Source organism: Epinephelus lanceolatus, chromosome 8 (assembly GCF_041903045.1).
Source record: "Epinephelus lanceolatus isolate andai-2023 chromosome 8, ASM4190304v1, whole genome shotgun sequence".
In the NCBI taxonomy this organism is placed as follows: domain Eukaryota; kingdom Metazoa; phylum Chordata; class Actinopteri; order Perciformes; family Serranidae; genus Epinephelus; species Epinephelus lanceolatus.
In genome coordinates, this window is record NC_135741.1 from 37,258,499 (window position 1) to 37,468,113 (window position 209,615).

The following is a 209,615-nucleotide window of genomic DNA, read 5'->3' on the forward strand; positions in this document are numbered from 1 at the left end:
ACCCTCAAGAGGATGAAGCGGTTAGAAGATGAATGAATAGCTTGTGAGACCACAAGGTGAACTACATCTCTTGTTTTAGACAATGCAAGTCACAAACACAGATACACGGTACACCCTGGACAGGTTTGCGTTTGCTATGTTCCATGCACAAATGTAACGTTATCCTACATGATTTTATTGTTGTTTTATCCAACAAAAGAAAGACTGAGCAAGACCCATTGCTCATGTGGATACATCTCGGACATCACTTACGCAACTTTTGGATGTGAAGTCTTTCTTATTATATATTTTTATAGTCTTACACCTCAACAGTTTTGACTTGCGAAAATTAATGTATTTGTGGCACAAGAAATGCAGGATAAAAATAATTATTGTCTCTTGCCATTACCTGCCGTACATATTCTTTAAATAAGGTCCCACTGTCATCCACAGGAAGAGGAAGGACTTTGTCTTTCAGTAGCTCTACTTACATGGCACTAGTGTAGAGAATGTAAAGGTACGCCCTGTCTTGCCGCTGTTACCAAAGTGCATGTACTCAGTCCAAAAACAAGGTTGTTTACAATGTATCAGTTGAGGTAGTGAATCAGATGCTGTCGTCCAGCCTGGGGCTCCCAAGTCATATCTGTGTCATTTATCGTGATTAGTTTGTCCAAATACAGTTGCTTGACTGCCATATTATGCAGAGCACGACTCTGTCAAGATGGTGCCCGTCAACTTTGAATTCTCTGTTACCAGGGGATCTCCTGAATTTAAAATCAGAAACTTGATCTCTTAGTTTGACTCATGGCCTTTCCACTTAAGCCTAGTTCACATTACATGATGTTCACCCTGTTTTTCCGTTGCGGAGACTATCGTAATCTTTTTAGTGTTCATACCTGGCGATGTGTGTTTCTGTCAGCAGGAGTCTCGCCAACTGCGTTACGACCTGTGTGTGCACGCCACAAGATTTCTCCACCGAGCCCTCCCCGACAGAGCCCCAGATAATGCGGTGACATCACCAAACTTGGAGACGACACATCGTAAAGGCATGGATATTTTTTATTATCCTGGGTCCAAACACAACGCGCTCCCCGTGATCCTGTGGATGCCGCCATTGTTGTTGTTGCTTGCCGGCCGGCTTGTCAGTGTTGCCAGATCTTGGGAGAGAAAGAAGCAGCCAGGGCTATGGAAACAAGCCCAAAAGAAGCGACTGCAGTCCTACATACTATCATGCGTTTAAATAACTTATTAGACGGCTATATACACTCGTATGACCTATACTGCAGCCAGCCACTAGGGGGTGATGAAGATTTTTTGGCTTCAGTTTCGGGGAGCTGCCATGCCATCTGTCTTTATATGCATTGTATGGTCAAGGCTCTGTGTATCACCCACTTCCTCAATGGCAAAAGCAATCGCTGGTAAGAACAAAAGCAGGCACTGGATGCGCAAAGAGGCACTCATTTTAATTGCTGTGCAGGATGGGTCTCCATGCTGTGTAGTGAGATGAGCCTGCCTTAATTTGCACCCAAAATGCTGTATGCGTGAACAGGGCTTATGACACTCTAAATAAGTGAGTCAGAGGTGATGGAGACTTTTCCTTCGTCTTTGCTGAATTAGATGCCTACTATTTGTCACTTTGAAGCCATGTGTGAATAAGTGTCAAAATGTCGTGACCACCAAAAGAACTAGTTAAAAGTGTGTGTGTGTATTCGAGGCAATGATAGCTGGTTTTCAGAGGACTTTGATTAATCCTTTGTTTGCTCATATTGATGAGGCATTTGAGCTGTTTTACAGTAATTTATAATGTAGCAAGCTCATACAGTACATCTTGCTGAGGTGAAATTATTTTCCAGTATTTACCTCTAAAAGCTGATGTGAACACCTTTTTTTGAGAAGGTAGCTCTTAACTGTCTCCCATATGAAACCACAATCAGCATCTGTTTGTATTAGTGTGATGTCGTTTGTATATTTCAGTATTATTAATTGCTAATTTAGTGTACCACACCCTCTCTGGATCCCTGACCATTATCCTGGCAGGAAGCAGCAGTGTTGGGAGGGAACACGGGGGCCGTTCACTGACAGCTGTCACATCTATTGCCTTTCCTAAGTGTCTTTACAAACCCTAATATCGCTCAGTAACAAGATGGGTAGAACGGCAGGGCGTCGTTTGCATATTGTATTGGCAGAGGAGGCCCGGCCCCATGCATCTCTTATCAGTGATTATGACTGCGGCGTGTTTAACAGCGGTTGTACAGCAATTTCACAGCCGAGGGGAAGGAGAATAATTGTATTTTCCGAATGACTGAGTGCAAACACTGTGCACCGCTGTGCTTTTGGGCTTCTCTCTTTTAGCAGGGACCAAGAGGAGAAGGTATTCTGTTATTGAGAGTAAGCACAGGGATTGATAAAGGGTGTAAAAGGGGTACTGCAACTTAAAGCTTTGGTGTATACAGGCCTCTAGGACCTGAAGCTCGACAGTAACATTTTTATCTGTGTCACTGTGGAGCTTTCTTCATGTTATATCCATCTGGTCTCCATTCCCTAAAATGTCAACACAGTTTCGACAGTCTATAATTTGTGAGAGTAGATTGCTGATTGCTGCAATCCTATTGCAATTAAATGATTTGGGTCTGAAACTGTGCTGTTATGAAAGCTGGACCAACCAGGCTGTTTGACCCTCAGTGAAAGGCATGTGAACAACAAGAACGAATGGCAAAGACGAAAAAAGTAGGAAAACTCTCATGAAGGTCAAGTCAGTGAGGCATCCTCCATCAGACCAGCAAAAAGCATAATGATAGGGGAGAAAGATGGCACCCACTTGTGTTCACTCAGGTGAGATCACTGTATGTGATAGTGATGGGCTAAAATGAACCAGTGTCCAGTATGCACCGGGGTCAGCCTGTTGAACGTCCGAGTGCTTATAAATCCCTAAATTTCCCACTCACTTACTCGTGATCATAGGGTACTGCTCACGCTTCCTGTGAAGGTGAGTGAACAAGAAGCGATTAAATCAGACTCAAGTCAAGACCACCTCCAGCCAAGGTCAATGGGGCATTCACATGCTTCTCCAAAGGTCGTGCTTCCGACTACGGTGTGTTCATGAGCTTAAGGTTGTAAAGTAGAAACAACATGAAAGATACAAAGAAGATGTGTTGCATTTTATTGCTAAGAGCATTTAAACAACATGTTATGTTGTGATGAAAGGCCCAGAAATACTCGACCCTGAAGGTCAAATTAGAAGCAAAACATGTTAACTAAGACTGAATAACCCTGAACGGTCTCACTCTGGGGAGAAGTCAAAGAGCAGAGTGACCTGACAAACATTGTGATGGTGAAACATTGTGATGGGAACAAGGTGTGGTAAAATGCCAAGTATTAAGATAAGCTCAGCGCAAGTTCTGGAAACGGCAGGAAATCACACACACACACACACACACACACGTAAGTAAAGGCCCGAACATACTCGGGCAGAACATACGCGGAACGGACTCCGCGGAGGTCCGCGCGGACTCAAAGCGGACGCCCGCAAGCCCTGTGCGCGCAAAGCTCAGATTTTACGACCGCGCGGACTCCGCTCCGCGCACCAGTGACTGCTCGGCATGTATTTTTCACATCGCAGGGATTTTTCACAGACATTTTTACAGGAAACTACAACGCAGAAGTGCGCTCGACTATGGAAGCCCGAATGACTGCGGACATTCCTCGCAGAGTCCGTTCCGCTTATAGTACGCCCGAGTATGTTCGGGCCTTAAGGTATGATGTTCATCTGAGGAGGAGTATAAGAATGTTCAGTGAACTGCTCTACAGTGCTGTCTCCTTGTTGCGGTATGTGAAGTTGTAAGCTGTGTCTTCAATAAAATATCCTGCAAGGCTGCAAATCGACCACAAGTCATACGAGTCCTTCTTCAACAGTTGATAACAAAAACCAAAGGAATTGGATCAAGTGAGAAATATGAACGGGATCTCATGTTACTGATTATTTCGACACCACATGAATGCAGCATGAGGCTAACTGCGATGACTGCTACTTGCCCAGATTGTTAGTTTGGGACATTTCTGTAACATCATATTGAGCTTATATAGACTACCTACATACATGTCAGCATCAATGAATTAACGCATTTAAATGAATCTTTTATTAATTTGAACTTATGCAGTGGTTAGGCTAGGTTAGGTCAGGTTAGGTTAGGTTAGGCGGTAGCAGTGGTTGGCATCGTCACCTCACAGCTAGAGGGTTCCTGGTTCAAACCTGATGTGGGGGGTTTGAACCCCAGGTGGGAAATCCCTTCTGTGTGGACTCTGCATGTTCTCCCCGTGTCAGCATGGGTTTCCTCCGGGTACTCTGGCTTCCTCCTACAGTCACAAGAAATGCAAGTTAGGTTAATGTATGAATGTGTGATGTACGTGTGAATATGAGCATGAATGGTTGTCTGTCTCTGTGTGTAAACCCTGTGATAGTCTGGTGACCTGTCCAGGGTGTACCCCGCCTCTCGCCCAATGTCAGCTGGGATAGGCTCCAGCCCTCCCGCGACACAGGATAAGCAGTTACAGAAAATGAATGAATGAATGAAAGTAAACTTATACATGATGACTGGTAATACATTGAAGAGAAGTTTTGCAGGGAGGGCAGCTCTAGCTGTCAAATGTTCATGTACTAGAACAGAGTGTCACGGAGAAACTGACACCATGCTTTGCAAACTGTATTGAAACTTCAAAGCATTGTTGGACCTTGACCGTAAGGCTTGAGAGGCAAGCCCCCCTCCCGCCCTCCACATACACTCCACCTCATCATTTCCTTTATATATGTGCTTGAAAGCTTCAAATGGTGTGAACTTGAAGGGACTGATACTGTGAAAAGATCTGGTCGGCTCATCACTATTATGTGACAGGTGTCTGTGCTGAACCCAACCAGCAGACTTTGAGATGACATTCAGCCATCGACATGCTCGTACAAGTAGCAGATAGTGTCAGTGTTTAGAGCTAAAACTGATTAAGAATTTGTCTTTATCCCTCAACATCATCAACACTGCCCCGCAGCCATACAATTAAACAAGTTCACAAACATGAAGCTGTCATTGCTCAAACTCATGGCCTCACAACAAAGCTGTTAATTGCTGCGTAATCCAACTGTCGGGCTGCAGCCGTGGTCTGCACAGGGCCTAAGCTCAGCTGTTGGAGAAGTTGTCTCCACCAAATTGGCCACTCTCACTTCCTTCATATTATCAGGCACTGCAAAAACACATTCATTTCCCATGATGGTTTTATTGGGGCACAGCAAAATATTACTAAGGCATACTCACCAGTAAATTGGGCCTAATGGCACCCCAGAGGTAAACTGACCACCAGTTGGTGATCATCACGATGGCAACAAAGCCTGCAGTGGAAATAAGTATATTTTTTCCAATTCTCAACACCCTTTGTGTTGTTTCTCTGTGTACTGTTCTCTATTATGTAAAAGCTGTGGGAACAATTTGTGCAATTTTCTTTTTCATCCTTTTTATGAAAGGCTGTGTCTTGGACTGAAAAAGCACATGAACGTCTGGGCTTTTATTAAAGAGGATAATTGGAGTCAGGTAATCCAATCAGTGTGTTGACATTCAGATACGGGTTACAGCTAGGTCCCTGGCTCTGTTAAACATCCACAAAGTTTAGTCACAGACCGGGTTTCCTCTTCAAAGCAGAGGTACAGTGAGGTTAAACGTGTCTCTATCAAAAGATTTCACGGGATCAAGCATGGTGTAAAACCAGTGCTGTACATATCAGAAAGGCCAAAGAACTGAAAATAATTATGGACCTGCTGCTGTGTTACACACTTGCTAATGTCTGTGTTTAAAGTTCCACAAATAACTATAATTTAAAACAGGAAGAAAAACAATAATGGAAGAATGGACAAGCTGAGCAGAACTTCTAATTCTTAATACAGAGTGTAATGCTATGTTAAGAGGAGAACACTGCATACTGATCTAAACCCGGAGGGAGAGCTTGCTGTTTTGTTAAATTATTAAAAACGAATGTGCCATATCAGATTTCTGACGTTGATCAAAATGTAATTTTTGGTTTATCCCACCCACACACAAATACTTATTATATGTGTAGAAAATCACATATTAGTTGTTTGTGTGTTTATTCATATTCCCAAGACCATGTTTGAATGTTTTTAAGCATTACATGCAGATTAGCAAAAATAATTAGCTTTCTCTGAGTTGTGCTGTTGAAATAAATTGGATGCACAGTACATCGTGTTGCCTAACAGGGTGGACAAAATAACCTCTGGCTTTGCTGCCCTGTTGTGTAAAAAGTCCATAAGATCAATGGAGATCATATAGGCACTTACATAGTGTTCTATAAAGTCCAACAGCCCATACAATTGTGGGGCTTGTCTCTGGAAATCTGATCTTTTACTGTCTGTGCAATATGTGACCAGCACTGAGGCTGCATTTCAGCACCATGGACAGCAACACACCAAAGTTACAGGATGCTGCATTCCCTCACACCAACCACCGCAGGTCTGATCCAGGGATGGAGCTGAATACAGTCAGAAGACTCTCTTAATACCTCTGTGGTGCAAACACTCTGCTTTAAGTTGAAATCTAGGATTTCAGGCTACTTGCTAATCGCCCCATTTTGAAGAGTAGTCTTCCTTGTTCTTTAGAAACCAATCTGTACATCAGGCCGGCTGGGGCAGTCGATTGGCTACAAAAGCTGTAAGTGGTAAAATCATGACATCTGATAGAAAAGCCCAGGCTAAAGTAGTGAAAGGGCACAACTAAGATTGGTGGGTGATTTTTTTTTTCTTCAAAACCCCTCAATAAACCTTCTGATAAGCTACTGTGAATAAGGGGTTATACACTTAGTGACGTTTGAACAATCACGTGCTCCTCAGATGGTCCCATATCTTGAGTTGGTAAGTTGTTCTTCCAACTTTGGTGTGTTCATGAGCTTTAAGTCATAATGCCAAAACAACATGGATGCCACAAACAAGATGTATTGCATAGATGTATAGATGTGTTGAATTTTATTTCTCAGAGGTGATTTTTCCCAGACTTGACACTGCATCAGCACCGCCACTAAAATATTGCTTTACCTGACTTATGCTAATAAATAAGTTTTCTAAATGATTTAGGTTACCCTATGTGTACAGCAACTCATAGTTACGACTTAATAATGTACCATATTACAACTTACATGTGAGCAAACTATCTAAATGCAATATGTGAATGAATAAAACGTTTATTACCATCAACTTAATATTTGCTTTTGTCGGCCATGTTTCTGTATTTATTACACAACTTGGCAACTCATGTACCCAATTTTCGCTGACTTTCTGAGTCGCTGTTCGGACTTGAGGGGGCGTTCATGTGAATTTTCCCAGAAGGGAACTCATTTTTTCCGATTATTCCTACATCACATGAATGCATGGTTGGATTCAAACATTATTAAATTGTGATTGGTGCGCAAAGTATGTGACATCACATTTTTAGACTAAGCCCAGCCCACTTTATCCATTGAGAAGAGCACAGAGGAGGAAAGAAAAGTATCTAAAGTGAAAGACAATTGAAAAGTGCTCCAACTTTGGCAGAAAACGTTGTGTTCACGTAAGATCCCATTGCTCATTACAAAACTGAGTGAGATTAAAAAAAAAGTCTTCAGGAGCTTTAAACAAAACGGTGCTGCCAGTCAGAAGTCGTTTCTTCAAACATTTCTCAAACTTTATACGTTTTTATTTTTTCTTTGATAAATATCTTGAATAATTAACTAAATATATTAATAGAAATGCCACCTATGGTCAGACAGCGGTCACTGAGATAAGCTACATGACCCAAGCACGCTTTTTTTCCCACTCTATTAACACTTTAACCTACCGTAGTTGCACGCCAATACGTCCTTGGTGGTAGAAATACGTGTTTTTTCGTTTATTACTGAGTTAAAAGTAATAAAACATAATAATAATACCGTGTTAGGACGTTAAATCTCCCCTGTCGTTTCATAAAAGCGCATCTGCTCCGCGAAACGTCGTAAAGTTGCTGAATGTGTTTCTAATATCACTCCTCTCATAACTGATATTCCCCACTGCAAGCCGCGGCACTTCCCATCTGGGAGAAGTCCCTCCGCCGCATGTAGAGCCGACTGAACGGCAGCAGAGCCTCAGTCAGTCTGCTGGCGTTCAGGGAGGCTGCAGCCACTTCTGCCTTGCTGTATTCTTCGCAGGTATCTCACTCATTTCCTCGCCAGAACAAGTCACCTGGATTTTAAAAAACAAAACTAAACAAAACACAAAGAAAAGAAAAGCAACAAATCTTTTTCGACGTGCACGCCACCCGATGTGAAAAAGACAGAGAGGGGAAAGGAGAGCAGATAAAACAGAAGAGAAATGGGAGCGTTCAGAGTGCTGCTGGGGAGTTTACATTACATGGGACTCTACATGCAACTTAGTGTCTCCACAAGGCAAGCTGGACACGGCGAGATAGAGAACCACATCTCTGGGAACGGTAGGTGTGAGCTCCGCGTCACATTGCTCTCATTTATTTTCTTTTATGAGGGGACATCTGAAGGGGCTGTGGAGAGGACGGCATAGGTGATGCCATCTGCTCACATGCAGAGGAGGAATTAAACAAAGAGCGGCGCACAGGCTGAGAGCATGATGCTGATGATATGTCAACTAATGCAAATGTGTGCTTTCTTTGATTGTGCAAAGAGCTTGTGGGCTCTTGCTGTCAGGCATTAAATGAAAGAGTTTAGGTCTGGACAATGAATACATCCACCTGTCATCCAGTCACTGCATGTCTGTCCATCTTATCAGTGCTAACAAGGTTTGTAGTGTTATTTACATTTGGATGTTCAGACAGTGTGTGGAAGGCTTTCTAATGAGTGTATATGGATATAAGTGGTGGTGATGTATGCACTCATGACTGACAGGATTTTGTTTTCTGTGAGAGCTGTTGCTCTCCACCAGTGCCTCTCATCCCCCTCTCTCCTGATCAGTGGGTGATTCATCCAGATGGACCAGAGGTGATGTCAGCTGATAGATGGAAGTTCATATCCTCTTTTAGTATACCCATAAAATCTATAATGAACATCCTCCCTTTAGATTTGCCTTTTTCTCTCTCCCACCAGCAGCTTCCCTAAATGGCCTCCAGTGTTTACACTTTGTTACGTCATACACAACTGACACACACACACACACACACACACACACACACCGAGTGTCACCGTTTGTTTCAATAACTCTGGCTCGTCCTGGCAATCTCCAGTCTCCACAGGTGTCACGCTGCCAGCTTGGCAGATGTGCCGGCAGCACGATGTCTGTGTGGGTTGAAAAATAAAGTGAGGAGGAGGAGAATGAGCGGGTGTGCTGGCCAGAAAGTCTGAATGCCCCAATGCCCTTGAGGCACCAAGTCTCACAGTAGATCTGTTACCAACTTTTCTTACTTCTGTAAATGTGCTCTATCATAAGATGCTTTCCCAGCAGCCCGGTCAACCTCAAGCAGCCATGACTCAGTGTGCATCCCACACACTGAGCTGCACTGTGCAAAATTTGCATCTAAGAATACACATCAAATCTCAAAGCCTGGTTACAACACAGATGAGAGTCCTGTTCACTTTAATTGAGACGCTGATTTGCACACATAAAATTACCTCGTCAGGTATCAGGCATGTTCGCACCCACGTAAAGTGATTAGTTGAAACTTGAGAGGAGTGGTATCATACAGCGAAAGCACATCTCAGAAACTCTAGATCTTTTAGACAATAACAGAAAGAAAAAACTTAAAGGAATAGTTTACAACATTTTGGAAAATACATTTGCTTTCTTGCTGAGATTTTGAGCCAGGACACAGTTAGTTCAGGAAAGCATTAAGGCTGGAGGCAAAGGCTAAATGCCTGACTCTGTCCAAATGTGAAAAAAAAATCTTCCTCTTCTAATGTTCACTAATTAAACATATTATATCTTCTTTGTTCAATTTGTACAATCACATAAGTGGAAAAACTACATGTTGCGGTTATAAGGGAACTATTTCTTCTTCTTCTTCTGGCATATATCCTTAGACCTTCAGCTCCGTTGAGGCAAGCCAGTCCAGTGTTTCATCATCCAGGTCAATTAGACCACGATCGCCATTTGTTGGCTGGTGTTTGGGGCAGCTGGAAACTATTTCTTGAATGCTCCCAGTAGGGATGTTCTGATCAAACCTTTTTTTGACCCGATCTGAGCCCATAATGGATATCTCTTGATACCGAGTCCGATCAGATGTAAATGCTGTTTAATTATGTATGTAACACATTAGAATAACAGTGTTGCCTGCTTCATTTGACACACCTTATTTTTCACAAGCTACTTACTATTCAAATACTGAAAGTCCCGATTCAAAACAGTAAAGCTGATAATCTGAATTTATTGATATGATGTTGGAGAGGAATGCCATAAAGTAAAGTGGTGCAGAGATGTTTTTGGAGGCTAGCATGAAAGTTAACACCGCCCTGGTTTCCTTAACAAAACCCAATGGGATTTTTCCACTGGGTTTTTCCACAGATACGAACACCACTTTTTTTTTAGCCTAAATCCAATTGGCAGAGGTAAAATTCGAACAAAAAGCCATAAATTAACTACGCTACGATTGCGTGACACCACAGTGAGGCTGTAAAACTGTTCGGTGGGTTGATGTTGTCTCATTTAGCCACTTGTTAGCGACCGCCTTTTTCAAGACACAATAGCTCCAAAATTCACGAGTGGGGTATTTATTGACATATTTTTGCTGTAGAACAAAACATGAAAGTGTCTTAAACGTGAGTCAACCACAGACCTAATTTTAGACATTTAATCTAAAATTCTATTCAAAAAACACATTAAGTTGTAGACGAGGGAACCAGAGGTGCCAAATTCTAACTCATTTCTAGGCTTTAGGACTCATTTCTGACCACTGTGTTAAGGAGAGCAGCTTTTCTGAAACACTGACAGGATGTGATGGTCAGTTTTTAATAGACACATGTGAGTGGCACTGACCTTCTCATCTAACTCTTGGCAAGTAAGCCAAACAACTGTATTTCTCAAAAGGTTATATGGATTACTATTCCTTTAACTCAAGCTCCACTTACTTGCTTTTCCCCCTGAACTTTCAACTGCATTTCATGGTTTTCAACAGTGGAAGGAGGTTTTTTTAGATTGTCATAACGTGACCTCAGTATGGAACTCTGGACACAGCTGGTCACATAGAGGCTTTCCCAGTTGATGCTCTGACCAGTTTTAGTCCAGTGATGTCTGTTTCCACTGTTCATTCAGTCTCTTGCCACCCTTGTTGTTTCATCCATGTAGCGTTCCTCGCAGTCGCAGCTGTCACATGTGATGTCATATACGAGTCCAATTGTTCTCTCTGGGGGGGTCCTGTCTGTAGGTTGAACCAGCAAAGATCTTAAAGTGTTGAAGGATTTGTCGTAAGTGCTGACTCTTTGTGAGCTGAAAACTGTGGTTAGACGTTCTGACAGCTGCAGCCACGTATGGGAGTCCCACTGGGCTGCTTCTGGCGGTTTCTGTTGATTTAGCAGTGTCCGTCCTGGTCTTAGGATTCTTATATGATATCTTCAATCATCCACTCTTTGCCACCCCCTTGTTATAAAGCATCACAGAGTTGCCAGGTTTGCACACGTGCTGTGTAAAGTACTGATGTCATGTTGAGGGATTTCTCTGTATCTTAAGTTTCAGACATTTAGTGTTTCTCCTTTTGTTGCCATTCAGAACAATATGAGTAATATCTGGTGGCAGGTTGGTGCATCTGTAACACAACACATCTGAATGATTTCAAACTGAGTAATGTGCTTGTGGGAAGAGATATTTTCTAACAGTGGGTGTGTGGGATTTTTATGGAAATGAGTGTGTGCAGATACACTTGTTTTTGTTTTGTCCTGAGGGTAGAATGAAAGAAAAGAGGAGGGCAGATTCATGTAGGGTAATTCCTAATTGAAATATGAAGTGGCCCTGCAATGTAGTAATTAGTAAATCGTAAGAACACAGTGCATAATACTGAAGTATAGAGTTATGTCTAATTGTATATTGTCGGCTGAGTTGCAGGTATGAGGATTTGCAAGGTGGGAGTGAGGAGATATTCAGGAATGAAGATGAGGAAAAATCCACCTGAACTCACTTTAAGACTTGTATATTTGCAGGATAAATTTTGACACTTTTTTTAAATGGACGTCTATGGTTATGAGGTGAACTCACAGTGTAGGCTACACCACGTTAAGTATTGTTAAATGAATGGCAAGAGAACGGGATCAACTGAGCATTTGCTTTTCTGAGATCATACTATAAGTTTGGCTTGTATTGGTGGTTTCCGTGCCCCGTGGGGGTCATAATTTATCATTCTTTGCCTTCACTGGCACTCCACCAGCTGGAACAGAGAACAGGGAGGGGGGAAAAAAGGAAGTAAGAGAAATGAAAGAAAAACAGTTTGGAAATCTGTGCTCGATTTTCATAATGTTCCGGTCTACATCTGCCTAGACGCTGCTTTAGTCATTGATACTTTTCAATTAACTGCTAATTAGGGCATGGTTATCCAGCGAGGCGATTATTCCAGCCAATCAATTGCCTTAATTAATCAGTGATGGGTAAATGAGCCGTTGGGCCAATAAGATGCTTAAGCTTTACAAAGAAAAAAGGCTGTAATCAGACAACAGGAGCAATGCTAACAGACATTTGGATAACCCTTTCTTGTTGACAGTTCCAGTCTAGCAATCTTGACATTTATCAACTTCCATCATGTGCTGAACGATGTGCATATTAATAAATTAAAGAGAAAGGTGCAGAGGAAAAGTATCGCTTTTCTTAAATATATAGATATATGATTGTGAATTCATCATTTTAAATATTTAGTTGGGTCAAAAATGAATCTTTTGTTTACAGTTGTGTAAGATGTTTAAAGTTAATTTACTAATTCTGACAAGCAGGGCTGGGCAATATTGCAAAAAATATTACGATAATTTTCCCCGTATTGATCGATATCGATACTTATCACAATAATTAATTTGATAATGCTGCGAGTTTGAAAAGGATCCTGATAATGTCTGACACCTTAAGAAACCAAATGATTTCCCAGCTTTCCACGGCACTCTTCGTAAAGCTGGGGCAGAGCAGTTTGAGAAAAGTATTTCCTGCCTGGGAGCTCGTACCTGCGGTCTAGCACTTACATTGCTTGAAACTGTCTTTCTCCACGGTGCTCATGGGCATCATGTGTTTGGCAGTTTGTATGACTCTGCATCTGTTATATCTCTGCTCCTTTTCTATCTCTTCTCATATGGGGTTACATCGGCAAAAAAGGACACTATTGATTGCTGTTTTGGTGCAACACTGCTCACAGCAGCAGAAGTGCTAGGCCATTGAGCAACACTTGTTGGTGGACTAACTGCAGTTTTGGCTCAGATTTTCATGCTTTCAGTGTAGTCGCTTGGATGCCACCTTTTCAGCACAAACTTTGCAGTGAAAAAGAGGCGTGTACAATGACGCGTATCCCCAACACTGCAGACTGACTGACAGCTGTCTGTTAATTTCTGCTGCACAACACGCTGTTTGGATCTATCTAGGCCTATCCATATTGAGTAAAAATGACTATAGGCGATAAACTATATATCGTTTATCGCCCAGCCCTTCTGAGAAGGCTGGTTAGCTAATAGTGTAATGACAACGGTAGCTGTGTGGAGCGTTTAGAGTCATATTTGCACTCTAGTGTGCACTGAGATATTTTGTAAAACAGACTTTTTTTAAGCAGAGGGGGACATATCTGTTTTTTTAAATATCTGTTTACATGTACACAGAGCCTGAGTCTCACTCCATGCAACCATGAAATATGCAGGTTGTGCAACTAACTGGCAACCATTTGTGCTTTGAGGAACGTTGGAGTTGTGACTTGAATAAAAAGGAAGAGGGGAGGGGATGTGCGACATGTAGTGGCTAATGATATCAATAGCACCTTTAAAACATATTTTTTGACCACTTTAGAATTTAATTTTTGGCTCTACTGGCTGGACTTAAAAAGATATTCGTGCCCGTGAGCCTTCTCTTAAGGCCAGCCGTATATCTTCACCCTGTTTTGACCTCCATCACCAGAGAAAGCAGCCCTACTCTGACTCCCATTATTAGATTGGATTTGAACCATTCTTTCCAATTTTCAATAGCTGAATCATTTACCATTCAGCAAAGACAGAATCTTTTATGGCTGCTGCATCACCTTGAAAGGGTTCAGGCATGGCTGCTCCTCTACACTACGACAGAGAAAATGCTGGATGGATGTTAGAGTATAAACCCAGGTCTGGCACAAATGCAGTCACAGCCTGCGGTGGTTAAGCCTCCTTTACAACCCTGTCTTTACCACCTTAAATGCCCTTTTCTAATGATGTTTGTGCTGTATAATAAATGCAGTGAGGGGAAAAATAGGTCTTCCAGTAAAAGCAAACTGGAGCACTGAGACAATGACATCACACTACTGTTAGACTATTAAAGATTTAACAGTGGCCAATGCAGTATCACTGGCAAACATTCAGCAGCAGCTTGTGGGGTTTACTCGAGTCTTCGCAGAATTAGACACCAAATGTCCCCGTCTGCTTCTCGACTCCCACTCACTCGCACTTCACTTCTGACGACGGTGTATTGACATGACAGTGGGGTTCCAGACATCGTCATAGCAGTGAGTATAGAACACAGGAGGCTGGTCCATGGAGGCAGAGGAGATGGCTCCCTCTTTTTTTTAAGAAAAAAAATAAATAAATAAAATAAAAAAGTGTAGCGTAAAAAAGATTTATTAAACCTCAGTATCATTTAAAAAATGATTTCCTCGGTTCTCTGGACAGAGGAGGATGGGCTCCTGCTGTCCTCTGCAGGGCAGGGATCTCTTAAATCATTTTAATGTACAAAAAAAACTTAAAATGATGCTCCAATGGAGGATGTCCTCCCTGACCAATCAATCACCAGAATACAATATAGACATCATCTTGGTTTGCTTATAATTTCAAATTTCATATTTAATCCTCCACCATTGTACTGTACGTGAGTGTGACGATTTGACAATAAAGCGATGGATTCATGCAGTGGCATCTTAGAAAAGAAATTATACCATGCAAATTGCAAACTACTTTTGAACACATCATGATTTTACTAAGGCCTTTTCAACAGAATGCAAATTTCCTTTCCTCATATTTACTCCCCTTTTTTTATTTAGCAGTAAATAGCTACCTGTATTAGCCAACGCAACAGTTAGCTTGTTGTGGCAACCCGGACGGATTGTTAAGCTTATGGTGAGAATGAATTTGGATCACAAATGTGATGTCACCCATTGGTTTGTGCTTTGAGTTCGGCATTTTGACTTTCAACATCTTGGATTTTTTTGGGCCAGAAGTGACCATATATGGATGAGAGGGAGGAGATAAACCTAACACTAGCTGCTAGCTTCGTTAGCACGGTGCTTGTAGCTGTGGTTAACCGAAACAATGCTTATGGTAATTTTTGCTTTATTGTGATACTTCAGGCTCTTTTACTCTCTCTCTGTCTTTGTGTCTGCCTGTCTGCTGCTGTCTGTAAACACAAAGGGACATACAGTAATAGAAGGAGGAAAGTGTCAGAACAAACAGGGAGGATGGCTGAGGGAGCCGAGGAGAGGGACAGGCTGACAGTTTTAATGCTTGTTGGCGCTCAGCGGTAGGTAGAGCCTATGTATTTAGGTCCTGACCTCAGTATATACTCCTCACTGAGAAGACAAGTGCTGGAGGGCAGCCTGGGATTAACAGCAGAGAGGAGAGAAATTATCACTGTAGCTGCACCGTACCTCTGCACAGTTGTCTTAGGAATTAAAAATCAATCTTGTACACATCTCCTGGCTTTGTCTGCATATCCTTTCACGAGCAAAGTGTACTCAAAGTAATAATCTGTGACATTTTCACATTAATCGGTGTTGATTTTGCTGCTCTACACCATTCACTGATGCAATTCAGCAGTGAATCAAATATATCTATGCCATGAAAGTGGTTAAATGTCAAGGATTGCCACATGACAGTGGGAATCATATAGGTTTTATTGAGGAAAAAAAAAAAGACCTTGATTCCACTGCAAAGAAAATGTGCTTTCACTATAAATAAAGTGTAATTTATCAAGAGCCACACAGGTGTTTGCACTTACTTAGATTAGACCCCTGCTGAGGTTGAATTTGGGTGGGCGATGCTTGTTTACATGGGGTCACCAAACTCAGTGTACCAATAAGAATGATAGATGTGTAAGTTGTCCTGCCCTAACAGGCGCAGCAGGAGAATGAGGTAGACGTCAATCAAACACAGTTTATACACACGCACAGTCCTGAGAGGTGCAGAGAGGTCTAATCAAGTGAAAGCACCTGTGTGGATGGACCATGGCTGAGTGTATGGTATTTGAAATACTCACCTACAGAAATTCACAAGCAGGTTGGTTAAGTGAAGACAACAAAAAATTGAGCAAACATTGAGAAATATTAAACTGCTAAATTTCATAGGGTTTTTGCGTTTTAAAATCTGTGTGTGTTTTTATCATTACATTTTTTGCCTTTTTTTTTTGTATAGAAGAGCAACGAGCTCAAGCACACAGTTATCTTAAAAGGCTTTGGCCAGAGACTTCCAGTGTCGCCGTGGCAACAGCTTGAAAACCTAGCTTGCTCAAAACCTCATTAAACTAGCTTCAAACTACAGAGCACAGGCAGAAAAAAATACCTGTAGGTCTCTACACCTAAACGATGACTAAAAGAAGAGGCCGACAAAAGAGGACGTTTGGGGAAGATAAATAACAAACGAAGTCTGTGTGTGAGATGCCAGATGACAGACAAAATGGTGGAGGCTACAATCCTGGCTGAAATACACAAGCTAAGATATGGAGGCGACTGAGAGCTACTATAATATGATATTTTTGGAAAGGACAACCTTTTTGGAGCAACAAACAATTATGGAGGAACGGCTTAGTGACATAGAGGCCAGAACTGCCAGGGTGGAAATTTCTGCATTGCAAAGACGCCAAACTATGTGCCAAGTGTGAAGACTCGGAATCACGGTCAAAACCAAGTGGCAACCCTCCGGGGCTGAGAGATGAAGCCATTGCAGGAGTGCCAAAAACTGTAGACCCCCATGTTAAAATGATAGCTTTGGTCTCTATACCTAATTTCCTCCCACTTTGATTAACGTGTGTGCAGTCTGTTGACCCCACCATGGCAACAACATTGGTTAGGTAATGTAACCATGGCATAACCCCAATGTCTCTATAGGCAAAGTCAGATCTGCTCCTTGTTCCACCACAGCTCCACCCTCTTGTCCAAATATGGTCACCTCTGGCTCCACAAATCCAAGATGGTGGCAGCCAAAATGCTGAACTCGAGGATACCTACATTGAGAAAGTACATGGCTCGTTGAATGCAAAAGTGAAAGAAAACACAGCTCCCCCGAGAGCGATTATTTTCCACTTCCTTGACAACTGAGTAAAAGAACAAGTACTGCAATAAGCATGGAAGCAAGGCACAATCATGCTCCATGGACAAAATCTTACTCTACACGTGCAAACTGGTGTGGGCTGTAATTAAAATGCTTGAGATAAGATAATAATCCTTTATTAGTCTCACAGTGGGGAAATTTGCATTGTTTTGTCCGAGCAGTCTATTTTTGGAGTAGGGCACAGAAATAGCCAACATGCTGCAGACGCCGCGTGCCCAATCTCAAGGAGATGAGGATTCACATTCAAGAGGGCGAGACAGAGACGCTTCAGAAAACCCTGATACAAGGCAACTGGAGTGCTGTGATGGGGAGGAGTGAGAAGAGAGGGCTGCCAAAGATGACAGACATACACACTCTCGTCCAAGTGATTTCATCCAAAGAAACTGCATGGTGAGCATCGTAATAAGGATGCTAAACTGAATAAAACGCTTGGTGACAATGAATGCTTAATAGATTATGGATAATCTTCCTAACTATAGTCACTTAATAACAGCTAGTTCATACCTCATTAGTCTTTTGTCTGTTTTTGAACTGACGGAGGGTTTACATGAGCGGATAAACAGAGGCTTAGGCTACCCAAAAACTGACACACACTGTCTCTGTTCTTTTTCTTTTTTACATCGAAGTTCTTAATTCTTATGACTATACTAAGTTCAGTGTATCCTCATACAGTGGTTTGTATGATATCTTAGTGGTTAGGGTTTAAAAGCAGAGTGGGGGATGTGGCACAACTTCACCTACTTTCAAGGTGCATGGAGAGGAGATATCTAATGGCCAGGACACGTGGTGTCTTTTACCACCTGGAATACGCAAGGTAGAGCCCTGAGTGCTCCTCTTGTGCCTCGTCCATGCCAACTTTCAAGGGCGCGGAGGCAGGTCACGCCTCACATTGCTAAGCCACCATAACCAGCACCGTATCATAGCGTGCGTACTAGATATCCCAAGTCCAGAGCTGATCTTCATCCAGATGTTTTTAAGTGTGTAGGCCTAAAATGTTGTCCGTGGGACAGAAGTAAAGCTCTGGGTAGCCATTGACTTCCTCCATATTTATCATAGACTGATATTTACAGAAGAAAGGAAAGAAATCTGTTGGCTGTGATTAGTTATTCCTCATCACATGACAGGCCGCGTGTTGCTGTGTTCCAAAAGTTTAAGTTTGTTGCTCTCAAGGTGCAGCTGTCGTGCTATGTGGATTTGTTGTTCTTTATATTGCGTCACCTCACTTCAGCCTGCAGCACATAGGTCGTGATGATGATTATGTGGGTTATGTACGAATTATAACGCATTATTTTTCATAGGTTTGAACAGTTAATGAGAAAAGCCTGCCAAGTGTTGCAAAGCATCCTCAGTTTATTTGAAGGGCAGTGTTTTGGTTTCAGCCAAGAGGGAGTAAATGATACATGTTAGTTTTTCCAGTACCACAGCCCAGGAAACGATGACGATACCTTGGGCTCTAGTTTCCCAGTGTAGCGCAGGGTGGCGCAGGGTGGCGAACCACGCGCAGAGCTAGTTTCGAGCAGCGCAACCCGAGGCGCGCTCAGTTTGGTAGTTTGGCAGACCGAGGTGCGCTGAGATGGGTGTGGCGGCACCAACAGATCCAGCTTGGCGCAGTGACAGTTTCGTGCCAAAAGGCTTCGCCAAAGGTGCGCTAAAAACTCACCAGCTGAAACCAGGTCTACTGTCAGCGCAGGGGGAGCGCAGCCGGTGTAAGCCGAAGTTTGGCTGACAGGCAGGTTTCCAGAATATCAGACACATTAACAATGCAGTAAATACCCACAGGAACCACTATTCAATGCAACTATCTGCAATCAGCACATAAATGTATCTCTATATCGACTGTCCCGTCACATCTGATGTCAGATCAAAGGGGATTGGCACCGTTTGGCACGCGTAATGGAAACCCAACCTGATTTGATTAACAAAGTTGCAAACTAATGAGTTCACATCCCTCTCAGCCAACCACAAACAGTCACAGCATCAGATAGGGAGTATATATTCAGCATCTGTCATCTTAGAAAAGTCAAAAGAAAAGAAACAGTGAGACTGCGAGAGACAAAGAGAGAGTGCGCAACATTGATTTACAATTGTGGTGACCTCCTCCCAGGCTACCTTTGCATCATCAGCCCGTGGAGGTCTGCTCGCAGTTCCGTATATTCGGACACTGCGAGCTTGGACCTCCCGGACCAAAACATCACTTTCCTCCTGGGAGAAGTTTGGCCATCTGACGCTGCTGCTCTCTTCTGCCATGGCGAATTGAGTAAACTCTCAATTTAAGGGCAAGGAGAGGGGCTCATTTGATTGGTGTGATGAGTGTAAAACCCACTCCACGCCTTCTCTCCTTCCTCTTTACAACTTGTGCAGGTAGAAGGGATGGAGGTGGGAAAGAGGAGTAGCTGCGCCAGGCGCACGGTGTGCCAAACTTGCAAAATCCACCCGGCCACACCCAGTTGGCGACACACAGGTGTGCTGCGCCCCCGCCTCGCCCAGTCTGCAAAACTAGAGGCCTATGTCTCAATCAGGGGAAGAAATGATTCAATCAGCTGAAGCAACTACAGTTCTCAAGTGCTTAAATACAGGAAACTGGTCTAATTGAATACAAAAACTTAAACAGAGATTGTGTTAATCTGGTATTATATGTCTCCCATGGCAAGAAAAGAGGCCATAATCATCACTAAATCAGTACATTTACAGATAATATGAACTTTTTTGAGCAGGCTGTCCTCGTCCATCTCCATTGTATGGAGAAAAATTGGGCCATTGCACAAATGGAACAAAATTCCCCCGTTTTGTTGTGATTATTATATCTCTCAAACTACTGCTGAGGATATGCATTTTTATGTGTTGAAACATTTATAGAGCCACAGTGTTTTGTTTGACGCCCCACTGCGAGCACTGAAAATGAACATTTTTCAATTTTACACATTAGGCCTTTTTTTTTTCTCATCATTTCATTTGATAGGGACAATGCAGTTTAACATAATCCCAATTCAGAGTGTGAGACTGATGTGTAGCACAGAGAGTTTATAGCTACTGCTACAGCTGTGGCTGGAGGCATTACATTTTTTTGAGGTTGTCCATACACATGTATGTATGTCTCATTCTTCTGAATGTGATATCTCAGAGAGGTGTTGACGGAATTAAGGATGAACTGATTACATTTTGGTGGTCAAAGGTCAAGATCATTGTGACCTCACGAAACACGTTTTTGGCCATAGGGCACAAATTCATACACTAATTCTGACATTCTGAAAATTTCACACAAATGTAATTTAGTAAAATGAAGTGACAACACTGTATTTCCAAATGGCTAAAGGTCAACTTCACTGTGACATCATAGTGCTCTGCAACACACTATGACACTGGCCATTACTCAATGTCATATCTCAGGAACACAAGGGGAGACATTCTGTCAGATACCAAATTGATGACACTGATCTTGGTTGTTCAACTTTAAACACAGGTGGTAGAAAACATCAGTACAGCATAAAATCACAAAATTTTTGTGGGGCAATGTTGTATCATTACACAGTGCTGAGTATTGATTTAAATGATTAATATTACAAACACAAATTAAACTTGAGGTAACCTACTAGAATAATTAAATCAGTTGCTTTCAGTCCACTCGATACATTTTGCTCCTGCAAAGAAAAAAAAATGGTTGTGAGATGAACAGACTGAAAATGTATCTTATTAAATAAAACAGATATTGACGAAGTTTTCCTTTGGGGACATAATTTACAAAAAAAGGTAATAAATTGCAATAAATTTAATCGCTATACTCAGCATATCGCAACATATTTAAAATCGCATAATATCGTATCGTCACTTAAGTATTATGATAATATATCGTGGATCCTCACCATGAAACTGTGCTGATTGTATAGATCTTCTGTGCTGTTGGGTTGAAATGTGTATGAAGCATCCACATTTAGAATCCGTAGCTTCTTTGCAGCAACATTAATATTTGAAGCAATCTGGACAGACATGGATGTAAACTGCAACTTGACTGGTTGGCAGAGGCATACAAACACAAATTTAGATAAAACTGAGGCCTAGTCTCAGCCATGTATGTCTCAAGCCTAATGCACAATGTTGCATTCAAGATATTTCATGTATTTTGCTTGCAATGTTTGGAAAGTAAGCAAACCCATTCTGCTAAACTGAGATCTGAAAGCATGAAAGAGTTGACTGTTTTCCATTAACTCACCATGTATCACTGCAAACAAAAACAAAAAACAGCACTGGGTTTTTTAAGCTAATACTGAGTTGGATCTGCTTTTTTTGTACTTAATAGTCATCATCATTTCTTTTTTCCTTGCAGAAATACAAGGATTTAGTGACTCCCCAGAATTTAATTTTTATTAAGGTGAAACAGATACATTCTTACAGGGTTTGAAGCTCAGATGAGACATCCTATTCAACAGTGTAAGTGAATAATGAATTTACACAGAAATAATAGAACAATGTACAAGAATTAATAGAATATGCCCGCAGCATAAACTTCACTCCAGTCGTACCGTAGCTGCAGTGAATGAGGAAATAATATGAGTGGATGGCACTGACTGGCCACATCTGATACAACCAGCCGATTTATCTCTCTATAAAAAACAACAACAGCAGTTCAGGTACTCATTGCTTGACAATGTGGACTCAGACCTTCTGTGTCCTCCATCACTCTTGCCTCCTCCTTCCTTCCCTCGCCTGTCACCGCTCGCCGTGTTGTGTGTAAAATTACCTCTGAATCCTCTCCTCTTTCTTCCCCTTCGATCAGAACGCTCTCTTCAAAATCGGCACAAACAAGCTGCGGGGTCAGCCGGCAGTCAAGGACTCTCCCTCTGTCTTTCTCTATAAGTGCCTTCTGCTGCGCTCGTCCTTCACTCTCTCACAAAGCACTTCACTGTGTTGTGTGTGCGAGAGTGTGTGTGTGTGTGTGTGTGCAAGAGTGTGTGTGTGTGTGGAGAGACGTACTTTGGAGGAGAAATGATTGCGGGCAGCTTTGAGCATGGCGATCCAAAGCTACACTTTCTCTGAGGTGTCTCTCCGTGACTAAAACTCATCTCCGGGACTCATCATCTAACCCACTGTGTGTGTGTGTGTGTGTGTGTGTGTGTGGTTGTGCGTGTGTGTGTGTGCGCGCGCGTGTGCGTGCGTGCGTGCGTGCATGTGTGCGTGATGCTCTGCGGACTTTGTGTGAGAGATGATAAAGGCAGCTTTGAGACAGATGATCCAAACCGTCACTCTTGGTATTCCGTGTGTGTTTGTGTCTTTGCATGGGTGTTCATTGCGACTTGTGTGTATGTGCGTGTGTGTGTGCTTGAAGAGATGGAGGGGGAGAGAGTATTCCCTCTATTGCACTCAGCGTGATGATGTTGGGGGAAGTGCTTGGCTGCGAAGACTTGTTTGAAAGAGTGTTGCTTATCTTCCATTAGACACATTACTGCCAACGTTGCCATCAAAGTGGAAAGACACACACACACACACACACACACACACACACACACACACACATGCACACACACTCTCAGATTTAGACACACACACACACACACACACACACAAACACACACACACACACACACACACTTCTCCTGGGGAGGCACTTGGCAGGATTCATCTGTTGGCAGTCTCACTGAGGGAGGAAAGAGGAGGAGGAGGAGGAGGAGGAGGAAGAAGACAGGCGAAGAGGGGAACGTGATGTATCCATGGTCCAGGATCAGTCATTTGCAGCCTGAAAGAGCTCCTCAGCCTGCAGCAGGCCGCCACATAATTTAGTGAAGTACCATTGTTCCCTGGAGAGTATCTCCGGCAGTGTGACGTCACACAATGCTTCAGCTCCTCACAGTGAGTCTGAAAAATGTAAATGAATCATGAAACAAACCAAAAAAAGGAAAGTATTTGTCCATATTTGTTGCATTTTTAAGAATCAAGCAGACGCTGCAAAAAGCTGCCTTAGTGCCTTTAATCACATTTAATGCAGTAATGCAATTACAAGGCTGCCCAGCAGTCCATTGCAGTGACTTTATTATTCACATACTGCTGAGACTTATGAAAATAATCATCCAAGTCTATTGTGCACACAGTAACATACATATATCATAAGCCAGCATGTAATATCCATATTACAAAGCTGCACTGGAGGCCAGAAGATGTTGCTTATGGCTTTGTCCCTATTACTGCAACACATCTTCACACAAGCATGCTACTTGGAAAATTGCTTTGAAGTTCGCGTGTTTGCGTTTTTCACAATGCCTGGCACAATTTCCTGTCTTTTCCATCTTTGCATTGACTTTGTATGTAATCATGCCACACAAAACACGTGCTTTGCGTGTGGTGTAAACACAACATTAGAATTTCTCATTGTAACATGCGTAACTGATTGTAACTTATTTAGTTATTAAAACAACAGACAAATCAAGGTATTTCAACACATCAATGCGAAAATCCAATAATATTGTAAAGAAATGTTAACCTGATTCTGCCAGAGATAAACACTTAGTGTATACGTTTTTTATAGGCTAATTTTCCAGACAGATCCTCTTGACCATGTTATTTTGTTTGGTTGTGACCCTGTGTGTTCATTCATGACATGACATTTTAAAGTCTGCTCTTGTACACGTGATTTTTTAACCTCATACATCACTTTCATGGGTACGTACACCCCGCCTCTCTCGCGACCTACAAACTGTCTCTCGTGGACCTCACACTGTGACAGACGTATCCACCTATTCTGTATATGCAGTGATGTTATGGCCCCGTGACAGTCCTTTGAAATCAACCCATCACATAATCAGCAGGCGGCATCCCGTGACTTCAAGCATATGGGGGAAACTGACTTTGAAGATTGCTTTAATGTGTTTGCTTCTCACACTGCCTTTCATGTGGCTGACATGGAGGCAAACATTCACATTTTGATGATTTTCAGAAGCAATGTTTGAAGAATAGCATGGAGAGATTACATCATTTATAAAACTCAGTCAATCATACCCACTCAGGCCCACCAATGAGCCCAGCTCCACAGAATTCTTTTTCAAATTCTAGAGGAAATGTCAAAACTCCAAGGATATTGATTTGTCATGCTAAATTTTTGAAGAGTGTGTGGCCTAAAAAATGATGCAGGAGTAGACACTGAATATTTCTGTTTGAAATACTAGTGTAGCCCTAACAACATCACTGGTCTTAAATCTGTGGATATTAAACAAAAACTGATGAGTGAAAATGTCAAATAGTGCAGATTTTTTTTGTCTAACTTTAAAGCAATTAAATTGGAGGACACAATGTCAGGGTTAAACCGGTATTTTGCCAATATTACATTTTCCCTTAATTTAGCTTTAATATTAAATAACTTAAGTGTTAGTTGTAGGTAATTAAAACAAGTAAACAAAGATAGGTCACATTCAGGTTTTTAGATTTTTAGCCAAGTGATGATCTGGATATATGTTGTATGTTGTTCGGCTGTAAATGACACCAATTTGAAATGTTAAGAAAATATTTGGTGAGAGATTTGCCAAGCCCTCAAAAAAAGAACATCATCACATAAATGTGCTGACAAATTTGTATGTTTGTTTCATTTTTGAATCAGTGCTCAAATCACATCCGCAATCTTACTATGTCAGCCTTGGTGACATTTCTGTAATACTTCCAACATGGCATAAATGAATGCAGTCACATCATTGTCAAGGCCACAGTAGCACACTACACACAGAAAGATTAAATGCCTTGTTCTGACTTATTAACAGCACTGCGGTAGCTGCGACAGTCAGCTATCATCTCTTATGCACAAGGACAACAGCATCAGTTTGATAAACCTTCCGGAGATTCCCATCATGTCTATAAAAATGCTTTTCCCCTCACAGTGCAGGGCAAAAGAGTTAATTATTACCCACGCCAACTGCTTGGATGAAGTTATGAATATCTGTAAGGCTTTGCATACCAAATGTGAGCAAATAGGAATTCAATCAGAGACTCAACTTAATGTCTTGTGATTCTTGTGCAGAGTCAAAGAGGAGAATTTGCTAATAAATAACTGATCAAATTGATAAGCAAACCTATAAAAAGATTAACAAGTGAGAAATGAGGGAAAATAGCAAAATATGTTTTTAAAAACTATCACAGATACAGCATGTGAGAAGAGAGAAAACAATTCTCCTCCTCATTGCTGTTCTCCAACATCACTCTCTCTCTCACACCAGGCTCCAAATATCACAGTCACACATTGTGGCTCTTTCCATGAAGGTCCTTTTGTGTCTGAAAAAGGTTGCAAAATTCTGGGAATATTAAAAGTGGAATTTACAAGAATAAATTGAAACATGGGGTTTATTTGCTCGGGCACTAATTAACGTGTCCTATGCAGAAAGAAACAAACCTTTTACAATAATCACAAGCAGACATAATTGCAAACCCTTCTAATAGAAATTTGAAAATTCAACAGTTTAGTTAAGTTAAACATTAATTAAATGAGTTGACTCACTTAATATTGCATTGCACTTTCATTCAATAACAGCAGTGTAAAAGAAAAAAAACAATTTCTTATGACCCCCTTCCAAAAAAATAATTTTGCTCTTAGTCTTCCATTTCCAACCAAGGTGCTGTATGTAACATTCAGAGCATTAATAAAGCAGCAAACCACTATTTGCTATGTAAAGATATAGTGGAGTAATGGTGTCCTGAGCAGAGAATGAAGTTACCTCTATGTGTTGTAATCTAAGCTTCTCTGTGGTTTGTTGTGATAATGCAGTCCTTCTGTGTGTGCATGTTAGTGCATCTGTGTATCCCACTGGCTTGCTCATCGCTGCCGCTTTGCACTGCGCCCATACGGCAGTTACTGCTGATATAAGGACAGCGTCATTGGGAAAGTGTCGCACCAACAATCGGGGTTTTCCCCCTGGTTAGCAAATAAACATGTTCAGTATTGAGGTGGACGTGTCCCCTGCGTCAACCCCAAAATGTACATCTATGCCCAGGACGTAATAAAGTTGGTCTTTTTTTTTTCTAACTTGGAACTTGATCTAAACAGGACAAACGTACAAATGTATAAACATGCCCATTCCTTTGCATTTTATGCACCTGTGCCTTATGTTGGGACTTTAAACTGGTGGCTTTACTCTCTCTTGTGTAACTATTTCCTTTAAAGGCACCGTATGTAAGAATGTGGCCAAAACGGTTACTGCATTCAAATTCAAAATACTGCCGCGAGTCGTGTCCGCCCCCCCTCCCCTACAGATTCGAGGTTGCTGGACAGCGGCACGCTGGAGACTGATTTGTTTGCCCACGGGCGGCTGCCGTGGCAGGGCCGCGTCGCTGTGTCCTTGATCTTCGGTTTTCCAGCGGACCATTCGAGCAAGTCCAGTTTCTCTGCTGCTAACGCTGCTGCCGGGATACAGTGTAGGAGGAGCCGGCTGCTAATGCTATGTACCGGGACACCGCTAACTCTGCTGCCGGGATACAGCGTAGGAAAAAAAATCAGTCGGGTAGATGACCCACCTGCACATGGGCTACAATGTATGATCAAAAATGAATAACAGTTGAAAGTATTTGAAATGATGCTAGTTAGCCAACTTTGGCTAAAGCTTACCTGTCGAGGAGAAGAGTAGCCACTTCAACATCCAATTTCAAATTCTTCTCCACTTTCAACCACCGTTCAAAAGCATCTCCTATATACCCTCGCTTTGCCTCGAGTTTTGTCTTGGTGTTTTTGGGAATCATAACGAGGTCGTTTGGATTTAGTCGCACCGTCAGCCATTGTAGCTCAGTCGTAACTGTAACTGATGCTGAGACTCTACTGACTGCGTGACTGGTAGACGGCGGTGGGTGGCGCAACAGGCCAAAACACAAATTCAAAACATAAACATGATTTGCGGACCGTAAAAATGTTTTTTAAATGTGAATATTCTGGCTGTACTATTGTTGTCGGTGAGATCAGTATGTTATATTAACATTATTCCTTAGTCTCTGTGACATATTAGGAGGATTTTATGACTATTTGCTTTAGATAGCTCCTTTAACATAGCTCTGAAAAGCTGCTGGACGTGTTTGTACTATATTAGCAGAGAGTTTTTAGTTCCTTGAATATTCTTCCAAGGCTACAGAGCTCAATGTTTACTCTCTTAATGTGAAATGTCTGACACAGACGCTTCTGGTTTTGCCCAGTATCCTCATATGAAGGCACAGGGCGTCAAACTCCGCGTTCATTAGGTGCTGCTGCATACATAATACAGTGAGTAGAAACAAAACAAAGCAAGCAGCATGGTTTGCCAATTTTGTAGCCCTCCCTTGTGAAGCACACACAAATGCACGCACATAGACACAGCATGCTCAATTATGTGTGCTGCCCCCGGCCATTTTCAGACAGGGTTATCCATTACAACGTCTCTGCAGTGACCAGGCCTAATTACACCGCTGCGGAGAGCACTCTTTGCTACACAGTGGGTGTGTATATATACGGACACAGACGTGGTGTGTGTTTTTGTGTGTGATTGTAGCCTGTGAATGACTCTACATCCTCTGGTTGCTTCCGCAATTACCCAAACTGGAGCCAAACTAACTGGCATGCGCATGTGTAGTCGTTCAAAGTATTGTTTGGGGGTTCACACACTCACACACACACACACACTGACAGGCACACTCTGCTTGAATCCAATCATGCTCTATTCTTCCTTTAGACCGCTGCCAGTGATTCACATATTCTGTCTTTCATGTCCAACTAATAGGCTCTTGGACATCTTTGAGGCCCTGCATGGTATTTACAAAGGTCTGCTGAGTTGGACAGCTTGATTCCTGTGGGTTGTTTAGAATGAAACATGTAAACGCTCACATATACAAACATGCTAATACCCTTACACTCAGCTGGTGCAGTAGAACAGCATTAAAGTAAATGGTATTTTCTCAGTGTGGTTTGTGATGGTTGGTCGCACTGCAGATGACAGCTGTAGTCCAGATAGACACTGCATCTTGCTGGTTAGACTTATTTGTATTTAATGAGTGTCCTTCAGAATTATGCTTTAAGTTTTGCTCATTGTTAGGGCTGTAATTTATGTATTATTTATTTAATTTCATCACTCTATTTTTTTATTCCAAAATGTAATCAGTAAATTGTTTAATCCATGAAATGTGGAAAGAAATGGTCTGTCACTGGGTGTAAGGTGACATTGTCAAATTTCTCATTTTGTGGGATCAACTGCCTAAAACCAAAGATATTCACTTTACAAAGATTTAAAACATAAAGACAGTAAGAGCTTACATTTGAGAAGCGCGAACCACTTAATATTTTGTATTTTTCATTGATGAGCGACTTTTAAAATCGCTGATTAATCATTTGTCAATAGACTATTATTTCAGCTCTAACCACTGTAATCCAACAGCGCTAGCGCAATCACTGAAATGTGAATATGTCAATTTCTCAAATCCGAAGAAAAGAGAAACCTTCTTCTGTGTGTGCGTCTTTATGATTGATGTCTCCCTATGAATTAATGTCAGCTTAACTATGGTGTAAAATTAGTTATAGTTAAAGGAATAATTAAAGCTGGTGGTGGGTGTTATGTGTACACAAACTATGTCAAACATCCCACCATCTTGCTAGTGCCCAGATCTCCTTGCCTGTTTGCTAGCAAAACTCCACCGAAAAGTGCATTTCATGGATTTTCACTGGGTCTTGAGCTGTTGCTTGAGCTACATATTGTGCTTCATCATTCTTGATTGCTAGCCACCACCGCAGACATAAAGAGTATAAAAGCGGATTGAGAGAGAGAGAGAGCGAGAGAGAGAGACAGAGAGAGCCACCGCCCTTTCTCTCACAGACCAAAGTCTGTAAAACTAGACAGTGCTGATCAAATATAAACCAAGATTCTGTCACTGTGTTGCCCATATCTAACTAACTGTTTTTAGTGTACAAACAGCTGTAACATGAGAACAGGAAGTGGGCACCGTACTGTTTCCTGTTTTGTAAAAACGGAGGCTGAAAATACTGCGATCCAACAGTCCAAGCTTTTGTTAATGTGTTGTCGATTTCTTGCCTCAAATGTTGTAATAAACAAATTTTAACAACAACAACAGGCAACTTGCATTACATCATCCACCCGTGGGACCGTTCATGGGTCTGGTGTGGCACACTGCATTCTGGTAGTTGTAGGTTTCCTACATCTTTCAGCAAAAGCAAATGCCACAGCCCTTTACCTCTGTTTTGTTTGATCATATAACACCAGTTTCGAAAGTATTTGCATCTTTTCACTGCATAGACAGCCTCATTTTATTAAAAGAGCATCTGCCCAGCAGTGAAACACTTATTTAAAGGAATAATTTGACATTTTGAGAATTACACTTATTTGCAGTTTTGCAGAGAGATAGATGAGATGATCCATACCAATTCTGAGTCAGTGCGTTAAGTGGGCAGCTGGGTGTTGTTAGCCTAGCTTAGCATAAAGACAGGAAGAAAGGGAAAACAGCTAACCAGGACTCTTACCAAACCACAAAAATATAGATAAAAGTTTGTTTGCTTTTTCTTTTTTCTTTTTTTTTTACATTTGTAAGGTTTAGAGGTGGTAGTAAGTACTTTTGTGCACATTAGTATAAGCCAGGCTAGCTTTTTCCCTTGTTTCCAGCCTTTACGCTAAGCTAAACTAAGCTAGCTACCTCCTCCCGACAGTGATATCAATCTAAGGCCTGCAGCTAGAAACCAAAATAAGTGTTATTTCTTAAATGTTGCCCAAACTGTTTTCACTGTATGTGTCCAAATGAAGCAGATATGAAAAAAATTTTAATAAATCAAATATTTTTCCTACCAGGCCTCTGCAGGACACTGACAGTTGGCTGAACAGAGAGTGAGCAGCAAAGCACCTTAATGCAGAAGGGAGTCCCAGACATTTCATGGGTGAGACATGCTGAGGACAGAGAGGATGTGGATGAGGCCGCTCAGAGCTGTACTTAACTGTCCCCCGGGGTGGATTTCTGTCTGCATCTGGCTGTGCCGCTTAGAGAGGAACAGTTTGGCCAGAGAGGATGCAGCTCATAGATTGGAGCTACATAGCCCTAAACATGATCAGTGATGAGAGCATGCTGCGTATCCAGCTGAATTGCTACTAGAGGGATGCTTTAACCATGAAACTGCTCAGTGCTGAAGCTATAACTCCAGACAAGGGATTAGTGATGAGTATATGTTGCATATCAAATCACCTTTTGATTGGAGGGATGATTTACCCAGCAGTACATTTACACTCACATATTTCCTTCTTTCCTCTCCAAGGAGTTTTGGCTTCGCTTATTTTCACTGCAGTTCTACTGCAGTGGCCATTTTGCCTTCTTTCCAGTACATTTTCACTTACATGTTTTCAGGATCTCAAAATGGTGTAGGAGCAAACCAACAAGCATGTGAGAACTGGTTTAAATAAAAATGGCATTGTAGGCCATAGACTTAAACTTGACCTCCTGTTGCTGCACCAGCAACATCCTCCAACAGTCTCTGTAGTGTCTCGGCTTCAAAGCCCGCTGCTGTTCCTAGGGACTCGATGGGGACCCTAAAAAAAATCATGAGTGGAAAAAAAAACATGCATTTATACAATCACAACTCTAAACAAACCCCCAGATTAGCCAAACTAGCGAAAAAACCTAGGTAAACTTTTTCCCCAGACTGTCCATGTAAACATCCATTACAGTTAACAGACAACTTTGGTTGAGCTTTAAACTATATGTTTACTGTAGATGTATGTGCACAGTTTTCTTTTGCAGAGTGTTTACTTCCAGCATTTCAGGTGTGCCTACTTTCAACTTCAGATAGACTTTAAAGTTGAGCTAACCTTTCTAAGCTGTGGGCTTGTTTACAGTCTGATTCCACTGTTAATGTTTCTGGCCTTGTTTGACTCAGTTGTAGCGATCTCATCTTCTTTCAAGATTTCAGCAATCACTTTGAGGGCTGGGTATCAATACTGGGGTATTGATACTGTATTGATACTGTGCACAATACTGGGGTATTGATACCTTAAAGTTATTGACCAGAATAACCCGATACCAAGAATCGTTAAAACTTCTCTTGTCAACACTTCCTGCATTCAAATCTTTCTGTACCCAGATCAAGAAAAACATGACTGTTTGTATGGTTTTGCCAATAACCGTAAGTGGTCTTTGATTTAATGCGACATGTGATTGCCCCACTGCCACATCAGCTACAACCCATACAATCTGTGGTGTGGTGAAGTCAAGTGCTATGCATTTGACTAAGTTTAGCATAATGAGATGACTCCAATTGAGTGTTGGTGGCATTTTATGCAACTGAATGATTCCATTCACATGAACAAATCAAATAAAGTACACTTTTGGTATGGTTGGTTGGTATCACTTTAAGGGTACTGGTATTGTAATTTCTTAAACCATACCCAGCTGTAATTATAACCCATATAAACTACAACCACAACTACCAGAATTAACCTTTTCGTGCGCATTAAAAACACAACTAATTTACTTTAAGTGCATTATCACATGACATTATCACTTACCTGCTTGTTGCAGAGCTTTTTACTGTATTAGTCTTCATCAGCAGATAGTGTTTGCTCAGTTGTCATTTAACTATAGGTGCCATCTAATATTCTGAACACCTCTATGACTTCTTGTCCATGTTCTTTAAAGGAAAGCTTTACTGTACACTGAAGAAGACTGTGTTGTTTGGTCAAAAGCAGCATTTCCCACCGAATTACAATCAATCATTGTCAATTAGCTGACAATGGGAGGGAGGTTTTGTAAGTGAATGAACGCATAGCAGGCGGAACTCTTATTTTTCTCCTTCAGCAGCAGGCTGTGGAGAACTGATCTGTCAATGCGATCAGAGCTGATCAGGTCAGATCAGTGGAAGAGAGGAGCAGCTGTTTGTGAATGAAAGCAAACTTTAGACCCAGCACACTAAAGGTTAAGTTTTACTTTCACTTTTTGATGCTGCTCCATCCGTGCCTTCTGTCGGTGGAGCAATTAATAACCAAACAGTCCAACGATGTTTTAATCAATGGGGGCCTGCCACAAATAAATGAATGTTTGGGAAATCCTGAAAAGCTTCAAAACGACTAAGTGGACCTAAGTTGGGGACTACTGTTTCCAAGTTCAAGACTTGACTGTTGAGCTGAAAGTGTATCCACTGCATTCTTAATGTAAACTGGTTTGCTGCAGGCAAATCAGAAAAAGTCTTTATACAGTCACTGAAAAAATAGAGTGAGCTATTTCAGATGAGATTTTGTGCAAAATTAAAGACATGGTATGGTTTTGACAGAAGAATTATCAGCTAATGGACACTTTATTTGCAGCTTATTCTCATTACTACTATCTTTCTACTGTCGTTAGCTTCCATTAAGTCTGAAATAGACAAAATCAAAACAAGTTTTTTTTTTGTTGGAAACTTTCCTAATTTCCACATTATACATTCATTCTGATGACATGTTTTGGTGCTTGTCTCATTAGATATTTAACACTGATGTAAGCAGTTCATTTGTCATGTCATTCCCTCCTGATTAAACGTTATCGTGCTTGTGACAGTGAGCGCCTGATAAGCTCTGATGTCTCGCTGTTGTCCTGAGCTGACGATATGTCAAGTTCATTAGCTCAACCAAATAGTAGTTTCAGAAAGACAAACACAGCCACGCCGCAAATGAAATCTCCTACAAATGAAGCTTAGCGTCGCCACTGCAAATAGATTACAACCGAGGAGTTGTATTCCCAACGTCGGCTCTGATTAGCGCCACAAAGGCATAGCTCGTTCAGTTTTTTCAAGAGAGTTGTTTCTGTGTGACAGCTCGGCGTCTCAGAGGATGCTTGATGTGTCGTGTCCCTATTAGATGTGACACTTTTTCGCGCCTGTTATTCTTTTTTAATCTGCTGTGTCAAAGTCATGCTCTCTCTCTTTGTTTTTTGCCTTTTCCTCAATCTTTTTTTTTGGACTGTGTCTCACTCGTCTCACACTCTCCTCTTTTCTCCCTTCCTGTTCTCTTTCTTTCTCTCTTTCTACATGTGTTAATGTGGCTGAGGTGTCGCCGGCGTGGCAGCCGCAGGGAAGATGAAAAGATCCAGTGCTGATGCAGGCAGGGCAGACACTCGCCTATCACAGGCAAACAGTTTTTTTCACATCTGATTAATCGAATGTGATTCACTTTAAAATTCTGCGTAAGTTTTGGAAAGTAGGCCAGGTGCCTCTTTTTCCCCGTCAGCTCCTTGTGCTGCTGTCTGGAGTCCTGAGGTGCTTTTTAGTTTGATTTTTTTCCCTCAATGTAATGAGCTGTACTGAACTGAGACTGCAGTTATTTGAAAATGATGCTGCTCTCTTCCCAGTTTGTACAACGAGTTTATCACATAAATGTGGTATGAAAAAAGATTGTGTTAAGCTAAATGTATTATTTGGTATTTATATTTAATCACAATCCTACCAGTCCAAACTAGGAATCTGTGTTCAGCTTTACTTTTAGGATGTTGAAGTTCAGCTTTGCTTTGTTGCTTTTACACACTGAGCAACAATAAATTATGTCCCTGCCAGACTAACAAGCTCCGGTGCTGCATTCACAGTCACAGCACACAAAGTCACTGTCCTCTGTCCACCTACTACAGTACATCACCTTGATTTTTTTATTAGGCGACCAGACACAAAATTTAGTGGCTTTATTTCTCTTTTACTAAAACTGCTTTCTAATGAACAAAGACACCAACAATCCAGTCCCAAATGATGTGTAAATGTGAGTCTTATCAGATGTGTTTCTTCAGTTTTCTAAGTGTAATAAAGCAGCATTCAGACAAGACCAAAGCACTGGGTGAATAAAGGCAGCCCCCTTATTCATTTGAATGGGGCTGTTTTGTTTGGCGCAGTGGGTGTCCCGACGCAGATTGCTGCAACACAAAAAAAGAGGCATGGTCCATCAAAGAAGTTGAGCTTTTTTTGCAATGCAATGTAACGACATCCAGTGAAGCACTGCAAGATTTTTTATCTAGCCAATGAAAAAACATGCCAGCTCACATTCCTGGTAGATTGCTTTGTAACTTAAGCAGTATATTTCTACTGTTGATCTGGTGGTCTTGGCAAGAATAAATCGGTGAGCAGATAAAATAGGATCCAGGAAGGTTTGAGTAAAAGATCAATGAGTTTAAAAGCTTATCAGTAAGCTGCACATTGGTTTTAAACGTAACATGAGATATTACAACTCTGGTGAATAAAAACATGCTGGCTGAACTGGTCAAGGTGGCCACTGGGTGATTAGGGTGCAGGAAGCCCAACTTCAAGTCATTTTTTGTAAAAGGGTTATCACTAAGATTATCCCATGGACTTAAATGAGGGCAACTGTAAGTCATTTCATTTTGATGGCCGACTGTATTTATTCAAACCAGTGTGAACAGACGAAGTAAATCAAATGGAAGATGAAAGATGGAGGCAGAAAGGCAGCAAGAACTGTACCTCAGGAAACTGCTGGCGTTTGAATCTCAACAGCAGAGGTGGTAAGTGTAAAATTAGTATGACCCTCAGAGCCACAATGCCCACATTTATGGGAAATACACCAGTATGAATCAAATTGATTTCTCCTTCAATGTAACACTTGCACACAAGCACTTTGGCTCAACCCCTTGCCCTTACCAATCAGCCTTTAACACTTGGTTTTGCATGTTCACATTAAGGGGTAGGGGGTAGGTCCCACTTCTTGTTGGGATGGAGGGGTAGGGTGAAGTGTTAGTGCTACATGGCCCTCCACACGGAGGTTTTTCAGAGGCCAAACTAAGTTTAATAAAAAATCATCAGCAAGATGGCTGCACGAGCAACAAAAGAAACCCACATTTTCTTCATAATAAAGATTTAAAAAATATGATAACAGTGGTATTATCTTAGATTAATGTTTCAATGAATTGGTCATTTTCTTCAAACCTGACAAAAAGACTAGACTAGTACGCTCATGTCTTGGTTGGTAGCTAACTAGCTAGCTAGCTAACATTACATTATTATTGCTCATTTGTGCATGACAGTCAGGCATTTTCACATATTTCCATGTTGCACATTAGCTAACGTTTCTAACGTTAACCTACAGAGCACTGCTAGTTGCTTGGTAATGAAGCAGTCTCCTTTGTTATTTCATCTCCATAAGATAAATGGCAAATGTCATTGTGATGACAGCATTATTGCCATAATCGCGTCTGTTTATATAAACACTATCTATGAGATGATGTATCAGGGGCTGCAGCCTTCGAAGGCTGCATTTGAAGACCGATCGCATCAAAGCGGCGCGACCGAGGCTGTCCCATTTCAAAGGCTCCTTCAAATGTGGCCGAGAAATGCAGCCTTCTTTCCCAGAATTTAGAGGATGCAATGGATGAATCCTTCGTAGCCCAGTCTATCCCAACATGCATTGTGTGCCAGTGACGATTATATATTAAGTCAAGTTAACTCACGTCTGCAGCCCGTGAATTGAGACATTGAGACTATTGAGTTGTCCCATTTCGTAGGCAAAGACTTCAACCAATACCTCTGGTAACTCTGAAGGGCAAAGGGCCTCTTGAAAACAAGGGGTAGGGGTAAAATTAAGAAATGGGATTGGGCCTTTTTCTCACCTACAGTTGGACAGCACTTTTATTTGGCATTGGTTCCAATCTGCCACTTTTGTGGTATAGAGGATAGCACAGGTGTTTCTGCCCTTGGCTTGATCAGCTACTTGGTTTTAACGTGGATATTTACTTTTAATTATTTCTTTTAATAAATATGTTTTATAGTCCTTTATCGTCCTTGACAATAGATTACAGCTTATCAGTGTTTTCTTGTGACCTTTGTGTATAATGCCTGCCTGCAAACCAAAGTTGAAGTTGAAGCTGGAAACTTATTAGGGTTGAAATCTTTTTATTGTTTGTTGCAATGACTGACTGACTGACTGACATGCATATGTGCAACAATGTCTAGATGACCTGATAAGGCACATTAAAACCCTCATACTATAACTATAATAACATATTTAGCCACTTTGTAGTGAAACATTACCTACATTCCCTTGATGAGTGTGACCACTAAATCGCACTAGAAAAACAGTTACAGTGATAAAAATACACGACAGATTGGCCTTCTCTGAAGTAATGCTTAATGACTTAATTGTGGGGAAAGCTTTCCAGATGGTGGGTCTATAACAACAATTTGAAAACTTGTATTTGTTGCAAAAGTGTTTCATTTTTACGTCTTTTACAATAAATTCTCCGCAACTACTCAAACCTTTAAACCCTTTTTCCCCCTTTATAACAAAAGTCTGGTGCTCAGTTGCCTTATTGCTGCTTGCAGCTATAATTTGTTTTGCTTTTTCAAATGCCATCTCTTAAGAGTAATGCCTTGCTCCGAAATATGTCTGGTATTTCTTGTTTATTGGATGCTATAACATGGAGAGGGAGAGCAAAGATGGGACAGAATGGGCAGTGGCATTTAGCAAAGGGCTGATTTGAAGACAGCATATAATGAGCACATGGTACAGGACTGTGTGAGTCCAAACAAGTCTTAACTTCTTTTTGGACGACTGTAATGAGCTTAAGTCTAAGATCCACTAACTCTTTCCAGACTCTTCAGAGTCCCAGCATCATTATGTCGAATCACTTTCCTCCACAGGATGAGAAGAGTTTATGTCATCACATTACCGGATACTATCAGAATATAGTTTAGTGGCTATGTCCATACTGAGAAAAGAAACAGACTGTTCCATGTGTAAAACAACTTGTTTCAAGGAGTTTCTTTTTTGTGAAAAATGAGTTGACATTAAAATACTTAGAGCTGTGTTGCAAGTGAATTAATCTCAGCACTATCAGAGTTTGTTTTAGCAAAACTGAGATAAGTCGGAGCTGCAGTATCTCCATCCTTTTATCTTTCAGTTGACAGCTTCAGACCACGGTCTTGTCTCACCATATCGGAACAAGAAAAACTTATTAGCTGTTAATTTTTCAAGTCTTCCCTTGATGTTAATAAGAGTCATTTGGAAATTAATTATCCACATCCCTGATAATTTGGATAACTAAAATGCTAATCCACATTTAAAGTGTTAGTCTTGTGGTGATTTCCCTGAGTTGTTAAACCATAAGTGCAGACAGTGGGGGAGTTGTTTATGTGTCAATTGTGTCAATGTGTGTGTGTGTGTGTGTGTGTTTTCAAAATTGAACTAGATGATGAAGGCACATTTTTCTGTAAATTTAAATATAAAAGGGAGCATCTCAAAATTGCTAGAATGTGCTGAAATTTTACCAGCTGTATGACTAAACACACTTCCGCCTCATAGTGGGACTTGTGGGACCCACACTGACTCTCAGCAGCAGAAGTGTGTAGTGTAGAAGCCATAATAAATGATAGTTGTGGTTCAGGATGCCTCTCCCAGTCTAAGGAGACACACCAAAGTCTATAACAATATGAACATGTTATAAAATATTCAGAGCTGGACATTAACTTTTTGCTCACCACCCACTGTGGCTAGTGGTTTACCCAAAGTTACTAACCACTTAGCATTTTCACTAGCCACAATTTTGTCACCTTCCCAGAAGGCAACAGGTCAAAAGAAGCCATAAAACTGAAAAACATTTCTTATGATATCAATATGAAAATCAATAGAATGATAAAATAAAATTCTGTATCAGGAGGAGTGTTTCAATTAGTTTCACCTTGGCTATATGCCAGTGTAAATGACATTTGCTTCAGTAATTGTTTTATTCTGTTCTGCTTTTGCGTCTAAAGGCTGCTTGAAAGCAGCGGGGATAAGGAGTTGGGCTCCAGATGTTTTTTTCCTAATCCCAGTGAACAGCACATCTGGGTAATGCCGTTGATTGTGTTTCTAGACATAGACTGTGTATAAAGATGGACAACACATCTCCACTGTACAAAACTGAAGCCAAAATATTCAGGATACAGCCGCTGCCATCTTGCACTGGTCATGTCATTTGGAGCCGGAGTCTGTGCAGTAGCGATCTCCACAGTGTGGAGTTTCTGACCATGCACCCATTCAACAAATCTTGAGCAGCACCACTGATCACAGCACCATACCCTAAATATGGTGGATCAATGCTCATATACTGTCCCTGTCCTCTCTTGGTTGCTGATGTAGCTCACTATGAACCCACAGGTGGGTCTTCTCAGCTCTGGCATTTAATTTGCGCTCACCATAGTGTGACTGACTCGCTCGGCAATCAGCTTGTTGTGCTAACCTCAGCACATGCTGCTAACTGCAGTCAGCTAAGTTTCTGTGCAGAACTCGTGCTTGTAAACTTTGGTTCTGCATTATGTGCAGCAGTCTAGATACCATGCGACCTTTGCACATATATGGCGCCTGCTAAAGTGGCTAGGACAAGTGACTGTGTTAAACGCCACTGCCAAATTCCACCCGCATCTAGCGAGTGAGTGGGTGCTAATGGCAAGCACTGAAACATTATAGCCCTGCTATTAGTAATTGGAGGTCATTAAGTGTTTTGCATGCAGGCAGCTTGTTTTTCACACTGAATGGGGGAATAAATTAGTCTGCACATTATAGTTTGATTCATTATTTCCAAAATCTGTCAGGTCTGACAGACCCAAATTATCACTGTTGTAAAGCTGCATTTGTTGCCAAAAAGCACAAACGAAGACCTTGGTTTCTGCAGAGACAGCATGCGCTCTCCTTGTCGACAGTGCGATTACATTCTGCACAGGTCACAAAAATTATGCCAGTCTTGTCAAAACAGTGTCTTCTAATAAGCTCATTGTCATCAAGTGTTCCCAAAACGTATGTCCCCAACACCTCTGGAGTTCAGCAGAGATAGAAGTAAATTTGAATGTTGAAGGTTGTACAAATGCTTGTACTTATAAGCATAAAAGCTGGACTACTGAGAATGTTAGACTGCTTAGGACTGATTCCTGCTTTGGGATTATTGAAAAATACAGGCCCAGTCCTTCAGGTGTTCCAGTGGAGGCACACAAACTCAATCATCGACATGTGCTGAGGATCTCCAACACATCTTCTTTTTTATATTTAGGCCTTCTTTTACAAAGTACACAGACTCTTATACTGTGTGTCCTGTTGCCTTACACGCCTCCATCTTGTGGCGTGTTAAGTTCCCTTGATGCTCTCCGTGTCTTTTTGTTTGATTACATTCACTCTGTGATGAAGCTAAACGGCAGTCTGTCCTGTAATCTCTGTCATTCATCAACGTCAGCCTTAATAGAGGCAGAGAAGGAAAGGAGCAAAAGGGAGCACTGTTGGTAAACCTCCTGTGACTGCCTATACATCTGCTGGTGTGTGTGTTTGTGTGTCTTCATATCTAACCTCCTCTCACTATATGCTACCTCTCAAAAAGCCCATTTTGTGTAATGCATGTGCAGAAATATGTACTTCAATTTAGCGAGTCTTGGAAAGGGAGCGTAGAGTGTGTTCCTCTGTGCGGAAAGGTGTGTGTGTGTGTGTGTGTGTGTGTGTGTGTGTGTGTGTGTACGTGCATCCGACAAGCCAGTTCACTTGTTTATCTGTGCTGTCAGCTCGCCCCATGAGAGCCTCGCTCGCACAACAGTAACCTGCAGGGAGGAGGAGTATGAGGAGGAAGAGCGAGGGATAATCAGGAAAAGAGGAGGAGGAGGAGAAAGAGGTGTGATTTGTGTGGCGGGGAATTTCACCACTCCCTGCCAGACAGGGAGGCTCGATTCCAGCTGTCTACCAACAAGCCTCCTGCCCCCACTCCTCCTCCTCCTCCTCCTCCTCCTCTTCTCCCTGTTGCTGCCTATACGCCTCCAGCATTGGACACAAAGGCTTTCTCAGCTCTGGCTTTTAACAGCGTGGAGATAATGGGAGGCTCTTTTGGCTCTCTGCAAACAGCTCCGTAACTACCAACGCCGTGCTCTCAGTCAAACCAAACAGAGCATCAGTCTTTCTCCACGTCAAAGGAGGGTGTAAAGCACATCCGTAACATAACGTCCAATTCATCACATTGTCATATCCATAAACGTCCCTTTTGCAGTCAGTGTTGAATATGTTGATTCAAGCTGTAACTGTTTATATTTGCAGTTCTCAGTATTTACTATCCTGTCGCTCTTTCCTGGGATAGAAAAGAAAAGCACACTCAAAGAAACAAGTTGCAGTCAGGCCTCAAAACTCCACACTCAACCTTTTCTAAGCCTTATTTTAGTATACAGCCTGCTTATATTTCCATTTGGCAGTTATTGATCATTTGTATGTTGTTGCCCAATGTAGCCTAAACAATAAACTGTGGTATATCTCATTTCTAAGTACAGTAAAATGATGACCTGTAGAAAGAAGTACTTCTCAGTACTTCTCAAATACTTCTCATCTACCACAGAGGAGGATTTAATGTACAGGTTGTGAGGGGTCTGCAGTCATTTTCTCAGACTAGTCCTGGATTGTGGCCAGGCTCAGCACCAGTGATCTTCTCTGCAGACCTAACTTGTTGATTGCAGCCTGTTCTCGTCCTGTTTTATGGCCAGTTCAAACAAGACTGCGATTGATGTGCAGAGAACAGACTCTGTGATTGCTGTGTGGATCTGGATGAGCAGCTCATGTGGCATGTTGAAGTACATTATCTGCAGGGCCATTTTGATGATGGATTTAGTGGATGTCAATCACCCACTTCAGGTCCTGAGAGATTATATAGTTCTTTCATGGCTGACAGGGTGCTGTTAAGATTGGTTGGTCCACTAAACAAATAATATTTTGATCAGCCTCAGCTGTACTCTCTGTTCAGTGCAATTTAGCAAATGTTTGCATGCTAACACGCTAAACTAAGATGGAGAACATTGTAAACATTATACCTGCATTAAATCAGCACGAAGCTATTGTTCTTGTTGTGCCTAAGTTCAGGCTCTCAGAGGCAGAGCTTCTGCACTTTGACCAGACTCCTTAAGAAGAAGATAATGCACCCAGCCATTAACCGTGGCAGGACTGGAAGATCCTGTGGAAGTTATTTGCAAAGAGTGGAATTTTAATTGATTCATGATTTTTTGTAAGAACAGAATCATTTTTTTCGGTCTGATGCGCACATGAGCATGGAGGTTTACGGCATGTGGTTATTTTGCAACAGTCTGGTACTGGTTGTACACGATTTAGCCAGTGGATCTGCCATTCATACTTGGGGTTCGATGGTGTGCAACATCACTCCATTTAGAGAGTGCAAATGCTTCATTTTATAGGCCTGTTATTTCCAGAGTAATTTCTATAAAGATTTTGTTTTGTAAAAAAGAATGCAATTTTGAACAAATTAGGAAAAATTGGCAGAGTTGTGAGGTTGGTATTTTACTTTGTTTAGTTGTATATAATTTAAAAGCAGTTGATTTCAATAGGTTTTTTTAATGACTGGTATTAATTCATAATCAATTATCACTTGAAACTTCAGGTAGCAGTAGTGCCTAATAGAACCTTGTTTGTTAAAGTGATAGAAAACAAAGGCAAAATCTACATGTATCTATACATTAATTAAAGGGATAGTTTCATTGTAGCCTGTAGCTCTAACTGCCTCTCTGTACATGGCGCTCACGTGTGTGTGCTTGAACAAGACTGTGAGACATGGGCACCACGTTCATGTGTGTTCACGTGCTTTCGATGGTCTCGCGTGCAAGTGCACACACGTGAGCGTGGTGCACAGAGAGGCAGTCAGAGCTACAGGCTACAGTGAGGCTAAAAACAGAGTTCAAATGACGTTTTTCCAAACAGCTTTTTATGTCGGGGCTTCAGGACACTTGGATCACTATGGACGAGCAGTATGGAGATATTTTGTGGTTTCAATTATGTGCTTTTGAACGTTTGAATCTGGGGTGCCGTAAGCCTCCATTAGGTGGAGTTGTGTTGCTACCCCCTCTCCCCTGGGATCTCCGCAAGGGATGTGAGGACTCTAAAACTTCACCTGAGCCTCCCTCGGCATATGGGTGAGTAGATAATGGCTGAATTTTCATTTTTGGGTGCACTATCCCTTTAAGCTCCTATCTTTTTTCTCCTGCATTGTCTAATTATAAAATTTCTCTTCAGCCACAGTCACAATGTGACACTCAGTTTATGGCTCCTGGGCTAAATTGGCCCATGATAAGATGCTGGGGTGGCCCACCGTTCATTTTCTTATTCAAAATGAAAATAAATTAATTTACAATGGGGTTTTTTGTACTTTGAATGTAAATAAGGTGCAGGAATGGATAGAAAGGCATTAAAATAAAGCTTGTTTATCAAAGAAAGAACAAAGTCACTGAGGTGGATCCCCTGGCACCCCTGGCAGAGGTCTGGGCAAGGCCCCAAAAGTCCTCAAATCCTAGAAACACACCTGTGTACACTTGACCAGCACTGGGCTACTTTGACTGGGTTTGTCTTTTGGCAAGGATAAGTGAGGACAGCAAATGTTAAAAAGTTTAAAACAGGCTATTCACTTATTATATATGCTGATAAGATTAATATGTGTAATTTAATTGCCCCCTGGCCTCCTATAATTTGCACAAGTTGCCCCCAGGCATAGCAAGTTGAATATCCCCGGTGTAGGTGTTCAGGTCTCCTCAGGGAGGACAGGAGAGGGCAATAAAGGCTGCTCCCACTGTGCACTGTGACTAGCAGTTGTGTTTTTTTTCAAGGTGACTTTAATTTCCCTCATTTATTTCCTGGATCTAACCTCTGGCCTTTGTTACAAATGTGTGTTACTGTGGGAATCCAGCAGAGATGGGCAAAATCTTTTAACAAGTGAAGCAAATCCAACAATGGGATTTGCATTGCAAATCTACATATTTCAACAATCTCCCGGAAGCTAGTCGTGTTTTGTGTCTGCTTGTGGAGGTTTGCCTTATTTGAAGATGCTGACACATTCTTTGAGAAATTTCTTTGCCTTGTCTCACCCAATTAACTGCTTTTTTTGCACTTCTTTAAAAGAAATAAGATATAAAGTGTTAAGATTTGTATAAGGCTCTTGCTAACGTAGGCGGTTTTTGTAATGCAGACTTAAAAGCCCCACGGTGAAAAGTGATTGATAAATAAGACAAAAACACAGCTGATTCATCCTTTTTAGGTCTCTTTAAAGCATCCTTCCCTCTTCCCTAAACTTGCCCCCTTCTGTTCTGAGTCAGGCCCAGCAGGGAAAGCTTACCTTTAGCTGTAAAGCTCGGGTGCTGGGTTTTAGCCTGTGCAGCTGTCGACTCCTATCTGTCTGCCTGTGTCTGTGCTGGAGAGGATACTCCAGGGTGCATTAGAGAGGGTAGGGAGATTAGATACTGAGTGCTGATATCTCTCGTCTCTCCCGCTATGTCTCCTCTCTGCCGCCGTTGCCTGGCCCAGGAGGATAGGCTGGTGGAGGCAGCTTTTAAAGAGGCAGAGAAAGAAAGATGCTCCCCGTTGTGATTTCTGCAGGCCTGTTTCTTTCATTCTGCCTCTTCTTCCGTCTCACTTCATCATCTCCTCTTCAGCTTTCTTCTCAGAAACTAGTCCTCCTCCCATGGCTGCGCTGCTGTAGAAAATAAGAATACTGCAATAAAACCAAAAAAGTGAATGAATAAACCCCCCAAAAATGTTAGAAGCTTTCCTGCGTGCTGGTATTTATTGTGCAGCTGAACACATGGCTGTATCTCTACACTTTGCGCAACGATTTTCTGTGTCTGTTGGGAGCTGCTATAGATTCACCTTGGAGATGGCTTTATTGATCGCTCTGTCTCTCGGGGTGAGCTACACACCTTCAAATTCATTGACTGAATGTTTGGTGAGGTGTTTTAATTGCTGTGTGCTAGTACACACTGTAATGGTTGAAATGGGGAAGCTGAGCCATTTGGGAGAAGCAGATGTGTGAGGAGAAATACTGCAGAGCACATAGCAACTGAGCCTTAAAACAACTCTAGGTTGTTTGTGGTTGACAGTTTGGGGTTTTAGTGACAACTATTGGATGGATTGCAATGAAATTTGGTACATTTAGTACACTCCAATTTGGTTTCTAGCGTTTTTAAAGGGATACTCTGCAGATTTGGGATGTGGGTAGTATGTGAAAGTGAACTGTGGTAAACTTCCCTCCATTTTGCCAGCGTCCAGATCTCCCTGCTCGTTTGGCAGAATTATCGAATGTACGTCCTCATTTTTGTATGCCCGCCACCACGGACACAAAGAGTACAGAAAATTTAGATCAGTTTGTAAAAATATAAACCAATACTGCGGTACTATATTGCCTATTGCCTATTTCTCCCATAAAATGTCTTCAGAAACAGAAATTTTAGTGTACTGTTTGGCTGTAAAGGCCCTGGCACACAGAGCTGACGGTTGGCCATCAGTCAGTGTTAGGCTGCCAGTGAGCACCCTAGTCGACCTGATGTGACCTGTGTCATTGGCCCTCACCGACCCTTGTCGGCTTCTTTTTCTTTGGCTGATTCAGCATTTTGAATTGGCGAGACAGCAGAGCCTATCGATGAATGAAATCACTCTGACTGGCGTTTCAGCTCAGCACATGAGAAAAGAAACGTAAGATCGAAACAAACTTGTTATACAAGGTAAGATTATTTTTCTTTATCCACTGAGTTCTTTAGCAGAAACGTTTCCCAATGTTTGTGTTACTGGCGTATGGTAAATATGCTTTGTCTGCTGTGAGCGTCCAAAGGACAGAGGGATGTCATATGCTGTGAAGCCCTCTGAGGCTAGACTCACAAGTCAGTCTTTAGACGCTTTGCTTAACTAACGACTGATGTCTTTCTCCCTGATTTTGTGTTTCGATGGACGGATACAATTTCAGAGTTTAAAAAAACTCCCTTCATTGCAGAACCAATGGTAAATCTGCAGGGCGGTCCTTCGGTGGCTTGCTGAACTCTTGTGCTCGTAAACATAGTCCGACTGCGTTAAAAGTTTTAAACAAAGTCACTGTAAGTCCTTCATTTCCACAATCTTGTGGACTGAGCACACGTTTGATAAAACAGAATTAAATCTCACGGCATCCATTTTCAAGCTCTGTAGCTGTGTTCAAAACCGTCCACTCACTCACTCACTCACTCACTCACTATTCCCTATTTTGTGTTTACTATATAGTGCACTACATGGGGAACGACTGAACGAGATTTCGGACACTAACTGAAATTTTCTGAATGTTGTTGCGCCAGTAGCTGCGCCGCATACTCCTGTGAGGCAAGTGGACGCGCCGAGCATCATGTAAACAAACCGGGCGCTTTGAGGATGATCCAACTGTACGGTGGTTGTACTTTTTGTCAATAAACTGTTGAAATGTCAATGGTGTGGACGTTTGGTTTTGTCAGCTATGGTTGTGTGTCTGCATTGTGAGCTGTAATAGCCCACGATAGTGCACAAGCTACAAGCTACCTGGCTCGTGCGAGCTAAGTGGCTATTGTTAGCTCGTGAGCTAACGTTACCGGCTAGCTTGTGCCATCTTTGGGTTGTTCTTCTTCTTCTCCTCTAGCAAAAGACGACCGCATTGCATTGTGGTAGGCTATACGGGAGTAAAATGTAGGGTACATCGTTTGTTCGCTCACATTTGCTGTGCATTGTGGGTATTTTATAGTCCACTATATAGTGAATGAAATTAACCGCGGAGAATTCGAACAACACTACAAAATGGCGAACACACTGTATAGTGCACTATATCCGTGATAGGGAGCGATTTCAAACACAGCTTCTGTGTGTTTGTTTCCTTGCGGACAAGAAAAGGGGGAGCACACATTTCCGGGAGGGCGTGTCCTTTTAAAAAAATGCAAGAGGCGTTGCTTTGTTGCCGGCCAGACCATGTTTCCAGCAATGAAATACTTCTTTAAAGTAAGTTCTTATAAATGAAGGACAACACAGTCTGCCATCCCTTATTTTTTCAGCTCTATGAGAAATATACAGCTCGAGTGCAAGTTAAATGTTTTGTTTCATAAGTAATTTATATCTATTCCTTTTTTAATTTTCAATATTTTTGTATTTTTGTAGTGGAACTTGATCAAACTTTTATCTAATCAAATCTAACGAATTTGTATCTATAGAGTATTCTCATTTGTCTATATTGTGTTAACCATAGAGTATCATCAGTGGTAATGCGGTTTGTGAGATATAAGCAGTTCTTTCATTCTTTTCTAGCTCCTTTGAAATTAGGATCAGTATCAAACAACTTTTGCTGTGAAAAAAATATGTTTACATAGTTCCTTGAACAGAGTTCCTTGAATTGTTTGCTTCTTTAAATAGAACTTTCTCAAAGGGTCCTGGTCCATGCAGATTTCACTGAATGATTCAACCCTATTTTGCACAGCTGTATTTGAAATATATTTAAATTCCTTTCAGTTGATTTTCCCACATTTTAGATTTTTATTGATGGATTCGTATCGTGGCAGATTTTGTATTACTGGCAAATTTCACATTGTTTTCCAAAGAATGGATATAATACTGTATCGTCATGAAACCACCAAATCAATATTGACGTGATTTATTTTGCTTGTTGTCAGACCCTCTTCTAGACTCTCCTTTTGATACCTCCATCTTCCTGTTTTTAGGTTGCTTTGCAGTGTAGGCAGATGTGATTGGCCAGAGTTTCCTGTCAGGGCTGAAATTTTCTGAATCCTGAAAAAAGAAAAGCTAAGAGGAGGTCCAAAAGTCTGGTGTTCTCTCATACCCCTTGAATTAAAATATCAAAGTTTATTCTGGGATTTTTACCCAATGACACCAAAATAAAACTGCCTACCCCAGCTTTAATACTTCTGACAAAATACCTGTACTTTGTTGTGATCTTTCCACTGACTCCTTTCATTAGATGTGACTGAAAGCTCCATAAGAAGCTAGTAAGTGAACCATTGAGTTAGAATTAATTTTATCATATTTGAAATTGTATTTTGTTCTGAATGGGCTTCACCAACAGTTAAGAGAGGTACCGGTCACACAAGGTTCAACATAACAGCGGCATGTTGTTTGAATAAATAAATGAATGGATGAAACATCCAGTGCTTGCGTTTGTGTTTTGGTGACAATGTGGTTACAGCACATGTGATATAACCGCAAAACACTGTGGGTCTGATTTCAGCCTTGGGACCTTTGTTGCGTATCATACCTCTATCATTCCCTCCCTTTTCTGTCCACTGTCAAATAAAGGTGAAATTTCCAAAAAATAATCTTAAAAAATAAACATCCAATTCTTGATGACCTTGGTGTCTTTTATTAAGTTAGAGACTTGCTTTGCAAGCAGTGTGCCTTTTACAAACCCTCATGAACACCAAAGAACGGCTCATAAACACGGTGGCATTTACACATGGCTGTTTAAACCTTCGTATCATCCATCACTGTTTTATGGCTAGTTAGCTCAGCTCCTGCTGTACTGCCCGTACACACCCCGCAGGGCATTTTCATCCAGGCTTGTAAAAATCATTACACACCTCACCATGATGCATGTATGTCCTTTCCTGTTACTTCCAAGAGCTGATTTCTGACAAAAACAGTTGTTACTTGGTGTGATATTTGACACTTAATATTTTAGGGCACATTTTTTGGAGGGGTGGGGGGATAGTGAGGATGAAGCATGAACAGACAGAGATTTATGTTGATAGATGGCAGGTATAAGTTCCATCACTGTTGCAGTCAAGTTTCAACACATAAGCAGGTTAATCCCTTAAAAATGAGAATAGATTTTCTATATTTACATAGAAAGTTCCCTTAATCTTCTTGAATTTGTTGCTCAAAGTGGTCAGATTATCTTTACCACTTGGAAAACCATGTTAAATCCATGACAAATAGCAGGGTGGGTAGGATTAAGTGCCTTCCCACGAGTGTTAGAAAGGCTAGGAAGTTGGCTTTGGAGAGAAAAACTGACTTCTTTTCAGAAAGGTCTGCTTTTCATTAAGTTTTGAAATGGCATCTCTCAATTCCCCAACCCCTAAACTATTTTTCATTCATTATGCTTTGGAAATGCTTTATTTCATTCTGCTGTTGGGACTGCTGATTTAAGTTGTGAAGTACTGTAGACCCTATGAATAGGCAATAGGCGCAGCAAATTTTAACTGTGCCGTTCTACGTTGAATTCATTTGTGGTTTCTCATTAGCGAATCTTCAAAAAAAGCCAAACGTGTTACAAAGAGACAAAACAATCTCGCGGATTCTGCTTGCTCAGGCTGGTTTGTCTTTGGGTTTGCTCTTGCTGAAGGCTTCCGGCAGGTTCTCTGTGTAACTGATGGCAGCTGTTTACCAAAGAACTGTGTAGAGGCTCATTATTAGAGCGTGAAGCTTGTTATTAGGCCGTGTAGGAGACTCGTTAGTCGCTAATTATTTCTGAGGAGCTGCCTGGCAAGTCTGGATGGAAATGAGCGTGGAGAGAAGCAGAGAGACGATACAGTACAGTAAGAAGATGGATGTGGTGTTGCAGAGACCGTGGTCAAAGGTGTCAGAAATTACCACTGTATGTCTTAACCTGCTGGGAGTAGAGTTTATTCAGATTAAAGCTGGGCTTGTGGTTAATTGTATTGTGTGATATATTTTTCTATTAAAGTACATCAGTTGTTTTGTTTTTAATGTCAAGGTAAGGGAGAAACCAAAAGGTAATACACGGATAAAAACAATTATCAGAGGGACAAAAGAGAAAAAAAAACATATATTTGAAACACATCAAACATTTCTGTTATATTATAGTCCCTCAAAGCCCAAGTTTTTGTAGTAAACAGATTAGGAAACAACTGCCTATTTAGACATTGTGCATACACAGAGCAACATTAGCATTTGTTTGGAGTATAGTGCTTGTGGCCACATGGCAAATTTAATTATAGTATCCACAAATTTCTGAGGAAAATATCTGTCCCTTAAACTGCTAGATATATACATTTTTTTCTCCAGCTAGTTACTAACTGCACTTGCCCTGAAGCAGCTTACAGTGGGTTTATTAGAGCTTTTTTTGTTCAAAACAGCAGCTAGCTGCCTCTAACCAACAGAGATGCACACCACAAAACCAAGACAAAGATCTAAAATAGACAGAAAAGCTCCATAGCGCTGAGGCAAACCACAGAGCAGGGTGATATTAATTAGTAGTTTTACTATTACGAGTGACCACTTTCACATTACACAGTCATTTGATTAATTTTTAATATAATAACATTAATTAGTGCAGCTTCAAATTTCCTCTAATAATTAGGGCTGTTGCTATGAAAGAATTTCCCCTGTGATTAAGGATGCCTGAACAGAATGATATGCAACATCATCATCATTTTTTGTAGTTTTAACAAATGTATTTATTCATTTATCCTGATTTTAGTGCTTTGTAAATAAGCTTTATTGTTAGGCTATTATTAGGTATATTGTTGCTTATTAAATGACAAGGGTGACACAGTTTTAAAACAAATTAAATTCTTGTACATTGTTAAATGAAGACCACAGAAGAGCAGAGAGGCACGATAAGAGGCACAGCATTTTTTCAGCTGAGACGTTTTGGTTGCGTCTAGTTGATATGATGACACTCTGGTACTATATTGCCTATTGTCCAGATATGATCTCGTTAATCCTTGTTAGTCTTTGTTCTTGATTCATTTAAATCCATAAAACTGACTATTACTATTAACTGGATTATTACAGTTTTAAGATCTTTTCAATTGCTGGTGATATTTAGTATATAATAACAATAATAATAATAATATTAAATAAACTTCATTCTTTAACAAGGTTACAAGGTGCTTTTTAGGAAAAGAAAACAGTAGATAAAACTCAAAATAACAATTAATAAAATACAAACAGCAGAGGCCCCACAACGCACCCCTGAGGAACTCCACAATTAAAATGAGCAACAGAGGAACAGGCATATACTGAGGCTCCAAGTACACTCACGCATCCCACACTGTAACATACTGAGGCTTCGGTTAATGGAAGCAGGTAGCTGTGTGTTCACGTCCCTCCCAAGAGTGTCACTCCAGTTCCAGACTGTTTATGTTGCAGCCTATCGTCTGGCTGTCATCAACACATTAGCTCTTTAAATGTCAGCTCCTCCACTGACTCAGTGTCCATCTTCCTGCTCTCACTCTAACTTCACTTCACACATGGCACTTTATTTCTTTCCTTAGATGCCTCAGAGTTTAGTTTTGTTTTTTTTTTACAGCCTACACATTTCATCCAGTGAAAGCAGCCTTTTATTTAGACTGGAGGCAAAGTATGTCATCAGTGTTCATATAAGCCCATTAATGTGTGTTGGCGTCTGTGTAAGTGTGTAAGAGAATGTAGCTGAGTTTCTATTTTCCTCTTTTATTATGTTCACACTGTATATATTTTGCCAACAATTAGATGGGATGACATTTCAATAAACCCCATGGGGATCTGTGTTGTTGCAGCAGCTCAAAATATGGTAGATAAAAACAAGATAAGATAAAAATACAACAAATACAGAGTGCAGATAAACTGAAACAGAACATGTTGAGGGTAAGGTAACAGATAGATAGACCATCTTTATTTGTTGTGGGTGGATGTGTAAGTCTACATTGTGGTATTAAAGTGACCACAATAAATTATTAATGGGGATTTATACCCCATTACTACCCGTATCCACTGTTGATCATTTATATATGACAGAAGATGGTCTGTTTTGCTCCATGCGTCTCTCTCTCTCTATTTCCTATGAAGAAAGGGGAAATTTTACAGCACCTCACAGGCTGCATGTTTTTTTTTTTTTTTTATGCATAGCACAGAGGACAGAAATAGCCCCGGCTCTAGTCCTGCATTTCTTATTGTTCCAACCGGGAGCTCTGAGCCAGACAACTGATGTGGTCCTCCAGAGCAAAATAAAGCCCCTGCTGGATGAGATGTCAGATTCATGTGCCTGTATTATTCCTGATCGTGATGGAGAGGAAAGCCTGGAGTCTGAGAGCTGATACTGCACTGCACAGACAAATACTGCTTCTAGATTTACTGTTCTGTAATTACAAATACCATGATTAGCCAGTCCTTTAATTTTATTCAGTAAACTGTTATTCAGATATTGTTTGCAATCTCTTGAGTGATCAAGTGAGCCTCTTCATCCGCCTGATGTCCTCTCAGACATGTGTGGTGAAACAAGAGATACTCAAAGCACATTCACCTCAAACAGCTTTGTTCTACAAAGGCATCATTGTTATTCTGAACTCTCTGCACCCGTTGTGTTTGTGTGGGGAAGTAATCGTTGTGTTGATGTGGTAATAATTTCTTGCGCAGAGGTGGCACCTTTGTTGTGTTGAATTACAGAAACAAAAAACGACTCGTCCTTGGTGTTCCGGCTGAACCCTCTGGCTCAGGAAGCCATGTTCTCCTTTTAACCTTTTTCATTTGATTAAGAGGGAAAACAGTGTTTGACCTGCGCTGTGGGGAGGCAGGCCGGCAGCTGGGATTTGGGCCAAAACAGCAGGAAACTGAGCTCAAGTGGGGGAGCTGGCAAAGCCAAGGGTGGTGAAGGTCCACACGCACACATATACACACATGTGCATGTACGCATGTCCTTGTGTGTGTAAGTGGATGCACTCAAAACACACACAAGCAGAAAAATATATGAATGCATGCAGGGAAATACCCATAAAACTGTGAAGCACACAATACAGTGCTGAAATGCTGATGTACAGTTAAATTAAATGCTGCATAAACATGCAAAGGGCGCAAGCACAAATACATTTGTGTAGCATATGACACATTCTGCAAGCATATGCATTAGAATTGAAACTCCATTCATATTATATATGAATATATTTTCTTACAGTAATCTTGAATCAAATGCAGTGTAAGAGATTGTCTGAAGTAATCTGCCAAGAGTTATCAATCAACTTGGTAGCTTTATCAAGCTTTTTAACCTTTTTTAGATTACTATTTAGCTTTTATGGCTGCTGTATGTTTCAGTCTCACCTCAACAGCTGCAGTCAACCCATTGTTCACAACCTGACCAGAACCACATAGACAAAGTTAGTGGCTCTCTCTATAAACAGATATTTGTATATGTATGTGGAATCAACAAAGGGACAAGATTTTAGTGTTAGCTGTGCTCTGGTTTGCGTTTGTAATCTGTTTGTAGTTTGAGTAGTATTGGCCAATCAGATTTGAACGGTAGTCCATGTTAAATAGTTCAGGTGCAGAGGCGAAACGCATTGACCAAAATGCAATCTCTGAACCCATCAGTTATTTTCTGATAATAAGTTAGATTCATATTAGCTTTTTTTATCATTTATCTGCATTCATATGCAGATATCTGTTTATAGAGATAAGCCAAAATGAGCAGAGCAAAGAAGAGGAAGTCTTCTGACGCTGAAGCTCTGTCACTGAAATAAATAAAGAAAGAAAATATACTGATAATTAGTTATTTACCATAGAAGCTGTGTAAAGTGCTGTTGCATCAGCTGTAAACACAGCAAAATTCTGTTTTGTATCAAAAGAAAAAGTCTCCAAAATTATGACAGCATATGACAAGTGCAAAAACTTTATTGCTGAAAACTTCAGCATACACAAAGTTCCCATCTGCTTGTCTTAAGTAACAACATACACTTCTGATACAAGGAATGTACCTTCTTACTCCCTTCCAACAAGGATTTTAAAACTTGATTGAAATATATAAAGGAAAAAAACAACATGTCAAGTGCTCAGAGACAGCATCTTGTAAGTATGTGGCTACAGATGTGTTTGCATGCTCTGTAATGTAGAGTCCTGGAAAAAGATGAAACTCCTACGAGCTCATGGTTGCTGTTCTTGCAAAGCCTGACCTCTGACCTCCCAGTGGGGCAGTCCAAGGAAAGTGGAGTCTCTTATATAATATAGGCCTATATAGTGGGGTTTTTTTTCTCTTTCATTCAGCATTGATCCCACCTGGGTCGTTTCCCACACAGGTAGGGTTGGGTACAGAACTCTGTACCTATAAGGTTGCTGACTGAATTACGTCAGTACTACAGAGTACTGATCCACGTTACATTAATCGGTACCAAATTCTGGTTCCTAAGAGTGCATGGGTGAAAGAGACAAAGAGAGAGTGAGACTATGGGCTCTAGTTTTCCATTTGGCTGTGTAGAAGACACAACAGATACAGTTTGAGTCAAACTGTTACCACAAATGTATTTACATTTTAATATATAGAGGCTATCCATTAGGGAATATTAGCTAGATTAACATTGTAATGAAAATACAATTCTATTTAGCAGAAGTGTAATTGAACAACACAGCAATATATACCCTTCTCCTTCCCAGAGTCTAACAGAGGATGCCCATACATCAGCCTAATTACCATTATAATGGTGAGTGAGTCACACTACGCTCTTGCCACTTCCTCAGCTATCATTATGAAGCCATTTCAAGATGGTGAAAAGCTCTTGAGAGTACTGTATGCGGCCCAATGCACCACCAGCCATCTCACACACTGAACAGCATTGACATTCAGAGGCTGATGCTGCCGGCTGAACCGATCATGCAGCAGGCGGCATCTATTTTGCAACAAATAACAAGTAGAAGTAAGTGTAATTTTCAGCTTTTCTCACATGATCTGGTTGCTAACACTGTGGCGGATAAAAGAAGATGAAATAAGATGTATCTTTTATGATGCTATTTTCATTTTTATTTCATTTTGTTATATAATTGAAATTAATTTGTTGTTGTATGCATGTCTTTAGGTTTCCAGGGATTCCAGTGGTTGTATGAATGTTGTTTCAGTGTTTTTTGGTGTGAGGTTACATTTTAACCATAGGTACACATAGGGCAGACAACTGATGCTGGACCACTCATCATAAGTACAAACTGACTACAGTCAGCAGGTGTTTCATGCCTGTGGGAAGTTCACTGTTGATTCATCATGTAATGAAACATTCTTGCGTCCTGATAAATCAGATTTAGTTTTCGTTGTTCCCGTTTTGGTTTTAGTAATGTGTTACAGTCGTGTGATTATGTTTTTCAGTGGCAAGTAGTTGAAGGGATTTGAAATTCAGTTACAGTTTCTCATTCCAGTAGTCTGATCGTGGGTTAATATCTACTACTGACTACTTCGAGACATGTTAGCTCGATGCAGAGTGTTGAAGTGAGGGGAGCAGTGTGACTCCCAGTAATACCAAAGTTGTCCCATTTACATGATGTGTGTATGTAGCTAGTTTGCTAAGGTTATTGGTTACATTCAGGAGTCACCTGGTTTTGTTTAGACTGGGGATGTGTATGAACCGTTGAGTAGTGGTCAGGACTTCTAGTATCCCTCCAAAGTGTTGGTCTGTCCACTTGTTAAACCACAGTTTGTCATTTTTCGTGTCCATACATCCATCTATCCATCAGTTTTCATTTGCTGATCTGAGGCCAGCATTAGGGTTAGGGGTGCTCCAGAAGCCCCTGTCCTCAGCAATGGTTTCCAGCTCCTCCTTGAGGATCATAGTGTGTTTCCAGGTCAAATGATATATAATCCCTCCAGCATGTTCTGGGTCTGCCACAGGGCCTCCTACCAGTTGGATGTGCCCAGAAAACCTCTAATGGGAGATTCCCAGGAGGTGCCCTGATCAGATGCCGAACTACCTCAGCTAGCCCTTTGCGATGCAAAGAAGCAGCCGCTCTACTCCGAGCTCCCTCCAGTGTCTAAACATATTTAAATAAAAATTATGTCACGTTAAGAGGATAGCCTATGGCATTGCTTATGGTACCTTTAATGGAGCTGGGCTGAGTAATGAAAGTAAAGAAATCAGCAATGTAATGCATTATTTTTGCTGCTGGCTGATAAGCAATGTACGCTAATCACTTCGTAATGTAAATGCTTGCAGTTTTTAAATAATTTGCCCAACACTGGCCAGTGTTTCCATTAGGTTGACTGCTTTGGCCTGGTTGATGGGTTGGGGGTAGGGGTGCTAAAACAAACCGCCACTCTACCAACTATTGCCACACCAAATTCCATTCTCAAATCATATATTTTAAAGTTTCTTTGATATTTTATTAATTACTTTTCCAAATATTATCTGTAACTTTTTGGAATCCAACTACTCTTCATGTCTACATAAATTAGATCGACCGCACAGCACTTATTTCAAAAGATGTGTCACTTGTGGCACCTGATATTTCATTCCTTCATAACAGTGTTGAAGAACACCAGGAGAAATTGCCAGGACTTAAGTTTTTATTAAAACAAAATTATGACTGTTGATTATAAATGCATGCCAAGTTAATCAGAGTACACAAATTAGCTCAAAATTACCATTCGGTCTGACGCTGTGCTCAGTCCACATAAAACACAAGGAGAGCAAACTTTACAGAGAATAGTGAGGGCCAAACAGCATCACCAATCTGTTTTAGCCGAATATATTCTGGACTAGCTCAGCTAAAAACACAAAAACACCAAATCCATCAGCACGTTGGCATGTTGTTCACCACTGAGCCTGTTTTTAACTGGTAGCTAACGGACAGAGTTCAATTCCTGTCACCTTTCCAAATGACTTTAGCAGTTTAGATAACAGGCACTTGTGTGTTCTGCTGTCATTACAGACGTGTGAACTAACCACAGACACTTGCTGCCTCGTTCATTGACTCATGGCGGTGTGTAACTACAGAATGAATATAGAGGAAACTTCGCAATGGGTATTATTTTTGCCGTTTTTTAGCGCGGTGGGGGTACATATTGGCCTGGTGGCCGGCCAGGCATGGAGAGTTATAGGGGAAACACTGCTGGCTATCAGTCAAAAATTTGTTGTTGTTTTATAGTAAGTAAAAACATTAATAGTGGCTGCGTTCCATTTAGGTGTGGTGGGACATTTAATGGTATGCAACCAACATTAAAGCTGAATCAACTGAACTCCAAAACAAGCTGGACGACCAGCCCGTCTCTTATTACACAGAGTCATTTGATTGTTATTGTAAAAATATAAGTTCATTGATTTGTGAGTCTGTTGCCAGTATTATTCTCTTTCTGCTCATTAGACTAAATGTGTGTGTTTATGTACAGTATATCTCTTTTGGAGTAACTCCTGTGATTTTCATTTGAAATTATTTATGTCTGAAACATTTTCATTTTCGAGGAAGTAAACGAGCTATTAGATGGAGTAAGGTGGAGGTTTAGGTAGGCTGGAGTAATACCTCGCCACAGAGAAACATCTCCTGCTCCCCTTTTATCACGGCTGTAATTACCACATTCCATTTGTCAAAGAAATAAACAATAACAGGCGTCCCCGCAGCACCCGCCCACAGCTATCTGCTACCTCACACATTGTCCTCCGCCTTCCTCCTCTTCTCCTGCCACTCTCTCTCTCCGTCACTCGCACAGCCGCATATTAATTCCCCCCTTTATCCTTGCAATATATTAGTCCCTCACAAACACACAGAGGCTCGCCCTCATAAACACAAACCTGCTCATTAATTCAATCTCTGCTGATGATTTATTTTCTCGCTCATCGCACAAACACATACAGAGTCTCTTTTTTTTCTTTGTCTCGTGAGCGCTCTTTCGCTCATATTAATTTTTCCGTCCATGTCTCCTTCCTCTCATGGTAAATGGGTTGACATGGATGGCTGCCGTACTGTAGCTTTCGAGCACTGATTTGCAGAGAGTCTTCCACTGTTTATCTTGGAGATAATGATAATGCTTGAGGGTGATCAGATCCAACTTACTGCAGCCTTTTATGGCCTCAACAATGACGGTGGAGCTTAGAGATGACTGTAGCCACATGTTTGAATCGTTGTCACACCAGAATCAATGGAATATAGAGATTTGTAGAGCGGGAGGGGATATTAATGACATTTAAAGGTCTAGTGTGTAGGATTTAGGGAGATTTATTGGCAGAAATGGAATATAATATAATAAGTATGTTTTCTTGAGTGTATAATCACCTGAAAATAAGCATCTGAGTGTTTACGATATGTTAAAATGAACCATTTATGTTTACATAGGAAGCAGGTCTTTGTCAATGGAGATCACCATGTTGCCCTGCCATGTTTCAAAAGAGGCCCAGAATGGATGAACCAAACACTGGCTCTAGATAGGGCCATTTGTATTTTAGCATTTTCACATTGCTGCATTTCAGTGTCAGCCACCATGCAGCCCCTCTGTGTGTGGGGAAAATACGAACTTCTTTTTTCACATGAAACTGCTGTATTCCATGTTTTTACTGGTTTTCATCACCAGGCCCATTTGTTTTGGAGAAGAGGGGACCTCTGCGGATAATTCAGCTCCTGGCAAAAACCTCCTGAACTTCTGGATCTCAAGTTATAAGAGGAAAAAGGGGATAGATGCTAGGTTAGCGGCCCATCTCCAACATGCCAAAAAATATTGGGGAAACACCACTTTGTAACATGAAACTGCTTTATTCTGTGTTTTTACTGGTTTAAATCACTGGATCCATTTGTTTTGGAAAGGAGTAGACCTCTGCATATAATCTCGGCTCCCTGTAAAAACCACCTGAATGTCTGGATCTTACATTACCAGGGAAAAAAGGTAAGCACACATGAGCAGGAGCTGAGCTGGCGGCCTGCCTCCAAGATGCCAAACAGTGTTTGGTTTGTAACATGAAACTAGTTAATGTTTTTACTGGTATAAATCACTGGGTCCATTTGTTTTGAAGAAGAAGAGACCTCTGCAGATAATTTGGCTCCTTGTTAAAACTTCTGGAATGTCGATCAAAAAAAGGTTAGCGGCCCATCTTACACATGCCAAACAGTATCGGAGCAGCACGGATATGTAGCGTGAAACTGCTATATTCAGTGTTTTTACCCATTTAAATCACTGGATCTATGTGTTTGGAGAGATAGAGACCTCTGCAGATAATTGGTCTCATGGTAAATACTTCTTGAACAATGAACACTGAAGGAATTCTAACCAGAAGAAGTTTCAGCTGGTTGATATCTGCAATCCTCACCGCTTGCTGCGACTAAATCCCCCTAAATCTTACACACTGGACCTTTAGAATTGTGGGATTTTTCTTTACAGTAAAATCAAATATGTGCTGAAAGATTTGAATTAAGATGTTTTACTGAAAGAAACAGGACCCCACGTGATCAGATTTGCATTCGCTGTGTGGATTTTGTAAATTACTCGGTGAGAATTATCTCCCTTACATTATAATGGACTACTGATGACTATCACATTTTCCTGTGGTCTCCAAATGTGTGAAGCATTAGGTCGGAAATGTGCATTGGATTTTGCATCGCAGGCTTCACAGTTAAGTGGGAAAAGACAGATTATCATTGCTGAGAGCAACTTCAGAGGCTCTATCTCTTACACAGCAGTTTTTATGTCCCAGGTTTGAATATTATCAACAAGAAGAGGGGCTGTGGGCATTGTTGCCGGCTCCGGCTGTGTAATGTCAAATCGATACCTGGTGCGTTTCGGGTTTCACAAATGAAAAATACAAGCAGATTTGATCAATGTACAAGAGGGATGTATGACTTGAGGCTTGTACTGTTCTCGTAATACAAGACAGATCCATAGCGCAGCCTCAGTGGTTGAGCAGCCGGGGTTGAATCTATGAGCGGCACTTAGTTGGTGCAGGTTTGACTCATGCTTATTGACTGAGTAAGCCAGACAAATCTATAAGCAGGGAAAGTTAAGACATTTTAAAGCTTGTAGGAGGACTTGTACACTCTTTTGAATAGCTGCATGATTGAAAACACACACAATCCTCTGGAGTGTCACTCCGCTGTCAGGAAAAAGCTCAGCAAGGCAGATACACTTCAGTAACATTAAATAGTCGATTTAACTTAAATCACATGGTGCTGATCTCAGTCTGGAATAAAACTCTTCATCTGTGACACAGGATTTCAACCGAGGGGAAACACATGTGATCTATTGGTTTCAAGGGGAATTCCCACATGACGTGTAGAAAATATTGTGACGGAGTATTAAAAGTGCAGTTCCTAGTATTTTCATGAGGCTATACATGGAGTGAGTAATTGCCTTTCATTATAAAAAATATTGACCAATTATTAACCAATTTCATCCACTTTCTGTGAGAAAAGTTCAGTCATACCTTCTTTCAGTCCACATTTTATAACTCATTGTAATATTCAGTGGTGTTTCTTGTAAATCAATACTCTGTGTACTATATCACATCCCGTGTACATATCTCAGAGCTGTCACTGCTTGTGTGGTGGATCACTAGCTACCAACCTTAAAGTAAATCTGGCTTTCAGTTGATAGTTTTCCATGAAAGGCAAGAGAGGAGTAAAGATGACTTCAAATATTTATTTTTTTGCAATCCAACAGATGATGTTAGACCATTCCCTCCTCACCCCTGAAGGATTGTTCACAACAATTTAGAATATTTACCAGCTGCAAGAACATCGCAACAGCTGGTATGGTTTTCGCCTTGTGTATCACAGACTGTAAAGAAGGATGAGATAACAGCTCCTAAAAAGTGAAGTCAAAAAATCTTGATCGCCACCTGTTGGCTGGCTGCAGTACAGGTCATAAACCCCACCCCCTCAATGTTAGCAAATGGGACATGAGCTAAAATAAAAACTCAATTTAAGTTTTCCCAAAGATGAGTTCTGTCATTTTAGGCAGTTCTTATGCTCATGCTGATGTGTATCCAAAGTGCTCAGTTTGGTTTTAATTAGTTATTTGATGCACTAAAAAGGTGGTGTGAGTTCTTGATTGACAGCTGTGTGTGCCAATCGGTGTGCTCGCGATCAATGGCACTGCTTGGGATTGGTCGGACCGGTGTGTAGATGGGAACCCGACACTGTGGAGATCGCTACTGCACAGACTCTGGCTTCAAATTACATCACCGGCTGTGTCCTTGAAATGTTAGCTTCATTTTTGTACAGTGGGAGAAATGGAGATGTGTTGGCCATCTTTATATGCAGTCTTTGGTGTGTATCGTCATGGCTAAATGTGGTCCTGGTGACACTGATTATAGCAGGAACTGCAACAGAAGCCGTTATGAGTATTTTGCCAAGTGTCTGTCTGTCTGTCTGTCAGCACAATAATTCAACAACTAATGCAGTCACGAAACTTTACAGGAGTGCAGTTGTGATCACAATGAAATTTAAAGGTGGTTTTGGTCCAAGCAAGCGGGCAGGAAGTAGGGGGGTATCACAGCTGGAGGGATCCCATCGCAAGATGGGCTCTGGTTTTTAATGGTAATTAGACACCAAGATAACATCACTGATTTTATACTGTTAAAACAAGACTATGTAGGCTAAGTTTTAACACCTGTTGCAGCCAGACATATTCTACACACAGGGGAAGACGGTGAAGCACAGTAGATATGATGGATGTGCTGATCCAAAGAGCTCATGTGAGAAAATTGCTGCTGCTTTGGAGAGCCAGTGTAAGATGACCTTTGGCAGAGGAACAGTGACAGCAAGACCGTCAACAGTTTTGATGGTTTTATCACAAACACAAAGAATGTTTGTTAAAGAATCTTAACTTAAGGTCCATTTTTTTTAGTTTTCAGCAGAGTTATTAACTGCATTTTTTCTAGACTGGTGCAAAAACTATTCTGAGCAAACACCACATGCTGAGGACTGTAAAGACTGAGGGATGTGGTTGAACGCCCCAGAAAAAGCCAGTAAATGGACCTACATATGAGTTTTTGGTTTGTTTGTCTTGTATTACGATACACAGTCCTAAAAAGTTGTCTTGTAGTATGAAATACTGACCTGCTGAGACCCACTCAAAAGAAAAGGCTCACTTTCAATTTGACGATTATTCTTAGTCTGTGGTTTCACTTGAAGGATGAGAAAAAGATGAGAAAGGTCTTGCAAGGTAGAGGATTTTTCTGGTTCCACAGAGCTCACTGCTCAGAGCATATCATTTATGAGTTGCCAGATTTAGAGATTGCAAAAAAAATCAGTAGCCCAATTTGGATAAAAGTATCCACCAAATGATAAGTGACATCTAACATTCAGCTTGAGCCCCTCCGAGACTGTTCACTGTTCCACTGTCAGTCCAGTTGTCAGCTGACACATAACTGTCACTCCAGATGTGTCCCAGTCAAAGGACAGTCTCACAGAGACCAAAATTAATGGTCCATTCAAGCACTCCTTGTCAACTTGGGTCATGTTTTGTTATACACGAGTTTATAGTACAGGCTGCAGCTCACAGCTCACTTCAAAAACTGATGGACAACCAGAAAATTGCGTCCCATGGTAATGGTTAGTTGTAAAGATATCCATGGTATTACCTTCTGACAGTAAATACCTGTGATTGTAAAGATATTTCTGCCTGGCTTAAACTCTTCATACCGGCTATGGCTTTTCAGTACTCAAATACTGATGTGTTTACTACTGATCCAAAGAAAGGTGAGAGTGTGGCACAGTGCTAATTTGTGAAGTCACAACTTAAATCTTTAATTTAATTTTTGTCTCTGTTTTTACACTTCCTGAAAAATGCATTTTCTGGGTAGAATTTAACAGCCCCAGAATTTGCACATAATCCTATTATCAGTTTGAGGAAACCACTGAGAGGCTACGAAAAATACAGACCAATAAGTAGCCTACTGCAGCAAGACACAGTACAAAGTGCTGCTGTCTCCTTTTACCTATTGTTTAACATGAAACAATGAATGTAACTTTCCCTTTTCATGAATGCCACTGGATATTCATGAGTAAAGGAGATTTATGACTCCCTTTAAACAAAATTTTTTATGCAAAGATTATAATAACCAGGGTTCCCTGGTGCAATGTGAGGATGACAGCTGGTCTGTTGGGTTTTATTTTAATAGTATTGTGCAGCTTGGTGGTGACACACCATTCAGAATGTGGCTTTAGCTCCTGCTGCACCTGAATTCAGGTTTGGTATCAGCAGTAAATTACAAAGAAGCTTTGTAAGAGGATATTGTTAGCACTAACACAATAGGCTTTAAGTTGTGAGCATACAGAAAGAGTAACAGCATGCAGGGCGACACAGTCACAGTCACTAAAGTATTTTTAGTGGGTCACCAGACTTCGATGCTCTAATGTTTGCTATGTGGGGTTACCAATGCTAAAATGACTTCATTTCATGGTTTCCTGTCCATGACTCTACTGAGGAGAGTCCTGGGGTTCTCTTTGAAATGCTGCCCCTTTATTACCTCTGGTTTTATAGGCTTTGCCGTTGGTCTTTTGTGGCTATGAAATTAAGTTTATCTTAGTTGCTGAGGTGTTTTGCCAAATCTTGCATCCTATTAAAAAATCCCTGGATCATTGCTTGTTGTTTAATTCCTTTGAGGGAAATATCAGTGTATTGGACACTTTTCTCATCAAACTATAATCAGCTGAAGCTTGGGATTTCAATCCATCCATTTTCTGCGGTTTATCAGGGGCTGCTGGCTAAGTAAAGTACTCCAGATGTCCCTCCTCCTGCAACATTTTCAAATTCCTCCTGAAGGACGAAGACAAGTTCACAAGCCAGATCAGCTATATAATCTCTCCAGCGTGTTCTGGGTCTAGTAGCCATCCTGTTCAGATGCCCAAACTACCTTATCTTGCGATTTGAGATAATAATAAAATTACAAATGATGTGTCTCCTGTTCAGCAGGGGCCAACAACATAAGTCTTTTAGGCCCAAAAGCACTGAAAGCGCCTGACACGAGATTTGAGGTATACATATTGTTTTAAATGGCCAAGCATGTACCAAAAGCATTTTGAGGGGCGTCAAACTGCTTTGACGTGCCCACTCTGACCTTGTTTATGTGTTGAAGCATCAAATGAGGACCCAGTGACCAAAGTCAGTGAGGCAGAGAGATGAGACAGAGAGGAAGATGTGCAGCAACAATGCACAACATTTTTGGGCAGCAGCTGACAGCTGACCTTAGCTCCGTTAGCTTAGCTCAGACTTTATGCACACTTAATTTTGCAATGCTAAATGAAAACAACTACCACTGCCAACAGATATACAACTATAGATCTAAACCGTGTGATTTCACATGTCAGGTACTAGAACTAAGAACACAAAAGCGTAGATCCTTGGTAATTACGTTAGCATAACAGACCCACCCTGTGTCATCTATCATGACACGTTTACTAACATCCACTGTGTAGGAACATGCTGCATTAACCTAACAATAGTAATTAATTACCCACTTAGAGTAAAAAAACAAGATGAGGAGAGATAGCTGGTCTCCTGTGGCTTTACTGCTAACCAGCTGATGAAAGCATCAGCACGCACCCAGCAGTTGCCCTCCTGTGACCTTCTAGGCTACTCAAATAGAAACGTATATAAGATTAATAAAAGGTATTTAAAGCATACACACTTGTGCCTGACTTTATATAAATTGCTACTTATTTGTAAGAGACTGCTTGTTCTTTGATGTTGGAATTGAAAATCTGGTACCAGTGCACCATAGGAGGAGTAAATGATGCACAACAAATGAGGCTGTTTAATTATTGCTTTCAGTGCGTTTGGTCCTTTTGACTTGTATTTAAAATGTTAGTCAAAGGCCAGGAGAAGAAATAAAAATAGAACTTTTTTCTTACTTTTCATTTGTCAATTAAACCCAGTGTGAAATAGATTTGAGAAGTTGCACTGGTCCCTGAATATACTATGTTTGAGCAAATAAATCTGAATTAAAGAGACAACAGTAATGAATTTATTAAACACTTTCAAACCTCTACTATAATATGAAATAGTGCTGAATGTTCCTAGCATTCAAGTCTTCTTTGATGTTGTGTATCTTACATTATATCCCAGCCTTATAAAACTGTATTGATCCTTATGCTCTCGACCTATTTAACCTTCATGTATTTAAACTAACCACCGAAAAAGGATCTTTATGAATGCTGATGCAGATGACTGCTCAGCGTCAGTGCTGCTTACTGCAGCATTTAATATAATATTGTGTCCTTGTTAATAGATTGAAACACTCTTTTTGAGAAGCTTTAACAAAACTGAGGTAAAGGCTCCTCATTCTTTTTTATTCTTCTATATTTTAAGACTAATTCCAAGAAGAGTTGACATTTTCGGTTTTTACTGGCTCTCAGATATCTCTGTCTTCCCCTTGAACATAACCTAAGCGCCGCAGGTACTAACCTACTGTGTCCAGGCTGAAGACTAAAGGTTGCCAGAAGCCTGCCTCAGGAACTCGTGCTGCTAGAACTTGTAGCATCTTAAAATCAATTTTCAAAACATTTCTTTGACCTTTGTGTTGCTGTTCTTTTTTTTTTTACCTTTGGACAGAGCTGTCTAGCTGTTTTGCCCTACTACCCGGCTTTAGGCCAAGCTAACCTAAGCAGCTCCTGAATGTAGCATCATATTTACCATACAGACATGAGTGTTATCAGTCTTCTCATTTATCTCTCAGCATGAAAGTGAATAATTGTAATTCCCAAAAAGTTTACATTCTGTAAAAGTTACCCAACGTATAACAAAAGAGAACCCTCTGTTACGGATCAACCACAATTCATTTTGTACTAACAGGCAAAATTACAGTTGGTCTTCACCTTGTCGATCCCCATCGTTTTATACCTCTCCCTCACTTCCTTTGACACATATTGCACTTCCACCTTTTCATCATGAGTCTCACCATCATAGACACTTATATATGGCTCAGCATCCTGAATATGCACCCGAGGAAGACCACACCTTTTTTCCATGACTGAGTTCTTTTTGGTGTTAGGGCTGCTGTAATACTTGTTGTTGTTGTTATGGTATTTTTTGCTTCACCAAAGGCTTTGGGGATTGCCTTTTACCATACTGAACTGAAAAATATCAGTATCTGAATCATATTCAGAACATTTTTGTGGTGATGCTGCTATGTCAAATCATATTCAGACTTTCTCTATTCGACATCGTTTGTTAACAGGGTCTTCTTTCTGTGTCTTTCCAGCCATGTTCACAGAGGTGCCTCACGATATGACTGCTCAGAGAGGTCAGGATGTGGAGATGGCCTGCTCCTTCAGAGGGGCGGGAACGCCCTCGTATTCGCTGGAGATCCAGTGGTGGTACATCAGGAACCATCTCGACTGGACAGACAGACAGCCCTGGACAACCAATGAAGTAGGTTCATAACAGGAACTCTGACAGCCTTCAGATGCCAAATAATAAACTCTTATGCAACAATTGTAAATGAGCTCTCCATCAGCCCGCAGCCTCCATTCAGGACTTTAGCTCAAAGGATATTTAAGGATATCTTTTGAAAACAACTTTTTCAGTGTAGTTTTGGCCATCATTCCTATCTGTAATAATACACTGTGCTCAAAATTTCACAACTTAGATTTGAAAGCATGGCAACATCACTAAAAAAAGTCTGAGATGGCAAGAAATATAAGCAGTCAGACAATCAGCTGTGGTATACAGCACTGTATCACCTGTGATTACACATTTAAACTAAACTAAATGGGGCCAAAAAGCCAATCCAGTCCCACTCCCAACTCATCAAATACCAGCATTTGGTCAGTGGCCGTCGTTGTCAGTTACCAACACACCAGGGCACCCTTTAGCAGTGGTATAAAAACAAAGTGTTTTTTCTTACAAGTTTATTTTGAAAAGCCTCTGTATGCATTAAACAAACAGAAACTGTGAAAACAGAATTTTATTTTGAAAAGACACATGTAATGCGCGTAAATTGACACACTATCTGTGTGCATCCAAAAGTGACACAGGAAGGGTACCTAGGGTGTCATATTTAGACATGATGGGCCACTGACCAAGTGTCAGTATTTGGCAGGTTGGGAGTGAGAATGAATTAAAAAAGCTGCACAGAGCTGCAGAGTTGGGTAATTTATGTAAGTGTTGTGAGTGACCTTTGTCACATACAGCCATTTAATTCAGTGTTATTATAAAAAATATTGATATGTGCAGCTTTAAAATAGGAAGGATCCTGAGAACAGCAATCCTTAAAAAAGTTTTTGGAGAACCCCACATGAGATAATCCAGCACATTGTTATCTAGTGACATATTTAACCTGCATGGATTAATGTGGATTTATCTATTAGTTAACACTTGATTATAATCCCATTTAAATGTTCATAACCTCAGTCTAACTGTAATAATGATTTATTAAAAATCTTTGTTCCTAGGTGGCTCCTGAGGAGGAGATGCCAAAGGATGCTACAAAGATAAGTGTGAGTTAACCACTATCGGCTGTCACTCTCTGAGAAAAGCCCTCTGTTTGTCTTGGTGTTATATGATGAAATGAGGCACAAAACCCTCATGATTACATTAAAATTCCTTGCTCCGGATGATCCGCAGATGTTGTGCTTATGCTGTTTTATACACAAGGATCTGATTTTAACTCGGTGCTCTAAACACTCCAGACAACACATCAACACAATCACTTCATCTTTGATGGGTTTGTAGAATCACAGTGTCAGCCAAAGCACGGATAGCTCCGGTGCTGGTGGGTGGTAAAGTGTCCTCCTCAAGGGGGCACGGCCCGCAGTGCATCATCTTCAGCTTCTCATAAACGCCCCTGCAACTTTATGACAGCAACATCAGATCCAAATAATAAACAGTGATGGGGACAGGCTGGGAAGTCAGCAGAACTTTTTATATCTCCTCAGGTATCTATAGAGACTTTAAGTTGCTCACCCAGACGAACAGTTTTCCACAGCAAGCAGGGAGGGCCTTTTTACTGAGGAAGACTGCAGGAACATATTGTGACTCAAAATTGCACTTTTTCCTTCTAATTAATTGAAGAAGTGAGCAGACTGCAGGAAATACTGCACATCACCTCCACACTAACATGTTCATTGTGCTAAATCTCTCTCCACCAACTTTACAATTACAAAAATTAGCAACAAATGTTACTGGCTAATATGGATGTAACCATACACTGAATTTTGCTTTATCACAATAAAAAAAGTCTCAATGCCATTGTGGGACTTTGACACTATTTGTGAAGATGTTACATGGTTATTTCACTAGCATAGCTACGTTTTACTATCTCTATCTCTCCAGAATTGTCAGGGCTCATCAACATTAACACTTGGCCACTGGGCAAGTAAACTCTGTGTTTGGGTAAGTGTAATGCCTCATGCTCTTATCTGTTGGGCACGTGTATAATAAATTATGTGTAATATGTGTAATATAACATTCTCCATCCATCCATTTTCGTAACCGCTTATCCTCTTGAGGGCCGCGGGGGGGCTGGAGCCTATCCCAGCTGACATTGGGCGAGAGGCAGGGTACACCCTGGACAGGTCAGCAGACTATCACAGGCTGACACATAGAGACAGACAACCATTCACACTCACATTCACATCTACGGGCAATTTAGAGTCACCAGTTAATCTGCATGTCTTTGGACTGTGGGAGGAAGCCGGAGTACCTGGAGAAAACCCACGCTGACACAGGGAGAACATGCAAACTCCAGACAGAAGCATCGAACCAGTAACCCTCTTGCTGTTAGGAGACAGTGCTAACCACCACACCGCCTGCCCAATATAAAATTCTCTGTAAATAAAATGCTTATAGACAGTGAGCATCACAATGACCTAATTTTATTAGCTGGAGGCAAAACATGACTCACTACCACAGGGCTGTAGGCTGCATAGGAGTCTTATAATGTCATCACATTGTGTTTTTGGGTGCCAGAATAGAAGGAGTCATGGCTCAAAACTTAAATGTTATCGCATACCAGCCGCCACTGCCTGTCAACAAAAACGAAGACAACTATGGTGAAATGCAATGACATGAGAGGACTGGACAGAGGCCACCATCAGAAATGCTCGCATGTGCAGCACACACTTAATATCAGGTTAGGGAAAAAGTATTTACTGTTGTAGGGATGAACAACCTCATGTGTATTAAGGGTTATCATGTCCACCTAATCACAATTAAGAAGGATATTGGATTTCTCCGTAATGCTAACTTTTTAGCACATTAGCTAACATTAGCCTCAATAGCAAAACAAACTAGAGGAAACCATTGTAATCAAGCCTTTAACTGCGGGGACTTTTTGGAAACTTTGAATAATAAATCCAAAATGATAAATCCGACACCAAATGTCATTATGGATGTTGAAAAGTGTAATTTTAGCTGCTAGCTGCCTCTAATGCCTGGAGCTCAGCGTTTCTCCAACCACCTAAAACTGCCCAAAAAATATTAGGTTTAAGGTAGAATCATCCCAGCCATGGCATTGTTACCTCTTAATTGTATATTTTTATGTTAATGAATTGTAATAATTGTCCAAATCCCAGTTGGTTTAATTTTGAATGTCATGCCCTGATTGCATCATTTTTGTTTGAGCAACAGATGGCGTAATTATACCAGTCAAGTAGACCGACTCACAGAGACAGGCGAGAAAATGGCGACAAATAAACGTCAGATTAATTGTTTAATGAAGGTTTTTTTTTTTTTTAAGTAGGGATGTCCCGATGTCATTTTTTTTGCATCCGATCTGATACTGAGTCCTTTATTTTGAAACCAAGTTCAATATCGAGTCCGATCCGATACTTTGCAAAGCATTAAGAAAGAAAAAAAAAGAATGCATCCAAGTTGTCCCATAAGGTTTGTTTTTTATTTAAATAGTATCCAAAAAGCTTATTGGTGGTTCAGCAGCACAAAATGTAAACAAATTCTGACTTGTAAAAAACAAATTGTCCCTCCCGAGGCGAGGTTCCGGCATTAGGTGTGGCTGTGTTGCTCGGAATAAAGAGAGAAGCAGTGGCCGCTGAACCTGTTGCCTCGACTCCTGTCCGTTTATTGCTCATTAGCTGCACTCAGTTAGGCAAACCCAGGATGCTCGGTTACAATACATTGGAAAGTGGAGGCAACAATGAACAACATAGATGAAAAACCTGGCCATTTTTGATGTTTTGATTCCTCCGATCTTTTATTACCGATTCCGATTTTGTAAAAATAACGTGATCGGTGCCGATACCTGATCCAAGGATTGAATCGGGACATCCCTATTTTTAAGTCATCATATTTCTTTTTGAATATTGTGATAATTATCATACTGTGGACTTTTTATCATGATGTTATTGTACCATAAGTTTTTGGATTTGTAACATCCCGATTGGCAAATCATACAGTCTTAAACAACAAGTCATATAGAAGTAAATAAAATGGTGTGCAAAGTTAAAAATACCAGACAAACAAAGATGTGTAGTGCAGAAACAAACGCACAGAAAAAACATGAAGCCTTTCTCCTTCCTCCCAAGAGGCTAGCTGCTGCTGATTCGCTATAATGAAAGCACCAGCTGTGGTTTGGGCGACTGAGTGCGGGAGCGTGTGTGTGGGTGTTTGTGTGGGTGGAGCTGAAGACTGCAGGCTGTACAGCTGGAAAATCATTATGAGCTCTCTGTATATAATGAATGTCGGCCCACATTCGTAGTAGAGCAAAAACATGATAGATGCTCACACATATGTAGACACGAGATGATGAGTAGTGCTACAAAACAGAAGCTTTTTACATACAAAAAACGCACATGCAGGGACCGTGTCCGGGGCACGTACATTTACTGCTGTCACAGAAGGAAGGTGGGTGATAAACAAAGTTGTATTTATATCTCGGCGCGGCACGTGTCATGATGTCCCCAGACTCTCATCTCAGCAGTGCTTTTCTGTGAACTTGCAAAGCTTTTACTTCCAAGATGTTGTCTCTTCATACTTTCAAGGCCACAAATAGAATGTTAAGCGGCACCTTTGTCTGAGTGCATGTGTGTGGGAGTGATTGGCTGGGAGGAGGTGCAGCTGTATGAGTGTATCCAGGCTATGATACAGAAGTGATTTCAGCATCACATCTATACTGTAGCTCTAATATTCTGTCTCTGTATCTCTCTATCACTTCATGAGTGGTCTGCATATATGCTAAGCCTATTTTCCTTTTAAAACACAGCAGAGCCTAATTTATGATAGGCACCCAGAAACCTTTTATACGTGTTTAAACAGATTATCACTGTAAAATTATTCAGTGGGTGGTAACTGGCAAGTGCAGAGATGTGTGTTCCTGAATTTGAATGCAACAAGGATACTAATAGAGTGGTGCAGGGATGGCATTTTTTTGTAAGCCGACCTGAAAGTTAATATCACCCTGGTTCCCCTGGCAAAGAGCCAATGGGAGTTTTCCATTGAATTTTGGATTATTGCAGAAAATAAGCTCTGTGGCAAACAATTTAATTAAATAGTTTATGACACTTACACTTTTTGTTCAGCAAGGTAATCTTCCCAAAGGAATGACACTTCTAAAAAGCTAACGTTAAGGTATAAAGGAACTACACATCACATGGCTTCTGCATCCCCACAACAACGAGGCTGCCATGTTTGGTGTGATGACTTTCGGTCGTCTCATTTCACTACTTGTTAGAAACATCCTCTTTTACGACATGTAAAAGCTCCAAAACTCACAAAACTTGTCCACATATTTAAGTCATAGAAAAAACATCTCTTAAGTCTCTTAAGCTTGTTGTAACCACAGACCTTATATGAGGCTACTAACCAAAAGCCCATTCAAAAAAAACGTTGACTCTGAGACGAGGGAACCAGAAGTGCAAAAATGCTAACTCATTTCAGCAGCACTCTATACCATTAAAGGAGAAGTCCAGCTTTTTAGGAAATACAGTTAATGGCTTTTTTCCTTGACAAGAGTTAGACGAAAAGATCAATACAATTATCCATCTGTAAAATATGAAGCTGGAGCCAGGAGACAGTTAGCTTAGCTTACTGTACAGTAGCGTCACACTTCACAGACAAATGTGACAGTCAAGTCGAGTCAATATATACAGCCCATTATCATGAATCTTTGCCTCTGAGCTTTTTTACGATGTGCACAGCATATCCTACACCACCCTTTGTCTTTGGACCCTCCCTCTGGATCAAAACTCCCCCCCAAACACCCTATAACGGAGAAAAAATGGAACAATGTGGATTCCATCTTCCTTCTTCTTATGTAACTCAGCTCTGTTTGCATCACAGTCACATTTAGCAAAGTTGTGCAGGGTGTTCGCTGTGTCCTGGTTCTGTTTGACACATCACAAATATTGTGGAGCTGGTCATACATGCAAGAACCTCATTTACACTCCCACAGGTGTAGGAGGTGGATGTAGAAATGGCTTTAAACATCCGTTTGCATAATGACGGTTCTGCTACTCCACCACTCATTAGATCTGTCAATAACAAGAGCAGCTAAGAAAAAGTGCATCGTCACCGACTGTGTCACATCGATGAGCTTCTCAAACAGCACCACAACAGCTGTCATTTACTTGATGTTTTTGGGACATTTTTATAACATACTATACTGTGACCTTGTCATGACTTTTTTGGTGACCTACTGCAGTATGACATTTTTATGGCTTACTATACTACGACATTTTTAGGACATTATTGTGGCATATGATGTTATGATTTTTTTACGGCATACTTTACTATGACTTTTTATCACATTAATTTTTATGTTTAATTATTTATTAAACATACTATACTGTGGCATTGTTTTGACTTTTTTAAGTGACTTACTGTATTTTGACATTTTTATGGCATATTATACTATGGCTTTTTTGTGACATTTTGATGACATTTTTGTGGCAAACTATACTGTGACTTTTTGTTACTTCCTACAATATTACTTTATTTTAATAGCATATTATAGTATGGAGTTTTTTATTACATTTTTAATTTTAATTTGTGGCATACAATAATATAACATTTAAGGACATATAATACTATGGCTTTTTTAATGACATTATTATGGCATACTGTAATATAACATTTTAATGAGATACATTTTTATTATATATTATTTTTATGAGATACTTAACCATGACTTTTTAAATGACATTTCAATGACATTCTGTGTTGACATTTTTGTTACATGTTTATGGCACTATGACTTTTTTTATTATATACTGTGCTATGACATGTTTTATGACATACGTTTTTTATGGCATACTATACTGTGACTGTTTTACATTACAATTTTGGCACAAACGTCTACATGGACTCAAGAATGACCAGATAAAATTTAGATTAGACTAGATTTTAACATTTATCAATGATAAACTGTCAGTATGGTGCATATCCTCCAACTTGACTGACTTTTTTTTTTGATACTATACTATGACATATTTTGTGACCTACTAGTGTGATATATTTTTTATGGCTTACTATACTGTGACATATTTTGTGATATACTATACTAGTCATTCTCTTGTGCTTTGTTCCCACCGTGTCTGTCTTAATTATATTACATTGATAGAGCGGTCTAATTAGTTACCACATGTGAGGACTCTTTACTTTGCTCTCTCATAATCAGTGTATAGTAAATATAATCTAAAGTGTGTTGCTGATATAACAGGTTAGAACTTGAAATGGTGGGGAGTTCTAAAACTGCATGAAAAGGGTATTTAAAAGATATGGAATTTAACTTGAAGGTTTCTGCATGTACCCTGGTTGTATCATGATTTAAAAATACAATATGTACAGCATCACACTTAGACTAACTAAGACTGTATAGTGGCATGGGTGTAACAACACTTGTAAAGTGCCATTTAATTCAGGGAAAATTTTCTCGAGTAGAGACTTCCATTTCACCCTCTTGGTGTTAGATGATAGTCAGAAATCTAACCCAAATCATGATTTTGGCACAATGAAATAAAGATCAGAGAGTAAACTAAATAATGCCATCAGGTTAGCTGTGATAGTTAATGTTTGTCTTAAACTTGTGTTTCATCCTGTCCAACAAAGACAGGCAGCAAAAGGAGTGAAAAGGAGTCCAGATGTCCAACAAAGTCCACAGTTACTGCAAGTGGGCCTGTGGTAGCTGTTAGATGCATGTGACAGTGAGTGCACTTTGTGCTCACATTACCACTCACCCAGTTTCATTGTCTGACAGCTCGACTTGATGGAGTGTCTGTGAGATAATAGCAATAAGTGTTTTTGTGTGTTTCGGGGTAAAAGGCTGCTCTTTTTTTAGTGTTGTGCATCTGCTGTGATGCTGCAGGTATTTCCTTTTTCCTTCAGCGCTGTATGCAACAAAGGGCAAAGACTATGAGGGACACGCTGGCTAAGATAAGCTGATAGGCCGACAGGGATAAGCACAAAAAGAGACAGAAGGACATTTTGAGGAAAAGGCAGAAAAAATAGAAACAAAGCAAAAGGACAGTAAAAAAGGACAAAGCCAGCAGGAAACAGAGCAGACCTTCTGTGGATACCATTAGTGATGTTTGGCTCATTATACTTGATAAAGTACAAGCAACAGCCTAACAACATTTACACATTAAACTCCATGATCAGTTGACACTGATGATGATGGTCTAGTAGTTAGTCTGAGTGCAACAATGTTCCTGCAGTGCTTCAGTGCTCATTTGCATTACACAGTCTTTGGCTGCCATGTTTGTTGAAGCGCAGCGTTACATTGTGGTATGTTGACCATGGGAAAAATAGACCTGATGAAAAAAAAAGGCTACTGAGCGGTGTTTCAGGAAATGTGATTCATTTGCAATTAATGATTGTCTTTCCAACACTATTTTGCACTAATGTTGAAAATACCCATCCGCCTCCTGCCGAGGCCATCAGAAAACTTTACATCTTTACATCAATATCACTTACTTTTCAAGGTATTAGCTTTAAGTGAGAGTACACTCACTTTTAAAGAACAGCATAGCTCATTACTCCTCTTCCAAATGAAAAGTAACTTATAAAATAATCCCTTGAGCTATTCAATACATTCGGGGTTTTGCTGATATGACCAGTAGCTTATGGTGGCTAATGTAAGATGATGTTAGCAAACTTTACATTGTTATGTAACTGATAGACAGTTTAATCACTAAACTTGTGCTAGTGTTACACTACATTTTAGCATTAGGCTAACCCTTTTCCTGTAACTACAACTTGTGGCCACAGCAGTGCCCGTTCAGCAGAGTTACTCGGTATAAGAGCTGTAGATGGTAACTTCTATAAAAATAAATTCTCGTCATATTTGCTGAAACTGTCACTACATCCACACAGTTGTAAATGAGACAGATAGTCTGTGGAAAAAATCATGGTCCTCCTCCTCGTAGTGCTGCTAATGGCATTTGCTTAAATCTACCATGGCTGAAGGAAAACACCAGATCTTACTGTCAAACTAAGCAGCGCTGGTCAAACTTGAAACAAGGTTCTGATATCATGTTGTTTATTTCTCGCCTTAAATGTTTTCAGAAATGCATTTTAGTGTACTGTTTAGCTGTAAAAGGAGCAAGTTGGTCCGGCCGTTGGGCTGTACTTTGTTTTGGCTCGACTCAGAGTCACAAACTTTCTTATTTTACAGCTAAACAGTACACTAAAATATGTTTATGAAAACTGCGTTAACGACTCCTCAGCTCTGATTGGTTGTTTTCGTTCACATGCAGTAATACCAGAAGCACAACAAGGAGGCAGAGGAACATGATTTTTTTCACAGGTTATCTGTCTCATGTACTACTGTGTGGATGTAGTGACCAGTTTCGGGAAATATGACAGATTTTTTTTTTTATAAAAGTTATTAATTACAGGTTTAAGTATGATTTTGTTTTTCAATCTCATCATAATTTGTATCTTTCTCTCTATATTTTGTCTGCATTTCCCAGGTTGTGAAGGTGGTGGGAAGCAACATCTCCCACAAACTCCGTCTCTCCCGAGTCAAGCCGTCCGATGAGGGCACCTACGAATGTCGTGTCATCGACTTCAGCGATGACGCAGGTGCCCGCCACCACCGTGTCAGAGCCTACCTGCAGGTGGTGCCAGAGAGCGACATAATTGACAGCAACCACAATGACAACTTTGAGGCCCTGGACGATACCAAGGGAGGAGTGGCATTCGTCGACGGGGGCGACATGGAGTCACACGGTGGCACCAAAGAGCACGCTCACGGCCATCACCAGAATCACGGGCACCACCAGGAGCACGGCAAGCGGCCTTCATCGTCGGCCCACCATGGCCACAGCCACAGCGGCAGCAGTCAGCAACACAAGGCAGGCAGAGAGCTGAGGAAGAGGGACGTGGACAGTAACCACAGCCACAATGACTGCACCAACGAGCCGAGCTGTACGCTGTAGATGTCGCCTTACGACACCTGAGTGATAGATTACACAAGGATTGCATAACATGATGTGTGTCACAGCATAAAAAGCTATTCTTCCCACACAGTGCAAGCGTGTGCACAAATCCAGAATCCCTAGAAATGTACAGTGTGGCTTGTTCAGAGCACAGCGCTGCAAACTGTGCTGGGGAATGTAGCTTTTTCTTGCTGTGCATGGGTCTGGGTTGGACTGCTCACTGTCTGTAAAGCCTGGCTTCACGTCATTCAGCGAGGGGGCTGATGTGTAGATCTAAGCAGCTCCACTGTTTCTGGTCTCAGCACCGACAAAAAAAAAAAAAAAAAGACTTGTCTTACTATTAACCCATGCTCCGTTCCACTCTTGTACTTTAGATACTGTAAATGACACAACCCTGCTTTCAGGCTCATACTTCTTCCACTGCCTTACTCTCTCATTTGATACACCTTCAGAAACGAAAGGGTATTATTATACCTTTTGTAACTGGGTCTACGCGCGGTAAAAGAAATGTTCCTTTTATTCTGAGAGTGCACTGAATGAAACTAAACCGTCAGTAATTTTCCCCTGGAAATCTAGTCGAGTCTGATTCCTCAGCTTTTTACTTAGAGCACTAGCTTCTTTGCATTTTTTTGTGTGTTCATATAATGCACATGAATATGGTGCAAAATCTGTATGCACCTGAAATTCAGCAATTTATTCTGTGTTTACTCACAGGGGGGAAAGAAACATGCTTTCTTCAGCAGAAACTCATCAAGGTCCCAAAGCAGCAGCGCTCATCAAGGACAGATACGGCCTCAATTCATTTGAGTTGGAGGAAATACTGCGGGAAGTCTGAGATTTCTTCCCCATTTGTGCGGAGTTCAAACAAAGCACACCACAGGCTTTATTTTCCCCCACAGCACTTTTGAGCTTATGAATTTGCAGCCCAACAAAAAAGATGTGATTTTTGTTCACCCCCTTGTGCTGCAGGTTTAATCCATTCATGGCTGTTCAGGCTGAGAGGAATCAATCGTGTTGTTCCATGTGGACCCCACCTGTTTGGAAAGCCATGAAAAGACTCAAATCTGTGCCACTAAATTAAAAATTTGACTTGGTGTGCCTCTAAAGCCACTCTGTGACTAGAAATCAATGGAAGAAATGTGATCTTGGTGATACTTTTTTGGAAGAGCAGTGCTGTATCCCGGCTTAGTTCCCTTATTCTGATGCTCCAGCCCAGTGCTCATCAATCATTTAAAAAGCCTCAATCCTCTCCACTACAAGCCTCTAATCCACTCTGTATATATGACTGTATAATATGAAATAAAGTGAGTGCATGTTCAGTAATTTTCTTAAAAACTTTTTCAACCAACCATACACAAAGACAGTGTGTTAGTTAAGGATATTTTGTCATTTATTTATTTGGTTCATTTAAAAAAAAAAGTCCATTCAGTTCGGATTTTTTTTTCTACTTTACAAGTCCTGTCTAATAGTTTTTCAAAGCAGTTTTCCGTTGCTTTACCGCTCTCCAGAAGTGCTGTACAGACAGATGAATGACATATTCTCTTCATAGCTGCTCAGAAAGGGGTTTCCCTTATGTATCTTAGTACTTAAAGCAGTGTTTCTTAAACTACTGTACTGTATGTGCAGGGCCGCACACATGAGTGTTACCGTGTTTTAAATGAGCTTGAACGTGGGATTCATTTCGTGCAGTTTGGGACTTTGGTCTGAAAAGATCTGAGAGGCCATTTTACTTCTGCCAATTGATAATCTCTTTGCTTAGATGCTCGTGTGAAGCGCAGGACAGTGCTTTACTCTGAAGGGATCAAATGGGGCAAAGTGAATGTGGGTGACATGCTGGATGAAGCCTTCAGCAGTGAGGGCGAGAAGTAAGAGAGAAGTGTTGTTAGTGAAACCCTGAAATTGGCTGTTCATACCGCCTCAAAATATAGTCTGTGTCTCAAGGCCATGCGGGGCTTTATTTCTCTGCTGTAGGGGAACGTTGTTGGCAGTCCCTGCAGAGAGGGAGGGAGCTTTAGTGAACAGAGGAGTGATCAATTGGATGTTTTTTTTTCAATGAGTAACTTTGATTTGATGTTTTGTAAAGAAGAGATCACTGTTAAAAAAAAGAGGGAAAATGTACATTTCTTCTAGAATGTTTGGTCTCACACTAAGTGTATGGCTTTATCAAATGAAATAAATTGTATATGAAACAACAGTGAATCTATGGTCATTTTCTCATTGATTTAGAGACGTGAAAAAGATAGAAGTCACAACAAGCTTAGATTTCATTTCAACCCACCCGGACAGTCGCTATGCATTTATATCTAAAGGGTTATTGTGGGTGTTTGTTTAGTTCTACGTCAGCTGTGGTTTAGCTTTTGGCCCCCGCTCTGTGCGAGTGTCTGTCCGTGTGCATTAAGGAGAAACGATATTAGGCAGTTGCCTGTGTGTAATAGGTGCTGCCAAAGCCCCACTCCCATTGCTGCTGATGACTAATGGTGCTATTGTCAGCACTGGCAGCAGGATAAATAGCAACAGCACAGCATGAGATAAAGAGGCACTGTGCCGCGCTCGCTAGCATTAAGCCAGGCCAGCTAAATACAAAACACGTGGCGATCTTGTTTCACACTAGAAGGCTCATACATTCATTATGGAGCGATGAGGTGGAGAGGCTCCGGGTTCTCTCATCACTGAGGTGATGTGATAATGGAGGGGGCTTCCTGTTTCCTTCATTTGAACATCCCAAGCACCCTGTAGGGCTCTGAGTGATAACAGGTACAATGATAGATTGGGCACTATCCCTGTCATGAGGCGTTCAATTCCCCCATAGTTACACAACCTGGTGCACCCTTTTCCCTTCAAGCTGACTCATCTTCTGCTGACTGCATATGTGATGTGGGTGGCAGGATAGCTCAAAGAGAGTTCCTCCTTCTTTTGTAAAGCTAAACCTCTAATCAATCAATCAATCATTCAAATTATTAGAACTGTCCATCAGTGGAGTATTTGCTCAATCATATAGTTTCCATTTAATTTATTTTAATTTTGAAAAAATATTGTATGTCTGCTTGTTTGGAAACACTGAACATTTAAGAATGTTGTCTTTTGTTAAATGACAAAAAAAAAGGATTTGTAGAGAATACTCCTTAAAGTAAGATGCTTTTGCATCCTCCTGGAAACTTGGTATTGTATCTGCACTAAGCAGCAAACAATGTAAAATGATGCCCAGCCTTACTAAACATTTCTTATAAAAAGTATATTTTAAAAATATACAATGCAGGATTTTCCTAAACAATAGACTCATACAGAAGTAATCTCTCTAATCACCACTATGAGCCACTAGAAGTGTGTGGCGGTAGACTTATCTGCAGAGATTCTGCCCTCTACCTGTTTTTTCTAATTATGCCTCCACACTGGCGATAGCCATGGCATTATGTTTTTGGGTTGTTTGTGCGTCCCATTCTTGTGAACATCATATCCCGAGAATGCCTCACGAAAATGTCTTCAGATTTTTGCACAAACATCCACTTTGACTCAAGTATGAACTAGAGAGATTTTGGTGGTCAAAGGTAAAGGTCACTGTTTTTTGAACACGATATCTCAAGAACAACTTGGGGGAATTTCTTTAAATTTGGCACAAACTTTCGCTTGGACTCAAAAATGAACTGTTTAGTTTTTAGTGGTCAAAGTTCAAAGTTGCTGTGGCCTCGTGTCCGTCTCATTCTTGTGAAAGTAATACCTCAAGAAGGCCTGAAGGATCCTATCCCAGCTGGCACTGGGCGAAAGGTGGGGTACACCATTGGGCGAGAGGTGGGCACACCCTGGACAGGTCACCCAACTATCGCAGGGCTGACACATAGAGACAGACAACTATTCACATTCACACCTATGGCCAAGTTAGAGTCACCAACTAACCTGCATGTCTTTGGACTGTGGGAGGAAGCCGAAGTGCTGGGAGAAAAGAAAAGAAAGAAAACATGCAAACTCTGCAGAGAAAGGCTCCCCCACCCTGGGTTCGAACCCCCAACCCCAGGTTCAAACCAGGAACCATCTTGCTGTGAGGTGACAATGCTAACGACTGCTCCACTGTGCTGCTGCAAATAATTTTTATTAAGAGGCTTACGTGTAGATGGACATCTTTAGAGAAGTCTCTAAGCAAGACGAAAAGATGGATGGTGCAGGCTCTAGTACCTCGTAGTACCCAGCACATCTGGGTTAGGTGTTTTGTTTGGGACAAGACTGGTGGTCAGCAATACCCCATGAGTAGACTGAAAACAACAATGAATTTGTAATACTAGCAAGTATTCTCTGTGTATTCAAAGCCAGATATAGCTTATTTCCCTGTGCCACAGAGCTCCACTGTTGTCCAAAACTTGGAGAAACACAAGCCACACTGTTGCACTGGCCAACATGTTCCTTGAAATGTTCATCACAGTGACCACGGGCTCTCAATCCAACATTCATGGTGTATGCTGCCATAAATTCTCAGTGACAAACCAAATCCAGGGCTGAAAATAGTCCACAGTTGGCATAAAAAAAAATCACATTGCCCGGCTGTTTTATATATTTTTCCTTCTTAAAAGAGTAGATTACATATCCATAAATGTGACCTGTTGTTAAATATTTACCAGTGGGCATGGGATTAAAAAAATCGCAGGACCAAAGATACCATCTTTTTTATTTTACACAGTCTTCCTCATTGTCAAAACCTGGTGTCTGTGGGTACATCACCCACAATGCAACACAACTGCTGAGATTCTGGTGTGTTATGCTAGGAGTGGCTAATTTAGCTTCAAGCCCCTAAACATAGGCAGAGATGAGGAGCCACAGCTGATGCTGGCTCAAGTGACATCACTTGAGGTCATGTATTATACTTCACAGAGCTTCCTCTGGAGCCACAAAAGGCTCTATGCAGCTTTATTTAAATATGCAGTCACACATTCCAACATCTGTGGACAGTCTTTGGTGTGTAAAATCGGTAGTTCCCCATTAAAGACTTAAAAGCAAAAAGATTATAAACCTGGCCAGACATTTGAGCTTTCTCATACTTTCATACTGACTTTGAGGCTCAACACAAGTGCAGAATGTTTGACACCTCATGAAGAATGTTTTAAGGTCACAATTAAATCTCTTTATCTGAGTCACCAACGGCCATGTTAATCTGTATAAAAGCCCCATGTGTTCAGGACTACTCTGAAACTAAAGGTTGAGTAATTCAGCCCAGCAAAGTAGTTCCAAGTATGAATATGGTATTTCTTAAGAAAACAAAGAAACAAAAGGAATAACAAACGTAACATTTGCATACAGTACATGTCAGTGCCTTCACATGAAATAAAAAACATCCGCACTGTGACTGCATGTCTCCCAATGCAAAAGACCTGTCAGAAGTGGTGCTACACCTGCAGCAGCAGCGAGATGCTTCACTGACATTTTCCCTTTGTACCTCGCTGCTTATCAGAGCTGTGTAGGGCGGGAAGGTTATCACAACCGTATCTGATGGCTGCTTTTTGGCACAATTGTCAGATTTTCCTTTCAGTGAACTGACTTGTTGGAGTCAGCGGTTCAATAAGCCGTCCACGTGAGAGACGAGTCAATCACATCAATCTCAGCTCATTAGCCGACTGGCTGGTTGACTGTCTCTGCAACTGAGCCAAACTCCTCTCTCAGCAGCTTCAGAACGTTGTCCGAATACTCGTCTCTGGGTCGGCCCATCCCGTTTAGCTGCACAGGCTGGAGGTCGGGGTGGGACGGGATGTAGGAGGACGGGCAGTGCAGCTCATTCAGAGTAAACCAGAAGGCATCCGGATCCACCTGGATTAAGTGATGGAAAACGCTGTGGAGAGGAGTACATGGGAAGAGGATTAGCTCTGGGCTATATTTTGCTATGGTGCATCACATCTATGGTATGTAAAAACACCTTCCTTTAATCCAGAGTGACAGATTGAGCAACACATAGCACATTCACTCATCTTAGTGCGCAGTCCTGCAGTTTGACTATAAACTCAGCTTCATCTTTTTCCGTCATTATTACCTCCACCATGTACAGTACTTTAAGGCCAAGGTATAAAATCAAAGCTAGTTCTTAGACATGCTATCAGACCACGCTGGAAGCTCATAGTGTTTATGGTTGTTCCGAAACACTTTAAATACACATACTTTGATACAGTCTCTCCTGGAAGACAATCATACTGTTGCATCTTTGTTCACACACAAAGTGACAGAAATAGTTGTAACAAATTAAGGCAGAGAGATAGAGAGAGAAGTTCAAACCCTGGCTGCTCTATCACCTCTGCACAGCTGACCTATTTTACTATGAAAAGTGTAAATATTGGATCACCTGTTTCGTAACGAATGCAGCCTCCCTGTTAATCTGATGTTGGAAAGGTATGGAGGGAGAGAGTTGCAAAGGTTTATGACCATCCCTCAAACAATTCTGATGGAGTATACTGGCTGCTGAAGTATACTTAATAATGTTTTTTAAAGCTCTTTTGCAGATTACAACAGGTGTTGTCCCAAAAACATCTCAAGGCAAAAATGATAGTAAAATCCAATTTAAGAACCAAAGCTCCGTAACATGACACACTGATACCCCTTTTGCACCAACTTGGCTGTGGTTCTTGGATGAGTTCTGTTTAGGATTCTAGAAATTTTGGTGTTGTCTGTTGTGTTGCATGATGTGCAATGGAAGTAAACTGCAGTACCAAAAATGGCTGGTTATATTCATAACCTGCAAGCTTTTATTACATATATTTGTTATTATATATTTAAAAAAAATGCATGGACCAAATGAAGCTCAGTGTAAGTTCAACCAGGAAGACTTTATGCTATCCATTTCCTCTATCCCACTCCCACCACGTCCTCCAATCAGCTGACTTGGGCGTTCCCTCTCCCGGTTATCTTCTTCAGCCATTCATGTTGCTTCTGCCAAACTTTAAATCTGTTCTCCTCGCTGCACTTGTCAGCTGTCATTTTAGGCGGGATTGGCGCACCCTCTTCCACCCCATTCAACTCTAGTCACCTTATCCAGAGCCAAGGACAAGCTCATCTCTTTACCACCCTCCTGGAATATGTCATCACGATGGGGTCTAATCACCAAAGACTCTTCACATTTCTCATACTTATGAGCACATGTAAATATTCTTTTCTTTCAGAATGAGCCTCTCCTGATTGAACTATTAATCAGACCACCGCACGCTCTTTTGTTCCCCTACGATTTCTCACTTGACTTCTCCATTTTTGCCTTCTTGTTCCTCTCTTTCCAGCCTGTAGAATATGACATGTCCACTGATGTTGTCATGGTTCACATTTAAGATTCATAAAAAAACTTCCAGCCAAAAAAAACTTTTCAGCTTCTGAACCAATTTATTTTTGGTCGAAATGCTCTGACCAGATCAATTAGGCTCAAGAACCATAACGGAACAGCTTCCATGTTGGTGGCAAAGGGGTTTTCGAAATAATGGCCTTTTTTTCTTTTTATTTATGGTGCATATGTTGTTTCCCACCGGCTTGTGGGTCTATTTATGGAAATGATGACAGAATGACATCCTCAATTGATGACCTACAGATTCATTAAACGTACAGCCACTGCTTTATTTTAGGTTAAATATGAGCTGCCTTGAGCAGCAGGCAAATCAATCAGTTTACTTTCTTAAATTGACTTCCACCCAGTAACATGAATTATAAAGGGCAGCCAGCTGTAGACCGGTGACTGTAGATTTAACAAGAGGAAGAAATCAAAGTAAAAACATCAGACAGTTAAAAAAGATGTACAAAGAAATCATTTTTGCAGGTACAGAAATGAGGAAGGTGAATGTAAAGCATGCTAAGGGTGATATTGTTATTATTGGTTTCCTTTTTCTTTTTTTGGGTAGTATTGTTGATTACATGTGTATGTACATGTGAAGAGCATGAACAGAGTGGTTTAGTTGTAAGGGTTGGGCGCTGGGGAGACGAACTGGTTTATGGGACTGATTGTGTGCTGATGAGCTAGAACAGAACAGGGGTAGGATGAGACAAGCAGTTTGCTTCTAAATACTCTTTGGACAAGAAATATTAATATATGTTGCACAATGTAAATCTGTTATACATGTTGGCTGTTTTTTTCTACATCTACATAGTATTTAATATTTTTTTAAATGATCATAATTAAGTATTCAATTAAATTCAAAGCTTTGTTTTCATAGTGAACGATTCCAAGTATATAGATATATAGTATATTTTTTTGTGTCAATGTACAGTACAGGCCAAAAGTTTGGACACACCTTCTCATTCAATGCGTTTTCTTTATTTTCATGACTATTTACATTGTAGATTCTCACTGAAGGCATCAAAACTATGAATGAACACATGTGGAGTTATGTACTTAACAAAAAAAGGTGAAATAACTGAAAACATGTTTTATATTCTAGTTTCTTCAAAATAGCCACCCTTTGCTCTGATTACTGCTTTGCACACTCTTGGCATTCTCTCCATGAGCTTCAAGAGGTAGTCACCTGAAATGGTTTCCACTTCACAGGTGTGCCTTATCAGGGTTAATTAGTGGAATTTCTTGCTTTATCAATGGGGTTGGGACCATCAGTTGTGTTGTGCAGAAGTCAGGTTAATACACAGCCGACAGCCCTATTGGACAACTGTTAAAATTCATATTATGGCAAGAACCAATCAGCTAACTAAAGAAAAACGAGTGGCCATCATTACTTTAAGAAATGAAGGTCAATCAGTCCGGAAAATTGCAAAAACTTTAAATGTGTCCCCAAGTGGAGTCGCAAAAACCATCAAGGAGGCCAGGTCAGGAGGCCAGGTCATCTGCCGCAGCACTCCATCACTCTCCTTCTTGGTCAAATAGCCCTTACACAGCCTGGAGGTGTGTTTAGGGTCATTATCCTGTTGAAAAATAAATGATCGTCCAACTAAACGCAAACCGGATGGGATGGCATGTCGCTGCAGGATGCTGTGGTAGCCATGCTGGTTCAGTGTGCCTTCAATTTTGAATAAATCCCCAACAGTGTCACCAGCAAAACACCCCCACACCATCACACCTCCTCCTCCATGCTTCACAGTGGGAACCAGGCATGTGGAATCCATCCGTTCACCTTTTCTGCGTCTCACAAAGAACCAAAGATCTCAAATTTGGACTCATCAGACCAAAGCACAGATTTCCACTGGTCTAATGTCCATTCCTTGTGTTTCTTGGCCCAAACAAATCTCTTCTGCTTGTTGCCTCTCCTTAGCAGTGGTTTCCTAGCAGCTATTTGACCATGAAGGCCTGATTGGTGCAGTCTCCTCTTAACAGTTGTTCTAGAGATGGGTCTGCTGCTAGAACTCTGTGTGGCATTCATCTGGTCTCTGATCTGAGCTGCTGTTAACTTGCCATTTCTGAGGCTGGTGACTCGGATGAACTTATCCTCAGAAGCAGAGGTGACTCTTGGTCTTCCTTTCCTGGGTCGGTCCTCGTGTGCCAGCTTCGTTGTAGCGCTTGATGGTTTTTGCGACTCCACTTGGGGACACATTTAAAGTTTTTGCAATTTTCCGGACTGAATGACCTTCATTTCTTAAAGTAATGATGGCCACTCGTTTTTCTTTAGTTAGCTGATTGGTTCTTGCCATAATATGAATTTTAACAGTTGTCCAATAGGGCTGTCGGCTGTGTATTAACCTGACTTCTGCACAACACAACTGATGGTCCCAACCCCATTGATAAAGCAAGAAATTCCACTAATCAACCCTGATAAGGCACACCTGTGAAGTGGAAACCATTTCAGGTGACTACCTCTTGAAGCTCATGGAGAGAATGCCAAGAGTGTGCAAAGCAGTAATCAGAGCAAAGGGTGGCTATTTTGAAGAAACTAGAATATAAAACATGTTTTCAGTTATTTCACCTTTTTTTGTTAAGTACATAACTCCACATGTGTTCATTCATAGTTTTGATGCCTTCAGTGAGAATCTACAATGTAAATAGTCATGAAAATAAAGAAAACGCATTGAATGAGAAGGTGTGTCCAAACTTTTGGCCTGTACTGTATGCATTTTTAATGTGTACCACAGCTAACAAACAGTTAAATATAAAGTTACTTTAAGAGTGTTTAGCATAATATTATTATTTGACAACAATGTTGATAATCATTTAATAATTTCATAAGAATAAGTGCTGCAAGGGGATGAATATTGTTGAGTGCTGAACTGTCAGACAGATCAAGTGATTTGAAGTCTTCACCTTGGGCTTTAGAGAAATTGTAATCTTTCAATATTTTCTGACATTTACAGACCAAATGCTCAATGTATTAATTGGGAAAATAATTGGAAGATTAATTGATAATAAAACAAATAATTAGTTGCAGCAGCACCCTTACAGACTTGACGCAGTGACGGTGAGCACTTCAAACATGCCACAGTATGACTGAGGGCCAAACAGGGACTAGACCACAAGTCTGAAGGTTTGACATTTGGATTCAGCCTGAGGGGCACAGCACATGCGTGATGGACGCAGTACACATTCATGCTGCGGGTCTGTTTGGATATTCTGCTGATTGATAGTTGGTGGCCGTACTGCAGAAAACACAGATACAAATAAACAATGTGGGATTTGAAAGATTTTGAAAACATAATCTTTTATTCCTTCCTTATTAAATAGAGGGTGCATGTTCAATCTGTCTTAATGATACACACAATATGTTTTGGTTAGAAATACTTTTGTTTTGTTTTTCCCTTTAACATGTAAGCAGCATTAAAGCAGTATTAAAGATGGACTGGTTAAGGTGAAGCTCATTTTGACTACCTAATATACGGTTGGGTAATTTAATGTATGACAAAACAACAGAATATGTCATTATTAATATGTCAAATCTTAGTCAGCTAAGTAACTACAGCAGTCAAATACATGTACTGAGGTACTGAGGTGTATTGGTGTTGTGAAAAATATCAATTTATCTATATATATTGATCCTGAATATCTGAAATGTTTCAATACTCATTTTTCGCTGTACTGATACACGAGTACAAGTTGTGCTGCGCTCTCTCTTGTTAATGTTTACCACAGTCATTCTGCTGTTCTCTGCTACTAAACAAGAATACATTGTTGTTATCTTACAGACTTCATTTTATGCCCTAAACTGAAATTTTCCCCATGGTATTTAAAATGGTATCGAATATCAGTATTTTCAAGGTACTGTATTAAAGTGAAATTATACAATATACTGTATAGCATAAGATGGAAGGACCTGGATAAGGGCTCACCTCAAGCTGGCTTCCTGCAGTCTGATTGGTTGTCTGCAGCTCAGGTAGGGCAGGCAGGCTTCACATACAGCATCAAGGTCAGCCTCACCTGAGAAAACCAAACAGAGGACCCTTAATCAAGAGATTTTTTACATAATATCAATACAATGTCATAACATCATATCACAGATGAAGAACTTTAGTCATCAAACGAGAAATATATTCTTATCAGAAAACAAATGGCCAATATCTATATCAACTTTATATATCACTTCCTAAAATCCACATGATCAGGAACTCAAGATGTAATCACAGCTCCCAGTGTACAGCATGACTTGGTTAGATGGTAGATTGGAAAGGGAGGAGGAAGAGGAAGAGAAGAAGATGAAAGAGGAGGGGAAAAAAGAAATAGATCATGCCTGGACTTTACCCTTTCTAACTCCTAATGAGCTGAGAGAAACTGCTGAGATGGCTGAGGAAAAATTTCACAGCAGGCTGTTTCCACATCTCTGGATTTCACACATCCACTCCTCTCCCTTTGAGGAGTGGATGTGTGTGAAAATTGCTACCTTTCCCTCTATCCTTCCCTTCATCTTTTTCCTCACTTCCTACAGTTTTATATACATTGACCCACCTGCCGTCACTCTCTCCCTCCCCTCCCCTTCTTTATCTGTACCTTTCATAACATTGCCAGCTCCTGCTCCCTCCATCTACTTGACTCCTTTCCACTCTTTCATCTCCTCTCCCTATCTCTTGCACTCTCTCTCTCTCCATCGTTCCCAGCAGACATTTAGCGATTCCCTAAGCTGCAAACTGGGCTGCCTTTCAAGCCTCATTTCAAAACATGTCTCTCTCCCTCTCTGCTTACTCTATTTGCCAATTCAACCCACACTCGGCTTGAACCAGGCCTGCTCGCTGTGTGTCAAGAATAAAAGCAGCAGTGCACATTTCAGAGTTAAATGGGATTATTTAGCAACCGCTTTTATCCCTTTTCTTCCTCCCTTTCTGGTGCTGCACTCATAGCCTGTAGTCTTTTGTGGAACAAGGTGCTTGGAGGGGAGCAGAGAAGTGAGAAATACTAAAGAGGAGAGGGCCAGGTGCTGTTAAGATTTTGTGGCAAATGAATAACGGGGTGGAATTGGAGCTGAAGCTAGAACTGCGGCTGAAATGTATTATTTGCTTCAGTCAATCTGTGTTTCTGTCTTTCTCTCTCTGTGACTGATGCTTGGTAATTGGCTTGCTGCAGGCGTCCCAGAGGTAAGCTGTAGCCAAATCGGTATTCACATGAGTAAGGCTGCAGCCACTGACTGTTTCTCTCCTGCTCTTTCACATTTTCCTCCATCTCCAACTCCAAGTCTCTCCCATTCTGATATGGAGGAGGACAGCGTCAAGTGCCACTAAGAAAAAAACATGCACAATGGTCTTAAAAGAATTGACTAGAACCTATCCTCTGATATGGCAGTAAAGACACATTTTTTAATTGCAATGGATGGAGGTTGATTTTCCACTAGCCTATATAAGGCTGTACTGTACTAGGAAAAATCTTTATGTACAATACACCAGGTCAATATGCCAAAATCACCAAATGCAGTTCCAAGAGTAGTAGAAAAATCTCTCAATGATCCTTTTCCATTTTTTCCATTTTGGCTACAGTTAACTCCTGCTATCATCATCATCATCATCATCATGTCGAGTGTACTTATTAATCCCAATGGGAAATATTTAAGCATAAACTGTCTTTAACACAACAGCCGGTGAGCAGCCTGTTCAGATAAAGCTGGAAATGTTGGGATCTATGTCCTCTTCTTTCAAAACATCACAGAATAGAAAGCGTTGGTATTCCCAAGTGTTAGGTATGTAGTTTACTGTGCAGAAATTCTAGGAACAAAAGACCTGCACAGGCATTAGACCAGGCCCCCAGGAAATGTACGAGCTTTGAAGCAAATTTTTTTTATAGTGGCCAATCAGTTTAGTTACACCATCAAGTGCTGCCCTGTGGCCTAGAAAACCCTTTTCCCCATTTACTTACATGGCAAAAGAGATGTTTTTAAATCAGTGGATACATTTTTTTTTAGCTTCATATCCCCGCGAAATGACTCATTTCACATTGGGATTTAATCCATTTGGTGTGACATCATTTGCAAAGTTTAGAAGAGCCGCACGATAAAATCATTTTATCCCTATTCAAGTTAGCGGTGGCTAAATCAGGAGTAGCTGACTCCATTGCCGGAAGTCTCTTGTACGCCTGCTATATGGGCCACACAATGCGTAAGCACGCCCGATCATCCAGGCAATTTCATATGCCTCCGTTGAAGTTTTCTGTCTTCACGGGCCATTGAGCATCTTTCATAGGAATGAACAGGGTCCCACCCCTAATGGTGTATCCTGTTCTCTTTATACATCCATGCATTAAATTGAGGTAGAAATGCTGCCCTGACCTGAGAATTGAAGACCAAGCCCGACTTTTATTGCCACATTTAAGTTTGATTGTTATTTTAGTTACCGGTATTCAGGGGTGGACTGGCCATCTGGCATACCGGGCATCATCCCGGTGGGCCGTTGACCCAATGTGGGCCAGTCCGGTCTGCTAAATTTTTTTTTTTAAATTATTATTTTGACATGGCTTATTAGACAGCCTATCTGGGCCGGTGCAAGTTTCTTTTTTTTTCTAAACCCCCTCCAATTGGGCCGGCCAGCCACTCATCATTGGCTACAGAGGGCTAGCACTGCAGTGTGTTGCCAGCGGCCATCAACACATTATTGGTCTATTGTTTATCATTGTCAATCAATCATGGGCTGACAGGCTCAGAGAGCCCTGACAGTGCTGTCAATCACTACACGAGCCAGGGTGGGGCGGGACCTCATAGGCTGTTCGCTAACTTAGCTTGCTACGCTACTAGCCCAGTACTAAAAAGACAACGAAAGTGGACAGGAAGAAAAAAACGCCCAGGTGGCGCTGAGAAACAGAGGACTAAAAAGCTAAAATCTCTCGAGGTGGAGGCTGCTAAGTGTGCAAAATTTACAGACCTATTTGGGGCCGTTGTTACCACCCCAGCAGCAACAGGTGCTGCGCCGGGAGATGAGCGAGGGGGGCCGGGTCAGACTCAGCAGCGGGAGCCGGTGGTGATCTTGTCCGTGACCGATGATGAGCGAGTGGAGGCAGACATGGTAAGTAACGTTAGCCTGGGGCTGGCTAGGCTTAACAGAGCTGCCAACTCTCACGCATTGACCGTGAGACTCACGCAACTGACACTTTTCACACGCTCTCACGCCACATGTCCATTTTCTCACGCAGTGAAAACTAAATTCATAACTGATAACATTGTGGCGTGAAAAGAGGATACTGACAGCGCACGGACAGACAAGACAGAGCAGCAAAACGCAGCAGCAGCACCGTGTTATTCAGGTCATCAGGGGGAAAGCAGGAAATATACAGATATCTATTATATTGTAATTTATTCCCATGCATGCTGCTCTGAGTAATCTCAGTCAGCGTCTCTTCCTCTCCTCTCATGTCGTGCGCACAGAGGCAGGAGCGAGTGAGTTACTATGGTTACGGGAATGCTCTGTGTCTCTGTCGCTTTCTCAGGATTCCCAATAATAGGTTTTTAGGTTGGCATACCTATGTGTAGCGGTAGCCAGCAGACAGTGCAGTGCGTAAAACCTCACTCCCCGACACATTAAGATGCGCACTAGCGACAGACACTCGGGGCCATGGATTTTAGTCTGGATTATGTATGTAACTACCTCAATGCTGAAATCTACAATTTTACATTTTTGGTTAACATTATACATGGTTGCTCTGTCTTGTCTTAATCCAAGAGGTTAGGTGGTGTAGAAATGCAGGAAAATTGTTTTAAATTACATGTTTTTTGAACAAATCTCACTCCAAGCTGAAGTCAAAAGTTGGCAGCCCTGAGGCTATATTTTTGAGACATGTCCAAAACAAAGTAAAAAACGTTTTTACATTGAATGTGAATGTGTTACCTTTATTGATAAAGTCAAGCAGTCATTTCTTCATGCAATGCTTTACCTGCAAAGTGGCCCATGAAGCTTTCTGAGAGCAGAGTGTAGTATTTAGTCTGTTCTTACTCTTTTTAATGGAGAAAATACATTTACAACCATTTAGTAAAGTATCCAATTACATACAACAGGAGAAAAACATGAACTGTTTTGGGTGTAAAGACTAAAGCATTAGTTTTGTCTGATGATTTTGAATTATTAAGGGTCAAATACCTTAAAAGTATAATAGCTGCACAGAAAATGTTTATAAACGTATACATATTTTGATCTGGAGTACAAGACGAGGAGAGATAGGATAGGAAAGGATGGTTATTGTCAGAAATTGTCCAATTTGAGGCTTCAGTAAAAGTGCTCAGGCTATTTTACAGCTCTCAAATATTATATTTTTTCTCAGTTGTTTTGGTGCATTTCTCTGATCAGAATTAAAAGTCTCATAACTGTTAGTTCAACCTCCACAACACTGAGTCATTTGTGCACATCATAGCAGCAGTTTCTCATTCCTTCTAACAAATTGCAAATGCTTTTGCACATGCATCAATTGCTTTCATACAATTCTCTGCTGTTTTATAACATCATTTGTTTATGTCATGTCAGTCAAAATGAACTATACTTATGAATACTGAATAGTCATTCCCTATAAAACTAATAGTCCTCATTTAGTTGCTTGTGTCATTACATACAAACATGTTCAACTAGTTGTCAAAATCTGTCAAGCAAATTTTATACATTTCTTTATCACTTTTTTTTCCAGACAATGTCACCTAAATTGAACAATTCCAATGGACTATAATATTGTTTGTGCACAGCTCTAGCCAAAGGGTCAGTGTCTTGTACTCAGTTACCTTATTAAATGCAGTAATGTGTAACTTTTACTGTAGTTTTCAAATGGCTGTGCAAATAGTGCTGTCTTGAGCATTTTCAGGTACTGTCACAAAGATCTGACTTTTTTGCATTGGAAAACACTTAGAGAGTAAAGTGTCATAATGAAAACATGACAAAGCCACTTGACTATCTTGTTCATAAACAATGGTGTCAGGACTTTTTTTATGACAAGCACACTTTCATTGACATGAATACTTGCTTGCTGCAGGTTATCAACACAGTTTTGCAGTTTGTACTAATTGTTTTGAGAAATGCACTAACTGTTGTGCAAATGTTAATAGTGATGTGAGAAATGCTCCAAAGCCACTGAGAAAAACTGTTAAAAAAAACAACAACATTGGATAGAATTGGACCCTGAGCACTATACAAGGCTTAATTATAGCTTTTATCTATAGGTTAAGGTGGCATGCTGTTTTGGCTGCGTAGACTTCCTCTTTAACTCTCTGCCCAGATTTGTGGACTTCTACGTGGTGTCCGCTGATAATGTAGTGGGCTGGTCTGGTCAGAAAATACCAGGGCTGAATTTTTGTCCCAGTCCACCCCTGCCGGTATTGTCCTTTTTTCATATAAATTCATAATAATAAATAAATCTGTTACAGCAGTGATATTAATAGCATTCCTTCTTTCAGCCCTTTTAGACAGTAATCCAACTTCCAGCTTTGACAGCATTATAGTTTAGGTTCCAGTTCTTCTACCAGTATCTTTCAGCTCATAACTTCTTTAGGTAATGCACCAACCAGTCAACAGGAGCTCACAGTGTTGGCTGGATTTTCAAAATAAAAGCCTCCAGATGGCAACAGGAGTTTACCGGGGGGGGCTGGACAAGGTTGGATTTTCAAAATAAAATAAATCAAATGTTCAATAGTTGCAATGAATCAAAAAATAATCTTCAAATCTTTAATCTACCCTACAATTTACTACTTTGAAATTTTATCATTCTCCATAGTTTTATCTACAGATTTTGTGTATGCTTTACAAAAGTCACAGAGAAATTATACATTTTTCATACATTTTTCTATCAACTTTTTCTGCATATTGTAAGCTACAGAAACCATTAAAATATCAAAATATTATGCTCTTAAAGGACTTTTCTGCTGGTAATCAACTTTTTTCAACATTTTATACTGTTTCTAAGAGCAAACCTTCCTCTTTTAGCCCTTTCAGTAATCAAGTTTAACGTCCAGCTTTGACGGTATTACAGTTTAGCCTCCAACATTTCTAGCAATGCATTTCAGTGATTAGCTTCTTGAGGTAATGCAGTTCAGCTTCCAACTCTGCTAGTTTGACGTTTCAATTTCCAGATTTTCAGTAGTGCAGTACAACGCATTTGGGCTTTAAGATTACAGTTTTTCCCAGCACTGCTTGGCAATTTCAGCTGGCAGCATTCACATGCGTTTTCTGCAGGAAATGCATTTTCAAGTTAGGGTTCATTGCTCCATACTTTTGGTGGCAGTAACAGGCACAACACAACGTGACACAGTGGGAGGTAACTGCATTGACAGAGCCACGCCCTCTAGCTGACAACTCTGTCAGGTCACTCCACTATATTTTTGGTTTAGAAGTTACTGTAAGAGAACACCAAGGTACAGGTAAGACTAGCAAAACCACATTATAAGGTTAAAACCCACAGCTACAGTGTAGGATTTACTGTTTGAATCCACAATCATATTTTTCTGCTTTTATCTCTTTGTTTTACACTCTGGGGAGAAATATATCTTATTGTATGTGACTCACGATGGTTTAAGAAAAGCTACTGAAGTAAATACATTTTGCCTCTCAGAAAAAGAAAACATTTTTTTCAGGCATGACTGTTTTTATTCTGAATTTGTTTGCAATACTGTGTTAATATCAAAGCGAGAGCCCAGTATGGCATATCAAACCAAACTGTGAGTTGAATGTATCATTACACCGCTAATGGTGTAGCTGTGGCTGCTTGCTAGGTTTATTTTTTCTCTCTTGTGGGAACCTGGGAGGGAAAAAACAGACAACACCAACCAGGGGTATCAACACCAACACCCAGAGCTGCTACTCTCACCAAGTGACAGAGACTGAAGGGATGTTGAATGAGAGTGGAATAAACTTGGAAAGGAGGTGAACCTAATGGGTAACTATTTGTATCATGACTATATGTACTCTTGGTGGTGGAAGCACTAAAACATCACATTCAGGTGGGTTTGCTGGGAGTGCATTTCTTCCCAAGTTCTTTCTTTGTAATGAACACTATCTAGGCTGTAAAACAGATATATCCTTTCGGCTCTCACTTCTCATAGTAGGCTTGTGGAAACATTTTTACATTTTGATATTGTCATTAAGTAAAAACAATCCAAATGAATAGCATAAGGTCAGTAAGTGTTGTTTTAAAATACATTGCAGAATGGAATATAATGTTTATATCATAATCACTGCTCAGCAGCAAAGTAAAAAACTGTGCTGAAGCCTCTGGACATTGCTGAGCTGTATTAGTTGACACGCCTCTTCAATGTTGCATGGAGGACAGGGACAGTGCCTGCCAAATGGCAGACTGGGGTGATGGTTCCCATTTTAAAAAGGGGGGGGGGGTGATGGGTATGCTCAAATTACAGGGGTATCACACTATTCAACTTTCCTTGGAAAGATTATTCCAGGGTGCTGTAATGGAGGCACCAACTGACTGTCAAACCTCAGATCCAGGAGGAACAATGCAGATTATGTCCTGGTCGTGCATTAATGGACCAGCACATTACCCTTACGGGGTGACTAGGGGGTCATGGGAGTTTGCCCATTAAGTCTACATGTGTTTTGTGGACTTAGAGAAGGCTTATGACTCTGTCCCTTGGGGAGCCCTCTGGGGGATATTGGAGTGTTGCTATGAGGCATACAATCCTTATATAATCAGAGTGAGAGCTGAGTCCAAATTGCCAGCAGAAAGTCAAACACGTTTGCAGTGGGTGTTGGACTCCCTTGTCGTCTATTCTGTTTGTGATTTTTATGGATAGGACCTCAAGGCACAGTCAGGTGGAGGAGAGTGTCTGATTTGGGAACCTCAGAATTGCTTCCCTGTTCTTTGCAGATGATGTATCTCTGTTGGCTTCAACAGATCATGGCCTTAAACATGCACTGGGGTGATTTACAATCAATTGTGAAGCAGATGGGATGAGAGTCAGCCCCTCTGAGGTGAATTACTCTGGGTTGGGAATACAGTTCTGTCCCAAGGACAAGGGTTCAATTATCTCTGGGTCTTGTTCAAGAGTGAGGGTAATATGGAACATGAGACTGATGGGCGGATTGTTGCAGTAATGTATGACAGTTGTACCAAACTACTAAAGGGAAAGCTGAGCCAAAAGGCAAAATAAAGAAGCTCAGACATCTGGACGCAGTTCGGAGAAGAGCTCCTGCTCCTTTGAGCCAGTTGAGGTGATTCTGGCATCCAGGCAATGTTCCTTTGTTTATATTATCTCTGTAAAGCTACATGCTGCCCTGAAGTAACTAACGGAAGTTTCTACAGTAAAGAGACACTAACATTAGGCAAGCACCATGGTCTGTATTCAGTAATTAATACATGAAGTACCTTAGGGGCTGCTAGAAGGGGAAAAGGGGACACGTACCAGGCAGTGCAGTGCAGAAGCAATGTGTACAGACAGCCATGTCATCTTTGGTCTGTACGTCTTCCTTTTTCCAGAGACAAGAGGCCTCAAATTGCATCGTATTGCCTTGCATAAAATGTTAACCGGGTGAATATAGGATCAGTCAAACTGGTAGGAGATCCATTGTAGACCTAGAACACGCTGGTAAGATTCTATGCTTCATCTGGCTTGGGAGCTGGAAACACTGCTGGACAGGAGGATTTCTGAAATACTTTGCTTAGCCTGCCGCTACCAAGAACATGCCGTGGATAAGTGGCAGAAAATGGATAGATGGATGGATGCTTTAATTGTTTGATTTTTTTGGCCACTTGAGGGAAGCTGAACAAGCTGAAAACCCAACAGCTGGCATATCATCATAACATTTTAGTGCAGAACATGCTTATTTATACATTGGGCAGACACAAAGCAACATCACCATTCTTTTGTTGTGTCTGGGCACCTAAAAAAAAAAACTTTAGCTTTGTTCCCCACTAACACCTGGGGTAAATATGTGTCTCTTTAGCTGCTAAATGCTACTGCTGGGCAAATAGCATGCAGTGGCCTTATTGGAGATTTTTTTCTCCTGAAAGCAGCTGCCTGTTACAACTGAAAACTAGGTTGTTGAGAGCCTAATTTGTGAGTCTGAAAACCAAAACAGTGGGCTAAAGGAAGCTAAAAGCTCCAAAGGGCTGAGGGGAACTGCAGAGTTTGATGATACATTTTCTGTGGGTTCATCACTACGAGTGACATATTTCTCATTATACATAGTCATTTAATCTATTAATACTATAAAAAAAAATACTGATCAGTGCAGGATTAATTGCCATTCCTGCACAATTCACCTAAAATAAGGCATACCCAAAGTAAATTGACATCTATGCTTGTTCCATTTTTAGTACATGTACATGCATTGTCTCTTTGAAAGCTAAGACTGAAGTAAAAATCAGTGTAGGTTCTACTGTCATTGAGTTCTGTAAGTTTAAACACACTGAAATAGAAGTTTTTTTTAATCTTATTAATATTTTCATTAAAAAAGCTGGAACTCACTAGCTAGAACACAAGAGGGTGATAGTAGATAACAATATTACAAAAAAATAAATATTTTAACGTTTTTCTAAGGTTTTGTCCAAGCGCTTTACAGAAAAGAGGGTAATACAATGTACTGAATGTGTGAATATGAGTGATAAACAATCAATGGACCGAAATGTCTATTTAGCCGCCTACAGCCGCCCTTCCTTTCAACTAAGGCTTTCTTGGATATTGTAGGCTATTGAGAGGATGTGGACGCTCCTATTGGCTCATGTCAGATGTCAATAAAAAGGTCAGGGTTCAGCCACCATTTTTGTGCCTTGCTATCGGCAATATGTACATGCAAACTGGAGATATTATGGACAATATGTGGAGATATTAGAACATTTGAAGTGATCCAACAAAAGTCCATGGATATTTATGGATGTAATAATGTGTCTGGACTAAATATTCCACTTAATTTGGATTGTCTGAAGCTTTGCTAATGTATGAGGACCATTTTCGTTGGAATATTATTGATGGGTGGATTATGACAGGGCCTCACGGGTGAGTTACAAAAGTTGTTTGTTTGATGGTTGTCTGACGGAAGCGTATATTGTATCCGCTGTGGTGGTTGTATCTTGATTCATCAATTTAATTGCAAGGATTGTAGCTTTTTAAAGATATTTCACATAAGTAATACAAACACAGCAGTTGTTCACATATCATGATGATTTAATTCATCATATGAAGGCCTGCAGGCTGGCCATCAGATGGCTAAGAGTCAAACACTTGGAACATTCACATTTTCTGTTCAATGTTTTGAATTTGTAGAATAAGTACAATAAATAAATACCTGAAGGTATTTGAAATTGAAATTTGAAAATTGAAATTTTGAAGGCAAGTGTATGGACTTTAACTTAAATTAAGATTCTTTATTTGTTTCACATTTGTACCTGTACCAAAGAGAAACGTGCTGCTTGATGTGACCTCATCATCAGTCAAGCAGTGTACAGTATGTCACATTTTCTCTATTATTGGAGACGGGTACAGATGGCTTCTCTGCTGGCACACTTGATGGCTCTTCTCACCTTTTCTCCGCACCTCACTTAAAAGCTCAAGAAGTGAAAGCACTGACGCTGACTGAAGAGCACTGTGTGGTGAGTGTTTGGAGTGCAAAAGCTTAGAGCCGCCAATTTTGCCCGCCCAGGTGAGCATTTATTTCAGAGATTGTCTTCTGTCACCAATACCAGCGTATAACACCAAATATCACCTCTACTGCTGCTGGGTCATCTTCTTGTTAAACCAGCCCTGTTCACAGCAGTTGAATCCAAACCACAGACCATCACCTATACTGAACATGACAAGGACAATACAAAATAATGAACATGTTTTACACACTGATATGCAGTTTGTGTCTTGTGTACATGAACTCAAAGTGGGTTTATCAAATATTTTCTACCAAAACAATATTAAAGGTTTGGGGACTACTGCCAAACGCACAGTGTCTGTCTGACTGTATTTCTATACACAGGTCTCTCAGGTTCTCACACATCTTTCCTGCTGCAGTAAGAGACTGCCTACCACAGTTAAGAGTAAACAAGGTCATCTTGTGATGACAACAGTTCAGAATATGCTTAACATAACAAACAGTAGACAGAACATACACCAATAAGCTGCTGTTTGCACTTTGAATCAAATTTCTTTCAAAATCTAGGATTCTTCACGCCTTTGCCGTCATGTCCAATTTGAAATTCTTCGAGCACTGCAGTGCTGTCACCGCTAACTCAACTGTTAGCCTGGGGAGCACTGCAGACAGCCCTGCCACCTTTGTGACACATGGTGTCACCTGCTGCTAACTTTTCATCTGCCAGTGATATGCTTCAGCAGGAGGGTGGAACATGTGTGAGGGTTCAAGCTAATAGCAACTTTCATACCACACTGTGCAGATGACCCGACTTAAAGTACCACTAAACAAAATCAAATACCAGGTCTCTGAAGTGGTGGACAGAAACTTAACATCTATGCCACTCCCTCAAATCATAAAATCTGATTCTTACTCAGACTTTTGCTTTCTTTTATTTTTTTTAATTGAAAGAATTCGAGCCTTTTTAACTTAAAAAACAAAAATAATGAGCCCAATAAATCAAAACCTCAATATACTGAACCACTTCATGCATACTTTATGTCCTTGGAAAGTAGAAGTGATTACAATTACTTCTTAATGAATGAGAAGGATTTTTATCTGATTGCAACCAACACTTTTTACTGTAGGTGATGAGCATGTTTTTTTCATTATGTAGTTTAAAAAAAAAAAAAAACCACTCAAACCTGCATGCAAAAGTAAAGACACCAAAATAGAGATGAAAAGAAGTCCCTCAGTGCATAAAGATGCTCTTAGCTCCACTATAAGTACTCTGTTTCCTCTTGAGTATTAGCAGTGTCGGAAAATTGGAGCAACCTGAACCCAGTGCGCCTGTGACAGGGACGTCACTGCCTAATGAACATAATGATTGATGAAAAATTAGACAAGCAGCTAATTATATCATCGGTAACACACTGGCACTGAGCCCCCGGGCCACTGTGGATGAACATTGTCGGATATGATGCTGAAGCTATGCCAAGCACAAAATAAACAACTGTAAAAATTTTTTTTACATTTTCAGGTTAATTAATTAAATGTCCTCTTTTCCTGTAGCTTTTGCATTTGCTGATTGCTGCACAGATTTAATGGCATTTCTTGCTTGATTGTGGTGAAATGGAGCTTGAGGGAGAACAGTTGCTTGCAGCAGTTATCGTAAGTGCAACTAAGGATTCGGCAGCATCCCGTTGGGTTAGCTGGCTGTAGTCTGTATGCTCAAAGTTGGCTTTAAAATATGTTGAGTTCAAGCACTGCCACGGTCCTTTTTAGTCATCAAATTCCACTGAGTATAGTGTGACTTTCTGTATGAGTGGAAATGGCATGTATAATTATGCACACTGTAATGGATAGGATAAGCTGGGACGTGGGCTGTGCTATCAGCAAAGGACAATACATAAAACAATAAAGATTAAGCAAGAAAATGGAAAATCTGAAAGAGTGCTGAATGCAATGAAATCATTGCCTTGTCCTGAATACTGACACACACCAAAAATAAACTATGATAACTATATTATATATAATAGGGTCGATAAATAGGTGGACTGCATCTTAAGTTATCCCAATCAAATTTTCAAGATGCAACACTGAATCGTGTCTTCAGTTCTTCATAGTAAAACAGAGCAGAGACATTGAGATACACTAACTCCTGCTGTGGTGCTCCTGCCTGGTTTTCACTGTTATACAAGACTGCCATCTGGTGGTTAAACAAGTCACCATGTTCAGTGTGTGCATTTGCAAGGAGCATCTTTGACAAAGTCTTAGGAATGCAGTGACTACGGGCTGGATGCAGAGGAACTTTCAATATAAAGTCAACAAAACTAAGGTTACATTTTAAAGGAATAACCTGTAGATAAAACAACAAATACTTGGGGCTTTAGGGGGAGTTTTAATCTGTAACTACTTCTTCACAAACCACGGCCAGGTGCAGTGACTGTGAACTGTGCTTCAAAGTCTTTCAATGAAATGAGGTTGCCAGGTTTGGTAGGGCTGAGCCTGCACAGAGAGCCAAACAAAAACCTGTGCCTGTTAAGAATATAGTTCAAGAATATAGTTCACACCTAACCCCCCCTTATGATCTCAAACTGTCATCTTTATACCTCTTTCTGCAAAAACAAGATAACTGCTTTAGATGTGTTGGTGCTTTGGGCAATTTCACTTTGGGCAGATTTGGGCAACTTGTTTCCCCCGATCTAGTCCATATGCTTGGCTAATCATATCCTGACTGCAGCTTGATGCACAAACACAAAATTAGCATCAATTTTCCCCATTTTATTCTCAGAGAGACAACAAATAGGTGTTTGCAAAAATGTTAAACTGTTCCTTTAACACAGAAATACAAAAATTAACTTCCTTTATATAGTGTTTTTTTAAATAATGCTATCATCAGGAGGAGATGTGCATGGACTTTAAATGCATGTAGATTAATGTATTTCTGTCTGTTTCTTGTTAATTGCTTGACTTTAAGCACAATTTTATTAAGGTTTTCGTCAGCGCTCTTATTATACAACACACTTAGGTAAACATTACATATTACGCATTGTGTGATAGCTTCAGTATGTTCTTGGGCGTAATGTTGCACCAACTTCCATTAAGAAACCTGTCGTATCAGGGCTTAGATGTCTACGTATGTCCACTTTTTACCTGGTATGACCACTGTTATTTACCAGGGATGTGCACACACACATAGATAGGGGTTGCTTCCCCCCTGTTTTAGGTGTCAGCAGAGTTGGGTAAGGGTTACTTTAAAAGTAATCAAAGTACTTTACTGCGTTACTCCCTGAGTAAAGTAACTCAAGCACTTTTAAAGTACTTTTGAGTATTCTACATTTCCTATTGGGCAATGGACCACAGGGCGCTAAGCCTACGTGTTTTTGTCTCCAAAATTAAAGTTACGGACCACTTGCCCTTCACTGAGATCCAATTCTCCCATCACAGCCGTCACTTTGACCAGTAGAAACACAGAACGATCTGCTGCCGTAGACAACTGTATGACAACAACACCCCAGCGTTTTTATTATTTCCTCTAGGGATGTTACCACACAGAGTAAAAGGGGGAAATGATGGTGTGAAACAGCAGAGGCACTTTGTCAACCCGCTGAGTTAACGTTACTGTCATTAGCATCAAGCTAGCAAACAATGGTACATCCTCACGGTCGGACATAAAGTAATAATATTAACAAATAGCGGAGGGGCTTTTACTCACCACAACTGCAGAGGCTCCCAGCTTCATTGGAAACTTTATTTAAAGTTAAACTTAATTGAAACTTTTATTTATTAATCTCTCTGTATCTTTATATTTTTACTTTTTATCCGCTCTGTTGTCTTCATAAAGTTAACACATTGCGCCGTCATTTCAAACTCAACACTTCCTGAATTTCTTTCAAATTAAAAGCCCCTTATAACCTCAGCTGAGAGAATCCCTCCATTTTCTAAATAGGCTTTTATTGTGAAACATTTGTCAGGACTTCCTATGGAGGATACAGTAGCTTGAATGTTTGCCTACGGTACTTCAAATGTAGCTCCTGCCATCTGCTGATGCTTTTAGGTGACTACAACAACATGTCGGCTGGCACGTGAACAGACACAGTGACTGAAATAATAGTAAAGGTAATAAAAATAGAAAACCCAAAAGAATAACCCAATGACATCACACACATCATGAAAGACGACCAGGGATAATTGGTGAGTACCATCACGTAGTGTGTCATGTCTGTCGGCCAAGTCACAGCATGATTGTCTGACTCCACAATCGTGCAATGTGACATAGTGACTTTCAGAAAAGTCGTGTAACATTAGCGTGTACCAGGCATAATGCAAATCATCCTTTTTTTTTTTTTTCTCTACCTGTCTGCATTGGTCTTCGTAGCTTAGCGCCACAAAAGGGTGTAAGCTTCTTATGAAGATTGATGCACTGTTAATCTTGCAGTCAAGTATTTTATACTCATACTGAGCGTGGTTGTGACCGTCACCCACCCTCCCTGGAGACTAGCCTATCAGCCTTTATTGGAAAAACTTCCTAATATGAGCCAGAGAGGGCGGTGATACACCAAAGTGTGTCAAGGGGAAAGTAAGGAACAAGCAGGGGGGATTGAGGGGCAGGTGCTTAAGTCCTGAGTTATATAGCGACAGTGCATGCGGAGAAGAAGGAGGAAAAAACAAACAAACAAACAGAGGAGAAACAGAAAGTGTAGTTGATGTATTGTGGCCTTGAGGTGGTTGTGCTCCATACAGATTATCAAAAATAAAAATAAACATATACATGTCTACTGTACTGTACTGAAAAACAAAAACAAAAGAGAAGTCTATACTGAACACCAAAAATGTGAGAGTCCTGGTGGAGGGGGAAAGCCCGATTGTGGAGAAGAGTTGCCAGAGCAGTGTGGCAGGTTCGAGAAGCAAGTGGGCCCCTTTTAAGTGATCCCATCGGTTCTTTGCGATTCGTCACGGAGCTGAAGTATCGAACGTGCATGCGTGTATTTGAACCCTCCCAATGTGTTTATGAAAACCATCACCAGGGTCCAGGGCCAGCCTTGTGGGGGAAGGCGGGCGGTATGGCACCCCGAGACTGCAGGAGCGCCCAGACCCCACGCCCAGGGAGCCGCAGATGCAAATGCAAATCCTCCTGAGTCTGAAATATGTCTGTCAGCGAGTCCTCCTCCACCTTTTTTTAGACTTCACCGTAGACAATGGCAGCATTTCTTCTACCACGTAACTAGCCACAAGCTTCATGACTTCTTTCAAACTGATAGGTTTAACATTATCTCCATTATTAGAACCAAAAGACAGTCGTTGCTGTTTCGGAGCTGAAGGACCAGCGTTCTAAAAGTAACGGAAGTAACTGATGTCTTGTTTGAAAATGTACTCAAGTATTTGATTACTCAAACAGCAAACTAACGTGTTAGGTTACTTGTTACTGCAAAAAGTAATCAAAGTACTTGCGTTATACCCAACTCTACCCATCAGCACGTTCCTGAGTGGTGTAAAACATGGTCTTTAAATAAACCACAAAATTAATTTTAAAGATTAAAAATGAATTTAAATTCTGGAACTGCACACTAAATTCTTTAAAACTGCACACTGTTAGTTTTAGTTAACATAAAACCCATGTCCATAGTCAACCAGGTCAGCTTGAACATACACCATTTTTGCTCTATTAATGCCATTCATCTACACCTTTTGTTTGACCCCTGCAAATGCAGGACTTCTTTTGAATGTGCTATCTCAGAAGACTGTTAAACAAGTAGTCTGAATTCAGATCTACAAAGTTAAACTCCCCTTAGCTGCCTCCCTCAGCTCTTTCTTTCTCTCCTGTCTCTCTCCTGCATTTAGCCTGCAGCCTATATGTTAGCCAGCTAGCTACTTGGCGAAGATTGATTCATGTCATAGGATACTATAAGGCAATATAGCACTGTATATGAAGATTCGTATTCACAGGGCATCCAACTGGTCAAACTATTTGTTGTTCATTTCTACAAATTAAAGAGACTCACCCACCAGCGCACTCAACCGTCAGCACCACAACAACAGTGTCACATGACAGGAGTCATAGGGCGCATTTTGTGATGTTTCCTTTTTTCTCTTCCAATTTGGTCTACATCTAATAACAAAGGGCTACTCACATTTTGCTTTGACAACAGCAAAAATAAAAGTTGTTTTTTTCCATCAGAAGGGCTGCACAGCCAAAGAGGGCAAATGGGCTGTTGCTTAGGTGATTTAAGCATGTACCTCAACATATCCCTAGATCATACCATGTACAATCACACAGGACAACCCTGTATATTGTATCTTAGGAAACCTGTTTGTTTGTGTGTTTCAATTCTCTTACCCAGGTCCAGCCTCTGGCACAGTGAGCCCAGTCCCTGCAGCACAGCCAGCTGCAGTTTGTAGGCCAGGGTGTGTGTGTAAACGGGTCCAGCCTTGGCGCTAACTGGCGCCTGCCGTGCCAGCGAGGAGCTCAGCTTGGGCAGTACCTCTTTAGATACCCTCCTCCTCAGAAAGTCACCACATGTTTCACCCAGCGTACACAGCACCTGGCAGAGAGACTCAGCATGTAAAGTCTGTACGCAGCAAGTCTTTAAAATGTAATAAAACGTCCCTGTAGTGTGTCCTTCATTAAAGCATCTGACAAATGACACCGTTTTATCCCCAGGATGAGCCACAGTATTTATAAAACCTGGACCAAACCCAAAAGCTGCCACATTGCTGGTGGCCACAGCACAGTTTGACAGCAGCAGTGATGAGCAACTAAATGACAATTTACAAACCACTTCTGTCTGATTTTGTCAATTCATCAGGAAAAATATGAAAAAAAAAAAGAACCAAAGATAGTCCAACTAAAGACAGGTTTGACAAGCAGACTAATGCACAGTGACAGTAGATCAATTGACACCTGTACTTTGAGAATTGATCACAAACAAAGTGTGATCTTCAGTCATCAGGGAAAAAAGGTAGAGGGCCATTTTCATCCTCTATGATTCTCTGAAATAGCTTGAAAAGTCAGCTCTGAGAAGACAATTCACAACACAATGATACTCCCTTCTTGTTAGTTTACAGCTGGAGTGCAAAATGTTTGTCTCCCCCCTCTGGCTATGAGAGTAGTTACACAAACAGTGTTGACATGCGCTGATGTCCTATGCCTGCAACTAAGCTCGCCACATCTCCCCTGCACCCCGGAGTGCTCTCTTCAAGTCTATTTTTTCCATTTTAAGCCTTCCTCTGAATGCCAATTTCTTATCTTTTTCAATCAATCAATCTATCAATCAATTTATTTGTCACATGAAATCATAAAACATGATTAAAGTGAAATGGAGCAACCATTGCAGAAACTTTTCTTGGACGCATCTTGGGATTTACAACATATCTTCTGCCTTTTGCTCCGTCACTATCAGTTCTCCACCCTTCCTGCCCTTCCCTTAACAAGGGCTTTGATGTGAAGGACTCTCCCTTATATGTAAAAGTCCCACACTCCATATTTTAAAAGGCTCTACGTGAAATTTAGAGCATCAGTATTCTAGATATGGTTCTCTCCAACGTCGCTTTGTGACGATGCATCCCGATATCAGTGGTAACCGCTGTATTAGCACGTGCAAAGCCGTGGTGATGAGCCAGCCAGTGGGATACACACATGCGCAAACTTTCAAGCGGCTGGACCAGCTTACCACAACAAACCACAGAGAAGCTCAGATTACAACACACACAGAGGTAGCATGACTTAATTTTTTTGCTAAGGACAGCAAATAGTAGATTGCAGCTATATTATTGCTCTGAATGTCACATACAGAACCTTTGAAATGTTTTGGAAAAAAAAAAAAAAAAAGGTTTTCCAGAATTACAAACAATGAAATAGCCTGCCAAATGTAACCATAGTAGATATTTCATAATGAACTGAGACAATACTTGTTCCCAAAGCTACAACTTTTGATTGATTCAACATGGGCACATTTCAATAGGCTATTTTGATTAAACAAAAATGTAGTCGGACCTGTTACCATGCTGTGCATAATGACAGTACAGTAATTTGATCCTGAGAATGTAGTACAAGATTAAAGAACTTCATGTGTGCTTTTTCACAATATCCAGCTGCAGACGTTATGAAATGATCCACTGACACATTAAAGGTGATTTGAACATTTTTTACTAAGCTAAGTAATTTGAAAGACAGACTTGTTTCACGTACCCTGAAGGCTCTGAGGACTGCTAGAGGGTCATCAGCTGTGAGTCTCTGTAGGAGGGCGGGCCAGCACCGATGAGCCATGGGCAGCAATTCATTTTCCTTCTCACTCAGTACACACACACACAGCTCCAGCACGTCCAATACCTTAAGACAAAGACATGCAGTACAGACAAAAATATATATTTGGTATAGAAAAGGTTTCGTTCATACTAAATGTACAGGGGGGAATTTTTATATAACTCACACATTTAAATGTTGTTAAGGCTTGAAGTTACACAGACTTGAGGGTGTGGCGACTTTGAATGACAGGAAAGTGCCAAGTTGCTGACAAGCAGCTACCACAGCGACAATATTGGTTATGTAATGTAACCCCAGATTCACATTCACAGGGTAGAGCTGTAGTTGTAGCTGTCACTATTTCAGTGTTTTCAGTTCTTGAAAGTTAACTGTAACATTTTGGTCTAAAGAGTACTTAGTTTTCTGATAAGTTCATTTTATAGAAATGGTTTTAATCCTGGTTTTTGCTAGCAAAAATAAGCATTAGCACAGTTAACAATACTAGTAAATGCACTGTGCTAACTAAGCTAGCAGCTAGCATTAGGGTTAGCTCCACCCTCTCGTATGGTCGCTCCTGGATCAAATTAAAAAAAAAAAAAAACTATACGGCAACAGCCAAAATGTGAAACTGGAGGCTTCAAAACAGGAGACCACAAACCAATGGGTGACGTCAGGGTGGCCACATCATTTTTTTAGTGCAGTTTATGTTTGGAACATACTCTTTTTCCAAGTCTACAATTTTGGAGGATGACAGCTGTGCTGGCTCACTAGTGTGTGTAAATATATAACATTACAGGTGTTTCAGCTGACATGAGGTTGCATACTGTAAACAATACAACAGTCAACAATACAACAATGCAACTTTCGGATCTTCATGTGTGGCTGAGCGATTTTTCACACCAATAAAAAGCCATCACAGCGTACAGACAAAACTAATTTATTTCTACAATATCTACAGGTCCCTATACAAAATGAACAATCCTCACTAGGATTATTATCATCAAACCAACACTCCCCTTCACACTACATCACACTTCAGACAGTACCTTGAGTCGGAGCCTGAGACTGGGGTCAGACAGCAGATGAATGCAGCGCTCCATTACATCTTTAGTGATGCTGAGGTGGGAGGCAAGCTCTGCTTTCACATCAGGACCACCAATATCTTCAACATCCTCAGACTCCATGGGCGGAGGGACTTCTGGAGAGACAGTGATAGTCAGATTTGGGAAACACCCACTGTTGTTGTTGGGTCTTATTTTTAATACTTTAGTTATTCATACTGTATTTTCTGTCATAATAACCCAGTTTCTCTTCTGATAAGTTTCATCTAAAAAAAACCTCTACAACAATATCAAACCTATACTACAATGAAATATAATTTTCTGTTTTGCCCTCATACAGACACCATTTTGTATTACCAAGGTCTTCAGTGTCGTCTTCCTCTATTCCTATGCCCTCTGCCAGCTCTTTCTGTTTGCGGTGATCCAGCAGGAATTGGCGGATGTTGAAGACTTCTTTGTCAGGGGAGGTCTGCTTGGGTCTGGCAGACTCACTGGTCCTTCCACAACTAGAGGGAAACCACCTCGCTAAAGGAACAACATCAAGAGCAGATTAAGTTAATGACCCCTTGAGGTGTGTGATGCAAAAGTGGTAAAACTTTGTTAATATTTTGTTTCCATCTTTGCACCTCTTCTCAGTAATCAGTTGTAAAGTATCCTTAAATCTTCTGATTATAACTGAATTGAAAACTTAAGGTAAAGTGTAGCAGAGTATGGTATGGGTATGGAGAGTCACATGAACTATATGTTGAATATGCCCCTTATCCTTTTCAGCCCAACGATAACGTAATAAATAAGTTGACATCACTTTTGAAATCTCACCCAGTGCCTTCATGAGCGCGTGCAGCACAGAGCAGAAAAGAGCAGCTGTGTAGTCGTAGCTGAGATCCAGAGCCATCAGCACATCCTGAACGATGTCCCCGACCAGAGGCAGCAGGCTGCAGTCGGAGTGAGTCAACATCACTGTCAGCACCCGTGGAGCCTGGCCAACAAGACAATATGATGAAATACATGTTCAGGGCCCTGCAAACCCATGGAGACCCATTCACAGTATTCACATGGGTGATAAACCACAGAGGCGTGGACTCGGGACTTGGACATGAATCTAATGACTTTATCCTTAACTTGACAAAATCAGACTCAACTTTAACACCAATGACTTGTGATCTTATGTCACTTTAGCCTTTTGACTTGAAATGACTTGATATCCCACGCAAGCCCAAAGATTGTGAAATGAATGTAAATGAAAATCGTACGTTCTTCTTCATGCCTGGAAAGGGAGGGGTAAGGGGTGGGGTATTCAGTTGGTAGCATTCTGCAACCTCACCACTAGATGCCACTAATCCCTACACACTGGTCTTTTAATGGCCAAGAATTCCAGGGTTTCCCACACACTCATTTATTTGTGGCAGCCCGCCATGATGAAAACATTTGCCACCACGAATAGATTTTCTACTTTTGGAGGTGGACCGTTTATCAGGAGCACTGATGGAGTATATTATGTACAGTTCAGTTAGTTATAGTACCACACTGTCAGGGGATGCAGAGCCCCTGACAGTATACAGGTACATATTATTACTGAATTACGGAGGTTTCCCCAAACAAACAGATCAGGTGCTAAAAATTGTTGGCTCTATTTCATTATTTCTTGATTGATAGTGTGCATTCTAACAATGTGCCAAACTGTGTTAATGTTACCTGTGGATGCTGGCTGAGCCTCTGCAGATTAAGAGATATGTCATTGAGCAGATAGTCAGAGTTCTCATTGATCAGCTCCTTCAGAGAGGGGTAGCCACAGGCCTTACTGATGTCCCACATAGAGCCCAGTGCCGCCTGGCTGACCAGCAGTGATTCCTCTCCAGCTTTCTCCAGCACAGGGTACAGAGATGTCATCAAAAGGGGCCGAAAGTCACGCCCCAGTGCCTGAGCAAAGCAGGCGATGCCCTCCAGTTGGATACACAGCTGCCAGATATTGCTGTTGAGCTGGTGGATTGTGGAGGCGGAGGGTGAGGAAGATGGGGTGCCAAACGAAGAAGGAATCACTTGGAGAGAGTTTGCTTGAGTGTTGTTGACATTACTGTTGGATATGGAGAGGAGTCTGGATGGGCTGAGCAGCTACAGAAAGACAAAAGACAAATGTCATTATCATTCGTAGTACAGATTTTTTTGTACAATTCAATGATGTTTTAGTTGATAGACATAAAAGGTCAATATAAAGAAGATAAGTTTACACTGTGACACACTAGTGGACAGCTGTATTAAAACCTGAATGTACAAGGGGACATGAACTTGAAATCCTGCACCCTGTGGGTCATTATTACTGTTGTGTTTCTGCAGGTAGGCATCGAAAAATAAGACTCAATTCAATTAATATTTTCTGCTGAAGGTCTACTAACTGTAACACTGGTTCATGTCAGTGCTGCTGTAAGAAAATAAAGTTCAGTTTGGAATATTATGTTTCCCATTTCTTGTGTGATGCAGTTTGCTAATTGTTAAGCGAGGGATTAAGTTTTTGAGTTGATTTCGAGTTTTTGACCACTTACAGTATAGCGCTGTGGAGAGTTCTTTTGGGAGTAGGTTTCCATTTTGTAAGCATAATTTTTTTGCTGATAGTTGGTGGTAGCAAAGCAAAAAGTGTAGCAAATCCCAAGAGGCAAGAGAGGCAAGAGAGAAGACTGCTAGCAAGCAAACATGAATGCAAACTATGTAGGTTTTAAAACTCTCCAGGGTACCATTAATTTTACAAAGAAAAAAAAACCCAACTGAATGGGTACCTTTAAAGGCATATTGTACAGAAATTGTCAGTTGCTGTTTTTGGACACAGCAGTTAAACTTGGCCCCTCCCTACATCCACTGCAAGCTACTGTACTATTTTAGGAATTTGTTGGAATGGCAACATATTAGCAAGCTAACTAAACTAACCGTAACACTTATTTGTCTGACAGAAAACAAGCCACCTCCACATCGCTCTTCATCGCCATCCTGTCCTTCAGTGCTCTGCCAGGGAAAGTAAAAAGTGAATAACACCTCACTGTATTTGCATTTTTCCTGCACTGTGTCTATGATTTTTGTAGCTTCCTCTTGGATGTGCGCTGCTACTACATTTTTATAAAGTCCCGTACTAACCTGCTCACATCTTTGACTGGGGGTTACATGCCCACTAACATCCTAACTACAGCAAAACAGGAAGGAATTAGGATAATAAAGGCAGAGAGCAGGGTCTGTGCTGATAAATACACTGCCACACATTTAGGGGGGGTTGCGAGTGATGATTGAGAGGGATTACTTTGGTATAAGTCTATAAATTGTTTTTTAGGAAAACCCTACGTAGTACACTTTGACAAAGAAAGACAAAAAACTGTACGATGTACCTTTAATAATAATAATAAAAAACTCTACAGGGTACTTTAAATTTTATAAGAAAAAAAAAACAGTAGGCTAAGTACCTTTAATTTGAAAAAAAAAACAACAAAAAAAAAACAACTCCACAGGGAACCTTGAATTTTACAGAAGAGCAAGAAGCCGCGATGCTGTACCACTACGAAGTAAAGGGCAACATGGCGGTGTAGTGGTTAGCACTGTCTCCTCACAGCAAAAGGGTTCCTGTGTGGAGTTTGCATGTTCTCCCCTTGTCACCGCGGGTTTTCTCCACGTACTCCGGCTTCCTCCCACAGTCCAAAGACATGCAGGTTAATTTGTGACTCTAAATTGTCCGTAGGTGTGAATGTGAGTGTGAATGGTTGTCTGTCTCTATGTGTTAGCCCTGTGATAGTCCGGTGACCTGTCCAGGATGTACCCTGCCTCTCGCCCAATGTCAGCTGGAATAGGCTCCAGCCCCCCTGTGATCCTCAAGACGATAAGCGGTTACGAAAAAGCAGTTACATGTAACTAGTTTGGCTGGAGAGAGAATCCCACAACAGTCAATACATGTAAACAGTGTATGTTTCTGTGCTCAGAATCCTTTTCCTACCATGGTGTGCCTCTGGGCTCACATTTTAGCTGACAAGGAGAATGTTTATCTACAAACTAACACAGTACTGCCAATGTTGTCAGACCTCTGTTGGTTGGAGGCCCTGAAATATTTCCTCTGCCCTTCAGCTCAATAATCCAGCCTTGAAAGTTAAGAGCAGTTGGTTGAAACCCTTCTGCTCAGTCTGCAGGCATAAGCGCACGCAGCGGTCAGTCCAAGGCCATACTGTGAGAAAAGTATGGATATATTTCTTTGTTTGGAGTGAAGTGAACTGACTGTGATCACATTGAAATGCAGGAAGAGTTGTGCAATATGGACTGAGCATTGGAGCCTTGATTAGAAAATGCTCACAGAATACAAAATGAGATGTAAAATTTTTACATCAAAGTACCACTTCTTCATTCATCAGAATATCATTTCATGAAGAGCTGGATCATCTATTACAAGTAATGATCGTTCCCGGAGAGTTTGCGAATCAGTAAATTTAGCTGGTGATGATGCAATATTCAGCGGCAATAAGACAATCCATTGCCACATTGAATTTTTAAACTTTCAAAGACATTAAAGGAGTAGTTTGACATTTTGTGAAATGCACTTAAGCGTTAGATGAGAAGATTGACACCAATCTCATGTCGCAATGGCAAATATAAGGCTCGAGCAAGCAGTCAGTTAGCTTAGCATAAAGACAGGAAAACAGTGATTTCCTGGACCTAAAGGAGTCTTGCCGTGAGTCTGCCAGGCAACCAGGACTTGCATTGCCAAAGTTTTACATTCTAATTTTAATATGGATTGAACAAAACTATACAAAGTGTTAACTGGTTAGCTGCTGGTATGCGAATTTGCTTATCTTTGGACAGAGCCATGCTAGCAGTTATTAGCTAGCTGCTAATTACCTGCTAACTGTAGCTTCATACTTAGCCTACTGACCATAGACTGTAGAAAATAATGGACATAGCCACTGTGACTTCAGCAATCCGTTTACGGACTCGCATTCTGAAGCCTTGACTTTGTCATTTTGGCCATTTCACCATATTGCATTTTTGGATCCAGAAGTGACAATGTTTGGACAAGAGGGTGGAGCTAACCCCAACGCTGTGCGGTGCATTTACAGCTATAGTTAACTGTGATAACGCCAATGCTAATGCTAATTTTAAAACAAAAGTATTAGGCATAAAAATGGAATATCCAACTCCTATAGGGTCTTTTAGCACAAAACTTTTAACATGGGGGTCTATGGGGATTAACTTGTATTTGGAGCCAGCCGCCATTAGAGGAACTTAATGCACTTCAGCATTGGCTTTATTTTTCAGCCCAGGAGGTTGACGCTTGCTGTATCCATGTAAATGGTATTAAAAAGCATATTTCACAAAATGCCAAACTATTCCTTACTTATTCTATGTGCTAGTTAAAATCATCAAGTTAAAGTTTTGTCACGTGAAATACCATCAAACAAGTGCTAAATTTTAACAAACTAAAATCCTGATTCAGGACAAAATATCAAAGCTGCAGAGCTGAAATTCTCCTCACCTGCTGGTCCTGTCGGTCTCTATCCGTCTCCTCACTCACAGTAATCAAGTGCCAGTTGTTCAGACTGGTGTACTCCTCCATGATAGACACCACTGCCTCTTTTAGGTCTTCCTGGTTGGCAGAGTGTCCCCGAACTTGACCGTCCAAACCCTGACCCTCTGTTGCCACGGCGATGCCTGCAGCACCCCTGACAATCTCATTTAGCACCATGGCAGCCTGCTTTCTGTATGCTGACGACTGTTGGTACAGATCCAGGAAGTGATCTGTCAGCAGGTAAAGGTTGCCGTAGTAAGCTAAAGACAGAAAGAGAAAAAGTTACTTGCTATAATTTTGAGAGAGAAGAGAAAGAAAATGTCAAATATAAACCCTGAGGAAAAAAGATGTAGCCAGCTTTAATCCATTAAGCATCAGTATGAGCCAACTGACATTAGTCCAACTTCTTTATATTCCTTTTAAATAAATTTGAAACAGAAGCAAAGTGCTGTTATGCATGCAGATGGATTAGAACTGAGCTGTAGATCAATCTGATACAGTTTATCCCTTAAGTTCATATCAAACAGCACTCATACCTAATGTTCGACAGATCTCCATGAGCACAAAGAAGATCTTCTCATCTGTGAAGTAGAGGAAATGTTTCCTCTGTATGTGAGCAGTGTAAGAATCAGGAGAGCTTGAGCTTGTCTCAATTGTAGCAGCGTAACTCCTTTCCTCCACAATGCGAACATCCATCACATCCAGCTCCAGCACCTGTAAAAGCACATAAGACTGTTTGTTGTGTTTTTACCTGTTAGTGATTCAAGATGACTAACTTCTGTAAACTGTGGTTTAAGTTTGCTGCCCTAGGACGAAATCAGAGGGCAGGCAAAGTCCGACTCTATGAAGGGTCTCATATGAAACTGCCAAAACTTGCCTTGTACTCTCACAGTAAGGATGGCAACTTTGTCTTGGCTGTGTCACATGTTTTTTTTAAATAAAACAAAGAAATGACAGTTTAACCCGGTCACTGAAAAGCTTACATCCTATTAGAGATTCTATCAGAGTTGAACTTTTGGAATGCAGCAGTGCACAGTGCATGTCATGTGACTGGGAACAACCAATCAAAGCCAACAGATATCTTTCCCTTTATCCGTAAATATCAGTGTGTGATACATATGAAGAGGAGGTTGATCATATTAGTGTAGGGCTGTGTCATGGACAACAGGTATACACAAACAGCGCCTGGAAAAAGATCAGCTCTGCACTCAGGATTTCAGGGAAATAGGCATTAATACAGTGCCTCTAAAGGTTGCTTAACAACACTGAACGCAACCTGCTGCCGCACTCTTGAAAGCTGGCACAGAAATGGCAGGAGAGTAGCACCAAGCACCTGGCCGCATGTTTTCCTGGCAGTTAAAGACACGGCATGTGTATGGCCCCTAATTCTTCTCAGATGGAGGTCCCTGAAGCCAAATCTTGTCAAATGGGGAACAGTGACCTAATGTTTATCAAATCTGGGGTCCTTGACAAAAAACAAGTTGAGAACCACTGATCTGACACAGTGGCATTACCTGCATCAAGGCTTTGGAGATCCTCTCGAGATGTGCTGCTGAGTTTAGCACCACAGAGACCAGCGGTCCCAGGACTTTTAAATAACCCAGAAACACGTTGAGGACAAACAGCTTTTTCTGGTCATCAGAGGTCCTCATCAGTCTGGGCAGGGAGGTGGCCAAAGAGTGGAGGTTCTCTGAAAGTACGTCAGTGAAGGTCTGGGCACTGCTGCTGCTTTTGCTGGTATTATCACTGCTGCTGCTACGGCTCTGATTCCTCTGTGATACCTCCCTGAGAACAACTTCACACCTACAGCAGGGGAGAGGACAGGACAGGTTTCATTAAAAATCTTGTTATCAGGCAGTCTGAGCTATGAGATATTTTTCCTCACAAAAGTGTTCATCAAATCAAACCTCTTTCTAACTCTGGGCTCCTCATCATTGACTGCTCCCACCAGTGCTTCCAGTAGCGGCCCCACACACTCTCCCAGTGACTGGCTACACCTGGCCAGCAGGTGGTCATCCAGCTCCACCATCTCCAGTCGAACCCTCCAATGCTGGTGAGCCGAGGTGCAGGAGATGATCTTTTTCAGGAGCACAGACAGTTTTCCCGCAGTGCTCTTCACCCAGTCGGGTGTCCGATGGACAATCAGCTGGGCAATTCTCCCCAGCTCTGGTGAGGGAGTCTTCCAGGGCTCACTGGCCTGAAGCTGGGCATCTTCCATGACAAGCCCCACAGTCCTGGACCAAACCTGAATGACAGTAAGAGTGGAAAGTGATGACTGTGTGGCATAGAGGAATCATTGCATTAGTTGTGTTTTGATATAGTTTTGCTGACGTTAACCCACACAGACCCAGTCTTGTCTTTTTTTTTGGGGGGGGGGCTGTAAAGGGGAGACTCGTGGATACCTACACAACCCATTTTCATTAAGATATCTTGAGGTCAGAGGTCAAGGGACCTTGAAAATGCCCATGTTGTTTTTCCCTCTCCAAAATTTAGCCTAACTCTGGAGCGTTATTTAGCCCGCCCTCCTGAGAAGCTAGCATAACATGTTTGGTACTTCTGGATTCCTTAAGTCTTATAGGTTCTTATGATACCAGTATCATCATCTCATAATCTAGCTTTAAATTTCAGCCTGCTACAGCCTCTTTAAGACAGGAAACACGACCGGGATTGCCGGCAACCCGGCGGGTCTCAGAGGGTTAAAGGCAGACCCCGATTACTTCAATTCATGCAGAATGTTTCCCTTTTTGGGATTCCCTGTTCACTGTGGAGGCATGCAGAACAAACAAAGTTGTCTTCACAAATTCAAGGTGAGTGAGGTGAGGCAGTGAGTGATTACTATACAAATGGTCATTCTGCAGGGGAAGTATTCCATTCAACTGACAGTAATAGTTTAAAATGTATTAGTAATGGATTAGCTTATAAAATGGACTGCTTTTGTCTGTATTATTAATGCTGTGACCTGGATATTTAAAGTCATTGCTGAGGGGGTCAGCCAAAAAAAGCAATTTGACGTGAAAAAAAAAAAAAAAAGACGTCACCTTGGAGTCCGGCAACTCACAATAGACATTTTTCACTATTTTCTTATCAGTTAAAATGAGAAAAAAATCAACACATTCATTGATAATAATCAGGGTTGCAACTACTTATTATTTTCTTACTGACTCATCCGCAGATCATCTTATTGATAAACCAATACATTGTTTGGTCTATTAAACCTTAGGGAATAGTGAAAGATGTCAGCTTTCTTGAGCTCAACCGAAGATATTCAATTTACAATAAATGTAAGACAAAGAAAAGCAGCAAATGTTCATATTTAAGAAGCTGAAACCAACCTTGACTATGAACTTTAAATGACAATAATAATATTAAAATATGTGCAGATTAATTTTTTGACTAATTGGTTCATCCACTAATCATTGCAGCTCTAAAAACAATCCTTAGTTGCAGTTGTTTTGTGTGGAATGTAGTCAAAATACACACATTGTAATACAGGACTGAATACAGATTAAAACCTGAAAGACATCGCCAATTAAACAATGAATATTTTTAACAGGTTATGAAGCATTTGAGATATTTAAGCATGACTGTACAGTACTGCATCATTACACCAGGAAATATGAATGAATACAGAAATGTTGTACCTTGATGGCCCTGACTGTGACTGCATGGCCTTGTCTCAGATCTCCTGTAATGATCCTGGCCACAGCCACAGTGATCCCTGGTAAGAAAGAAGCCATGGTGGTGCCTATAGCACATCTCTCCACTGAGGATGGGACTACATGCTCCTGAGTGCAGTCACACTGTAGAGTCAAAGCCTGGAGGCACTTCAACGCTGCTGCTTGCACATCTCGAGATTTCTCCTTCTCTCCTAAAGCCAGCAGGAGTGATATGGCAGCTCCCAGTCCGGGCAGCATAATCGGTTCAAAGAGTTTGAAGACTATATCGCCATAAGCAGCATGAAGCAGTGCGTTCAGGCACCTCAACACAGCTGATTTCAGCTCCTCTGATGTATCTGCAGGTTTCCCAGGATCGCTTGGAGAGCACAGGCAAAGGCACAGCTCTGAGAGGAGGTCACGGAGGGTCTCCCAGCTCTGGACACAAGTGTTCTCCAGGACATGGCTCATGGCCTCAGCCACAGTTTGCACCAATTTGTCCTTCTTGGGCCTGGGGACTTTAAGGACGAAGCGAAGAGGGAAGAGGACATACTCTTGGAGCTGCTGCAACGTGGCATCGTTGACTTCTTTTAACTGGGCACTCAGCGTCTCCACATTGGACACAGTGGGTGCTTGGGTGAGGAGGACACAGGCTGGGCGCAGGTAGGCAAATGCGATCTTTGGATCACTGATCTGAGCCATGACTGGAGGCATGACAGCACAGTTCACTATAATGAGGGGTATGAAAAGAGGAATGGAAGATGCAGGAGTGAGAAGAAGAAAACTCATGACTTTTCAAATACTGTAGAAGAAACTGAAATGAATGTACTCTTAGAGCTAAAATAATTTACATTTTGACTTGGAAAATAAATCTGTAATGGTCACCTGCCATGCTAGCCAGTAACTTTTTAAGGTGATACTTAAATCCCTTTTTCCACTTCTGGCTGTCCTTACAATTTGTAAATCTCTAAATCTGACCAACTGTGATAGGTGATTTTGTGATACCAACAATGACTCTTGAAAAATCTCTTGACTGGAGACATACCTGCATGTGGCAGGGAAACTAAAAATTTAATTGTTTGTCTAAAAAGGAAGTGGTCAGACATCCAGTGGCCAAGAAAATAAACCGTATACTCTCTGAATGTTGATGCACCCCTGAGTGGTCATGGTGGTACCCTCTGGCCAGAACTTACTAAGGGACTGTTCATTATTTATGAGGGGGTAATAGGGTGGTACAAAAAGGAGGAGGCATGTCCAATAATTTTTTAAGCACTGGGGAGGGACTCACATTTTTTTCATTTAGGCTCAAGAGAGGGGCATACAGATATAAATGGTTGCATTTTGTATTTATTTTACTGCCCATTTTTAAAACCTGCAGGTTTGGGAGGAATGTTTTGGAAAGATTTGCCAGAAGGACACCATTTATCATAGCCAGAAACTGTAAAAACACACATTTAGACACATCATGTGTAACAAACACTTCCGTCAGAGAATTAACATAGTCAAATCTGAGCATACAATAATGATATTTCATCAAAATCACTATATTCTTTGTCTTGCTTAAAATTTTGCCTTCCTCTGATAAATAAAGAACAGTCCATACTAAGGAAAAACTATCAGAGCTGCTTTATCCTTGCTGCCTCCTAAATGTTGTTAAAATAAAATGAAGAAGTCTATGATAATTTACTAAACTGCCTGTCAGCAGGTTGTGGTAATGTGGCAGGTTGTGGTGATGTGGCAGGTTGTGGTGATGTTTTGTATTGCCTGAGAGCCTGCCCTGACATTCTGGATTAAGGTTTGTAACACCAGAAGACAGACACATAGCAACAGTATGTCTATACAGTAACAGCAAACCATCACAGCATCGATGTAGTCTTGTAGTTAACTGACAGCATCCAGCATGCTGCTGAAGCTGCGCTGCGGTACCAGCGTCAACAAACAGGAAGCCTACCTTCACATTAGTAGTAACGTTAAACGGACCCACTGCGCGGAGCAACAAGTCCATAGAAAAGGGCTTATTTCAATAGAAAATAATTATAACATTACACACTGATGAAGTTGCTGAACTCTACCTTCAGCAACGTCATGATTTTGCGTCGACGACGCACATGTTTAACGTAAGCAAAAGACGATGCTTCCGGGTTTGACGATTTACCTTCAAAATAAGAGGATGTGAAGTCTTACCGTGGAAAAGAAAAGCATTTAAACTGTGTAATAATCAGTGCTTTCATCATAGAAATGTATGACTCTTGTCAGGTCAATGTAGCATTGCCAAAGTGAATAGCATATTTAGGTTAGTGGTCATTAATACTCATTAAATTATTTTAATATATAGAGCTGTTATTTCTTTGTTCAAAAAAGCTACCATGTGAAGATGGTCTTATGAAAAGTATTCTCTCGCATACTTTAAGATGCGAGTTTAACACTAACAAGCGGTATCTTATATTTGTGCTGTCAGTAGTTAGTTAGCTGTGGTCAAAACCATCCAGTGTCGGGTGACATTTGTTTTATTTTGAAAGAAACGGCAATTCACAACCTAGGTAAGTCCACTGATTCTTCTGCTAGCTTGATACTGAACCGGTTCATGTTTTGACTACTGAACCATGTAAATTCTGCTACTTGAATTACTTAATTTCTTAACACAGCACCTCTTTTTCATGGCTGTCGCTTTTTCTGTCGGTACAGTGGATGTCAGACAGGTGGCCTAATTGCTAAGGTAATGCCAGTGTTATTTTAATCATATGTAAAAGTTACATTAGCTCAGCGTAGATACTGCTAACAGTTAGCTAAAGCTAACGTTACCTCAGATACAAAGCTAGGTTAGCGGTTTACAGCTAGCTCAGATATTGATGGTAATGTTGATGGTACCTATTCATGATACAGGAGAGTTGCCATTATGAATCCCACATAACATAGTGTATGGTGTGTGTATTATGTATGTGTATGTAACGTTAGTTCTTACTATTTTAAAATATGAATCTAGCGTTGGTAACGTTATTTCCTAAATTTTTGATGACTGTCATTTTCTCTTTTACTGTGTCATTTTAATCTCAGTCTGACAATTCACTGATTCCTTGTTGTAAAGGGATAGTTATTAAAATATGACTTAAAACTTGTATTCTTATGTGATAACAAAGAATGGCATTTAGCAGGAGTGCAGCTATAACAGTTCACCCTCTACTTATTCTCTTTACTCGATTCTGCTTTAAGTCATCCATCTTCTTTTCCTCAAGTGTCTTGGAGGCTTGATGCTGTCCATTCCTGCCCTGCCCTGTGCCAAGTGTCAACATGGATGAGGAAACCCTTGAGGCAGCCATCAGTACCTATGGTGCCCAGCTGCAGCAGGTGGAGACAGCCCTGTCAGCTGGCCTGGACCCTTCCCAGCAGTCAGACCTGCTCAAACTGAAAGACGACCTTCGTCAGTTGATAGAGCTCACAGAGGCCAGCCTGGTGTCCGTCAAAAAGAGTCGGCTTCTGGCCAGCCTCGAGGACAGTAATGGACTGCAGGGAAACACCTCAGAGGCAGCAGCATACACAAACGGTGCAGGAGGCAGTGTGGATGATGAGTTTGCTGCTTTCTACTCTGCACTAGGGGAGTCGTCAGGTAGTAGCTCTGATACTAGAGGGAGAGACGATGAGGAGGAAGGTGGTGTAGAATATGGTGAAGAGGAGGAGGAGGAGGAGGAGGAGGAGGAAGAAGAGGCAGAAGATGCTCTCAGTGGTACCAAAGTAAGAGCACCCTACCGGACAGCATGGGGGACACTGGAGTATCACAATGCCATGGTGGTGGGGACAGAACCGTCGGATGGTGAAGAGGCACAAGTAAGAGTGCTCTACGTCTACCCCACCCAGAAGTCTATGAAACCCTGTCCATTCTACCTAGAGGACAAATGTCGCTTCCCGGATAATTGCAGGTAAAGTAGCACTGTTTTGTTTTGGGGTTTTTTTGTTTGTTTTTTTTACATTTACACCTGCAAAAGTTTGCTGTATTATGTTAACTTAGCCATATCTGCCTTGTTTGTAATAGCAGATATCATCCAGCAAGTGTCACCCATTGTCCACATGACGCAGGTTTTATCCTGACCATAGCTACAGAATTCAGTCTAAAACTTGCTGTGAAATGTTGCCTTCAATAGGCCACATTACTTGAATCCTTCAATATTTACTGTAAAATCCACTTGGATATCAGCTCTGTCTGTTTCCCTTTTTAATTGAAGGTTTTCCCACGGTGAAGTGGTGTATGTGTCGGAGCTCAGAGAGTTCCTTGAGTTTGACCTCAGTAATCTTGAAGAAGGATCATCCTGCTTGGCTCGACATGAGGACGGCATCTGGTACCCAGCCAAAATCAAAGGTATTCTGTTGGCAGGGCAAATTTTTAAGATGTTTTTTTTTTTTAAGTAAACTCTGACAGTTTGGGTAATCCGTTCACACTCAGATTGACTGAACTGAAATTGTGTCAACTTGTAATGATAGTAATATATTTGCACAGTGTAGCAAAAACAAACAAGACAATGGTTGAGGAAATGTTTCCAGTCAGTGTCAATGTTCTGCTGACTCATGTTTTCACAAATGCAGAACTTGACAGTGGTTTCTACACCGTGAAGTTTGACTCACTGCTGCTGAAAGATGTTGTGGTCGAGGCCGACTGCATTATCCCGCCTTTGAGAGAAGACGACCCGCTCTCCTCTGAATCAGACCTGGACGACACTGGAGATGGAGATTATGTGGCTTATGCAAAAGGTGTCAATTTCTCTGTCAATCAAAATTGGAGCTAGTCTAAGAAATAATGCAAAAGATAAAATGTGACTTAAGTGTGTTCGTACAACTGTAAAGGCAAATTATAAACTTCCTTAACTGCCTTGTATTCTATTCAACATGCTAGTAAAGATTTGAACATTTGTTTTTGAAGTTGTTTTACAAAGTAACTGACAGTTTCCACTTTGGTTGTCACTTGGTACCCAACAGTTGTGGACTCTGCTGCAGATTCCACAGAAGCATTAAACAGCGCACATTTTGGTGGCTGGGAGGCACATACCAGAGGCATCGGATCCAAGCTTATGCTCAAAATGGGATACGAGTATGGGAAAGGTAAGTGCAGGTTTAACCAAATGTTACGTTCTGAAGTTTTGTTCACATTAAAATCAGTAATTTGTGGTTTGTGGTATTCCTTTTTATTCACATAAGATGACCACCAGCATTTCATAGAAGAAGTAATGTACACAGTTCATCACATTCATGCTTTAGCTTTACAACCAATATAGTGCCACAGTTGTATTCTCATCTTACAGAAACCGACCACATGTTCTCCCTGTGTTCACATGTACTTCCCCTTGGTTTCTTTCTGCCACAAACACATGCATTCTAGATTTACAAAATCCCTCTGCCCTTGACCAAAACATTGGCCTCAGAATTTGAGTTGGTCCTTGAGCTCTGCACTGTTGTTGTCTGCTGCAACTAAATAGTTAGGATGGGTCAAATGCCGAGGACAAATTTCACCATCAACATTATTAAACTATTCAGAGTGGTCTTGTGCACATCCACAAAACCTCAGTGGGATGGGTGCTGAATGAAAAAAACACTTTGTTCATTTCTGAAGGACTGTCTGCAGCACATTGCACAAAGCAGATCTAATAACAGGCACCGTATGTAAAATACAGATACGATGTAATTATGAAGATGATGTTTTTTTAATTAACTAAAAGAGCTGTAGATCTTTGATCCATATCATTTATAACTGGATTTTGAATTTATTAACTTTGTCTGTAGGCTACAGCACAACAAAGTAGGAAATAATAATAAGCACAATTAAAATAGACACACAAAAAACATGTTACTATGTAGCCTGCTTACTTACTCGTGGTAGAAGCACAAATATCAAGGAAAAATTACCAAATCAACAAAATCTGCAAGTCTACAGAGTCGGGCAGGCAAAACACTCCACTTCTGGAATACTCCAGGTGTGATATGAGGCTGTGTGGTGGACTGATAAAACCAAGTTTCAGCCATGAATGCAGTACACCTGTGCCTGATGGAGGAGCGAGGAATTAGCAGTCATTGACAGTGTAAAAGAGTCAGTAAAACAGTTTTCAACAAATGTGAATCACATCAACCACGACGTCCTTGAGCATACAGTCATACATGTGAACACAAACTATTAGACTGATTTGTCCAGTAGTTTGCAAGAAGAGCTGCAGACAGAAAGATACACACATTCACACACACAAACGCACGAGCCCCTCCTGGCTTATGCCTGCCGGAGATAAGAAATCAATAATATTGCAATGCGGAGAGTAACCCACACACAAGAATTACAAGCTCCCTTTAGTGTAGTGACATCATAATTATCTAATTACATTCATGTATGCCGGGACATCCTTGAGACGAGGCAAATAATAAAAAGAACATTAATATGGATAGACACACAAGCACGATTCAAAGGGGTCTTGCATAAACTCTCAATTAATGGGTCACAAAATATACAATAAAAATATCAAACAGTTGTTTCATTTAAGCAAAAAGGTGGATGCTATAGGTGGACAAGACACTAGAGGGCAACATGAGTCATATAAAAAGCATAAATAATATGTCAAATGTTTATAAAAGTGTAACTTGTTCAAATCTAGTGTGTTGCAAAGTGTTTGTCTTGAGCTTTTCCTTTTGCACTCCCCTGATAAGTACATGTGTTCCTCTTCCTCACTCAGTCGCTTTTGTTTTCTCAGGCTTAGGAAAGATGCAGGAGGGTCGGGTAGAGCCGGTCATGGCAGTGGTCCTCCCCAAAGGCAAGTCTCTGGATGAGTGTGCCGAGCTCACCCAGAGACGAACACAGGGCAAGGCTGCTAAAGATGGCACACAAACAGGCCGCCCAAAGAGACGCAGAAAGCCTCGGAAGCTCGCCACCGGAGAGCGCCATACCGTCTTTGACTTCCTCAACCACAAGCTGGGAAGCAAGAGAGCTGATCCTGCTGAGGGGGGTGCTGCTGCGCCGTCTGCAGTGAGGGGGGTGGAGGCTTACAGGGGAGGGAAAAGCACCAAGAGGACTCTGAATGTGAAGCTGTTCCAGGCTGCTGAGAGGGTGTCCCAGACGGAGAGGGAGATCCAGAAACTGTCTGAGTCACTCAGCAGACAGACAGGCAGGTCAGTACTGACACCTGTGTATGTTATTTATTCCTGTATGTTTAATCTGACCTCTGTGAAGGCCGGAAACCAAACAAGACGTCATCAGTAATCACTTGAAAATCTGAAAAATCACTTAATTCCTCTGCAGCTGTTATCTTCCCCATAGAGAGTATAGGCACATTGGCCATCACACACACACATACATACATACATAAATGCGCAGCTATAATTTATTGTAAAATATGAGCACACTATTTGCTAACTTGCTGTGTCAAGAAGGTTTGTGGGAGTTGTGTAAAAAATGTAAATAAGGTGCAAAGATTTGAGGTTAGACACTTGTTTCCGTGGCCAAGTCATTCTGAAAAGTGCATCTATAACCAACTTGTCTTTGCGTCTCTCCCCACTTCCTAATCTTTTTGTTATTTGTTTCTGCAAAGGGACGCATCCAGAGTGAAGCAGCTGGAAGAGAAGCTGTCAGCGGCCCGCCGGCTGCTGGCCCAGCAGAAAGCCCAGGAGCTGTCCATCCAGAGAGAGCACAAGAAGGCTGACACACACAAGAAGATGACTGAGTTTTAGGCTCAGTTCTCTCAAAGACTTGGAGGATAAATGGAAGCACTGCCTGCCTAAAATGAACTTTTGTCCCTTTCCTGTTGTCAGTTATTTGCAACACTGTTTTTTAAAAAGACATTTTTTAGCATTATTTCTCACTGGCAGCGTGGACTGGAGCTGGCAGTGGTGCAGAATAGATCATTTTCTATGTTTCTCGTTTTATTTTCAAGGACTGAGCAGTTCAGTTGTTTGGTTTCAAATAATACACTTCACAATAATGCTGCAAACGAAATTTTATTTGTGATGAGCATTTAGTCTCAGTGTATTTTTCTTCGTCTGCACTAAAAACTCTGAGTTTGGAGAACCTGCTGTGTATTTTTCTTTCTTTTTAACCGTACACCTTCACACAACTACACTCCAGTGTAAGGAAATGTTTCTCTACCACAGAATTTTTAATGTGTTTTTTGTTAGACTCTTCCAGGAGAGGTTTCAATAATTCTGACCGGAGGCTGCTCAGGCGGTCAGAGCGGTAGCCATACCTTGACTTGGTTTTTTGACTGATTTTTAAATTACATCCTCCGGAGTTTGGAGACCTTTACACAGTTTTGAAGTGAAGCCCATCCATTCGCCCACCTCTCTTACCGGCTTATACACAGCGTCTTTGAAGCTACGACCGTAACCTCTCTGTTAAATAATGAATCTGAAGAGCAGCTTGTCTAGTCATAGATCGGACACACATTGTCTGTAGGTGGTGGGTGTGTTGGGTATTGACTGCATCTATCTTGCTGCCTCTCAGACTGTCAAGTAAAGGTTTAAGTCGTGATGTTAGGTAGCTGGAAGTGAGGTCTTCATTCTTATGGGCAGTGTTTAATCTGAATGTGATACAGCATAAAAACATAGCAAAATTAAAAACAAAAGTATTTGCTGAATATATTTAAAGGGACAGTTCCCCCCAAATCAAAAATACAAATTTCTCCTCTTACCTGTAGTGCTTTTTATCACTATGTTTACATGCCCACTAATTTTTTCAGTATTATTCTGAATATAACAATACTCTGAATTTGATACAGGTCATGTAAGCAGCATATTTATTTAGATATACTGAATGTTTTCCAAATCTAGCATTTTTCTAGCATTAAGACATGTTTGACATACTGATATTATTTGGGTTTTAGGAGCATCCCATGGACAAGTCTAAGACAGCGGAATATGCATTTCAATTGGGGGTTTTATCGCCATTTGTGACACACAGCATCTTGTTTATGGTGAGCTCTGTGCATTGTACATTGACACATTGTACATACACCAACTAACCAACAGTTTGCAAGGCTGTGGGGTAGAGATGCATGCCCAAAAGATAAGCCCACATTACTGATTGAAAGAAGCAAAAACCCCTACGTTAAATACTATAAAAGACTTGCAGACTAACAGGATTTTGGATATGTGCAATTATTGCAATGCTGAACTTTTCAAGAAGCTGGCTGGAGGAATGAGAGAGGACAGCTGTGTTCACATGGTTGAACCAGTCGCTCACCAGTGGAAAACTTTGGAAAAATCCTGGTACAAGCGTGTTCCAGTCTTCCATATTTTTGATGTGATAAACAACATGTTGGAGCACATGATGCACGACTGCATGTAAGCAGGGAGATTAATGTAATATTTATTTTATTGGCCATGTATGCAGTTTAGTAGGAATATGGTCTTTTTTGGAAAAAGGGCAAACACCAGAATATTTTGCACATGAAAACGAAGTCAATCTAGTTGGAGATATCGGCTGTAGAGATGTCTGCCTTCTCGCCAATGTAATAGAACTAGATGGCACTCGGCTTGTGGTGCTCAAAGGACCAAAAAATACATTTGAAAAACGCAACAGCAATGTGTCTTTCCAGAAATCATGAGCACATTACTCAAGATAATCCACAGACCTTGTTGTGAGCAGTTTCATGTGGGAACTTTTTCTTTCTACTGCACTACACCCGCCAACCATATCACTGTGCAGAAGGGAGTGTGCACAATGGTCAAGAGGCTCGTGCTCGTAACAGCATGAGATGTAAATGTTGCACAGTGATACAGTTGGCAGGTGTAGTTCGGTAGACAGAAAATAGTTCCTTCATGAAACTGCTCACAGCAAGGTCTGTGGATTATCTTGAGCAACCAGGTGTTGATTTCTGGAAAGAGACATTGCTGTTGAGTTTTTCAAATGTATTTTTCTGGCGCTTCATGCACCACAAGCTGAGTGCCATCTAGTTCCATTAATGGGAGAGAGAGCAGACATCTTCATGGCTGATATCTCCAACACTCTTCAAGTCACACCAAAACAATCTGGACTGATAAATAGCACTACAGGTATTTGGGGGTGAACTGTCCCTTTAACTTTTTAAAAAATAAATACTTCCAAAAGAATAAGGTCAGGTAAAATATGCTGAAGTTGGAGTGACCCTGAGTCCAAAAAAGAAAAAACAGTTAGGAAAGTGACAATCAGCAAGTCATAGTGTTGTCCCTAGGGGCACGGAGATAGTAAATACCTTGTTAAAGCAATAAGCAGGGAGATACAGTGCACTTTATAAGCCCTCCCTGAAGTCTCTAGATGGACTCTGGTGGATCAGAGGGCAGCTGCACATGCAGAACTCATGAACCCTCCACTCAATATCCTGAGGGGAGCCCCGCTCGCACTCTGATCTGTTGAGTGGCAGCACTTTAAGATTGCTGGTGACTGCAGGGATCACACTGAAATTGCTGATCGCTGGGGAAAAATGGCAAAATGCAGCATGTGTGTGTTGATTTAATGGGATCCCTTGAGGGTCTGTGCTTCACGCTTTAGCCCATTTATGAGCCTCTGGTCTCTGAGGGTATTGCTGCCCAGCCAACTGCAGATTTACTGAGTGTGTGTGTGTGTTCAGGTCTAGGCGTGTTGTCTACATCCTTGGCCGTTTGTATGCACTGCACACTCCTGCAGATGTCTGTCTCGTGTATGGATTCAGACTGGGCTATTAGGAGAGTTTTGGCTGCTAATCGCCACTTATCAGAGCTTGGATTATGTGATTAAGGAGATGTGATGGGCAAATTGATTGGAAGGCCAGCTTGACAGATGTTTTACTTAAGCTGTCCAGCTGAGGGCCACCAGGCTACCAGAGATGACCTATGAATGTGTTGAGTAGTCTGAGCTTTCTAGTGTTTATCCACCTGGCTTACAGTGGTTTCAGAAAGTTGTAAAATGAATCAACTTTTTTTTCCAGAACTTTTAAACTGTATCACAGTCTTTGCTGGATGCAACAGTTGCTCAGTTGTCAAGGAGATAAATCATTTGACATGCGAACTAAGTTATAATTTCATCATTTTTAGTCACACTAGCTGCATGGCTATGTCAGTCAGTCTGTACACCACTGTGGTCCACACAGAAATATTTTAACATCTATTGAATTCATTGCCAACAAATTTTGTGGACACATTCATGTTCCCCAGAGGATGAAGCCTGATGATGTTGGGTTTTTTTTTTTGATTATTTTTTTGGGCTTTTGCCTTTAATGTACAGGACAGAGTGAAATGGGGTGAGAGAGAGAGCGGGGGGTGACATGCAGCAAATGGTTGCAAGCCGGAATCAAACCTGCGACCGCCGCGGCAAGGCATCGCCTCTGTACATGGGGCGCCGGCACTATCCACTACACAAACAACGCCCCCTGATGACGTTGGTTATCCCCTCATTTTTCCCATTAGTGTCACAAGAAGGCCATATTTTCAGTTATCCTGTGAATTATCTGAACATCTGCCAGATGGATTTGCACAAAATTTAGAACAGATGTTCGTCCCAGACGGTGTATCCTAATGACCATGATAATTCTGTGACTTTCCCTGTGGTGCCATTGTGAGGTTGACATTTGTTATTTTAAGTAAAGTGTTTCAACAACTCTCAGATGGATTGCCATGAGATTTGTTACACACATTCATAACACCCACTGGATAAATTGGAAATAAATCTGGCAACCCCTTTTTATCATCAGGTTAGATTTTCAATTTGTCCAGTACTTTGGTATGATCCAATACCTGCAAAATTAATGACATGAAGTGCTACAGTGATGATGTATTTTTCTGTACATAAACAAAAGTTTATGATAATTACACTTTTTTTTCAACAAGATAATCTTCACAAATGAACACTACTTTTGTCATTTTTGAAGTGTAAATGCAATCACCACCAAGTAAAAAGCTAACATTAGGCAATAGATTAACTATACTGCAGTTGCATGACTTCAACATTGCCACTACAACAAAGCTGTAAAGCCATGTTCACTGTGATGACATTCTGTAGTCTCATTTAGCCACTTGTTAGCAACCCCCTTTTATAAGACTCATAGAAGCTTTAAAATTCACAAGTAGAGTATTTATTGACTTATTTTAAGCTGTAGAACAAAATGTAAAAATCTCTTAAGCTTGTGTTAACCACACACCTTAATTCAGATGCCTAACTAAAAATCTTTCAAACAACCCACTGACTTTGAGACTAGTGAGCCAGACGTGTAAAAATGCTAACTCATCCCTGTACTTTAGAGCTCATTTCTGTGTATCACTCTGCTCCATGTAGTATATAGCATGTAGAATGTTATACCTGCTTAACATCAGCATAATAATAGCACCTTAAGTTTGATCCTGAACTATGACATCTAAGGTTTAGTTCTTCCTTAGCTGAGGAAATTACTATGGGGTGTTGCACAGAACACCTTCCTAGATGGTTTCCTTAGTCAAGGAAAGACATGGGAGGAAACTGCAACGTTTGGACGGGAACTTCACCACCATGTTCAGCAGTAGGGTGAGGGTATTTGAAACCCAATGCATGACGCAGCACACTGTTGACTTGGAATGGAAAGATCCCATTACATAAAACCATAACACATTCATTAATTGTAACAGGGCTGGAAGAGTCCAGCTTCCAAAAGTTAAATGGTCCAAATCATAAATTGACCTCCGGTGAAATTTAAGATGCAAAATCAATTACTCATCATTAAGGGTGCTCATCGGGTTCTTCTCAGGATGCCTTAATTTTCCTCATTGATCACTATAAACTCAGTCACGTTGCCAATAACATGCAGTCAGAGGTACCTTATGTTTTTTTCCTTACTCTGGTTGCTAAGATCCTCTGTGCAATGGTTTAAGTATAAGACCAAGATAAGGAGAAAATGTTAGGGAAACTTTAAGGAGAAGACTTAATGTGTTTTGTGCAACTGATTTTTTTTAAAGGAAAACTTAACTCTGATTTAAAGGAAAATCTCCACTTGAGGTGCTTTCTGCAACCGGCCCCAGGTCTCCTTATACATTCGTTTTGTAAGCATGTTAGCATGCTAACTTTAGCATTTAGCTCAAAACACCACTGTGCCAAAGTACAAGTTAATTTTTGACCTTGAGAATGTTTGATAAACAATTCCAGGTTCATTTTCTTTTTTTCTGGGGCTGTCAGTCAAACAGGGCACAATTCAACTGTATCACATCAAGAGATCCATCTCCATAACAACTGAAGAAACCCCATCAGCTGATGATAATTGTGTGATATGGTTCAATCCAATGAAATCACAGAACCAGGCCTGATAATTGTTATGACCAGTTGCCTACAGCTGTATTGACGAGAAATCAAAGCAGGCATTTCCATCTTTGCCTTGTCTTTAGCCAACTACATGTTGTGCGGTTGTGTTAGAAAGATTAACATTTCAGTCACAGTTTTATTTATAATACTGCAACATAATATTAGGACTAACTACCTCTACCCCAAACAATATTGCACCCTTATTTCCATGTCCTCCTCAAGGATTATCAGCCAGTGAGAATGCTGACTTTCTGCTTGGCAGCTACCCATTTGGCAGCTTGAGCCTTGGTTTTCTGGCATTGTATCATAAATGTAGCTATCATGATACACAAATTCTACACCCTTTTACAGGGCTCCTATGTTCAAATAAATCAGCTAGAAACATCAAAAAGTCAGCTGTGGACAGGAGATACTAAGACACATGCACATACTAACTATGCATATCTAAATACATACAGTGCATACAACCGCAGGCAGATATTTCCCCACAGCAGCATTACCATCAGGTTCATCACAAGCCAAACATCTAAGTTATTAAATTAATGCACGTCTCCTTGACTAAATTAATTATCAAAGACCTGACATGTGTATCTGCAAAGACAATCACGTAATTGAAATTAGCATTGGAGGTCAATTTTTCGTCAAGGTAAATGTAATAATGTGACATTTAGTTGTAATTAATAACTTTGTGTACTTGCATGGAAATCTGCATTGCTTTCTTGATGCAGCCAATATGAGGACCTTTACAGAGCTCCACCATCTGATGTACTGTAATTTGCCTTTGTACAAGTATTCAATACTGAAACTTTGCATATGAAATCCCTGCTGAAAAGGCACATCTTATCATTTAATGGAAATGGAAATTAGCTTGTAGTTTCATAAAGACCATCTACATCTCATTTTAGGATTATATTAACAATATACCATGGTATTGTGTTTCCAGAGAAAAGTGGAATGACACATTGTTAATGGGAATGAATATCCGTTTATATATGAATGTTTGCATACAAACGACCAACTTAAACTAGTCCTTTTTTAAAAACAAAAAAAACAAAGTTGTGCTCTTAACTTATTTGGAGTTGCATCAAAGTGCTGCTTTGTGCTTCAGACAATTATCCAGCCTTTCTTCTGCAAATTATGTGCTGGAGTTAATGAATACATACACAGCACTGCAGGTATTTCACCTTGTTTAAAGTGCTGTCTTTCCACTGAGTGCTTGATTGCAATTTTCTCCTGTCTGTGTTTTTACATAATGATCAATGGTTGGTCTTCTGCTGAGCCAGGGAAATACAATAGTTTGTTGGCTGAGGTCAAAATTTAGGTCATCACTTTGGGCATTCAGGTGTAACGTTACACGCTTTTAAATCTAATCAAATCGGAGGATTTACTGAGGTGGAGCAGCAGGATGCAGATATATGGGAACAGGATTAAAGTGGAAAAGAGTTGATGACTTACTGTAAACAGTAATTTAATACTTTTTTAATGGATACGTAAACAATTCAGAGAAGCTAAATGACTGATGCTAGCTTTTGTTGGTGATGTGGTGTGCACTCCCTTTGGCACATTTTGTTAAACAAAATCTAAATCTGGGTTTTGAAAACCAGAGTATAATCTGAGTCTGTGGGCTTTAATTGTAATGAAATATCCCAAGACACAGGAAATGTGAAACACCACTTTGTTTTTTAAAACATATAAGGGACATTTTTATCTTCTCATTTTCCACTGGAAGTCACCCGTGGAATTGGAAGAAATTGAAATATTCCCCAAAGTAACATTAATGTTTCATTAGTTTTTCCTTCATTGCCGTTTAACTGTTTCATTCTCCATCCATTCAATATGTTTGTTTCTGTACTCACTGTTAGTTATTCTCTACATATGTTCATTTTATACGTTTACGTCTTCATCAAGATTTAAGGAGCGACTGTTATTTAGGCCAAAAATGCAATTTTTGAAATAAAAATGAAATATCACATTCACAGCAATTTTATTAAATCATATCATAACTTATTTAACATTTATCAGTTTAGCTTTATTTTATTCCACATAAAAGTTAGCGATTTATTAATTAATTTATATTAACAGTTCAAGTGAGACAAAGAAACCTAAGACGGCTTCCAAATACATCTCACACTAAAAGAAAGACTGAAAATTAAAGACACAGACACAAGTCAGTTTGGTAGTTTTTAAGAAATGCCACTTAAAACCACAGATGCCAACCTGTTTCTGTTGCAAGAGAAAAAAAAATCAGGGATTCATCCTCTGGGAACCATGAATGTATAAAATTTCAGGGCAATCCATTTGATAGTTGTAGTTATACTCCCTTTAAACCAAATCAAATGTAGTCCTCTTAAAGTGCACCAAAAAGTAGACCAACAGAAAAGGGGCTCAGTTCTTCTTGCTTTCATATTGTCAGTTCATTTGAAAGAGGACTCAGTTCTCTTTTTGGTCAGCTTCAGATCTGATCTTTCTGTTCACACTATAGCCTACATATAAAATATATACTGACATAGTTTTGTTTTTATTTTGACATGCTACTGCAGAGTGGTTATGAAGCCCCTATGAACTTAAAATTGGAAAAAAAATTCTGTACTGTAGACTGTTGTTGTTTGATATGTTCTGCAATCCACATCTGGAGGAGTGCAGTATCTTCTGTAGACTAAACTACTTCTCATCCTGCATCCTTGCAAGCAATACAGGCCGACATGGTTTCATCTGTTTTTTTTGGGCGTCCCAGTACAATGGCATGTGATATAGAGGGCTAAATACAACGGCAAAGAGCAAAGCGAACCTGGAGTGCTTCGTGTTAACAGTGCCTTACACTGCGAACTTGAAGCAAACTGAGGTGGTCTGAGTTCGGTTCTCTTCAGAGGGGTCTGGAGTGTTCACATATGTGTAAAGGATGCTGAGTCACCACTCTGAGTCCACTTAGAGGGCTGAAAAGGACCAAGTGTGAAAACGTCCTTAGCCTGGACTAGAGCGGTGGACTGACTTACCAACATTGCCATCCCTCGAGTCACACTGCTAGCATGCCTACTTAAAGAGAGAATGCCAGGTCAGGTTCCTGAAAATCATTGGAGAAGAATCCTATCATAAACGTCATTAGAGGTGGAAAGAGTACTACAATATGGTACTCAAGTATAAATACTATTACTTTAAAGAAAAATGACAAAAGTACGAATGTAAAAATTTACTTTAAATAAAAAACATCAAGGCTGCACCTCTTTTTTGGAATCAGAAAACCAAAGATCCCATAGATGTGCAGCTTGATGTGTGTTAGAAGTATCATTATGACGCATTTGTATTATTTCTTGTCAAACAAATGTTTTATAGACATTTCTAAAAGCCTAATTGTTTTGTGACCTTGGCTGAACCTGAGCGTTCGTGACACCTTAATAAATAAAGGTTGATCGCTGGCATGTCCATTCAGTCTTCCCTCGTCCAAGTGGATCAATCAGCCAACACAGTGGCTGCATATATTTCTGGACATCTACTGTACATCACTTCTGGCTCCAAAAATCCAAGAATGCAACGCTTGAAACATCAGATTCGAGGCTTCAAAATTGGAGTCTACAAACCCTTTGGCGATGTCATGGTAGCTATGTCCATTATTTTATATAGTCTATGGATGTAATTACCACACTGACAGTGAATATTCAGGTATCTTATGTGGCTCAAAGCCTTGGTTAATCCACTACACAACAGCTTTTCTGCATTTTCCCATTTCTCTCCTGATGTAACAGCTTGTTTCTTTGGTGTGCAGCCTTGGCGATGAAACAATGCCGGTCTGATTTATCAGGACATTTTCATGTGACTTTTTTTTCAGGTGAGACTTGAAATATAGAAAAATACAGGCTACAGTTTTGTGGGCTACCAATGGTCTTTTCATTACTGAATTTATATTATATTCATTTTTTGCTGTTACAGATATCAAAAAGATGCATTAAGCAAAGCAGTACAAGTCAGGCAGTATCTAAGTAACAGAGTGTGATAATACAACCCAACTGCTAGAAAAAATGCTGGCTTTTTACATCTCTGCAAACCATGGATACGTTACATTTACATGTTGTTACGTAGCAAATACTATGACACTTGACATTTAACAGCACTGTGATTAACATGTGGTTTTGATTTAGGCATAAAAAGCACTTGGTTATGGTTTGTAAAAGTTCATGTTTTTGATTAAGGGCTTTCACACCTGAAAGTCCAGACCAAGGTCCGGACCATGGTCCGTGATTTTGTTACATTGTATACATTTGTCCCTTGGTTTTGCATTCACATTGCAATTCTGTGAGCGGACTAAAGAACTTTACATGACATAGTTACGTTCATCTACGTGGGTTGCGTCACCTTATATTTGACATCGATTGGTTAATAAATGGGCGGGGGTCTGACGTCAGCGTGTTGTCAAGTAGGCGGGTAGAAATCCCCTCAATGTTTACAAACATTACCTCACGAAAATGGACGAACCGTTTCTAATAATTGCCACGCTACTCATACTATTATGGCATTGCTAGCAGCTGCAGCACCAACGTAGAACACAATACTCGCGGCTCGTACAAAAACGAAATATAAATCTACACCTTGTGTGAAGATGTCATCGTCGCCCGCAGGAAGGAGGAGGAGGAGACTAGGAGTGTTAGCAATGCTGAGAGCCCTGTCAACTCGGGAGCGACCAGCGTCGAGGTGAGTTGACTTGACTTCTCTCCTGGCGGAAATGAACAACCGGCGCACCAGAATTTCCTGTCAATGGTCCGAAAGTCCATACCATCCAAAAAAATGCTTTCACACTAGTAACGGACTAGACCATGGTTCCGTTTGGTCCAGACCGAGACCACCTCTTTTGGCCGGACCAAATTTCGGCCGTTGGTCCAGGGGTAGTTTTCACACCTGCAGACAAAACTGTAAAGTCCAAAAGTCCGGACCAAACAACCTAGGTGTGAAAAGGCCCGGTTTGGGAGCGCAATCACTGCTGGAAAAACAGCAATGTTTCAGTAAAGAAAACCACTGCTTTTCTTGCCACTATCCCCGCTAGAGAGACAGCAACACCCACATTTAGTGGCTAAAAAACCCCAGGAAAAACAGCAATGACTAAATAATGATCATTTTTGTTTTCAGACAATGGTCTGCAGGTGCCACGCCACCCACCATCCCCTCCACCTCCAAAAGACAAAGTCAGCTCATATACTTCATCACTTGCATATGAAATATGCAACTATAACGTATTTGTGGTTTGCAGAGACATATAATGCCAACATTTTTTCTGGCAACTAGGCTGGATAATATAAGCAAATTTTGAAGCAATTTGATAATAAAGTCCTTAAATCAGCCTCATTGAATGGGGAAAGGTTGGCCAATTTCATGATTATTTTTTTACATTAAGGGTGTTATTAATTAACATTTCCTATAATCACTCATTTGCTTGTTGGCACTGCTCTAGATATATGTTTTTTTTTATATATATATATATATTTTCAGAAGTGACTTCATTATCAGTGCTTCCTTCACTTGTTCCACTATCTGCTACACAACACACTGCCTGAAACCTTCAACTCACTGAGTGCATCGAGAACAGCTCTCTTTTTTTCTCCTTTTTTTTTTTTGCACTGTAAACACCATTCAGTTTCCTGTCAGATGTGATTGCATGGCAACAGTGTAAAACACAGTGTAGAGACTGGTTGTCTTTATTCAAAATAATAATACAAATGTCTCCAAAAGATAATGTGGCAGTTATTTATTGATATTTACCTTAAACTTTAAAATATCAATGCCTAGAATGAAGGATCATGGGCTGGAAAATCATGCTTGACAAAAAAAAAAAAAAAAAAAATGGAAATTGAAAATCAGGCCAGTCATTCAACTCCCAATCTACTTCTTTATCAATCAGTAGACAAGCCCTTGACTTTTTTTATGTGGCCGCGGTTGAGGGAAAGGAGGGCTTTGCATGACTGGAGAGAGTGGCTTTGAATCCCCCCCTGTTCACACCAAAGAGCTGTGGTAATAACAAAAGAAATATTGAATAGATATGTTTATTTAACTGGTAGGGTTAGAAAATCAAAGAGCTGAATGTGTGCTAACCTAAGCAGTGACGATTCACACACCCACGCACTCACACCCACACACACAAACACACACACACACACACACACACACACACACACACACCTTCCCGGAAATCCTTTACTGCATTCTGACAAATCAGGTTGCACTGAAACTTGAATATTTTATGAATATTGTCAAGATAATATAACATTGACATTGCAGTAGGAATGTTAATATTGAGACGTAAACCAAGCCTTATACAGTCTCATAAACATCTTTACTTTCTCAGAAAAAAAAAAATCTTTTCCTGAGTCTTTTTTGTGTTTTGCAGTTGAAAATGGGTTAAACTCTATTCTTCTTAATTTTTTTTTTTTTTAAAGAAGGTGAAGAATGAGCTTTACAGCTCAATGTCAAAATGGAGTGGTGTGGAAAGGTATTTTCGCTGTTGGCCTTTTGCCCTCATAAAGAATTTATATGCCCACTGGAATCAATGAGAGATATTTCATCTCGTTTCTCTGTGAGTAACCTTTAGATAACCTGGGGCAAAACCAAGGAGTCGCTTTGGAAAATATAAAATAAAAAGATAAGTGATAAACAAGTCTTTCTCTTCCTTTTTTTTCAACATACAACAACATGTCTCCTGTCAGTGTTCTCAGACACCCGTTCCTAGATCATTCCAGCCAGCCAGGGAGGGAGAAAGAGTCCCACAGATCCCAGTATACACACCATCACAAACATCCAGAGGAATATCCTGTCAATGACCATGGCCACATACTTCCAGTCCTCCTTCACCTAGCAAAGAAGAGACACAGCAGAGAGGGATATTTCAAATTTCACACCACACCACCTTTCTTTTTACCAGCTGTCAGTTTTCACCCTTGATTGATTTCTCTCGAATGGCTGATTTTTTCATTAGGAGGCAGCTATCCTCTAAATGTCAGTCAATTCGTGCTCGTCCCTCTTATGAAAAATTCAAGGTCAAATTACCGAGGTCCCATTGTTTCAACGACAGGCCTTTTCTGGCTTGAGAAAGACAGTGCATTGTGGCATTGACAGTGACTGGTGTCAATGAATTAAATAACTGTCTTTTAGATTTTTTGTGTTTTTGGAATAATTGTGCACATTTTCAAACTTCTTCTCCCATTCCACAAAGACAGCTCTCATTCTTTTCCAGCAACTCTTTCCTTATTGAAATACATTTTTACTGATATATTTCAAAGCGATAAAAATTAGTTGTGTAACTTTTTTACACTCATGAACAGGCAATGTTGAAGTAAAGGCCCAATCCCAATACCCCCCCTTCTCCACTACCTCTTAGCCCTTGGCCCTACCCCTACCCCTTGCCCACTACCCCTTGGCCCTCAAAGTAAAGCAACGAGGGGTAGGGATAGAAATCTTTCCCTAGGAATTGGGACACCAATCACTACGTCACCGCGTCGGTTACGTTCACGCATACGTAACTATTTTAAACAGGAAGCTGCAAGCCATCTACATTTCCAATCGGCATCTACAGTGGAGTCTCATTCATCCTAACGTTACCGATCGCGTTTGCCGCATTCATCATGCTTCGTTTGATGAACGACAGTCGGCAGGGGACTTCTGCTAACTAGCTAACCAGCTAACATTACGAGGCAGCATAGTTATACTGCCGTGTTATCGTAATGTGAAAAGTCAGACAATTTTGCAGAACAGGACAGATGACAGACGCCAGAAGTGCGAGCTAGCTAGCTAGCTAACAAGCAACCTGACGACGGCAATGTTAGCTATGTATGAACTTTTTTCCCCGTCTCTTGCTCGGTGGTAGCCATGGCAACGTCTACCCCTTGATGGCAAGTCAGCATCTGAAATCCCTCACTCCGAAGGGCTAGTTTCATACCCACTACGCCTTGTTATGCCCCCTACCCCTACACGCAAAAAGGAATTGGGACACCACTACCCCTTGCGGGAACACGCAAATATAGGGGTAGGGCCAAGGGGTAGGGCCAAGGGGGGGTATTGGGCAGGCCCATAGTCTCAGAAAATTGTCCCATGTCTGATTTGCTCTGGGAAACTCTTAATTATGTAATGTAAGTAAGTTTTATAAAAAGAATTCCTCAAATGTTTTTTTTATGTTTTCCAGTTTTTCCAAATATTAGCACTACATAAACATTTACCAAGGTTGTACTGATCACTTATATGGAGATAATTTCAACTCACTGAAAAATCTGCATCCTCTGCCCTGAGATGATCAGCGACGTACTGAACTCCCTCTATGGCCCGTTGCATAGCTGGAGAAATAGTTGGAACCATGTTGTCCTGTTGGGTACTTGCATCTTTAGTCGACTCTGCGGTGAGGGTTTCTGCTAGGTTATCTGTAGAAGCTTGTTTCTTCATCCACCCTGCGATTGCCAAGAGCCCAGGCCCTTCATCGTGCAGACAGCAGTACTGAAAGCTGCGGGAGCGACACCGATGCCCAGCTTTCTGGAGAAGCTCCTTCTGTTGGTCACACACTTGTTCTTCACTGTGGGAGCGGCCATTTGGGGCCAGCGTATTTGGTTCTTCCCTGGATAGGCTGCGTAGTGGGCCCAGTGGCAAAGTTGGAGGCAAGGACAGTTGGGAAGAAGATGAGGCCGCAGAGTTGTGTCCTCGGAGGGATTGTTTCTCGGAGAGAACTGAATACTGACCGGTTGTGGACTGGCAGAAAATGTTGGCTTTTGGTGGGTGATCATCCTTGTTGTGGTCCTCAAGAGGGGAAGAGGGTGGAGAGGGTGAGCAGACAAGGATGCTGGGACTGTCAGATGGAGTCTTTGGGAGTTTTTTCTCTATCTGGGCTGTTTGTCTCAACCCTGTCTCTAAACCCGTCCAAAAGGCCTGTGAGTTGCCTGTTGTAGATATGGTGGGGGGACGGTGCATCATCTCAATGAGCTTCTTGCAGTGCTGCTTGGCTGTGCCTGGCGGACGCTTCATGAAAAGCACTCTAGGCACCATGTCCAAGAACACTCTCCGCACCCAGTGAGGCATGCCATGGGTTTGTGGTGAACGGTGATGTACGTTTAACACAAACACAGTAATTATGATGGAGAGCGTGACGAAGACCATGGTGAACAGCAGGTATTCACCGATCAGTGGAATCACCAGCGATGTGGATGGTATAATCTCTGTGATCAGCAGGAGGAAGACTGTAAGGGACAATAACACTGAGATACATAAGGTGATCTTCTCTCCACATTGCGATGGCAAATAAAACACAAGAACAGTCAAACAGGAGATAAGAAGACAGGGGATGATGAGGTTAATGGTGTAGAACAACGGAAGCCTCCGGATGATGAAATAGTAAGTGATGTCTGCGTAGATCTCCGTGCAGCACTCGTACTTTTTGGTATTGTACTTGCCCACTGCATTGACAATCACCCACTCGCCGCTCTCCCAGTAGTCCATCTGATCCACATCGCTGGCCATGCTGATCAGATCAATCTTGGCGCGGTCATAGGTCCACGAGCCAAACTTCATCTTACAGCTTTGCTGGTCAAAAGGGAAAAAGGTGACATCTATGCTGCATGAAGACTTGTAAATGGCCGGTGGCATCCACTTTATCCGACCATCATGAAACAGGTGTGCCTTCGTGAGGTGAGTTACGGCAAAGTCGCCATCAGCGCTGTACAAGCACAGGAAAGGAGAGAAAGTGAAAAGTGAAAAAAAATGTGTGTTACATTTTTACCTTCATCTAGAGTTGTATCATAAAACTTAATTCTGGCCAAGTTGTTCAGGCAATATTTTTTAGACAACGCATCCTCACTCTGACCACATATTGACATTTGGTCATGGCATTTCCACGTTGAGATATGACGTGCAAGGTACCCTGGGTGCAATGGTTTGGCTTTATAATCTTATGAAAAGTGAACACTGGCCTCCTGGGTGAAAGTCCATTGTTGCTGGACCTATCCACCACCCATTCCCCCAACAAACTTGGACTTCCGCCCCCTTAACTTAGGTTGTTGTCCTGCCAAATTGACTTTGAGTCTCAAAGCTAAATGTTCTTGTTTTAACAACATCTCACAGTTGTCTTCAGTGGATAGAGCTTAGTCTTTTTTATGGGAAAGCTCAGGAAAAAGTTAAGTTGACTGTTTTGTATCCACTTAAGGTGAAATGCAATGTAATTTACTACATAACTGTAGCACTGCAGTTGCTTATAAAGCAAAAAGACATAAATAGTTATTACAAGCAATGACTTTTACTACAAGCTAGAATCTATTCTATTTGAATGAATGACTGAAAAACAAATTATGACTTTTTTATGTAGCATGACAAGTGCAAAGTATTGAAAATGTAATCTCGTACATCACTGATGTTCTTTTAAAAGACAACTATTTCAATAGGAGAACATTGGAAAATTATTTACTATGATTCAAATCTTTTGTTTCTTTTCTTTATCGCACCCTCTACATGTTTGTATTAACTAAAATTTGGCAAAGACACACTTTTTGTAAATGTCTGTATACTGATGACACTCACATTTACATGTCTGTTTCACTAAGCTGGTCAAAGATTGGGCAGTGCTGTGTAAATAACCAGAGTGGTGCCAAAGAAGAAATACTGGAAGTCCGTGATCCAGTCTCTGAAAACTGTTGTGGCGACAGCTGCCCCATCCATCTCTCTCATCTTCTGCATCTATAATCGTATCAATCCTTGTTTGAAATCCTTCCATCATTCCAGCCCTGTCATTACACACCTGAACCCCGCCCATTCCTTCCTGCCTCAGCTCATCATCTGACCAAGTCAACAGTCCACCTTGTTGCAATTAGAACTCAGTACATATAGAAACAAACATCAGTTACTCTGTTAGATGTTCTGTGTTGCCCTCTGTCTGTTCTGCCTGTATCTGCTCTGAACATCTGCATGCCATAGCCCACTAAATTTCCTTCCTTGTTGCCAGATGCACTCCTGTGTTTTGACATCGTAAAGACCACTGAAGGGCACTTTGCCCTTAAGTGTGATCCACTATTACAATAAAGTTAACCTAAGTCAGATTTTTTGGTGTATTCATAGATTCAAGACCTAATTTTAATAGACACATCAAGACAATAACAACATGAGGGGTGGGGCCTGAGAGACCCCGCAAACCATGAATGTTTTCTCAAAAGCTGTGAATCTATGCTATTCCCTAAGGGCCTGTGTCCACATAGAATTTTTGTCTCACCACCAGCATCATTTTTCACTTGGTCCCAGTGAGGGGAGAGCCTATGCTGCAGCATGTGGCCACCTAGAAAAAAGGGGTCACGCCCAGCACCTTTTTGTCAGAGCACTTCAGCTTTTACGTGTGACCACTCCGAGCACTTCTACTTGAAAATCTCTGAACTTTTCAAAAAGGCTGCTCCTTTAGCGACTGTCCATTCTGAGCTGTATAAAACTATCACAACAAAGAAAGAAAAGCTGCCGATGTGTTGTGCTTTTATCACTGTATGTGATGTAAGCTTGTTGTTAACTGTGTAGTCATCCAGCTGTTAACCTAGTGTTACATAAGCTACCTAGTTAGCGTTAATGTCAATATATTGTTGTCACAGAATAAAAACTCAAATGTAATGCAAAAAAGTGCTCCCAGCGCTTTTTTAAATGACACAGGGGTTTTGCCCTGCCACCGCCTCTCTGGCTCAGTTCAGAGTATTGAAGACAACATTTACTTGGCTTTGTTGGAGATCCTTGATTTGCAAATGACCTATGGCTAAGCCACGCCCCCCTCCACTCACTCAGACAAACTATCAACATTCAGTGACCAGCGCTATGGCAGGTGTCACAGTACACAGTATTTTGCAGGAAGCAGATAAGTTAATGAAGCTAAGCTCCAGAAGTTAACGTTAGCTTAACTAGAGCCCTTTGGACAACAGCTAACAATGATGTACGATCACCAAAGTACAAAACTACAACAAAAGAGGCTAATGAACTCCCAGCAAACAAAGTGACATGATGAACAACGCAGCTAGGAGCTAACGTTAGGCTAACTTTAGCTAATGTTAGCTAGAGATGTTAAAGATAACTTTATATTTCTTTCCAGCAAAGTGACAATATGTTGCCTCAAACACAATGTTGTCTTACCTTAAAACAGATGTAGACATCATTGTTAACCTTATTCACGTTGAGTTGATGTTGTGGTCTAACGTTACTGCACAACTTTATCCAAAGGAGACACTTTTCTCGGTTGAGATGTGGTTTAGGAAAGGGTAAAAAATACACCTCGTCGCCCAGTCTCTCAGGATACCTTGTGTCGGAGTTGCATGTACCCTATGCACACCATTTGACCATTTTTAAACTTCAAATCTCAGAAAAAGCTCCTAAAACTGAACAAAACTGACTTTCTGTAATGCATTTCAATGAACGTCCAGGCAGAGAATGTCCGAGTGTATGGGAATGGCTATACGCAGTGTGATTGGCTCATCACGTTTGAGGGTGGGACTTAGCCATACGTCAATTAGAGCAGAGATATTGGATAAAGGAGATACCCAATGTTATCCAATGTTAAGAAAACGGTTACTCTTCCTGTCTCCTAAGTGGGCGTGGTTAGCTCTCCCTCCAATCAGAGCCTGTTCTCCCTCACCGCCTGTTTATCAAGATCACGAGATCTCGCGAGAACTTGTTTTCTGAGACGGACAGGGCTCAAACAAAGTTAACTTTCTCTTGATCTGTGCGGATGAAAAATGCAGCTTTAGGGCTCTAGTTTCGCAGACTGGGCGAGGCGGGGGCGCAGCGCACCTGTGCTTCGCCAACTGGGTGTGGCCAGGCAGATTTTGCAAGTTTGGCACACCGTGCGCCTGGCACAGCTACTCCTCTTTCCCACCTCCGTCCCTCCTACCTGCGCAAGTCGGAAAGAGGGAGGAGAGAAGGCGTGGAGTGGGTTTTACACACATCACACCAATCAAATGAGCCCCTCTCCTCACCTTTAAATGCCCCACGCGAAGGCGTGATGAGAGTTTACTCAATTCACCATGGCAGAAGAGAGCAGCAGCGTCAGACGGCCAAACTTCTCCCAGGAGGAAACTGATGTTTTGGTCCGGGAGGTCCAAGCTCGCAGTGTCCAAATATACGGAACTGCGAGCAGACCTCCACGGGCTGATGATGCAAAGGTAGCCTGGGAGGAGGTCACCACAATTGTAAATCAATGTTGCGTTTCTCTCGTGCGCACCCTCTCTCTTTCTCTCTCGCAGTCTCACTCTGTTTCTTTTCTTTTGACTTTTCTAAGATGACAGATGCTGAATATATACTCCCTATCTGATGCTGTGGCTGTTTGTGGTTGGCTGAGAGCAGCTGTGTTAATCAAATTAGGTTGGGTTTCCATTACACGTGCCAAACGGTGCCAATCCCCTTTGATCTGATATCAGATGTGACGGGACAGTCGATATAGAGATACATTTATGTGCTGATTGCAGATAGTTGCATTGAATAGTGTTTTTTGGGTATTTATTGCATCGTTAATGTGCCTGACATTCTGGAAATCTGCCTGTGAGGTTTTGGTGACGTGTGCGCACTGTCCGCCGGTCAGCCAAACTTCGGCTTACACCGGCTGCGCTCCCCCTGCGCTGACAGTAGACCTGGTTTCAGCTGGCGAGCTTTTAGCGCACCTTCGGTGAAGCCTTTTGGCATGAAACTGTCACTGCGCCAAGCTGGATCTGTTGACACCTCCCCCTGCTGCGCTGCCACACCCATCTCAGCGCACCTCGGTCTGCCAAACTACCAAACTGAGTGTGCCTCGGGTTGCGCTGTTCGAAACTAGCTCTGCACGGGGTTCGCCACCCTGTGCCACCCTGCACTGCGCCGGGAAACTAGAGCCCTTAGTGTCAGAATGTTGGTAAGATGTGTGGCTTGTGGAAAATGAACCCAATATTTACTTTAGTGACTACAGGGCGAAAGAATTGACCATAAATTGTGATCACGTTCATTTTCCTCATTGATGACAAGACATTCAGAGCTGCCGCAAGTCTCCTACGGGGGCGTGGCGCTGACGTCACTGAATCAGGAAGTGAGCTGAGTGGGGTATCGCACTTTATCCAATATCTCTGATTAGAGCAGCCAAGATTATTATGGGATGGATTTCATTGTAGCTGATTTGTCAGCTAAACATTCATTCTGTGAACTCTACTCAAACATAGTGTAATGTTTTGATGATTAATCGTGCTGTTTACGCCAAATTCCTACCTCACCTATGTTACGCAACTTAAAAATAGTAACATCAGACATTTTTGCACCTGTTAAGGTTTCAGGAGAGAAAATCAGTCATTCTCAACATTTATTGTCTTGTGGCTTTAGAATGATAAAAATTGTTGGAGATCAATTAAATACAAAATAGAATGCAGGCTCTACAGCATGATCTTTTTCTTTTTTAAATTTTGGCAACTGTCATTTTTCCCCCTAAATAATGTACAGATTTTTAGGCACTGTATTATCTCGAATGGCTTGAAGAATAGTGCATGTAGCTGCTGTAAAAGGGAAAAAATCTCCAGGGGGCAGCATGACCCCAGACCCCTCAGATTTGGGTTGAGCCTCTAATGTTTACAGCATCTGGCCCCTCCCCTGAAAAATGTTAGCCTTTTACAAACACAACAATATAGCAATTATTTCAGAATGCATGTCAAAATCTCTATATCTCCAGCAGGTTCAGAAATCAGATGTCTACAGCTCATTCTGAACTCTGCTGCTCAAAAAGCTGAGCATGAGTCACAAAAATCTTTGTTATTCTCTTTAAGTTAATAATTAAGTTAATAATTAATAAAAGTCTTTGAGTTTTATTAATTTTGTGTCTTTTGTTGTTTTAGTCAGCGTATTATGTCAAGGACATTTCAATATCCCACGCATGAAATTTGCTTTACAAATAAAGCCACGCCATGACCCAGCCTCAGATACTTTTGTACATTTGTGTAATGACGTGTGAATTTGACAGTTTTACATAAATAATTCTGTTTGTGTGTTTCCAATACAGTTTTTCATATTAGCTAATCTCCCATATTCAGAGTGAAACGAACACAGCTCCACCTGGAACACTCACACCAAATGCATTTGATCTGAGGCCCTTTGAAACACATCCAATTACATCTAATCTTTTAATTCCCGGCCTAATGTGTTGCTTTGTACGATGTACCAAGCTTTGTTTGTAACCGCGTCCATTAAGGCTGACCTTGTTCACATTTACTTTAGTTAAATTACTTTATGACATTGGCACAGGACAGGATGTTTGGCACAACAACACAATCTTCATGCTTTCCCTCCAGTCATGCCATCTGTTGGAATTAAATCATCAAAATCCAAACTTTGGTTGCTATGTGATTATTTTTGCCCTGAATCTCTTACAATTACATGATATAAAATCTATTGACACAGATCCTCACTTGTTGTACAGGACAATGTCGGGCCTCCAGATGATCTCTGAGGGAATACGAATGGAGGTGACATTTTCATATTCCTCTGGGTTCCAGCGGAGTTTGTAATCGTTCCATTCCTGCAGGAATACATTAATCATATTCATACACTGAAGCTTTATATTTGATTGTATCTTTAGCACGTTTTATCTCTTACTATTACGTACTTGCTTGACCCATACGTTTGTGGTCATCATCTGGTTCTTCTCATCCTTATTTCATGTAAATGAAAGAGAAAATGATTAACATCAGTGATGATTATCTTCTTTAAAATGATTTGTGTGTCAGTCTGGACTCCATCATCACATGGATAGAATTTCTGTCAACATCTCATTTTCTAGTCATTTATTTTTTCAAAGCTACCACATGCACTCACGAATCATTTACTTAAGAACTCAACATACATAACCTCTATTTATAAAGACAGATTAGTTGTGTAATATGCCAGGAAACAAAAAAAAAGAAAAAACATTATGCAGTGCTTCGTGCAAAAACACCCTCAGTGTGCTGTGTCTGTTGCTTTGCTGCTACTGCTGGCAACCTGCTATCTCCAGCACTTTCTCAGCAACATCTAAGACACAGCAGTCAGTGAAAACACACTGAAAGGGAAGACAACTTCACCAAGAGCTGACTCTCACTACCAGGCATGTGGAGCAAGTGCTGTCACCTAATTGTGTGTCAAAAACCTGGAGAATCATCCCTGTAGCGATGCAGGCTGCACATATTCAGTCTTGAAGCTGCACCAGGCAACTTTGCACGGCTCCAAATGGCAGTTAAAGGTGTTATAAACATGTTTTTTACCTACGTGAACAGAAACCCTGCAACATAATTAGTGTCTGTAATGAAAAGATGAGACAAGAGGCAAGAGAGAATAAAGATTTTATTTTGTTGAGACCAGCTGTGTCTGGATTTGAATATTTACTGCCAGTGTTAGCATACTTGACAACTGAATTTAATTTGGGAAAATAATTCACTCTCTTCCGTTGTGGTTTCATTTCCGCTGATAAGTGATCTGTATATTTAGATTTATCTCTCCTTCCTGGTGGAGCTTTGAGCTGGTTGGTATTGTGATCATAATGAAATAATACATAAGACTGAGAGAGCACAGTTGAAAATGTGTCATTTAGACAATTGCACTGCACAGACACCATCATAACACTCATAATATTAAATCAACTTTTTAAGGACCACACCTCAGCATCTAACCTGGGTGAAGTGATATTTGGCAGTAAGTTTACATGCTGTTTAATTTGCTGCAGCTGCCCATTTTATTAGCTATTCAGCCTTCAAACTGACATTAACATTTCACTTTTCCCTGGTGAATGTTCTATCCAATTGCTAGAATAAATGTTGGTTGTCAACAAAGTGGTCAATGTGTGGTTATCTGTAGGCACAAAAAAAAACACCACCCTGCACAATCTCTGCTGGAAACACAGTGATGTCTTGGTACAAAACAACCGCTTTTTGTGGCACTATCCCCAGGGGAAACACGGCCACACTGGGTCACTTAAAAACACCCACATTTGGTGGCTAAAAAGCCGTTGAAAACGCAGTGATAACTAAAAAGCAACCTGTGTTGTTGTGTGTTGGTCTTGAACAGTAGTCTGTAGTGGTCTGCAGCCTGGGAGGCGTCTTAGTTTGGTGTCACCATAGCTACAGGACATAGTTACTTTGTGGACATAGCTACCGTGATGTCACCCATCAGTTTGTGGACTGTGGTTTCGGAGAGCTCTGCATTGTAGCTATTGCCATCTTGGGTTTTTGGAGCCAGATGTGATCATATTTGGAGGAGAGGGTGGAGCTGTGGATGAGCAAGGGGCGGATCTGACACGTAGACCAATTTCCAACTGGTGGGTCGTAGTCAAAAAGTGGGTCTCGGTCCATGCTGAATAGACCGCAAGTGACTTGCAATGGGTCAAGTTTGTAAAAAAGACACTTTATTTTGAAGTACAGGGAATTTCTGGCACAGAGGTTTTTATTTTGAAGTGCCATTTCCTGCTGTAGAGTGAGTGACTAACAGGCTACTTGACAGAGACAGCAAACTAGTTTGACAACATTCAAATACAACGCTAAATTTATCAAACTGGGTGGACCTTGAACTAACGACTACGGAGAAATCTGGACCCTGTGGCGGGACCAGTCAGGAACCACTGTAATGGACCGCAGCGACACCTCACACAAAGCCTGTCACTCAAGCAGCCCTAACCTTAATTATGTGTAACTTGTTGGATCTGTGTCCACATAGCGTTTTTCATCAGTAGAAAAGAGGTGGTAGGGTCCTGGGGGTGGTTATGTTTCCCATTTTAATTTGAAAATTGATTGAATTGGAGCTTAAGTGTACATGGTAAAATGTCTGCTTTGAGTAGGAAAGGTCAAGGGGCGTTGATGTAGGATAATAACTTTATTTTCTGTTAACTTAACCCTGTTTGGTTCATCTCACTCACTAACTCTCATTATCTCACTCTCTCAGTAACTCTCACTTTCTCACTCACTAACTCTCACTGTCTCACTCCCTCAGTAACTCTCACTATCTCACTCCCTCAGTAACTCTCTCACTATCTCTCTCACTCCCTGAGTAACTCTATCACTATCTCGCTCCCTCAGTAACTCTCTCACTATCTCGCTCCCTCAGTAACAATCTCACTATCTCTCTCACTATCTCACTCCCTCAGTAACTCTCTCACTATCTCGCTCCCTCAGTAACAATCTTACTATCTCTCTCACTATCTCACTCCCTCAGTAACTCTCTCACTATCTCGTTCCCTCAGTAACAATCTTACTATCTCTCTCACTATCTCACTCCCTCAGTAACTCTCTCACTATCTCGCTCCCTCAGTAACAATCTCACTATCTCTCTCACTATCTCACTCCCTCAGTAACAAATCTCACTATCTCTCACTATCTCGCTCCCTCAGTAACTCTCTCACTATCTCGCTCCCTCAGTAACAATCTCACTATCTCTCTCACTATCTTACTCCCTCAGTAACTCTCTCACTGTCTCACTCCCTCAGTTACTCTCTCACTATCTCTCTCCCTCAGTAACTCTCTCACTATCTCACTCCCTCAGTAACTCTCTCACTATCTCTCTCACTATCTCACTCCCTCAGTAACTCTCTCACTATCTCTCTCACTATCTCACTCCCTCAGTAACTCTCTCACTATCTCACTCCCTCAGTAACTCTCTCACTGTCTCACTCCCTCAGTTACTCTCTCACTATCTCTCTCACTATCTCACTCCCTCAGTAACTCTCTCACTGTCTCACTCCCTCAGTAACTCTCTCACTATCTCTCTCACGAATGGTCAGTGAATGGTCAGTATTTGTTGTTCTTTGATATGATGTTCTGTATTCATAAAGCCTGATTTGATATATCTTTTGGATCTTGTATCATTAACTCATTTCCACATTTATATCCAGAATGAAAAACAAAAACGCTTATAATGTTAAACAAAGGCTAAAACCAACAAATCAAATAGAGACAGCGACAGCCACCCACCCCGTCACATGAGTTATCTCCCTGTCACTTGAGTTACCACCCCATCACAGTGTAATTTTCTTTAAAAATGATGGAAAAGGAGTGAAATGCTTCATACATTAATGTGGAATAGTGTTCTTATTTTGTTGACTAATTAAATAAATGTAACTTTTATTTGACAATTTGAAGTGAAATTGTATTTTTTGTTTAAAAAGTGAGGCAGATGATAGATCAAATTCATATTTCAAGATTAAGAATCTGAAAATTAAAGAAACTAATTAAATAACATGGTTTTAATTGGTAGTATCCAAAAAAGGGACATTTTACTGGTAGGAAAACATTAGATTTAAAAAAAATGATTTAATATATTACTACTCATATTGTGTGCATATTGTCCATGACGGGGTGGTACAAGAATGACTCCCTGGTCTGACTAAAACGTGTAATATTAATAAATATTTTATGCTTGAGGTGGGAAAATATGTTTTCTTGGAGGTTTAACATGTCTTTCATATTGTGGGTTTCTTAAAAAAATGTTTGCCCTTTATGAAAATTTTGTAAATTGCAAAGTGGAAATGGCACCCGTTTCACAGAATGACCCAATTTCATATTTTGGCACTCCTATGTTGGCTTCACTTTCCAGCACTGGAGTTTGCTGCTTGATTATCAAGCCATCCACCACCCCCCACACTCAAGACGACAAAGTTGTCACATAGTATATTACTTTTGAAACATTGACATGATACATATGAAATGTTCAAATGTAATTCATTCATGGTTTGTAAAAACATACAATGCCAACATTTTCTTCTGGCAACTGGGCTGAAATGTTTGGTGCTGCATTCAACAAGCTTAAGTGCAAAACAAGACGTGTTCATGTTTGTAAGTTAGATAAGGAGGAGACTTCCACAAGAAGGCTAATCTTGGTGGTCTTTGGCTTTGGGTCTTTGGTGTTGTTTAGCAGGTTGTTGCCTGGCTGTTGTAACTGTCTGTCTATGACAGAATAGTGACGTCACTGCTTCAAATATGGGTTAAAATTAAGTGATCTGATTGTCTTTATGGAAACGTCTATGTAAAGGGAGAATTACCATGGAGCCGCCTTTACAAAACAAAAAATAAAAATAAAAAAATTCTCCAGGTTCCAGGTATTTTCCTCAGAGGAGACCAGAGGACAAATGACTCACAGAACAGATATGTATGCTGGACCAGTAATAAAAACAAAAAAGCAATCAAAGTTTAATAGTGATTTCTGGTGTTGGCTATTGGTGAAACCTAACAATGCTGTGAGGTTTTACTCACCACATCAATAAGCTGGGCAATAGACAGGCCAAAGTGGACTAGCACTGTGTCTGAAGTGTTTTCCACAGGCCGGGAGAGCTTATTGTAATGTGCGAACAGATCCTGGAGCAGCCTCTCTTCAGCGTGGGCACGAGGTCCAACTTGGGAACAAACTGAGGGGAGGGAGGAAGACATTAGACACAAAGGAAAAGCTTAGACTAATAGCATGGCATTTTTAACCCCTTATGTGTAATTTAATGTACTTTAAGTATTTTAAAACAATATCTTTACATCTTTTCTTAAAACTGCATATAAATGCATCAGTTAATAGTGATACTCGTGCTCATGTTTCTTTTGTGCAGACTTTGACAATAACCTTCTATAGACATATAACCAGTTTGAATTGTTTCTCTTTTTGCACATTTGTATTTGAAATGGAAACTATGATTTCAAATGCATACTATTAATCCTGAACATATTTTATATCATCTACAATACATTCATCTATAATGGATTTAGCCGATCCATTCCACTGTGAAGAATTCAATGTACAGAGTGTAATCTAAAAGGAGGGTGACCTCTATTATACAGGTGGCGTATGGTTACACGGGACTGTATCTGACAGATGAGACAAACAGGGAGAGAGGAGGGGGGAGGAGATGGGAGATGGGAAAAGAGGAAGCACGAATCTGAGTCTGAGGACATCCGTTGCGTCTCTGAACGGACGTGCTGATGGAGCGATCTGTCGAGACGTCTCCTCCCTCCCTCGCCCGCTCTCACCCTCTCTGCTTCGGTGTCTCTCTGCCATGGCCGCTCTCTGATGGAGACACTCAACCCCACCAACCCCCCCGCGCTGAGGATGACCTAACAAGGTCCGGGAACAATTAAAGAGACGAGGATTGTCCAGAGAGTCGTACAGCACAATGTCCTTTGTATTCCAATCCGTTTTTTCATATTCAATTAGGCATTTTTCTATTCTGGACATGGTGCATCTGTGCAGGTAATTCAGTGGCATGGCAATTCATCATAGGCAGGATTTTGTTTCAGCAGCCTCAATGATATTTCATTATGCCTGGCACGACTGCATATTTCAATGTCTTCCGTGTGTGGACCACTGTATTGTGTATGATGTTTATTGCACAAAATAATAATTGAAATGGAGCTGGGGTTGGTTTTTATTACCTCATTATAACTTGAGTCATGTAAATGCACAGAATGGCTATCTATCTATGCTATTTATCTCTCTAATCTGTCTATTGTATCTATCCTTTTATCCATCTGTCTGTCTGTCTGTCTATATATTTATCTCTTATCTACTGTATCTATCTTATCTATTGTATCTATCTACCGAATCTACCATATCCTATCTTCCTATGCTCCTGTCTGTCTGTCTATCTCTTATCTACTGTATCTATCTTATCTATTGTATCTATCTACCAAATCTACCATATCCTATCTATCTTCCTATCTATCTATCTATCTATCTATCTATCTATCTATCTTTCTATCTACTGTATCTATCTTATCTATTGTATCCATCTACCGAATCTACCATATCCTTTCCACCTATCTTCCTATCTATGTATCTACCTCTTATTCATCATATCATATCATCTATCTCTTATCTATAGTATTTGTCTATCTTTAATATCTATCTACCATATTGATCCATCTATCTATTCATCTCTTATCTACTGAATCTATGTATCTTATCTATAGTATCTATCTAACGTATCTAACGTATTGATTTGTACCGTATCGTATCTATTTACTGAATCTATCTTTTCTACCAGTTCTATCTTACCTACCATATTTATCTGCTCAATCTGCTGTATCTTTTGTATCTTTCTATCTCTCATCAACCATATTGATCTTATCTATTGTATCCACTATATCAATGTATCGCTTGTATCTATATATATTTGATCAATCTATCTGTCCATCCATCTATCAATCATCTGCTGTATAATCTACCTTTTATCCATCTATGTATCTATCTATCGCATGTATTTATATAATGTATGTATGTATGTATGTATCTATCTATCTTAGACAAAGATGATCTGCTTTTCTAACTTCTTGTCTTAAAACAGGGACACAGGTGTTGTTGTCATGCTCCCGGCCTTCCTCTCAGGTTCTCCTGCCCACTCAATCAAAGCTGATGGGCTATCCTTCAGTTGCCTGCAAACTGGAATCCTCAGTTTTTAAAGGCTTGGGATCAATATCTTATTAAATGGATGTAGTTTCTTTTTTTATCCCCGCGTCTTTACTTCCTTTTCTGCCTGAATGTGTTTGACATGTCCAGACGCTTAACAACCTTGAAATGTCTCTCTGTTTTCCAATGAAAGAGACCAGCACAGGTACCTTTGTTTCATCACATCAGCTCAGCACGATATCTGTTGAATGCAGCTGATATTAAATAAAGAGGGACGCTCCAGTAGATTCTAAAGCAGGCTCGCAACTAATGGGTTTACATAGGGGAGCTCACAGGGTGTCATGACTTTGACAGTGTGTGGGGCAGAGCACTAATGTGTGCGGGAAAAACTGTTGAATGTGTTTGCTTCTGTACAATATGCTTTACAGGACACTGTGAATAACACTGGAACAGACTGCGATGTTACGAGTCACTTAGAATAGAGAAACCCTAGCCTTTTCATTCAAGTTGGCTGTCACATAATCACTGAACTTTTTTTTCTGTTTTTGTGGGAGTATCAAGTTCCTTATACTTTAATTTTCCTGGATGCTTTTCATTGTTGGTATCTGTTCTGACAATTATTTATGCAGACAATGGCAATCAAACTAACTGAATTATGTAAATCATCCAGAAATTATCATATTTATTTGTAATATAGTTAACCATTTCTGGTATAAAAAGCAAATATCATTTCCAGTAATGTTTATTTGCTGATATTTTTAGTTTTGCAGGGCACAAGCCAAACAGTTTCATCCTGCAGTTATCTAGATGTGTCTACTGGACCCAATTCTGTCCCCATTTGATCAATGTTCTCCCATTGGCCAATAATGCATGAGCAACGAGGATCACTTTCTATACAATCATGTCCTGCCCATGAACTGGGCAGACAACACTTGTTTCCAGGTCACTAAGCAACGGAGGCATTTCCTATGTCCTTGTCTAATGAAAACTACACAGAACAACAAAGTTTTTTGTGTCTAGAAGGTCGGGTTTTTTTTCTGTTAGTCATGTTATCAGATTCGCCTCAAGAAAAAAAAAATCCTGACTTAAGCTTAATTAGGGACTGTATAAAGCTATTGGGGTGGGGATGGGGAGTCTTAAATTTGTTTTATTAAAAAGCAAAACCCTCTGATGGCTTGTTTAATATTTTCTTTGGACCCTTCCCCTCATTAAAAAAATCTAATAACCTCCCTTCAGTATCTCATAACAATATACACATGGCATAAAAAAATCTAAATATAACACAATAAAGAAAATACAGCCACTCTCTTCTTCTAAATTATGAACTCATTAGTGTTCGAAGTTATTAAAGAGCTGGCCCGGGATCCAACTTTGTTCTTGCTGGTTGACTTGAGCACAATATTTTCACCCAAAATGAATGAAAAAAAATAATGTGTGATGAGTCAAAGTTGAAACACCTCCCCCTGCTCTCACAATAAACATAGACCAGCCTCACTTGAGCAAATATGAAAAAGACTTTTCTGATACCCCATCTTTTCTCCCCTTATAATTTGATAAAGAAAATGAGATGTGAAGCAAGTCTAAGTGAGAAAACGGTAATGATTTACCTTGTGGAGGTAGAGTGAGGAAAAGTACGCTCAAATATTTGTATATATCCATAGCGAACTCCCTCCAACTTCTGCTGGATTTCAGTCCCGATGATCAGTCATCCGTCCTGTAGCGGTCTTCAGGAGGTACAGATTAGGTTAAATAGCCAGATGGAGAGGTCATGTTGGTCTGTGTCAGCCCTGGGCCTGGTGTTCCTTCTGGCTCCGTCTGTCCATCTCCTTATCTGCTCTTTTGTCCAGTCTGTCCAGAGTGTCAGTATGAGGGACCACAGACCTGTGGTCTCCCTGATCCAACACTTGAAAGTCCCTCCTCGCTCCACTGGAATCCTTTATCCAAGTGTGGCTTATCCCTGTCTTCTCCACCCTCCCTGTCTACATTACTCTCTCCCTCGCCTCTCATCTCTCCGCCTCCTCACCTCATCTCTCTCTCTCTCTCTCTCTCTCTCTCTCTCTCTCTCTCTCTCTCACTCACACACACACACACACACACACACACACACACACACACCTCATTTCTCTCTTTGCATTCTCTTCTTCCCTCCCACTTATTTGCTTTTCTCCCTGTTCCAGTTTTTTGTCTCTCCTTCACTTTTTCCCATGAAAAACAATAAACTTTTTTGTCTGTGTGTGTGTAAGGGAGGGGAGAATTTTACATCTGTTGAGATGTTCTTACCAGCGCATACAGTACACATGAGCAGTGCTGTGTGTGTTTTTCGCAGACCAGATATTTGTATGTGAATTGTGTGTATGTAGATGGCTGTCAAAGGCCAGTCTGGTAGAAGTGCTAGTGAGTCATAGGACCTCTGGATACTCTTCAATCTCCTCTCTGCCCTGTTTCCCAGGAGCATATCGTCATCAATCCCCCTCTCTCTTTATCTTATCCCCTCCTCTCTCTTTTAAACACCCCTGACCCTCACCTGCTGTCAATTTTTTTCCCCCACGTAATGTCTTGCACACAGACAGATTTCTCTTTCTCTGCAACCTCACTGTGCATCACTGCCAGTCTGCTTTACAGCTTTTATACGTCAGGAGAGCTCAGTGCCAAGGCTGACCATCTATTGAGACAGTTGCACTTGCTTGAGGTGTGTTTACTGTTGCCTTAGATCTTTTTACCTTTCCCCAGCAATGCCGACATGTCATGTTTTGATGACACGAAGAAAGAGGGAATAACTGGAGACACTTAAATAAAACCTTGACTCGAGAGTCATGTTTACTTGAGATCGGCTGAGCCGCCCTTTTACTTATCCGACAGTTCTTTCCAACTGTGTTACATGATAGAGTGCAACAAAAGAGGTCCACATGGAGATATATTTTGCTGCTGTAGATGTCTTTGTCAGATATGCTTCTTTTCAATACGCTATGAGCCCACAGAGGAAAGCCTCCGCAGTGTACACATTGATTTTTTCTAATCAAAGACAAGGCTCCCTTGATCCAGTGATGACTAACAGTGACTTGACAGATGAAGAGATTGCTCTCACCGGTGTGCTGTCACGGTGCAGATGTACGTTCTTACCATCAGAGATTTGATAGCCGATTATTTAGTTGGATTGTTGACAGGAGTCCAGCAGGAATTTGTAAGTGGGACAGCGTAGCAGCATGGGGCCAATGGAAGAGGAAATCTCACTTTCAGTAGAGGGCAGGGTTTGCAAATAGGCCAATTACAGCCTGGTGGCGGACACATACATTAGTTTATCTCACACCCACATATAGACACATATAAGCTCCTTCTGTGGCCACCTCAGCTGACAAGAGGGACCATCTGTGCACTCTTCCATTGGTAAGGAAGTACAAGCAGCGGAAATATTCACCTCGTGCAGCAGCCTCCTAAATAATTCAACTTGCCTTGATATCAAAAAGGATTTGGTGATCCCCAAGCAGGCACTTGACCTCTGCCTCAGATGGTCACAACCCAAACACCCTTGCTGACCCTCTGTGGCCATGTTTGTAAGCAGCTGAGGTGGGTGGATGTATACCACAGTGGGATTTTCTGCCCATTAATTGTGATGGGGCTGTATTCAACGACTCACTAGCGCCCTTATGTACGGGGGCGGTGTTGGGCACTAACTGAGTGATTGCCGCATTTCCTACCTGGCTTCTGTGTTAGTGCTGTGGTCCACAGTTTGCCTTGGCTGATGCAGCGTCTCTTTATAGTCAGGTTTCCCAGCAACTGGAAGGTATGCATTCTTGCAATTCTACTGTGCTGCATGTTCATAGTGTGTGTAAATAGCGTAATTTCTGCCTAAGCTCCTTGTTTTGCAGGAGGGCTGGCTTGTCCAATTGGAGTGATGTTGTCTGCCTCAAGCCTAGGCTAAACGCAACTTGACTATTTGGGAAGGTATGCTCGTTTCCTTGGTTTCTGTTCTGCTGTTACCTATTGTGAGCGAGTGAGTAGCAACTTCTGGGTCTAAAAATGAAGTTAACGCTAAGTACCCAAAACTGCAGTTCCTTGAATGGCCACTTGAGGCTGGCTCCAAGAGTGAGTCAATCCCCTTAGACATCTACGTTAAAATGCCCAAATTTACAGCAGAAATAAACATGTTAACAGCCTGGTACAAAAAATGGTTTGCTCTCTATAGCTAATCTTAAGATTCATGACAACTTTAAAGTTACACATACTTAAGTGTGGGGTCGCTTGAGTGACAGACTGTCTGTGAGGCATTATACATTCTATGAGTCACAACCACTCTGTGCTCCTACACAGTTCCACCCTCTCGTCCAAATTTGGTCACCTCTGGCTCAAAAAAAAAAAAAAACAAGGTGGCAAAGGGAGAAAACTCAAAACCAATGGGTGATGTCATAGTGGCTATCTATTATTTTATACAGTCTGTTTGAGCAGCTCTGGAGGCTCTCACCCTTCACTTGTTCAGTTACTGGGAAGGTGCGCCACAATCTGCTCTCTAGAATGGATCTGCGAGTTCAGCTTACTTTTGGTTTAAGTGTAATTCCTAGTTGGTAATTTTAGTGTTTCAATGCACTTTGCAGGCAGCTTTAGTCCAGACTGCGCATCACAGCGGAGTCCCCTTTCAAATTCCCAGCTTCTACTCCCTGGTGCACTGCTGTGTTGTTTCTACAAGGCTTTGCCTCTTCATTGTTTGTTCTCCACAGTCTCTATACCTTCACATGTGTTGCTTCTGCTTCTCTACAATTTTAGTTTTTCTTTTCTTTGTTTTGGGGTTACATGACTGGTTTTTATTCTATTTATTGTGTTTGTTCTTGGTAAGGCCACTGGTTCAGCTCTGCAGCTTTGTCTATGCTCACTTCAGCAGGAAGTGGTGAAGCTGTCCATGAGGACTCTGGAAATGTTATTGCTTTCCCTGTGAGAATACGATGTGTGATCTGTTTCTGTGTCTCTCTTTTGTGGCATGGTTTATGTTGTTATTGACTTTCTTTTCAGTTTGTTGGTTTGTTCATTTGTAAGATTGATTTCTTTTGGGTTTCTTGTGTTTTATGTGTTTGTAATATTAATTTTGATTGGTTTGTTCTATTTAATTGACTGTAAAGAGGCTGTTAAATGTAACTGCCCCTCATTTTAAGGAGAAGAAAAAGGAGACTGTGATATAATAAAGTGTATGTATTTTTGGAATTGTGTCTCAGTCAGAGTATTTTTGAACCTGTATGACCTTTTGTATCTTAAAGCAGTTAATGTTTCTAATAATTTCATGGTGTTAAAATCTGACAATGATAAAAAGCATAAACGGCAGTGTCTTGGCATTTGATAGCCCTTCTATCACAAGTCGTTTGTGTAAAGCCACTACGTACATACATCTAGCCACACTAGAGGCATGGCACTGGATGGCAATGTTGGTCCACTACTTTGGCGCAGACTGAAATATCTCAGCAACTATTTGATGGATTGCCATGGAATTTTGTGCACACCCTCATGTCTACGATGGAGGAGGTCTTTGGATTTTGGTGATTCCTCCACTTCTCCTTGAGTTCCACCAGAGGGCTGACTTTTTTTCCCGATTGTCTGCAATGGAATTTGGAAGGCTACAGATATCTATGCTTGACCTTAGTGTTCCCTTTGACCTTTTTATGTAGCATATCCAGCTGATCAAAGCTTTCCAATCTTATTTGACAAAATAACTCAAAAATCTATTCAACTGGTTCGTGAATCATTTTGCAAAGAGAGATCCCCTGACTTTTCCACTCACGCCACCACTTTTTGCTGAGTGTGAATTTGCAAATGTTAGCTTGCTAACATGCTAAACTAAGATGTAGCGCATGCTTTACATTATACCTGCTAAGCATCAACATGTGTATCTATGCCGGAGGAGGTTAACAGCATACATTGCTGTCTGTCAAAGCTGCTTTTTAGTGCTACCACTTGGGGGCACCAAAGTTGGAAATCTATAGATTGTACCTATAGTGGCTCCAATGGTCCAGTGTGCTGGATTTAGTGGCATACAGCTGTGAGGTTGTAGAACTTAAACTTCTCTCGTGTGCCATGCATGTGAGAATACTACGGTGGCCGACACAAAAACTTCACCCTGTCTAGAGTTTGTGCTTAATTTGTCCGTCTTTGGCTTCTGAAAAAACAACATGGTGGACTATATCAAAGAGGACCCACTAGATATAGATATAGTGTAGATATACATGGGTCATTCTAAGGTAACAAAAACAAAACTATTCTTATTTTTAGGTGATTATAAACTCATGAAGACATAATTATGATTATTATTCACCATTTCTGCCAATAGATGCCCCTAAATCCTACACACTGGACCTTTAAATGTGTTTGACCTCTGCAAACTAAAAACACTCCCACACCAACATAGCATCTCCTCACATTGTTTTGTTGTAGTGCTTTATGCAATTTTGTGGATCTAACAGTGAACTTCAGGCTTGAATCTAAAAGATTATTCAAACTTGAGTCACATTTGACTTGCCAAATAAAAAAAATGAATAAATAAAAAACCTTGGAACTCTACTTGGACTTTAAAACCAACGACTCAAAACTCTGCTCGGGCTCTAGCCTTTGGGCTTGAAATGAGTTGATACCCTGCCAAACCTAAATTAATAATCGTGATAATGTGCTCTTGCTTGTCATTCTCTCACAAGCCTTTTACACTCATGGGAAGACAGTGCAGCAGAGAGAGTTGTGAGGATAAAAAAACACAACGTACCCACACAAGAAATACTATGCTCTAGATGCCAATGCTGCGTCAGTCTGTTATTTTATATCTGAAAACTGATAAAGGACTAAGGCAGACAGGTAGACTTGAGTGTTTGGATCTCGTGCCAGGCTGTCCAGAGTTTGCAGAGAAAAATAAATTACTCAGCCAATTCTATTATTATCACTTTATTAATCTTACTCTTATTATTAATATTAATTTACTGTTAAAAATGTAAAGAGACCGTAAAGTTGGTGAAGAGTACATAATGACATTTGCATAATTTAAGATTTATCAATGAGGCTGAACTTCAATTGGGACTTCCATGCCAAGACTTGAGACTTGTTAAACAGTGCATCAAATTAATCACAGTGTTTACAGGTTCAGTGTGTAGGATCCAGGGGTGTATATTAGCAGACTGATATAATGGATTGACAGCAATGGAATACAATATAATGAGTATGTTTTCTTAAGTGTTTAATTACCTGAAAATAAGAATCATTTTGTTTTCGTTACCTTAGCATGAGCCTACACATGTTGCAGGTTCTTGTTCATGGAGATCGCCATGTGAGGCCCAGAACAGACAAACCAAACACTGGCTCTAGATAGGTGCATTTGTGTTTTTGTGTCAGACACCTTAGCTAGCAGCCCATCTGCAATGAGCAGTGTCGGGAAAACACTGATTTGTACCATGAAAGCACTTTATTAAATATTTTTAACTGGTTGTTTTGGAGAGGAGGAGACCTGTGAATAATTCAGCTCCTGTTAAAAACCTCCTGACCAAAGAACACTGAAGGAATTAGCCAGGAAAAGTTTCAGCAGGTTGCAATGTGCAAACCGCACAGCTAGTTACAACAAAATTACACTAAATCTTACACACAACTTTTAAGATTGAGGTAGAGCTAACAGCACACTTCCTGCCTTAGCTGTCTTGGATTGTAACTTTATTCTCCATCCCAAATTGTATTCCATTCTATTCCATTATCTGTGACCAGGAGAACTATCTCGGCTCACACTGGGTGAGAGGCAGGGTAAACCCTGGACAGATCGCCAGACTATCACAGGGCAGACACACAGAGACAGACAACCATTCACTCTCACATTCACACCTATGGTTACTTAAGTAAACCAAGGGCGCATTCACACGAGGATAGTCTGGGGGACACTGTCATTTGGTTCGATTCACTTTCACACTACACTTTTTAAAGCGGACCAAACCACCTGGACAATGTCAGCTGCTCATTTGGGGGCGGTAGTGCCCGAAACGACCACTTACCAGGAAGAAAAAAAGCATGAAGAAGAAGAAAACCCGGCTAATTGATTGGTCGGGACTGAAAAGGGAAATCCATCCCCTTCCATCACCTCAAAAACACCAAACACCAAAATGCATTGCGCTCTACGTCACTTCCTGTCTTTGGTTCACTTCCTCTCTTTGGTTCGCTGGATAGTCCGTTTGCATTTCTCAGTGTAAGTGAACCGCACCAGGGTTCACTTGCAAGTGAACCGAGACCTCCAGTTTTCAAGCGGACCAGGGATCACTTGTTTGGTCGTTTGGTCCGAGTTCCAATGAGTGTTCACACCACTCCAAACCAACTGAACTATCCGTGGAAGCGGACCAGGGTTTGTTTAAAGCGGACCTAATAGCGCCAGTGTGAATGCATCCTTAAACTGCATGTTTTTGGACTGTGGGGAGCTGAATTACCGCCAGAAAACCCATACTGACATGGGGAGAACATGTAAACTCCACACACCACGGTTAGCAAGCTTGAACCTCTTGCTGTGAGACAGTGCTAACCACTGCATGATAAACCTATAAAGAGCCATACTTCTGTATTGTGTCAGTGTATAATCCAAAGCCTTTATCAACTAGTGTCTATGTGCACCATTAAGCCCCATACCTTTGGAATTTTGTCACTGAATAATTGCATTACTACAACAAAGATTTCTACCACTGAGCAGTAGTTCCAACATACAGACTGGAGCTGGCTTCAAGGGATCATCTGCAGAAATGACAATTTTCAGTGGGAGTTAATCTGATGTAATGAGAGAATGTGTGATCAAATAAAAGGTCTCACTGCTACTCCACATGCAGCAGAGACAGTTTCTGACAGGGACTCAATGTCATAGACTCAAAGAGCCCTACACACAGAGAAGTGAATAAATGATCTTAGGTCAGAAAATTGTTTTGATCGATTAAGGTTATGTTTCATGCTCTACGTGAGCAGCTGTGCAGTGTATTCTTATAACAGCAGAGTAAGGGTCGGGTATACTTAATCAGAACTAGTTTGTAAGATGTGTTATCTGAAAATCAAATGTGTTTATAGGACAAGCCGGTCCTCAAAGAGGTGGGAGACATGATACCATTTAAATGTGAGAATAATGACTCACATTTTCAGACAGTCTCTCCTGGGAGACATTCATAGTGTTGCACTCATTTGTACACAGGAAAAGAAGATGATATAGTAATGTCAAGAATGAAAAAAGAAAGCTAGCGTGGTTTCTGAAGGTACTGGACCATCTGACAAGCACTCCTGATGGAGTATACTGGGCTGCACATCCTAAAAATTGGAAATGTGACCACTGGGAAAAAATAATAATAAGATTTTGACACTATGAGTAATAGAGCTTAAATCTAAGTTTTTCTTAAACAGCCGCCTTCCAGTCCTCAGTGGTTTTCCTGTCAATAGATGCTTTGCTAGTTTGTTTAGTTATTTTAGCATTAGAAATAATCTGGACAAACTCAGGTTTAGGATGGAACAACTTCATCTTTCAAAGCAAAGCATCTATGTTTTGCAAAATGAGGAGCCAGAGCTCTCTGTACATTTGAATTTAAAAGCTATGTATCAATGATTACTTAAAGAATCTGCTCCATAGAGTCACAGGAGTCTCATCCACAACTTTTTGTGTAAAGTTTAAACATGATCCTATATTTTAAACATAATAACTCTCATCTAAGTCTTGAACCTTGAACTGCAAAATCCTATTATTATTCGAACAATTACATTTTTTCTGACATAAGCAAGGATGTTCCCAGTCACCTCTCTATTAGCTCACCTAAATATGTGTTAAATTTTGTAGAAAATTTGTGCAAAATGTTTGTTATATCTTATACTGTATCTATTTTGCATGGATTGGTGGTGCTTTTTATGGTTGGCGTTGGTGGTGGCTGCAAGACATTTTTGGGGATGAGGAAGTCAGCTTGCCAGTCTGTAAACTCTCCTGTGACTCTACTAGCTCTTCAGGTTGAGGTTTCAAAACATCAGAAATATCAAGGAAATGATAGAGAAGACGGGCACCAGCCAAACCAGCCTCCTGCTAGCCATTGTGCAGGCGTCGTATGATAAAATGAATGACATCCATGCTGCATCAGTTACCAATTGGATACCAGGAACTGTAACAGCCTTTGTTTCACTTGGGTAAGTCCTGATATACCGGACAGCATTCAACCAAGTGACTCTTTCTCTATATGCCAATCTGACAGGGCAGATGACTCTGATGAGAGAAGAAGAGGAGGCCAGTGCTTTGTGGTGAAGAAGTACTGGTGTGACAGTGGGAATGTGAGGTGCTGTCCATTTCCTGCTCGCCCTGCTCCACAAAGGGAATAAACACTCTGGATCACTGGTATGCGTCATTTGGAGGCTACTGCAGAGTCAGTGCCTGCATTTGGGAGAAGCAATCATGCAGGCATCTTGTTAAGGTCAAGATGTATAAAAAAACTATGACACATGCCCCCAGTGACACAAAAGATGGAGCCAATTAGGTCTGGAGCACATTCAAGGACACCACCACTGAGGTCACTGATGACGTCAATGAGTTCTCTGTGGTGGGTGGGTTTATTTTGTAAAATAAGAGAAGCAACTGTACTTAAAACTACAATCATTGGACAACCACAGATCATGGATTACCAGAACCATCCGGGAACATGGTCATTTATAAAGCAGTAGCCTACAATGTAAGAAGAGGCAAAAAATACTAAATTACAATGCACATGAAGGAGCTGACAGGATCACATAATACTGGAGTTGTATCTTGTATGATTTCATGTGACAAAAAATTATTGATTGATTGAGTTTTGTGCCCGTCCGTAGAGTTGATCTAACTGCAAGCAACCAGTTATTGTCCTTAAAGGAAATGGCTACTTTAGAATGTAAATACAGACAGTACTTACTGACCCTCATGCTGACAAGAAGTCCAGTGTAGTTTTTCAATCCACAAAACTTGTTCGGGGTATTGGAGGATAACAGCTAGCCGGAATAACAGCTACACTTGAGGTGCATGGAACCCACATTTTGAAAATGTAATAAAACTCATCTAATGCATTTCAAAAACGTAAGAACGGCTCGTCCGTCATAATCCAAGTGCCCTGAAGCCGCGGCATGCAAAACTGACTTGAAAAGATGTCATTTACTCCAGTTTTATAGCACAATTTCTCACCGTGGTCAGTTAGCCTGCCCTGCAGGCGTGCTGTGTTTACATGGCAACTCGTGCGAGACTCGAGAACTAGCACCACCACTAGCCATCAGCTAGTCTCACGCGAGTTGCCATGTAAACACAGCACGCCGCTAACTGACCACGGTGAGAAATTATGCTATAAAACTGGAGTAAATAACATCTTTTCAAGTCAATTTTGCATGCTGTGGCTTCAGGGCACTTGGATTACGACGGACGAGCCGTTCTGACGTTTTTGAAGCGCATTAGAGGAGTTTTATTACATTTTCAAAATGTGGGTTCCATGCACTTCAAGTGTATCTGTTATTCCGGCTAGCTGTTATCCTCCGATACCCCGAACGAGTTTTGTGGATTAAAAATCTACACTGGACTTCTTGTCGGCATGAGGGTCAGTAAGTACTGTCTGTATTTTCATTCTGAAGTGGCCATTTCCTTTAAGGAAAAAAAGAACATGACGTTAACTTCAGAATCTTGGTCCTAATAACCCTCACTTACCACCTAATGCTCCAGTATACTACATTACTTAGTGGTCATTAAGAGTGATAACAAGATAGATGTTCTGCATAGACCTGTTAGCTGGGATACACACATGCATTTGACAACAAGAATAGTGGGAGGGTGCGCTATAGATTTAATGTTAATCAGACAACTGTCGGTAGCCTTGAGGGGACTGAGTCATATGTGAGAAAAGTAGCATTATTGATGGGCTCCTGAAATCCAGTGAAGCATCCCTAGTATTGAACAGATCACAGAGAGTGTTCCCTCTGAAGCCAGGCCCTGTGAGGAGAGTTTCCTGGAACAGCCCCAGGATCTGAGATCACCAGGTCAGGTAGTGCTCAACAGCGCATGTTTTGCCTTAGTGATTCACACAGCTTTCTTTGCTACACTCACACTAACATGCATCCACACAAAAACCCACACAGACACAGGGATTCATCCCATGCATGCATAAACACCTAGCCTACTAGGGTTGCCAAGATCACCTGTCAATCATAGCTACTGCTTCCTAAAAGAGAGGCAAAACTTTTCCTGGATTATCTCTGTAAAATTAGTCTTTTCACATTTTACTTCTCTGTAAATGCCTTGCAGGGAGATATGGATGTAGACCTTTCAGGCTTAAATAATAATATTGTTGCCGCAATTGCTGTCACAGTCTTCTTTTTGTCAAATGTGCTTTTAGGATGGATTAAAATTGGATGGAACCAGCACCCTGAAGCAGCGGAGGGTTGTTGAAGCCATCCTGAATGCTGTAGGCAAAGACAAATATTGACATAATCGGATGCCAACTGTGAACCCACCTGCAACAGCCCAGGGATAAGCCGAGATGGCCAGCGAACAGGTACCAACAAAGATGGGGCACCTGCGGCATCTGTGAGGTGAGCGCCATCTGTTACATACACACACACAACTACAACAAAATGTCAACATCTCTGTTGATTTATTTGAAAAGGGTAACATTAAAGCTGGGTTATGCAGAAATCTGGAAGTGGCAAAAAAAAAAAGGCAGAATTTCAAAAAACAACTTCTTCCTGCAGCTCTCCCCTCTCTGTCATAAGCCCCTCCCACCAGACTACCACAGGCATATGCACGAGCTTCATACAGTGATCCACGTTTTTTCACATGTATTGATTTATTTAATCTTATTTCACTGTAGAGTTGCTTGCAGTGTATTTGCTCAGCCCCTCCTTGAAACTTTCTCACTCTCTCTTTGTTTTTCAGACCACAAATGAGACAAAAATAAGCTAGATAGCTGCCCCACTTTCCCTCCTTCTCACTTCCGACCACTGTGGACTGCTTCTGTGGAAGGAGAGTGAGCAGCAGCTTGGGATATGGTCCTTTGATCAGCAGCTGGAGCAGCTTGAATTTGGCCAGCGCAAATCCCCCAGTGCTAGGTGTCACAGCGGGCTGGTGGCCAGTAGCAGTACCAGGTCTAACCTGTGTAACAGCAGCAACAGAAAGTTTTCTGATCCTGTGGGGAGCCTGGGCTGTCTGGTCACCCAGAGCTGGGGTTTGTGCTGGCTGGATTTAGGTTGTTGCAGTGTCTGCCTGGGGGTCTGTTTCCAGCACTGCCTCCTGCTCTTCTGTGGGCGCAGTGGTCTGTAGCAGCAGGGAGTGAGACAGAGGTCACACTGTGATTCAAGACTCTAGCTAACGTTAGCTAGCTAATGTTAAGTGCAGTCATGAGCTTTTGGCTATGGTTAGCAGATAGCACAGCTATGAGCAACATTTTCTCTAAATCTCTGAAACACCAATATCGAGAAGTGTTTTATTTTGTTTATTGTCAGACTCTCTCTTAAACTCTCTTTTTGATATGTCAGTCATCCTTTTGTGAGTTGCTTTGCCTTGTAGGCAGTTGTTGCTAATGCTGGTTCTTTGCAGGATTCTTCACCTTTAAATCAGGCTTTTGTTGTCGGGACATGGACATGCACACGCATCAGTATTTGTAGAAAGCCAACAGGATTGCCCTTTCTCTAAAATGAGCTGTGATTGGCCAAAGTCTCCCGTCACAGGCTACATTTCCTAAAGCCTGAAAACAGAGCCAAGAGGGGGCACAGAAGTCCTCTTGAATTACAATATGCTCAGAAGTTATTACAGAAATTTTGTCCAGTGATGCAAAAATAAAACTGCCTACCCCGGCTTTAATGTCACTCCCTTATTTTTTTGAAAGACATAAGGGATTATTTTCTATTAAGACAATGTGACAATTTAATGGCCGCCGGGAACACTGGCTAATGGCAGATGCTGGTATCAGTGCTGTCTGAGATCAATATCTTTTTGATTACAGTGAAAATCAATTGGCACGAACACCATTAAACCCAATGATACTACGCCCAGAGACAATAGCAGCCCTGCCTTTATGTGTCTATTGACAGTTGAATTAATAGATTGGTCATTGCCATGATATTACAGACCCTTTAGAACTACCTTATAATGGCGTTCATGGATGTCAAGTAAGTAATGATAGCTACACTTCAGGCAAAACATGGCATTGCCAATGTTGGGGCACCATCCATTAGAGAGTATTACCGGGGGAAGGAGACAGTTGATGAAGGAAAGGAAATATGTTTCTTTATGTTTTCTCATCAACACACAGTGATGGCCAAATAGGACAAAGCCCAGAAATGAATCATCCTGAGGGACAGTATTTCTTTTTTAAATGCTGCCGTCACCATTCTCACCACAAATCACAACTGTGCCACTCAGACTTTTTACAAAGACTTGGCTACACCTGACAATTAAAATATGTAAAAGCACAATATCTCGCTGGTGTTGGCCAAGGCTAAAGATCTTGACATATCAGCATTTTATTTGTCTTTGCCTTGTACATTTGACCTCTGACATGATTGAGGCCAACAAAACAAAGATGCAGTTAGAAATCTTGTTAATAGAAAGTGACAGCTCTCCTGCAGTTTTAAATTCAACCTATTCATTTTCAAAATGTAAAAAACAGCATTGTGCTGACTGTACGTGGTTTATGTAACATTATTTCAGCAGGGTGTGAAAAGCGGATTTCACTTTTTTCCCCATTGAATTTATATGACCCAATTCTCAACTTTTTTTTTCTTGCTGTGATTGCTGGAATACCATTTATTTCCTGTAGCAACAAATACAAACCCCTCGTAATATGCAGTAGTTAAAAAACATTAAATGGCCTTGCCCCTACATTCAAACAGAGTTCAGTGTTATCTATGAACATATTCAAACAGGCCCAACAGAATGAAGTTCTCATTGTTATTCCCCATATTGGAAAGAAAACAGCTGGGGGTAGAGGATCTCCTTCAGCCTCCACCACTCCCCCGCCCCTCCGCCCCCTACTCTTCCTGTTTTGGAACATTTTTTGTGAATTCGGAGAATCCAGTTCTTTCAAAATTAAAGTCAATTCTCTGGTCCCCAGTCATATCGTTCATTCTTACCTGTCTGTCCCTGCTAAAGGCAGTTTGAAGAAGTATGGGTCAATACCAAAATAGTTAAGGGCAAACAATTTGGGGTTAAAATCTGACTTAGTATGTAAGGCAATTGTTTTTTTTCCACTGAAGTTTTGCCTGAAACTGCTCTGCTGCATTCATTGCAGATGTTGCACAAATCTTCACTGATATATCTTTAGAATCAAAGCATGTAAAATATACCCAACACCCTTTTTTCTCTACATCAATTTAAAATAGATTTTCAAGCTGTTACTAGAACACCCAGTGTCCATGAAAACTTCCCAACAGTAACTCATTTCAGTGGTGACTACAGCTGACCTTAATCTATCCACTGTGCATGCAGCATCCATACTAAGAAACAACTGCATTACAATTCCAAACATCATCACATAAGAAAAAAACCCCCAAAGCTAATCAGTGGAGCACATTTACTAAAGGCTTAATTACTGACAAAGTTATACAGTGCCATATAGCATTGTAATTGGAACTAGGCTTTCGGTGGTTTTGTTGAGATTATGCAATATCCATATTGGACTTGATTAACTTAACAGCCACCTGAGGTTTAAGCTAATACGGTAAAATCTGTTGGTACACAGTGGGTGCAGCAAAATTCAATTACAGTTTAATTACTATACACAACAGATTTGAGCCCTACAATCCTCTGCTGCCACTGCTGACTCTTTATTTTCCATGCAAGGGCATGTATGTGCTATTCATTTCTGTTGAACTGCACACAGAGGGACACAATGTGCAAAAGAAAAAGCTGCAAAGTTTGGAGATTCATTCAGCGACATTAACTTTTGTTATCTGTTGTAAAATAACTTTAACTATAATCTCTCTCTCTCTCTCTCTCTCTCACTCTCTCACTCAGAGGTCTCTGGATCATTGTGGCCCTGGAGGGGGGGTCAATAATGCAATATTGCCTCATAAGACACACGTTTGCATCATTGCAAGTGTGTGAACACTCTGGGCACGGTGTAATTACAAATGGGAAATAAGAGGCAACTCTAAGTGTGCCACTAATGTTGCTATCTCAAAGGTAGGCTCCATGTACATCAGTCTTGGTAGAGGGCCATCCACTACAATGTTGATTTGCTTTTAACTCTTTCAGTTATGGAGCTATCCAGCTGTTTTACTAAGCATGTCTGTCTCCCATTTAACCCACTGTCTTCCTCTTTAAAGGGGACCTTTGCTCTCCCCTATTTTCTATCATATAATGTGACAAGGCCAGATGTTCAAATTAAATGTGTCCAAAGTTTTAAATAGCCTCACAAGGCTAACATATGTAAAATCTATCCCTGCAGGCAAAAACCTCAGACTGTTTTAAATAATAGATTCCAACGTATTTTCTATTTTCAAGACAAGTTGATGCCAGCTCATGATGGATTTCTTTATATGATTATCAGCTCCAGGCATGCTAGTGCAAGAGCTTACTTTACATACACTGATCTTGTTGTTTTCTCCCTGAATTCAGATCTTTCACGGGTGGTGTTTGGACGCAATTGCAGCACACAGAAACCAGAAACAGTCTTAAATGTCAGGTGGCAAGGTGATGCAGTGGTTAGCATTGTTGCCTCACAGCAAGAGGGTTCCTGGTTTGAATCAAGGGTGTGGGAGCCCTTCCGTGTAAAGTTTGCATGTTCTCCCCGTGTTAGTGTGTGTTTGCTCTGGGTATTCCAGCGTCCTCCCACAGGCCAAAGACATGCAGACTCGGTTAATATGTGTCTCTAAATTGGCCGTAGGTGTGAATGTGAGCGTAAATGGTTGTCTCTCTCTATGAGTTAGCCCTGTGATAATCTGGCAGCCTATCCAGGTTGTACCCCGCCTCTTGCCCAATAACAGCTGGGATAGGCTCCAGCCCCCGTGCAGCCCCTAACAGGATAAGCAGCTATGAAAAAAAAATTAATGAGTTTGTAATGGCATTTACTGTTACAGCTCGGCAGGTACAGAGCAGGGCAAGTTAACAGCACACAAAGCAGTTCAACACTCCAGCAAAGTCTCTCCACAAAGTCCTTGGCAGGTACCCCAACAACAAAAACAGTTCAGTTCAACAGCAGGCAATGGTACTGTGGAGAAGCAGGCAGGGGACGTAGTCGAGGAGGCAGAAAATCTGGAACCAGGTACATACACAGTCCAAACAGACAAATCAGAAGGGAACAGGCAGAGGGCATGTCAAGGCCAGGCGGAAGGCTGAGAAGCCAGCAGGTAAGGACTCATAGACATGCAGGAAAGAGCAGGTGACCAGGAATACAAAACTGTGACAAGCTCATATTCCTGCTGGATCATGTCCATGTCTACTTGTAAAGATTTTGTGTCTCTATAATCCATTACAGTTGTTCCCTGGCTGCAAGTACCCTACCACATGTAGCTACATGCTTACGTCAGGGAAACATCTAATCTTGGTTACCGATGTTGTTATTTTCTCCCTTATTTCAGATCATATTTCTGCTGAAACATGTACAGTTGTTAAGATTTTGGTTTAAAAGCTTGGTGTTTTTTTATGGTAGAAAGAGCAGCTATAAGCCATTACAGTCATTAACCAGCTTCAATGATGGTGCAGAAATGCAAAGACACAGAAAGGACCCGAAACACTGGCTAATCAGGGCAGACTGGGCTTTTTCTGGAGGGGCGCTCAAAGAGACAGGTGCTAAAACAGAGCGTCTCAGACAGAGGGTAAATACAGGTGTGTCAGCACAGACAGCATTAAGAAAGTAAAGTTTTTTTAACATTAAAGCATGTAAACAGTGGGTAAGAGCCCAAAATAGTATGAATGTGAAAATGAACTCACACTCTCTTACCTCACCTGTGTCTGTTTGCAGTAAGCTGTCTGAACATCTAAAAATATATTGACAGCTGGATTTAAGCAGCCATAGAACCTGAAACCGGTTTGTAGAAATTTCAGAATAAAAGCTTGTTATCGACCCATTTGGACAGAAATAAGTTGTAAAGCATGATAAAGATCTTAAGTAACATCTTAAAAAGATAGAAGTGATGTCAATGCTCCAGTCTATATTTTTACCATACATTCACACCTGCTTGATGGTATCCAGTTTCTGCCAGGGTTTGAATCGTGGCAGGTGCTGCGTTTATTAACTGTATGAGAAATATGCTCAGAGAGAGCTGATACAGCAGTAAAAGCCACAATAGCAATGTTACAAAGCAGTTTAAAGATGTCCATCCTTTTCAAAGGTTTGTGGAAATACACAAATGTAAAGCAAAGGCTACACCTACATGCTCCTTTAATGAAAGGCGAAAAACATGAGCTGGAACAAAGACTCTTTCATTTACCAGAGCAAGTCTCATTCAGAGAACTCACAAAGATGAAGGCACCGCTATACAACCCGCTCCAGCTCCACTTTGATTCAAAGACGAATCCAATTGAAATGATTACAAAAGCAACAGCAGAAGACAGAAGAATACTATGTGAGTTACGCTTTCACACGTTTGTCATTTATTGCCTTATAATGCAATAAAAACTACCACTGCCAACAATATGGCCATAAATCAACTTCCAGAGATGTTCATGCAGTAAATATAAATGATAAATATTTGCTCCATGCATCATCTCAATTATATGGCAGAGGAATGTGATATATCTGGAGGATGTGTTTGGAGGATGGTGTTGTATGTGGGGGAGTATGGCGTGAAGTCTCTGGTGTGTCAGCAACATATCAGTAGAAACAGCTGAGGGGGCTCCTCTGGGAAACAGTGCAGGGCACAAATACACATTTTTCTTGGGGGAAATTATTTTTTTCATTTCAACGTGTTTGGCACATCAGTTTATGTATGCAAACTACAGTGGATATGCCTTTTCATGATTAAGAAGTGTAAAAATTTACATGATAAACCTTATTTGAATGTTACATTTGACTTTAAGATTTGAATTTAACAGATTTAAAAGGTAAACTGCACAATAATGCCCCATTGCTCTGTGGCGTACTGTGATTTCCTTGTAAGAATGTCTTCATTACTACTACTATGAGACAGGTAGAAAACAGAATGTTCCCATGGAAACAACTCGCTGAGGTAACTTTGGACCATGCATCAGCTCCATCTGTCAATATTTCCACCAATGTTCTTATACCTTTTGCATACCTACTATTTCTTGTTAGTCCGCCAGTTGCCACACTGTTATTCAGTGGTTTGTTACTATGAAAAGAGCTGAACCTGTTGAAAAAGTCTGATATGTTTCCTATGTGTTATTATAATAATATACAAGGCAACATATTCTGCTTTTAAACTCTTTTAAGGTCCAAGAGTCTTATCTCAGCAACAGCGAGCCTTAAACCTAATACCCTATGGGAATATATTATAGGATTATGACAAGAGATTATCATAGATTATCAAGCAGCATAATAGGCAGATTAATAGAGCATATTGTGGGAATTGCACCTTAAATGATTATGAGGATTACACAGGTTTGAAATATCGTTTTCACAGCATTATGCATACTGTGATATCCTTTCTTTAAGCTTCGATATATGAAAATCACACTACGTCCTGCATTTGCACCGAACCTTTCCTCCGAGCATAAATTGGTACTGCAGGATTGTTGCATATGAATGTAATTGATAGGAGATGGGGTGGAATTAACGAGACGTTTCGAAAATGTCAAGCGAATTAGGGGAAATCTCCAATGCATATTAAGAGTCATTTGTCTCATCCAAAGTGAGCAGCCCACATGGTGACACCAGGATCCTGAACATCCTTGGCATGTTGCAATATGGCTCCATCATCCATCACAGGTCAGCTTGACAAGAAATGTGCCTGGCTGACTTGTATGACTATTAGCCTCTGATCCCTCTTAGCCTATCCTGCTGTGATTCCCAGCAAGCCATGTGTGCTTTTTTTTTCTTCCAAATGGTGATCCATCAATGACATTATTAGTACAGAGAGTATTTCACCATGCTGGCACCCTTGTTGTGCTGACCTCTCTGTGAGAAGGCTGCTGTCAGGCATGCACTACGGCCACAATTGTGCAAACCCCTTTGTGTGTTATGATGTAATTATTAGATCTTATCTACAGTGTTATTTTTATTGTTTATTATTCTCCTCAGTCTTGGTTCCACCCCTCAGTCCTAAGTATGTCATTGACCTGTTTTTAACATATTGTGAGAGCAGTTTTGGGTTGTTAAGACAGAATCAGCTCCTTAAATAATCCTCTGTCCATTGACATACATACTACTGTAATATCCTATGTTTTTTGTACATGTAAATATGCTGAAAAATTTCATAAATGTATAAAGAGAACTGGATACAGCGTAGGAGGAGGGCCCCCATTCATTCCTTTGAAAGTTGGTTAGTTTTGCATAAAGCCAAAAATGCTTGACTTCCATAATATGAAATTACCCAGATATTTTGCACTGTGGGGGCCACTGAGCAGGCACAGCTCTTTTAGACTTTAAATTGTCTGGGGAGAATGGCCCAAATCCTGACAATGAAACAAGTAATTTCACAAGGGTTGTGACACTCAAATAAATGTATTCTCTGATTTACAGACCCCTCTTTTGCCATGTAAGTGTGAAAAAAGTCCCATGGCATCACATGATGGTCACAGAAGTTGCAATTCCACGTTTGGCCACTATGTAAATTGACTTCAAAGTCTGTACTGTTCCTGGGGGTTTGATAAACTCTTAGGGGTCGTACATATGCCGCATCTTTAACCGCCTGGAAAATGCGAGGTTGGTCACTGGGCGCTGCTCTTGTGCTTTTTCTGTGCCAGATTTCTAGAGTGCAGTGGCAGGTTGCATCTGAGGTTGCTAAGCAACCTTAACAAGCACTGTATTATGGCCTATATATCTGAAATCTGTTTTTAAGTGTGTAGGCCTATTGTCCGTGGGACAGATGTAAAGCTCTGGCAGCCCTGCAATAAAATGAACAACTTCTTATCCATATTTATGACAAACTAATATTTATGGATGAAGGGAAAAATATCTGTTGGCTGTGATTGGTTGATCCTTGTCACATGGCATGTGGTGCATCGTGCTGTGTTCCAAAAACTAAACTCAGTTTATCTCAGGGCGCACTTTGTCAACCCACCGAGTACTGTCATTAGCATCAAGCTAGCAAACAATGGTACATCCTCACAGTCGGACATAAAGTAATAACATTAACAAATAGCGGCGGGGCTTTTACTCACCACAACTGCAGAGGCTCCCAGCATCATTTGAAACAGACTACATTGTAGACGGTCCGTTATTTATTAATCCCTCTGTATCTTTATATTTTTACTTTTTATCTGCTCCCACATTGTGTCGTCATTTCAAACTCAACACTTCCTGATTTTCCTTCAAATTAAAAGCCCTTTATAACCTCGGCTGAGAGAATCCCTCCATTTTCTAAATAGGCTTTTATTGTGAAACATTTGTAAGAACTTGGTTGTGGAGGATACAGTAGCTTGAATGTTTGCCTACGGTAATTCAAATGTAGCTCCTGCCATCTGCTGATGCTTTTAGGTGACTACAACAACATGTCGGCTGGCACATGAACAGACACAGTGACTGAAATAATAGTAAAAGTAATAAAAACAGGACAAGAATAACCCGATGACATCACACACGTCATGAAAGACGACCGGGGATAATTGGTGAGTACCATCGTGTAGTGTGTCATGTCTGTTGGCCAAGTCACAGCATGATTTTATGACTCCACAATCGTGTAATGTACCATAGTGACTTTCAGAGCGGGAAGAAAAGTCGTGTGTACCAGGCATAATGCAAGTCCTGAGTCTGACCTGTCAGTCAGCGAGTCCTCCTCCACCGTTTTTTAGACTCCACCGTAGACAACAGCAGCATGTCTTCTAGCACGTAGCGAGCCACAAGCTCCGTGGCTTCTTTCAGACTGATAGGTTTAACATTATCTCCATTATTAGAACCAAAAAACAGCCGTTGCTATTTCGGAGCTGAAGGACCAGCGTTCTGAAAGTAACAGAAGTAACTGATGGCTTGTTTGAAAATGTACTCAAGTATTTGATTACTCAAACAGCAAACTAACGCATTAAGTTACTCGTTACTGGAAAAAGTAATCAAAGAACTCTGCCCAACTCTGCTCTCAACAGGGGCATAAAGAGGTTTCTAACCATTTTTGTGTATGAAATAAGCCTCGGGATATCTGTGTATTGTAGACTAGAGGCTTCACTGTTTGGTTAAGTGCAGACAAAGCACACTTCTCAACACACTTTACAACAACATCAGTGATGGTTGTGGTCCGACACAGTCTCGCAGAAATATGTGAAATGGACTAGACCTCTTAACAATGCACAACGAGACATGAAATGTGTTAAAATTATATAAAGGCAACACAAAAACAATGTCAATGCAGAGTCTATTACGAGTGATCACAGTTTCATTGAAGATGGTCACAGTTTGTTTAGGTTTAGGGAAAGAAAAACTTTGGTTAAATTTAGGAAAAAGATCATAATTTCAGTTAAAATACTTACATATGAGACCTAAGTGATGTAAATTTAAGTACTGTGCATAAAAGTACCCCCGTAAAGTACTTTGCATAGTTAAGTAGAATCCACAAAATCAAATAATTACGTTGACTTTTGGTTTCACACACAAACGGCAGTCCCATGGTTAAAAGTTTTTGTTTGTTTTACACTTAGCCAACACCCCTCCCATCTGTCTTACACAGACTTTCTCATTTTTAATACTTCAGGGTATCTGCAGGTTTCAGTAAGTTAAATTTAAGACTTTTTAAGACCTTTTTAATGCCATCTTAAATGGAATTTAAGACCGAAAAAACTATAAATATAAGCGATGGCTGGGGGATCCCGCTGTACTATAACCAGTGCTTAATTTGTAAAATTAAAAGTGGGGGAACACTTTTTTAAGCGGCAACAGAGCCGCTTCACTGCGCAACTCCGAATGGAATGGTTGTGACATCTAGTGTCGTCACGGTACCAAAATTGGGACCCACGGTACGATACCAGTGAAAGTATTACGGTTCTGAGTAGTATCACGATACCACAGCAAAAATGAGGCAGATGTGCCTTTTGTCATTTATAAAAAGATAAATCACTTTTCTATAATACATCAATGATATTTCAATGGAATAAATTACTTATTGACTTATTCATACTTCAAAAACAGCATCAATAAGTGATTAACATAGGGGGGATCAAAATAAAATAAATAAATAAAAAAAATAAAAATCAACCAGCCACCCTCCTCCCCTGACAAGTAAAGAACAGTCCCTCCATAAGTAAAAAACAGCCCCTAAAGTGCGGTGAGGTTTGTGGGCAGTTACCTGCCACAGAGAGAAATGTGAACAGCAGTCATGACGCCGTCATGACAACCCACAACCTGCATGATTCGCCTTTCGTTTCTGCTGCTGGTTGAAATCTGGACACGCACTGCGTGCTGAATGATTGATTTTGCTGGCACAAAACTATTTTTAGTCGCAAATGTGAGTAAAATGCTCGCACGTAGAGCTCTGTGGAAAACAAATCACTGTCGACAAGTAAAAAGTCATAAATAATAACTTTCACTGCTCAAAGATACTCACATGTCTGGAAAACAAACCACTACAGCAGCATATTGAGTGCCAGGTGGCCAGCGCGCGCCGTTAAGCCCTTTTCACACAGAGCGCGCAAAGCGCAGACCTCCACCGACGAACCCATTCATTGTGTATGTGCTACCACCAGCGCGCGCCGTTATTGGATGGCGCATGGATACTCAGAGAAAAGTGCCGCGAGAATAAAAAACAGAAAAGAAAAAAAATCAGATTAAATATTCCTTCCGCAACAATTTTAAGACCTTTGAGTAATGAATTTAAGACCAATTTGAGACATTTCTAATGAATTTAAGACATTTTCAGGCCTTACTTTTAGATACATGAATTTAAGACTTTTTAAGACTTTTCAAGGATCCGCGGGTACCCTGTACTTAATCTGTCTGTCCACCATGACAAAGATCCTCATTGACTTTGCATTTGTATTGTTTGTTACCAGCACATAATTTTCACATGTCGTGCCCACCACATAATGTTGAGACTTTGTGTCCATTTCACGTATTTCTATGAGACGGGGCTGTGTGGTCAGAGGGCTTGAACCTAAGAGGTTAGCAGCAGTGTGTCCAGAAATGTTTTTTTAAAAGGTAAATTGACCTGCCAGTTACACCACAATGAGCTGGCACCATAATGTGATATAAAGCTCCCATATTTCTTATGAGTCCTCAAAAGAAATTCTACCTCCAAAAGTAGGCTACATATAAAAAATATAAAATACCAACAAAATTAAAATGAATAAGTGTGAAATCCCACCTCTGACCAGGCAGATAGTCAATCATAAGATAATGGCGTGGCCAATCAGATTTCAGGGATGGCCCGCACTCCAATGTCACCCAGATACCTAGCTACGTGCTTAGTATTAGCAAACAGCTAGTTAAAATTTAAATGTTCTGTGTTAAATTTAGTCCTCACCACACTCAGATAGCTACAGTCTTAGCCCAAAGGTAAAACTGCCTAGTGTTAGAAAGTTGTAACATCTTAAAATGGTAAATGAAACTCCTTTAACAAGACATTGTCTTTCTGAAAATGGACCACGATAGGCCTTTTTCTTGAAAGACATTTCGACATGTCACAGTAGGAAAAGGAAATAAACTAATGATGGGTGAGTTCCAGTGGGGTGCAGTTTCAGGGTCCTGGTATTGTGCATGAGGACTCATTGCCACACTGCTATGGCTTACTGAGACACTTGAATCAGATGGAGCTAAGTAAAATGCTGTGACAAGGCGTGCCTACGGGTGTCATTGGTGTTTTCAGTGGACCAATTACATTCCTCGCTGCACTTTTGGTTGAATAAATGAGCAAATCGACAATCAGAAATATACTGCATATTGTATTTTTGTTAATTTGTTAATGCTGTATTGGGGTTTAAATTTTTTTTTTGTGAATTTTTGATGCTGTTTGTTTTCTTGTCAAGCTTTAGAAACTTCAATGAACTTTAAAAAAAAAAAAAAAGCTAAACAGCTGTGTGACATTTGTATGCATTGTATGGAGGGAGTGGTAGGGGGCACCTTGGTGCAATGGTAATATTACAGTGTTGCCTCATCACAACCTCACCTCCTGCTCCACCGAAACATGGAAAATAAGAATATTCAGCAGTGTATCTCATTTTCAGACATGTAGCTCAAGTAGGTGCCCACCAGCTGGAGCAACAATAAACATAATGGAGCCCATCTCATTTTCTCGTTCTCCGTAATAATGGAGGAGGAAGGGGCTGTCTGACTCCAGGCAGCAAAGCTCCTCAGAGATTGACAAGGAAGTCATTTGCACTGCTGAGCTTTTTGGGGTGTCAACAGCCAGAGGGCTTGTTGTCTGCAGTTTCCATATCCACTTTATTCAACAGTTGAAGACAGTGTTGGAAGTTCAGCAAGGCACGTATACAGCCTCAGCATCATTTAAAGTGTCTTTGTACACTTGAAAAGCAGCTGAACATAGTGTATAGCACGAGGAATTTTTTCTCCTTGTATTAAGTGCATAAAGGCTGTAAGTCATCCATCAGTGAATAGTTTGACTAGTTTTTGCCTGAATAAAATACTTCCAACCTAGAGGCCTTGAACACTGATTACTGACTGTGCAGGTAAGCTATTTAGAAATGCCCTGGGGTCGCTTGGCTTTCTAACTCTCATACGGATAAAAGCCACAATAACTAAAGCTACACAAACTCAAGATTCATAGAAAAGGTGGATACATTCCACAAAACTAAGAGCAGGAGTGTGTCCTGTTGTTGCCCTTCTTTGTCTTCACCTTGTGCCTACCACTTTTGTCCAAACTTTTTCCCCTCATCTTCCTTCCCACTCTCTCTTCCTTCCACTATGTGTCCCTCTTTGGGTCACTATCCATCTCAATCTGTCTCCCCAAATCCACCTGCTGTCATCTCTGCAGTATAAGGAGGGCCAGGGGGACTCTGTGTGTGTGTGTGTGTGTGTGTGTGTGTGGGTGTGTGTGTGTTTGTGTGTGAGACCTGTTTTTTTAATAGCATATAGATATAGCAAAAGTTGAAACCATCAACCACTGTGAATATTCAGCTCACTTTTTTCACATTTTAGACAAAAGTTCATGTAAAACAAAATGTTATATGTGATTGTTAAGACATAGCCTTTGTAAAGTGTAAAATGATGAATGTTTAAGCTAAATTGAAAGAAGTGCTGCACGATTACGCAATCGCAATTGCGATGTCAGGCTGTGCGATTACTTAACCACATAAAAGGCTGCGATTTGCGATTTAATGTAAATAAATGTTAACATGTGTGCCTGTGAATGTGACTACCTCTGCTGTAGTGTGTGGAGTTCGTTGACATCACGCCCACAACCTATACTGCTGTGTGCAGCACGTATGGTCAGGTGACTAACCGGCGTGCAGCAGTGACCAGAAGAGCATGAGCATGGCCAAGAACAGGCTGAGTTGGTGGCGAAAAAAGATGCAACGTCTGTTATATGGCGATACTTTGGATTCAGGTACAGCGACGTTGACCAGAAAGACATGCTGTGTAAAAGTTTAAAAGTTAAAGTTGCCAGCTGATATAGATGGTCATGTTGCCGTGGGACGTGGGACTTTTTTTTTTTAATCTTATATACTTCATTAATCCCCCTGGAGGGGAAATTAATTTTTTTCACTCTTTTGCCATTAACACACAGGTCCGAAAGACACACACATGCACAAACAGGACCTATACATGCACAAAGTGGAGAGATGTCAGAGTAAGGGGGCTGCCTTGGTCAGGGGGGCTCGGTGCCACCTCTCCAGCCACCAGTCCACGGTCCATATTTGGTCCGGACAGGGACTTGAACTGGTGACGCTGCGGTTCCCAACCCAAGTCCCTATGGACTGAGGTACTGCCGCCAAATGGGTATACCACTGACACCATGACCAAATCTTAAGCAAACAGCACAGCAATTCAAAATAGCAAGAATCAGCACATGTCCAAACAGTCCATCGACTTTATCAGCAAAGGAATAATATCAAGGACGCGTTGCCGCGTCCTTGATATTCGGTTTTCCAGCGGACCGTTCGAGCAAGTCCGGCTTCTCTGCTGCTAACGCTGCTGCCGGGATACAGCTGAGGAGGTAGTAGAAACCACATGTATCTATCTAAATGTATGACAAATTTCTGAACACTAGCTATTACCCATTCTCTGCCATTCTCTGGGAGATGTCAAAAGGCATTCCGGGATATGTAGGCAGTCTCTACTGAAAGTGTTTCTTTAAATGTAGCAGGTCGAGTAAAACTAGGACCTTATCACAAAAAAATAAAATAAATAATTGTAATAATACCTGGAAAGTAAAGATTATCACACAAAATCTTTTTTTACATAATTAGCATTTACCTTAGCTAATATTTCAAAGTGCTTTCACGCCAGCTGTAACAATGTTGCCTCCTGCTGTCTACTTTTAATAACTGACGCAATACTGTGACAGATGATGCAGAGTTTATCACAGTCACCTCTCCCAACAGCAAACTGATTTTTGATCCTCACTAGCCCCACTGGCAGTCCTCTCTGTCTGTGTGCCTCCTCTACCCCCACCACCAGGGTTTAACAACACAAGCTATTAACAGGGGACTATTACTGACCTGCGACCAGAGCTGGCTGGCTGACTTGAACTAGACAACTAGAATAGGTCATGTTTGATATTTGGTCATGTCTGACATTTGGACTTCGCTCTTGATAGGTCGCAGATGATTAGAGAGCCTAGGTTTATAATTGGTGAAGACTTGGTGTCTCTAACTAAGTTGATTTGGACAACTTCACAGTGCAGACTATCAGACCAATAGCTTGGTCTATAACATTAGCCCCTTTCACACTGCCTGTTCAAGACGGAATTATCACACTGTTATTCTGCCTTCCCATTCTGTATAAAAGGTACAGAAGGAACAGAGGTAGTAACAGTGCTAAAACAAGGTCTGTATAAATGGGACAGCCAGCCGGACAGGATCAGGTGCAGCACGGGTGATATTTTGGAACATTTAAAAAGTAGCTGCTAGCAGTTAATAAAAGAGGAATAGCAGCCAAAAAGGTCCAGAAATTAGGAAAACAACGAGGTCCAGGAACTCCTTACCCTACGAGCAGAGGATGAGATCAGCAGCCATATAACAGGAATGGCAAATGATTGATATTGGCATGTTGTACCATTGTTATTGTTCATAAAGTGCTGCTGATGCATATGTTATATGTCACACTAGAGGCCGATGCTGTTGTGTTACATGTCACACTTGTCATGTCTCTTTTGATTCCGTAATGCAAGCATGCTAATTTAAAAATCACACACTCGAGCAGAATGGTGCTGCTGTTGTTTGGTTCTGTGTCAAAATGCAAAGCAGGCATAAAGAAGGAGCTTTGTAGGACCCCTGTAGCGCAATGTTTGTGTAAAAATGGCAACTGAGACTGTCTCCCTCACAATTTCTTTGTCCCTAAATATGTGAATAACCAAAATCAAAACTAACCAAATAATAACCAAAATTATCATCCCTACCACTGGTGATGGTAGAGTGTCTTGTTTCCCCTCAGCTCAGATTTGTTTTAGAATAGTAGGGGTTGAAATTTAACAATGGTGTCTGGCCAAACTCAAAGCAGGGCAAGGTTGCGGTTGCAGGCAAAGGTTTTGTATGTTCTGATTACAATGTGCCGCCTGACCTTGTCTTAAGGCAGAGGTATTTATAACTGTTACTAATGGCCACAGTTAAGTGTCATAGCCTCCTCTTGGCTGCATTTTCACTGCCTCCATCATGCCTTTCTAAAAAGTTTGAGCCAGATTTACTAAGGCTTCAGATGTGATGCATTCTGCCCCAAATGTGCTTTATTTATCAAGGAGACAAAAGGTCTTAGACTACACAACTTTAGTCCCATTTATAATTAATATTGTCTTAATCATAATGAAAAAGAGTTGCACTCATATTAGAACATTTCCCAACCAAGTGATGTGAAGTTATGAGCATAGTTTTGTCATCTGGGGCACATTTCGCAAAAGAGATTTGAGAGCACTGCCTAGACACAGATGGTGATATCATCACATTTCACCAGGGACTGCCAATTGAATATTGCAGATATACAGAATGTACAAGTCCTACAGGGCTCCCGAATGCTCATGCATGGATCTCAAGTATGGTGTTTTGTTTAGTAAAATGTGTCAAAATGAGTGAGAAGAAATTATGTCAAGTATCAAATTGCAGCTTGCATGTTGCCAATTCAGTAAACCATCCCCATTTCCAGTGTTACAATGATGAAAAACCACCGCACTACATTACATGGTGACTGAGCTGTCCACAGTCTCGTGTCTTGGGGGTTCTTTTCTACAGTACTCTAATAACAAATGCTGGAGACACTGTCTAGTTGTGCAAGGAGTTTTTTTTTGTTTGTTTCATGGTGATCTTTTATTTATAAGAATAAATCCCTCTGGAGTAATGTTGCTCCAGTCCATTATGTGTGAAACAACTGGCCAAAAAAGATGAATAAATTAAAAAAAAAAAGGCAAAGTGTCCTGCCTCTGAATATGACCTCAGTACTGTAATTCCCACGTGTGGTGCCAAGCTAAGGTAAGAGGATGCTGCTAGTGTTGCTATATGTCAGTTTTCTTGGTTCACACAGCTGCATTGTGCACCACAGACAATAGGAATGAAAAACTGGAACTATTTTTCATTTTTATTTTTTTGCTTATATATTGCTCACTATTGAGGAAACTCAATTCATGCGGTTAAATTTGCAGGGCATACATGTTTTTTTTTCTGAAAAATAAGATCTAAATAAAAGCATGCATATGTATATCATAAGCATTTTTAAGTGGGATACATACATCAGAGTTGGATTGGCTTCAGTGTTAAATTACAAAAAGACAAATTTAATATCATCACATCATTTTGAAATTGATCTGACTCTAGATAAATTACTTTTGCACCGCAGCGTGACTTATTCTTTTGCTTTGGTAATGTTTTCCTGCAGATGTTTAAATTGACAGATTAACTGATGAAAGTGGAAAAGAAAATTGTTTTTCTTGTAATTCGCATCATGGATATTATATTGCAGTGGGGTATTTTTAGTCACAGAATAATAGAAAAATTGCAAGATTTTTTTTCCTAAATAACATATCAGTTTTAACATTCTTTTCTGTGTAAAAAAAATAACCACAATAACATATTACTTAAACCCAACTGCTGTTGGTAGCCCCACCTTTTCAATGCTTCCTGTTCCATTTGCCTATTGTTATGCATCTTTCATTAATGCCTGCAGATTGCCCAGTTTAAAGAGCACCCCTTTTTGATAGCTTTAATTAAATGTGGAATACTTAAGTGCAGCTTGAGTGGCTAATCCTGTTCTCCTGATATTTAGGTCACCATCTAATGTCCGGTGGGGGCAGGCTCTTGTCAATACCTCAACATATTCTCAATAGTGTGGTAGTTTTTTCTCCCATGAGACACAGAGGCATCATGTCGTGACAAATAATGGCATGCATTCAAGTGTATTCAACAGTTTCAACCCATCCCAGCTTCTTTGCCTGGGGAAGATAAATGTTTAAAGCTAATGGTAATTTGCTTTGGCCAATCAGTCTATTTTTAGTCATGCAAAGTTACTTTGCAATCCAGTTAATTGAGAGTGCTGTTTAACCAAAGCTCTCAGTCTTTATATACACCTCTTAAGTTATTTGATGAGTCTTGGGCACTCATGCCTTCAGGCTCTTATCCAGTGGCACTTTTAATTTCATGGAAGTTGTTTCAATGCTGTGCAAATTGACGGCCGGACTGTCTTACGCATGTTTTACTCCCATGGGGCAGCGACTAACCAATCTTACATTCAGGTTCAAAGGCTTATGACAAAAGTTTAATCTTTGGTGTGCTAAGTATGAAACTAATTGATTTTGAAAGTCAAAAAGAGCTTTTTTAGAAACCTCTACAAATAGGTCTACAACTAAGGTGCAAGACCATCAATAATTAAAAATTCTTCAAAGAGATATGGGGAAAACGGGGGCACCACAGAGACCTGGCATCATCTGTCAGCTTGGTCTTTCATTGCATAACCAACACAAATGGACATGTCTGCAGTGGGGACGGCAGTGAGGGTTTTATGTCCTTGTCTCTGCATTAGCGACAGGTGCCTCATAAACTTGTTGAATTTATGCTTCTCCATCAAAGTGTTCCAATCCAAGATACCTCCATTTTATCATTTAATTTATACTTGAGTGGAGATTTTCATTTGTTGATTTCCATATTATGCCACTGCAAAACCGGATATACGTGTCATACATTATCAGTCTGTGGCAAGCAGTCGTTATATGAGTGAAGTAATCGTGTTTGCACTTTTTTATTTTACTGTCAGTGAAAGTGAGAGTTAAAGTTGGCACTGAATATATTTACTTCGTCATAAAATATAAATGTGTACAGCCTAGCCATACTAAAACTGGACAAGATTGCTCAGCCTTTCTTCACACTTGTTCCATGTTTTCTTCACTATTAACAATCTCTACTGGCATCAGAAGCAGTGAATGAGAAAAACACAAGCAGCCCAAGCTGAGCAGTCACAATTCTTGGAGACTCAATGTGGTATCTCCATAGTTACAGCTCCTTTTACCTCTGAACGTGTGACACCCTAATACAGAAGCATACATCCATAAATGTGGTTTGGGAGGTAATACCTGACACAGTCCAACATTCATTGCTTGGCTTAGCGACAGTAAATATATAACAAAATACAATGTTTGAGTGAAAAAAAAAAAGTTCTTACACATTTTTGGGGGGTTGCATTCTGGGTATGACAACTGATACTTTGGTACCAAGTCTATGGCAGAATTCTGAAAACATGTAGGTACTCATTTTTCTCCAGTACCGTAGGTACTGATGTTGCAACTCTCCTGGACCTGGTGGGGCAGCATTTGCCCACATGTGTTCTTGTCTGTGGTGAAATACCAAAGGCAGAAGAAGAACACCTACCTGCACTCAAAAACCCATCTAAAAAACCCATCTAAGACGGTGATAAATGCTGCTGCAGTGATAACCCAGCTCCCAGGTTCCAGGACCCCAAGGGGATCCTCGGAATTACTGCAAATAATTGTTTGATAATTTTTTGAAAGGTTTTTTTTTCTCTTTCCAAAAATTGATTCATGCCTGAAAATACACAATCTATCATCTTTTGCATTGCGCAACAACTCTTCTTTGTGAAAGTGGAATTTCCTCTCTCACCAACCTGAAAAGCAACTACAGGTTGAGACTGCAGCCTTACTATGATACAAAAGGCAGCAGTGTGATGAGGCGCTGGGCCTCTATTCTGTGCTGAGCACTGCATGTTTGGCTTTTTTTCTCTGGTTGCTGAAAGTTGAAAAATGTTCAACCACAAAGACTGTCACATCTTACATGTACAAATGGAGGAGAAATATGTTAATATAGTGTAGGCTACATATTAACATGTGTTTACTCGCCCACAAAAATTTCATGATCCCACATAGACCAGTACTTTGCATTCGAGGCGTTTTTACCATGCTTTTAAACTGGTTATGGAAAATCATGTAATGTCACTGGTTTGGGTATCGACTACTTAATTTCTGGTATCGTGTCATGCCTGGGTAACGTAGGAAATCACTGAGACAGGCCCTCAAAGGCAGGTGAGGTAAATTTTGTTCTACAGCAGCACTTCAAACAAATAATTTGAACGTTGCAGACTGGTTTCAGAAAATGGTGCAAGCTAGTGCTCATATTCACCACTGAGGCACGTCTCAATTCAACTTTTAATGAGCCAATTCCTATGGAGTGCAATAAATGATCATAACACATTCTTGCTGTCCATTTTCATCTTTTTTTCCGCCCCTCACTCATTTTTTGGAGGGCCAAAGATCCAATTCCTCCATTTGGGCGCCAGCTGTGATAATAATTGCAAGGTGAGTACCGCTCTGTCAGTGTAGATGGAGAAGATGGATGAGATATTAAAGATGGATGAGTGATAATTGTGTTGCAGAGCTTGACAAGACTTCCTGGGGTTCCCCATCGTGTTGTCCCACACCACCCACTGCGGTTTGATGCACACTTCACAGCACTGCCATCATTTGCCTGGTACAATGTGGTATAGTTCATAAAGCTGTATTGTGTTATTTGTTTTAGATTATTTAACTGATATAATGAGGTGTCTGTTATCTGAACCATATATAAGTTAGCTTTATATTTGACGGTTTACAATTTAAAAAGTCTGGGTTGTAATCTTCTTCGTCTGGTTTGGGCTTATTTTGTGCTTTCACTGAATCTTGAGTAAAACTTTGTCAGTGGCATTTGCTCTTTATGAGACAACAGTCTACTCAGGAATATCCCAATAGGCTGGCGAGGAGTGAGAGGATGTTTCAGTGACACAGCAATTTCTGAGGAGTCCTTTGAACACAAACGCTTTTTAACTACATAGCCTTTCTCTCAGCCTTTCTCATAGCATCTCACCTCAACCTAAACCTCAAGAATTTTTATATTACACAGTAACTCACAGCTCTCCCAAATAACTCTAATGCATCAGAGGTCAGAGTTTTCTCCAAGAGAGCGTCGTAAATCATTTCCAATTCAAAAGTGATGACTAACGTCTACAGGAAATTTGCAAAGACGCATTTATTTTTCAATTTTTTTTTTCAGGTTTTTTTTTTTTTTTTGCTGATTTAAAGACTTCCAACCATTTTACATGTCATCCATGACATTAAAAAGCTTTAATTTAAAGATATGCATCCTCAGTGTATACGGCTGCTTTTTTATCCTGCCCAGTTCTACCAATTGTTGCCAAGTATTTTGTCCCTACTCTCCTTTTTGATTGTGAGCCAAAAGCCTGTAACAGCTCCACTGGAATCAGTCCAGACCTTGAAAAGATGAGGGACACTATGTTGACTATTCCTTTTTTTGATCGTGCACACAAACACTAGTGTATTTTTCTATTTAATTTTGTATTGGCAAATGATGCCAAACAATGAGTTCACCCTGTTTAGACAATGTACAGTATACAAACATTTTATCTGTACATCCTGTACTATAGTATTCCTGAAGGCACTGGTCAACCACAACTGAAATCATCGTCAGAAGCCTGCTCTGAACACAGAGGGGTTGGCAACACACTGGACTATTGGGATTCACTGTCCACTTTATTGTTGCAATACTGCTGGCTGAATCTGTGACAGGAAGGAGCCTTTAATGCTATTACTGTTTGAATTACTGGTCGCAGGTTAGAAATGACATGTGACAGGTCACAGAAGTCACTCATTACCTAGAACTTAATGATTAAGACTTGGTGGTAAGTGAGTGATATGAAGAATGGTTAACGACTTAATGGTAGCTTTAAATCAGTCTTTAAAAACATAGCAGGGCAGGGTCGATATTTTGACCATCCTGACTATGGTGTGCACAGTAACTCACACCAGCCTGGGCCTCATTAGCCCAGAGGTCTGTCAACCCCACAGAGGAAATGTACTATGAAAAAAAAAGATCAGCAACACTTGATTTCCCCCAAAGCAAGAGGACTTGGAGTAAACACTTCAAAGTTCAGAAAACCCTGCTGATGTCATCAGGGTTAATTGGGAGTGGTTTTGCTTGCATAACAAACTGGGGAAGATTTATCCAAGGTTTTGGACCTTGACCCGTAGAAGTCAGGACATGTTGAGACTAGGGTTGGGTATCGCTACTCGACACCTCTAAGGCAGAGGTGTGAACTCGAGTCACATGACTTGGACTCGAGTCAGACTCGAGTCACAAATTGAGCCTTTCTACTTGAAAATACTTGATACCCTTTTCCAGGCCCAAATAACTAATAATAATTTAAAAATCATTCATGAGTTTTGTAAATTTAATATATTATCATCCTATTATTAAAATGAGATTGCATTTGGTGAAGACTGTTTCATGACTTGTTTAGGACTCGTAACTCAAAGTTTAGGACTTGGGACTTGACTCTGGTCTAGGCTGTCTGGATGGGACTTGACCTGAAACTTGAGTGCAAAGCCTTGAGACTTACTTGTGACTTGCAAAACAATGACTTGGTCCAACCTGTGCTCTAAGGTATCGATCGAAATAACCCAGTACCAAGGAGTATTGAAACAACTCCAGTCAAACTATACCTGCATCAATCCTTTTTGTGTCCAGAGTTTGATCCCATACCGTCCAACTCCCCACCTGATCAGGAAACTTGTCCGAAGCTGCTCTCCTCAGCAAATAACTTAAACAAACACGTCTGCCCGGTTAGCACAAGCTAACACAGCAGCAACGGCTAACATCTGCCCCTGGCACAGAGCTCACAGTCCTGCAGCAGCACCACCCATACAGTCTTTGGTGTGGTGAAGTGTATTTGACAGAGTTGGCAATTCAGCGAGCAAATTTGCCACCAAAACATTTGAAAGAATGGCTTTACCAAATGCCACCTTATTCACATTAGGTGTACTGAATGAAGTACTCTAATGGTATCAGTATCACTTTAAGGTTGCTAGTACTGATACTTATATCCTAATTTTCTTTAACGATACCAAGCCCTGTTCAAGACCCTAACTTTATTACAGTAATGTAGTACAAAATTGCTGGAGTTCCCCTTTAAAACTCTGCACCACACCTATTAACACAGGTTAAGTAATGAGCTTACACCTCTGCCTCCCATCCATTCAGCTGAAATGATCATTTCAACCCTTGAACTGTCAGCTCAAATCATTGACATGCCTACTGCTCATGACAATAGCTTCTGCTCCTTCCCTTGAACAGAGCATTGCTCTAAACAAGTCTCCATGACTAAATATCACAATGCCATCTGTGTTCATTTATTACAACTTGGTGCTGTTCAGTGAAGAACTGAATGCCACTAGGCTAAGTGACAGTCTGTCAGATTTTTTACATGCAGGACAGATGGGTCTCCTCCACATGGCCATCTTAATTTGCTTCCCTCAAACATACACCACACTCATCTTCTTCAGCTCCATCATCAGTGCCTACATTTGCAAAAATACACTGAATAGTTACATAGGATTTTTTTTCATGCTCCTAAGGCCTTTACACTTCCGAGGAGTAGCTTTCATGCGATTAATTCGCACATCAATATATTGTTTTCCAGCTGTTGTTTTAGATACAATACACGGATATTGCAAATGTGAAAAAGTGACTTTTTTTTTTTATTTCAAAACAAGGTCAATTTTTTATGAGCTTTTGCATCACGAATAAAAGCATCAATCATCATATTGGGACTTCACTTATGAAAATCATAAAACAACACAATGGCTCCATAGTCTGAACAAAGAATCCTAATTAATCCTTTCAACCCTGACAAGGGCAGTGCTTACCAGATCCACTCTTTCCATTCTTACTTTTCACAATACAAGCCAAAGACATACTAGATTTCGTAGCTCTTTACCAGAGAGAACTCAAATTAACTTCAAGCATTATAATAACTTACACTTGCTTTACAACAACTTACCTCAGACAGACTGCAAATTTGCATTACTGCCAGCATATCTATTCACATCAAAACCTTTTACTGACCACGTATTGCAGCTGTGGCAAATTCACATCACTTCGCTATGGCCATTACCATGTTTGGAATCTTGTAAAATGTCGATGGGTCTATGTTTTTTTTTTTTTTGCTTTTCTCTTCCTCTAGTGTGCTCTTGGTCCCAAGGGAGAGTATATGGGGAAGGTTATGGGGAGGTATACGGGATTATGTTCACTGATGTTTTGTATGTCTGTAAATGAGTGTACTCTATGTTTGCTTGTTCATATAATTGAAAACCTGTTAAAGTCTTAAAAAAAATTCACATCACTGCCAGTGTGAATAGTTTTGATGCGCAAGGGAGTATTTTGCTTTTTTAAATGAATTTAAGTTAAATTTAAGTTTTAAATTATCATTTTTTACTTGCGAAAATTAATATTAGTGTAACCTATTTTTATGGACTTGCCTCTTAGAGTGATTTTAAGTTCCTGTTATAAGCTGTCACCACAGTACATTCCTTGACCTCTTATTTTGGCTTAACAGAGAGCGTAAGTGTTGTTACACAGTGTTGTTGCTGTGGAGTTTACGGTTGGGAAAAAAACGGAATTAAGTGGTCCTCGTGTGAAACTGGAGCCTCCGTATTTGTTATTTTATAGTTTTACACAGTATAGGCAACATCTATAAACCCTCAGCTACATTAGCATTATGAATTCAACCAGAGCTGTAAATGCACTGGGCTAACCAAAGCAGTAGCTAGCATTAGGGTTATCTCCAATGGTTAATTTTGGCTTCAAGAATCCAAGATGGTGATGGCCAAAATGCTAAAAAAAACTTAAGGCCAAAACACACCGGCGGCGTCATATGACGGCGGCATATACGATGCTACTGCTACTACGGGAGCTAGGAAGTACAAAATAGCGCTTTTTCAAGGGTGGCGACGCTGGAAAAATAGCGTAAAGTGCCGCGGTGTGGCACGTCGACGCACGTCAAGCCGCCGGCGGTATGGGTTTGTAAATAGAAAATAATGGGGGCGGCTGTTTTGACGCGTGTCGTACGGCGCCGGTGTGTTTTGGCCTTTAAGGTGACCAGTTTTTGGAAATGAAAATGGGACATATCCAGTTCAATACAATACAACATCCAATGTTATTATCTATGAAAAGAAATAAAAGGAGGACAGTTAGGGTTTCGTTTGACCAAAGCTGTTGCACTGTAATAAACAATGGTGCAGGCCAACTGATAATATTAACTGCATTCTTTGTATTTCATATTTAGTTTTCCTTTTTATTTCTTCCTGTAATACCGCTTTTATGTAGTTTGTTCTGTTTTATTTCCTATTTTGTTGTTTATATTCTATTCTAATTTACATATTCTGAATATATTTTTATGCTTTTTTGTGTGTGTAGCACGGAGGAGCTACAACTCTTTGTCATTATGCAATCCTGTATTGTATAATAACAATAACAAACTCCTGAATCCCTGATCAGCATACTTGCCAGCCTCCAGACTCAATAGCCTAAATGATTCTGATAAATCACAGTGAGCTCATTTAAAAATTTAGAAACATGAAAACATCCTTAAGTTATTTCAGGTAATTGTTCTGACAGCAACAACAACAACAGCAACAATAACTTTTTTTTACAACATGCTTTTTCAGCCAGTGGTTATAGCATTGATGCCAGCTAGGCATAGCAGATCTGCTGGTTATGTTTTATGCTGTGGTAAAATGATTGTGCTGTTGTAAAATGACCACAGACAGTAAAGAGAGGTTAAAAAAATTAATATAAACAAACGCTCAGTGCAGAGAAAGTGCTGACAGCTGCTGATTCTGAGGACTGACTGGATGGACATCTAATACATGATTCATCAGTTCATGGGGACTTGGGTCGGGGACTGAAGGGTTGCCGGTTCAAGTCCCAGTACGGACTAAGTATGGAGCGTGGGCTGGTAGCTGGAGAGGTGCCGGTTTGCCTCCTGGGCACTGCTGAGGTGTTCCTGAGCAAGACACTGAATCCCCAATTGCTCAGGGCACCTGTCCAAGGCAGCCGCCTCTGACATCTCTTCATTTAATGTATGTACAGTATAGGTCCTGTTTGTGCATGTGTGCATATTTTAGGGCTGTGTGTATATGACAACAGGGGAAAAAGAATGGAATTTCCCCACATGGATTAATTAAGTATATCTTCATTCTTCTTCTTCTTAATAACTTGTTGAATAAAACACTGCAAAGTAAGTGTGGTAATCAGTCTGTACTTGTCTCAGATGTCAGCTGTTTTTAAATATTTATATGCATGTGCAGTTGGACCTAATTATCAGTTAGAAATGTATTTTTCTCTGCGTGAGAAAATGGAGAAGCGTTAAACATGTAAAAAGGGTCAATTACAATTATGGGTCTCACAGTCGTGTGAATGTTGGCAGCCCTGCGATTAAAGACGGGAACATATTCAGGGGCAGGCCACCAAAAATGGGGATTGTCCACTGAAAATGGGGATTGTCCACTGAAAATGGGGACATCTGCTCACCCTATCAAAACAGGCATTCACAAACTAATGAATGATGTCACAGTGGCTCCATCCATTATTATATACAGTCTATGAATGGCACCCACTCACGTCTTTCCACTGACTTTGTATGCATTCACTCTGCATCTAAAACCTGACGGTTAAGATTTACTGGAAGTGATCAAATCCATAGATCAAATCACAGAATCACCTTCATCACTTCTCGCTCCTTGCTTTGCGCATTACTGTTCAAAGCTAGTGAGTGGCTTGCTCACTGGCAAACATTGTGTTCAGAGGCAACCTGCACTTTATCCAACTACTAACTAAATGTTGTGCCGTTGGTATCTTTAGAGGGAGAGAGGGATACCAGAATGCACAATAATGAATGTCACCTCCACAGACATATATCGTCCACAGGTAAAAATTGAATTTACTAGCTCACCACTGCATTGTGTTTTTTGTCAGTTTTTTCAGCAAAATACTGTCAGTTTAAATTTTTCAAATGTTGACCCCTCCCTTTCTCCCACAATACCATGTACCATGCAAAGCAATTTACATGTGTCCTACAGAAAATAAATGGGGCAAACTTTTTCAGTGGTTCCTCACTGTCTGTGTGAAAAACACCTCATCACCAGCCTCTTTGTAACCTTCCAGGGAACAGTCGTCCACAGCTTTGTTCCTCATAGATTTTCTCCCTACTTGGCAGGATGAAATTGTGCCAAGACCTTCAATTTACGCTTTTTCATGTCTTTACATTATTTCTGTGGAGAGCTTCATCTCATATGCCCCAACCTATTCCCCCCTTGGAGCTTGATCCATTCACATTTATCTCAGTGGCACAATTGTCTTCTTACAATCTGCTGACTGGTTCTCTCTGACCTTCAGCCTTCCATTTCCATACAAGTGTGGCTATCAAGGAAAGAAAAAAAGAGCCTTCACTTCAACCCAAAGAACTTATATTTCTCACTTCAGACCTCACTGGCTCCATTCAAACACCATCACTGATCACATGCCACCCAAGAGTCCACATTTTATGGCTTTGTAAGTTCTGCAGCTCATTTTAACCTCCGAGAAACTACATCATCTCAAGATACGCCAATCATGCGTCTCTCCAGGATCCCTCTCTAATCAGAAAATCAAGCCAGGTCACCTCACACATACACACACACACCGACACACACATTAACTTCTGCCAGGTTGTTAATTACAGCTGGCATATTGCCAAAGTAATAACCAAGGCATCAATAAATTATCAAATTATTTCTTATTCGAATGTGTGGAGGAACAAGACCATGCAATTGGCCTCAAAGTCATTCCCCTTGCGATCATCAGACTGCCATATTTATAACCCTCAGTCTTTCAGTCCTTGTATGTTTCCCTGTCTCATCTCTCTTGTCAAGGACAGAGCCTTAAAAAAACCTAAGGTCAGAGAAAGAACTTATGACTGTTGTCTCCATGGATGTCCTGCTTTCCTGGTATCACTGACACCCACCCTCTTTTATTTCAATGACCCCTTCGTTATTTGCTTTTTTAAGGGGGAAATTCTCCACCTCTTACGTAGATGTCCAATCAGTATTGATGGTACATGATGTCGACTGAAGCAATAAATTCCTCAGTGCATGCTATATAGCCAAAGAAAGCTGAGTTCGCATGCAAAATCTGTTGTTCATCCTGCATCCAGCGTTGTCATTTTATGTGTCAGTGACATAGTAGGAGGCATGAGCAACTACATGTTGGATTTCACCTCCAGGTAGCCCGGATCTAGATGCTGCTCATAAACAGAACTTCCTTGTTCTCTTCGCTTGTTGCAAACTAGCTACAGTTTAAACATTTAAAATGATATCCCAAATATCCCAGTATTTATTTGAGTATAACCTTATGGCCAAAGAAATGCAGCAAAAAGAAGCTGATGCTGTGGCTGCCATACAAGAGAATAAGGCTGGTAGGGACCCTCCAGAACCGGAGGTGTCGAGAGCAAACACTGCCTTTGCTCAAATTGCCCTCTGATGTCAACAGAAACAAAATCATTCGGCTGCAATGAATTTCATTTTGGGTAGTTTTTGTTGGATGCTATTGCAGATGCCAGGAGAGCCCCAAGCAAGCACATCTATTTGCTTGCCTACTATGCATGAAAGTTTTCATCCTCACAGAGGTATGCTGGAGACCGTCTTCAGAATCCTCAAGATAAACTGGAAAAGATGACCACACCAGCAGGGCCGAGAGGCCAGATGACCATTGAGTGAGTATTTTTGACACATACTGCTATTGTAAGCTATTTTGTTGAGCTGCCTCTTAGCAAAATGCTAATTCAAATTAAACTTTTATCGTCAAAGCTACAAAACCAAAGAAATGAAGCAGTAATGTGCTGCCATGGACAGTGTGAAAAGATGACGAGTGTTGCCATCTTGGTTTACGCTGATTCAGAATATGGAGCTTCCATGTTTTTATTTTGTTACCTGCGTATAGGCACAACTTATAAACCTGGTTTGGACTAACAAAGTAATAGCTACAGTAGGTTGTGCGCAATGCATCCTGGTACATGTAGGCACTGCCAGCACAGAGAACTCAGCTTACTCAACTAATATAGTATGCACTGAAGAATTCATTGCTTAAACTGGCCACATTTACCATCAACACTGACTGGACAGCCACATTAAAAAGGTGCCAAATTTTGCCTTTGATTCAATAATTAATTGAGGCATGTCCTGATGTGTTAATAGCATGCCATACTTCAGTATTATTTATGGATTTAAACTCGATATACCCCCAACAGCTTCCTTTAACAGTTGCCATCAGGTCATATCAGTCATTCCTGCACAGAAACATCGTGCAGGTTCAGGGGAACCCGGCTCTATCATAGTCTAAGATCATCAGTAAGACTTCCCTCAAGGCTCTGTGAGATCAGCCATGCTACTCCCACTGAATACTAATGAATGTAAAAGCAGCCTCGCTGACAGCTAGATATTTACCAGCATGAGAGTGCTGCTTTGTGGCCAACTTTGTGCTCCAACCTCCATGTGGAGAGGGCAAACAAAGTGATGTTTGAGAATTGAGGTAATCCTCCTATTACACGCACTGTACTCTAGGTTCTGTAAATATTCACATACTGGTAAATTGCTGTATTGAGCAGGTATAATGTCTGTCAAAAACTGTTTTGATATTCTGCATCTGTTGAGGCTGTCTGAAGCTGGCCAGAAAGGGAGTCACAGAAACATTTTTTAATATTTAATATATCTGTGTGTCAGCATAGCTATCTGGTGATCGTGATGAGATCTATTTACCTGTGGAGGTCAAACAGCCACGAAGGTCATCCTTCTCCTAGGTCCATTTTTAGGCAGGCTGGGATGGATGTCATTTTATCTCCAGTATGCAGTGTATGCCCAGTGCAGTCCTCTCTCCTCCAGCTGCAGAATGACGTGGGCTGAAGTTTAACTTGAACAATTTTAATTTAAGCTCCTCTTACACAGAATTAGCTGAAAACTTTTTTTTCCTTTTTATTGGGCTTTAGTAGCATTATTTCTTTGTCTGCTCGGAGCTCAATTATGTTTGTTTGCTTAGAGTTCAATTATGTTCTGTTCATTTTGCTGAGGAGGATTTATTGAGCTACATTGAGAGACCTTAATGAACTCAGCAACTCTTCCCATTGTTTAGCTCATTTCTGTTATATATCCATTAATTCAAACTAAAACAAGTGCGTGTGATTCTTATATGGAAGTAAAATTGGTAGTATGAGTGCTGTTGTATTTGTAGTTGTGTTCATATAGTCATATTGTTGTAGAACTAGAGTAGAACACATAACCAAAGGCATTTTTTATTTTACGTCTTTGGTGTTTAAGTTGTATTGAATTAAATCTTAAGTTATCAAAGTAGTATGTGTCCTACAAACGTCTTCAAAGCATTAACCAGAAGCCACCTCACTTAAAAATAACTTCAACATCACAGAGTGTTAAGGAAAAGAGAAAGTCCAGCTGATGAGACACAGCATCAGTTTGTTATCCATTATCCAATTTAATATCCATGACCAATCTATAATTTATGCGGAACATTCTTGATATTAAAGAGTAATCATGACTGGCATCAAACATCATCACTCTATAATTATGAAATAAAGATCTGTCAACTTCAATTTGTGTTTTTCAATCTTAAAAACGTATTGACGAATGACTACTGGTGTACAAATGTTCTCTATAAAACATGACTTTAAGAGTAAAGATGTTGACTATGAGCAAACAACATTTATTTTATGTCAAAGTTTAAACCAACTTGTAACTCTACTGCTCTTAGAGTTCTGTATCTGAACCTTTTAAGTATAGACTGCAAAAACTGACAATACACTTCAGATCTTAAGCAACAATAAAATGATCAGCATCTGTTCAATAGGACAGAGTAATATTCCCCCATAACTTCAAATCTAGATATTAGCAATACACAGTAATATCAGCACATTATTGATATCGGTCGATATTGGCTCTCAAATGAACTATTAGAATGGGCCAACATGCTTATTCTTAATTTGCACAATGAATAAGTATTACATGCAATGAAAAGCATTGTATTTCATGTCACCATCTGCTGGTGGGTCATTTCGATTAAAGTATGCATGTATAATACCATGTTAATTCCACTACAGAAGAGACTTGATGATCACTAAAATCAATATCAATATCAGTTATCGATCCAATTAGTTGTTACATATTGGCATATTGGATATCAGCAAAATATCATGCATCCCAGATAGACAGATAGATAGATAGATAGATAGATACCAGGTCTAAAGCCAGGTTCAGACTACATTATGTCAGATTAGGAAATTATGGAGTCATAAAATCATGGCGTGACTTGGCCAACAGACAAGACAGACTACACGTTGGTCCATGACCAATCATTGCTGGTTGTCATTCACAGCCTGTGTGATGTCATTTGATTATTCTTGTCCTATTCTTGTAATGGCAGTAACCGGGCAGTACTCACCTGTTTGCTTATGTGTCGCTATTTCACGCCAGCATTTTTTCTTTTTCACTCTGTGTGGTAGTCCCAAGAGGAAATATCAAAAAGGAGTTGTTGCCATACAGTTGTCACCAGCAGCAGATCACTCTGTGTTCCTATTGGTCAAAGTGACAGCTGTGAAAAAAGAAAAAGAAAATCAAAGACTTTCTGTTGGGACGTCATAAGGCATCCCAGACCCAGCGTCAGTCGATGTCTACTATGACACACTACACAGGATAAAATGATGGACTGTTGCACATGACACATTGTCATTCACAATCAGAGCTGACTGTGTAAGATGCAGGACAGATATTGTGCAGTCTGAACCCAGCATAGGCTCAGATATACTATTTCATGGATTAGTGGTGTAAGGCTTCTTTTTTAATCTTAAAGAGATTTCAGTGAGGCATTGCTTCAACTTTTTCGACATCAAAATATTTTATTTCTATTCAAAGGTTATCTTAATATTCTTGAAACCAGGAAACTTCTTTGGTTTACAAAAAACAAACATAATTTAAACTGTCACCCTACCAAAACTCTGCATGAATGCTTTTCCCCCGCCATTGATCAAAGGTGAGGTTTTCTTACATCCTGTTAACCCACGTCACTTCTCTGCTGAGAGTTAAATGAGTCCTTGTCATTTCCTGCATTCAAAAGAAATCTACTGCAGGCGTGTCAAGGACTTTTTATTTAACAAAGTCTACAGTCTGCTTCAATTTTAACATCCATCTTCCTTTTCTTTGTGTCCCTCTATTACAATATCACGAAAACGCTAGCGGCGCACAACAGACATGAATATACTTCGTCACTTCAGGTTTTGGTTTCTATTGCTTTACATAACTGTGATGCATACTGTATGAGCATGAGCTCTCAAAAAGTATAAAAATCTCAAATATAATAAACTCAGCTCTTTGAGAACATTCATTAAAAATTTATTTCATTTTTTCCCTCCTTAGCCTTAGAAAAGAAAGGTCTCAAGTATGTTATTTTCTTTTCTTTGTGCTTTTGTGTGTGTGTGTGTGTGTGTGTGTGTGTGTGTTTAATTTTTACATGGGTCAGATAACTATGAATAATGTGAAAATACTGTTTGGCCTCAGTCTCATTGTTCCTACTTGCATCATTTCCAGCAGCAGCAAGCAACTGTTTCCTGTTAGAAAGCTCTGATATACCCACCACTACACCAAACAGCATACAGACAAATTAGCAACTACCTGTTCAACCTGTTCTCATTCCCAGGCCTTTAAACACCAATGCTTGGTCAGGCCCCTCAGCATCTGCTACAGACACACAAGGCGCCCTTACCCTCTGTATGGATGCACCGCACTTTCAGCTAACTCCAATGTAAACTCAGCTGCAGCAATATTAGGCACTCAGAGCAACTGACATAGTATAAATAGCAAGAAAGTCTGCATAGGGAGGAGGTGGTAGGGAAAACAAACAAACACAGAACTTTCACCCAGGAGACCACTGTTTCTGTCCTGCGTGAAACCAAAAGTCAACAACATTTTAACCCCAACCTTTCTCCCCAACCTTACAAGGTAGTTTTGTTGCCTGAGGAGGAATTTATACTGCTCCGTTGAATCGACACAGTACCTACAACATTGGCTTTGCGTCAACGTAGAGCCTACACCCTAGGTACCGCGAGGCCATATCCATGTGCTAATAATGTGAGCATGTTGTATTTGTAAAGGAGCCGAATATTGTAATATTGTAACGTTACCTTTGTTAAATGTTGCTGTTGTTCATGACCTTATATGAGTAGAAGAAAAGTTTGCTGGCAGCTAGGATAATTTATACAATGTTAAATGCCATAGGCTTGTGCTGAAAACATTAGCATGTTGTATTAGTGGGGAACATGTGCTCTGTCTGTGAATGTTGCGAGTTATAGTGAAGCCGATTTGTGTACGTGTGTTTGAAGTTGTCTCTATTAAGCCATGTTTAATGTGTGTTTTGGGTGTTTGGAATCAACTAAACTTTACAGCACTTCACAGAAACCCTGCTGCCGACTAGTGTGTTGGAGGTGTAACTGCAGAGTGACATAGACACACCACCGCAAAAGTATAAATGCTCACAACGACGTAGGCCACATGCATAGGCTACGGTGTAGGGTCTACTGCACAAGTATAAATACCGCTTAAGCTTCAGGAAGTTAATTTTGAAAACACAGTGTTTGCATGTAACACAGAAAATGGCACATCCAAAACTGATGCTAAAGGGGCATCTAGATCATCATCATGGTTTGAAGTGTAGGGCTGCTGACCAAGCGGCTGTATTTAATGGGTTTGGGGTGAAAACGTGTTGGGTGTACATTGTGCAGAAGAGATAAACATTTCCCTCAGGAGTTGGTGGATACCAAAACAGAGCTTAAGGAAAGTTAACTTACATGTGTCAGGTCACCCAAAACAAAACTCTGTATGAAAGCTTACGTTGCTCCATGGATGCTAGATTTGTAAATAGGGAACGGTTTGCTAAACTGCAATATAGACGTAATAGCTGATATGCAGAGGTGGAAAGAGTACTGAAAATTTGTACTCAAGTATAAGTACTGTTACATTGCTTAAATTGTACTCAATTATAAGTAAAAGTATTGGTGTTTAAAAAATACTTAAGTAAAAGTACAAAGTACTCTTCTCAAAAACTACTCAGAGTATTAATTACTTTTAACCAATGGATGTTTTATTGCATCGTCAATAGCAGGCATTCGATTCGATTCACCTGTATAAAATATCAAAAACAGCTCACCTTATACAGTGAAATTACTGCAATGATATGTCTATTATGAGGCAAGAGTGTAAACACATGGCACACACATGAATACAAGGGGCTCACTGACCTCACAAGAGTCACAGCTTTCCAGGCAGCCCCAAATTATCCAACTGTAATACTGTTTAAGGACCCCAATATGCAGGAATAATAAAATAGAATAAGCGAAATTACATAAATACCGCATGCAAAATAACCACGTGGGTTTTGCACAAAACTGCAAGGGATTAGAGTGAAGTGGATGTGTCTGTAAAGGGGTAACGCTTATCATACGAAATCATTTTCATTCAGGTATCTTGAAGTAAGAGAGCAAGGGACCCCTTGCTTGTGCCCTGTTTTCCATGCTAAACGTTTGGAGCACTATTTACCCCCCTTACCGAAAGGCTAACATGACATGGTTAATTTTTATGGTTAATGTTTCATATGACATAGCGTCACTCTAGCACAAAATATAGGCCTGCTGAATGTAGGCCTGTGAGTATTAAATGACTACAGATTTAATTTATTGTAATGACGGTGGTTGTCCAAATATTAAGCTAAAACATTTCTAAGAATTGTAGCTCAATTATGCATGCACGCACACGCACATGTTAGCTAGCTCCGTCTTATTTTAATATCAGGCTAACCAATGGCAGTGACAATATCTTTGCAGACTTATCTTAGCCAAACTAATAACCAGTAATTAATCTGTAAAATTAGAAGTAGGGGAACACTTTGGGCCTCTGAGAGAGCAGTGTTCCCCCACTCCCAAAAGTGGGGGAACACTTTTTTAAGCGGCACCCGAGCCGCCTCACTGCGCGACTCCGAATGGAATGGTTGTGACATCTAGTGTTGTCACGGTACCAAAATTGGTACGATACCAGTGAAAGTATCATGGTTCTGAGTAGTATCACAGTACCACAACAAAAATGAGGCAGATGTGCCTTTTGTCATTTATAAAAAGATAAATCACTTTTCTATAATACATCAATGATATTTCAATGGAATAAATTACTTACTGACTTATTCATACTTCAAAAACAGCATCAATAAGTGATTAACATAGGGGGGATCAAAATAAAATAAATAAAAAAAATAAAAATCAACCAGCCACCCTCCTCCCCTGACAAGTAAAGAACAGTCCCTTGATAAGTAAAGAACAGTCCCTAAAGTGCGGTGAGGTTTGTGGGCCGTTACTGACACAGAGAGAGAAATGTGAATGGCTCGTTTCTCCTCTGACACGCCACATACCTGTGTGCCTGTGTGCCTCGGTTGTCCAGGTACTACTGGGCAGTCATGACGCCAACGAAAGAGGAAATTACTGGACCTGGAGTCGGACTTCTCTGTCGCCGGTAAGCCGTTATGTTGCGGCGCGGAGCTCACGGGATTTGCGCGGAGCGCATGGACACTCTCCCTTGGCTTCTTTGTCTCCAAATCTTCAGTCCATAAATCAGTCTCTATTCCGCTGTGTAGGTATGTTACCGCCAGACACCTGTGCCTGCTGCAGCGGAGTTGTCCTTTCTTTACATCATAGATTAATTGGCGCGGTCGCGATCGGACAGCCTTATTGGCTACAAATATGCAGATGAAAGGTTTGAATATTAATTCAAATTGTGGCCGTACTCAGTAGCGACTTATGATTTTAAAAGTAGCGAAGTAGATTACATGGTGTAAATTGTACTCAAGTAGGAGTAAAATTACACACTTGAAAAAAATACTCATAGAAGTACAAATACCCAAAAAATCTACTTAAAGGGATAGTTCAACATTTTGACAAATTCGCCTATTGCCGTAATCCCTATAGTCATATGAGTAGGTACATTACCTTTAATTGTCAGTGCCTGCTGTTTTGAGATCGGTGGGACAGAGCTGCCTGCTGAAATGGAGGTGAACGGTACAGGTCCCTCCCTCTCTCCCTCAAAACTAATCAAATACACCATCAAATGACTCCAAAACGCTCTTGTGGACAACTTGTAGCTTACACATTCACCACGCTATGAAATAATAATGTAATATTACGAGACAGAGTTGTTTTGAAGCCAAATGCAGAGCCGGAACTACATTCCAGACATACAGTACTTGCTGGGCGGAGTGATTTCAAACAGCGTATGTTTAGTGCAGTTACTCCCGTCATCAAAACAACAAGTTTGTTGAGAAGAAGCCAGAATATACAGAGGAAGAGTTACAGGTTTTGGAAGAAGAGAGAGCAAGAAGAGAGGCTGAGGCTGCCGAGCAACCAGGGGCTGAGGGGAGACCCAGAGCCGGTGGTGTAAATGTGGGGCTTACTGGCCACTTTATGAGGTACACCTGTGCAATATAAATATAGAGTACGCCTCAAAATAATCACCGGAGCACGGGGAGAACATGCTAACTCCACACTCATAAATCACCACAACTCCTGAGGGAACAACAACACAAAATGTTCCCTAGCAGTCTGTTTATTCCCAACAATAAGAAGTAATGCCAGTCACTTCACTATATGCTCTGGGCAAGCACTTATCCATAACATAACCACAACATATTTAGCTGAGCAAAATACACAACGATCACTTACCACGTCTGCTCGTTTTGTGATCCCAACAGATGGTATGACAGTATCTTTGAAGAAAAGCGTTTGAACCATTCCTGAGCTTCTGCACTCCATCCTTTCAGCGTAGTCCTCCGGTAAAAAATGGCAGGAGCACAAAAACCATTTTCCGGACCATTTCCACAGGCGTGTTGGGGTCGATGTCCAGCACAAATAGCCATTGTTTCATCCTGTCCATATTACTGGTTGGAACTACGTGAAACTTCACTTTGCTCCATGTCTTCGGCTTGTTACTGCAAACTTTTACAATGCATGTGTAAACCACGATTTACAAAAACACTTGTAAACTTTCCTCAAACCTTCTGCTGTGTCCAGCTGACAATACCCAAATGGCTACAAGCAATAACAACCGCACTGTCTCAGCTGCGCACTGTGTCACTCCGCCCAGGGGTTTACTCAAGAAAGTAGTTCCGGGTATTTGCTTCATGTGTCGTAATGTTACTTAATTATACATTATTATTTCATAGCGTGGGGAATGCGCAAGCCATGTGTTGTCCACTAGAGCGTTTTGGAGTCATTTAATGGTGTATTTGATTAGTTTTGAGGGAGAGAGGGACCTGTACCGTTTACCTCCATTTCAGCAGGCAGCTCTGTCCCACCGATCTCAGAACAGCACGCACCGACAATTAAAGGTAATGTACCTACTCATGTGACTATAGGGATTACGGCAATAGGCGAATTTGTCAAAATGTTGAACTATCCCTTTAATTACAGTAATTGATAGTTATATGTGTGTTATTTTTACAGCCCTACTTGGCCAAAAACATTAACCATTGCAGGCTTAAACATGCTTTCCACTTTTTTGATCTCTAACTGGTATGTCACACTTAAGGTATAGACAAATGCAGACACTTAAAGAGAATGTAGAATCAAAGAAACTCCCAGCAACATGAAGGCAGCCCAAAGCAGCAAACTAATCCAACAGGAAAAAGTCAGGAAGGCAGGTCACAGACAGGCAGTTAAAAGACAGTAGAGGGAACCATGGAGCTAATGAGGTGACAAGGCACAAGTGTGCTGGGTGGATCAGGATCAGGTGACAAATGGAGGGAAAGTCTGAGGGCACCTGGTGGACAGGTGGGGGATGACGAGATCTGGACTCATTCATAATGGAGAAAGACAACGTGGTGTATAAGTTGTAAATTATAGCACGACCATTACAAAGATGTCTGTGTTTTGGTTCATCTGTATGAAGCAGTGTGTGTTAAGACTCTCTCTGTTTGTTGAAGGGTGACAGCTAAAAGCTGTCTCATTCTGACTCATTCAGTTTGACATATTCCAACGTTTTCTCTTTATTTTTCTTTGTTTTGTATTGTTAATATTATGTAATGTGCTTTGTTATGCCACTGCGCTGGCAAATGCTGTGGCCAGAGTCATTATGTTTTTGGGTTGTCCGTCTGTCCATCCCATCCTTGTGAACGCGATATCTCAAGAACACCTCAAGGGAAGTTCATTTGGCACAAATGTTCACTTGGAGTCAGCAATGGACTGATTACTTTTTAGTGGTCATTGTGATCCCAAGGTCACTGTGACCTTGTCTGTCTCATTCTTGTGAATATCTCAAGAATGCTGTGAGGGAATTTCTTTAAATTTGGCACACTTGAGGACGATCTGATTAGTTCTTGGTGATCAAAGGTCAAAGGTCAAGGTCATTGTGACCTTGCATCCATCTCATTCTTGTGAACATGATATTTCAAGAACACCTTGAGGGAATTTCTTCAAATTTGGCACAAATATTCACTTGGACTCAACAAATGAATTGATTGGATTTCAGTGGTCAAAGGCCAAGGTCAATATGACCTTCCATCTGTCTCATTTCATGAACACGATATCTCAAGAACACCTTAAGGGAATTTCTTCAAATTTAACACAAATGTCCACTTGGACTGAAGAATAAACTAATTAGAATTTTGTGTTTAAAGGTCAAAGGTTAAGGTCAGTGTCGCCTCACAAAATATGTTTTTGGCCATAATTCAAGAATTCATAGGCTAATTTTAACAAAACTTCACACAAATGTCTTTTAGGATAAAATAATGAAACAATACAATACCCAAAAGATCAAAGGTAAACTTCACTGTGACATCATAACGTTCTGCATGAAATAAAAAAAAATTTGGCCATTACTCAGGAACAGAAGGGGAGACATTTGGTCAGATACTGAATTGGTGACACTAATCTTGGGTGCCCTCCTTGAAACTAGAGAAACTTAAAGTCAATAGATTATTTTTTTCTTTAAATCAACAAGAATGAGAGCTGAGGTTAATTACTGCTAAGTCCTCCTCTTGAAATGGAAGTTGTAACAATTTAGCATTTGCATCATGTGGAGTGCAGCATATCCTGAAAAGACACTTTTCAAATCAAGCACTAAACTAAGATGGTAAACATTATATCTGCAAACATCCACGCATTAGCATTGTCACTTTAAATGTTATGTATTTCAGGTACTATCTTGTAATCTTACCAGCATATTGTTTGCTGTTGATGTGATTCTTAAGGTCCTTTTTAAATTTCTGTGAAGTGTACACGGTGCCATGATATACATTACCATAATTCAAAATATCTTTATCATACTTAAGTAACAATGATTGCTGATTATTTTCAGGGGCGGCAGTAGCTGATTATTTTCAGGGGCGGCAGTAGCTCAGTCCATAGGGACTTGGGTTGGGAACCGGAGGGTCGCCTGTTCAAGTCCCCGTCCGGACCAAAAATATGGAGCGTGGACTGGTAGCTGGAGAGGTGCCAGTTCACCTCCTGGGCACTGCCGAGGTGCCCCTGAGCAAGGCACCGAACCCCCCAACCGCTCAGAGCGCTTGTCATGGGCAGCCCACTCTGACATCTCTCCACTTAGTGCATGTATAGGTCCAGTTTGTGCATGTGTGTGTGTTCGGACCTGTGTGTAATTGACAACAGAGTGAAAAATTGAATTTCCCCTCGGGGATTAATAAAGTATATAAAATTAAAAAAAAAAAATAAAAAAAAAACATACAAGCACAGTTCCATACTTTCTGGTCTAATTACTAAAATATCAAGGTTGTTAGTCAAGCCAAGTTATGTAAATTAATGAAATTGCCATATTCTTCCACCCACATGATAAATGAAAGATGAGACTTGATTCTGGCAAAAGCCTTGAGGGAATTAAGATCAATCCCATTCAGTAATTGTCTAATGATTAATGACAACGTGTGCTTTCGATTAGGTTTAGTCCAAGTTATCATTCTCCTACATGAAACAATATCTGTATTCGCTATGTTGTTGCTGTTGTTGTTTTGTTGACCCAGAACTGTTATATTGCTTGTAGAGCAATGAGTTTTTAGACTATAAAATATATAATTTACTGGTGAAGTGGGTGCTTGGTGTTGAACAGCTATTGCATAGGGATCATTCCTAATACTTGTTTTGGCCATCAGTGTTCTGTAGTATGTCCACATTGTGATGGTCTTTATTACTTGCCCGTTTCTTGCCTCTGGAGGTGTTTAAGTCTTGGATGAAGGGCAGGCTGGCACCAGTGATCATTTCCGCAGTTCTGACTATCAGTTGTAGTCTGTTCCTGTGCTGTCCGGTAGCTGATCCAAACCACACAGTGATGGATGTGCAGAGAACTGTAGTGGAACCGTATCAGCTGCTCCTGAGGCAGATTGAACTTTCTGATCTGAAGCAGAAGGTACATCCTCTGCTGGGAGTTTTTCCTGATGGTATCGATGTTGGAAGTCCACTTGAAGTACTGAGCGATGGTGGAGATGGTCCAACATGCATTGAGGAGGTTTGCAGCTGAGTGTGAAGCAGTTGGGATGAGAGTCAGTACCTCCAGGTCTGAGGCCATGGTTCTCAGTCAGAAAATTGTACAGTAAACCTTCTGTGTTGGGAGCAAGAAGTTCAAGTATGTTGTAATCTTGTTCATAAGTCAGGGTAAAATGGAGCATGGGATGGACAGGTAGTTTGGTGCAGCACAGGCAGACGATGGATGGATGGATGGATGGATGAATGGATGGATGGATGGATTGTTTCCACAGCAGACACAGTGTTGCTCAGTATGGTGATGACTGGCAGTGTTTGAGGACTCATCCACTCATCCACTCAGTCCACTGTCATCTTCACAGTTTTTAGAGCGTTCAGCTCCAGGTTGTTCTGACCACACCAGAGGGCCAGCTGTTCAACATCCTGTCTGTATGCAAACTTGCCACTATCCCACATGGTGCCAATGACCGTTGTGTCATCTGCAAATTTCAGGAGTGTAACAGACAGGTCTCTATAAATCCCTCTTTCTTTTCTATTACATGTCTGTCCTTTCGCACATTTATATTTTTTCCATTAGGTCACCACGATGAAAATCATTCAGTTATGAAGCAGTAAAGCAATACAGATCGTCCTTGTCATTTTGCAAAGTCTTTATCTGAGATGCAGCTGATGTGTAACGAACCTTAATTGTGATATATGTTCAGCAATACCATTTATACAGATGTTAATCCCCACTTCAGTCATCATTGTGGATCCACATGTCTTTTTGTGTCTGTGTCTGTGTGTGCATGTGTGTGTGTGTGTGTGTGTGTGTGTGTGTGTGTGTGTGGCTGTGTGTTTGTTACAGAGAGACAAAGGAAGGTCACCTGTGTCTGCCCTTGGTGGACATTGATGGCGTTTCGCTGATGTTAACGAACACTATACATAAATAAAGTGTTTACATGGAGACCTATACACAAACACAGCTGGCGCCAAGGACACAGAGTCATTTCTGTGTCTCAGCTGTAAATGTAGAAAGTCATCTCTGGCAAATTAAAGCTTTACAGTTGATCTGAGCCCATTTAAAGAAACAGTATGAAAGTTCATTTATGTATGCATTTGATGTACAATCACTTTGAAGTGCATCAAGGTCATTTTTTCATATGAAAAGCTAGAAAGAAAAGGCTGAAGAGTACTTCAAGTGTATGATGAGGCTAGTGGATAGGCAGTTTTATTATCGCTGTCCTATCAATGCACTCAGCGATGAAACATGTCAGCACACATACCATTACCAAAATGCACACAGTCCATCTGTTTTTGGCCTCTCTCTTGACAGTTCTCTCGTAAGAGCCGGATCACTAATGGTTTCATTGATTGTTGGGTCTTATCGTTCATCACAGAAGGGTCAATGTCCTACCTCTATCTAATGACACCGTTTAAACATAAATCTCTCATCTTTGAATAAATGTCTTGTGTAGATGGGCTCCAACAAACTGATTTGCATTATCACAGTGCTCATGCAAAAAAATTAGGAAACATTTAAATTGTACTATTTAATTTTTGGTTCATCTTTTTACACAGCGAAACTCTGTTTACGACCTTGGCCAATTGTTGTCCATTCTGGTTACGCAATGATATATTCACATATTCATTGCTATATAGATTTCAAATGCTTGTCTCTGCTGGTTGTTTGTCCTCTGCTCTGTGCTCTGGGTGGTCAAGACATCTGCAATTCCCCAGGTGCTGCAGAGAGTAAATAAGCCCTAGGTGCTGTGTCGCCATCATCTGACTTTTATTAATGAGCCAATCAATTCCTATTTGTATCACCCTTTCAACTAAAACCCTGGCCTCACAACACTTAACAAATTGGCTAACCCTGGGCTGAGCATGTGGCATGGAAACGCTCCCTCGCTGTTTCACTGACATTATCCAATTATTGTTAAATAGGTTGTTAAATAAAATCCATCAGGTGATAGCAATGAATAAATCAAGCTCTTGCTGACGTAAACAAACTAGTAGACAGTTGCAGTAGCTTAATTTACAACTTGGTTAAAAACAAGAAAGAGATAAAAAACCGCTGTGTAACACGTAAATGAAAACAGAACACACTGATTCACAAATCATTTTCGACCTGTAGTCAATTGAATACAATATAAGGACAAGGTATTTAAAATTCATTCGATGCCTGCATCATGTTTCAAAAAAAATTGAGACCAGGTCATGTTTAACACTGTGTGACATTACCTTTTCTTTTAACAACATTCGGTAAGCGTTTGAGGACAATAATTGTTGAAATTTTGAAAGTGAAATTCATCCCATTCTTGCTTTATATATGACTTCAGCTGCTCAACAGTCTGAGCCCTCCACTGTCGAATTTTACGCTTCATTATGTGCCACCTTTCTTTCTTATTTTTTTAAATTGTGCAATAAAGTGATTTAAGAACAAGAAAAGACAGGTACAAGACAAACAATAAAAACAAAGGGTGCAAAAACTAATTACAAAACACAAAAAGGAATAGAGTGCAATCACAAACTAGTAGATATGCAGTCTAGCAAAACAAACAAAACCAAGCAATAAACACACATTTTTAATGAGTCAGGTCTGGACTGCAACAACGCCAATCTAGTACCTGCACTCTTTTACTATGAAGCCTAGCTGTTGAAACATATGCAGAATGTGGCTTGGTATTGTCTTGTTGGATTAAGCAGGGAGGTTGTCTGTATGGCAGCATATGTTGCTCCAAAACCTGTATGTACCTTTCAGCATTCTTGGTGCCCTTACAGATGTGCAAGTTAATCCATTATGCCATAAGTACTAACACTCCCTCATACCATCACAAGCCCCTTTTACACTGCCAGATTTTCCACAGATGTTGGGCTGTTTAGACAGACAAACGGAATTGTCAAGTTGATCCGAGGTGCCCAATCTTCCGCCTCGTAGGGTAGTCATATTGGTGGGACCCTTTTATTTTAAAATGACCAAGGCGCCCTTCCGCAACGGGAGTGGCTGTTGAAGACTTGTGGGAGGAGCTGTTGATGAAGCCGCACATGCGACCCACTGGTTTTGTATAAACAGCAAACAGCTGATAGCAGGAATTATTAGCAGCTAGTAGCAAGAGGGAAACACAAACCTGACAGACACTGTAAAGATGAGCAAACGGGGAGAAAAGGAATTGCGCACCCTCCTTGCCCTCGCAAATGAAGAGGACATTAACCATCAGATGATGGGGATGGTGAAGGACGGGCCGACTTACGAGAGAATTGCCAAAGGACTGACCAGCCGCAGCTTCCCTCCCATGTCACTGTTTACGTCACACGCTGAGCTACACGTTTTGTTACTTGCTCATGCCCCCCATTGCCCCGAAAATCTGTATAAACAAAAGTAGGCTGGGCTTTCCTGCAAATTTGCACAATTCCTATCTAAAAAGGGCTACAGACAATCTTAATGGTCCTTTTCTATTTTTTTTTTTTTTTTTAACTCGGAGGACACGACACCCATGGTTCCAATTAAAAATGTGGACTCATCGGACCTCAGTCCTCTTTAACACTTTGTGTCAGTTGATATCATATGAGCTCGGACCCAGAGTAGCCAGCTTGTGCTTGTGCTTGTGCTTTGCATGGTAAAGTCTGAACTTGTATTTGTAGATACAGTGACAGACTGTTTTAACCAACAAAGGTTTTCCAAAATGTTTCAGAGCCCATGTAGCAATATCCTTTATACATTCATGTCAGTTTTTAATGCAGTGCTGCCTAGGGGGTCAAAGGTCACAGCAATTCAATATTGGTTTTAAGCCTCACCCCTTCCATTCGGAGATTTCTCCTGAATATCTTTAATGCTATTTTGGATTGTAGATGGTGAAATCCATACATTTCTAGCGATTTTGCTTGCTTGTTGGACTGTATGCCTATGTAGTTTTCAAAATATGGTGAACCTTGCACCATCCTGTTATGTGGTGTGGAGCAGATGGATCATAAATGCAGGAAATGGCTGTCAACAGGAGCACAAAAAGATCACTCTTTATTCCGGGGAAACAGCAAGTGAACATCACACAGCCAAATCAAGGATGCAACAAAGACTGAACTGGAAACAAGGACTGTGTCACCACTCACTATATAGACCACTACATAGTGAGTTTGCAATTTTGTAGTGCTGTCCGAATGTATAGAGGGAATTATGACACCCTATGTAGTGGACTCAAAGTATCCCACAATGACATTATAATGACATGTTGAAGTTTGTTTTAACAGTTTCTTAGCCATGTAATAAGCTGTTCATTTAATGTGTAGTCATCAGTCCCTAAAGAGATAATAATAAATCGGCGGTTGATCTTCTTTAGTGCTCAACAGTTACTGTACAGAGTAGGGCTACTAACGCTGGCTAATGTTAGCAAGCTGAGTAGCTACTAGCTCTGATTTGTGCTGTAATGGTGTAATGTATGATGTTACACATTAAAGCAGCTGTGCGGAACTTTTTACCATTTATAAAACTGTAGTTTGTATCACCCCCCCTTGAAGATCCGCATATTAATTTGAACCCAACAGCGACAAAAAAGCCTTTCTATATATGGCTATTTAGCGTAGCCTCAGTCGGGTCGGACACAGCGGAAGTCAACAAACCAGAATATGGCCCCCAGATGTTGATATCACCTGTTCAGTTTGGTCCTTCAACCAAACAGATACTCAGATTTCTTCCTCTCTTGTTTTTATGACGGTAGCGTCAGGAGCAGCCAAAGACCACCTGATGGCAAGACAGTTATCTACCAGTGTTCGTAAACAAAAGAATAATTAGATATAAAGATTTTTTAAAAATGCCTTACTCATTTCAATGACAAATTTTATTTATTTTTTTTTTTAAAATTCTGCTTTAAATAAACTAAACTATGTAAACTCTGTGTTTCATACATGTTTCCCTGTACCCATAAGCAAACGGGGAAACGCATTAACTGTACATAATTATTTATCTTTATTTCGGCCATGATCAATATTCTTTTGTTTACGAACACTGGTAGATAACTATCTTGCCATCAGGTGGTCTTTGGCTGCTCCTGACTACCGTCATAAAAACAAGAGAGGAAGAAATCTGAGTATCTGAATGGTCGAAGGACCAAACTGAACAGGTCATATCAACATCCGTGATCAACAACACAGGGTGCGTCCCAAGTCTCTTAAAATTACTGCTAACCACCTAACCTAGCTACCTAACCTAACTGTTCAGTCCCTCCCACTTAGGAAAACATTTAAGGAGTCAGGAGTTAGGAGTGAGGAGTGAGGATTGCTGATAAGAGACATGAGACGGCCTTACTCTGAAGCGTCACGTGAAGCGACGTCCTGTCCTGATGACGGCGGCACCTATGGGCGGCACAGCTGGATCTGCTGCATAACGGAGCCAGCATTTGGCTTACATCCCAAGTCCCATTATATTCGCTGATCAAAGCCGTAATCATTGCAAAGAATGCATGTAACGGGTACACTTGCGCTGTTTCTCCGCAGTCTCGTTCAAATGAGACAGACGTAGGGGGCGGGTATTTATACGTCATGGCCTCAAGCTGAAAA

General features: G+C 40.8%; 4 protein-coding genes across 5 annotated transcripts; 2 read left to right on the top strand and 2 right to left on the bottom strand.

The window, feature by feature from the left end:
* The first annotated feature begins 8,126 nt into the window (after window positions 1-8,126).
* vstm2la (V-set and transmembrane domain containing 2 like a) lies at window positions 8,127-77,352 on the top strand. The gene is made up of 4 exons (XM_033627992.2): window positions 8,127-8,468; window positions 65,030-65,199; window positions 66,222-66,266; window positions 74,691-77,352. Exons 1-4 carry the CDS (start codon window positions 8,351-8,353, stop codon window positions 75,156-75,158), a joined length of 801 nt encoding a protein of 266 aa, XP_033483883.1. The 5' UTR covers window positions 8,127-8,350; the 3' UTR covers window positions 75,159-77,352.
* Window positions 77,353-79,794: 2,442 nt separating this feature from the next.
* tti1 (TELO2 interacting protein 1) lies at window positions 79,795-117,563 on the bottom strand. Of its 2 annotated transcripts, none has more exons than XM_078170235.1 (14): window positions 117,424-117,563; window positions 115,461-116,200; window positions 113,727-114,064; window positions 113,334-113,622; window positions 112,356-112,533; window positions 111,787-112,079; window positions 107,988-108,404; window positions 107,112-107,271; window positions 106,650-106,817; window positions 106,278-106,426; window positions 105,178-105,318; window positions 103,327-103,531; window positions 86,367-86,454; window positions 79,795-80,967 (listed from the first exon to the last, which is right to left on the bottom strand). In XM_078170235.1, exons 2-14 carry the CDS (start codon window positions 116,184-116,186, stop codon window positions 80,748-80,750), a joined length of 3,372 nt encoding a protein of 1,123 aa, XP_078026361.1. In that variant the 5' UTR covers window positions 116,187-116,200; window positions 117,424-117,563; the 3' UTR covers window positions 79,795-80,747. The 2 variants fall into 2 exon arrangements, with proteins under 2 accessions (XP_078026361.1, XP_033484023.2); XM_033628132.2 differs by having other exon boundaries at window positions 106,278-106,429.
* Window positions 117,564-118,040: 477 nt separating this feature from the next.
* zgpat (zinc finger, CCCH-type with G patch domain) lies at window positions 118,041-123,501 on the top strand. The gene is made up of 7 exons (XM_033628225.2): window positions 118,041-118,188; window positions 118,706-119,386; window positions 119,690-119,823; window positions 120,048-120,212; window positions 120,438-120,560; window positions 122,192-122,606; window positions 123,026-123,501. The coding sequence occupies exons 2-7, from the start codon at window positions 118,761-118,763 to the stop codon at window positions 123,162-123,164; spliced, it is 1,602 nt and encodes a 533-aa protein (XP_033484116.2). The 5' UTR covers window positions 118,041-118,188; window positions 118,706-118,760; the 3' UTR covers window positions 123,165-123,501.
* Window positions 123,502-133,050: 9,549 nt separating this feature from the next.
* Window positions 133,051-152,989, bottom strand: LOC117257812 (neuronal acetylcholine receptor subunit alpha-4). The gene is made up of 6 exons (XM_033628139.2): window positions 152,643-152,989; window positions 148,902-149,053; window positions 144,296-144,340; window positions 144,099-144,208; window positions 136,945-138,382; window positions 133,051-135,540 (listed from the first exon to the last, which is right to left on the bottom strand). The coding sequence occupies exons 1-6, from the start codon at window positions 152,692-152,694 to the stop codon at window positions 135,415-135,417; spliced, it is 1,923 nt and encodes a 640-aa protein (XP_033484030.1). The 5' UTR covers window positions 152,695-152,989; the 3' UTR covers window positions 133,051-135,414.
* Between the last annotated feature and the right edge of the window lie 56,626 nt (window positions 152,990-209,615).

Coding starts and splice junctions, on each gene's coding strand:
- tti1 (XM_033628132.2), bottom strand. CDS start 116,186: ATGCCTCCAGTCATGGCTCAGATCAGTGATCCAAAGATCGCATTTGCC. Junction 114,065..115,460: donor TCACAGTCAGGGCCATCAAG/GTACAACATTTC, acceptor ACTGTCATTCAG/GTTTGGTCCAGGACTGTGGG. Junction 112,534..113,333: donor TCTCCAAAGCCTTGATGCAG/GTAATGCCACTG, acceptor GTGCTTTTACAG/GTGCTGGAGCTGGATGTGAT.
- vstm2la (XM_033627992.2), top strand. CDS start 8,351: ATGGGAGCGTTCAGAGTGCTGCTGGGGAGTTTACATTACATGGGACTC. Junction 8,469..65,029: donor GAACCACATCTCTGGGAACG/GTAGGTGTGAGC, acceptor GTGTCTTTCCAG/CCATGTTCACAGAGGTGCCT. Junction 66,267..74,690: donor AGGATGCTACAAAGATAAGT/GTGAGTTAACCA, acceptor TGCATTTCCCAG/GTTGTGAAGGTGGTGGGAAG.
- LOC117257812 (XM_033628139.2), bottom strand. CDS start 152,694: ATGGATATATACAAATATTTGAGCGTACTTTTCCTCACTCTACCTCCA. Junction 149,054..152,642: donor CCTCACTCTACCTCCACAAG/GTAAATCATTAC, acceptor CCCTCCCCTCAG/TTTGTTCCCAAGTTGGACCT. Junction 135,541..136,944: donor CAGAGGATGCAGATTTTTCA/GTGAGTTGAAAT, acceptor CTTCTTTGCTAG/GTGAAGGAGGACTGGAAGTA.
- zgpat (XM_033628225.2), top strand. CDS start 118,761: ATGGATGAGGAAACCCTTGAGGCAGCCATCAGTACCTATGGTGCCCAG. Junction 119,824..120,047: donor GTACCCAGCCAAAATCAAAG/GTATTCTGTTGG, acceptor TCACAAATGCAG/AACTTGACAGTGGTTTCTAC. Junction 120,561..122,191: donor GGGATACGAGTATGGGAAAG/GTAAGTGCAGGT, acceptor TTGTTTTCTCAG/GCTTAGGAAAGATGCAGGAG.